This window comes from Neolamprologus brichardi, chromosome 20 (assembly GCF_056152115.1).
Source record: "Neolamprologus brichardi isolate AB-2024 chromosome 20, ASM5615211v1, whole genome shotgun sequence".
In the NCBI taxonomy this organism is placed as follows: domain Eukaryota; kingdom Metazoa; phylum Chordata; class Actinopteri; order Cichliformes; family Cichlidae; genus Neolamprologus; species Neolamprologus brichardi.
In genome coordinates this window covers 13,711,366-13,999,723 of record NC_142123.1, presented here as the reverse complement: position 1 = coordinate 13,999,723, position 288,358 = coordinate 13,711,366, and the positions used below count along the sequence as shown (strand labels likewise).

Sequence of the window (288,358 nt, the reverse complement as noted above, 5' to 3'; positions counted from 1 at the left end):
CATCAGTCAGTGTCTCAGACCTAACGCCTTCAGAATCAGCTGATAAAGAAGTACAAATGGGTGGGTCAAAATTTGTGCTTTTTAATTTTCAAAGATTTTGCCATCTTATATCTAAAAAAGGTGAGCAGGAAATGAAGAAACAAACTGTTAAGAGAACTGTTGTGACCCAGACACTTATAGCATTCTGAAAAACCACAGGACATGTTAATAATGTCTTTTGTTTGTTTTATTTTTAATTTAACAAGCTATATAAACATTTGACTACATTAGAAAATTATTTTTGATCAAGTGGCCCATGGCAATGAGATGAGCTTGGTGTCAAAATGTAGATAACACGGAGCCCTTTCATTTTCTATAACTGACATTAAGCACCTTTTAAGGTGTACCCAAATATCCTTATAGAACATTTCAACAGTCAGCACCCTGAATGCTGTATCTGCCATCTGATAACAAATGCTTGTTTCTGTTATTCAGTATTATAATTATCAATAGACAACAAAAATATATGAGTATTTTTGCTGCTGACGCTATGCTATAACCCATGGTCCTAATGCTCAAAGTGTATAAAAAAAATCTATGGAACAAAAAGAGAATTTTGGATTTGGAAACTTTTTTTGAATGATTTTGTAACCTAATAAGTCAGTGTTCAGCTCTGAAGCAATGCTATTGCTGGCAAGTGTGGGGCCAGTTGACATTTAGGTGACAATGCACAAGACACCTTTCAGTTCCTTAGAACACTATTTATAGTTTCCGAAGAAGTTAAAGCGGGTATGTAAAAATAAAAAATACGTCAATTAGCTAGATGGTTTATCGTCCTATACGTGCATCTCTCATGAGGACTTTGCCTTTTGAGTCTTGAAATCCACATTGTTGGTAATACTTTCAGCAAAGTAAATATGTGAATGCACTGCTGTAAATGGTGCACACATAATCTTTTTTGAACCTTTTTCTCCACACTGTATTTTCCTTATTCCATAGTTTTAAAGAGTTACTCTTGTAACTGTTCCTCATCATAGATATCCAAAAAGCAAGCTCTGATCTTTTTGTGGAAATGGCACACATTTTTATAGGACACGCTGACACATGAAGCGAGGAGGAGGAAAATAGGTCCAGTTTCTTACATGGTTCCACCTTGATAAGGTCACTTCAACCTCATAATGGAACTCACACAAACAGTAAATGAGTAATAATGGTGGTCAGCCAGTGTCTGTGTCACTTGTTCCAGGGCATGATGCTCTGGTAAAGGTTGAGATGAACTGCCTGTTCATACAGCAACACAGTGTTCTTGATGTCACCACTTGGCTCTGGCCCTCCTTTTTCCCTTTTTTTCACTGTCTATCTGACAGCTGATCCAGACTCTCAGTGTGTTGGCAGGGGTTCGGGCACCAGACTGCCGGGGCCTTCCTGGCTGCTATGCTCAATCAAATTTAGCCTATAAGGAGTAATTTGTCTGTCTGTTGCTAGATTGAAAGAAAAAAAATACTTTCCAGAGATCAGATCATAGTTTCCATCCTCACACACTGGAGTGAATCACACATAGAAGGAAGGTGGGTAAATGCATGGCCACCAGCTGCTATTCATACAAATTATGAATTGTGTGAAGAAGAATATTTTGAACTGGTTGTGGGCCATTTGAAGTTATTTAAAGGCAGCTGACGGAGCTGCGCAGAGTAACTAAAGCTGAGTTTCATTTTCCAGAGAGTAACTGCTTAAAGCTTTTATGTAAGTCCAACACTAGCGTCTGCACAGGATAGCGTGAGCAGCATATTAGCACAGCAGCAGCTTCAGTGCTTCAGGGCACTGAGTGTAGGTCACCCACATTTTAGCAGCCTTCAGAGCCACAAACACATTCTCACTGTCGTTGCGTGCATAAGACGCAAATACACTTCATGCTACATTTACGCTGAAACTATATGTTGCTGGAGAAGACAGTTGGGTGGATAAAATGAAGTGTGAATAATTCCTGTGCAAGCTCATATCCCAGTTTGCAGATATTCTATTGGGTGAAAAAGATTCAGTACCTTTTCGGTGTCAGTAATATATAAACATCCTTTAAGTTTCTATGTGTTTTGTTTTCAAGTAAGCAAAAGATGGTTTAACTTTTTTTCTGGCTGTCTGGTGAATTCTTCCATGCAACATCGATCCACTTTTAGCTCAGTTTTTGGTCTCCTCCATCTCCAAAGGCTTCATCTGGCTGTTTGGCTGCTAAACACGCTGCTTTATTTAAGAAATACTTCAGTGAAACGGTTCCATTTACAGAGCATTTTAACCATGCATACCTTTTTTGTTTATCACAAAACCTACAGTTTGATCTTTTAAACAGTTGGCAGCTGGAGTGAACTTTAATTCTAAAGTTTCTGAGTTAAAAAAAAAAAAACAACTCATCCCAGTTTAATGAAAAATGTCACAAAGGAAATGCAGTGAAAAAAGTTTTATTTATTTATTTTTTCTGGCATTAAAGAAATCTGTCCCTTCTGAACTTCTGATCCTCATTCTTCTTAAATACATTTCATGAGTCCTCTGAAGCTAATATGTGGTTCCGGATCCCACAGTACAACAAATCAAGTGGCTGTTTTCCAGAGTTACACAATTTTCAAGACAAAATTCCTAATTTACGATACTGTCTGCTGTCCCTGAGCAGTCAGGGGAAGGTCAAAGAGGGGATTTTACACAAGACGTCTGTAACATTGGAATAGTTTATTTCAGTCTGCTGAAGTCTGGAATGCATTTCAACATATATTAGAGACTGTTTAATCCCAAAAGCTCCTCAGATGTCTCCCTCATATTTTTTGCTTCTCTTCGCACATTAATCATCAAAGAACCCCACAGTTAAAACTACCTCTGTTGACCAGCTACAACAGAAAAATCCTATGTATAAAATACCCGATGAACAGTTCCTTATTTACATATCCTTCCGTGGGGAGTTTCCAGCCACCTGACAAATGGGAGAAATAACTCTCAACATTCTGTTTGATGCTCGTTTTTGGACTCCCCCAACTCCACAAGGAAATGCTCCATGTTCACCTCACAAGCACATACGTGCTATTATTTTGATGCATGCTCATCCAGGAAAGGTGATTCTGTTCATCTGGACGTAGCGTTTTCATTTAAAATGCTACATCCAGATAAACAGAATCAACTTTTGGGGATAAGTGCTGTTAGGTTACTGGAAGTGCACAGGTTTTTCAGAACTGTAAAACAGAATCCTCCTTTCGGCAAAAACAAAGCTAACTATTTATTTTTTAATTGGCACCATAAAGAGCGCAATCAAATTACACATTTATAAAGATTTTCATTACTAGCTCTAAAAAGGTGGGAAAGCAAACACACAAATTGTGTTACTCGTTGAATTTTAATGTTGAAACAATGTTTCATCATTTAATTTTACTTTGTATTTTAAAAAGAAGAAGCACTTATAAGAGTGCTGATATGTGCAGGGCATTTTCAGTGTCTGCATTTCTTTTGGAAGCCACCAGACCAATGAAAAGGAGAGGATGAATGCAAACACAATAATTGTCAGAATTACAATGCAGTGGCCGTTAGCCCCACCCATAACTGACTGTATGAGCAGTAAATAAAACAACAAAGCAATTCTTTTTAAAAGGCGCTTTTCCAAAATATTCATTAGTTTAATCTTAGTTTGCACTGCTGGCTGTTGCAAAAATCATCATCGTTTTGCATCCATAGTAAAGCCGCAGAACAGAGTATTCTCAGAGCACCGGGGGTGTTAATTGTATTTTGTTCATTTGAAGATGTGAACCAAACGGAAAACAGCAGTGCGTGAAAATAATGAAAGCGAACTGGGCTGCACAGCATTTGTTCGTCGACTGATGTTCCCATGGCAATGTTATTTATTGCCTCATTAAGTAAGACTGTTTTCCTCTGCGCTGTGCTTAAACAACCCCTGCTCGGTTTAATCTCTACCAAACAGCCAGCAGTCATTCTTTGCCAACTTGTAGTCACATGAAGACACCTGTGTTGTTGACTTTGTCTCCACATTTTTGTGAATGACTCAGCCCTCATCATAAGAAAGGGAGAGAGGGAGAGGGCTGACAGCTCACCGCCCCACCTCTGCACTCTCTCCGAGAAGTTACGCAGGATCCCATGGGTTGTGGCCATCACCGGCCACGTTACACCTCCACTGCTAACAAGCCTGAACATGGAGGGGAGTACAGAGGGAGCTTTGGCCTGGGAAGGCTACATAAACACACAGGTACCACCATATTGTGCAAGTGTTCTTGCGGCAACCTCTTTTCTCACCCAGTTTCTCCCTTACTGATAAGAAATATTAGGAACCAGAGGGCGTGCATTGTCATGTTGGCATTTTTGTCTAGCACATTGAAATTACAAACTACAAAAGCGTCAATTAACATCTGGGAGCATAATTTGAAGGAAATCATACTGAGGAATGTGAATCAGAGTGTAAGTACAAAACACCAGGATCTACTCTACACGATAACCAGTCAACAGGAAGCATTTCTCCTTCCTAATTGTATGCAAACTGCAAATTACAGCTTTACGTGTGCAAGCCACTGAGGGGGAGAAGAAACGGTTGAGCTTGGTAGAGATGGACAGGTAACTTCTACAGCAGTGTAGAAAACTGATTCAGTTCTGATTAAGAGATCACTAAAAAAAAAAGCCACACCTGTAATTATGTCATGACACACTGACATGCTGATGTATCATCATGCCTGTCTAATTGCCAATACCATGCATTCTTTATTGACACTTAGAGTGGGTGATGAAGTAAAGACAAGCAACACCTGAATAATGAGAGCTGAACACGAGAACAACCTGTAACGGTATTAGTTTTGATTTTGACAATACTGGCCTGGGTTTCACTTCAAAAGAAGCCTGAAGGGATTGGGGGAATCAGACAAGCGCTGAAGTCACGAATGGCCTATCCTGATGACCTAAACCCCTTTATTTGGAAATTGAAATTATAGTGCTCCTTTTAGTCGAAAGTTTTGCAAAAAAACAAGACCTATGATTAACAGGAAGTCACCTCAAATGCTTGCATAACACTTTTACAGCTTGCCTTTCTTTTTTCTTTTTTTCATTGCAAGTTCGGAGGAACACCTCTCTATTATGTTTACACAGGCAAGAATGATGGCAAAAACATGAAACTCCATAAGGAGGTTTGTAGCACAAACCTTCAAGGTTCCAAAGTCTGATAAACCAACGTGATTATACTGAATCCAAACCAACAAGCTGTAAACTCAATAGTAACAACCAACAGAAGCCTAAAAAGTTTATTAACTGAACATATATGCAGATACATCCAGCAAACACAGGCTAATGTTAGCGCTTATGGAACATTTTGTTGCTAGCTACTTGAATGCATTTAATAAGCCGAAGTCTCTCTTGCTTAACCTTTAGCTCAAAATCCTCCTCTTCTGTTAATAGCTGGTTACTAGGGGTGCAACGATACTCATATCGATATTGAACCATACAATACAGTGCTTTCGGTTCGGTACGCATATGTATCGAACAATACAACATTTTTTATTTATTTTATCAACTTTTCTTCTGACGATGCTGTCTGTGTTGAGCGCTCAGTGGATCTGCGTTCGACTACTCCGCCTAGGCTGCACTGTCGAGTGCAGATCCACTGAGCGCAGCGCAAGCTAGCAAGACAGAAGCTAAGCTCATTGCAACATGGCAACTGCCTCAACGCTACCCGAGATTGAACCTCCACCACCCTCAGCCACCCACCCACATTCAGATGTGGCGTTTGGAACTATCTTGGTTTTCATGCGAAGCATGACCGTGATGGTAAGCGCGTGGACAAAAGTAAAACACTATGTCGGCTGTGCCACGCAATACACAATTTGTGGGAACTAGTGCGTTAGCGCAGTTAGCTTGTTAACGTGTTGACGCCATCCAGCCCCACGCACGGGGCGATCCGCGGTAACTTCTTAACAGAGATTTGCTGTTATGGCGTTAATGTCATTTTAACGAGATTAACGCTGACAGCACTAGTGGGAACACAACGAATATGACAGCTCATTTACTCCGACATCATCCTAGTGCAAAGACAAGTGGAAGCAGACAAAAACAACAAGCACGCATGCTGCAAACTTTACCCGAGTCATTTAGACAGCTGTTAGCACATGATTCTCCTTATGGGGATCTGACCTGATATGTTTAATATGCTGCTGAGAATATAGCCCAGAAGAAGCGTATAGTATAGCTTTTATTTTGGAAAGAGCCATTTCTCTGTAAAAAACTCTCTTTTCCAAAGATGAGTGATTTCTCGATCAGATAGATTTATTTCTTTTATTTTGTTGATTCAGCAACATTAAATTTAAAAACTGTACTTTTGAGTTAAAATATATATTTATAATTTTAATAAATGATAAATTAAAAAGGCATGAACATTTTTTGTTTCGAAAAAATATCGAACCGTGACACCAAAGTATCGAACCGAACCGAACCGTGAATTTTGTGTATCGTTGCACCCCTACTGGTTACAATGTTAGGGTTAAACAGAATAGCAAAATTGTTTTAGTCAATCCACACCTCTGCTAAAAGATGATAAAACACACAAACACACACACAATTATGTGACTTATTGTTCATTTGCAGTAGAAACAGCTTTAACACACTGATGAGGAGTTTTGCATTTGCAAAAGGTTAATTTGGGTCTGTGCCAGACAGACCAAGCAACTCAGGATGAGCGGAACTTTTCTTTTCTGTCTGCCAGAGGAAAACAACAGATAACACATTGAAGCTCTGAAGGAAATGGAGACTTGTGAGGCAATAGAGGCCAGTTAGAGCTTCTCACCAAACAAACTCAAGCAGCCTCTCAGCTTTTATTTGCCTTACATTTTCACTGGGTATTTTTCCCAGGCCTGGCTGGGAACTGTGGGAGTCCAGGAACTCTGTGTGGTAGCTCAGTGACTCTGTGTTTGTCTCCAGGATGCCTGTTGGGTTTCCAGGGTAGTGGGAGTAACTTGTCTGAGCCAAGGGTGACCCTGACTTTCTCTCTGGCTAATTCCCTGAGCAGCTGATAGGCTGCGGAAGGGGGAGGCAACGGATCCTTAAATCTGAAAGGTTATGGGAAGGGGAGGTTGAGGAAGCTCGGAAGAATGGTTCCGGACAAAATCACCAAAAAAGGGTTCTGCTCTGCATTCATGATGGTGTGTGAGCTAGAGTACATGTCATGACCTGAACGTGTCATTCTCTCTCTCGTCCCCATAAATGAATAATCAGCCCCACACTGGTCCCTTAATGGAAAATTCAGCATTTTGAAAAGATATACATATTTGTTTTGTTGCTGAGGGTTAGGAGACGTCATTTGTTTACCTTCAGTTTCATTTTGAGTAGTTAGAGAGAGGAACTCTATTCACTGAACCTCATTTTAAACCAGAGTTGGCTGCACCTGACTTATTTGAAAACAGGACTGAGTTTCTGCTGCTTCGAAATAAAATCCCAGAACAAACGATAACATCGCTTGAACTATTTCGCTGCCTAAAGTCAGAGAGTGGTGGAAGTTTTCTATGTTTTTTTTAAGTGTGGAGATATATATATATATATGAGATATTTATATCATACCAAGGTTGTTCTGTATGTTTAATATGTGAAAGAATCCACAAAGTTGTAACCAGTGAATGTTAATCCTGTTATTATTAATATAGCTTACATTTTTATGACATATGACTTATGTATGGGGTGTAGCCACTCTGTCTTGCAGGTGACTGCCAACACACATGGCTGCAGCTGGCAGCCTTCCTGACCTCGACCTCTTGAACCATTTGTGGTGTTGGTGCTTATAAGTGCTATGGTTTAATCCGCAGTTAATTTGACTTAATTAACTTTGCTCTATTAATTTTACTTGGGTGTTTGTGAAGCATGCTTTCTATGGATAAATGCTGTATGGACAAAAGTACTGGGCCACCTACACATTAAACCTACAGGAACTGCTGAGCCATGGAAACCCATGCCATGAAGCTCCTGGCACAGAGTTGTTATGCTGATATTAATACCAGAGAGGGCTTGAGACTTTTACATACTATTTGCCTTAACATTCTGTGACCCCGCTCTGTAATTTTACATGGTCTGCCACTTTGTGGCTGTGGTTGACACTTCTACTCTGTAGTAATACCACTTTTAGACAGACAGTCATGAAATATTAAGGAGGGAAGAAATTTGATTTGACAAAACTGATTTGTTGCTATGATGACATCCTTTTACACTAATATCATTGAATTCAATAAAATCCCCTCCACCTCACCCCCAACTGGTTGAGACAGATAGCAGCCCCTCCATGAGTCTGGTTCTGCTGGAAGTTTGTTTCTTCCAGTTTTTCCTTCCCACTGTCACCAAAGTGCTTGCTAATAAGGGGTCATCTGATTGTTGGGGTTCCCTGTATTATTGTGGGGTTTTTACCTTACAATATTTAACCTCTTAAGCCCCAATGCCTAACTGATATCCTGCCTTTTGCCCCCGTATCTGGGGGCGTTGGGGCTTAAACGGTTAAGTGCCTTTAGTTGACTGTTGTTGTGGTTTGGGGCTATATAAATAAAATTGGATTGAGTTGACCTGAACTCTTTAGAATGACCCATTCTTTCACAAATGTTTGTAAAGGTAGACTGCACAAGACTTAAAACGCCTGATTTCAAAGATTAAGAGATGTAAACTTTTGTTCATATCATAAACCTTATATAGAGCAGAGATACTTGACAATAACAAGAAGTCAAATTCTGGTGGAGCAACACATCTACAAGCACTGAAAACAAAAGAAGAAGCCTAGAAGACAAAAGGCCCTTTCACTTCAGATGTTGCATGCACTACGCTGACCGCTACCTAGTGCGAATGGTCCAAAATTTGTGATGGCTGTTGCGTTTTTTTATCGTCATTTTTTTTGCACCCATTCTACATTTACTAGATGCGCCTGCTCCATGTCATGTCAAAACATGTGTCTCTCATCCATAAAGAAGCGAGCTTTGTAATGATCTCTACTAGTGAAGACTACTTTTCCCCCCGAGGTCCTCAGAGATATTGAAAGGAATGACTTAGTCAAGGGCTCTGGCGGTACCTAAGTTATAAATTTCACTGAACTCCGATATGCGCAGAATGCTTTTGTTCATTGTGTGTTTGAACTTAGCACGGCTGTAGGCTTCGTTTCTATTCGTCAAAGGTACGTCACAGCGTGCAACCGTTATTGTGCTGTGCAAGCAATAGAAAAGAATGGAGTTCAGTACAGCGCTGCGTGGCCCGTGTCCAATGTGAAAGGACCTACAAAGTGTTGAAAAACAGAATAAAACATCACAAACATATTACAAACTTCATACACGTCACTACCTCAAACACTTACCTGTACAATCTCTCTCACACACACACACATGCACACCTTCATACATCAGGTTTTTGCTTAATGCTCAGTGTTTTGCACAACTCACTGTTATTGTTCACTTTTCTATTGCACTGTTGTGTCTGCACTCTCTTGTGTCTGTATGGTTCTGTTCTGTCTGGTGTTGCACTGTCTTTGTTTTCGTTTCTTTTTTGCAATTTTTGCACACTTGCACTTTAGGTAGTCATGCGTTGTTATATGTTATACATAGCACCGTGGTCTTGGAGGAACATTGTCTTGTTTCTCTGTGGACTGTACCACTGCACACGGTTGAAATGACATTAAAGCCGCTTGACTGGGCAAGCCTTTACTTTGCTCTTAAACAAGTATTCAGTGTTTTTAGCCTAAAATGTTAGCATGGTTGTTTGCAAAGTCTGTGAGCTACTTCTGCTACAAAGTCTAGCATTATCTTCTTCAGGATGGCCCAGATGTATAGAGAGAATTAAATATTAAATACTAGGTCCTACTCATAGCATAAATGCTTAATGTTACCACCAAGTGTGGTAAAATATGCATGTGTTCATACTTTTTTGTGGGAGAAAAAGGTTGAAATATATTCGTGTTTTTGGTTTAGAATTTGAGGGGCTGAACATTAACAATCACTGAATATTTTTGTGACATCGATGGTGTGAACAAGTACATGTTGCGAGGTTCTGACATGTATTGTGTGGGTGTACTGGCTGGTTTATGAGATAAACATGACTTATTTTCTCCAATTGCATTTTAATATTTCTGCTTAAACATACTTTTGTAGTTGTTTCATATGTAACAACATGAAAGGAAATATGGGTGAGTGGTATCAGCTCCTGTCAGTCTTCCCCAAACACCCCTCTTAGCTGTCTATCACTCTGTGAGAACCTGTGTGATGTTTACAGGAGATTCTAGGGGAGTGCCACATTCCTCTCCAACTGACTCACAGCATTACACATTGTGCCGGTTGGTGCCACGTCCGTTAAGGAAAGGTCAGCCTGCTTTCCCACTCTGTCAGCAGACAGTTTAGATGTTGGGCAAAGGGTGAGGAGACTTGGAAACACACACAGATCAATAAGGCAAACACATACATGTCAGTGATCTGTGATCAGCTTCACATTGTGTATTCTGTGTCCTGCAGTGCTTGTCAAGTAGAACACATCGTTTTTTAATGGCATTGTGAAAGGGAACAGAATGTATCATCACCCCCAGCTATAATAATTCCCTCTTTGAATAAGCCATCCCTTTGCCAAATAAGACTCCTTTCACAACAACCACCGGTTTGCCAAGACATTGCAAGTAGTAACACAGGCAGGGCGGGTACACAACAAACCAACCGCAGTGTGAGTAAGATGAGAAATGAGATTATCCAGCCTCAAATGTAATTAAAGTTTTCCACCTTTGCACTTTGCCTTCTTCTCATCCAGCTCTTCCTGTCTGTCTTAACAAATATTTGTCATAACCTCCCCGCCCACGTGCATTCCCATCCGCCCCTCCCTCTCACACTGGCTGTCTTCCCGTAAAGATGCTGCCTCACTCACTTCCTCATTCCTGAAAAAACTAATAAAGAACACTGATGTGGCAACGCTCAAACTTCTGCCTGCTCGTGTTGGCTGCAGTGCAGGGCGTCTGATGCTTATTTACAGATAAGCTCCTCGGAAGCCAAGACGACACGCTTCATTTTCTTAAACGTGTCGTTATGGACTGTCAACTGCTGATGACTGATACTTCAAGGATTAATGATTAACAGTGTGAAAGAGGTGCAGGGGCAATAAAAAGGGTTTTACTGTGATACTGCTTAGTGTATCATAATACCTCGAATGATTGGAGGGAAACACAAGGCGGGAATGTAATCGTTCCTTTTTGTGTTGGTCATTTGTTTGTTTCATCTGAAAAGAAAAGATTCCGTTGAGAAACTATAGATGAAAATGACAAAATAATCCTAATTAAGGAACAAAACAAGTCTGCATTCAAAAAGGGGGAAAAAACAAGAAATCAATGCACTGCTTCTATAACTGAACTTTGTGGAAGAATTAAACACGTGCAACATTTATTTGTAGCAACAATACAGACAATAGCAAAACATTGTTCTCAGCATAATGAAACTGGAATGCTCGTATAAATATTCTTTGGTTTTGGTCCTCTGTACACAACAATGCACAGTTTCACTTTCTTCAACATACAGCCATTAAAAACAAAGCTTATCACAAACTGCAGCATTAACTGATCATCAGCAAACGTGAGCACCTGTAGAAAAGCAGACGTTTTGGCGGTTTGCTGTTCTGAAGCTACATCTGAGACTCTACACGCCTCAACTAGCGTGTTAAATGTTGATGTTCGTGACAGTACAATTAGAAAAAGACTGAACAAGTGTGGCTAGTTTGGAAGAGCTGCCAGGGGAGTCTCTTCTCTTCAAAAAGAAAATGGCAGCATGGTGTCGGCAAACTTGCATCTAAGTAATCTGTAAACGTGTCCTCTGAACAGATGAAGCCGAAGTGGACATGTATTGCTACAATACATAGTACCACATTTAACAGAACCAAATACAGCACATCATAAAAAACCCAGAAACCAACTGTCAAGCATGGTGCAGAAGGGGTGATAAGCTATAACACCTGAGCACGTTGCATTGCACTTTAAGTTACTGCTGTTAAAGGTCATTACATAAGCTAATATATCATAGGGTGTATTTAGTTTTCCACACGACTGCAGAGATTTTTGTTTGTTTGTATGTTTAACTGTATGTAGCACTGATACACATAGATATGACAATATGCATTAACGCGCCCATACTATTGGGACAAAAATGCCACAATCATCTGTGCAGTGTGGCCACGCTTAAAGGCTTTTCGTTAACGTGGTATAAGGGATCAATAAGAATGTGCAGTGTCTTCCTGGTGTACAGAACAGATATAACAGCAGTATTGATTTTCTCATCTACCGCTTGGAAAGAAAATAACCAGGCTCATTTCCTGATGTGTGGAATTATTTCTTAAAGCAATAAAGAAGAAAAAAGCTTGCCTCAGCAGCAAAGGTATCATCTACACTGAGTATACCGATGTCTTCATAATCGGAACAACTCCTCCTCTGCACTCCATTGATTCTGTGGAATCTTCAGAGCTAGCACAAATAAAAGGCTATTACCGATAGCTAGTGACCTAGTTGAAGAGCTAAAAGTGTGTCCTGGTATTTAAAAAATAAACCAGTTAAAAGGAAGAGTTTATTTATAAACATGCAATTTAGTATCACAGAATAGACTTACTTTATTGCTGTAATCCTCAAAAATGAGCATTTAAAAATATTTCCCAATTTTCACATGACGTCAGATGCTGCAATTAATAGTTGCCGAAGTCCAAAAACAGCACTGTTGTCCTTTGTCCTCCAGCCTTTAGCCAACACACCAGATAGTTGTTGTGCTATCAGATGCACTAATCAACGCTTATTTACAGACGACATTACATTAATGTTTTAAATTAATACTAGCAGAACTCTTCTGCCCGTACACCGTCAACCAAGTCAACAAAACTAAGAGTTTGTTTAAGATAGCTATGTAGCGCTTCACGTTGCTTTAACAATGAACTATTTTTTGTTTTTCACCTCCTGCACAGATTAAAAATACACGTAGCTGTCTGTACTTTGAAAGCTTTCATCCTTTAGCTGTGCTACATGAGGGATTCTTTACAAGATACCCATAACTAAATTCGAACTCTGGGTAAGACTTTGCTACTTTTAAATAAACCCAGGGCAGAATATGAATTTCCGAAAATTTTTACATTATTTTCATATCTGCATTTTTCATCCATGGATAGAACATCCACAGAGTCTTTGCTTGAGACAGGTGAAAAAAACAATACCTCCATCCTGCAATACCACCAACTGTCCACTACTGGCCGACACAATGGAGTAATGATTTTCCCACAAAGGTAGTGAGTCAGTGGCGTGACTAAAAACTGTGCAACTTAATAGGCTTATTGATATTTCTAGATGTAGCTAGAGTCATTCTTAATGACTATTTTAGCTGCAACCATGTTGTTGGTAAATTGTCAAGTAAAGAAAAAACAGCAAACCAATAAATTACTTACTTGCAAATCTTGTCATCGAAATGTTTTTTTTTTTTAACTCTGCAGTTAGCAGGAAAAATAAAACATAATAAATTTTCATCTAAGATGCTAAGAATGTGGGAAAACTTTGAAAAAGATGTAACTTTGCTGGGGGTTTTGGCCTTTAAAAGGAGGATTTTGAAGATGATGGTAAGTTCATCAGTTGCCAGCTAATATTATTACATTTGGTTGTATGCACAGCACAGACACAGGTATGTGCTAATTAATGCTAGCTAACAAACTAAAACGAATTTTCTCTCAACAAAACCACAAGTGAGGGCTGCTAACACACCTGACTGTGTCAGCATCTACCTATGAGTTCAAGCCAACACACCAGAAAAACATTCATGTTTTGAAGCCAGCCAATAGAGAAAGGTCAGTTTTTATTGTATTTTTCAGCACCTGGTAGTTAGGCCCACAGTACGAAGCCAACCACCTGTATGAGCCTGAAAACCTGAATTTACAAATCCTTCTTACTAATATAGGCCTTTGTTGACCAGAAAAACCAACCTAAAACCAGTACTGGATGTAACATGTTACTGTAATCACATTATATTTTTAGTAATGTAGAAATATGACACATTACTGTGCTAAAATCAGTAATTACAATACAGCTACATTATTATGGTATGCTAACGCAAAGCTAGCCAAGACCCCAGAGTGATTTAAAGAATCACGATAAGTGTAACAAATTACTTTCTCCACTGAGGGATTGAACATGGTTAATTTACTGCATTACTTTGAAGTAAAGTGCAGAGTAATGTGTAATCATTAGTTGTCTGAGTAACGATTCAAACAGTACCCGCAACCTTTGTCCCACACGCCATCAAACTGTTTAACTCCTCTCTGGAGGGGAAACAGGAGGAAAAAGGAGGGGGGGGGACAACTAAGCTGTAGTGCCTCTTCTCTTCACTTCACTGTGCAATACTTTTTGTGCAATACTTTTTGTTAATAGCCAACAGTGCAATAGACTTCAATACTTGAAATGTGCAATTCCCTTGTATTCTTATTCCTATTTATCCCTTTCGTATATTTTATTTATATATGTCTCTGTATTTATATATGTGTATATATATAATATTCTGCTCACGTTCTGTAACTTCTGTCGGTGCTGTGCTTTTGGAAACCGAATTTCCCAGAGGAACCCACCCAAGGGATCAATAAAGTTTTATCTTATTTATCTTTATCTTATTTTAACACAAAAGACAAAAAACCCTTCGATTCTCATTGTATAGCGGTTTATCTCTTGAAACAAAATTTAGAAATCATTTAATCTCAAACACCTTTAATTCCTCTCTGCTTATTTTCCGGCACAGAATAAAATGGTGTAATGAATTTTCCACTCGAATGTTGTGAGTGAGAGCAAGCTTTCCGGCTCCTGCGATGCTGATAGTAACTGCTGAGTAGGGAGAGAAGGTCAGCAGTCGCTGACCATCGGTTACATAAAGCTGTGTCCTTGCTGAACTTTCCGTTGGGCTGTTTGTTAATCAGTCATTATTAGCAGAGGAAACTGACGATTAAGCCGTGTGCGGTTTACAGTAATGTAGAACTCGAAAAAGGTACAAAAACAGGAACTGACCTTGACTCTTCCTGCTGACTGTTTGTGTGTGTCTATGGATGTGCATGTGCCTGTGTGTATGTGTGCGTGTCTTTGTGTGTAAATGGACATTCTTGCTTCCTCTGAGCCACCGCAGGTAGAGAAATCCGTGTGTGTGTGTGTGTGTGTGTGTGTGTGTGTGTGTGTGTGTGTGCTGTAGCTGGACTGTACAGAGGAGTCTTTCCTGTGTGATGAAACTGGTCGATTGCTTGCTTGTTACTGGCATCACTCGTGGCAGCACACACAGTGATGACAGGACACAGTGATCGCCGGAAAGACAATGCAAACGATGCTGACATTAACATTACAAATATGGGTGCATACAGAATGCACTGTACAGAATCGTGATAAGGAGACAGATTTTAAAGGCAAATGCTGACTTTCAACCCCATTTGCCTTTAATTGAATTGAAACTTGAAGTGCTGTTATCGGACCGCAGCAGTGTGTGATCATTTGCACATGAACCTGACAGCACAGTCTGTGACAGGCACATGTTGATTACTCAGGGAAAGTGTCTGTTCCATTGAATCAGACATTTGTGTTATCATTTGCAAGCCTAGCTTACTCTTCAGGGTCACATTAGGGTCAAACGTGAAACACAAATAATGTCTTATTTTGTCCAGTCTGTAATATTCTTCTTCTTTTTAAAAAACATTTTATTGTAAAAGGCTAGTTTTTTTCTTTACTTTCACAGCACATGTGAACTCAATAGCAGGACACTTGGATTGAGTTTGAATGGCTTGTTTTACTTGGGACGTTTTCTAGTAAATGAGAGAAGTGAACCGGAAGTATCTGTGAGGAAACCATAAGAGGAGCTGGTTGAATTCTCTGAATTAAAACTCCTTTATTAAGAGGGACCTCTTCTGTATCAAAGCAAAGGAGATAAGGCTGTCGCACAATTTGAAGCAACGCACTACCATAACACGTTACACAAGCGACGCTGTCGTGGAACGAGAGGTCTGAACAGGTCACCAGTTAGTCACAGGGCTGACACGTAGAGACAGGAAATGATTTCAAATGAAATTTCATTCATCTTGTTGTTATAGTTTTCTGTTAAAAGTTTGTAGGAGTTCCAATAAAAAGGAGCCTGAAGGAAGACTGGAACATCTGTGTGGACAGCAGGATGAGCATCAATTCTTAATACTGCATTATCATATCTCTGTTGTTAGTAGGAAGCTATAGTGTTTTAAAGCAGCGGTCCCCAACCCCCGGGCCAACTGACCGGTACTGGTCTGTGAGTTGTTTGGTACCGGGCCGCGAGAGTTGAGGCTCGAGTGTGAAGTTTATGGCTTTCAGGGTTTTTAGCAGTTTTTAGCGTTATGTTTCATCATTTTTATCATTAACCTGGTTTCCCTGGGTCTTTTCACATGTGTTATGAATAAATCTTCTTTTTTTTTGGTACCGGTACTGGTTTTATTTTGTTGTATTTATATGCAACACCTTAAAGACCGGTCCGTGAAAATATTTTCAGACATAAACCGGTCTGTGGCGCAAAAAAGGTTGGGGACCGCTGACTTAAAGGATTCCAGCTTTACTAAAGAAGGTTGTCTTTCTTTCTACCTCCTGCACAGAGCGACACAGTGAAAACTCAGATATGGCCTTGAATCTTGGGGCACTTTAGTTTGTCAAAAGTTCAACATTTGCTCTCATAATATAAAGATGTATTGGCAAATGAACAAATCAAATAAAAAGACATTCACCGATCGCCCTTACCAACACTCTGTATCTTAAAATGGATGCAAATGGATGTACTAAAATGTATCCTGCGGCAACTGAGATACACTATGCACCCTGTGGTGGCACAAGAGGAAAATTCAGGAGACAGTTAGTTGGAAGTCATTAGACACATCTTGATCCTGTGGAAGCCCGTTTCTGCCTCTTAAAAAAAAAGTATCCATATATTTTTTTGAAATTTAGAGTTATTTTCTTGAAAGTTCGACTTATTAACTCGAAATTTTGAGAAAAGTAACTCTTCACAAATGATAAAATTCTTGTGTTATTAGCCGAATCACATGGCGTTACTATCTGCAAACGTACTCTCGAAGGTGCCAATTTGTTGCAATCCAGTTTTGAGTGCGCATTCCTCTGCGCATTATCCTTCCTGGTAACAAGAAAATGACGTCATTCACGTAGATTACTGGTTGGCAGAGGTAACTCAAAATTTCGAGTTACTTTTCTCAAACTTTAGAGCTAATAAGTCAAAATTTCAAGTTAATAAGTCGAAATATTGAGTTATGTATAGTTTTTCTTTTTTTTTTGTGGCAAAAATGGGCTTCCATATAAACCCACTAGCTGTTGAGGTATTTAAAAATATGAAAGGTCAACCTCACCGTGATACTAAAAAAAAGTGATAGTGTTACGAAAGTTAGCATAACTTGTTGTGAAAGTATTCATTATATCCTGGGCTAACCAGTCAACCAATGACATGGTTGGCATACCACCATACTCACACTTGGAGTCACCACGCTACTGTTGCTAAAGCTGTATTTTTGCACAGGATTTCCTTTTTGCAGTTTACTTTTAGCAGAATGTTTGTTCCACTAACATAACATGGGGTTTTTTTAGCGCCTTTTTTAGCAGCATGCCGGTAATGCTGCTTTTTATAAAGGGTAATACGTTGGTAATATTTATAGATGTGTTCTAGCACTTGGAGAGGAAAACTGACATACCACAATAGGAAATTAGCAGTTGTGGTCAAAGATACAATGGGAGTCAGAGGGCACATGTTCCAGCCTATGAAAGTGGTGCTTTTACTTCCAGTTATTGTTAATGGGACGTACAAAATAACGCTAGGAATGAAGCAGCGGGCGCTATCTGCCGTCGCTGTGTCTCCTCGTAGAGACCCACAGGATAAACACGCAGACACACACCCTAGATTTTATGAGAAACTGTTATTGATTAAGAGTGCACTAACACATCTCAAAATCCTGCTGATGCCTCTGCTTCCCACTCTTCCTCTTTACAAAACCAGAACAGGGTGACTCTGACCCACTTACATCCTGCTGTGACCCACATCGCAATTCTCTTCTTCTGTCCTCTGCCTGTGCAACATAACTGTATACTAACACAGATGTAGGATTAAAAGGAAATACAACAAAGAATTTAAAAGGAAACCTTTTTGTTAGTAATCGGTTTTGTTAAATTGTTTAAAACTGGCTGATGGTGCACACTCTTGCGATTAAATCATAACCCGAAACTAAAAGTCAAACATCAGCAATGGTTTGAACTTTTGTTTTCATATGACGCATCAAAAAACAAAAATGACAACCGCATGCAAACTACCAGAATTCATAGCAGCAACATTGCATTGACATTTAGGGGGAAAACCGCTTCCACAGAGGTGTTTGTCTGGAGCTATTATCGCAGTGGAACGACGAATGCTGCGTGTTTCCTGTGGGAGATTGTGCCGTGGCGATGGCCCTCACTGACAGTGACATGTGTTTCTGTTTCATGACCCTGGCAGCTAACTAGAATGTGGCACTCGCAAGTCAGCACCAACAACTTCTAATCTGGAAGAAGCAGAAAAACAGGAGGTGGATATATAACAGGAAGATTTCTGTGGCACAAGCAATGAGTGATGTGTAAGGGATGAGACCAACTGCTGTGCAACTTTTAGCACTTATTTGCATAAAGATCTAGATTCTGACTGGCTGGCTGGAAGGCATGGATTAATTTTTTGTATATAACAAGTGTAGCTGAACACCTGTGGCACATGTCATCACGCACCAAAGATTCTAAGTTTTCCATTGATGTGAGCATAGAATGAATGCATGGTTAAATGTAGCTTGTAGACTAAAGAGTAGACACAGGTAGAATAGTAGAAAAGTGCTATTTAAATACCAGCCCAGTGTCATTCCTTGCACACAAAAAATACCCTAACTTTGAATCATCAACAGTTTACTTTGTAAAATTAAATATCTAAACTCATACATGTCACTTTGACACATATGCATAAGTCAGTTAATAATAAATTATAATGAGAGTGTTTTCACATTACTGATGTAAATATGTTCAGTTGAATCTCTAAGCATGTCATGCTGCACGCTGAGCTCTGCTGCCTGCAGATTTCCTCAGGTTTGGCTGTTACTGGTGCAAAATGCCTTTGGCTCTTCTGCCACCTTGTGTTTACTCTGTATAATCTCTCTCTGTATAATATAATGCTTTATTTTTAATAAGAGAAAAGAAAAAGAAAGAAAAGAAAAGCATTACGCTGGTGTTACGGTCCTAGCAGGGCCTCCTCCTGAAGTTGCCTGTGTGGGCGTGTCCTACCATCTCACCTTTTTCTTTTGTGCAGCTGTGAATGGTTGCCGCTAGTGAGCTGCTCTTTTTTGACTTACTTTTTTTGACCAACACTTGAGTTTTTTTTGTTTCCTTAAATGGTAATAGCGGCTTGTCCGTCTCTTTTAGTTGAGCTACTTCAATAAAACTCTTTAATTTAACCCTTTTGCCTCCTTGTCTCCTTTTCTGACCCAGACACCTTTTGTTACTTTCCCTCATCGCCTTGACCCTTTTAGGGGAACAACAGCTGGACAATCTAACTCAAAAACACACAGTTAGCTCGAGGTGTGATCTGTTTGCCTCTCAGCTCTGATTTACAGCTGAACAAAAAACTGTAGCAAGAAATAATTATTTACCTATAATTATACAATAATCAAGAAATTACAGTTCAACAAATTTATACATAGTAAAATCATAAATAACATGCATAACATTACCTTTGTAGCTTCAAAATTCCTTGGGTTTGAGCTGTTGTCCATCTTTCCTTTGTCAGTGTCCAGTCACTAGCACTTGGATGAAACTGAGCATAAAGTATATCCTTTTACACCTTTGATTAAAAAAAATGACTGCTATTGTCTTCTGTCACGCCATCAGTAAACACACATGATCCATCAGCATTTGAAGTGTGTTTCCTGTTTTAATAATAGTAAATGTTGATCGGCACAGCTGAATGCTTCTGGACAGGGTGCACTGTATAGAGATACTAGTGACCCATCACTCAAAATGATGTTTCCTGACCACAAGGACAAACTCAACATAATCTTTGCTGCCTGGACATTTTGAAAAGAATCAGTGAGTGAGATTTACTCACATCTGGTGAGACAAATCCACAAGCAATGGACGTAGTCTGATCCAGGCTAGTGTGATATGCACAACACAGACTTATTCCATCAACACAGCTTATGGTAGCATACAAAGAGAGACTCCACGTCTTCAACTCTCTCACTGTTTCTTAGAACTTTGTTTGTTTGTGACCTCTTGTATCTTGTGGGTTTATGCTTTTATCATTGGTAGCCTCGACAGGTTACTGTTATAGACTGCTATGCCATAAGGGTTGCTAGATTGCTACCCATGGCTGATGTTAAACTTAGTCTGATGATATATTTGTCAAATCCTGAAGAAGCTTTTCAAATTGATATATGCTGGTTTGTTTTTTGCCATTATCCACATCCATAAGTTAAAATATTACATCATTTCTGTCAGTATACTTCCACCGCATATATACCACATTTGGAAATATTTTACATATAGTGCTGTTGACAAAAACTTTTTCCCCTCTTCTTGATATGTTATGTTTTGCATAATTATCATATTTGCATATTTATCCTGTTTGCATATTATCATTAAACACAAAAGTAAATACAAAATACAGTTTATAAATTACAATTTAAATTGTAAAAAAAATTATTTCAAAAGCTATGTTTTAACAGTGATTGTGAAGGGGAAAATAAGTTAGGCTGGGCTCCATCATTATAAGGTCACATAGGCCAGCAAATTTTTATGGTATTTATTTTCTGTTGTAAGTTGGTACAGGAGTACACAATTACACACAATTATATTGGCAAAATTCCTTTTTCACCATGACAATGATCACAAACTCTCTGCCAGTTCAGTAAATGCCTATCTGGATAGGAAAACACAATGGACCACCATAAGTCATGACTGTTCGGAGCTCAGGCCTTAACATTATTGACGAAGTGTGGGATCATCTTTACAGAGGATGGGACAAAAGGCAGCCAACATCCAAAGAAGAGCTTTGGATGCAGTCCCTGGAAGACCTTCTTTGAAGACTTCTTAAAGAAATTCCAAGAAAGTTTGTCTAAGTTCAGGCTGCGTTGAAACATAAAGGCAATCATAACAAATATAGACTTTTTTGTATACTTTATTAATCTCCTGTAGGGAAATTACTCTCTGTATTTAACCTATTCACTCAGTGAAGCAGTGGGGAGCAGTGTATAGGACAGTACATTGCTCAGGGGTACCACAGGGTAATCGTTCGGTGGATTTGAACCCCTGACCCTCCAATCATGGGGCGAACAAAGACCAGCAGCTCACTTGCTCTAACAGGGATGTAATACATGTGACCCGGGGACTGCTGGGAACTCCAAGGTTGGATCTGCAAAGTGTGCAAATTGTATTGAGATCATTTATAATGTGAAACTTAAAATTTTCTTTATGAATTAATATATTTGTTTTATTTATAAAGATGTAAAATACAGTTTCAGAAATGCTGCATGTAAAGGCTTTATGCTTTTTAAAACACCACTGTAATCTGTGACGTACATGTAAGTACTATAAACTCACAGAATGACATAAGACATTATTTTATAATTGCATTTGTTTTTGGGGGGGAATAAGTTGATTCATTAAATATGTTTTAAAAGAAGGACAAATTTTATCTTGTTTTTTACTCATTATTTAAAGTAATTTGTTCATCTATGAATAAATACTTTTACTTGTCCAGACTGCTTGAGAGCAAATTGTGATGTATGTGGCCCATGAACTGAATTACCCTAAAACCTTTGTATACTTTTTACTTAGGTCATCTTTATATAATTCACTTTTAGTTAGGGAGAAAGGTCGGAGTGGCAGAATAACATATGTCTGTGAAGGTTCTCAGTCATCCAGGTCATCGTAGTCAAAGGAGCTTGCAAAGAAAAGCGTCTGGACTTCTTTAAGTTGCTTGAAGACGTTTCACCTCTCATCCGAGAAGCTTCTTCAGTTCTAAGGTCAAATGGTGGAGAGTCCCAGATGTAAACCTAGTGGGAGTATGACCCACAGAGGGACAAAAATCCTCTAATCACCTGAGCCAAGGTGTGGAACTGGGTGTGGGTCCCAATCAGCCAGGGTTTCGGGTGAGCTCATTGTGAAACCTGGCCCCACCTTATCATGCGAATTCCTGAGGTCAGATGGCCCAGGATGTGAGTGGGCGTTAAGGCGTCTGGGGAGGAAACTCAAAACTGGATGGCAGACAGTTGGTGTCTCCACCATTTGACCTTAGAACTGAAGAAGCTTCTCTGATGAGAGGTGAAACGTCTTCAAGCAACTTAAAGAAGTCCAGACGCTTTTCTTTCCAAGCTCCTTTGACAGAATAACATATGTTGACTCACCTGAGAGGGGTAGGGGGGAGAGAGAGAGAGAGAGAGAGAGAGACATGAGTTAACGTGCAAAGAGGTGTGGTTTTTGTGGTCTTACCTACCTGCCAATTTATCACATGAAAACATGCATGTGTGGTGAAAATTATTAAATAAAATATAAAATAATTATATAAAGCTGTTTTATAATTTTTTATATACGCAATGCAATGTGCTCATAAACGTGTTGGCGCTCTGTGTTTTTAGGCTCAAAAGTTTCGTCCAGTGCTGTGTCTGGATTTGAAATATTGGGGGTAGACGTAGAGCGCAGAAGGAATTGCTGCATGCTTACGCATCACAACATCACAACTGATAATGACTAGAAGGATATACTCGGGGTCAAGGGAGTTCGAATAGAATGCCCTGAACTAGATATTAGAATCAGTAATATTAAAATGATCAAGTCTAGGCAGGGGATGTTTTTTGTGTCTGTTTTTCTGATTCCAGGAAAAAAGGAGCAGATAAGAGGAACCGAAGTTGGACATGAACAGAGAGGAGTCATAAGGAGACAGCAGGACTGCCACGTTGCTTCTGGAAGAAGACAGCCATAACAATCACTTGTTATTGTCGTAGTATAAAAACTGTACGGGCAGATAAGGCTCATCCTTGGTGTGAGGCGGTTGTATCATACTGGGGTCCAGCATGGTAACTTTTAATTTCAACTACTGAAGCAAAGTAAATCTTTTGAAACGACAGATATTTCTCATGAATTCCTTATGAAAAAATTTGGACACGACAGTGGAGAATGACTTGAAACTGGTCCTGTATCTGAGCTGATACAGGACCATGTATTATTGCAGGGTCTACCTTACAATATACAGCACCTTGAGGCGACTGTTGTAATTTGGCGCTATATAAATAAAATTGAATTGAATAAGCCTCCACATATCTCAGAAATACTGAGAGAAAGTTTCAGCCAGCAGAGACATTTACTTAAGTCTGGTTGTCTAGCACAAGGGTGTGAGACGTCACACCTGGGTGCAACCCATGTCTGAGTCCCAAAGCTATCATTCAGCTCTCCATACAACTGATGAGCATGGGACAGACACTGATGAGGGGTTACAAGTTCATTCTCAGGGGTCCTAAGAACTGAAGATTCTTACTTTTCCTCTTAACATTAGGCATGCACCTCCTTTCTCTCCCCGTTATCAAGGAGTTTAATAGAATAATGATGAAGTGACACTGAACTAAACAACTGTTTTTTGTCACTTTGTCATTCAGACTGTTCTAAAAGCCTTATATGATTTTATAATGTAAGATGATGTTCAGAGTCAGGAATATGATCCAATATTTCATAATAAAACCACAAATTGCTTATAGAAATGCTGCCGCTATGCAGGAGCTTCAAATCAAGAAGCTTGTTGTGAAGCCACGATGCTGCAGTACTGTACCACACTTCTAAATGGATTATTTTTTCTGGAGCCTTCTTCAGAATATATCACACAACATATTATAATACTGTACAGATTATCTTTGTTATAGTACAGCCTGCACATGAGTGACATGGGATCAGAGCAATAAGGGAACACATAGTTACATTCAGCTATTTTAAAGAGGGTTCAAAATACCCATCGCTAGCTTTACCATATAAATATATCACAAATAACAAAAGCCAAAGATATTAAGATATACCCACTACCCCAGCTTTTGTTAAATATATCAGCAGGGTAATATAGCTGTAAACAGTATACAAAAAGAGGACACAGTTGTACAAACCCACAACATGATTCAGTGTGCCAGTCTGCCTGCAAAATGCCAGCAATGATAAGAAGTCCTTTACTGAGGTGCTCTGTTGGGTCTGTTCAGATGCATGTTCAGGAGGGATTTTTCAACATCTTGTTCCCATTATGATCGATTTGGACCAATTTAAAGTTTTTTATACAACCTAAAAACTGTCTATTCCTATGATTAGAACCCAAAACAGTTTCAACATTTTGTTTTTAAAATCTCTCATCTATTTCTTTTACCATAATAAAATTTCCCTGCTCCATACATATTTATTTGAGTAGATTTTTATTTATTACAATGTATTTATTCTAATCTTATACTGGGTCTAAGAGCAACCCCTCAGTTGAACCTTTGTTTCGAACAGACTGTTTTAGCTCTCCTGTCCTTTTGTTTAAGCCAGTTTCTTTGGAAAGGTTCTCCTTGTATACATAAGGTTTCCCACTGGATGAGATAGCTGCTTTTTCTGACATCAAACCAAGCTGAGTAGAGGGAACTGTCTGAAATAGTGTGGCGGTCTGAAGACTGAATTTTTGAATCATACAACTGTACATGAGCTTCAAGCCATATATACATGAGATATAAAACAAGGATAAGCTGAGGTCGCCGTCCACATTAATATAATAAGGCTTTTGAACTACTGTTAATAATTATGGCATAATAAATAAATATATAAGTAAACAATGTTTTCATATTTTACACTTTCAGTTAATGTGAACGTGTCTCTCTTCCTTTTATTTTTATTTATTTAAATAAATAAATAACAAATTATTTATTTTATCAAAATAAATAAGTAAAAATTAATATTTTAATAATTTAATAAATATTTTTATTGATTTAAATAAATTTAAAAAAAAGTCGTTTTATTTTTCTATGAAAGTCCTCGTACCGGAAGTTGTACACTACTTCCGGGTCGCGCTCGTCACACCGCTCCACATCATGGCGGCCCTCTTCGGATCTACCGTGCTCCGCAGAGCGTGGCTGAGACCTTCCAGCCTGTGCTGCAGGACACCGGGGGCTCCTGTCTCTGCTGCCGAGCTCCAGTTTGTGAGTAATGTTGCTCCAGAAGATAATCGGTCGCCGATAATAGAGTCCACGGAGGAATACAAGTACGTTGAGCGGCTCATCCCCTCATCACGGATTCCCACTCCACCTAAACACACCGGTCCTACCCCATCAGGCTGGATCCCTCCTGCGGATTCACCGCCGCCTCTGCCCTACATGATCCGCCGCTCCCGCATGCACAACATCCCGATTTATACCGACGTGACCAATAGCAACAGGAAATTAACGTTGATACGGAAAGTGGAGGGCGACATTTGGGCTCTAGAGAAGGACGTGAGGCAGTACCTGCAGGAGGTGACGGGAAAAGAGCTACCTACACAGGTCAACGAGGTCACCATGACCCTGAAGGTCAAAGGTCACTTCGATAAGGAGTTGAAGGACTGGCTGGTCAGCAAAGGTTTTTGACTGAAAGAGCTTCCGTTGCTGGCATCGACCTGCTGAAGGGACAGAGAGCCGTGGAGGAGGAGGACTGTCAACTGGAGCGCACTTCAAAGCCTGCTTCAGTCCTTATGGAAGCGTGACTGCTGATCTGTACCAAGTTAATGAACTCTTTGACAGTAATGAGATGTGATGTGACCACTGAGTGTAAAATTATGCAGGCCAGTTTAAGTAATTGTGATTAAACATAGAAGCATAGCAACTGTCTGTTTAATGTCATCCATGCTTTCTCCAAAAATGATGTAAAAAATCTCCACTCACAGTTTGTAGATTCTTCAGACTGAGTATGCAAAAACATTAAAATTACCTGCTTTAACAGTGACACTTTTCTGTGGAGGTCAATGTGTAGAAGTGTTACTGGTGGGCGGTTTGTTTGTTTGTTATTTTCAGTTTGGCCGACAAGATGACATCAGATATCTGTGATATGAGTGTGACAAACGCTTTCAGCCTTAAAGGGTCCAAAAGCATTTATTCACTAATGAAATTCACAAATCTCCACATCAACACTGAGTGCAGTACTTTCCCAACATGTCAGTCATGCTCATATTAAAACAGGGTGTATGACTCCAGTGAGCACACACCTCTTTCTGTCCCTCACAGTTAAAGAAAGAGGTGTGTGGTCCTGTAATGATAGCTGTGTTGTCTGTGTCTTAACACAACCACAGCTCAGACCCTCCTCTATGATTTTGATGAGTCTGTCACTCTAAACAACAACATTAATTTAGCTGAGAGAGAAAGTCTAGAATTCACCTGATAACTTTTTCCAGTTGAACAGCTAGTGGAGAAAAAAAGAAAAAAGAGGAAACAAATATTAAACAAACTCTAAATATGAGTGTGAGTATTAAAACTGACGGCTCCAGTAGTGAGGCTGTGTTTGAAGCTGCTTTACCTCCTCGCACTCAGAAGCTTCTGACACTTCCTTCAGCATTTCCAACTCCTGACAGATGCACACACACAAGAGGACAGAACATGTCACTGTGTTTTTGTCCTATGAGACCAGCTCTGTTGAAGCTACACCCAAGTATTACTTTATTGGTTACACCGACCTGATATCAGTCCTGCAAAGCATCCTGACTAACTGAAGGTTCAGCTTTTGTTAAAACAGTTTCTGAGACGTTTGGACAGATAGATTCAGAATCTCTGTGAAACACTTCCAAGATATCTGCTAAGTAGTGCTGCCAAATAGATAAATAGAATTTCATGTACAACAAGCCGGGATAAGCCATTAGTATGACCAACAGCACCAAACCTAGGACCTCGAGAGGTCCAGATCAGTAGGTAAAATGAGATGAATTGAAGCCTAGCAGACAGAGGTTGGCTGTATGGTTGCCTGTGTCTGCACACCTTCCCATCAAAGTGTCACTAAGTGTAAGTTTCAAAACAGCTGAGTTATAAAAACAGAACAATCAAAACACCATTCAGTAGTTAAGTAGAGGGAATATAATTTAGCTATAGAAGCTGGTTTTTGTTTCTGGCTGTAAAATCTGAACCACGTCTTCACTTAGATTGTCAGTGTTTCTATCCGTGTCTGAGACTGGAGTTTGGGAAAAGCTTCATTGCACCCTTATGACTGACAGCAGGTACTAATGATAAGTAAGAATAGAGAAGGGTGTGGGCACGAAGGGGAAACTTGCTGGGATTTCTGAAGCTGGAGGTAACGGGCTAACTGCTTTCAAGGACTTAGGAGTTTATCTTGAAATTAAACATGGGCAGGGGGCTGCTGCTTGCAATCTTATGAAATTAAGTGAAGGCTAGAGACCCACCCATGATGATCTGGATTGAATTTGGTTAGTTTAAAGTCTGAGCAGCGTAGGAATTTGAAGAAAGCAAGCTGGGAGTTCAATTGGAAGTACTAGCTGGACTCAAAGGGCTATTTAAAGAGTTAAACAGTTTACTATTCATTATAGGGAAACATCAAACGGGGGATGTAGTCGCTGTGGAGCAGGTGAACCATTGAACATGTTCTGTTGCGTTGTCAAAATTATCAGGAAGAAAGAAGCCAACTGATTCCAAACCTAGAGGAACACAAGATTAAGCTAGATATAAAGGATTTACTGCAAATGAACTCCAGAAATTGTGGTTATAAATATTTTGTACGTGTAAATCAAATGCATATTTGTGAACTGAGTTTTGTAACCTTGTAAACCAAAATATGTGAAAATTTTATGTTTGTGCATCTACAGATGGTAATTTGTGTGTTTGTAAAAAATATTTACACGAGTTACACATTTTTTAAGGTCTGCTTACAGATACAAAGCAAAAAACTATGTGTAAAACTGCACTCAGGTTCCTTGGCTGTGTGTGACTCTCAACTTAAAAGTACAAATTTTGACTTGATTTTTCTTCCTTTCAGCTGATTGTTAAATTTGTGACTGACATGACATTGACCAATCTAATCAGAGAACAGATGGGTTTGGCTATTGGAGGGGTGCCTTACTGAGCTTCAGGTCCTGGAAGGGTAATACTAGTGATGGGAATTCCAACTCTTTTTAGAGAACCGGCTCTCTGTTGCTTTAATTAATTTATTATCAACAACAATATAAAATTATGCACAAACGGATTTACTAATATAAAAAAAAAACGTGGGTTTTTTATATATGTTTATATATAAATATATATGGTGGCCCCTAGAGGCAAAGCACGTACAAACTCCAAAACACATTTCTAGCGTTAACTGAACTTCCAAAACACATTACACAATTGAAAGTATATGTGTATTGTTTGTGTATTTATACACAGGCACTCATATATATTCAAATAATTTAAAAAAAAAAAAGTTCATTTACCTGTTACTACCACACACCAAATCCGGTCGTTGGTATTTGCTGGCTTGTGTAGCCTCTAGGTAACAAAAGCTCAACACTGCCCCTAGCATCCCTCCAGCACTTCTGTTGTGTTTTGAAATTTGTGTGTGCTTTGTCTCTAGGGGCCACCGTAAATATACTTTTATTTATTCAGTCCACATAAAATGTAATAAATCAATTATATAATACAAAAACCAACTATTTACATTTCAACTTTTAACTATTTACATTTTCAGCTTTTTCCTTGTAAACAAATTTAAAGTGAAACAACACAAAACACTGCAAACCACAACACAATTAAATATAAATTATGATATGAAAACAAAAAGAACATGCATATTCTCTGTCATATGGATCTGCATGAATAAACTTTCTGAATCTTTTATCATCCACAACTGAAAATAGTTGTGGATGATTACTATACCTTTCTAATGTGACGATGTTGTTCCTGGCTCTCTTTCTCTCTCTCTCCCTCCTGCTCTGTTCCTGTGCTACTGCGAGTGTAACTACCACCCCTCCCCCCTCTTCCCAGCGCAAAGCACAAGGCTCACATGCGGAGTGAAGCGGAAAAAAAGTGCGAGAGAGAGGGTGAGAGAAAGAAAAAAAAACAACCCACGGCTCGCGTCGTTCACGTCAAAGTCCCGGCTCTAAGAGCCATTTCGTTCGCGACCGACACATCACTATTCTGCAGTGTTAACATCATCCTGAGAAGTAGTGTCTGGGTTATACTGAGCTGCCAGGTTCTGCACAAAGGACTTTGCTGCTTGCTGTATCTGGTGACTGCACAATCAGTGATTTGGATCTAACAGGCAGGCTCCTGCTGGTGTAGCATCAAACTGTGTGGAATCAGGATTAAGAATAGCAGCAAACCGTTCTCTTAAACACTTCAGCAGCACTTGAGCTAATGGATTCCTAAAAGGACTCGTCAGCAGATGTGCCTCGAGGTTGAGCAGACATGGCACTACTTGTAATTGAGAGCGACTGGCTGTCACTCTGAAGATGGTCTGTATGAGCGTTCAAACAGCTTGACAAGGTTCTCCATCTCGGCACAATCATATGTGAGAAGTGTGTCCATCCCCAGCTGCTCAAGCAGTTGGTTTTGTTCAGCTCTGGTTTCTAGCAGTCATCTCAACATGTCAAAAGTACTGTTCCAACGAGCAGTACAATCCCAGATCTGAGTTTTGCCATGTTTTTTGGGCATTTCTTCATTTGCCACTGATGATTTTCTGACAACATGTACCAGTTTTATTGCTTTAGTTATGACCAGAGATGGTAATCCGATTACTTTTTTCAAGTAACGTGTAAAGTAAGGGATTACTATTGCAAAAAAGGTAATTAGATTACTGTTACTTTCCTGTAAGCACACTGCATTACTGCGTTACTAAAACCGTGGGTTTTTTTTTACCAGAATGTGTCATGACAATGACGTAAGCATGTGCAACGTTTGTGGCAACAGCTTTGTGCAGATCAACAATGGATAATATATCGAGTGCGGGAGAGAGTATGAGCATGCAGCGTTTAAAGTAGGGGTGGGTTTTTATAATCGATTTATCGATTAAAATCGATTCTGGCTTGGATAACGTAAAATCGATTCATTAAAATCCTGAAACGATTTTTTAATATAAATTTATTTTGCCCGAAATGCCAGAATCTCTGGTGAAATCTCTCAAAATTTCAATAACCACCAAACAGCTAAGACAGTAAATGAGAGCAGGTACACGGATTTTGCACATAGACTTAAACACAGCGCGACCCGCGAATCAGAATCAGTTAGAAGTCGCCTTTCTCACGGTCGGGGATGAAAGCCGACAGCTCGCTGATTCTGATCTGTCAGCGGGTCGCGCTTTGTGTTCACACCCTTTATGAGCTGATTCTAAAGCTGTTAGTTTGATCTCTCTCCAAACAATATTAACCGAACCAGCAGCAAAAGAAGATCCAAACTATGCTTCACATAAACATCGTCATGAATTCACTCTGACTTTTCCTGTTTTGCTTCGACCACGACGCACAGCTCTCTCTCTCTCTCTGTACTTCAAGAACAGTTTCCCATCTAAAAATCTGTTTTCTTCATTATTCGCTTGCTTGTTACGCACAAGTCTACCGTAGTTTACAGCGCTGTCAGCCGCTGGTTTTTTTTCCCCTTTTACATTCTTCCGAAAAGAAAACCTCATTTCTGCTGTTCAATACTGAACAAATTTAAACTTTTTAAAATTATTCAAAATGCAAAACGCTTAGCCGTGTCTCTAATAAAACCACTGTAACGTCAGAGGTAATGTTCATATGTTGATTAATGGTTTTCTTTCGTCTTTTTAGATGTACTGCAGAATATTTTTTATAAAATCCCAGGCCAGGAAAATCACCTTCATGTTTTTCTGTGTTTCCAGCTACTTTGACACAAAGGCATGGGAAGAAAACTTCTCTTTACAGCAAAAAAAAATCCTAAACTTCCAAGCAAGCACCGAGTGCGCTACCACGTAATGGAAAATCCACCTCGCGGATTCTTCCACTGACCGCTGCGGCTCACCTGCACCAGGGTAAACCTCCGCCTACCCCACTCCTGCTTTACAGGTGAAAATAGAGCAAAAGGACCGCTAGTCTTTGACTTTATTTATTTTCTGCTGTGATCTAATATGAAAGACTGAGTGTAAACACAAAAAAATATTTTATTTTATGTGCTGGAATGTGCAGAAAATAGGTTTAAATGTTAAACAAATTTCTTCCAGTCAGAGAATGTTGCATATAATTAAATTTTTGCTTGATGCATAAACTTAAAGGAGTAAAACTAATAAAACAAGTTTTAAAAAGAGACTTTTCCATTTGATTACATTTTGTATGATGGATTATGCATAAAAAGCAGAATTCGGCTGAAAGATCTATCACTTTATCACCTATTCAGGTTGTAAATCATGTTTTTAAAAAGTAACTAAGTAAATAACTAACTAAGTAATTAATTACTTTTGAAAATAAGTAATCAGTAAAGTAACGGGATTACCTTTTTGGGGAGGTAATCAGTAATTAGTTATGATTACTTTTTTCAAGTAACCTGACCAACACTGGTTATGACTGATCAGCAGTTGGGTGTTTCATGGCATCTTTTATTGTGAGTTGGAGAGTGTGTGCTAGGCACGGCATTCTGTGGATCCCCATCTTCTTGCAGCTCAAGGTCTCAAACAAGAGAAATGCAATTAAAAAGCCTAGAAACATTATAACATTGTAAACATACAAGAAATAGTGTGAAAATTTTGTTATATTTCTACTTGAGGTATGCATTTGATTGAATAAAAAATATTTATTAAACTATGGACATTAGCTCTAGCTAATTCCAGATTATGCTGCAAGTCTCTTAAGTAAGCGTACCTGTTTCTATACATTTTATTTGTATAGATATATACTGTATAACAATTTGATCCACATAGCCTTAAGTGAAACATTGTCAATGTTTAATATTGGACTAGAAATTATTTTAAACAATTTTAAATAAAAAGAATTATAACATCAAAAAGTTGTCAAAGTCAAGTTATGCATAGTAGGGTAAATAATGTGACCCAGCATACAAATGTTGACCAGGCTTGTATAGGATCACAGCAGAAGCACTGTTTAAAGATTTCATTGGGGATTATGAGTAACATAATCTTGTCAGTCTTTTATGTGAAGAAACCTTAAACAGCATTGCAATTATTTTAGTTTAAAGAAAAAAAGTCGGGGAACTTATAGCATATATGCCATGCAGCTACACTAAATGAGAGAAAGTGTTACTTGCTTGTACCTGGAACCTCTGTCCCAAGTGAGAGCTTGTTTTCCACAGCAGGTGACATTGCTAACCCAGACGAGGGGTATAGTATAGCTCTTATTTTGGAAAGAGCCATTTCTCTATAATAGACTCTCTTTTCCACAGATGAGTGATTTCTCGATCAGATAGATTTTTTTTTTATAATTTTGTTGTTTCAGCAACATTTAATTTAAAAACTGTACTTTTGAGTTAAAAGAAAAATTTATAATTTTAATAAATTACATGAAGGCATGAACATTTTTTGTATCAAAAAAAAATATCGAACCCTGACACTGAAGTATCGAACCAAACCAAACCATGAATTTTGTATATCGTTGCACCCTGGGTATATCAAATTTAATAAAAATAAATCTCAAAATAATCTGGCACACCTGTCAAGGAAATTTTGGACAGGTGTGCATCAACGGCATCACGGAATATTTTAACATCGATACTGGTGTGCGCAAGGCTGCATCCTATCGCCATTCCTCTTTAACATCGCCATTGACCATGTCATTCGCCGAGCAATTGGACCAAACACGATGGGCGTTGCCGGATGTGATCCCATGCAGCAGTTCACAGATTTGGACTTATAGCCTTACTCGCACCAACACTCCGGACTCTTCAGAAAACAACCTCATCTTTGGAAATCGAAGCAGCACTGATAGGACTCAGGATCAGCGGTGAGAAGTCGAAGATTATGCGAGTTGGTTACACTACACCAGTGGTCCCCAAATTACGGCCCGCGGGCCTTCACATTTGACCCGGCCCCCTGAACAATATTAGAGATGCATTATTTTTTTCCCTCGCATTATTATTTTTTCAGTCTGGCCACGCGATCGACACTAATGCAACCATAGAACACTGGGATGTAGTGGGCCTGCCCGACTGAATTTCTGGAAATGTTTCCTCATGTCAATAAAGCTCATTTGATTCGAATTGTGAACCATGCTAAACCTCACTTTGCCCAGAACGTGAACGTGACCCCGAGGATATTTTCGACAAAGTATGTCAGACCATGGAAGAGTTGGATCTGGACTGGGCAAAGCTTGCTAGCATCACGACTGACGGGGCTCCTTGTATGGTGGGCGCATCTTGGGACCTAATAGGACACATGAACCGTGAGATGGAAGAACGGGGTCTCACCGCCCCTCTACAAGTCCACTGCATAACTCACCAGTGGCAGAGTTTTGAGGCGTTTTTACAAGCTGCTACCCGAAATTAACGCATTTCTTCATTCAAAAGGCAAAACGGTCCCAGAGCTGATCGACCCAGAATGGAAGTGGCATCATTTTTAACAGACGTGACGGAAATACTCCTTAACTTGCAGCTACAAGGCCAGGGGAAACTCATTTGCGACATGTATTCCCACATAAAAGCATTTGAGTTTAAACTAGCGCTGCTTTTGGAACAAGTGAAAAAGCACAACTTCACCCATCTCCCTGCTACCCAAAACCTTTCTGCAGAGAACCCAGCAGTCCTGTTCCCAGCTGAAAAGTGTGTGGAAGCACTGGAAATGCTGAAGGCGGAGTTCAGTGTGCGATTCCGTCAACTACATGTTCATGCAAAAGAAATCCATCTTTTCCAAAACCCCTTTGTTGCCGACATCGATGAAGCCCAGCCTTTTTATCAGTTTGAGCTGGCCGAGTTACAGAACTGTGATGTTCTGAAAAACGCATTCAAGCCCAACAGTCTCCTTGACTTCTATGCCGCCCTCCCAAATGACACATACCCTAACATAAAAAAAAAACACGCAATAAAGATGTCCACACTTTTTGGCAGCACGTATATCTGCGAGCAAACCTTTTCACGCATGAAACTCATGAAAACTCAGATGAGATCAAGATTGACAGATGAACATCTGCATCAGTGTTTGAGAGTGGCTGTGACTAGAATGCAGATGCAGGCCCACAGTTTACACTGATGAACATACAGTACATAGGTAAGCTCACTTTTGCGACTTGAATAAGTTATTCTGAGTATGAACAAATATAATCATAATAAAATCTACTGGGATAAAATCCATCTCCACAACCATACTGGTATTGAAATGTTTTGTGCTGTGTAGGTGCTGTATCACTTAGTTCGGTTTCTCATCCTGCTTGCTTTGTGGTTTTCAGAGGGAAGTTGACGAGAGAGAGCAAACAGTGGTGTCTACTAGGCTACCCTAGTGGAACCTACAAAACTGGATTATAAGGAAAGAACACAAGAACTTTGAGAGACTGCTCATATGAGTCATTTAAGAGATTCTGCTCTGATAACTGAAGCTTAAGATTGCGCACGGCACAACAGAAACTTGCTTTCTGTGAAGAACCCAGAGAGGGTTATTTGATTATTTATTGATGTCATAAATGGAGTTATTAAGTATTTTCTAAGTTAATTTTTTCTATTAAGAACCCAGAGAGGGTTATTTGATCTCGGAAAGGGTTATTAATATTTGGTTATGTGTGGCTTTCTGGAAAATTAAATGTTTACATATCAGCAAACCTGCGATCGTCACACCTTTTCTGTTACAAACTGACCCTAGCCCGTCATCAGAGAAGGGAAAAGTTATGTGGCCCTCAATGGAAAAAGTTTGGGGACCCCTGCACTACACCATCAAACACAGCAGTTACTGTGAATCAGCAGCAGCAACTAGAAGAGTTGCACAGGTTTATGTACCTGGATTGCACTTTTAGCAGTGATGGGGACGTGGAGCATGACGTTAAGTGCAGAATTGGAAAAGCATGGGCAGGCTTTCAACGACTACGACCTATATGGATGACCACCGCACTGCCTTTACCAACCAAGTTGCGGCTCCTGAAGACCATCGTTATACCGACGACACTGTACGCAGCGGAGACTTGGAAATCGACTGCAAAGATCAACCGGCATCTTGACGTCTTCCAACAACGTTGTCTTCGATGGCTGCTCAAGATCACATATCGGGAACGTGTTGCCAACAGTGTTGGTCAAGTTACTTGAAAAAAGTAATCAGTAATTAATTACTGATTACTTCCCCAAAAAAGTAATCCCATTACTTTACTGATTACTTATTTTCAAAAGTAATTAATTACTTAGTTACTTAGTTACTTAGTTACTTTTTAAAAACATGATTTACAACCTGAATAGGTGATAAAGTGATAGATCTTTCAGCCCAATTCTACTTTTTCTACATAATCCATCATACAAAATGTAATCAAATGGAAAAGTCTCTTTTTAAAACTTGTTTTGTTAGTTTTAATCTTTTAACTTTATGCATGAAGCAAAAAATTTTTTTGTGTTTACACTCACTCCTTCAGATGCAAGTAAAACACAGCAGAAAATAAATAAAGTCAAAGACTAGCGGTCCTTTTGCTCTATTTTCACCTGTAAAGCAGGAGTAGAGTAGGCGGAGGTTTATCCTGGTGCAGGTGTGCCGCAGCGGTCAGTGGAAGGATACCGCAGTTTCTGTGTGAGTTTCTCATTACGTCGTAGCTACTCGGTGCTTGCTTGGAAGTTTAGGGGGTTTTTTTCGCTGTAAAAAGAAGTTTTCTTCCCACGCACAGCGGACACTAATGTTTTTGTCACTTTTTAGGGAATCAAACTCAAAATAAGGTCAGTACTTCCATGCTTTAAACCAGTGGTTCCCAAATTTTTTTTGCTGGGCCCCCCTTGTTTTACAAGAAAAATGTTTGCGCCCCCCTTCTCGCGCGTGCACGCGCGCACGCACACGCACTAACACATCCTCCAACCACACACACCCATATTTTGCTCCATTATGGTTTATTTCACACCTCAAACATTTAGTAAACAATTAAGCAAATACAAGTAATCTGCAATAAATTACAGGTAGTAATAAAATAAACTACGAACTCTTTTACACTAGGTCCACACCTACACCGGTATTTTTGAAAACGCAGCTGTTTTGTCCACACCTAAATGGTGTTTTGAATCACCGAAAACTCAGATTTTTTAAACTCCTTTTTTGCGTTTACGGCAACGTCAAAGGTATGTGCCTTTTTCACGTCACGCTGTGTGCACGTTATTTTTCACATGAAATGAATTGCAGAATGGCAGATAGAGACGAAATACTGTTAATCTGACTATCTGCAGGTTTTACACGCTTACACACGCAGTTACTGTCGCTCCATTTACAAAGGCAGAGGCATCACAGTGTGATTATTTTACGTGTCGTTTTTTTTCATGTGTAATAATATTCAACATTGCTATCAATACATTTTTCAAAAAATGCCTCTCTGTGCAAAATGGGTTTAAAAACATAAACAACTGTGGGATACTGTTTGCCAGTGATTTAAACAGCCCAGCGATTGCTCCTGACGAAGGGAAAACCAATTCTGCAGGGAGACCTACCTCGGCACTTGTGCAGGTGAAGCCAAAGGGAAGATTTGCTTCACCATATTTTCTAGTCTTTGGCTTAGAATGAAGTTGGTTTGGAAACATATTCAGCGATGCTTCATCTCCTGCTTTGCGTTTCTGTGGGCGCCCAATGCTAGCAGTGTCCAAGTGTTTTGTTCCCCCCCCTTTTCATTCCGCGCCCCCCCTGCAATGGCTCTGCGCCCCCCCTAGGGGGCGGGCCCCACACTTTGGGAAGGTCTGCTTTAAACGCTGCACGCTCATACTCTCTCCCGCACTCGATATATTATCCATTGTTGATCTGCACACAGCTGTTGTCACGAACATCACACTCGCTTACGTCACTGTCATGAGACATTCTCGCAAGAAAATCACGGTTTTAGTAACGCAGTAACGCAGCGTTCCTACGGGAAAGTAATGGTAATCTAATTACCGTTTTTGCAATAGTAATCCCTTACTTTACTCGTTACTTGAAAAAACTAATCGGATTACAGTAACACGTTACAAGTAACGCGTTACTGCCCATCTCTGGTTGCCAATGAGGAAGTATATCGCCGTGCAGGAGTAGAGCCGCTCCATGTCCAAGTCACCAAGCGTCGGTTCAGATTTCCTGGTCACATCCTTCGGCTACCGGACCCGAGACCTGCCCGTGTCGCGGTTCTGTGGAATCCGAAGAATGGAAAGAGACTGTGAGGAAGACCCAAAATAACATGGAGGAGGACTTTCCTTGAAGATTTACGCTCAGCCGAACTGTCATGGGATGAAGCAACAACTGCCGCGATGGACCGAGTTCAATGGCGCTCTCTTGTCGCCCGATGCGCCGATCGGCGCGGGAGGATCTAAGTCTAAGTCTAAGTAAGACACCTGTCAAGCCTACACCTAAGATACAGTATATCATCTCATCCTAATTAATGTTGAGAAAAAGCTTGTACTTATATACTTTTTGTACACATTAGTCTGAGTCCAATAATCAAACAAGCTGATCGGAGGGTACAATGAAGAAGTCTAAATATGGTTCGATTATTATACGTTTCTGTCTGTTTTTGTTTTCTTTCATTTATTATCAGTGAGTTCAAAGTCAAATAACTTTCATTAAAAAGGGCAAAGCCTGGTTCCCTATTTTGCTTTTTATTGTTTAGTGTAGTATCTATCCGATACCAAGTGAATACAGGCCAGTATCGCTGATACCGATACTGTTCAATAAATAAGGTGGATGCGTCATTGAATTGCCAAATCTCAATTAATTTTCATGACCTTAAGTGTTTTTTGTGATGTTTCCTTTTGTATTATTAAATAGTTAAACCCAGGACATAATTAGAACAAAGTTTATAATTATATAGTAAATGCTTATAGAAAATGAATATTATCAATTTTTTTTTTAGAAAAATCTTAAATAAAAAGTGCACGCAAACCAGTAAACAGATTAAAACAAACAAGTGCTGTTGAGAAACTATCATACAAAAATTACAATTAAAAATCTCAACAACAAAAACAACAACTGGTGAAAATATAAATAATATGTAAACTAAAGAACCCCCAAAGCATCTAAGTCACATCACGTGACAGCGCAACATCTAAACACAAGAGGGGGGGTGGGGTAGCAAAATGTGCCTCCTCTGCGCTGACACAGGAGCGACGAGTCTGGCGACCTGGCTGTTTGTCCACAGCATTGCAAACAAGAGCAGAACTTAAAGTAAAGAATCAATCTCACCAGGCTAGTATCGATCCGATACCGACTTGGTATCGATACAATCGATATTTGGGTCGATCCGCCCACCACTAGTTTATTAGTCAAAGAGTCAAGAGAGGGTTACAAAGCAGGTCACAGACAGGTCAGCTGATACTGCATGATTAGATGTCCAATCAGCTGAACTGTCACTGCAGGGTACAGCCCAACCACACCAGGATTTCTTTTGTCAGTATTACACTACTGGGTATTTAAACCCCTCCAACTTCACTACCCTCTACTCCTTGCAGCTTCAGCTAAAAATGATAGGAAGAGATACAAACCTGTTTGAACGACAACCAAAGAATTAAGGGGGGGGGGGCAGACTTTGAGCTGCTATAACATTCCATGTAACACCCAACTTCAGGAGATTTGTTTTTTCAGATGTTTAGAGAAATGCACCGCTCCTGGAAATACTGCAATACCAGATTCATGTGTGGAGTGGACGGAGCAAGCCCCTAATTCCAGTGCTGTCCAAACCCAGGCCTCGAGGGCCGGTGTCCTGCAGGTTTTAGATGTGTCCTTGATCCAACACAGCTGATTTAAATGGCTAAATGACCTCCTCAACATGTCTTGAGGTTCTCCAGAGGCCTGGTAATGAACTAATCATTTGATTCAGGTGTGTAGACCCAGGGTGAGATCTAAAACCTGCAGGACACCGGCCCTCGAGGCCTGGAGTTGGCCAAGCCTGCCCTATTCCATTTCCCTGTCCTTAAAATCAAGTTAATATGTGTTCCCCTGATAGGAACTGTATCTATATATCTGTATAGGGCTCCCTGCACCAGAGAGTGGAATAAGTCCATCTGCTCCGGTAAATCAATATTTTAACGATTCTAGTTAACAAACACGGCGCTTTACTAGCGGTCTCTGGTGGTGCGGAGGGTTAACGTGTAAATGTTTAAGGACGCTGGCCCTCGAGGCTTGGAGTTTGAAATCCATGATGTACATTTATATGAGGGAGAACCTACTAAGCACTTGCAGTATCAGCAGACGAATCTGGACAGTGAAAGAGGCACTGCCTCATCTACACACACGTTTGTGAAGAAGAGAGCTATCTAGCTAAAGAATCAGTAGTATCCATCAAATATTTTATGGTAACACAATGTATACTTACCTCGTGTAGCAAAGAAATCCTAAGGTTTCACTTTAATTGTCTTCAGAGAACATGTTGAAACACACATTCAGAGAGAACTGAAAAAGTTAGAAGTCTTCCTCCATGATATCAGGGTAGGTTTTGCCTTACTGAACAATTATTTGGTGAGGTTTAACACATATGTAGTCAAAATGTGTACAAAAAATGTGTAAATGTGTAAGTCACACTCAACAAGCACCAAGGCCAACCAAGCTCCAAGATCAGTGTCCTTAAAGCACAGGGAAAAAATGTACAGGAAGACGTGTGATATTTATGAAGTGCAGTGTGTGCCACTCCGGAAGCGAGAGCATGAACCATGTATTTGCCTTTGACAGTGTATAGATATTCATTTGCTTGTAGTACTATTCTCTTTCATTGTGTCATAAGTACTTTCGTGAAGGTGTTACATCTAGTACTGTGCAAAAGTCTGAAGCCACATCACCTCTGCCAGGGACGTTGTTAGTGTTTGCATCTGTGCCTGATATTCTGTCTTATTGTCTGTAAATAGGATAACTCAAGACTTTTTTAATGAATTCAGATACAAAAATAAAAAATAAAAAAAACCTTGTGGGGGTGTAGTGTGGGCTCATGTGACCAATCCGTTTGATTTCACCCAACATCCACAGAGGTCTTCAAGGTCAGTGTCATGATCTGTTGGTCAAAAATTGACAAAAAGCCTTATAATTTAGGAAGTATGACTCTTAAAAGTGTGCTGTGTATTGTCATCATGTAGAAAGTAGTGTATAAACATATGTCACATTTGATCTGTGACCTCTCCATTAATAAATTGATCTGAAGGTCGAAGTGCTAGTAATGCCATATAGAGCTATTTAAAACCATGTTTCTTACTGCCAGTTTGACAGCATATAAACATATGGGAACAATTTATTTAATTAAAATGAATTGAGTTTCTTATTTCCTTCTAACTGTCCCATCTTACTCTTGTTTTAGTTTTTTTTAATACATTTCCTGAAAAGTCCACAATTTTCAGATTAGATTAGATTAGATGAAACTTTATTAATCCCTCAGGTGGGTTCCTCCGGGAAATTCACTTTCCAGTAGCACTGACAGAAGTTGCATGTTACAGATACAATCAAGGGGAATCAGAGCAGAATTTAAACATAAATATACCATACACACACACACACACACACATATATATATATATCCCATTGTACGCCACATCCCCATTGAGTTCCTGATGAAGGCTCCCATTGATCTTGTACAATTCTAGGCATTCCAGTATCCAGCTGTGGGGCATTGATCCAGGCAGTGCACAGGTTGGTCAGTCTGGTCTTGCAGTCTCGGCTGACTGTTCTGTCTACCAGTAGCTGGTGTTTTGCACCTCTCAAAAGATTGTTAAAAAATAGTTAAAAGACATCCATGAATGCACAGCTAACTGCTCTTCAACCTTATAAAAATTAACATGCATTTTGATTATGAACCACTTTTACAAAACCAAAAGCTTCAATGTGTTTAGTGATTTATATGTCTAAAAAAACAGGTTCAGTTTGTACCTGAGAGAGCGGCTTGGTGGCGCTGAATTATATTTCCAATAGAAACACAATTTCATATGTTGTAGTAACAACATACTGCCACAAGATGGCACCCTAGACCTACTTTACCATGCTGTTTCAGTAAAAAAGACAAAGTGACAGAGCCTTGAAAGAGTGACAGAGACACTTTTTATGAACTCATCTGTAAGGTGTCACCTTTTCTGTAGAATGAAGAAGTGCTTCCCTTCTTTTAAAGTAAATACAGGCTTACAAAGATCCTCTAAACATGTTTCTGAAATAATCCTAAACACAATCATTAAATCAAAAATGCAAGAAACTATTTATTTAATCACTGCTCTTCACTTAATTACTGAACTTATTAAAACAATAAACAAAAACTTTTTTCTTTTTTTTTTAAAGAGACGTTTCTGCTGTGACTTCACTGTGGTTTGTATGTCCAGGCAGGAGTGTGACATCTCAGAACAGCAGAGGATTGTCGAGCACGGCCACTCCTGCTACGAAGCCCCCGTCTGAGTGTTCTGAGCTCTTGGTCCTCAGCAGATGGCCCACACACTCATTTGTCACCATGTCTTTACCCTGCCTGTAAGAAAAAAAAGAAAAGGCTAAAATTAGAAACAACCACTACATTGGGAATCTGCAAATACTTCTAAAAAAAACCAGCCACAAACAAAATGAGTTTAATATCAATGTAGTAGTGGTCACATACCTTACATATGCTCCAAACACTCCCAGTTCACTGAGACAGTTGCTTATTTTCAGGGGGCTGCCTTGTTTCATCAGGTAGTTCCTTACAGGGGTTGGATGGATTTTATCCATCAGAATATAGGCTGTACGCTCGGTACTCTCCTTCACTTGTTCCAGGACCTGGCAGATCTCTGATCCATAAAAGTTGTTACCTAGAAAAACAATACTACACTTAAGTACAGATAAAATGGACATGGCTAGATAGGAATTATTTCACATTAGCAGATGAACAAACTTTTGTAAAACCCTTTTTAAAATTAGTGAAAAGAAAGTTCAGTTTTACCCAGGGAACCACACCTGGCTACATTCGGCCAGTCTGACAGGCATATGGAGAGATCTTTATTTGGCTGGGTTTTTTCCTACTTATGTTTGCTAATGCTAGCCTGCTTGCTAGTACAAGCAAGTTGCTACATATTTAGAATAAAAAAATATTAAACAAATACTGCCTCAAGTAGTCTTTCTTTCAGATGCTCCCTTTAGGGGTTGCCACAGCGGATCATCTGCCCCTTTGTCATGCTATCCCTCCTCTGTCACACCAACCCTGTGCATGTCCTCCTTCACCACATCCATCAATCTCTTTGGTTCTTCGCTTCCTCCTGCCTGGCAGCTCCATCTTCAGCTCTGCTACCTCCAGCCCAGCCTCCTGTCTTTTTGTCAATGCCATTGTCACCAAACCATACATCATAGCAGGCCTCACTGCCATCTTGTAATCCTTCCCTTTCACTCTTGCTGCTATCCTTCTGCCACAAATCCCCTCTCACACTTGTCTCCACCCACTCCACCCTGCCTGCACCCAACTCTTTACTTCTCTTGTGTGCTGTCTGTTGCTGTGGATAGTTGACCCCAAGTATTACATCTGATCTACCTTCACTATCTCTACTTCTTGTATCTCCACCATTATACCTGCCTCCCTCTGACTCACATACATGTATTCTGTCTCACGTCAGCTGACTTTCCTTCACCTTCTCTCCAGAGAATCTTTTGTGCTCTTTTCAGCACGAAGCCACACTCCTGCTCACTAATCGTCACCTCTTTTTCACCTAGTCTCAGCAACTTTGTCCCACAGCTTGTTGATTTATCCTTGTACAGTAACTATCCTGTAGTTACTACAGCTTTGCACATCTGTCTTGTTCTTGAAAATCAGCAGCAGCACACCTCTCTATTCCTCGGAGATCCTCTCAGTCTCTGTTAAACGGTCTAGTCAGGTTGCCCTCTCGTCTAACTCCCCTCCTCCATCCTCCTCTCTCTTTCATTAGCTCCTCAAAGTTCTCCTTCCAGTTCATGTGTAAAATTACTGCTAAAATAGCTCATATGAACCCTGATACTGAACTATGTATTTATCAAAACAAATGATCTGATATTACAAAGAAAACTAATGATTGCTTTTTACAATATTAGCCCAGAGTGATGTAAGGCAGGGTGGTTAGTCAGCCATAACTTGCTAACTTGTATCTAGTAGCTTTTTCACATCCTGATCAATGTTGTTGTCAAGTGTGTCTCGTATACACTATTATCTCAGTCACAGTACAGCATGCATGAATCACAGTAGATACACAGTAACGCAAAACAGCAGGCAGTCATGTATGTGTCGTCACTGTTTTGACTGAGGCTAGCTCATACATGGAATGCAAGCAAATGCTGCACGTGTGTGCAGATCCATGCACTGCTTAAACTTCCCGAGTTTAACAAATGGTGAGAAACCAACACAAGTTCCATCATTTGCTTCTGGTGTTAACATCAAGTGTGCTTTATTAAAAAGTTCAGTTTACCTCCTCCTTCTCGCTGAGGCTTCAAGACAAACCGCTCTGGTGCTGCCAAGGCCATTGACACTGTTTTGTCCCCCTCTGGACCCTGTAGACAAGCACAACCACAGAGAAATAAATGAGAGGAATAAAATGTGAATGATATTGCTTACACTGAACATCAACACCCAGGTGAGGATTATCTAATGCCAAACTTTCCAAAGAATGAAAAAATCGTGTGCTTTTTCTCACCATGTCTAGAGTGTAGAGGCCGGCGAACGTCACTCGGATCTGCTGCACAGCTTGAGGCTGGTCCGGGAAGAACCTCTCCAGGACTCCAGGTCTGGCGAGCACTTGCTGAACCTTCTTGGTACCAGCCAGGTGAGTGCTGATATCTGGACACTTCACAGCTCGAGAGCGCTCCATGAGGAGACGAGCATCCCAGCTCTGCAATTGAAAACAGACAATGAATTCTCTGTTTGTCTTTTTATCATTAGATGATTTTCCAGCATAAAACAGCCTCTACCATTTCACTAACTCTTGGAATCTTATTTCACTGCTGCTAATAACGTTTTACACACTGTCGCAGGTTTTTTAGCTTTGTTCGTTCAGACTTTCTCGTGGTTGAGATTCCTGACAAAACAGCCAGCACACCGACCAGCAGATCGTGACAATAGTTGGTTTATATTACGCTGAGATTTGACAGACAGAGACAGAAGAATGAAGGAGAACAACACAGACTCACGCTATCAAAGAGAACCTGGACAGTAGATTCAGCAGTTTGGCTTAAATTTGCAAACTGTTTTAACTCGTTATGTCCAATTAAGTGTTGGTTCCAGGGTGCTCGCCAGTTTTCCTTCACTTCCTGTTCCTGCCTGCAGAATTAACACACAGCTGCACGTATCTACACACAATGTTGCAGAGAACATTGTGGCTCAAGAGTTGGCAGTTTGTCTTGTAATCGGAAGGTTGCCGGTTCGAGCCCCGGCATCAACAGTCTCGGTCACCTACTGGTTGCCTACCGCCTACTAGTGGTGGTCAGAGTGCCCGGTGGCGCCAGTGTCCGGCAGCCTCGCCTCTGTCAGTGCGGCTACAATGTAGCTTGCCATTACCAGTGTGTGAATGTGTGTGTGAATGACTGAATGTAGTGTAAAGCGCTATACAAATACAGGCTATTTACCATCTAATCACCCATTCAGGCTGACACAGCGACAGGTCTGTTGTCACTTATATCAGCCAATCAGGGCTAGACTTGGTGTTGCTAGGCAGGGAAAGAAATAAACTGGATGATAATGACGTTCCAGTTTCTCATGAATACGAATCATTTTAAGTAAGTCTGCATGTTGCATGTTTCTAACTAAACTCTAATGTAATCTTCCATTCTGTGTGCAAATCAAAAGTTGGACCTGTTCAGAAGGGTAGTTGTCAGGCATGTAACCATTCCTGAAATACACCACGGCGACCTCTTTGCCGTCCCTGAAGTGAAAGCGACATAAAAGACACATTAAAGACCACTGCTATGCGTAACACATAGTTTTTGTTTGAGAATGATACACTTAAATAATGTGTCAGTGCATTGTGAGCTGACAGAAATCGACTTACACAAAAAGCCTCTTGTCCTGATCAAGGCAGCCTGCTTTAAAGACATCTTCAAACCGCAGTCTTATTACGTGAATGTTTCTGAAACACGGCATGTTGGTGAAAAGCACAACTCTTCAAATGCTTTAAGATAATGTTTTAACTTCCACACAAAGAAAACATGCAGGTATGAGAGCTCTAACCCTTCACATGTAACACCTACCTCTTCCAAAGTTCATACTCAACGAATCGCTGATCAAAGATATTTCTCTGGACGTCTTCCACCAAGAACACGACGACTGCTCTGCAACGACAACAACTGCACCTCAAAATTTCTGGACTTTTGGTTCTCACGGTTTTAATTTTAACTGAAATGATTTGCTTTTTGGTGCCCCATACTACCAAAACTGTCACTGGCCTTTGTTGTCCTGAAGAAATGTTTGTAATATTATGATGCACTGAGCAACCACACCAGCAGAAGCAGTGTTTGAATGTACAGTTCCACTGGCAAGATGTTTTATTCTGGATATACTAATTAATTCATCATGTATGGTGACATAATTAGACCAAGTGAATAAAGCAAAGAGCAATCAACACCATGTCTGGCATGTACTTGATGATTGTACTTCATTCTTACTTCTCTGATCCATAGAGCTCCCAGGCTTTGGCAATAGCCCTGGCCAGACCAGCTGCAGGATTATTATCCAGGATACGCTCGCTCTCCTCCAGCCTGCCGGCCATCTTCAGGATATGTCTGTCAAGCAAGATTGTAAGCACTCTCAGCAAACCTAATCACAGCACATTATGCATCATTATTTCCTGACCATGCCTCGAACAATCCAGTCTCACTCTCCCTCATTCATCTTAAATAAGTATTGTAAATAAAAGATGGACACAGCCACCACCATTCCATCCCCCAGTCATTAGCAAAGTCACGCTGTGACGCCTTAAGATGAGCATTTTTGCTTGCAATAATATCGTATCGTGCGTTAAGTATTGTGATAATATCGTATCGTGAGTTGTATGGTGATTCCCACCTCTATAGGCTAGCAACTTGTCGATCAATCCTGCCTTATATAGTCTATATTAAATTAACTTTATATTGTATTTAATAAGACATGACATTAATGAGCCTATAAACTCATAACAGGGGCATTTTCATGTAGACGTCTATACAACGGAATATCTTTCACAACCACAAGAGGCGCCCCCTCTTGGCCATTGAAAAGAATGCAGATTAAAAGAACTTCTGCAGTGGCTTCATTTTTCAGACACAAAGGCTATGTCTATCTTTTATACAGGGTGGGCCATTTATATGGATACACCGTAATAACATGGGAATGGTTGGTGACTCTTCACACACTGATAGCAACACCGCAGGAGAAATGCCAGCACAGGCATCCAGTATCCGTAGTTTCAGGTGCTGCACATCTCGTATCTTCACACCATAGACAATTGCCTTCAGATGACCCCAAAGATAAAAGTCTAAGCGGGTCAGATCGGGAGACCTTGGGGGCCATTCAACTGGCCCACGACGACCAATCCACTTTCCAGGAAACTGTTCATCTAGGAATGCTCGGACCTGGTACCCATAATGTGGTGGTGCACCATCTTGCTGGAAAAACTCAGGGAACGTGCCAGCTTCAGTGCATAAAGAGGGAAACACATCATCATGTAGCAATTTCAAATATCCAGTGGCCTTGAGGTTTCCATTGATGAAGAATGGACCCACTATCGTTGTACCCCATATACCCCACCAAACCATCACTTTTGTTGTTCCAGCAGTCTTGGAGGGATCCATCCAATGTGGGATCGTGTGAGACCACACCATTAACATCACCCTTCACATAAAAGTTTGCTTCATCACTGAACAAAATCTTCTGCGTGAACTGAGGGTCCTGTTCCAATTTTTGTTTTGCCCATTCTGCAAATTCTGTGCACCGATCTGGGTCATCCTCGTTGAGATGCTGCAGTAGGTGGAGTTTGTAAGGGTGCCATTTGTGAGTAGCTAATATCTGCCGAAGGGATGTTCGACTAATGCCACTCTCCAGTGACATGCGGCAAGTGCTACGCTGTGGGCTCTTGCTGAATGAAGCTAGGACAGCCACTGATGTTTCTTCATCAGTGACAGTTTTCTTGCGTCCACATTTTGGCAAATCCAACACTGAACCAGTTTCACGAAACTTAGCAAGCAGTTTGCTAACTGTAGCACGGGAGATGGGTGGTCTCGTAGGGAGTCTTGCATTGAAATCGGCTGCAATGACCCGGTTACTGCGTTCACCAGGTATTAACGCAATTTCGATCCACTCCTCACATGTTAACCTCTTCGACATGTCAATGGCTGTGAACAAAGTTACTTGTAAATAACTCATGAAAGAATAAAGTTACGTTGAAACCAAGCACACCATTGTTTTTCTTGTGACATTACCAATAAGTTTGATGTGTCACATGGCCCTCTTCCTATTGAAAAAACAAAAGTTGTATCCAGGATGGCCGACTTCTAAATGGCCACCATGGTCACCACCCATCTTGAGCAGTTTGCCCCCTCACATATACTAATGTGCCACAAACAGGACTTTTGTCCAACCATTCCCATGTTATTACGGTGTATCAATTTAAATGGCCCACCCTGTAGATTGTTTATAGCTGTATTAAATCCCAAACCTACTGACAGCAAAGCAAAGAGATTGGTGTCAACTGAAGGGGAAATAAAGGAATGTGGGGTTTTTATTTATCTTTTTTTAAAAATAAGGTAAAGCAGCTGTGTGAAACGGTGGCTATAAAGATGACAGTAAATATATTTGAAGGTCTTGGCCAACATGATCACTCTTACTGCTGAGTTCTAGTGGCTAACCTACAGAATATGGGGGACACATAAATGACCTGCTTACCTGTGTACATCTGGCGTGCGCGATGAAAGGCCTCCGACACCGGCAGCAATGGTGTTGATCTCTATCTGCTTTAGCGATGGCGTGTCATTCTCTCTCTGGTCCAGCATGTAGTCAGACCGATTGAGACCCAACACAATGGACTGTAACAAAGGCAAAGAATCCCAGCTGCAGCATTTGGTCACTTTATAATCCATTAATAGGTTTTTATGGTCCCAGCTACACTGTTGTAAGAACCTAATGGTTTTCTTCATTCTATGAGTTTTTCAGAGTTTCAGAGAATTTTCAGAGTTTTAGAAAATTGTGAAGAACTTTGTCAAGCAATAAAGCAAAACAGCTGATAATTGAAACAAGATTTTAGTTTTAGCCAAAATATAGCTTTTGCCTCTCACCCCTCTCCTCCCTGTCGTTCCCTGTCTTTCTTTCTCATAAGAAATCTCTCAGGATTTAATGGCTAGCATACGAAGCCCAAAAAGAAAAGAGCCTGCATCATCGATCCATTTCCAACTTTTTAAAAAATTCCCTCCAAAAATGGCCCCAAAAGAAGCCAGATAGAAAGGTTTTCATGGTGAAAACACACAGTGGTGCAGGTAACCCAAAACAGCCAACACCACAAAGGAACAGATAGGCTGAAAAATCATTCCTGTAAACGTTAACACAACCTCACACCTGCAGTGATGACCCAAGATGTTCATTCTACAAATATATAGCGTTATTTTTGTGCCACTATTCTGAGCGCATGTAAAAAAAATTTGCAGGTGCAAGTGTTGCATTTTGAGGAGAAATGTATTTTGAGCGAAGAAAAGCTGAATTTGAGTGAACAGAATTCATTGCTGCGTGCAGAAAATGTATTTCAGTGTTTGCTATTATTCACACATGCACAATAGCAGCCCCTCTTGCTCAGTTTTTGCATTTGCGCTTGCTCGCAATGTGTTGCTTGCGCTCTCAACATTTCTGCCCGTGCGCGCTCAACTCTTTCTCTACACCGTTATATTTGTGCCACAAAACCAGCCAATCACAGACTTGGATGCAAAAAAAATCTGATTGGCTGTTTTGGTCTCCAATCAGCTCGAAATGACGAGATGCAATATCCCAGAATCCATTTTGTCCAAAACTCAAACGAGGCAGTTGCGGAGAAACACGGTGTGGCGGAGTTTGAAATATTACTCTTTCTGGGTCACAAAATAAACTTTTAAGATATTTTCATGTCAGAATGTTGCTGTGTAAACTTCAAATATCTGCTCGATTTATCAAGACATCACATATTTGCATAAGTGCTCTAATGTTTTCGGAGATGCCTGTTACCCACCAGCTGACCGCATAGCTAGACTGGCCATTGGGCATACCGGACATTTGCCCCGTGGGCCGATGGTGATTTTTCATGTTTATGTTTGTTTGTTTTTGTAACGGTATAAACAATGAAAGGTGGTGGATTAGCCAATTGGTCATGATCAACTCTGGGCTGGACCAATTACAACACATCCGTATTGAGGGGAAAATACGGAAAATTCGTCCCAAACTTCAGCAACGATGAAAAAAAAAGACACAAAGCTGAAGTTATTCTGTCTTTGCTGCACAGCTGCCTCTTCTCCCCTCATTCTCCCTCCCTCCCTCTGCTGTTGCTACTTCAATCATGAAACTGATCAATGATCAGCTGATCGTCTCTCTTGTTTGTTTATCACCCACTTTACGCCAGAAAGAGGAAACCAGCGGATGCGCTAAACAACAGCAGCTTGATCAGCTGTTTTTTAATATTACTTTCTAGTATCAGCTGATGTTTGCTAGAGCCACAGCTGTAAATGCTGCTCATGATATCAGTTTTGATATGTGGTAAGAGGAAAACATTAAGGTGATACAAATCATACATATATACCAACAAGACAGTGTACGTCACTGTCACAACAGTGTTTGTTTTAGTTCAAAGGCTTTATGGTTTTCCTATAATACCTGGTGGTGTAGTCGGTGATTTTTTTGTCAGTTCAGCCTTATATATTATGTTTGTGTTTGCCCACCCGGTCAGCTGGTGGGTAACAGGCATCTCCGAAAACATTAGAGCACTTATGCAAATATGTGATGTCTTGATGAATCGAGCAGATATTTGAAGTTTACACAGCAACATTCTGACATGAAAATATCTTAAAAGTTTATTTTGTGACCCAGAAAGAGTAATATTTCAAACTCCGCCACACCGTGTTTCTCCGCAACTGCCTCGTTTGAGTTTTGGACAAAATGGATTCTGGGATATTGCATCTCGTCATTTCGAGCTGATTGGAGACCAAAACAGCCAATCAGATTTTTTTTGCATCCAAGTCTGTGATTGGCTGGTTTTGTGGCACAAATATAACGGTGTAGAGAAAGAGTTGAGCGCGCACGGGCAGAAATGTTGAGAGTGCGAGCAACACATTGCGAGCAAGCGCAAATGCAAAAACTGAGCGAGAGGGGCTGCTATTGTGCGTGTGTGTGAATAATAGCAAACACTGAAATACATTTTCTGCACGCAGCAATGAATTCTGTTCACTCAAATTCAGCTTTTCTTCGCTCAAAATACATTTCTCCTCAAAATGCAACACTTGCACCTGCAAATTTTTTTTACATGCGCTCAGAATAGTGGCACAAAAATAACGCTATACAAATACTCTATTTGAAATCCAGTCTTCCTTAATTAGAAACTGTTTGATTTTTTTATACACTCTTTCTTTTCACTACTTTTGAATCCTTATTGAGTGCAAGCAAACAGCTTTGTTGGATTTAGCAACACACCAAGGCCTTAGAGCCCAAACAGCTCAAGTAAAATGATGATGGTAAATGGAATGATAATTGTGCAGCACTTTGCTCTAACTGAAAGGAGCTTTTTACTGCAAACCCTATTCACCCAATCACACAAACGCATCCAAACTGCCTTGTCTAACTTCGCACACACTGGATGCACTGGGGGAAACTCTGGGTTCAGCATTTTGCCTAAGAAAACTGGAATCTGGACAAACTGGGTAATCAATCCGCCAACCTTCCAACTGGCAGACGCTGCCTCCTGAGCTCCCCCCTAACACCAGTGTCATCGCGGCTGTGCTGACGTACCTGTGACCTGCCTTCTTTAAGGATCTGTTGGTGGATTTTGAACAACCTTGCAGTGAAATCATCCACAGCGATGGTGCTGTAAACAGACACTTTGTTAAAATCTTGTCAGCAGGTTTTTCATCACAGTGTATTCATTTTGAATTAAACTAACGGGTCATTTGAAGACAGACTTCAGAGACTGTGACAATAATGAGAATTTTGCCAAGAGTTTTTTTCTTCCAAACCACACACATGAGGTCATAATGCATCCTACCTAGCCAAAGCTTCTTGTAGGAAATCTGCATCCTGACTAATCTTGTCCACCAGGGTGTTGTAGTGTGTCTGCACTGCCAGAGCCTGGGAGAATACAGCTTTGGGTACAGGTGTGGGGAACAGTGTGAATGGAGCAAAGGAGACCACCTGAAAAACAAGATGTAAAATGTGAGGAAAGAGTGCTGACCAGGGGAAACAAAACAAACAAAAAACCCCAAAACTGTTGGACAAACACTGGAGATGGCTTGTGGACTCAAAACACGGGCTTAATAAAGATCTCTCTGAAATCCTCTGCCCTAAGGCAGAACAAATTCCTAACATGACTTCACATTCAACACGGCCTTTTCATCAGCAACGGTTTAACATTCCACTGGTATGTGATCTCTGTTGTTGAGGCTTATTACCTAACATATGAATTCTGTTAAAGATGCTGAAAAAAATGTTTACTTACTTTTTTTTTTAGTTTAAGCTAGGGATGCACCGATACCACTTTTTTGGAAACGAGTACGAGTACTTGCATTTCAGTACTCGCCAATACTGATACCGAGTACTTAATAAAAACATGATTTAAATTTACAGATAACAGCTTTAGTCCTATAATTTAACAAAAAAACAACAACAAGGGACTAGTTTGGAATTAAGAACATTTATTTAAAATGAAAAGCATGTTGTTTGCAACATATTACAGAATAAATAATTATAAAAAACAAAATTTAATTTTAAATTTGTTAGTCTGTTTCTCTGTTTAGAAGTCTCACTAGCACAGTCACAGCTGGGATGACATCAGAGGCTAGTGCGTCGTAGCTGCTCACTTTTTTAGTTAGTTCCTCAAAGGGGGCGAGGATGGCAACAGTCGTCTCCATAAGAGCCCATTGGTGAGCGGTGAGATAGTCAGGGAGTTCATGCTCGGATACGCCCAGCCCTCGCTTTTGCTCAATGAGGGACTGGAGCATGTAATACGTGCTGTTCCAGCGCGTCTGTATGTCCTGCTGCAGTCTCTTTATTGGCTGGTTGAGCTGTCCCTGAATGTCCTCGAGGCGGGAGTAGGCTAAGGTGGAATGTTTAAAATGCCCAACTATTTTCCGTCCCACTGCTATAGCATCAGCTATGCTCCTCTGTGCTAATAAGCATGGGTAAATAAGTGTGGGTAAACTCTTTGTACTCGTTGTCGTGTTAGGATTTTGGTGCTTGATTAAATTGCTTGTGTTAAATGCGCTACCTTTTGAGCCTCCTCTGGACAATTTCGCTGAGGACAATTTGCAGTCCACCTTTGTTTTCGCGGCTGACTTGTCTCGCCTGCCCTTCTCTCAGCTCTGAGCTGCAGCCGGGGCCTGGGGGCGGGCACTCGGGGCGGGCACTCGGCGCCTGTGATTAACCCCTTACATGCCGCTCTAACATAGACAGGTCTCAGACCGTGGTATCGGTCCCCGGTATCGGGGGACTTTTAACGAGTACGAGTACTTTAGAAAATGTAGTATCGAGGCCAATACCCGATACCAGTATCGGTGCATCCCTAGTTTAAGCATTTATTTAAAGTATAACTACTTCACTACTTTGCTCATGGCCATTCAATCACATTCAGCTAAAACTGGACAAACAGATTAAATCAGTTGTTAATGTCAGTCTCATTCAGTTCGGTATGATTGAATTAACCCTTTGTTTTAAAGACCTGCAACTGGTCATACGCTATATTCCCAAAAGTCTCCGTCTGGCGATCCGATGGACGACTCTGGGTTTGTCCATTGCCAGGAGAACTGTGCATTGGTCTTAATATGACAACTATTACACGTTTGCAGCTGGTCTAAAATACTGTAGGTTACCTATTAATGGCTTAAGAGACGCAAGACCAGATTACTGAAATTTTAGCCTCCCTTCACTGGTTACCTGTTTGTTTAAGAATCAGTCAGTCAACATGTTCCCAGTAGTTCCATAATCCAAAAGCAACAATGGAACGTGCTTTGTTACGTGGCTTCACTAAACCTAACACCAGGAAAAGTATAATATTACAAATATACACTACATGTTACAAATATGTAGCGTCTTCCCCTGAATGAATATTTTGAGGAAATGTATTCTCATGGTCTGTAGCTTTACTCTTTCAGGTGCAGTTGTTGGGTGGGGCAAGAACGAATATAATAAGACGATTCAAAATCATACATGAGCAGACTTGCAAATTTTAAACGAGTTTCACAAGTACACGTTCCCTCTTTAAGATTATATAACTATACTAACAATTATCCAACCATGAAAAACCAGTGAAAGTGCTTCTAGCAAACTGAAAGTACCTAAGCACTGAAAGTACTTTATACAACTTGCCTCATTCACCCATTCACACCCATTCATACGGGCACTTTTTTATATACTTTTTATATGTGTTTTCTATCTAACATTCACACACATTCACACAACCTGTGGATAGTATCTTGCCCAGTGACATTTGGCATGCAGACTGGAGCAGCCAGCCACGATCAAAGCTTCCGATTAGTAGATGACCTGCTCTACCTCCTGACCTACAGCCACCCCTCAATGCTACAACCGCTACATGCTACATGTGTGTATAATTTGCACCTCAGATGAGTTGGGGGTCTCCTGGAGCCTCATTAGGACACCCTGTGTAACAGCTGAGTCTTTTGCCCCCTCTGCCAATTTTTTTATCAAAGCCGAGTTCATCCGCATCTCGTCTGGTATCCCCTGCGCCATTCTCATTCACCTGAAGTAGGATAACCAAATAAGATTACTATTACTGCTAACGTTATTACCGCAGTGTTTACTCATCACTTAAATTTCCTAAACTGCTTTAAATGATACACATATACATATACACAATACACAAGCGTAAATACTAAAATAAATTATATTTAAATAACAATAATTACAATGAAACACGTCATACATCGATAGTAACATTAAACAATACATTAAATATTTTCTTTTCTGTAATAATCGTGTTATAGGATAGTTTATAACATCAAAACAACACATGTGGCTAACTTACCTGCTTAAGTTTTAACCAGGTCGTTTAACACCGTCTGTTAGCAGTCACCGGTAGTAGAAGCTAGTTAGCTATCAACCTAGAAGGTTCCTTTGGACTGTGCTCTCATCAAATACTTTCACACTGATGCAGAGAGCGATTAAGACTGCCACCCAACAACACACATTCATCAAGAATCTAATATGGGCAACAAGGCAAAGTAAACGTAGCCGATGTTTTACCTGATGGGTACAATGTTGCTGTTGAGGGGTTGCTGCTGCTCCTGCTGCTGATAGTGCTGGAGGGCAGGGCTGTGCTGGTCTAAGACTGTAGACATTAAAAAGTCCATAGGAGAGATGGTAGCTGATTAAACAAGTGTCATGAGATAATAACAAAATGCAAAGATTGGTGACAGCGCTTGGAACCATAAGGCAACAAAAAACTGTGAGAAATAATTTAGGCTCTGCCTGTGAATCACTCTTTGCTTCTCTTCTTCCTTCCATCCCATCATTTCATATATCACACTCCACTTGCTGTCTATGTGAGAACAAAGCACAACTTGCTATTGCAATAAACTATAATCTAATTATCCACACCTAACAACTCTTGCACTTAATCTATAATAAAATGATGACAGAAAAATGTTATAGCACTGCCTTTAGTAGCCTCACACAGCTCCTACTGTTTCCGCCTCATGTCCTTACCAGGCATGTCTGGACAATGTCATATCATGAGTAATAATTATTTTAAAAAAATCCATCTAAATAAAACACACACATGCACGCACACACAGTGACATTTTAGACCTTCTTCAGAATACTGTATATACTATGGGCATCACTGTGCTGATCCAGAATCCTTACATTATTATTTATTACTAGAGCTACAATAATAAAGCAATGAGGAGGGAGAAGTAATAAATATGAAATAATGTATTTATGATGATTCCATTTGTTTCACTATCCACTCTGTGCAGGGGCAAAGCTTATTACATTTTTAAACTGTAGAGATACAATAATTTTACTGCTGTAAAATCCAAATTTTGTCTTATTTAAAATATAAATCTAATATAATCTGCTTCTTAATGTATGTTCTTTAAAATACAGCGTGTGTTTTTTAATATATTATGATTATAATAATGCATAATTATGTGGACATGCATATTAGATCGTTTTTTTAGTGAAATATAATCCCTCCAGAAAGGCAGGAAAAGCCCGGAAACTTACTTTAAAACTAAATATATTCCCTAAAACGGTGACAGAGCTGCAGACCCATGACAGCCTTACACAGGTAGCCAGCAGCTATGACCAGCACTACTTGTGCATTTAATAAAAGGACAGGTAATGTTTGTCACGCTGTTGCACACACAGCACGCTCGTTTGTTTCAGTTCGTCAGTTGCAACAAGACAGCTTACCAACGTGTACATAATAAGCTAATACTCCTGTTTGCTATAGACTACAGGCTACGCTGTACACCTACTTACTGGTTTTGTCGCATCAGTCTGTGTCTCTCAGTTAATTTGTGTTTCTCCTACAGCTCCGGACTGCAAAAAATGTGCGTGCTCTTTGTGAGCTCGTTCCCGGCTCGTAACCAGGGCGATCATTGGTTAATGGTGATTGTGGTGTAATCTGTTTGAGTATAACCTGTGTTATTGTGAAAGGGGGGGCGGAAACAGGAAGTAGATAATAAAGGTTTGAGTTTGAGTGCTCTACAAGGTGTCGCTTGAATCCTTGCCTAAAACCACGACATGGTGTCAGAAGTTGGATCGCAGTAAGAGCCTTGTCATCGGGGAGTGACAGCAAGCGGCTTTGGGAGCGGTAAAGAGTTTTTCTCCAGACGATAAGATGTCGGACGAAGAAGCGGGAGCTAGCGCAACAGCTACACAGCCTCGCACGTCACCTCCCCACCAGCAAGCTAACGGCGGCTATAATGCTAACGCCAACTTACCCCCGAATGCCACATTCACCATCCAGCCTCCCGAGCTGTTTGATTTCTCAAAGCCACAGCAATGGGAAAAGTGGATAAGGAGGTTTGAAAGATTTCGACTTGCAAGCAACCTGCACCTTAGCTCAGAGACTAACCAGGTAAACACACTCATCTACTGCATGGGGGATGAAGCAGATGATATCCTCCGAGGGCAAGCTTTATCGGACATACAAAGGCAGCAGTACCAAGCAGTAAGAGACACTCTGGATACGTACTTTGTTCCCAGGAAAAACATTATCTATGAGAGAGCCCGCTTTAATCAAAGAACACAGCAAGCTAATGAGACTGTTGACTTGTTTGTCACCGCACTTTATGCTTTAGCTGAAAACTGCAGTTGTGGTGCACTGCACGATGAGTTAATAAGAGATCACCTCGTCGTGGGTCTGAGGGACATCAGCTTAGCGGAGAGACTTCAAATGGACAAAGATTTGACATTGGAGAAAGCGGTTAATCAGGCCCGGCAGTCTGAAGTCATCAAAAAACAACAGACAGACATCAGAGGGGAAAATAAGATGGAAATAGATGCTGTGACAGCGAAGCACAGGGAACAAAAGCATTCAACATTCAAACCCCGAAGAGAACGTAAATGCACAACAAAGGACAAAACACCAAATGGGAGATCATGCTACAGGTGTGGGAAAACCCCTGCGCATGGTAAAGGACAATGCCCAGCAAAAGATGCAACATGTCACTCATGTGGTAAAAGAGGACACTTCAGTAAAGTGTGTAAATCTGTTAAATCTGTGCATGTGATAGAAACAGACAAAAGTGATGATACACCTGTGTTCCTTGGTTCTGTAGACGCAGGTTCAGATCCTTGGTATGCAGACTTTACTATCAGAAACCACAAAGTTAGATTGAAGATAGACACAGGAGCTGACGTCTCTGTTATCCCAGGCCAGATGTTTTACTGCATAAACCAAAATGAGACAGAGTTAAGTAAACCAGATAGACCACTGTTTGGTCCAGGTGGTACTCCACTTGATGTGTTGGGTATGAGCAGAGAAACAATTTGCAAAGGTGAACAGGAAATACAGGAAAATGTGTACATTATCAAAGATTTGCACATAGCACTGTTAAGCAGGCCAGCAAGTGTCAAGCTGAACCTTGTGTGTAGAGCTGACAGTATTGACATGAATGTGTTGAATGAGAACTACCCAAAGCTGTGTCAGGGATTAGGTTTAATGCAACAACCTCATACGATTAAGTTGAAACCCAATGCTGTGCCTTTTTCCCTGGCCACACCAAGACGGGTCCCCATCCCTTTGTTAGGAAAGGTGAAACGCGAACTGGAAAGAATGGAGTCCATGGGAGTAATCAGCAGAGTTGAAGAACCAACAGAATGGTGTGCAGGTATGGTCCCAGTGCCAACAAAAAACGACTCTGTGCGTATTTGTGTTGACCTCACTCACCTCAATGAAGCAGTGTGCAGAGAAAAGTACATCCTGCCTTCGGTTGAACAGACACTTGGATCCCTGGCGGGAGCAAAAGTCTTCAGTAAGTTAGACGCAAACAGAGGCTTCTGGCAGGTTCCATTGTCACCAGAGTCAGCACACTACACAACATTCATTACACCCTTTGGGCGCTTCCACTTTAACAGACTTCCCTTTGGAATAGCGTCAGCCCCAGAACATTTTCAGCGTAGAATGTCAGTGATCCTTAATGGGCTGCCAGGTGTGGTTTGTCACATGGATGACATCCTCATTTGGGGACAGGATCAGCAGGAGCACAACGCCAGGCTGTACACAGTGCTCAATAAACTGCAAGAGGCCGGTGTCACACTAAACCTGGAGAAATGTGACCTGAACAAACAGGAAGTGAAGTTCCTCGGACACGTTTTGTCTGCGGAGGGAGTACAGCCAGACCCAGACAAAATTAGAGCGATCACAGCAATGAAAGAGCCATCAAACGTCAGTGAAGTGCGCAGCTTTCTCGGGATGGTTAACCAATTAGGCAAATTCATCCCAGGACTGGCCGAAAAAGACAAGCCCCTAAGAGACCTGCTCTCGAAGAAAAATCAGTGGGTTTGGAGCTGCGCACAGCAAAAAGCATTCAATCAGCTGAAAGGCGATCTGACGTCAACTCCCATTCTTGCACTCTATGACCCAAACAAAGAGGTAAAACTGTCTGCAGATGCTTCCTCCTATGGATTGGGAGCAGTCCTATTTCAAAAAGAGGGAGAGCAATGGAGACCTGTTGCATATGCGTCTCGTTCTTTAACGGAAACAGAACAGAGGTATGCACAGGTGGAGAAGGAGGCGCTTGGACTAACATGGGGTTGTGAAAGATTCAAAGATTTTCTCATCGGGAGACACTTCTCCTCAGAGACTGACCACAAGCCACTCATCAGCCTGCTAGGACAGCAAGCTCTAACCGAGCTTCCACCTAGAATCCAACGGTTCCGCCTAAGGCTCATGAGGTACAGTTACACCATCTCACACACTCCAGGCAAAGCACTCCTCACAGCAGATGCACTGTCACGTGCACCCGTTAACCAAGACCCTGATTCTAAGGCTACAGCTGAACTACTGGATGACACAAATATATATGTGGATGAAATAGTCAAATGCATGCCTGCTACCTCGACATACATCACACAGTTAAAGAAACAGCTTAAAACCGACAGCATATGCTCAGATGTCATGGCTTTTTGTCAGAGCAGCTGGCCAGAATACAGCCATCTCACAGGCCCAATTAAAGCATATTGGCCACACAGAGACACCTTAACAGTACACAACAATCTGCTACTGAAAGGCACCAGACTAGTGATCCCTACTGCTATGCGCCACTCTGTCCTCATTGCCCTACACGAGGGACATCAGGGAATGTCTAGATGCAGAGAGAGAGCCAGCGAGACAGTATGGTGGCCTGGTCTGAGTGGGCAAATGAACTTGTGAAAAACTGCACCATATGCATCAAAGAGCGTACCAACCCAGTGCAACCTTTAATGCCAAGCCAACTCCCTGAGAGACCATGGCAAAAAGTTGGAGCAGACTTTTTTACGTTTAACAACAGCAACTACGTGCTTCTGGTGGACTACTACTCTAAATTTGTGGAAATAGCCAAACTTACTCCCACAAGATCGGAGGATGTTATAGTGCATCTAAAATCAATCTTTTCCAGACATGGGATTCCAGAGTTTCTCTACAGTGACAATGGACCTCAGTTTTCAAGCCAACAGTTCAAAGACTTTGCAGCAGCCTATGGGTTCAGGCATGTAACAAGCAGTCCAAGATTTGCACAAAGCAATGGTGAGGCTGAGCGTCATGTCCAAACTGTGAAAAGTCTGCTAAAGAAAGCAAAAGACCCATATCTTGCACTTCTAGCTTACAAAGCAACCCCACTGGCTAATGGATATAGCCCTGCGCAACTACTAATGGGACGAAGACTGCGCACGTCAGTTCCCCAGCTTCCTTCTCTGCTCAATCCCAGCCTGCCCAACAAGGCTACAGTGTTGACAAAAGCGAGAGAGAGAGAGTGATGAAGGACAGTGTTGCGTACAACAGGAGACATCGTGTGACAGAACTTCCTCCACTCTCACCGGGACAACCAGTGTGGATTACAGACACTAGGCGTGAAGGGACTGTCATCTCCTCTCACTCCACACACCGCTCATACATTGTAGAGACCCCTTCAGGAGCCATCAGGAGAAATAGGCATCACCTCCAGCCATTGCCAGATGCCACTCCAAAGTTACAAACCCCAATTACACCTGTCAGTCCAACAGAGAACGCCCTGCCTGCTTCAAACCTATCGGCGGCTACAACTCTGACTCCTAAGACAGAAGACCCAGGTCCTGTCAGAACTAGGGCTGGCAGGGTTTTCAAAAAACCACAAAGACTGGACTTGTGAAAATAAACAAAACAAAAAAGAAAAACATGGGTTTAAAAGTAAAGGAAAAAAGGTTGAAGAGAAACAAAAGTTTCTATGAAAGGTTCTAAGAAAAAAAAGTACAGTTTTCATATATGCAGTAAATGTTCTTGTAAGTTTGATGTTTTCAGCGAAAGGAGGATGTGGTGTAATCTGTTTGAGTATAACCTGTTTTATTGTGAAAGGGGGGGCGGAAACAGGAAGTAGATAATAAAGGTCGGAGTTTGAGTGCTCTACAAGGTGTCGCTTGAATCCTTGCCTTGCAAAACCACGACAGTGATCATGTGACTGATGCAAGCCAGATCCTTTTATTTAGCAAAACTGTGATTAACAGTTAAATATTATTGTTGAGGGGCACAGACAGGACTCCGCACGCACACACACATTAAAAAAAATAAAAAAATTTTTTTAAAAAGTTGCCTCAACAAAAGGGCACTTTGGGCACCCATCAGAAAAGGGGCGGGTGCTCAAGCCCCTCTAGGCCCCCCCCCCCCCGCACGTGCCTGAACCTTATATAGAGCAGAGATACTTGACCAGTGTTGGGGAGTAATGGAACACATGTACTGCCGTTACGTATTTAAAATACAAAATATGAGTAACTGTATTCCGTTACAGTTACCGTTTAAAAAGGGGGTATTTAGAATACAGTTACTTTGTTGAAATAAATGGATTACACGGCGGTACTTCCCTGTTTCATATTGTGGCGGGCAGGGGCAATTCTAGGATCAGAGCTTTGGGGGTGCTGAGCACCCAGAGAGCTGCCCAGCCAGGCAAGATAAACTTTACTTGTCACAATGAGACTTCTTCCCTGTCTCTGTCAGTCCCTGCATCCTTAAATGTCTCCAGTTGTCCCGAGATCTCTATAACTGTCTCCTTGGTGCATTTAAACCCCTGTTTCTCCCTGTCCTCATTGTCTGTTGTCTTCATCTCCGTTATCAGTCATCATAATTTTACCATCTCTGTGCAAGTCTGCAAATTTCTTTATTAAATCATAAGATTCTTAAATTCATCAAGTCTCTCTGTGCCTGGGTCCTCATCACAAAACATGACATCACTGTTTTGTACATTTTAACACAATTTAATCCCCACATTTGTGAAAGAAAAGCAAAACACTTTTTTGAAAAGTCTGTAACAAAACCATCAAATCTGATCAAGGTTATTTAAATGCTGCAAAAGAAGAATGGATTGGAATAAAAAAAAAATACATATCCTAACCTTAATTACTGGGGGAGAATAATGAATGATGCTCATAGTGAGTAAAAAGTAAACTGAGTGCATTTTTGGACAGAGATTCACTTTTAATGTGTATGTATAATATAATACAGATACATAAAAAATACTCCCAAAACAATAAATTATTACAAATAAATTTTTACAAAATATTAATAAAAACTATAAAAATGGAGGCAACTTTGCCTGTGGTAGAATGTATACAATGTATGAAAAAATCTTTACTGCAGATACTAATTTTACTCATTTAATAATAATAAATTTGTGTTGTAAGATTTATGACTTTCATGCTTTCATAGTGGTACTTGGGAGAGCTTGACATTTTTATCAGGTGGTACACACTGTAAAAAGTGTGAGAAACACTGATAAGTGTATGTGTGCTTTTAGAAAACATTTAAAGCTGCAGTATTTTGAAACAAGCTAGCTTAAAACATTTTTAGAATATAAACAGAGCATCTGCTTCTCTTTACAGCTCCTCACTCCACCAGGGCTGTTTGGCTCTTTCTGATAGTGTGCAAATGTGATGTATGTAATGCAGCAGACATACAGACAGCTGGACAGTCCAAAAGTTGGCCTACCTATTACTGGCTGAGGTTTTAGTAGAGTTGTGGCTGAACTACATAAAAATATATCATTAATTTTAATCTCCCCAATCAATTATAATGTTATGTTGGAATGTTGTTAAAGAGGGTCAAAAATGTTTCAACCCAGTTTGTTTTGCAGATTCTGTATAGCAGCTTTAATATAGGGAGGACACAACTTCCAGATTGTGTAAGTAAAATCAGGTTTCTTCTCTTTGTCAGTTTAACAGTTTCTGTTGTGCCTGTCACTGTTCCCTGTCTGTTTTCTTACCTGGTTCTTCCTGACCTTGTACTTTCTCCTCACATTCCCCTCTTTCCTCTCTCCCTCTTTGGACTAACAATCATACACAAATAGATTATATTCAATTAGATGAAAAATTACATTAAAATGAACAAAAATACTATTAAGATCACTAACAAAAAGTCCTCTCTCAGTGTACTTTCAACCAAAAGGAAAATAACTAAACCACATGAACAACCAATACAAGATATAAACATTGAAACACTGATCCAACATTATTCTTGATTTACGGACCATTTGATTTTACACTTTTACCTGAATGTGGCTCCTTTTTTTGAAAAAACTTCCTTATATCCATTATGAACCTAGCTGTCTCTCTGTACACACACACACACACACACACACACACACACACACACACACACAACAGGAGTTATAAGGTTAATGGGCATCCAGTCAGTTAGCTAGTTAGTATCCATTTCAAACAGGACAGTGGTAACAACAGTAGGCTATGGACAATTTTAAGTTTTAGATTTTAAATAGGTTATATACATTTCAATGGGAGCAACACGATGGTCAAATGTCGCTGAATTTACTACAGAGCAGGACGGATTATAGGGTAGCAAACATCGTGGGAAAACACGTTCTCAACACTGCAGGTTACCTGGTGTAATGCTTTTCAGCTAAAAAGAAACATGGTCTGACTCCTACCTAACTATATAAAGAGTAACTGAAGGTTAAATGCAGCTAATATGTCCTGTTTTAAGCCAGGCACTTACACCTCCGCTCCGCTGCGTCTCAGCCAACATCGCTCTGGCAGCAAGAGCGCTAGAGCCAGAGCAGGGGAGAGCTGGAACAACCCATTTTGGAAGGGGGGAGGGGTTATGTATACTTTTGTTGTTAAAATCTTACGTCTCAACCAAGTACTGAATGCTTTTTATATTTTTAGTAGTGTGTCACACAAACAGCAAATATTGTCAAAAAAAAAGGAAGAAATCTTTGGGGGTGCTTTGATTCATTTTGGGGGTGCTGAAGCACCCCCAAAAATGGGCTAAAATCGCCCCTGGTCAAAGATATGTGTCTTTTTTCACGTCACGCTGTGCGCACGTTATTGCTTACATGAGAGGAATTGCAGAATGGCAGATAGTCAGATTAACAGTATTTTGTCTCTATCTTCAGGTTTTACATATAAACACGCAGTTACTGTCCTTTCATTTACAAAGTCAGAGGCGTCACGGTGTAATTATTTTACATGTAGTTGTTTTTTTCCTGTGTAATAATATTCAACATTGCTATCAATACATTTTTTTTTTTTTTTAAATGCCTCTCTGTGCAAAATGGGTTTAAAAACATTAACAGCTGTGGGATACTGTTTGTCTGTGATTTGAACCGGGGAACAAATCGTGGCAGGATCGGCCTGATATTATTTGTATCCCACTGTAACTTTACTGTATAAAGAGCAAACATCTCCAAAATGTCAGGAGTAGTTAGTCATTACAACAAGTGTTTGTGAACTAAAAATCAAGAATGTGGAATACTGTTTGTCCATGATTTGAAGAGCCCAGCGCTTGCTCCCGACGGAGGGAAAACCAATTTTGCAGGGGAGACCTACCTCGGCACTTGTGCAGGTGAAGCCAAAGGAAGATATGCTTCACCATATTTTCTTGTCTTTGGCTTAGGATAAAGTTGGTTTGGAAGCATATTCAGCGATGCTTCATCTCCTGCTTTGCGTTTGTGTGGGCGCCCCGTGCCAGCAGTGTCCAAGCGTTGTTTTGTTTTTTCCCTTTTCATGCCGCGCCCCCCCTGCAATGGCTCTGCGCCCCCCCTAGGGAGCGGGCCCCACACTTTGGGAAGGTCTGACATAACCTCTGCCAGGGAGGTTGTTAGTGTTTGCATCTGTGCCTGATATTCTGTCTTATTGTCTGTAAATAGGATAACTCAAAACTTTTTTAATGAATTCAGATACAAAAATAAAAAATAAAAAAAACCTTGTGGGGGCGTAGTGTGGGCTCATGTGACCAATCCGTTTGATTTCACCCAACATCCACAGAGGTCTTCAAGGTGAGTGTCATGATCTGTTGGTCAAAAATTGACAAAAAGCCTTATAATTTAGGAAGTATGACTCTTAAAAGTGTGCTGTTTATTGTCATCATGTAGAAAGTAGTGTATAAACATATGTCACATTTGACCTGTGACCTCTCCATTAATAAATTGATCTGAAGGTCGAAGTGCTAGTAATGCCATATAGAGCTATTTAAAACCATGTTTCTTACTCACATGAAAACCAAAATAGTTCCAAACGCCAGATCTGAATGAGGGTGGGGGAGGTTCAATTTGCCATGTTGCAACTAGCCTAGCTTCTGTCTCGCTAGCTTGCCCTGCCCTCAGTGAATCTGTGTTCGACTACTCCGCCTAGGCTGCACTGTCGAGCGCAGATCCACTGAGCGCTCAACACAAACAGCATCGTCAGAAGGAAAGTTGATAAAATAAATTAAAAATGTTGTATTGTTCGATACATATGCGTACCGAACCGAAAGCACTGTATCGAACGGTTCAATATCGATACGAGTATCGTTGCACCCCTAATATATATATATATATATGCAATGATACACAAAATTCACGGTTAGGTTCGGTTCGATACTTTGGTGTCACAGTTCGATATTTTTTCGATAAAAAAAAATGTTCATGCCTTTTGAATTTGTCATTTATTAAATTGACAAAACTATATATATAAATAAATATATATATAAATAAATAAAATATGGATGAATAGGAATACCTGTGGATTGCACGTTTGAGTGAGTCTATTGCACAGTCGAATATAAGAAGAAATATTGTGAATATTGCACAGTGTAAAAAAACCCACTACAGCTCAGTTGTTCCCGCTCTTCTTTGTCCCCCTGGTCGTCTCACCTGGAGCTCACGTTTCTAGTTCATGTCATCGTGACAAAAGATTGTTAAAAATAGTTAAAAGACATCCATGAATGCACAGCTAACTGCTCTTCAACCTTATAAAGATTAACGTGCATTTTGATTATGAACCACTTTTACAAAACCAAAAGCTTCAATGTGTTTAGTGATTTATATGTCTAAAAAAACAGGTTCAGTTTGTACCTGAGAGAGCGGCTTGGTGGCGCTGAATTATATTTCCAATAGAAACACAATTTCATATGTTGTAGTAACAACATACTGCCACAAGATGGCACCCTAGGCCTACTTTACCATGCTGTTTCAGTAAAAAAGACAAAGTGACAGAGCCTTGAAAGAGTGACAGAGACACTTTTTATGAACTCATCTGTAATGTGTCACCTTTTCTGTAGAATGAAGAAGTGCTTCCCTTCTTTTAAAGTAAATACAGGCTTACAAAGATCCTCTAAACATGTTTCTGAAATAATCCTAAACACAATCATTAAATCAAAAATGCAAGAAACTATTTATTTAGTCACTGTTCTTCACTTAATTACTGAACTTATTAAAAAAATAAACAAATACTTTTTTCTTTTTTTAAAGAGACGTTTCTGCTGTGACTTCACTGTGGTTTGTATGTGCAGGCAGGAGTGTGACATCTCAGAACAGCAGAGGATTGTCGAGCACGGCCACTCCTGCTGCGACGCCCCCGTCTGAGTGTTCTGAGCTCTTGGTCCTCAGCAGATGGCCCACACACTCATTTGTCACCATGTCTTTACCCTGCCTGTAAGAAAACAAAGAAAAGGCTAACATTAGAAACAACCACTACATTGGGAATCTGCAAATACTTCTAAAAAAACAGCCACAAACAAAATGAGTTTAATATCAATGTAGTAGTGGTCACATACCTTACATATGCTCCAAACACTCCCAGTTCACTGAGACAGTTGCTTATTTTCAGGGGGCTGCCTTGTTTCATCAGGTAGTTCCTTACAGGGGTTGGATGGATTTTATCCATCAGAATATAGGCTGTACGCTCGGTACTCTCCTTCACTTGTTCCAGGACCTGGCAGATCTCTGATCCATAAAAGTTGTTACCTAGAAAAACAATACTACACTTAAGTACAGATAAAATGGACATGGCTAGATAGGAATTATTTCACATTAGCAGATAAAACCCCTTTTTAAAATTAGTGAAAAGAAAGTTTAGTTTTACCCAGGGAACCACACCTGGCTACACTCGGCCAGTCTGACAGTCATATGGAGAGATCTTTATTTGGCTGGGTTTTTTCCTACTTATGTTGGCTAATGCTAGCCTGCTTGCTAGTACAAGCAAGTTGCTACATATTTAGAATAAAAAAATATTAAACAAATACTGCCTCAAGTAGTCTTTCTTTCAGATGCTCCCTTTAGGGGTTGCCACAGCGGATCATCTGCCCCTTTGTCATGCTATCCCTAACATTCTCCTCTGTCACACCAACCCTGTGCATGTCCTCCTTCACCACATCCATCAATCTCTTTGGTTCTTCGCTTCCTCCTGCCTGGCAGCTCCATCTTCAGCTCTGCTACCTCCAGCCCAGCCTTCTGTCTTTTTGTCAATGCCATTGTCACCAAACCATACATCATAGCAGGCCTCACTGCCATCTTGTAATCCTTCCCTTTCACTCTTGCTGCTATCCTTCTGTCACAAATCCCCTCTGACACTTGTCTCCACCCACTCCACCCTGCCTGCACCCAACTCTTTACTTCTCTTGTGTGCTGTCTGTTGCTGTGGATAGTTGACCCCAAGTATTACATCTGATCTACCTTCACTATCTCTACTTCTTGTATCTCCACCATTATACCTGCCTCCCTCTGACTCACATACATGTATTCTGTCTCACGTCAGCTGACTTTCCTTCACCTTCTCTCCAGAGAATCTGTTGTGCTCTTTTCAGCACGAAGCCAAACTCCTGCTCACTGATCGTCACCTCTTTTTCACCTAGTCTCAGCAACTTTGTCCCACAGCTTCTTGATTTATCCTTGTACAGTAACTATCCTGTAGTTACTACAGCTTTGCACATCTGTCTTGTTCTTGAAAATCAGCAGCAGCACACCTCTCCATTCCTCGGGGATCCTCTCAGTCTCTGTTAAACGGTCTGGTCAGGTTGCCCTCTCGTCTAACTCCCCTCCTCCATCCTCCTCTCTCTTTCATTTTCTACATTCATCAGCTCCTCAAAGTTCTCCTTCCAGTTCATGTATAAAATTACTGCTAAAATAGCTCATATGAACCCTGATACTGAACTATGTATTTATCAAAACAAATGATCTGATATTACAAAGAAAACTAATGATTGCTTTTTACAGTATTAGCCCAGAGTGATGTAAGGCAGGGTGGTTAGTCAGCCATAACTTGCTAACTTGTATCTAGTAGCTTTTTCACATCCTGATCAATGTTGTTGTCAAGTGTGTCTCGTATACACTATTATCTCAGTCACAGTACAGCATGCATGAATCACAGTAGATACACAGTAACGCAAAACAGCAGGCAGCCATGTATGTGTCGTCACTGTTTTGACGGAGGCTAGCTCATACATGGAATGCAAGCAAATGCTGCACGTGTGTGCAGATCCATGCACTGCTTAAACTTCCCGAGTTTAACAAATGGTGAGAAACCAACACAAGTTCCATCATTTGCTTCTGGTGTTAACATCAAGTGTGCTTTATTAAAAAGTTCAGTTTACCTCCTCCTTCTCGCTGAGGCTTCAAGACAAACCGCTCTGGTGCTGCCAAGGCCATTGACACTGTTTTGTCCCCCTCTGGACCCTGTAGACGAGCACAACCACAGAGAAATAAATGAGAGGAATAAAATGTGAATGATATTGCTTACACTGAACATCAACACCCAGGTGAGGATTATCTAATGCCAAACTTTCCAAACAATGAAAAAATCGTGTGCTTTTTCTCACCATGTCTAGAGTGTAGAGGCCGGCGAACGTCGCTCGGATCTGCTGCACAGCTTGAGGCTGGTCCGGGAAGAACCTCTCCAGGACTCCAGGTCTGGCGAGCACTTGCTGAACCTTCTTGGTACCAGCCAGCTGAGTGCTGATATCTGGACACTTCACAGCTCGAGAGCGCTCCATGAGGAGACGAGCATCCCAGCTCTGCAATTGAAAACAGACAATGAATTCTCTGCTTGTCTTTTTATCATTAGATGATTTTCCAGCATAAAACAGCCTCTACCATTTCACTAACTCTTGGAATCTTATTTCACTGCTGCTAATAACGTTTTACACACTGTCGCAGGTTTTTTAGCTTTGTTCGTTCAGACTTTCTCGTGGTTGAGATTCCTGACAAAACAGCCAGCACACCGACCAGCAGATCGTGACAATAGTTGGTTTATATTACGCTGAGATTTGACAGACAGAGACAGAAGAATGAAGGAGAACAACACAGACTCACGCTATCAAAGAGAACCTGGACAGCAGTTTGGCTTAAATTTGCAAACTGTTTTAACTCGTTATGTCCAATTAAGTGTTGGTTCCAGGGTGCTCGCCAGTTTTCCTTCACTTCCTGTTCCTGCCTGCAGAATTAACACACAGCTGCATGTATCTACACACAATGTTGCAGAGAACATTGTGGCTCAAGAGTTGGCAGTTTGTCTTGTAATCGGAAGGTTGCCGGTTCGAGCCCCGGCACCAACAGTCTCGGTCACCTACTGGTTGCCTACCGCCTACTAGTGGTGGTCAGAGTGCCCGGTGGCACGGCAGCCTCGCCTCTGTCAGTGCGGCTACAATGTAGCTTGCCATTACCAGTGTGTGAATGTGTGTGTGAATGACTGAATGTAGTGTAAAGCGCTATACAAATACAGGCTATTTACCATCTAATCACCCATTCAGGCTGACACAGCGACAGGTCTGTTGTCACTTATATCAGCCAATCAGGGCTAGACTTGGTGTTGCTAGGCAGGGAAAGAAATAAACTGGATGATAATGACGTTCCAGTTTCTCATGAATACGAATCATTTTAAGTAAGTCTGCATGTTGCATGTTTCTAACTAAACTCTAATGTAATCTTCCATTCTGTGTGCAAATCAAAAGTTGGACCTGTTCAGAAGGGTAGTTGTTAGGCATGTAACCATTCCTGAAATACACCACGGCGACCTCTTTGCCGTCCCTGAAGTGAAAGCGACATAAAAGACACATTAAAGACCACTGCTATGCGTAACACATAGTTTTTGTTTGAGAATGATACACTTAAATAATGTGTCAGTGCATTGTGAGCTGACAGAAATCGACTTACACAAAAAGCCTCTTGTCCTGATCAAGGGAGCCTGCTTTAAAGACATCTTCAAACCGCAGTCTTATTACGTGAATGTTTCTGAAACACGGCATGTTGGTGAAAAGCACAACTCTTCAAATGCTTTAAGATAATGTTTTAACTTCCACACAAAGAAAACATGCAGGTATGAGAGCTCTAACCCTTCACATGTAACACCTACCTCTTCCAAAGTTCATACTCAACGAATCGCTGATCAAAGATATTTCTCTGGACGTCTTCCACCAAGAACACGACGACTGCTCTGCAACGACAACAACTGCACCTCAAAATTTCTGGACTTTTGGTTCTCACGGTTTTAATTTTAACTGAAATGATTTGCTTTTTGGTGCCCCATACTACCAAAACTGTCACTGGCCTTTGTTGTCCTGAAGAAATGTTTGTAATATTATGATGCACTGAGCAACCACACCAGCAGAAGCAGTGTTTGAATGTACATTTCCACTGGCAAGATGTTTTATTCTGGATATACTAATTAATTCATCATGTATGGTGACATAATTAGACCAAGTGAATAAAGCAAAAAGCAATCAACACCATGTCTGGCATGTACTTGATGATTGTACTTCATTCTTACTTCTCTGATCCATAGAGCTCCCAGGCTTTGGCAATAGCCCTGGCCAGACCAGCTGCAGGATTATTATCCAGGATACGCTCGCTCTCCTCCAGCCTGCCGGCCATCTTCAGGATATGTCTGTCAAGCAAGATTGTAAGCACTCTCAGCAAACCTAATCACAGCACATTATGCATCATTATTTCCTGACCATGCCTCGAACAATCCAGTCTCACTCTCCCTCATTCAACTTAAATAAAGATTGTAAATAAAAGATGGACACAGCCACCACCATTCCATCCCCCAGTCATTAGCAAAGTTGCGCTGTGACGCCTTAAGATGAGCATTTTCGCTGCCATCATCTTGCCACCTTGAAACTGATAAACTGTGGGAAACTGTACAGCCATAGGCTAGCAACTTGTCAATCAATCCTGCCTTATATAGTCTATATTAAATTAACTTTATATTGTATTTAATAAGACATGACATTAATGAGCCTATAAACTCATAACAGGGGCATTTTCATGTAGACGTCTACACAACGGAATATCTTTCACAACCACAAGAGGCGCCCCCTCTTGGCCATTGAAAAGAATGCAGATTAAAAGAACTTCTGCAGTGGCTTCATTTTTCAGACACAAAGGCTATGTCTATCTTTTATACAGGGTGGGCCATTTATATGGATACACCGTAATAACATGGGAATGGTTGGTGATATTAAAGTCCTGTTTGTGGCACATTAGTATATGTGAGGGGGCAAACTCCTCAAGATGGGTGGTGACCATTGTGGCCATTTAGAAGTCGGCCATCTTGGATACAACTTTTCAATAGGAAGAGGGCCATGTGACACATCAAACTTATTGGTAATGTCACAAGAAAAACAATGGTGTGCTTGGTTTCAACGTAACTTTATTCTTTCATGAGTTATTTACAAGTTTCTGACCACTTATAAAATGTGTTCAATGTGCTGCCCATTGTGTTGGATTGTCAATGCAACCCTCTTCTCTTCACACACTGATAGCAACACTGCAGGAGAAATGGCAGCACAGGCATCCAGTATCTGTAGTTTCAGGTGCTTTTTCAAGATAAAAGTCTAAGGGGGTCAGATCGGGAGACCAATCCACTTTCCAGGAAACTGTTCATCTAGGAATGCTCGGACCTGGCACCCATAATGTGGTGGTGCACCATCTTGCTGGAAAAACTCAGGGAACGTGCCAGCTTCAGTGCATAAAGAGGGAAACACATCATCATGTAGCAATTTCAAATATCCAGTGGCCTTGAGGTTTCCATTGATGAAGAATGGACCCACTATCGTTGTACCCCATATACCCCACCAAACCATCACTTTTGTTGTTCCAACAGTCTTGGAGGGATCCATCCAATGTGGGTTAGTGTCAGACCAATTGCGGTGGTTTTGTTTGTTAACTTCACCATTCACATAAAAGTTTGCTTCATCACTGAACAAAATCTTCTGCGTGAACTGAGGGTCCTGTTCCAATTTTTGTTTTGCCCATTCTGCAAATTCTGTGCGCCGATCTGGGTCATCCTCATTGAGATGCTGCAGTAGGTGGAGTTTGTAAGGGTGCCATTTGTGAGTAGCTAATATCCGCCGAAGGGATGTTCGACTAATGCCACTCTCCAGTGACATGCGGCGAGTGCTACGCTGTGGGCTCTTGCTGAATGAAGCTAGGACAGCCACTGATGTTTCTTCATCAGTGACAGTTTTCTTGCGTCCACATTTTGGCAAATCCAACACTGAACCAGTTTCACAAAACTTAGCAAGCAGTTTGCTAACTGTAGCATGGGAGATGGGTGGTCTCGTAGGGAGTCTTGCATTGAAATCTGCTGAAATGACCCGGTTACTGCGTTCACCAGATATTAACGCAATTTCAATCTGCTCCTCACGTGTTAACCTCTTTGACACGTCAATGGCTGTGAACTAAGAGAAACTTGTAAATAACTCATGAAAGAATAAAGTTACGTTGAAACCAAGCACACCATTGTTTTTCTTGTGACATTACCAATAAGTTTGATGTGTCACATGGCCCTCTTCCTATTGAAAAGTTGTATCCAAGATGGCCGACTTCTAAATGGCCACCATGGGTCACCACCCATCTTGAGGAGTTTGCCCCCTCACATATACTAATGTGCCACAAACAGGACTTTAATATCACCAACCATTCCCATGTTATTACGGTGTATCAATTTAAATGGCCCACCCTGTAGATTGTTTATAGCTGTATTAAATCCCAAACCTACTGACAGCAAAGCAAAGAGATTGGTGTCAACTGAAGGGGAAATAAAGGAATGTGGGGTTTTTATTTATCTTTTTTTAAAAATAAGGTAAAGCAGCTGTGTGAAACGGTGGCTATAAAGATGACAGTAAATATATTTGAAGGTCTTGGCCAACATGATCACTCTTACTGCTGAGTTCTAGTGGCTAACCTACAGAATATGGGGGACACATAAATGACCTGCTTACCTGTGTACATCTGGCGTGCGCGATGAAAGGCCTCCGAAACTGGCAGCAATGGTGTTGATCTCTATCTGCTTTAGCGAAGGCGTGTCATTCTCTCTCTGGTCCAGCATGTAGTCAGACCGATTGAGACCCAACACAATGGACTGTAACAAAGGCAAAGAATCCCAGCTGCAGCATTTGGTCACTTTATAATCCATTAATAGGTTTTTATGGTCCCAGCTACACTGTTGTAAGAACCTAATGGTTTTCTTCATTCTATGCAACAGCAGATCTAAAGATGTCACAGAGTTTTAGAAAATTGTGAAGAACTTTGTCAAGCAATAAAGCAGAACAGCTGATAATTGAAGCAAGATTTTAGTTTTAGCCAAAATATAGCTTTTGCCTCTCACCCCTCTCCTCCCTGTCGTTCCCTGTCTTTCTTTCTCATAAGAAATCTCTCAGGATTTAATGGCTAGCATACGAAGCCCAAAGAGAAAAGAGCCTGCATCATCAATCCATTTCCAACTTTTTAAAAAAATTCCCTCCAAAAATGGCCCCAAAAGAAGCCAGATAGAAAGGTTTTCATGGTGAAAACACACAGTGGTGCAGGTAACCCAAAACAGCCAACACCACAAAGGAACAGATAGGCTGAAAAATCATTCCTGTAAACGTTAACACAACCTCACACCTGCAGTGATGACCCAAGATGTTCATTCTACAAATACTCTATTTGAAATCCAATCTTCCTTAACTAGAAACTGTTTGAGTTTTTTATACACTCTTTCTTTTCACTACTTTTGAATCCTTATTGAGTGCAAGCAAACAGCTTTGTTGGATTTAGCAACACACCAAGGCCTTAGAGCCCAAACAGCTCAAGTAAAATGATGATGGTAAATGGAATGGTAATTATGCAGCACTTTGCTCTAACTGAAAGGAGCTTTTTACTGCAAACCCTATTCACCCAATCACACAAACGCATCCAAACTGCCTTGTCTAACTTAGCACACACTGGATGCACTGGGGGAAACTCTGGGTTCAGCATTTTGCCTAAGAAAACTGGAATCTGGACAAACTGGGTAATCAATCCGCCAACCTTCCAACTGGCAGACTCTGCCTCCTGAGCTCCCCCTAACACCAGTGTCATCGCGGCTGTGCTGACGTACCTGTGACCTGCCTTCTTTAAGGATCTGTTGGTGGATTTTGAACAACCTTGCAGTGAAATCATCCACAGCGATGGTGCTGTAAACAGACACTTTGTTAAAATCTTGTCAGCAGGTTTTTCATCACAGTGTATTCATTTTGAATTAAACTAACAGGTCATTTGAAGACAGACTTCAGAGACTGTGACAATAATGAGTTTTTTTCTTCCAAACCACATACATGAGGTCATAATGCATCCTACCTAGCCAAAGCTTCTTGTAGGAAGTCTGCATCCTGACTAATCTTGTCCACCAGGGTGTTGTAGTGTGTTTGCACTGCCAGAGCCTGGGAGAATACAGCTTTGGGTACAGGTGTGGGGAACAGTGTGAATGGAGCAAAGGAGACCACCTGAAAAACAAGATGTAAAATGTGAGGAAAAAATGTGAGAGGCTAGTGCGTCGTAGCTGCTCACTTTTTTAGTTAGTCCCTCAAAGGGGGCGGGGATGGTAACAGTCGTCTCCATAAGAGCCCATTGGTGAGCAGTGAGATAGTCAGGGAGTTCATGCTCGGACACGCCCAGCACTCGCTTTTGCTCAATGAGGGACTGGAGCATGTAATACCTCGTCTGTACGTCCTGCTGCAGTCTTTTTATTGGCTGGTTGAGCTGTCCCTGAATGTCCTCGAGGCGGGAGTAGGCTAAGGCGGAATGTTTAAAATGCCAAACTATTTTCCGTCCCACTGCTATAGCATCAGCTATGCTCCTCTGTGCTAATAAGCATGGGTAAATAAGTGTGGGTAAACTCTTTGTACTCGTTGTCGTGTTGGGATTTTGGTGCTTGATTAAATTACTTGTGTTAAATGTGCTACCTTTTGAGCCTCCTCTGGACAATTTCGCTGAGCACAATTTGCAGTCCGCCTTTGTTTTCCCGTCTTCGTTCACTTTGAAATAGTTCCACACGGCTGACTTGTCTCGCCTGCCCTTCTCTCAGCTCTGAGCTGCAGCCGGGGCCTGGGGGCGGGCACTCGGCGCCTGTGATTAACCCCTTACATGCCGCTCAAACATAGACAGGTCTCAGACCGTGGTATCAGTATCAGGGGACTTTTAACGAGTACGAGTACTTTAGAAAATGTGGTATCGAGGCCGATAGGCTTAAACTAGGGATGCACCGATACCAATACTGGTATCGGTGCATCCCTAGTTTAAGCATTTATTTAAAGTATAACTACTTCACTACTTTGCTCATGGCCATTCAATCACATTCAGCTAAAACTGGACAAACAGATTAAATCAGTTGTTAAGGTCAGTCTCATTCAGTTCGGTATGACTGAATTAACCCTTTGTTTTAAAGACCTGCAATTGGTCATACGCTATATTCCCAAAAGTCTCCGTCTGGCGATCCGATGGACGACTCTGGGTTTGTCCATTGCCAGGAAAACTGTGCATTGGTCTTGTTACAGATTCAAATATTGGGGATGGATACAAGAGGAAAACCAAAATAATCACACCGGTCCGGCCGGTTTGAGTCAAACGATGATTTAATGAACACACGCGTGGGAGATGGACACCATAGAGCAGACAGCATCAGATCTCAAAATGGTGGAGCCTTGATCAAACTGTTATAGCCTCTAGTGGCCCCCACCTAATCATAAAAGCCTAAACATTCACATTCTTTCTCTCACACAGCGCCTAAGCTACGACCTTGGCTCCCTGTTTATCTGCTCCTGCTGAGATGGGGCAGTATGCTCTGTTCTCTTCCAATCAGACAAATAAGACGATGACTTTCTGCAAACAGTATTTCTTATAACTCAGCCGTATAATGCATCATAAAACAATATCATTCATTCACAATAAATCAGCAGTCTAATGTAATGCAAATCAGTTTAACAAATGTAATAGTTATCACCTTCTTCTAATTCAGGAGAATAATGCAAACTAAAACTACATAGTAATTCACAATCTTTAATTAGGGGTCTAACATGGCATAAAATAATATTATAATCCCACAGTCTTAATATGACATCTATTACACGTTTGCAGCTGGTCTAAAATACTGTAGGTTACCTATTAATGGCTAAAGAGAAGCAAGACCAGATTCCTGAAATTTTAGCCTCCCTTCACTGGTTACCTGTTTGTTTAAGAATCAGTCAGTCAACATGTTCCCAGTAGTTCCATAATCCAAAAGCAACAATGGAACGTGCTTTGTTACGTGGCTTCACTAAACCTAACACCAGGAAAAGTATAATTTTACAAATATACACTACATGTTACAAATATGTAGCGTCTTCCCCTGAATGAATATTTTGAGGAAATGTATTCTCATGGTCTGTAGCTTTACTCTTTCAGGTGCAGTTGTTGGGTGGGGCAAGAACGAATATAATAAGACGATTCAAAATCATACATGAGCAGACTTGCAAATTTTATACGAGTTTCACAAGTATACGTTCCCTCTTTAAGATTATATAACTATACTAACAATTATCCAACAATGAAAAACCAGTGAAAGTGCTTCTAGCAAACTGAAATGTGTTCTATGGATACATGTAAATGGTAAATGGACTGTTTCTTATATGGTGCTTTTCTACTCTACCTAAGCACCGAAAGTACTTTATACAACTTGCCTCATTCACCCATTCACACCCATTCATACGGGCACTTTTTTATATACTTTTTATATGTGTTTTCTATCTAACATTCACACACATTCACACAACCTGTGGATAGTATCTTGCCCAGTGACATTTGGCATGCAGACTGGAGCAGCCAGCCACGATCAATGACCTGCTCTACCTCCTGACCTACACCCACCCCTCAATGCTACAACCGCTACATGCTACATGTGTGTATAATTCGCACCTCAGATGAGTTGGGGGTCTCCTGGAGCCTCATTAGGACACCCTGTGTAACAGCTGAGTCTTTTGCCCCCTCTGCCAATTTTTTTATCAAAGCCGAGTTCATCAGCATCTCGTCTGGTATCCCCTGCGCCATTGTCATTCACCTGAAGTAGGATAACCAAATAAGATTACTATTACTGCTAACGTTATTACCGCAGTGTTTACTCATCACTTAAATTTCCTAAACTGCTTTAAATGATACACATATACATATACACAATACACAAGCGTAAATACTAAAATAAATTATATTTAAATAACAATAATTACAATGAAACACGTCATACATCGATAATAACATTAAACAATACATTAAATATTTTATTTTCTGTAATAATCGTGTTATAGGATAGTTTATAACATCAAAACAACACGTGTGGCTAACTTACCTGCTTAAGTTTTAACCAGGTCGTTTAACACCGTCTGTTAGCAGTCACCGGTAGTAGAAGCTAGTTAGCTATCAACCTAGAAGGTTCCCTTGGACTGTGCTCTCATCAAATACTTTCACACTTATGCAGAGAGCGATTAAGACTGCCACCCTTTACCTTCCACGGTGCATCACAACAGGGCCGTGCAGAGAGGTTTAAAGGGGCGGGTGCTCAAAGTTAAAAAGGGGCAATTGAACCAGGCTGAATAACAACAACAACACACATTCATCAAGAATCTAATATGGGCAACAAGGCAAAGTAAACGTAGCCGATGTTTTACCTGATGGGTACAATGTTGCTGTTGAGGGGTTGCTGCTGCTCCTGCTGCTGATAGTGCTGGAGGGCAGGGCTGTGCTGGTCTGAGACTGTAGACATTAAAAAGTCCATAGGAGAGATGGTAGCTGATTAAACAAGTGTCATGAGATAATAACAAAATGCAAAGATTGGTGACAGCGCTTGGAACCATAAGGCAACAAAAAACTGTGAGAAATAATTTAGGCTCTGCCTGTGAATCACTCTTTGCTTCTCTTCTTCCTTCCATCCCATCATTTCATATATCACTCTCCACTTGCTGTCTATCTGAGAACAAAGCACAACCTGCTATTGCAATAAACTATAATCTAATTATCCACACCTAACAACTCAGCACTTAATCTATAATAAAATGATGACAGAAAAATGTTATAGCACTGCCTTTAGTAGCCTCACACAGCTCCTACTGTTTCCTCCTCATGTCCTTACCAGCCATGTCTGGACAATGTCATATCATGAGTAATAATTGTTTTTTAAAAATCCATCTAAATGAAACACACACATGCACGCACACACAGTGACATTTTAGACCTTCTTCAGAATACTGTATATACTATGGGCATCACTGTGCTGATCCAGAATCCTTACATTACTGTTTATTACTAGAGCTACAATAATAAAGCAATGAGGAGGGGGAAGTAATAAATATGAAATAATGTCATTATGATGATTCCATTTGTTTCACTATCCACTCTGTGCAGGGGCAAAGCTTATTACATTTTTAAACTGTAGAGATACAATAATTTTACTGCTGTAAAATCCAAATTTTGTCTTATTTAAAATATAAATCTAATATAATCTGCTTCTTAATGTATGTTCTTTAAAATACAGCGTGTGTTTTTTAATATATTATAATAATGCATAATTATGTGGACATGCATATTAGATCGTTTTTAGTAAAATATAATCCCCCCAGAAAGGCAGGAAAAGCCCGGAAACTTACTTTAAAACTAAATATGTTCCCTAAAACGGTGACAGAGCTGCAGACCCATGACAGCCTTACACAGGTAGCCAGCAGCTATGACCAGCACTACTTGTGCAGTTAATAAAAGGACAGGTAATGTTTGTTACGCTGTTGCACACACAGCACGCTCATTTGTTTCAGTTCATCAGTTGCAACAAGACAGCTTACCAACGTGTACGTAATAAGCTAATACTCCTGTGTGCTATACACTACAGTGTACGCTGTACACCTACTTACTGGTTTTGTCGCATCAGTCTGTGTCTCTGAGTTAATTTGTGTTTCTCCTACAGCTCCGGACTGCAAAATATGTGCGTGCTTTTTGTGAGCTCGGTCCCGGCTCGTAACCAGGACGATCATTGGTTAATGGTGATCATGTGACTGATGCAAGCCAGATCCTTTTATTTAGCAAAACTGTGATTAATAGTTAAATATTATTGTTGAGGGGCAAAGACAGGACTCCGCACGCACACACACATTAAAAAAAATAAATCATTTTTTTTTTAAAAGTTGCCTCAACAAAAGGGCACTTTGGGCACCCATCAGGAAAGGGGCGGGTGCTCAAGCCCCTCTAGCCCCCCCCTGCACGTGCCTGAACCTTATATAGAGCAGAGATACTTGACCAGTGTTGGGGAGTAATGGAATACATGTACCGCCGTTACGTATTTAAAATACAAAATATGAGTAACTGTATTCCGTTACAGTTACCGTTTAAAAAGGTGGTATTTAGAATACAGTTACTTTGTTGAAATAAATGGATTACACGGCTGCCCAGCCAGGCAAGATAAACTTTACTTGTCACAATGAGACTTCTTCCCTGTCTCTGTCAGTCCCTGCATCCTTAAATGTCTTCAGTTGTCCCGAGATCTCTATAACTGTCTCCTTGGTGCATTTAAACCCCTGTTTCTCCCTGTCCTCATCGTCTGCTGACTTCATCTCCGTTATCACTCATCATAATTTTACCATCTCTGTGCAAGTCTGCAAATTTCTTTATTAAATCATAAGATTCTTAAATTCATCAAGTCTCTCTGTGCCTGGGTCCTCGTCACAAAACATGACATCACTGTTTTGTACATTTTAACACAATTTAATCCCCACATTTGTGAAAGAAAAGCAAAACACTTTTTTGAAAAGTCTGTAACAAAACCATCAAATCTGATCAAGGTTATTTAAATGCTGCAAAAGAAGAATGGATTGGAATAAAAAAAAATACATATCCTAACCTTAATTACTGGGGGAGAATAATGAATGATGCTCATAGTGAGTAAAAAGTAAACTGAGTGCATTTTTGGACAGAGATTCACTTTTAATGTGTATGTATAATATAATACAGATACATAAAAAAATACTCCCAAAACAATAAATTATTACAAATAAATTATTACAAAATATTAATAAAAACTATAAAAATGGAGGCAACTTTGCCTGTGGTAGAATGTATACAATGTATGAAAAAATCTTTACTGCAGATACTAATTTTACTCATTTAATAATAATAATTTTGTGTTGTAAGATTTATGACTTTCATGCTTTCATAGTGGTACTTGGGAGAGCTTGACATTTTTATCAGGTGGTACACACTGTAAAAAGTGTGAGAAACACTGATAAGTGTATGTGTGCTTTTAGAAAACATTTAAAGCTGCAGTATTTTGAAACAAGCTAGCTTAAAACATTTTTAGAATATAAACAGAGCATCTGCTTCTCTTTACAGCTCCTCACTCCACCAGGGCTGTTTGGCTCTTTCTGATAGTGTGCAAATGTGATGTATGTAATGCAGCAGACATACAGACAGCTGGACAGTCCAAAAGCTGGCCTACCTATTACTGGCTGAGGTTTTAGTAGAGTTGTGGCTGAACTACATTAAAATTAATGATATATTTTTAATCTCCCCAATCAATTATAATGTTATGTTGGAATGTTGTTAAAGAGGGTCAAAAATGTTTCAACCCAGTTTGTTTTGCAGATTCTGTATAGCAGCTTTAATATAGGGAGGACACAACTTCCAGATTGTGTAAGTAAAATCAGGTTTCTTCTCTTTGTCAGTTTAACAGTTTCTGTTGTGCCTGTCACAACAGAAACTGAGCTGGAACAACCCATTTTGGAAGGGGGGAGCGGTTATGTATACTTTTGTTGTTAAAATCTTACGTCTCAACCAAGTACTGAATGCTTTTTATATTTTTAGTAGTGTGTCACACAAACAGCAAATATTGTCAAAAAAAAGGAAGAAATCTTTGGGGGCGAGTATGTGTCTTTTTTTCACGTCACGCTGTGCGCACGTTATTGCTTACATGAGAGGAATTGCAGAATGGCAGATAGTCAGATTAACAGTATTTTGTCTCTATCTTCAGGTTTTACACGCTTACATATAAACACGCAGTTACTGTCCTTCCATTTACAAAGTCAGAGGCGTCACGGTGTAATTATTTTACATGTAGTTGTTTTTTTCCTGTGTAATAATATTCAACATTGCTATCAATACATTTTTTTTAAAAAAAATGCCTCTCTGTGCAAAATGGGTTTAAAAACATTAACAGCTGTGGGATACTGTTTGTCCGTGATTTGAACCGGGGAACAAATCGTGGCAGGATCAGCCTGATATTATTTGTATCCCACTGTAACTTTACTGTATAAAGAGCAAACATCTCCAAAATGTCAGGAGTAGTTAGTCATTACAACAAGTGTTTGTGAACTAAAAATCAAGAATGTGGAATACTGTTTGTCCGTGATTTGAAGAGCCCAGCGCTTGCTCCTGACGCAGGGAAAACCAATTTTGCAGGGGAGACCTACCTCGGCACTTGTGCAGGTGAAGCCAAAGGAAGATATGCTTCACCATATTTTCTTGTCTTTGGCTTAGAATAAAGTTGGTTTGGAAGCATATTCAGCGATGCTTCATCTCCTGCTTTGCGTTTGTGTGGGCGCCCCGTGCCAGCAGTGTCCAAGCGTTGTTTTGTTTTTTCCCTTTTCATGCTGCGCTCCCCCTGCAATGGCTCTGCGCCCCCCCTAGGGGGCGGGCCCCACACTTTGGGAACGTCTGACATATCCTCTGCCAGGGAGGTTGTTAGTGTTTGCATCTGTGCCTGATATTCTGTCTTATTGTCTGTAAATAGGATAACTCAAAACTTTTTTTAATGAATTCAGATACAAAAATAAAAAATAAAAAAAACCTTGTGGGGGCGTAGTGTGGGCTCATGTGACCAATCCGTTTGATTTCACCCAACATCCACAGAGGTCTTCAAGGTCAGTGTCATGATCTGTTGGTCAAAAATTGACAAAAAGCCTTATAATTTAGGAAGTATGACTCTTAAAAGTGTGCTGTTTATTGTCATCATGTAGAAAGTAGTGTATATATGTCACATTTGACCTGTGACCTCTCCATTAATAAATTGATCTGAAGGTCGAAGTGCTAGTAATGCCATATAGAGCTATTTAAAACCATGTTTCTTACTGCCAGTTTGACAGCATATAGACATATGGGAACAATTTATTTAATTAAAATGAATTGAGTTTCTTATTTCCTTCTAACTGTCCCATCTTACTCTTGTTTTAGTTTTTTTTAATACATTTCCTGAAAAGTCCACAATTTTCAGATTAGATGAAACTTTATTAATCCCTCAGGTGAGTTCCTCCGGGAAATTCTCTTTCCAGTAGCACTGACAGAAGTTGCATGTTACAGATACAATCAAGGGGAATCAGAGCAGAATTTAAACATAAATATACCCCACACACAGACACACAGACAGGACTCCACACGCACACACACATTAAAAAAAATAAATAATTTTTTTTTAAAAGTTGCCTCAACAAAAGGGCACTTTGGGCACCCATCAGGAAAGGGGCAGGTGCTCAAGCCCCTCTAGCCCCCCCCCCCCCCCCCCCCCCGCACGTGCCTGAACCTTATATAGAGCAGAGATACTTGACCAGTGTTGGGGAGTAATGGAATACATGTACCGCCGTTACGTATTTAAAATACAAAATATGAGTAACTGTATTCCGTTACAGTTACCGTTTAAAAAGGTGGTATTTAGAATACAGTTACTTTGTTGAAATAAATGGATTACACGGCGGTACTTCCCTGTTTTATATTGTGGCGGGCAGGGGCGATTCTAGGATCAGAGCTTTGGGGGTGCTGAGCACCCAGAGAGCTGCCCAGCCAGGCAAGATAAACTTTACTTGTCACAATGAGACTTCTTCCCTGTCTCTGTCAGTCCCTGCATCCTTAAATGTCTCCAGTTGTCCCGAGATCTCTATAACTGTCTCCTTGGTGCATTTAAACCCCTGTTTCTCGCTGTCCTCATTGTCTGTTGTCTTCATCTCCGTTATCACTCATCATAATTTTACCATCTCTGTGCAAGTCTGCAAATTTCTTTATTAAATCATAAGATTCTTAAATTCATCAAGTCTCTCTGTGCCTGGGTCCTCGTCACAAAACATGACATCACTGTTTTGTACATTTTAACACAATTTAATCCCCACATTTGTGAAAGAAAAGCAAAACACTTTTTTGAAAAGTCTGTAACAAAACCATCAAATCAGATCAAGGTTATTTAAATGCTGCAAAAGAAGAATGGATTGGAATAAAAAAAAATACATATCCTAACCTTAATTACTGGGGGAGAATAATGAATGATGCTCATAGTGAGTAAAAAGTAAACTGAGTGCATTTTTGGACAGAGATTCACTTTTAATGTGTATGTATAATATAATACAGATACATAAAAAAATACTCCCAAAACAATAAATTATTACAAATAAATTATTACAAAATATTAATAAAAACTATAAAAATGGAGGCAACTTTGCCTGTGGTAGAATGTATACAATGTATGAAAAAATCTTTACTGCAGATACTAATTTTACTCATTTAATAATAATAATTTTGTGTTGTAAGATTTATGACTTTCATGCTTTCATAGTGGTACTTGGGAGAGCTTGACATTTTTATCAGGTGGTACACACTGTAAAAAGTGTGAGAAACACTGATAAGTGTATGTGTGCTTTTAGAAAACATTTAAAGCTGCAGTATTTTGAAACAAGCTAGCTTAAAACATTTTTAGAATATAAACAGAGCATCTGCTTCTCTTTACAGCTCCTCACTCCACCAGGGCTGTTTGGCTCTTTCTGATAGTGTGCAAATGTGATGTATGTAATGCAGCAGACATACAGACAGCTGGACAGTCCAAAAGCTGGCCTACCTATTACTGGCTGAGGTTTTAGTAGAGTTGTGGCTGAACTACATTAAAATTAATGATATATTTTTAATCTCCCCAATCAATTATAATGTTATGTTGGAATGTTGTTAAAGAGGGTCAAAAATGTTTCAACCCAGTTTGTTTTGCAGATTCTGTATAGCAGCTTTAATATAGGGAGGACACAACTTCCAGATTGTGTAAGTAAAATCAGGTTTCTTCTCTTTGTCAGTTTAACAGTTTCTGTTGTGCCTGTCACAACAGAAACTGAGCTGGAACAACCCATTTTGGAAGGGGGGAGCGGTTATGTATACTTTTGTTGTTAAAATCTTACGTCTCAACCAAGTACTGAATGCTTTTTATATTTTTAGTAGTGTGTCACACAAACAGCAAATATTGTCAAAAAAAAGGAAGAAATCTTTGGGGGCGAGTATGTGTCTTTTTTTCACGTCACGCTGTGCGCACGTTATTGCTTACATGAGAGGAATTGCAGAATGGCAGATAGTCAGATTAACAGTATTTTGTCTCTATCTTCAGGTTTTACACGCTTACATATAAACACGCAGTTACTGTCCTTCCATTTACAAAGTCAGAGGCGTCACGGTGTAATTATTTTACATGTAGTTGTTTTTTTCCTGTGTAATAATATTCAACATTGCTATCAATACATTTTTTTTAAAAAAAATGCCTCTCTGTGCAAAATGGGTTTAAAAACATAAACAGCTGTGGGATACTGTTTGTCCGTGATTTGAACCGGGGAACAAATCGTGGCAGGATCAGCCTGATATTATTTGTATCCCACTGTAACTTTACTGTATAAAGAGCAAACATCTCCAAAATGTCAGGAGTAGTTAGTCATTACAACAAGTGTTTGTGAACTAAAAATCAAGAATGTGGAATACTGTTTGTCCGTGATTTGAAGAGCCCAGCGCTTGCTCCTGACGCAGGGAAAACCAATTTTGCAGGGGAGACCTACCTCGGCACTTGTGCAGGTGAAGCCAAAGGAAGATATGCTTCACCATATTTTCTAGTCTTTGGCTTAGAATAAAGTTGGTTTGGAAGCATATTCAGCGATGCTTCATCTCCTGCTTTGCGTTTGTGTGGGCGCCCCGTGCCAGCAGTGTCCAAGCGTTGTTTTGTTTTTTCCCTTTTCATACTGCGCTCCCCCTGCAATGGCTCTGCGCCCCCCCTAGGGGGCGGGCCCCACACTTTGGGAACGTCTGACATAACCTCTGCCAGGGAGGTTGTTAGTGTTTGCATCTGTGCCTGATATTCTGTCTTATTGTCTGTAAATAGGATAACTCAAAACTTTTTTAATGAATTCAGATACAAAAATAAAAAAAACCTTGTGGGGGTGTAGTGTGGGCTCATGTGACCAATCCGTTTGATTTCACCCAACATCCACAGAGGTCTTCAAGGTCAGTGTCATGATCTGTTGGTCAAAAATTGACAAAAAGCCTTATAATTTAGGAAGTATGACTCTTAAAAGTGTGCTGTTTATTGTCATCATGTAGAAAGTAGTGTATAAACATATGTCACATTTGACCTGTGACCTCTCCATTAATAAATTGATCTGAAGGTCGAAGTGCTAGTAATGCCATATAGAGCTATTTAAAACCATGTTTCTTACTGCCAGTTTGACAGCATATAGACATATGGGAACAATTTATTTAATTAAAATGAATTGAGTTTCTTATTTCCTTCTAACTGTCCCATCTTACTCTTGTTTTAGTTTTTTTTAATACATTTCCTGAAAAGTCCACAATTTTCAGATTAGATGAAACTTTATTAATCCCTCAGGTGAGTTCCTCCGGGAAATTCTCTTTCCAGTAGCACTGACAGAAGTTGCATGTTACAGATACAATCAAGGGGAATCAGAGCAGAATTTAAACATAAATATACCCCACACACACACACAGACACACAGACAGGACTCCACACGCACACACACATTAAAAAAAATAAATAATTTTTTTTTAAAAGTTGCCTCAACAAAAGGGCACTTTGGGCACCCATCAGGAAAGGGGCAGGTGCTCAAGCCCCTCTAGCCCCCCCCGCACGTGCCTGAACCTTATATAGAGCAGAGATACTTGACCAGTGTTGGGGAGTAATGGAATACATGTACCGCCGTTACGTATTTAAAATACAAAATATGAGTAACTGTATTCCGTTACAGTTACCGTTTAAAAAGGTGGTATTTAGAATACAGTTACTTTGTTGAAATAAATGGATTACACGGCGGTACTTCCCTGTTTTATATTGTGGCGGGCAGGGGCGATTCTAGGATCAGAGCTTTGGGGGTGCTGAGCACCCAGAGAGCTGCCCAGCCAGGCAAGATAAACTTTACTTGTCACAATGAGACTTCTTCCCTGTCTCTGTCAGTCCCTGCATCCTTAAATGTCTCCAGTTGTCCCGAGATCTCTATAACTGTCTCCTTGGTGCATTTAAACCCCTGTTTCTCGCTGTCCTCATTGTCTGTTGTCTTCATCTCCGTTATCACTCATCATAATTTTACCATCTCTGTGCAAGTCTGCAAATTTCTTTATTAAATCATAAGATTCTTAAATTCATCAAGTCTCTCTGTGCCTGGGTCCTCGTCACAAAACATGACATCACTGTTTTGTACATTTTAACACAATTTAATCCCCACATTTGTGAAAGAAAAGCAAAACACTTTTTTGAAAAGTCTGTAACAAAACCATCAAATCAGATCAAGGTTATTTAAATGCTGCAAAAGAAGAATGGATTGGAATAAAAAAAAAATACATATCCTAACCTTAATTACTGGGGGAGAATAATGAATGATGCTCATAGTGAGTAAAAAGTAAACTGAGTGCATTTTTGGACAGAGATTCACTTTTAATGTGTATGTATAATATAATACAGATACATAAAAAAATACTCCCAAAACAATAAATTATTACAAATAAATTATTACAAAATATTAATAAAAACTATAAAAATGGAGGCAACTTTGCCTGTGGTAGAATGTATACAATGTATGAAAAAATCTTTACTGCAGATACTAATTTTACTCATTTAATAATAATAATTTTGTGTTGTAAGATTTATGACTTTCATGCTTTCATAGTGGTACTTGGGAGAGCTTGACATTTTTATCAGGTGGTACACACTGTAAAAAGTGTGAGAAACACTGATAAGTGTATGTGTGCTTTTAGAAAACATTTAAAGCTGCAGTATTTTGAAACAAGCTAGCTTAAAACATTTTTAGAATATAAACAGAGCATCTGCTTCTCTTTACAGCTCCTCACTCCACCAGGGCTGTTTGGCTCTTTCTGATAGTGTGCAAATGTGATGTATGTAATGCAGCAGACATACAGACAGCTGGACAGTCCAAAAGCTGGCCTACCTATTACTGGCTGAGGTTTTAGTAGAGTTGTGGCTGAACTACATTAAAATTAATGATATATTTTTAATCTCCCCAATCAATTATAATGTTATGTTGGAATGTTGTTAAAGAGGGTCAAAAATGTTTCAACCCAGTTTGTTTTGCAGATTCTGTATAGCAGCTTTAATATAGGGAGGACACAACTTCCAGATTGTGTAAGTAAAATCAGGTTTCTTCTCTTTGTCAGTTTAACAGTTTCTGTTGTGCCTGTCACAACAGAAACTGAGCTGGAACAACCCATTTTGGAAGGGGGGAGCGGTTATGTATACTTTTGTTGTTAAAATCTTACGTCTCAACCAAGTACTGAATGCTTTTTATATTTTTAGTAGTGTGTCACACAAACAGCAAATATTGTCAAAAAAAAGGAAGAAATCTTTGGGGGCGAGTATGTGTCTTTTTTTCACGTCACGCTGTGCGCACGTTATTGCTTACATGAGAGGAATTGCAGAATGGCAGATAGTCAGATTAACAGTATTTTGTCTCTATCTTCAGGTTTTACACGCTTACATATAAACACGCAGTTACTGTCCTTCCATTTACAAAGTCAGAGGCGTCACGGTGTAATTATTTTACATGTAGTTGTTTTTTTCCTGTGTAATAATATTCAACATTGCTATCAATACATTTTTTTTTTTAAAAAATGCCTCTCTGTGCAAAATGGGTTTAAAAACATAAACAGCTGTGGGATACTGTTTGTCCGTGATTTGAACCGGGGAACAAATCGTGGCAGGATCAGCCTGATATTATTTGTATCCCACTGTAACTTTACTGTATAAAGAGCAAACATCTCCAAAATGTCAGGAGTAGTTAGTCATTACAACAAGTGTTTGTGAACTAAAAATCAAGAATGTGGAATACTGTTTGTCCGTGATTTGAAGAGCCCAGCGCTTGCTCCTGACGCAGGGAAAACCAATTTTGCAGGGGAGACCTACCTCGGCACTTGTGCAGGTGAAGCCAAAGGAAGATATGCTTCACCATATTTTCTTGTCTTTGGCTTAGGATAAAGTTGGTTTGGAAGCATATTCAGCGATGCTTCATCCCCTGCTTTGCGTTTGTGTGGGCGCCCCGTGCCAGCAGTGTCCAAGCGTTGTTTTGTTTTTTCCCTTTTCATGCCGCGCCCCCCCCTGCAATGGCTCTGCGCCCCCCCTAGGGGGCGGGCCCCACACTTTGGGAACGTCTGACATAACCTCTGCCAGGGAGGTTGTTAGTGTTTGCATCTGTGCCTGATATTCTGTCTTATTGTCTGTAAATAGGATAACTCAAAACTTTTTTTAATGAATTCAGATACAAAAATAAAAAATAAAAAAAACCTTGTGGGGGCGTAGTGTGGGCTCATGTGACCAATCCGTTTGATTTCACCCAACATCCACAGAGGTCTTCAAGGTCAGTGTCATGATCTGTTGGTCAAAAATTGACAAAAAGCCTTATAATTTAGGAAGTATGACTCTTAAAAGTGTGCTGTTTATTGTCATCATGTAGAAAGTAGTGTATATATGTCACATTTGACCTGTGACCTCTCCATTAATAAATTGATCTGAAGGTCGAAGTGCTAGTAATGCCATATAGAGCTATTTAAAACCATGTTTCTTACTGCCAGTTTGACAGCATATAGACATATGGGAACAATTTATTTAATTAAAATGAATTGAGTTTCTTATTTCCTTCTAACTGTCCCATCTTACTCTTGTTTTAGTTTTTTTTAATACATTTCCTGAAAAGTCCACAATTTTCAGATTAGATGAAACTTTATTAATCCCTCAGGTGAGTTCCTCCGGGAAATTCTCTTTCCAGTAGCACTGACAGAAGTTGCATGTTACAGATACAATCAAGGGGAATCAGAGCAGAATTTAAACATAAATATACCCCACACACAGACACACAGACAGGACTCCGCACGCACACACACATTAAAAAAAATAAATAATCTTTTTTTAAAAGTTGCCTCAACAAAAGGGCACTTTGGGCACCCATCAGGAAAGGGGCGGGTGCTCAAGCCCCTCTAGCCCCCCCCCCTGCACGTGCCTGAACCTTATATAGAGCAGAGATACTTGACCAGTGTTGGGGAGTAATGGAATACATGTACCGCCGTTACGTATTTAAAATACAAAATATGAGTAACTGTATTCCGTTACAGTTACCGTTTAAAAAGGTGGTATTTAGAATACAGTTACTTTGTTGAAATAAATGGATTACACGGCGGTACTTCCCTGTTTTATATTGTGGCGGGCAGGGGCGATTCTAGGATCAGAGCTTTGGGGGTGCTGAGCACCCAGAGAGCTGCCCAGCCAGGCAAGATAAACTTTACTTGTCACAATGAGACTTCTTCCCTGTCTCTGTCAGTCCCTGCATCCTTAAATGTCTCCAGTTGTCCCGAGATCTCTATAACTGTCTCCTTGGTGCATTTAAACCCCTGTTTCTCGCTGTCCTCATTGTCTGTTGTCTTCATCTCCGTTATCACTCATCATAATTTTACCATCTCTGTGCAAGTCTGCAAATTTCTTTATTAAATCATAAGATTCTTAAATTCATCAAGTCTCTCTGTGCCTGGGTCCTCGTCACAAAACATGACATCACTGTTTTGTACATTTTAACACAATTTAATCCCCACATTTGTGAAAGAAAAGCAAAAACACTTTTTTGAAAAGTCTGTAACAAAACCATCAAATCAGATCAAGGTTATTTAAATGCTGCAAAAGAAGAATGGATTGGAATAAAAAAAAATACATATCCTAACCTTAATTACTGGGGGAGAATAATGAATGATGCTCATAGTGAGTAAAAAGTAAACTGAGTGCATTTTTGGACAGAGATTCACTTTTAATGTGTATGTATAATATAATACAGATACATAAAAAAATACTCCCAAAACAATAAATTATTACAAATAAATTATTACAAAATATTAATAAAAACTATAAAAATGGAGGCAACTTTGCCTGTGGTAGAATGTATACAATGTATGAAAAAATCTTTACTGCAGATACTAATTTTACTCATTTAATAATAATAATTTTGTGTTGTAAGATTTATGACTTTCATGCTTTCATAGTGGTACTTGGGAGAGCTTGACATTTTTATCAGGTGGTACACACTGTAAAAAGTGTGAGAAACACTGATAAGTGTATGTGTGCTTTTAGAAAACATTTAAAGCTGCAGTATTTTGAAACAAGCTAGCTTAAAACATTTTTAGAATATAAACAGAGCATCTGCTTCTCTTTACAGCTCCTCACTCCACCAGGGCTGTTTGGCTCTTTCTGATAGTGTGCAAATGTGATGTATGTAATGCAGCAGACATACAGACAGCTGGACAGTCCAAAAGCTGGCCTACCTATTACTGGCTGAGGTTTTAGTAGAGTTGTGGCTGAACTACATTAAAATTAATGATATATTTTTAATCTCCCCAATCAATTATAATGTTATGTTGGAATGTTGTTAAAGAGGGTCAAAAATGTTTCAACCCAGTTTGTTTTGCAGATTCTGTATAGCAGCTTTAATATAGGGAGGACACAACTTCCAGATTGTGTAAGTAAAATCAGGTTTCTTCTCTTTGTCAGTTTAACAGTTTCTGTTGTGCCTGTCACAACAGAAACTGAGCTGGAACAACCCATTTTGGAAGGGGGGAGCGGTTATGTATACTTTTGTTGTTAAAATCTTACGTCTCAACCAAGTACTGAATGCTTTTTATATTTTTAGTAGTGTGTCACACAAACAGCAAATATTGTCAAAAAAAAGGAAGAAATCTTTGGGGGCGAGTATGTGTCTTTTTTTCACGTCACGCTGTGCGCACGTTATTGCTTACATGAGAGGAATTGCAGAATGGCAGATAGTCAGATTAACAGTATTTTGTCTCTATCTTCAGGTTTTACACGCTTACATATAAACACGCAGTTACTGTCCTTCCATTTACAAAGTCAGAGGCGTCACGGTGTAATTATTTTACATGTAGTTGTTTTTTTCCTGTGTAATAATATTCAACATTGCTATCAATACATTTTTTTTTTTTAAAAATGCCTCTCTGTGCAAAATGGGTTTAAAAACATAAACAGCTGTGGGATACTGTTTGTCTGTGATTTGAACCGGGGAACAAATCGTGGCAGGATCAGCCTGATATTATTTGTATCCCACTGTAACTTTACTGTATAAAGAGCAAACATCTCCAAAATGTCAGGAGTAGTTAGTCATTACAACAAGTGTTTGTGAACTAAAAATCAAGAATGTGGAATACTGTTTGTCCGTGATTTGAAGAGCCCAGCGCTTGCTCCTGACGCAGGGAAAACCAATTTTGCAGGGGAGACCTACCTCGGCACTTGTGCAGGTGAAGCCAAAGGAAGATATGCTTCACCATATTTTCTTGTCTTTGGCTTAGGATAAAGTTGGTTTGGAAGCATATTCAGCGATGCTTCATCCCCTGCTTTGCGTTTGTGTGGGCGCCCCGTGCCAGCAGTGTCCAAGCATTGTTTTGTTTTTTCCCTTTTCATGCTGCGCTCCCCCTGCAATGGCTCTGCGCCCCCCCTAGGGGGCGGGCCACACACTTTGGGAAGGTCTGACATAACCTCTGCCAGGGAGGTTGTTAGTGTTTGCATCTGTGCCTGATATTCTGTCTTATTGTCTGTAAATAGGATAACTCAAAACTTTTTTAATGAATTCAGATACAAAAATAAAAAAAACCTTGTCGGGGTGTAGTGTGGGCTCATGTGACCAATCCGTTTGATTTCACCCAACATCCACAGAGGTCTTCAAGGTTAGTGTCATGATCTGTTGGTCAAAAATTGACAAAAAGCCTTATAATTTAGGAAGTATGACTCTTAAAAGTGTACTGTGTATTGTCATCATGTAGAAAGTAGTGTATAAACATATGTCACATTTGACCTGTGACCTCTCCATTAATAAATTGATCTGAAGGTCGAAGTGCTAGTAATGCCATATAGAGCTATTTAAAACCATGTTTCTTACTGCCAGTTTGACAGCATATAGACATATGGGAACAATTTATTTAATTAAAATGAATTGAGTTTCTTATTTCCTTCTAACTTTCCCATCTTACTCTTGTTTTAGTTTTTTTTTAATACATTTCCTGAAAAGTCCACAATTTTCAGATTAGATTAGATTAGATGAAACTTTATTAATCCCTCAGGTGAGTTCCTCCGGGAAATTCTCTTTCCAGTAGCACTGACAGAAGTTGCATGTTACAGATACAATCAAGGGGAATCAGAGCAGAATTTACATGCATTTTTTTACACACACACACACACACACACACACACACACACACACATATATATATATATAATATGGATAAATAGGAATACCTGTGGATTGCACGTTTGAGTGAGTCTATTGCACAGTCGAATATAAGAAGAAATATTGTGAATATTGCACAGTGTAAAAAAACCCACTACAGCTCAGTTGTTCCCGCTCTCCTTTGTCCCCCTGGTCCAAGTTACAGCAGCTTGTGTTAGTATGTGTACACAAAGATTATAAAAACACAGAATAAAATTGTAAGAAGTCACCAGTTGATGCAGTTTAAGGACACTTGTTCTTCTGTGCAGTCTCACCTGGAGCTCACGTTTCTAGTTCATGCCATTGTGACAAAAGATTGTTAAAAAATAGTTAAAAGACATCCATGAATGCACAGCTAACTGCTCTTCAACCTTATAAAAATTAACGTGCATTTTGATTATGAACCACTTTTACAAAACCAAAAGCTTCAATGTGTTTAGTGATTTATATGTCTAAAAAAACAGGTTCAGTTTGTACCTGAGAGAGCGGCTTGGTGGCGCTGAATTATATTTCCAATAGAAACACAATTTCATATGTTGTAGTAACAACATACTGCCACAAGATGGCACCCTAGACCTACTTTACCATGCTGTTTCAGTAAAAAAGACAAAGTGACAGAGCCTTGAAAGAGTGACAGAGACACTTTTTATGAACTCATCTGTAAGGTGTCACCTTTTCTGTAGAATGAAGAAGTGCTTCCCTTCTTTTAAAGTAAATACAGGCTTACAAAGATCCTCTAAACATGTTTCTGAAATAATCCTAAACACAATCATTAAATCAAAAATGCAAGAAACTATTTATTTAATCACTGCTCTTCACTTAATTACTGAACTTATTAAAAAATAAACAAATACTTTTTTCTTTTTTTTTTAAAGAGACGTTTCTGCTGTGACTTCACTGTGGTTTGTATGTCCAGGCAGGAGTGTGACATCTCAGAACAGCAGAGGATTGTCGAGCACGGCCACTCCTGCTACGAAGCCCCCGTCTGAGTGTTCTGAGCTCTTGGTCCTCAGCAGATGGCCCACACACTCATTTGTCACCATGTCTTTACCCTGCCTGTAAGAAAACAAAGAAAAGGCTAAAATTAGAAACAACCACTACATTGGGAATCTGCAAATACTTCTAAAAAAAACCAGCCACAAACAAAATGAGTTTAATATCATTGTAGTAGTGGTCACATACCTTACATATGCTCCAAACACTCCCAGTTCACTGAGACAGTTGCTTATTTTCAGGGGGCTGCCTTGTTTCATCAGGTAGTTCCTTACAGGGGTTGGATGGATTTTATCCATCAGAATATAGGCTGTACGCTCGGTACTCTCCTTCACTTGTTCCAGGACCTGGCAGATCTCTGATCCATAAAAGTTGTTACCTAGAAAAACAATACTACACTTAAGTACAGATAAAATGGACATGGCTAGATAGGAATTATTTCACATTAGCAGATGAACAAACTTTTGTAAAACCCTTTTTAAAATTAGTGAAAAGAAAGTTTAGTTTTACCCAGGGAACCACACCTGGCTACATTCGGCCAGTCTGACAGGCATATGGAGAGATCTTTATTTGGCTGGGTTTTTTCCTACTTATGTTGGCTAATGCTAGCCTGCTTGCTAGTACAAGCAAGTTGCTACATATTTAGAATAAAAAAATATTAAACAAATACTGCCTCAAGTAGTCTTTCTTTCAGATGCTCCCTTTAGGGGTTGCCACAGCGGATCATCTGCCCCTTTGTCATGTTATCCCTCCTTTGTCACACCAACCCTGTGCATGTCCTCCTTCACCACATCCATCAATCTCTTTGGTTCTTCGCTTCCTCCTGCCTGGCAGCTCCATCTTCAGCTCTGCTACCTCCAGCCCAGCCTCCTGTCTTTTTGTCAATGCCATTGTCACCAAACCATACATCATAGCAGGCCTCACTGCCATCTTGTAATCCTTCCCTTTCACTCTTGCTGCTATCCTTCTGTCACAAATCCCCTCTGACACTTGTCTCCACCCACTCCACCCTGCCTGCACCCAACTCTTTACTTCTCTTGTGTGCTGTCTGTTGCTGTGGATAGTTGACCCCAAGTATTACATCTGATCTACCTTCACTATCTCTACTTCTTGTATCTCCACCATTATACCTGCCTCCCTCTGACTCACATACATGTATTCTGTCTCACGTCAGCTGACTTTCCTTCACCTTCTCTCCAGAGAATCTGTTGTGCTCTTTTCAGCACGAAGCCACACTCCTGCTCACTGATCGTCACCTCTTTTTCACCTAGTCTCAGCAACTTTGTCCCACAGCTTGTTGATTTATCCTTGTACAGTAACTATCCTGTAGTTACTACAGCTTTGCACATCTGTCTTGTTCTTGAAAATCAGCAGCAGCACACCTCTCTATTCCTCGGGGATCCTCTCAGTCTCTGTTAAACGGTCTGGTCAAGTTGCCCTCTCGTCTAACTCCCCTCCTCCATCCTCCTCTCTCTTTCATTTTCTACATTCATCAGCTCCTCAAACTTCTCCTTCCAGTTCATGTGTAAAATTACTGCTAAAATAGCTCATATGAACCCTGATACTGAACTATGTATTTATCAAAACAAATGATCTGATATTACAAAGAAAACTAATGATTGCTTTTTACAATATTAGCCCAGAGTGATGTAAGGCAGGGTGGTTAGTCAGCCATAACTTGCTAACTTGTATCTAGTAGCTTTTTCACATCCTGATCAATGTTGTTGTCAAGTGTGTCTCGTATACACTATTATCTCAGTCACAGTACAGCATGCATGAATCACAGTAGATACACAGTAACGCAAAACAGCAGGCAGTCATGTATGTGTCGTCACTGTTTTGACGGAGGCTAGCTCATACATGGAATGCAAGCAAATGCTGCACGTGTGTGCAGATCCATGCACTGCTTAAACTTCCCGAGTTTAACAAATGGTGAGAAACCAACACAAGTTCCATCATTTGCTTCTGGTGTTAACATCAAGTGTGCTTTATTAAAAAGTTCAGTTTACCTCCTCCTTCTCGCTGAGGCTTCAAGACAAACCGCTCTGGTGCTGCCAAGGCCATTGACACTGTTTTGTCCCCCTCTGGACCCTGTAGACGAGCACAACCACAGAGAAATAAATGAGAGGAATAAAATGTGAATGATATTGCTTACACTGAACATCAACACCCAGGTGAGGATTATCTAATGCCAAACTTTCCAAAGAATGAAAAAATCGTGTGCTTTTTCTCACCATGTCTAGAGTGTAGAGGCCGGCGAACGTCGCTCGGATCTGCTGCACAGCTTGAGGCTGGTCCGGGAAGAACCTCTCCAGGACTCCAGGTCTGGCGAGCACTTGCTGAACCTTCTTGGTACCAGCCAGGTGAGTGCTGATATCTGGACACTTCACAGCTCGAGAGCGCTCCATGAGGAGACGAGCATCCCAGCTCTGCAATTGAAAACAGACAATGAATTCTCTGCTTGTCTTTTTATCATTAGATGATTTTCCAGCATAAAACAGCCTCTACCATTTCACTAACTCTTGGAATCTTATTTCACTGCTGCTAATAATGTTTTACACACTGTCGCAGGTTTTTTAGCTTTGTTCGTTCAGACTTTCTCGTGGTTGAGATTCCTGACAAAACAGCCAGCACACCGACCAGCAGAGCGTGACAATAGTTGGTTTATATTACGCTGAGATTTGACAGACAGAGACAGAAGAATGAAGGAGAACAACACAGAGTCACGCTATCAAAGAGAACCTGGACAATAGATTCAGCAGTTTGGCTTAAATTTGCAAACTGTTTTAACTCGTTATGTCCAATTAAGTGTTGGTTCCAGGGTGCTCGCCAGTTTTCCTTCACTTCCTGTTCCTGCCTGCAGAATTAACACACAGCTGCACGTATCTACACACAATGTTGCAGAGAACATTGTGGCTCAAGAGTTGGCAGTTTGTCTTGTAATCGGAAGGTTGCCGGTTCGAGCCCCGGCACCAACAGTCTCGGTCACCTACTGGTTGCCTACCGCCTACTAGTGGTGGTCAGAGTGCCCGGTGGCGCCAGTGTCCGGCAGCCTCGCCTCTGTCAGTGCGGCTACAATGTAGCTTGCCATTACCAGTGTGTGAATGTGTGTGTGAATGACTGAATGTAGGGTAAAGCGCTATACAAATACAGGCTATTTACCATCTAATCACCCATTCAGGCTGACACAGCGACAGGTCTGTTGTCACTTATATCAGCCAATCAGGGCTAGACTTCGTGTTGCTAGGCAGGGAAAGAAATAAACTGGATGATAATGACGTTCCAGTTTCTCATGAATACGAATCATTTTAAGTAAGTCTGCATGTTGCATGTTTCTAACTAAACTCTAATGTAATCTTCCATTCTGTGTGCAAATCAAAAGTTGGACCTGTTCAGAAGGGTAGTTGTCAGGCATGTAACCATTCCTGAAATACACCACGGCGACCTCTTTGCCGTCCCTGAAGTGAAAGCGACATAAAAGACACATTAAGGACCACTGCTATGCGTAACACATAGTTTTTGTTTGAGAATGATACACTTAAATAATGTGTCAGTGCATTGTGAGCTGACAGAAATCGACTTACACAAAAAGCCTCTTGTCCTGATCAAGGCAGCCTGCTTTAAAGACGTCTTCAAACCGCAGTCTTATTACGTGAATGTTTCTGAAACACGGCATGTTGGTGAAAAGCACAACTCTTCAAATGCTTTAAGATAATGTTTTAACTTCCACACAAAGAAAACATGCAGGTATGAGAGCTCTAACCCTTCACATGTAACACCTACCTCTTCCAAAGTTCATACTCAACGAATCGCTGATCAAAGATATTTCTCTGGACGTCTTCCACCAAGAACACGACGACTGCTCTGCAACGACAACAACTGCACCTCAAAATTTCTGGACTTTTGGTTCTCACGGTTTTAATTTTAACTGAAATGATTTGCTTTTTGGTGCCCCATACTACCAAAACTGTCACTGGCCTTTGTTGTCCTGAAGAAATGTTTGTAATTTTATGATGCACTGAGCAACCACACCAGCAGAAGCAGTGTTTGAATGTACAGTTCCACTGGCAAGATGTTTTATTCTGGATATACTAATTAATTCATCATGTATGGTGACATAATTAGACCAAGTGAATAAAGCAAAAAGCAATCAACACCATGTCTGGCATGTACTTGATGATTGTACTTCATTCTTACTTCTCTGATCCATAGAGCTCCCAGGCTTTGGCAATAGCCTTGGCCAGACCAGCTGCAGGATTATTATCCGGGATACGCTCGCTCTCCTCCAGCCTGCCGGCCATCTTCAGGATATGTCTGTCAAGCAAGATTGTAAGCACTCTCAGCAAACCTAATCACAGCACATTATGCATCATTATTTCCTGACCATGCCTCGAACAATCCAGTCTCACTCTCCCTCATTCAACTTAAATAAAGATTGTAAATAAAAGATGGACAAAGCCACCACCATTCCATCCCCCAGTCATTAGCAAAGTCACGCTGTGACGCCTTAAGATGAGCATTTTTGCTTGCAATAATATCGTATCGTGCGTTAAGTATTGTGATAATATCGTATCGTGAGTTGTATGGTGATTCCCACCTCTATAGGCTAGCAACTTGTCGATCAATCCTGCCTTATATAGTCTATATTAAATTAACTTTATATTGTATTTAATAAGACATGACATTAATGAGCCTATAAACTCATAACAGGGGCATTTTCATGTAGACGTCTATACAACGGAATATCTTTCACAACCACAAGAGGCGCCCCCTCTTGGCCATTGAAAAGAATGCAGATTAAAAGAACTTCTGCAGTGGCTTCATTTTTCAGACACAAAGGCTATGTCTATCTTTTATACAGGGTGGGCCATTTATATGGATACACCGTAATAACATGGGAATGGTTGGTGACTCTTCACACACTGATAGCAACACCGCAGGAGAAATGCCAGCACAGGCATCCAGTATCCGTAGTTTCAGGTGCTGCACATCTCGTATCTTCACACCATAGACAATTGCCTTCAGATGACCCCAAAGATAAAAGTCTAAGCGGGTCAGATCGGGAGACCTTGGGGGCCATTCAACTGGCCCACGACGACCAATCCACTTTCCAGGAAACTGTTCATCTAGGAATGCTCGGACCTGGTACCCATAATGTGGTGGTGCACCATCTTGCTGGAAAAACTCAGGGAACGTGCCAGCTTCAGTGCATAAAGAGGGAAACACATCATCATGTAGCAATTTCAAATATCCAGTGGCCTTGAGGTTTCCATTGATGAAGAATGGACCCACTATCGTTGTACCCATATACCACACCAAACCATCACTTTTGTTGTTCCAGCAGTCTTGGAGGGATCCATCCAATGTGGGATCGTGTGAGACCACACCATTAACATCACCCTTCACATAAAAGTTTGCTTCATCACTGAACAAAATCTTCTGCGTGAACTGAGGGTCCTGTTCCAATTTTTGTTTTGCCCATTCTGCAAATTCTGTGCACCGATCTTGGTCATCCTCGTTGAGATGCTGCAGTAGGTGGAGTTTGTAAGGGTGCCATTTGTGAGTAGCTAATATCTGCCGAAGGGATGTTCGACTAATGCCACTCTCCAGTGACATGCGGCAAGTGCTACGCTGTGGGCTCTTGCTGAATGAAGCTAGGACAGCCACTGATGTTTCTTCATTAGTGACAGTTTTCTTGCGTCCACATTTTGGCAAATCCAACACTGAACCAGTTTCACGAAACTTAGCAAGCAGTTTGCTAGCTGTAGCATGGGAGATGGGTGGTCTCGTAGGGAGTCTTGCATTGAAATCGGCTGCAATGACCCGGTTACTGCGTTCACCAGGTATTAACGCAATTTCGATCCACTCCTCACATGTTAACCTCTTCGACATGTCAATGGCTGTGAACAAAGTTACTTGTAAATAACTCATGAAAGAATAAAGTTACGTTGAAACCAAGCACACCATTGTTTTTCTTGTGACATTACCAATAAGTTTGATGTGTCACATGGCCCTCTTCCTATTGAAAAAACAAAAGTTGTATCCAAGATGGCCGACTTCTAAATGGCCACCATGGTCACCACCCATCTTGAGCAGTTTGCCCCCTCACATATACTCATGTGCCACAAACAGGACTTTTGTCCAACCATTCCCATGTTATTACGGTGTATCAATTTAAATGGCCCACCCTGTAGATTGTTTATAGCTGTATTAAATCCCAAACCTACTGACAGCAAAGCAAAGAGATTGGTGTCAACTGAAGGGGAAATAAAGGAATGTGGGGTTTTTATTTATCTTTTTTTAAAAAAATAAGGTAAAGCAGCTGTGTGAAACGGTGGCTATAAAGATGACAGTAAATATATTTGAAGGTCTTGGCCAACATGATCACTCTTACTGCTGAGTTCTAGTGGCTAACCTACAGAATATGGGGGACACATAAATGACCTGCTTACCTGTGTACATCTGGCGTGTGCGATGAAAGGCCTCCGACACCGGCAGCAATGGTGTTGATCTCTATCTGCTTTAGCGAAGGCGTGTCATTCTCTCTCTGGTCCAGCATGTAGTCAGACCGATTGAGACCCAACACAATGGACTGTAACAAAGGCAAAGAATCCCAGCTGCAGCATTTGGTCACTTTATAATCCATTAATAGGTTTTTATGGTCCCAGCTACACTGTTGTAAGAACCTAATGGTTTTCTTCATTCTATGAGTTTTTCAGAGTTTCAGAGAATTTTCAGAGTTTTAGAAAATTGTGAAGAACTTTGTCAAGCAATAAAGCAAAACAGCTGATAATTGAAACAAGATTTTAGTTTTAGCCAAAATATAGCTTTTGCCTCTCACCCCTCTCCTCCCTGTCGTTCCCTGTCTTTCTTTCTCATAAGAAATCTCTCAGGATTTAATGGCTAGCATACGAAGCCCAAAAAGAAAAGAGCCTGCATCATCAATCCATTTCCAACTTTTTAAAAAATTCCCTCCAAAAATGGCCCCAAAAGAAGCCAGATAGAAAGGTTTTCATGGTGAAAACACACAGTGGTGCAGGTAACCCAAAACAGCCAACACCACAAAGGAACAGATAGGCTGAAAAATCATTCCTGTAAACGTTAACACAACCTCACACCTGCAGTGATGACCCAAGATGTTCATTCTACAAATATATAGCGTTATTTTTGTGCCACTATTCTGAGCGCATGTAAAAAAAATTTGCAGGTGCAAGTGTTGCATTTTGAGGAGAAATGTATTTTGAGCGAAGAAAAGCTGAATTTGAGTGAACAGAATTCATTGCTGCGTGCAGAAAATGTATTTCAGTGTTTGCTATTATTCACACATGCACAATAGCAGCCCCTCTCGCTCAGTTTTTGCATTTGCGCTTGCTCGCAATGTGTTGCTTGCGCTCTCAACATTTCTGCCCGTGCGCGCTCAACTCTTTCTCTACACCGTTATATTTGTGCCACAAAACCAGCCAATCACAGACTTGGATGCAAAAAAAATCTGATTGGCTGTTTTGGTCTCCAATCAGCTCGAAATGACGAGATGCAATATCCCAGAATCCATTTTGTCCAAAACTCAAACGAGGCAGTTGCGGAGAAACACGGTGTGGCGGAGTTTGAAATATTACTCTTTCTGGGTCACAAAATAAACTTTTAAGATATTTTCATGTCAGAATGTTTCTGTGTAAACTTCAAATATCTGCTCGATTTATCAAGACATCACATATTTGCATAAGTGCTCTAATGTTTTCGGAGATGCCTGTTACCCACCAGCTGACCGCATAGCTGGACTGGCCATTGGGCATACCGGACATTTGCCCCGTGGGCCGATGGTGATTTTTCATGTTTATGTTTGTTTGTTTTTGTAACGGTATAAACAATGAAAGGTGGTGGATTAGCCAATTGGTCATGATCAACTCTGGGCTGGAACAATTACAATACATCCGTATTGAAAGGAAAAGGAACGCGATTCGTCCCAAACTTCAGCAACGATGAAAAAAAAAGACACAAAGCTGAAGTTATTCTGTCTTTGCTGCACAGCTGCCTCTTCTCCCCTCATTCTCCCTCCCTCCCTCTCCTGTTGCTACTTCAATCATGAAACTGATCAATGATCAGCTGATCGTCTCTCTTGTTTGTTTATCGCCCACTTTACGCCAGAAAGAGGAAACCAGCGGATGCGCTAAACAACAGCAGCTTGATCAGCTGTTTTTTAATATTACTTTCTAGTATCAGCTGATGTTTGCTAGAGCCACAGCTGTAAATGCTGCTCATGATATCAGTTTTGATATGTGGTGAGAGGAAAACATTAAGGTGATACAAATCATACATATATACCAACAAGACAGTGTACGTCACTGTCACAACAGTGTTTGTTTTAGTTCAAAGGCTTTATGGTTTTCCTATAATACCTGGTGGTGTAGTCGGTGATTTTTTTGTCAGTTCAGCCTTATATATTATGTTTGTGTTTGCCCACCCGGTCAGCTGGTGGGTAACAGGCATCTCCGAAAACATTAGAGCACTTATGCAAATATGTGATGTCTTGATAAATCGAGCAGATATTTGAAGTTTACACAGAAACATTCTGACATGAAAATATCTTAAAAGTTTATTTTGTGACCCAGAAAGAGTAATATTTCAAACTCCGCCACACCGTGTTTCTCCGCAACTGCCTCGTTTGAGTTTTGGACAAAATGGATTCTGGGATATTGCATCTCGTCATTTCGAGCTGATTGGAGACCAAAACAGCCAATCAGATTTTTTTTGCATCCAAGTCTGTGATTGGCTGGTTTTGTGGCACAAATATAACGGTGTAGAGAAAGAGTTGAGCGCGCACGGGCAGAAATGTTGAGAGTGCGAGCAACACATTGCGAGCAAGCGCAAATGCAAAAACTGAGCGAGAGGGGCTGCTATTGTGCGTGTGTGTGAATAATAGCAAACACTGAAATACATTTTCTGCACGCAGCAATGAATTCTGTTCACTCAAATTCAGCTTTTCTTCGCTCAAAATACATTTCTCCTCAAAATGCAACACTTGCACCTGCAAATTTTTTTTACATGCGCTCAGAATAGTGGCACAAAAATAACGCTATACAAATACTCTATTTGAAATCCAATCTTCCTTAATTAGAAACTGTTTGATTTTTTTATACACTCTTTCTTTTCACTACTTTTGAATCCTTATTGAGTGCAAGCAAACAGCTTTGTTGGATTTAGCAACACACCAAGGCCTTAGAGCCCAAACAGCTCAAGTAAAATGATGATGGTAAATGGAATGATAATTGTGCAGCACTTTGCTCTAACTGAAAGGAGCTTTTTACTGCAAACCCTATTCACCCAATCACACAAACGCATCCAAACTGCCTTGTCTAACTTCGCACACACTGGATGCACTGGGGGAAACTCTGGGTTCAGCATCTTGCCTAAGAAAACTGGAATCTGGACAAACTGGGTAATCAATCCGCCAACCTTCCAACTGGCAGACGCTGCCTCCTGAGCTCCCCCCTAACACCAGTGTCATCGCGGCTGTGCTGACGTACCTGTGACCTGCCTTCTTTAAGGATCTGTTGGTGGATTTTGAACAACCTTGCAGTGAAATCATCCACAGCGATGGTGCTGTAAACAGACACTTTGTTAAAATCTTGTCAGCAGGTTTTTCATCACAGTGTATTCATTTTGAATTAAACTAACGGGTCATTTGAAGACAGACTTCAGAGACTGTGACAATAATGAGAATTTTGCCAAGAGTTTTTTTCTTCCAAACCACACACATGAGGTCATAATGCATCCTACCTAGCCAAAGCTTCTTGTAGGAAATCTGCATCCTGACTAATCTTGTCCACCAGGGTGTTGTAGTGTGTCTGCACTGCCAGAGCCTGGGAGAATACAGCTTTGGGTACAGGTGTGGGGAACAGTGTGAATGGAGCAAAGGAGACCACCTGAAAAACAAGATGTAAAATGTGAGGAAAGAGTGCTGACCAGGGGAAACAAAACAAACAAAAAAACCCAAACCTGTTGGACAAACACTGGAGATGGCTTATGGACTCAAAACACGGGCTTAATAAAGATCTCTCTGAAATCCTCTGCCCTAAGGCAGAACAAATTCCTAACATGACTTCACATTCAACACGGCCTTTTCATCAGCAACGGTTTAACATTCCACTGGTATGTGATCTCTGTTGTTGAGGCTTATTACCTAACATATGAATTCTGTTAAAGATGCTGAAAAAAATGTTTACTTACTTTTTTTTTTAGTTTAAGCTAGGGATGCACCGATACCACTTTTTTGGAAACGAGTACGAGTACTTGCATTTCAGTACTCGCCAATACTGATACCGAGTACTTAATAAAAACATGATTTAAATTTACAGATAACAGCTTTAGTCCTATAATTTAACAAAAAAACAACAACAAGGGACTAGTTTGGAATTAAGAACATTTATTTAAAATGAAAAGCATGTTGTATGCAACATATTACAGAATAAATAATTATAAAAAACAAAATTTAATTTTAAATTTGTTAGTCTGTTTCTCTGTTTAGAAGTCTCACTAGCACAGTCACAGCTGGGATGACATCAGAGGCTAGTGCGTCGTAGCTGCTCACTTTTTTAGTTAGTTCCTCAAAGGGGGCGAGGATGGCAACAGTCGTCTCCATAAGAGCCCATTGGTGAGCGGTGAGATAGTCAGGGAGTTCATGCTCGGATACGCCCAGCCCTCGCTTTTGCTCAATGAGGGACTGGAGCACTTAATACGTGCTGTTCCAGCGCGTCTGTATGTCCTGCTGCAGTCTCTTTATTGGCTGGTTGAGCTGTCCCTGAATGTCCTCGAGGCGGGAGTAGGCTAAGGTGGAATGTTTAAAATGCCCAACTATTTTCCGTCCCACTGCTATAGCATCAGCTATGCTCCTCTGTGCTAATAAGCATGGGTAAATAAGCGTGGGTAAACTCTTTGTACTCGTTGTCGTGTTAGGATTTTGGTGCTTGATTAAATTGCTTGTGTTAAATGCGCTACCTTTTGAGCCTCCTCTGGACAATTTCGCTGAGGACAATTTGCAGTCCGCCTTTGTTTTCGCGGCTGACTTGTCTCGCCTGCCCTTCTCTCAGCTCTGAGCTGCAGCCGGGGCCTGGGGGCGGGCACTCGGGGCGGGCACTCGGCGCCTGTGATTAACCCCTTACATGCCGCTCTAACATAGACAGGTCTCAGACCGTGGTATCGGTCCCCGGTATCGGGGGACTTTTAACGAGTACGAGTACTTTAGAAAATGTAGTATCGAGGCCGATACCCGATACCAGTATCGGTGCATCCCTAGTTTAAGCATTTATTTAAAGTATAACTACTTCACTACTTTGCTCATGGCCATTCAATCACATTCAGCTAAAACTGGACAAACAGATTAAATCAGTTGTTAATGTCAGTCTCATTCAGTTCGGTATGACTGAATTAACCCTTTGTTTTAAAGACCTGCAATTGGTCATACGCTATATTCCCAAAAGTCTCCGTCTGGCGATCCGATGGACGACTCTGGGTTTGTCCATTGCCAGGAGAACTGTGCATTGGTCTTAATATGACAACTATTACACGTTTGCAGCTGGTCTAAAATACTGTAGGTTACCTATTAATGGCTTAAGAGACGCAAGACCAGATTACTGAAATTTTAGCCTCCCTTCACTGGTTACCTGTTTGTTTAAGAATCAGTCAGTCAACATGTTCCCAGTAGTTCCATAATCCAAAAGCAACAAGGGAACGTGCTTTGTTACGTGGCTTCACTAAACCTAACACCAGGAAAAGTATAATATTACAAATATACACTACATGTTACAAATATGTAGCGTCTTCCCCTGAATGAATATTTTGAGGAAATGTATTCTCATGGTCTGTAGCTTTACTCTTTCAGGTGCAGTTGTTGGGTGGGGCAAGAACGAATATAATAAGACGATTCAAAATCATACATGAGCAGACTTGCAAATTTTAAACGAGTTTCACAAGTACACGTTCCCTCTTTAAGATTATATAACTATACTAACAATTATCCAACAATGAAAAACCAGTGAAAGTGCTTCTAGCAAACTGAAAGTACCTAAGCACTGAAAGTACTTTATACAACTTGCCTCATTCACCCATTCACACCCATTCATACGGGCACTTTTTTATATACTTTTTATATGTGTTTTCTATCTAACATTCACACACATTCACACAACCTGTGGATAGTATCTTGCCCAGTGACATTTGGCATGCAGACTGGAGCAGCCAGCCACGATCAAAGCTTCCGATTAGTAGATGACCTGCTCTACCTCCTGACCTACAGCCACCCCTCAATGCTACAACCGCTACATGCTACATGTGTGTATAATTCGCACCTCAGATGAGTTGGGGGTCTCCTGGAGCCTCATTAGGACACCCTGTGTAACAGCTGAGTCTTTTGCCCCCTCTGCCAATTTTTTTATCAAAGCCGAGTTCATCAGCATCTCGTCTGGTATCCCCTGCGCCATTGTCATTCACCTGAAGTAGGATAACCAAATAAGATTACTATTACTGCTAACGTTATTACCACAGTGTTTACTCATCACTTAAATTTCCTAAACTGCTTTAAATGATACACATATACATATACACAATACACAAGCATAAATACTAAAATAAATTATATTTAAATAACAATAATTACAATGAAACACGTCATACATCGATAGTAACATTAAACAATACATTAAATATTTTCTTTTCTGTAATAATCGTGTTATAGGATAGTTTATAACATCAAAACAACACATGTGGCTAACTTACCTGCTTAAGTTTTAACCAGGTCGTTTAACACCGTCTGTTAGCAGTCACCGGTAGTAGAAGCTAGTTAGCTATCAACCTAGAAGGTTCCTTTGGACTGTGTTCTCATCAAATACTTTCACACTTATGCAGAGAGCGATTAAGACTGCCACCCAACAACACACATTCATCAAGAATCTAATATGGGCAACAAGGCAAAGTAAACGTAGCCGATGTTTTACCTGATGGGTACAATGTTGCTGTTGAGGGGTTGCTGCTGCTCCTGCTGCTGATAGTGCTGGAGGGCAGGGCTGTGCTGGTCTGAGACTGTAGACATTAAAAAGTCCATAGGAGAGATGGTAGCTGATTAAACAAGTGTCATGAGATAATAACAAAATGCAAAGATTGGTGACAGTGCTTGGAACCATAAAGCAACAAAAAACTGTGAGAAATAATTTAGGCTCTGCCTGTGAATCACTCTTTGCTTCTCTTCTTCCTTCCATCCCATCATTTCATATATCACTCTCCACTTGCTGTCTATGTGAGAACAAAGCACAACCTGCTATTGCAATAAACTATAATCTAATTATCCACACCTAACAACTCTTGCACTTAATCTATAATAAAATGATGACAGAAAAATGTTATAGCACTGCCTTTAGTAGCCTCACACAGCTCCTACTGTTTCCGCCTCATGTCCTTACCAGGCATGTCTGGACAATGTTATATCATGAGTAATAATTATTTTAAAAAAATCCATCTAAATAAAACACACACATGCACGCACACACAGTGACATTTTAGACCTTCTTCAGAATACTGTATATACTATGGGCATCACTGTGCTGATCCAGAATCCTTACATTATTATTTATTACTAGAGCTACAATAATAAAGCAATGAGGAGGGAGAAGTAATAAATATGAAATAATGTATTTATGATGATTCCATTTGTTTCACTATCCACTCTGTGCAGGGGCAAAGCTTATTACATTTTTAAACTGTAGAGATACAATAATTTTACTGCTGTAAAATCCAAATTTTGTCTTATTTAAAATATAAATCTAATATAATCTGCTTCTTAATGTATGTTCTTTAAAATACAGCGTGTGTTTTTTAATATATTATGATTATAATAATGCATAATTATGTGGACATGCATATTAGATCGTTTTTTTAGTGAAATATAATCCCTCCAGAAAGGCAGGAAAAGCCCGGAAACTTACTTTAAAACTAAATATGTTCCCTAAAACGGTGACAGAGCTGCAGACCCATGACAGCCTTACACAGGTAGCCAGCAGCTATGACCAGCACTACATGTGCAGTTAATAAAAGGACAGGTAATGTTTGTCACGCTGTTGCACACACAGCCCGCTCATTTGTTTCAGTTCATCAGTTGCAACAAGACAGCTTACCAACGTGTACATAATAAGCTAATACTCCTGTTTGCTATAGACTACAGTGTACGCTGTACACCTACTTACTGGTTTTGTCGCATCAGTCTGTGTCTCTGAGTTAATTTGTGTTTCTCCTACAGCTCCGGACCGCAAAAAATGTGCGTGCTCTTTGTGAGCTCGTTCCCGGCTCGTAACCAGGGCGATCATTGGTTAATGGTGATTGTGGTGTTCTGTTTGAGTATAACCTGTGTTATTGTGAAAGGGGGGGGCGGAAACAGGAAGTAGATAATAAAGGTTTGAGTTTGAGTGCTCTACAAGGTGTCGCTTGAATCCTTGCCTAAAACCACGACATGGTGTCAGAAGTTGGATCGCAGTAAGAGCCTTGTCATCGGGGAGTGACAGCAAGCGGCTTTGGGAGCGGTAAAGAGTTTTTCTCCAGACGATAAGATGTCGGACGAAGAAGCGGGAGCTAGCGCAACAGCTACACAGCCTCGCACGTCACCTCCCCACCAGCAAGCTAACGGCGGCTATAATGCTAACGCCAACTTACCCCCGAATGCCACATTCACCATCCAGCCTCCCGAGCTGTTTGATTTCTCAAAGCCACAGCAATGGGAAAAGTGGATAAGGAGGTTTGAAAGATTTCGACTTGCAAGCAACCTGCACCTTAGCTCAGAGGCTAACCAGGTAAACACACTCATCTACTGCATGGGGGATGAAGCAGATGATATCCTCCGAGGGCAAGCTTTATCGGACATACAAAGGCAGCAGTACCAAGCAGTAAGAGACACTCTGGATACGTACTTTGTTCCCAGGAAAAACATTATCTATGAGAGAGCCCGCTTTAATCAAAGAACACAGCAAGCTAATGAGACTGTTGACTTGTTTGTCACCGCACTTTATGCTTTAGCTGAAAACTGCAGTTGTGGTGCACTGCACGATGAGTTAATAAGAGATCACCTCGTCGTGGGTCTGAGGGACATCAGCTTAGCGGAGAGACTTCAAATGGACAAAGATTTGACATTGGAGAAAGCGGTTAATCAGGCCCGGCAGTCTGAAGTCATCAAAAAACAACAGACAGACATCAGAGGGGAAAATAAGATGGAAATAGATGCTGTGACAGCGAAGCACAGGGAACAAAAGCATTCAACATTCAAACCCCGAAGAGAACGTAAATGCACAACAAAGGACAAAACACCAAATGGGAGATCATGCTACAGGTGTGGGAAAACCCCTGCGCATGGTAAAGGACAATGCCCAGCAAAAGATGCAACATGTCACTCATGTGGTAAAAGAGGACACTTCAGTAAAGTGTGTAAATCTGTTAAATCTGTGCATGTGATAGAAACAGACAAAAGTGATGATACACCTGTGTTCCTTGGTTCTGTAGACGCAGGTTCAGATCCTTGGTATGCAGACTTTACTATCAGAAACCACAAAGGTAGATTGAAGATAGACACAGGACCTGACGTCTCTGTTATCCCAGGCCAGATGTTTTACTGCATAAACCAAAATGAGACAGAGTTAAGTAAACCAGATAGACCACTGTTTGGTCCAGGTGGTACTCCACTTGATGTGTTGGGTATGAGCAGAGAAACAATTTGCAAAGGTGAACAGGAAATACAGGAAAATGTGTACATTATCAAAGATTTGCACATAGCACTGTTAAGCAGGCCAGCAAGTGTCAAGCTGAACCTTGTGTGTAGAGCTGACAGTATTGACATGAATGTGTTGAATGAGAACTACCCAAAGCTGTGTCAGGGATTAGGTTTAATGCAACAACCTCATACGATTAAGTTGAAACCCAATGCTGTGCCTTTTTCCCTGGCCACACCAAGACGGGTCCCCATCCCTTTGTTAGGAAAGGTGAAACGCGAACTGGAAAGAATGGAGTCCATGGGAGTAATCAGCAGAGTTGAAGAACCAACAGAATGGTGTGCAGGTATGGTCCCAGTGCCAACAAAAAACGACTCTGTGCGTATTTGTGTTGACCTCACTCACCTCAATGAAGCAGTGTGCAGAGAAAAGTACATCCTGCCTTCGGTTGAACAGACACTTGGATCCCTGGCGGGAGCAAAAGTCTTCAGTAAGTTAGACGCAAACAGAGGCTTCTGGCAGGTTCCATTGTCACCAGAGTCAGCACACTACACAACATTCATTACACCCTTTGGGCGCTTCCACTTTAACAGACTTCCCTTTGGAATAGCGTCAGCCCCAGAACATTTTCAGCGTAGAATGTCAGTGATCCTTAATGGGCTGCCAGGTGTGGTTTGTCACATGGATGACATCCTCATTTGGGGACAGGATCAGCAGGAGCACAACGCCAGGCTGTACACAGTGCTCAATAAACTGCAAGAGGCCGGTGTCACACTAAACCTGGAGAAATGTGACCTGAACAAACAGGAAGTGAAGTTCCTCGGACACGTTTTGTCTGCGGAGGGAGTACAGCCAGACCCAGACAAAATTAGAGCGATCACAGCAATGAAAGAGCCATCAAACGTCAGTGAAGTGCGCAGCTTTCTCGGGATGGTTAACCAATTAGGCAAATTCATCCCAGGACTGGCCGAAAAAGACAAGCCCCTAAGAGACCTGCTCTCGAAGAAAAATCAGTGGGTTTGGAGCTGCGCACAGCAAAAAGCATTCAATCAGCTGAAAGGCGATCTGACGTCAACTCCCATTCTTGCACTCTATGACCCAAACAAAGAGGTAAAACTGTCTGCAGATGCTTTCTCCTATGGATTGGGAGCAGTCCTATTTCAAAAAGAGGGAGAGCAATGGAGACCTGTTGCATATGCGTCTCGTTCTTTAACGGAAACAGAACAGAGGTATGCACAGGTGGAGAAGGAGGCGCTTGGACTAACATGGGGTTGTGAAAGATTCAAAGATTTTCTCATCGGGAGACACTTCTCCTCAGAGACTGACCACAAGCCACTCATCAGCCTGCTAGGACAGCAAGCTCTAACCGAGCTTCCACCTAGAATCCAACGGTTCCGCCTAAGGCTCATGAGGTACAGTTACACCATCTCACACACTCCAGGCAAAGCACTCCTCACAGCAGATGCACTGTCACGTGCACCCGTTAACCAAGACCCTGATTCTAAGGCTACAGCTGAACTACTGGATGACACAAATATATATGTGGATGAAATAGTCAAATGCATGCCTGCTACCTCGACATACATCACACAGTTAAAGAAACAGCTTAAAACCGACAGCATATGCTCAGATGTCATGGCTTTTTGTCAGAGCAGCTGGCCAGAATACAGCCATCTCACAGGCCCAATTAAAGCATATTGGCCACACAGAGACACCTTAACAGTACACAACAATCTGCTACTGAAAGGCACCAGACTAGTGATCCCTACTGCTATGCGCCACTCTGTCCTCATTGCCCTACACGAGGGACATCAGGGAATGTCTAGATGCAGAGAGAGAGCCAGCGAGACAGTATGGTGGCCTGGTCTGAGTGGGCAAATGAACTTGTGAAAAACTGCACCATATGCATCAAAGAGCGTACCAACCCAGTGCAACCTTTAATGCCAAGCCAACTCCCTGAGAGACCATGGCAAAAAGTTGGAGCAGACTTTTTTACGTTTAACAACAGCAACTACGTGCTTCTGGTGGACTACTACTCTAAATTTGTGGAAATAGCCAAACTTACTCCCACAAGATCGGAGGATGTTATAGTGCATCTAAAATCAATCTTTTCCAGACATGGGATTCCAGAGTTTCTCTACAGTGACAATGGACCTCAGTTTTCAAGCCAACAGTTCAAAGACTTTGCAGCAGCCTATGGGTTCAGGCATGTAACAAGCAGTCCAAGATTTGCACAAAGCAATGGTGAGGCTGAGCGTCATGTCCAAACTGTGAAAAGTCTGCTAAAGAAAGCAAAAGACCCATATCTTGCACTTCTAGCTTACAAAGCAACCCCACTGGCTAATGGATATAGCCCTGCGCAACTACTAATGGGACGAAGACTGCGCACGTCAGTTCCCCAGCTTCCTTCTCTGCTCAATCCCAGCCTGCCCAACAAGGCTACAGTGTTGACAAAAGCGAGAGAGAGAGAGTGATGAAGGACAGTGTTGCGTACAACAGGAGACATCGTGTGACAGAACTTCCTCCACTCTCACCGGGACAACCAGTGTGGATTACAGACACTAGGCGTGAAGGGACTGTCATCTCCTCTCACTCCACACACCGCTCATACATTGTAGAGACCCCTTCAGGAGCCATCAGGAGAAATAGGCATCACCTCCAGCCATTGCCAGATGCCACTCCAAAGTTACAAACCCCAATTACACCTGTCAGTCCAACAGAGAACGCCCTGCCTGCTTCAAACCTATCGGCGGCTACAACTCTGACTCCTAAGACAGAAGACCCAGGTCCTGTCAGAACTAGGGCTGGCAGGGTTTTCAAAAAACCACAAAGACTGGACTTGTGAAAATAAACAAAACAAAAAAGAAAAACATGGGTTTAAAAGTAAAGGAAAAAAGGTTGAAGAGAAACAAAAGTTTCTATGAAAGGTTCTAAGAAAAAAAAGTACAGTTTTCATATATGCAGTAAATGTTCTTGTAAGTTTGATGTTTTCAGCGAAAGGAGGATGTGGTGTAATCTGTTTGAGTATAACCTGTTTTATTGTGAAAGGGGGGGCGGAAACAGGAAGTAGATAATAAAGGTCGGAGTTTGAGTGCTCTACAAGGTGTCGCTTGAATCCTTGCCTTGCAAAACCACGACAGTGATCATGTGACTGATGCAAGCCAGATCCTTTTATTTAGCAAAACTGTGATTAACAGTTAAATATTATTGTTGAGGGGCACAGACAGGACTCCGCACGCACACACACATTAAAAAAAAATAAAAAAAATTTTTTAAAAAGTTGCCTCAACAAAAGGGCACTTTGGGCACCCATCAGAAAAGGGGCGGGTGCTCAAGCCCCTCTAGGCCCCCCCCCCGCACGTGCCTGAACCTTATATAGAGCAGAGATACTTGACCAGTGTTGGGGAGTAATGGAACACATGTACTGCCGTTACGTATTTAAAATACAAAATATGAGTAACTGTATTCCGTTACAGTTACCGTTTAAAAAGGTGGTATTTAGAATACAGTTACTTTGTTGAAATAAATGGATTACACGGCGGTATTTCCCTGTTTCATATTGTGGCGGGCAGGGGCAATTCTAGGATCAGAGCTTTGGGAGTGCTGAGCACCCAGAGAGCTGCCCAGCCAGGCAAGATAAACTTTACTTGTCACAATGAGACTTCTTCCCTGTCTCTATCAGTCCCTGCATCCTTAAATGTCTCCAGTTGTCCCGAGATCTCTATAACTGTCTCCTTGGTGCATTTAAACCCCTGTTTCTCGCTGTCCTCATTGTCTGTTGTCTTCATCTCCGTTATCACTCATCATAATTTTACCATCTCTGTGCAAGTCTGCAAATTTCTTTATTAAATCATAAGATTCTTAAATTCATCAAGTCTCTCTGTGCCTGGGTCCTCGTCACAAAACATGACATCACTGTTTTGTACATTTTAACACAATTTAATCCCCACATTTGTGAAAGAAAAGCAAAACACTTTTTTGAAAAGTCTGTAACAAAACCATCAAATCAGATCAAGGTTATTTAAATGCTGCAAAAGAAGAATGGATTGGAATAAAAAAAAAAATACATATCCTAACCTTAATTACTGGGGGAGAATAATGAATGATGCTCATAGTGAGTAAAAAGTAAACTGAGTGCATTTTTGGACAGAGATTCACTTTTAATGTGTATGTATAATATAATACAGATACATAAAAAAATACTCCCAAAACAATAAATTATTACAAATAAATTTTTACAAAATATTAATAAAAACTATAAAAATGGAGGCAACTTTGCCTGTGGTAGAATGTATACAATGTATGAAAAAATCTTTACTGCAGATACTAATTTTACTCATTTAATAATAATAATTTTGTGTTGTAAGATTTATGACTTTCATGCTTTCATAGTGGTACTTGGGAGAGCTTGACATTTTTATCAGGTGGTACACACTGTAAAAAGTGTGAGAAACACTGATAAGTGTATGTGTGCTTTTAGAAAACATTTAAAGCTGCAGTATTTTGAAACAAGCTAGCTTAAAACATTTTTAGAATATAAATAGAGCATCTGCTTCTCTTTACAGCTCCTCACTCCACCAGGGCTGTTTGGCTCTTTCTGATAGTGTGCAAATGTGATGTATGTAATGCAGCAGACATACAGACAGCTGGACAGTCCAAAAGTTGGCCTACCTATTACTGGCTGAGGTTTTAGTAGAGTTGTGGCTGAACTACATAAAAATATATCATTAATTTTAATCTCCCCAATCAATTATAATGTTATGTTGGAATGTTGTTAAAGAGGGTCAAAAATGTTTCAACCCAGTTTGTTTTGCAGATTCTGTATAGCAGCTTTAATATAGGGAGGACACAACTTCCAGATTGTGTAAGTAAAATCAGGTTTCTTCTCTTTGTCAGTTTAACAGTTTCTGTTGTGCCTGTCACTGTTCCCTGTCTGTTTTCTTACCTGGTTCTTCCTGACCTTGTACTTTCTCCTCACATTCCCCTCTTTCCTCTCTCCCTCTTTGGACTAACAATCATACACAAATAGATTATATTCAATTAGATGAAAAATTACATTAAAATGAACAAAAATACTATTAAGATCACTAACAAAAAGTCCTCTCTCAGTGTACTTTCAACCAAAAGGAAAATAACTAAACCACATGAACAACCAATACAAGATATAAACATTGAAACACTGATCCAACATTATTCTTGATTTACGGACCATTTGATTTTACACTTTTACCTGAATGTGGCTCCTTTTTTTGAAAAAACTTCCTTATATCCATTATGAACCTAGCTGTCTCTCTGTACACACACACACACACACACACACACACACACACACACACACAACAGGAGTTATAAGGTTAATGGGCATCCAGTCAGTTAGCTAGTTAGTATCCATTTCAAACAGGACAGTGGTAACAACAGTAGGCTACGGACAATTTTAAGTTTTAGATTTTAAATAGGTTATATACATTTCAATGGGAGCAACACGATGGTCAAATGTCGCTGAATTTACTACAGAGCAGGACGGATTATAGGGTAGCAAACATCGTGGGAAAACACGTTCTCAACACTGCAGGTTACCTGGTGTAATGCTTTTCAGCTAAAAAGAAACATGGTCTGACTCCTACCTAACTATATAAAGAGTAACTGAAGGTTAAATGCAGCTAATATGTCCTGTTTTAAGCCAGGCACTTACACCTCCGCTCCACTGCGTCTCAGCCAACATCGCTCTGGCAGCAAGAGCGCTAGAGCCAGAGCAGGGGAGAGCTGGAACAACCCATTTTGGAAGGGGGGAGGGGTTATGTATACTTTTGTTGTTAAAATCTTACGTCTCAACCAAGTACTGAATGCTTTTTATATTTTTAGTAGTGTGTCACACAAACAGCAAATATTGTCAAAAAAAAAGGAAGAAATCTTTGGGGGTGCTTTGATTCATTTTGGGGGTGCTGAAGCACCCCCAAAAATGGGCTAAAATCGCCCCTGGTCAAAGGTATGTGTCTTTTTTCACGTCACGCTGTGCGCACGTTATTGCTTACATGAGAGGAATTGCAGAATGGCAGATAGTCAGATTAACAGTATTTTGTCTCTATCTTCAGGTTTTACATATAAACACGCAGTTACTGTCCTTCCATTTACAAAGTCAGAGGCGTCACGGTGTAATTATTTTACATGTAGTTGTTTTTTTCCTGTGTAATAATATTCAACATTGCTATCAATACATTTTTTTTTTTTTTTTAAATGCCTCTCTGTGCAAAATGGGTTTAAAAACATTAACAGCTGTGGGATACTGTTTGTCTGTGATTTGAACCGGGGAACAAATCGTGGCAGGATCAGCCTGATATTATTTGTATCCCACTGTAACTTTACTGTATAAAGAGCAAACATCTCCAAAATGTCAGGAGTAGTTAGTCATTACAACAAGTGTTTGTGAACTAAAAATCAAGAATGTGGGATCCTGTTTGTCCATGATTTGAAGAGCCCAGCGCTTGCTCCCGACGCAGGGAAAACCAATTTTGCAGGGGAGACCTACCTCGGCACTTGTGCAGGTGAAGCCAAAGGAAGATATGCTTCACCATATTTTCTAGTCTTTGGCTTAGAATAAAGTTGGTTTGGAAGCATATTCAGCGATGCTTCATCTCCTGCTTTGCGTTTGTGTGGGCGCCCCGTGCCAGCAGTGTCCAAGCGTTGTTTTGTTTTTTCCCTTTTCATGCCGCGCCCCCCCTGCAATGGCTCTGCGCCCCCCCTAGGGAGCGGGCCCCACACTTTGGGAAGGTCTGACATAACCTCTGCCAGGGAGGTTGTTAGTGTTTGCATCTGTGCCTGATATTCTGTCTTATTGTCTGTAAATAGGATAACTCAAAACTTTTTTAATGAATTCAGATACAAAAATAAAAAATAAAAAAAACCTTGTGGGGGCGTAGTGTGGGCTCATGTGACCAATCCGTTTGATTTCACCCAACATCCACAGAGGTCTTCAAGGTGAGTGTCATGATCTGTTGGTCAAAAATTGACAAAAAGCCTTATAATTTAGGAAGTATGACTCTTAAAAGTGTGCTGTGTATTGTCATCATGTAGAAAGTAGTGTATAAACATATGTCACATTTGACCTGTGACCTCTCCATTAATAAATTGATCTGAAGGTCGAAGTGCTAGTAATGCCATATAGAGCTATTTAAAACCATGTTTCTTACTGCCAGTTTGACAGCATATAGACATATGGGAACAATTTATTTAATTAAAATGAATTGCTCCTCCGTGAATCGCAACCTTATCGTGGTGGAGGGGTTTGTGTGTCCCAGGGATCCCAGGGCCTATGTTGTCTGGGGGCTTTTGCCCCCTGGTAGGGTCTCCCATGGCAAATTGGTCCTGGGTGAGGGACCAGACAAAGAGCGATTCAGAAGACCCTTATGAAAAGAACATCGAGGGAACAGTTTACCCTGCCCGGGATAGGGTTACCAGGGCCCCGCCCTGGAGCCAGGCCCGGGGAGGGTGCCCGAGGGCGAGCGTCTGGTGGCCGGGCCTTAGTCCATGGGGCCCGGCCGGGCACAGCCCGAAGAGGAGACATGGGCCCATCCTCCCGCAGGCCCACCACCCGCAGGAGGCGCCATAGGGGTCGGGTGCATTGTGTGCCGGGTGGCGGCCAGGAGCAGAGGCCCTGGCGGACTGACCCCCCGCTGCCAAGACTGGCAATAGGGACATGGAATGTCACCTCTCTGGTGGGGAAGGAGCCTGAGTTAGTGCGTGAGGTTGAGAGGTACCGGCTAGATATAGTCGGGCTCACCTCTACGCATGGCTTGGGCTCTGGAACCAGTCTCCTGGAGAGGGGTTGGACTCTGTCTCAGTCTGGAGTTGCCCCTGGTGAGAGGTGGCGGGCTGGGGTGGGTATTCTAATATCCCCCCGGCTTGCTGCCGTTGGGTTTTTTCCCCCTGCGCCTTAGGGTCGGGGAACGGGTCCTGACTGTCATCTGCGCTTATGCGCCGAGTGGCAGTTCGGAGTACCCAGCCTTCTTAGAGTCCCGGGGGGGGAGGGGGGGGGGGTGCTGGAAGGTGCTCCACCTGGAGACTCTGTTGTCCTGCTAGGAGACTTCAATGCTCACGTGGGTAACGACAGCGAGACCTGGAGGGGCGTGATTGGGAGGAACGGCCTCCCTGATCTGAACCCGAGCGGTGCTTTGTTATTGGACTTCTGTGCTAATCACAGTTTGGCCATAACGAACACCTTGTTCGAACATAAGAGTGTCTATAAGTGCACGTGGCACCAGGACGCTCTAGGCCGTAGGTCGATGATCGATTTTGTAATCGTATCACCAGACCTGCGACCATATGTTCTGGACACTCGGGTAAAGAGAGGGGCTGAGCTGTCAACTGATCACCACCTGGTGGTGAGTTGGATCAGGTGGCGGGGGAGGACGCTGGACAGACCTGGTGCACCTAAACGTGTAGTGAGGGTGTGCTGGGAACGACTAGCAGAGGCCCCAGTCCGCGAGATCTTCAACGCACACCTCCGGCAGAGCTTCAACAGCATTCCGAGGGAGGCGGGGGACATTGAGTCCGAATGGACCATGTTCAGCGTCTCCATTGCCAAAGCTGCTGCATTGAGCTGCGGCCGCAAGGTGGTTGGTGCCTGCCGTGGTGGTAATCCCCGAACCAAATGGTGGACACCAGAGGTGAAGGGAGCCACCAGGCTGAAGAAGGAGTCCTATCGGGCTTGGTTAGCCTGTGGGACTCCGGAGGCAGCCGACAGGTATCGACAGGCCAAGCGGAATGCGACTCGGGCAGTGGCTGAAGCAAAAACTCGGGTGTGGGAGGAGTTCGGAGAGGCCATGGAAAAAGACTTTCGGACTGCCTCGAAGAGATCCTGGCAAACCGTCAGGCGTCTCAGGAGGGGAAAGCGGTGCTCTACCTGCACTGTGTATAGTGCTGGAGGAGCGCTGCTGACGTCGACTGAGAAAATTGTCAGGCGGTGGAAGGAATACTTCGAGGACCTCCTTAATCCCACTGACGCGTCTTCCGAGGAGGAAGCAGAGTCTGGGGATGAGGGGAATGACCCGCCAATTTCCGAGGTCACTGAGGCAGTTAAACAACTCCTTGGTGGCAGAGCCCCTGGTGTTGATGAGGTCCGCCCCGAGTTCCTGAAGGCTCTGGACGTTGTAGGGCTGTCCTGGTTGACACACCTCTGCAATGTTGCGTGGAGATCGGGGCAGTACCCGTGGACTGGCAGACCGGGGTGGTGGTCCCCATCTTTAAGAAGGGGGACCGGAGGGTGTGTTCCAACTACAGGGGGATAACACTCCTCAGTCTCCCTGGGAAAGTCTATGCCAGGGTGCTGGAAAGGAGAGTTCGTCCGCTAGTCGAACCTCGGATACAGGAGGAACAATGCGGTTTTCGTCCTGGTCGCGGAACACTGGACCAGCTCTTCATCCTCTCGAGGATACTTGAGGGTGCATGGGAGTTTGCCCAACCAGTCTACATGTGTTTTGTAGACTTAGAGAAGGCTTTCGACCGTGTCCCTCGGGGTGTCCTGTGGGAGGTGTTGCGGGAGTATGGGGTGTCTGGCCCATTGCTACGGGCCATTGGATCCCTATACAACCGTTGCAAGAGCTTGGTTCGCATTGCCGGCAATAAGTCGGACTCGTTCCCGGTGGGTGATGGGCTCCGCCAGGGCTGCCCTTTGTCACCGGTTCTGTTCATAATTTTTATGGACAGGATTTCTAGGCGCAGCCAAGTGGCGGAGGGCTTTCGCTTTGGTGGCCTCAGAATCTCATCTCTGATTTTTGCGGATGATGTGGTTCTGTTGGCTTCATCGGGTGAGGGCCTCCAGCTCGCACTGGAGCGGTTCGCAGCCGAGTGTGAAGCAGCGGGAATGAGGATCAGCACCTCCAAATCTGAGGCCATGGTTCTCAGCCGGAAAAGGGTGGAGTGCCCACTCCGGGTCGGAGATGAGTTCCTGCCCCAAGTGGAGGAGTTCAAGTATCTCGGGGTCTTGTTCGCGAGTGATGGGAGAAGGGAGCAGGAGATTGACAGACGGATTGGGGCTGCAGCTGCAGTAATGCAGACACTGCACCGGTCCGTCGTGGTGAAGAGGGAGCTGAGTGTAAAAGCGAAGCTCTCAATTTACCGGTCGATCTACGTCCCTACCCTCACCTATGGCCACGAGCTGTGGGTAGTGACCGAAAGAACGAGATCGCGGATACAAGCGGCGGAAATGAGCTTCCTCCGAAGGGTGGCTGGCCTCTCCCTTAGAGATAGGGTGAGAAGTTCGGCCATCCGGGAGGGGCTCAGAGTAGAGCCGCTGCTGCTCCACATCGAAAGGAGCCAGCTGAGGTGGTTCGGGCATCTGACAAGGATGCCCCCTGGGCGCCTCCTGGGTGAGGTGTTCCAGGCATGTCCCACCGGGAGGAGGCCCCGGGGCAGACCCAGGACACGCTGGAGAGATTATATCTCTCGGCTGGCTTGGGAACGCCTTGGTGTTCCCCCGGATAAGCTGGAGGAGGTGGCTGGGGAGAGGGAGGTCTGGGCCTCTTTGCTTAGGCTGCTGCCCCCGCGACCCGGCCTCGGATAAAGCGGATGAAGATGGATGGATAAAATGAATTGAGTTTCTTATTTCCTCCTAACTGTCCCATCTTACTCTTGTTTTAGTTTTTTTTAATACATTTCCTGAAAAGTCCACAATTTTCAGATTAGATTAGATTAGATGAAACTTTATTAATCCCTCAGGTGGGTTCCTCCGGGAAATTCTCTTTCCAGTAGCACTGACAGAAGTAGCATGTTACAGATACAATCAAGGGGAATCAGAGCAGAATTTAAACATAAATATACCACACAGACGTATATATAGAGATTGACAGACCACGTGACTTTCGCGCATTGCATGCCGGGAACTCGTGGCAAAACAATCCAAGTACCGCATCAAATGCAAGCATTTGCAGCACCGCAAAACATTCATTCTCCGGTTCCAATAAATTCTTGGGTTTTCTTTGCCCCCCAAAAAAGGAACGTACAAAACGAAGGAGAACAATGTTGGTCCGTACAAAGACAGACATGATGAAAAGTCAAAGAAAAGATACGAGGAAAAAATCAAAGGAGTGAAAGGATTAGACCCTTACGAGCACACAGAGTGGACAAAATACGTCAGCGTGCTGCCCAACTTTCACCACGCTCATATTTATAATCATACGGTTCTTGGAGTGAGTGCATACACTCATGAAGTTTAGTAACTTCAGATCACTGCAACAAGCCCCAGGTACAGTTTACCGACGGATGGGTACAGGACCTTGAAATGCACCGTGTAGAACCATTGTACGTATCATAAGTTTACCTCACAAATCGTCTTCATAAATACACATTCGTTAACCGTTCATTAATAGGACCTTTGAGCTCAACGGTAATTAATTAGTAGTGGAAATAATTTCTGGTTCATTACAGAAATGTAGCAGTGACAATAATATTGTATGCTGTAATCGTACTGGGCAATTAGTGATACAAAAAATCTATTTAAATTTATCCTGTGAATAAAAGTATATGTTTTTGTCAATGTACCATGGTAATAACAGAAGCGAAACGCAATATTGTGTCAGGACAATTCACTATTTATGCACAATAAACAAAGGAGCATAGCGCGACAATTTCTGTTCAGCGCCAGACTTGCTTGTAACCTATATCACCAATTATGTTATGAAAAATGACGTATTAACTACAACAGAAGACTGACCTTTGTGGAAATGCTTGAAGCAGACTAACCTGTGAGCTGGATGTTCTGGGACGTTATATTTGGTCTTTGAATGGCTGCAATCCAGGTCATCCGTCGCCTCTTTGTTACTTCGGAAACATGGCTCGAACAATTTCTCTTCAACGACCTAATCCGATAATAACCGATCTCTTTACCCGTCGGCTTCCCGTGGCTGTCATGCGACCGGCTATTGCAGTTAATAACACAACAGCTTCTTGACATTTTTTGTTTCTTTTTATCGCTGTGTGACTGAAAGCCTGCGTGCGCTAATACCTCTTGCCACGAGTTCCCAGAATTCTTTGCGGTTTTACCCCTGAATGACGTCACATTTTCAATCTCTATAGAAATGGCTCTTTCCAAAATAAAAGCTATACTATACGCTTCTTCTGAGCTATATTCTCAGCAGCATATTAAACATATCAGGTCCCCATAAGGAGAATCATGTGCTAACGGCTGTCTAAATGACTCGGGTAAAGTTTGTAGCATGCCTGCTTGTTGTTTTTCTCTACTTCCACTTGTTTTTGCACTAGGATGATGTCGGCGTAAATGTGCAGTCATATTTGTTGTGTTCCACTAGTGCTGAGATTTCAAATCTCGTTGAAATGACGTTAACGCCACAACACGACAAATCTCCGTTAACGAGCTACCGCGGATCACCCCGTGCGTGGGGCTGGACGGCCAACACGTTAACGAGCTAACTGCGCTAACACACTAGTTCCCACCCATGTAATTGAGCATTGCGTGGCACATCCAACATACTGTTTTACTTTAGTCCATGATGCGCTTACCTTCAGGGTCATACTTCACATGAAAACCAAAATAGTTCCAAACGCCAGATCTGAATGAGGGTGCGGGAGGTTCAATTTGCCATGTTGCAGCGAGAGCTTAGCTTCTGTCTTGCTAGCTTGCCCTGCGCTCAGTGAATCTGTGTTCGACTACTCCGCCTAGGCTGCACTGTCGAGCTCAGATACACTGAGCGCTCAACACAGACAGCATCGTCAGAAGGAAAGTTGATAAAATAAATTAAACATTTTGTATTGTTTGATACATATGCATACCGAACCGAAAGCACTGTATCGAACGGTTCAATATTGATACGAGTATCGTTGCACCCCTAATACATATATATATATATATATATATATATATATATATATATATATATATATATATATATATATATATATTATTAGGGGTGCAATGATACACAAAATTCACGGTTAGGTTCGGTTCAATACTTTGGTGTCACAGTTCGATATTTTTTCGATAAAAAAAAATGTTCATGCCTTTTGAATTTGTCATTTATTAAATTGACAAAACTATATATATAAATAAATATATATATAAATAAATAAAATATGGATAAATAGGAATACCTGTGGATTGCACGTTTGAGTGAGTCTATTGCACAGTCGAATATAAGAAGAAATATTGTGAATATTGCACAGTGTAAAAAAACCCACTACAGCTCAGTTGTTCCCGCTCTTCTTTGTCCCCCTGGTCGTCTCACCTGGAGCTCACGTTTCTAGTTCATGTCATCGTGACAAAAGATTGTTAAAAATAGTTAAAAGACATCCATGAATGCACAGCTAACTGCTCTTCAACCTTATAAAGATTAACGTGCATTTTGATTATGAACCACTTTTACAAAACCAAAAGCTTCAATGTGTTTAGTGATTTATATGTCTAAAAAAACAGGTTCAGTTTGTACCTGAGAGAGCGGCTTGGTGGCGCTGAATTATATTTCCAATAAAAACACAATTTCATATGTTGTAGTAACAACATACTGCCACAAGATGGCACCCTAGGCCTACTTTACCATGCTGTTTCAGTAAAAAAAAAAAAAGTGACAGAGCCTTGAAAGAGTGACAGAGACACTTTTTATGAACTCATCTGTAATGTGTCACCTTTTCTGTAGAATGAAGAAGTGCTTCCCTTCTTTTAAAGTAAATACAGGCTTACAAAGATCCTCTAAACATGTTTCTGAAATAATCCTAAACACAATCATTAAATCAAAAATGCAAGAAACTATTTATTTAGTCACTGTTCTTCACTTAATTACTGAACTTATTAAAAAAATAAACAAATACTTTTTTCTTTTTTTAAAGAGACGTTTCTGCTGTGACTTCACTGTGGTTTGTATGTGCAGGCAGGAGTGTGACATCTCAGAACAGCAGAGGATTGTCGAGCACGGCCACTCCTGCTGCGACGCCCCCGTCTGAGTGTTCTGAGCTCTTGGTCCTCAGCAGATGGCCCACACACTCATTTGTCACCATGTCTTTACCCTGCCTGTAAGAAAACAAAGAAAAGGCTAACATTAGAAACAACCACTACATTGGGAATCTGCAAATACTTCTAAAAAAACAGCCACAAACAAAATGAGTTTAATATCAATGTAGTAGTGGTCACATACCTTACATATGCTCCAAACACTCCCAGTTCACTGAGACAGTTGCTTATTTTCAGGGGGCTGCCTTGTTTCATCAGGTAGTTCCTTACAGGGGTTGGATGGATTTTATCCATCAGAATATAGGCTGTACGCTCGGTACTCTCCTTCACTTGTTCCAGGACCTGGCAGATCTCTGATCCATAAAAGTTGTTACCTAGAAAAACAATACTACACTTAAGTACAGATAAAATGGACATGGCTAGATAGGAATTATTTCACATTAGCAGATAAAACCCCTTTTTAAAATTAGTGAAAAGAAAGTTCAGTTTTACCCAGGGAACCACACCTGGCTACATTCGGCCAGTCTGACAGGCATATGGAGAGATCTTTATTTGGCTGGGTTTTTTCCTACTTATGTTGGCTAATGCTAGCCTGCTTGCTAGTACAAGCAAGTTGCTACATATTTAGAATAAAAAAATATTAAACAAATACTGCCTCAAGTAGTCTTTCTTTCAGATGCTCCCTTTAGGGGTTGCCACAGCGGATCATCTGCCCCTTTGTCATGCTATCCCTAACATTCTCCTCTGTCACACCAACCCTGTGCATGTCCTCCTTCACCACATCCTTCTCTTTGGTTCTTCGCTTCCTCCTGCCTGGCAGCTCCATCTTCAGCTCTGCTACCTCCAGCCCAGCCTTCTGTCTTTTTGTCAATGCCATTGTCACCAAACCATACATCATAGCAGGCCTCACTGCCATCTTGTAATCCTTCCCTTTCACTCTTGCTGCTATCCTTCTGTCACAAATCCCCTCTGACACTTGTCTCCACCCACTCCACCCTGCCTGCACCCAACTCTTTACTTCTCTTGTGTGCTGTCTGTTGCTGTGGATAGTTGACCCCAAGTATTAAATCTGATCTACCTTCACTATCTCTACTTCTTGTATCTCCACCATTATACCTGCCTCCCTCTGACTCACATACATGTATTCTGTCTCACGTCAGCTGACTTTCCTTCACCTTCTCTCCAGAGAATCTGTTGTGCTCTTTTCAGCACGAAGCCAAACTCCTGCTCACTGATCGTCACCTCTTTTTCACCTAGTCTCAGCAACTTTGTCCCATAGCTTCTTGATTTATCCTTGTACAGTAACTATCCTGTAGTTACTACAGCTTTGCACATCTGTCTTGTTCTTGAAAATCAGCAGCAGCACACCTCTCCATTCCTCGGGGATCCTCTCAGTCTCTGTTAAACGGTCTAGTCAGGTTGCCCTCTCGTCTAACTCCCCTCCTCCATCCTCCTCTCTCTTTCATTTTCTACATTCATCAGCTCCTCAAAGTTCTCCTTCCAGTTCATGTATAAAATTACTGCTAAAATAGCTCATATGAACCCTGATACTGAACTATGTATTTATCAAAACAAATGATCTGATATTACAAAGAAAACTAATGATTGCTTTTTACAGTATTAGCCCAGAGTGATGTAAGGCAGGGTGGTTAGTCAGCCATAACTTGCTAACTTGTATCTAGTAGCTTTTTCACATCCTGATCAATGTTGTTGTCAAGTGTGTCTCGTATACACTATTATCTCAGTCACAGTACAGCATGCATGAATCACAGTAGATACACAGTAACGCAAAACAGCAGGCAGCCATGTATGTGTCGTCACTGTTTTGACTGAGGCTAGCTCATACATGGAATGCAAGCAAATGCTGCACGTGTGTGCAGATCCATGCACTGCTTAAACTTCCCGAGTTTAACAAATGGTGAGAAACCAACACAAGTTCCATCATTTGCTTCTGGTGTTAACATCAAGTGTGCTTTATTAAAAAGTTCAGTTTACCTCCTCCTTCTCGCTGAGGCTTCAAGACAAACCGCTCTGGTGCTGCCAAGGCCATTGACACCGTTTTGTCCCCCTCTGGACCCTGTAGACGAGCACAACCACAGAGAAATAAATGAGAGGAATAAAATGTGAATGATATTGCTTACACTGAACATCAACACCCAGGTGAGGATTATCTAATGCCAAACTTTCCAAAGAATGAAAAAATCGTGTGCTTTTTCTCACCATGTCTAGAGTGTAGAGGCCGGCGAACGTCGCTCGGATCTGCTGCACAGCTTGAGGCTGGTCCGGGAAGAACCTCTCCAGGACTCCAGGTCTGGCGAGCACTTGCTGAACCTTCTTGGTACCAGCCAGCTGAGTGCTGATATCTGGACACTTCACAGCTCGAGAGCGCTCCATGAGGAGACGAGCATCCCAGCTCTGCAATTGAAAACAGACAATGAATTCTCTGCTTGTCTTTTTATCATTAGATGATTTTCCAGCATAAAACAGCCTCTACCATTTCACTAACTCTTGGAATCTTATTTCACTGCTGCTAATAACGTTTTACACACTGTCGCAGGTTTTTTAGCTTTGTTCGTTCAGACTTTCTCGTGGTTGAGATTCCTGACAAAACAGCCAGCACACCGACCAGCAGATCGTGACAATAGTTGGTTTATATTACGCTGAGATTTGACAGACAGAGACAGAAGAATGAAGGAGAACAACACAGACTCACGCTATCAAAGAGAACCTGGACAATAGATTCAGCAGTTTGGCTTAAATTTGCAAACTGTTTTAACTCGTTATGTCCAATTAAGTGTTGGTTCCAGGGTGCTCGCCAGTTTTCCTTCACTTCCTGTTCCTGCCTGCAGAATTAACACACAGCTGCACGTATCTACACACAATGTTGCAGAGAACATTGTGGCTCAAGAGTTGGCAGTTTGTCTTGTAATCGGAAGGTTGCCGGTTCGAGCCCCGGCATCAACAGTCTCGGTCACCTACTGGTTGCCTACCGCCTACTAGTGGTGGTCAGAGTGCCCGGTGGCACGGCAGCCTCGCCTCTGTCAGTGCGGCTACAATGTAGCTTGCCATTACCAGTGTGTGAATGTGTGTGTGAATGACTGAATGTAGTGTAAAGCGCTATACAAATACAGGCCATTTACCATCTAATCACCCATTCAGGCTGACACAGCGACAGGTCTGTTGTCACTTATATCAGCCAATCAGGGCTAGACTTGGTGTTGCTAGGCAGGGAAAGAAATAAACTGGATGATAATGACGTTCCAGTTTCTCATGAATACGAATCATTTTAAGTAAGTCTGCATGTTGCATGTTTCTAACTAAACTCTAATGTAATCTTCCATTCTGTGTGCAAATCAAAAGTTGGACCTGTTCAGAAGGGTAGTTGTCAGGCATGTAACCATTCCTGAAATACACCACGGCGACCTCTTTGCCGTCCCTGAAGTGAAAGCGACATAAAAGACACATTAAAGACCACTGCTATGCGTAACACATAGTTTTTGTTTGAGAATGATACACTTAAATAATGTGTCAGTGCATTGTGAGCTGACAGAAATCGACTTACACAAAAAGCCTCTTGTCCTGATCAAGGGAGCCTGCTTTAAAGACATCTTCAAACCGCAGTCTTATTACGTGAATGTTTCTGAAACACGGCATGTTGGTGAAAAGCACAACTCTTCAAATGCTTTAAGATAATGTTTTAACTTCCACACAAAGAAAACATGCAGGTATGAGAGCTCTAACCCTTCACATGTAACACCTACCTCTTCCAAAGTTCATACTCAACGAATCGCTGATCAAAGATATTTCTCTGGACGTCTTCCACCAAGAACACGACGACTGCTCTGCAACGACAACAACTGCACCTCAAAATTTCTGGACTTTTGGTTCTCACGGTTTTAATTTTAACTGAAATGATTTGCTTTTTGGTGCCCCATACTACCAAAACTGTCACTGGCCTTTGTTGTCCTGAAGAAATGTTTGTAATATTATGATGCACTGAGCAACCACACCAGCAGAAGCAGTGTTTGAATGTACATTTCCACTGGCAAGATGTTTTATTCTGGATATACTAATTAATTCATCATGTATGGTGACATAATTAGACCAAGTGAATAAAGCAAAGAGCAATCAACACCATGTCTGGCATGTACTTGATGATTGTACTTCATTCTTACTTCTCTGATCCATAGAGCTCCCAGGCTTTGGCAATAGCCCTGGCCAGACCAGCTGCAGGATTATTATCCAGGATACGCTCGCTCTCCTCCAGCCTGCCGGCCATCTTCAGGATATGTCTGTCAAGCAAGATTGTAAGCACTCTCAGCAAACCTAATCACAGCACATTATGCATCATTATTTCCTGACCATGCCTCGAACAATCCAGTCTCACTCTCCCTCATTCAACTTAAATAAAGATTGTAAATAAAAGATGGACACAGCCACCACCATTCCATCCCCCAGTCATTAGCAAAGTTGCGCTGTGACGCCTTAAGATGAGCATTTTCGCTGCCATCATCTTGCCACCTTGAAACTGATAAACTGTGGGAAACTGTACAGCCATAGGCTAGCAACTTGTCAATCAATCCTGCCTTATATAGTCTATATTAAATTAACTTTATATTGTATTTAATAAGACATGACATTAATGAGCCTATAAACTCATAACAGGGGCATTTTCATGTAGACGTCTACACAACGGAATATCTTTCACAACCACAAGAGGCGCCCCCTCTTGGCCATTGAAAAGAATGCAGATTAAAAGAACTTCTGCAGTGGCTTCATTTTTCAGACACAAAGGCTATGTCTATCTTTTATACAGGGTGGGCCATTTATATGGATACACCGTAATAACATGGGAATGGTTGGTGATATTAAAGTCCTGTTTGTGGCACATTAGTATATGTGAGGGGGCAAACTCCTCAAGATGGGTGGTGACCATTGTGGCCATTTAGAAGTCGGCCATCTTGGATACAACTTTTCAATAGGAAGAGGGCCATGTGACACATCAAACTTATTGGTAATGTCACAAGAAAAACAATGGTGTGCTTGGTTTCAACGTAACTTTATTCTTTCATGAGTTATTTACAAGTTTCTGACCACTTATAAAATGTGTTCAATGTGCTGCCCATTGTGTTGGATTGTCAATGCAACCCTCTTCTCTTCACACACTGATAGCAACACTGCAGGAGAAATGGCAGCACAGGCATCCAGTATCTGTAGTTTCAGGTGCTTTTTCAAGATAAAAGTCTAAGGGGGTCAGATCGGGAGACCAATCCACTTTCCAGGAAACTGTTCATCTAGGAATGCTCGGACCTGGCACCCATAATGTGGTGGTGCACCATCTTGCTGGAAAAACTCAGGGAACGTGCCAGCTTCAGTGCATAAAGAGGGAAACACATCATCATGTAGCAATTTCAAATATCCAGTGGCCTTGAGGTTTCCATTGATGAAGAATGGACCCACTATCGTTGTACCCCATATACCCCACCAAACCATCACTTTTGTTGTTCCAACAGTCTTGGAGGGATCCATCCAATGTGGGTCAGTGTCAGACCAATTGCGGTGGTTTTGTTTGTTAACTTCACCATTCACATAAAAGTTTGCTTCATCACTGAACAAAATCTTCTGCGTGAACTGAGGGTCCTGTTCCAATTTTTGTTTTGCCCATTCTGCAAATTCTGTGCGCCGATCTGGGTCATCCTCATTGAGATGCTGCAGTAGGTGGAGTTTGTAAGGGTGCCATTTGTGAGTAGCTAATATCCGCCGAAGGGATGTTCGACTAATGCCACTCTCCAGTGACATGCGGCGAGTGCTACGCTGTGGGCTCTTGCTGAATGAAGCTAGGACAGCCACTGATGTTTCTTCATCAGTGACAGTTTTCTTGCGTCCACATTTTGGCAAATCCAACACTGAACCAGTTTCACAAAACTTAGCAAGCAGTTTGCTAACTGTAGCATGGGAGATGGGTGGTCTCGTAGGGAGTCTTGCATTGAAATCTGCTGAAATGACCCGGTTACTGCGTTCACCAGATATTAACGCAATTTCAATCTGCTCCTCACGTGTTAACCTCTTTGACACGTCAATGGCTGTGAACTAAGAGAAACTTGTAAATAACTCATGAAAGAATAAAGTTACGTTGAAACCAAGCACACCATTGTTTTTCTTGTGACATTACCAATAAGTTTGATGTGTCACATGGCCCTCTTCCTATTGAAAAGTTGTATCCAAGATGGCCGACTTCTAAATGGCCACCATGGGTCACCACCCATCTTGAGGAGTTTTCCCCCTCACATATACTCATGTGCCACAAACAGGACTTTAATATCACCAACCATTCCCATGTTATTACGGTGTATCAATTTAAATGGCCCACCCTGTAGATTGTTTATAGCTGTATTAAATCCCAAACCTACTGACAGCAAAGCAAAGAGATTGGTGTCAACTGAAGGGGAAATAAAGGAATGTGGGGTTTTTATTTATCTTTTTTTAAAAATAAGGTAAAGCAGCTGTGTGAAACGGTGGCTATAAAGATGACAGTAAATATATTTGAAGGTCTTGGCCAACATGATCACTCTTACTGCTGAGTTCTAGTGGCTAACCTACAGAATATGGGGGACACATAAATGACCTGCTTACCTGTGTACATCTGGCGTGCGCGATGAAAGGCCTCCGAAACTGGCAGCAATGGTGTTGATCTCTATCTGCTTTAGCGAAGGCGTGTCATTCTCTCTCTGGTCCAGCATGTAGTCAGACCGATTGAGACCCAACACAATGGACTGTAACAAAGGCAAAGAATCCCAGCTGCAGCATTTGGTCACTTTATAATCCATTAATAGGTTTTTATGGTCCCAGCTACACTGTTGTAAGAACCTAATGGTTTTCTTCATTCTATGCAACAGCAGATCTAAAGATGTCACAGAGTTTTAGAAAATTGTGAAGAACTTTGTCAAGCAATAAAGCAGAACAGCTGATAATTGAAGCAAGATTTTAGTTTTAGCCAAAATATAGCTTTTGCCTCTCACCCCTCTCCTCCCTGTCGTTCCCTGTCTTTCTTTCTCATAAGAAATCTCTCAGGATTTAATGGCTACCATACGAAGCCCAAAAAGAAAAGAGCCTGCATCATCAATCCATTTCCAACTTTTTAAAAAAATTCCCTCCAAAAATGGCCCCAAAAGAAGCCAGATAGAAAGGTTTTCATGGTGAAAACACACAGTGGTGCAGGTAACCCAAAACAGCCAACACCACAAAGGAACAGATAGGCTGAAAAATCATTCCTGTAAACGTTAACACAACCTCACACCTGCAGTGATGACCCAAGATGTTCATTCTACAAATACTCTATTTGAAATCCAATCTTCCTTAACTAGAAACTGTTTGATTTTTTTTATACACTCTTTCTTTTCACTACTTTTGAATCCTTATTGAGTGCAAGCAAACAGCTTTGTTGGATTTAGCAACACACCAAGGCCTTAGAGCCCAAACAGCTCAAGTAAAATGATGATGGTAAATGGAATGGTAATTATGCAGCACTTTGCTCTAACTGAAAGGAGCTTTTTACTGCAAACCCTATTCACCCAATCACACAAACGCATCCAAACTGCCTTGTCTAACTTAGCACACACTGGATGCACTGGGGGAAACTCTGGGTTCAGCATTTTGCCTAAGAAAACTGGAATCTGGACAAACTGGGTAATCAATCCGCCAACCTTCCAACTGGCAGACTCTGCCTCCTGAGCTCCCCCTAACACCAGTGTCATCGCGGCTGTGCTGACGTACCTGTGACCTGCCTTCTTTAAGGATCTGTTGGTGGATTTTGAACAACCTTGCAGTGAAATCATCCACAGCGATGGTGCTGTAAACAGACACTTTGTTAAAATCTTGTCAGCAGGTTTTTCATCACAGTGTATTCATTTTGAATTAAACTAACAGGTCATTTGAAGACAGACTTCAGAGACTGTGACAATAATGAGTTTTTTTCTTCCAAACCACATACATGAGGTCATAATGCATCCTACCTAGCCAAAGTTTCTTGTAGGAAGTCTGCATCCAGACTAATCTTGTCCACCAGGGTGTTGTAGTGTGTTTGCACTGCCAGAGCCTGGGAGAATACAGCTTTGGGTACAGGTGTGGGGAACAGTGTGAATGGAGCAAAGGAGACCACCTGAAAAACAAGATGTAAAATGTGAGGAAAAAATGTGAGAGGCTAGTGCGTCGTAGCTGCTCACTTTTTTAGTTAGTCCCTCAAAGGGGGCGGGGATGGTAACAGTCGTCTCCATAAGAGCCCATTGGTGAGCAGTGAGATAGTCAGGGAGTTCATGCTCGGACACGCCCAGCACTCGCTTTTGCTCAATGAGGGACTGGAGCATGTAATACCTCGTCTGTACGTCCTGCTGCAGTCTTTTTATTGGCTGGTTGAGCTGTCCCTGAATGTCCTCGAGGCGGGAGTAGGCTAAGGCGGAATGTTTAAAATGCCGAACTATTTTCCGTCCCACTGCTATAGCATCAGCTATGCTCCTCTGTGCTAATAAGCATGGGTAAATAAGCGTGGGTAAACTCTTTGTACTCGTTGTCGTGTTGGGATTTTGGTGCTTGATTAAATTACTTGTGTTAAATGTGCTACCTTTTGAGCCTCCTCTGGACAATTTCGCTGAGCACAATTTGCAGTCCGCCTTTGTTTTCCCGTCTTCGTTCACTTTGAAATAGTTCCACACGGCTGACTTGTCTCGCCTGCCCTTCTCTCAGCTCTGAGCTGCAGCCGGGGCCTGGGGGCGGGCACTCGGCGCCTGTGATTAACCCCTTACATGCCGCTCAAACATAGACAGGTCTCAGACCGTGGTATCAGTATCAGGGGACTTTTAACGAGTACGAGTACTTTAGAAAATGTGGTATCGAGGCCGATAGGCTTAAACTAGGGATGCACCGATACCAATACTGGTATCGGTGCATCCCTAGTTTAAGCATTTATTTAAAGTATAACTACTTCACTACTTTGCTCATGGCCATTCAATCACATTCAGCTAAAACTGGACAAACAGATTAAATCAGTTGTTAATGTCAGTCTCATTCAGTTCGGTATGACTGAATTAACCCTTTGTTTTAAAGACCTGCAATTGGTCATACGCTATATTCCCAAAAGTCTCCGTCTGGCGATCCGATGGACGACTCTGGGTTTGTCCATTGCCAGGAAAACTGTGCATTGGTCTTGTTACAGATTCAAATATTGGGGATGGATACAAGAGGAAAACCAAAATAATCACACCGGTCCGGCCGGTTTGAGTCAAACGATGATTTAATGAACACACGCGTGGGAGATGGACACCATAGAGCAGACAGCATCAGATCTCAAAATGGTGGAGCCTTGATCAAACTGTTATAGCCTCTAGTGGCCCCCACCTAATCATAAAAGCCTAAACATTCACATTCTTTCTCTCACACAGCGCCTAAGCTACGACCTTGGCTCCCTGTTTATCTGCTCCTGCTGAGATGGGGCAGTATGCTCTGTTCTCTTCCAATCAGACAAATAAGACGATGACTTTCTGCAAACAGTATTTCTTATAACTCAGCCGTATAATGCATCATAAAACAATATCATTCATTCACAATAAATCAGCAGTCTAATGTAATGCAAATCAGTTTAACAAATGTAATAGTTATCACCTTCTTCTAATTCAGGAGAATAATGCAAACTAAAACTACATAGTAATTCACAATCTTTAATTAGGGGTCTAACATGGCATAAAATAATATTATAATCCCACAGTCTTAATATGACATCTATTACACGTTTGCAGCTGGTCTAAAATACTGTAGGTTACCTATTAATGGCTAAAGAGAAGCAAGACCAGATTCCTGAAATTTTAGCCTCCCTTCACTGGTTACCTGTTTGTTTAAGAATCAGTCAGTCAACATGTTCCCAGTAGTTCCATAATCCAAAAGCAACAATGGAACGTGCTTTGTTACGTGGCTTCACTAAACCTAACACCAGGAAAAGTGTAATATTACAAATATACACTACATGTTACAAATATGTAGCGTCTTCCCCTGAATGAATATTTTGAGGAAATGTATTCTCATGGTCTGTAGCTTTACTCTTTCAGGTGCAGTTGTTGGGTGGGGCAAGAACGAATATAATAAGACGATTCAAAATCATACATGAGCAGACTTGCAAATTTTATACGAGTTTCACAAGTATACGTTCCCTCTTTAAGATTATATAACTATACTAACAATTATCCAACAATGAAAAACCAGTGAAAGTGCTTCTAGCAAACTGAAAGTACCTAAGCACTGAAAGTACTTTATACAACTTGCCTCATTCACCCATTCACACCCATTCATACGGGCACTTTTTTATATACTTTTTATATGTGTTTTCTATCTAACATTCACACACATTCACACAACCTGTGGATAGTATCTTGCCCAGTGACATTTGGCATGCAGACTGGAGCAGCCAGCCACGATCAAAGCTTCCGATTAGTAGATGACCTGCTCTACCTCCTGACCTACAGCCACCCCTCAATGCTACAACCGCTACATGCTACATGTGTGTATAATTCGCACCTCAGATGAGTTGGGGGTCTCCTGGAGCCTCATTAGGACACCCTGTGTAACAGCTGAGTCTTTTGCCCCCTCTGCCAATTTTTTTATCAAAGCCGAGTTCATCAGCATCTCGTCTGGTATCCCCTGCGCCATTGTCATTCACCTGAAGTAGGATAACCAAATAAGATTACTATTACTGCTAACGTTATTACCGCAGTGTTTACTCATCACTTAAATTTCCTAAACTGCTTTAAATGATACACATATACATATACACAATACACAAGCGTAAATACTAAAATAAATTATATTTAAATAACAATAATTACAATGAAACACGTCATACATCGATAATAACATTAAACAATACATTAAATATTTTCTTTTCTGTAATTATCGTGTTATAGGATAGTTTATAACATCAAAACAACACGTGTGGCTAACTTACCTTCTTAAGTTTTAACCAGGTCGTTTAACACCGTCTGTTAGCAGTCACCGGTAGTAGAAGCTAGTTAGCTATCAACCTAGAAGGTTCCCTTGGACTGTGCTCTCATCAAATACTTTCACACTTATGCAGAGAGCGATTAAGACTGCCACCCTTTACCTTCCACGGTGCATCACAACAGGGCCGTGCAGAGAGGTTTAAAGGGGCGGGTGCTCAAAGTTAAAAAGGGGCAATTGAACCAGGCTGAATAACAACAACAACACACATTCATCAAGAATCTAATATGGGCAACAAGGCAAAGTAAACGTAGCCGATGTTTTACCTGATGGGTACAATGTTGCTGTTGAGGGGTTGCTGCTGCTCCTGCTGCTGATAGTGCTGGAGGGCAGGGCTGTGCTGGTCTGAGACTGTAGACATTAAAAAGTCCATAGGAGAGATGGTAGCTGATTAAACAAGTGTCATGAGATACTAACAAAATGCAAAGATTGGTGACAGTGCTTGGAACCATAAGGCAACAAAAAACTGTGAGAAATAATTTAGGCTCTGCCTGTGAATCACTCTTTGCTTCTCTTCTTCCTTCCATCCCATCATTTCATATATCACTCTCCACTTGCTGTCTATCTGAGAACAAAGCACAACTTGCTGTTGCAATAAACTATAATCTAATTATCCACACCTAACAACTCAGCACTTAATCTATAATAAAATGATGACAGAAAAATGTTATAACACTGCCTTTAGTAGCCTCACACAGCTCCTACTGTTTCCTTCTCATGTCCTTACCAGCCATGTCTGGACAATGTCATATCATGAGTAATAATTATTTTTTAAAAATCCATCTAAATAAAACACACACATGCACGCACACACAGTGACATTTTAGACCTTCTTCAGAATACTGTATATACTATGGGCATCACTGTGCTGATCCAGAATCCTTACATTATTATTTATTACTAGAGCTACAATAATAAAGCAATGAGGAGGGGGAAGTAATAAATATGAAATAATGTCATTATGATGATTCCATTTGTTTCACTATCCACTCTGTGCAGGGGGAAAGCTTATTACATTTTTAAACTGTAGAGATACAATCATTTTACTGCTGTAAAATCCTAATTTTGTCTTATTTAAAATGTAAATCTAATATAATCTGCTTCTTAATGTATGTTCTTTAAAATACAGCGTGTGTTTTTTAATATATTATAATAATGCATAATTATGTGGACATGCATATTAGATCGTTTTTAGTGAAATATAATCCCTCCAGAAAGGCAGGAAAAGCCCGGAAACTTACTTTAAAACTAAATATGTTCCCTAAAACGGTGACAGAGCTGCAGACCCATGACAGCCTTACACAGGTAGCCAGCAGCTATGACCAGCACTACTTGTGCAGTTAATAAAAGGACAGGTAATGTTTGTCACGCTGTTGCAAACACAGCACGCTCATTTGTTTCAGTTCATCAGTTGCAACAAGACAGCTTACCAACGTGTACGTAATAAGCTAATACTCCTGTGTGCTACAGACTACAGGCTACGCTGTACACCTACTTACTGGTTTTGTCGCATCAGTCTGTGTCTCTGAGTTAATTTGTGTTTCTCCTACAGCTCCGGACTGCAAAAAATGTGCGTGCTTTTTGTGAGCTCGGTCCCGGCTCGTAACCAGGACGATCATTGGTTAATGGTGATTATGTGACTGATGCAAGCCAGATCCTTTTATTTAGCAAAACTGTGATTAATAGTTAAATATTATTGTTGAGGGGCACAGACAGGACCACCAGGGCTGTTTGGCTCTTTCTGATAGTGTGCAAATGTGATGTATGTAATGCAGCAGACATACAGACAGCTGGACAGTCCAAAAGCTGGCCTACCTATTACTGGCTGAGGTTTTAGTAGAGTTGTGGCTGAACTACATTAAAATTAATGATATATTTTTAATCTCCCCAATCAATTATAATGTTATGTTGGAATGTTGTTAAAGAGGGTCAAAAATGTTTCAACCCAGTTTGTTTTGCAGATTCTGTATAGCAGCTTTAATATAGGGAGGACACAACTTCCAGATTGTGTAAGTAAAATCAGGTTTCTTCTCTTTGTCAGTTTAACAGTTTCTGTTGTGCCTGTCACAACAGAAACTGAGCTGGAACAACCCATTTTGGAAGGGGGGAGCGGTTATGTATACTTTTGTTGTTAAAATCTTACGTCTCAACCAAGTACTGAATGCTTTTTATATTTTTAGTAGTGTGTCACACAAACAGCAAATATTGTCAAAAAAAAGGAAGAAATCTTTGGGGGCGAGTATGTGTCTTTTTTTCACGTCACGCTGTGCGCACGTTATTGCTTACATGAGAGGAATTGCAGAATGGCAGATAGTCAGATTAACAGTATTTTGTCTCTATCTTCAGGTTTTACACGCTTACATATAAACACGCAGTTACTGTCCTTCCATTTACAAAGTCAGAGGCGTCACGGTGTAATTATTTTACATGTAGTTGTTTTTTTCCTGTGTAATAATATTCAACATTGCTATCAATACATTTTTTTTTTTAAAAATGCCTCTCTGTGCAAAATGGGTTTAAAAACATAAACAGCTGTGGGATACTGTTTGTCCGTGATTTGAACCGGGGAACAAATCGTGGCAGGATCAGCCTGATATTATTTGTATCCCACTGTAACTTTACTGTATAAAGAGCAAACATCTCCAAAATGTCAGGAGTAGTTAGTCATTACAACAAGTGTTTGTGAACTAAAAATCAAGAATGTGGGATCCTGTTTGTCCGTGATTTGAAGAGCCCAGCGCTTGCTCCTGACGCAGGGAAAACCAATTTTGCAGGGGAGACCTACCTCGGCACTTGTGCAGGTGAAGCCAAAGGAAGATATGCTTCACCATATTTTCTTGTCTTTGGCTTAGAATAAAGTTGGTTTGGAAGCATATTCAGCGATGCTTCATCTCCTGCTTTGCGTTTGTGTGGGCGCCCCGTGCCAGCAGTGTCCAAGCGTTGTTTTGTTTTTTCCCTTTTCATGCCGCGCCCCCCCTGCAATGGCTCTGCGCCCCCCCTAGGGAGCGGGCCCCACACTTTGGGAACGTCTGACATAACCTCTGCCAGGGAGGTTGTTAGTGTTTGCATCTGTGCCTGATATTCTGTCTTATTGTCTGTAAATAGGATAACTCAAAACTTTTTTTAATGAATTCAGATACAAAAATAAAAAAAACCTTGTGGGGGCGTAGTGTGGGCTCATGTGACCAATCCGTTTGATTTCACCCAACATCCACAGAGGTCTTCAAGGTGAGTGTCATGATCTGTTGGTCAAAAATTGACAAAAAGCCTTATAATTTAGGAAGTATGACTCTTAAAAGTGTGCTGTTTATTGTCATCATGTAGAAAGTAGTGTATAAACATATGTCACATTTGACCTGTGACCTCTCCATTAATAAATTGATCTGAAGGTCGAAGTGCTAGTAATGCCATATAGAGCTATTTAAAACCATGTTTCTTACTGCCAGTTTGACAGCATATAGACATATGGGAACAATTTATTTAATTAAAATGAATTGAGTTTCTTATTTCCTTCTAACTGTCCCATCTTACTCTTGTTTTAGTTTTTTTTAATACATTTCCTGAAAAGTCCACAATTTTCAGATTAGATGAAACTTTATTAATCCCTCAGGTGAGTTCCTCCGGGAAATTCTCTTTCCAGTAGCACTGACAGAAGTTGCATGTTACAGATACAATCAAGGGGAATCAGAGCAGAATTTAAACATAAATATACCCCACACACACACACACACACACACACACAGACAGGACTCCGCACGCACACACACATTAAAAAAAATAAATAATTTTTTTTTAAAAGTTGCCTCAACAAAAGGGCACTTTGGGCACCCATCAGGAAAGGGGCAGGTGCTCAAGCCCCTCTAGCCCCCCCCCTGCACGTGCCTGAACCTTATATAGAGCAGAGATACTTGACCAGTGTTGGGGAGTAATGGAATACATGTACCGCCGTTACGTATTTAAAATACAAAATATGAGTAACTGTATTCCGTTACAGTTACCGTTTAAAAAGGTGGTATTTAGAATACAGTTACTTTGTTGAAATAAATGGATTACACGGCGGTATTTCCCTGTTTTATATTGTGGCGGGCAGGGGCGATTCTAGGATCAGAGCTTTGGGGGTGCTGAGCACCCAGAGAGCTGCCCAGCCAGGCAAGATAAACTTTACTTGTCACAATGAGACTTCTTCCCTGTCTCTGTCAGTCCCTGCATCCTTAAATGTCTCCAGTTGTCCCGAGATCTCTATAACTGTCTCCTTGGTGCATTTAAACCCCTGTTTCTCGCTGTCCTCATTGTCTGTTGTCTTCATCTCCGTTATCACTCATCATAATTTTACCATCTCTGTGCAAGTCTGCAAATTTCTTTATTAAATCATAAGATTCTTAAATTCATCAAGTCTCTCTGTGCCTGGGTCCTCGTCACAAAACATGACATCACTGTTTTGTACATTTTAACACAATTTAATCCCCACATTTGTGAAAGAAAAGCAAAACACTTTTTTGAAAAGTCTGTAACAAAACCATCAAATCAGATCAAGGTTATTTAAATGCTGCAAAAGAAGAATGGATTGGAATAAAAAAAAAAATACATATCCTAACCTTAATTACTGGGGGAGAATAATGAATGATGCTCATAGTGAGTAAAAAGTAAACTGAGTGCATTTTTGGACAGAGATTCACTTTTAATGTGTATGTATAATATAATACAGATACATAAAAAAATACTCCCAAAACAATAAATTATTACAAATAAATTATTACAAAATATTAATAAAAACTATAAAAATGGAGGCAACTTTGCCTGTGGTAGAATGTATACAATGTATGAAAAAATCTTTACTGCAGATACTAATTTTACTCATTTAATAATAATAATTTTGTGTTGTAAGATTTATGACTTTCATGCTTTCATAGTGGTACTTGGGAGAGCTTGACATTTTTATCAGGTGGTACACACTGTAAAAAGTGTGAGAAACACTGATAAGTGTATGTGTGCTTTTAGAAAACATTTAAAGCTGCAGTATTTTGAAACAAGCTAGCTTAAAACATTTTTAGAATATAAACAGAGCATCTGCTTCTCTTTACAGCTCCTCACTCCACCAGGGCTGTTTGGCTCTTTCTGATAGTGTGCAAATGTGATGTATGTAATGCAGCAGACATACAGACAGCTGGACAGTCCAAAAGCTGGCCTACCTATTACTGGCTGAGGTTTTAGTAGAGTTGTGGCTGAACTACATTAAAATTAATGATATATTTTTAATCTCCCCAATCAATTATAATGTTATGTTGGAATGTTGTTAAAGAGGGTCAAAAATGTTTCAACCCAGTTTGTTTTGCAGATTCTGTATAGCAGCTTTAATATAGGGAGGACACAACTTCCAGATTGTGTAAGTAAAATCAGGTTTCTTCTCTTTGTCAGTTTAACAGTTTCTGTTGTGCCTGTCACAACAGAAACTGAGCTGGAACAACCCATTTTGGAAGGGGGGAGCGGTTATGTATACTTTTGTTGTTAAAATCTTACGTCTCAACCAAGTACTGAATGCTTTTTATATTTTTAGTAGTGTGTCACACAAACAGCAAATATTGTCAAAAAAAAGGAAGAAATCTTTGGGGGCGAGTATGTGTCTTTTTTTCACGTCACGCTGTGCGCACGTTATTGCTTACATGAGAGGAATTGCAGAATGGCAGATAGTCAGATTAACAGTATTTTGTCTCTATCTTCAGGTTTTACACGCTTACATATAAACACGCAGTTACTGTCCTTCCATTTACAAAGTCAGAGGCGTCACGGTGTAATTATTTTACATGTAGTTGTTTTTTTCCTGTGTAATAATATTCAACATTGCTATCAATACATTTTTTTTTTTTAAAAATGCCTCTCTGTGCAAAATGGGTTTAAAAACATAAACAGCTGTGGGATACTGTTTGTCCGTGATTTGAACCGGGGAACAAATCGTGGCAGGATCAGCCTGATATTATTTGTATCCCACTGTAACTTTACTGTATAAAGAGCAAACATCTCCAAAATGTCAGGAGTAGTTAGTCATTACAACAAGTGTTTGTGAACTAAAAATCAAGAATGTGGAATACTGTTTGTCCGTGATTTGAAGAGCCCAGCGCTTGCTCCTGACGCAGGGAAAACCAATTTTGCAGGGGAGACCTACCTCGGCACTTGTGCAGGTGAAGCCAAAGGAAGATATGCTTCACCATATTTTCTTGTCTTTGGCTTAGGATAAAGTTGGTTTGGAAGCATATTCAGCGATGCTTCATCCCCTGCTTTGCGTTTGTGTGGGCGCCCCGTGCCAGCAGTGTCCAAGCGTTGTTTTGTTTTTTCCCTTTTCATGCCGCGCCCCCCCCTGCAATGGCTCTGCGCCCCCCCTAGGGGGCGGGCCCCACACTTTGGGAACGTCTGACATAACCTCTGCCAGGGAGGTTGTTAGTGTTTGCATCTGTGCCTGATATTCTGTCTTATTGTCTGTAAATAGGATAACTCAAAACTTTTTTTAATGAATTCAGATACAAAAATAAAAAATAAAAAAAACCTTGTGGGGGCGTAGTGTGGGCTCATGTGACCAATCCGTTTGATTTCACCCAACATCCACAGAGGTCTTCAAGGTCAGTGTCATGATCTGTTGGTCAAAAATTGACAAAAAGCCTTATAATTTAGGAAGTATGACTCTTAAAAGTGTGCTGTTTATTGTCATCATGTAGAAAGTAGTGTATATATGTCACATTTGACCTGTGACCTCTCCATTAATAAATTGATCTGAAGGTCGAAGTGCTAGTAATGCCATATAGAGCTATTTAAAACCATGTTTCTTACTGCCAGTTTGACAGCATATAGACATATGGGAACAATTTATTTAATTAAAATGAATTGAGTTTCTTATTTCCTTCTAACTGTCCCATCTTACTCTTGTTTTAGTTTTTTTTAATACATTTCCTGAAAAGTCCACAATTTTCAGATTAGATGAAACTTTATTAATCCCTCAGGTGAGTTCCTCCGGGAAATTCTCTTTCCAGTAGCACTGACAGAAGTTGCATGTTACAGATACAATCAAGGGGAATCAGAGCAGAATTTAAACATAAATATACCCCACACACACACACACACAGACACACAGACAGGACTCCGCACGCACACACACATTAAAAAAAATAAATAATCTTTTTTTAAAAGTTGCCTCAACAAAAGGGCACTTTGGGCACCCATCAGGAAAGGGGCGGGTGCTCAAGCCCCTCTAGCCCCCCCCCCCTGCACGTGCCTGAACCTTATATAGAGCAGAGATACTTGACCAGTGTTGGGGAGTAATGGAATACATGTACCGCCGTTACGTATTTAAAATACAAAATATGAGTAACTGTATTCCGTTACAGTTACCGTTTAAAAAGGTGGTATTTAGAATACAGTTACTTTGTTGAAATAAATGGATTACACGGCGGTACTTCCCTGTTTTATATTGTGGCGGGCAGGGGCGATTCTAGGATCAGAGCTTTGGGGGTGCTGAGCACCCAGAGAGCTGCCCAGCCAGGCAAGATAAACTTTACTTGTCACAATGAGACTTCTTCCCTGTCTCTGTCAGTCCCTGCATCCTTAAATGTCTCCAGTTGTCCCGAGATCTCTATAACTGTCTCCTTGGTGCATTTAAACCCCTGTTTCTCGCTGTCCTCATTGTCTGTTGTCTTCATCTCCGTTATCACTCATCATAATTTTACCATCTCTGTGCAAGTCTGCAAATTTCTTTATTAAATCATAAGATTCTTAAATTCATCAAGTCTCTCTGTGCCTGGGTCCTCGTCACAAAACATGACATCACTGTTTTGTACATTTTAACACAATTTAATCCCCACATTTGTGAAAGAAAAGCAAAAACACTTTTTTGAAAAGTCTGTAACAAAACCATCAAATCAGATCAAGGTTATTTAAATGCTGCAAAAGAAGAATGGATTGGAATAAAAAAAAATACATATCCTAACCTTAATTACTGGGGGAGAATAATGAATGATGCTCATAGTGAGTAAAAAGTAAACTGAGTGCATTTTTGGACAGAGATTCACTTTTAATGTGTATGTATAATATAATACAGATACATAAAAAAATACTCCCAAAACAATAAATTATTACAAATAAATTATTACAAAATATTAATAAAAACTATAAAAATGGAGGCAACTTTGCCTGTGGTAGAATGTATACAATGTATGAAAAAATCTTTACTGCAGATACTAATTTTACTCATTTAATAATAATAATTTTGTGTTGTAAGATTTATGACTTTCATGCTTTCATAGTGGTACTTGGGAGAGCTTGACATTTTTATCAGGTGGTACACACTGTAAAAAGTGTGAGAAACACTGATAAGTGTATGTGTGCTTTTAGAAAACATTTAAAGCTGCAGTATTTTGAAACAAGCTAGCTTAAAACATTTTTAGAATATAAACAGAGCATCTGCTTCTCTTTACAGCTCCTCACTCCACCAGGGCTGTTTGGCTCTTTCTGATAGTGTGCAAATGTGATGTATGTAATGCAGCAGACATACAGACAGCTGGACAGTCCAAAAGCTGGCCTACCTATTACTGGCTGAGGTTTTAGTAGAGTTGTGGCTGAACTACATTAAAATTAATGATATATTTTTAATCTCCCCAATCAATTATAATGTTATGTTGGAATGTTGTTAAAGAGGGTCAAAAATGTTTCAACCCAGTTTGTTTTGCAGATTCTGTATAGCAGCTTTAATATAGGGAGGACACAACTTCCAGATTGTGTAAGTAAAATCAGGTTTCTTCTCTTTGTCAGTTTAACAGTTTCTGTTGTGCCTGTCACAACAGAAACTGAGCTGGAACAACCCATTTTGGAAGGGGGGAGCGGTTATGTATACTTTTGTTGTTAAAATCTTACGTCTCAACCAAGTACTGAATGCTTTTTATATTTTTAGTAGTGTGTCACACAAACAGCAAATATTGTCAAAAAAAAGGAAGAAATCTTTGGGGGCGAGTATGTGTCTTTTTTTCACGTCACGCTGTGCGCACGTTATTGCTTACATGAGAGGAATTGCAGAATGGCAGATAGTCAGATTAACAGTATTTTGTCTCTATCTTCAGGTTTTACACGCTTACATATAAACACGCAGTTACTGTCCTTCCATTTACAAAGTCAGAGGCGTCACGGTGTAATTATTTTACATGTAGTTGTTTTTTTCCTGTGTAATAATATTCAACATTGCTATCAATACATTTTTTTTTTTTAAAAATGCCTCTCTGTGCAAAATGGGTTTAAAAACATAAACAGCTGTGGGATACTGTTTGTCTGTGATTTGAACCGGGGAACAAATCGTGGCAGGATCAGCCTGATATTATTTGTATCCCACTGTAACTTTACTGTATAAAGAGCAAACATCTCCAAAATGTCAGGAGTAGTTAGTCATTACAACAAGTGTTTGTGAACTAAAAATCAAGAATGTGGAATACTGTTTGTCCGTGATTTGAAGAGCCCAGCGCTTGCTCCTGACGCAGGGAAAACCAATTTTGCAGGGGAGACCTACCTCGGCACTTGTGCAGGTGAAGCCAAAGGAAGATATGCTTCACCATATTTTCTTGTCTTTGGCTTAGGATAAAGTTGGTTTGGAAGCATATTCAGCGATGCTTCATCCCCTGCTTTGCGTTTGTGTGGGCGCCCCGTGCCAGCAGTGTCCAAGCATTGTTTTGTTTTTTCCCTTTTCATGCTGCGCTCCCCCTGCAATGGCTCTGCGCCCCCCCTAGGGGGCGGGCCACACACTTTGGGAAGGTCTGACATAACCTCTGCCAGGGAGGTTGTTAGTGTTTGCATCTGTGCCTGATATTCTGTCTTATTGTCTGTAAATAGGATAACTCAAAACTTTTTTAATGAATTCAGATACAAAAATAAAAAAAACCTTGTCGGGGTGTAGTGTGGGCTCATGTGACCAATCCGTTTGATTTCACCCAACATCCACAGAGGTCTTCAAGGTTAGTGTCATGATCTGTTGGTCAAAAATTGACAAAAAGCCTTATAATTTAGGAAGTATGACTCTTAAAAGTGTACTGTGTATTGTCATCATGTAGAAAGTAGTGTATAAACATATGTCACATTTGACCTGTGACCTCTCCATTAATAAATTGATCTGAAGGTCGAAGTGCTAGTAATGCCATATAGAGCTATTTAAAACCATGTTTCTTACTGCCAGTTTGACAGCATATAGACATATGGGAACAATTTATTTAATTAAAATGAATTGAGTTTCTTATTTCCTTCTAACTTTCCCATCTTACTCTTGTTTTAGTTTTTTTTTAATACATTTCCTGAAAAGTCCACAATTTTCAGATTAGATTAGATTAGATGAAACTTTATTAATCCCTCAGGTGAGTTCCTCCGGGAAATTCTCTTTCCAGTAGCACTTACAGAAGTTGCATGTTACAGATACAATCAAGGGGAATCAGAGCAGAATTTACATGCATTTTTTTACACACACACACACACACACACACACACACACACACACATATATATATATATAATATGGATAAATAGGAATACCTGTGGATTGCACGTTTGAGTGAGTCTATTGCACAGTCGAATATAAGAAGAAATATTGTGAATATTGCACAGTGTAAAAAAACCCACTACAGCTCAGTTGTTCCCGCTCTCCTTTGTCCCCCTGGTCCAAGTTACAGCAGCTTGTGTTAGTATGTGTACACAAAGATTATAAAAACACAGAATAAAATTGTAAGAAGTCACCAGTTGATGCAGTTTAAGGACACTTGTTCTTCTGTGCAGTCTCACCTGGAGCTCACGTTTCCAGTTCATGCCATTGTGACAAAAGATTGTTAAAAAATAGTTAAAAGACATCCATGAATGCACAGCTAACTGCTCTTCAACCTTATAAAAATTAACGTGCATTTTGATTATGAACCACTTTTACAAAACCAAAAGCTTCAATGTGTTTAGTGATTTATATGTCTAAAAAAACAGGTTCAGTTTGTACCTGAGAGAGCGGCTTGGTGGCGCTGAATTATATTTCCAATAGAAACACAATTTCATATGTTGTAGTAACAACATACTGCCACAAGATGGCACCCTAGACCTACTTTACCATGCTGTTTCAGTAAAAAAGACAAAGTGACAGAGCCTTGAAAGAGTGACAGAGACACTTTTTATGAACTCATCTGTAAGGTGTCACCTTTTCTGTAGAATGAAGAAGTGCTTCCCTTCTTTTAAAGTAAATACAGGCTTACAAAGATCCTCTAAACATGTTTCTGAAATAATCCTAAACACAATCATTAAATCAAAAATGCAAGAAACTATTTATTTAATCACTGCTCTTCACTTAATTACTGAACTTATTAAAAAATAAACAAATACTTTTTTCTTTTTTTTTTAAAGAGACGTTTCTGCTGTGACTTCACTGTGGTTTGTATGTCCAGGCAGGAGTGTGACATCTCAGAACAGCAGAGGATTGTCGAGCACGGCCACTCCTGCTACGAAGCCCCCGTCTGAGTGTTCTGAGCTCTTGGTCCTCAGCAGATGGCCCACACACTCATTTGTCACCATGTCTTTACCCTGCCTGTAAGAAAACAAAGAAAAGGCTAAAATTAGAAACAACCACTACATTGGGAATCTGCAAATACTTCTAAAAAAAACCAGCCACAAACAAAATGAGTTTAATATCATTGTAGTAGTGGTCACATACCTTACATATGCTCCAAACACTCCCAGTTCACTGAGACAGTTGCTTATTTTCAGGGGGCTGCCTTGTTTCATCAGGTAGTTCCTTACAGGGGTTGGATGGATTTTATCCATCAGAATATAGGCTGTACGCTCGGTACTCTCCTTCACTTGTTCCAGGACCTGGCAGATCTCTGATCCATAAAAGTTGTTACCTAGAAAAACAATACTACACTTAAGTACAGATAAAATGGACATGGCTAGATAGGAATTATTTCACATTAGCAGATGAACAAACTTTTGTAAAACCCTTTTTAAAATTAGTGAAAAGAAAGTTTAGTTTTACCCAGGGAACCACACCTGGCTACATTCGGCCAGTCTGACAGGCATATGGAGAGATCTTTATTTGGCTGGGTTTTTTCCTACTTATGTTGGCTAATGCTAGCCTGCTTGCTAGTACAAGCAAGTTGCTACATATTTAGAATAAAAAAATATTAAACAAATACTGCCTCAAGTAGTCTTTCTTTCAGATGCTCCCTTTAGGGGTTGCCACAGCGGATCATCTGCCCCTTTGTCATGTTATCCCTCCTTTGTCACACCAACCCTGTGCATGTCCTCCTTCACCACATCCATCAATCTCTTTGGTTCTTCGCTTCCTCCTGCCTGGCAGCTCCATCTTCAGCTCTGCTACCTCCAGCCCAGCCTCCTGTCTTTTTGTCAATGCCATTGTCACCAAACCATACATCATAGCAGGCCTCACTGCCATCTTGTAATCCTTCCCTTTCACTCTTGCTGCTATCCTTCTGTCACAAATCCCCTCTGACACTTGTCTCCACCCACTCCACCCTGCCTGCACCCAACTCTTTACTTCTCTTGTGTGCTGTCTGTTGCTGTGGATAGTTGACCCCAAGTATTACATCTGATCTACCTTCACTATCTCTACTTCTTGTATCTCCACCATTATACCTGCCTCCCTCTGACTCACATACATGTATTCTGTCTCACGTCAGCTGACTTTCCTTCACCTTCTCTCCAGAGAATCTGTTGTGCTCTTTTCAGCACGAAGCCACACTCCTGCTCACTGATCGTCACCTCTTTTTCACCTAGTCTCAGCAACTTTGTCCCACAGCTTGTTGATTTATCCTTGTACAGTAACTATCCTGTAGTTACTACAGCTTTGCACATCTGTCTTGTTCTTGAAAATCAGCAGCAGCACACCTCTCTATTCCTCGGGGATCCTCTCAGTCTCTGTTAAACGGTCTGGTCAAGTTGCCCTCTCGTCTAACTCCCCTCCTCCATCCTCCTCTCTCTTTCATTTTCTACATTCATCAGCTCCTCAAACTTCTCCTTCCAGTTCATGTGTAAAATTACTGCTAAAATAGCTCATATGAACCCTGATACTGAACTATGTATTTATCAAAACAAATGATCTGATATTACAAAGAAAACTAATGATTGCTTTTTACAATATTAGCCCAGAGTGATGTAAGGCAGGGTGGTTAGTCAGCCATAACTTGCTAACTTGTATCTAGTAGCTTTTTCACATCCTGATCAATGTTGTTGTCAAGTGTGTCTCGTATACACTATTATCTCAGTCACAGTACAGCATGCATGAATCACAGTAGATACACAGTAACGCAAAACAGCAGGCAGTCATGTATGTGTCGTCACTGTTTTGACGGAGGCTAGCTCATACATGGAATGCAAGCAAATGCTGCACGTGTGTGCAGATCCATGCACTGCTTAAACTTCCCGAGTTTAACAAATGGTGAGAAACCAACACAAGTTCCATCATTTGCTTCTGGTGTTAACATCAAGTGTGCTTTATTAAAAAGTTCAGTTTACCTCCTCCTTCTCGCTGAGGCTTCAAGACAAACCGCTCTGGTGCTGCCAAGGCCATTGACACTGTTTTGTCCCCCTCTGGACCCTGTAGACGAGCACAACCACAGAGAAATAAATGAGAGGAATAAAATGTGAATGATATTGCTTACACTGAACATCAACACCCAGGTGAGGATTATCTAATGCCAAACTTTCCAAAGAATGAAAAAATCGTGTGCTTTTTCTCACCATGTCTAGAGTGTAGAGGCCGGCGAACGTCGCTCGGATCTGCTGCACAGCTTGAGGCTGGTCCGGGAAGAACCTCTCCAGGACTCCAGGTCTGGCGAGCACTTGCTGAACCTTCTTGGTACCAGCCAGCTGAGTGCTGATATCTGGACACTTCACAGCTCGAGAGCGCTCCATGAGGAGACGAGCATCCCAGCTCTGCAATTGAAAACAGACAATGAATTCTCTGCTTGTCTTTTTATCATTAGATGATTTTCCAGCATAAAACAGCCTCTACCATTTCACTAACTCTTGGAATCTTATTTCACTGCTGCTAATAACGTTTTACACACTGTCGCAGGTTTTTTAGCTTTGTTCGTTCAGATTTTCTCGTGGTTGAGATTCCTGACAAAACAGCCAGCACACCGACCAGCAGAGCGTGACAATAGTTGGTTTATATTACGCTGAGATTTGACAGACAGAGACAGAAGAATGAAGGAGAACAACACAGACTCACGCTATCAAAGAGAACCTGGACAATAGATTCAGCAGTTTGGCTTAAATTTGCAAACTGTTTTAACTCGTTATGTCCAATTAAGTGTTGGTTCCAGGGTGCTCGCCAGTTTTCCTTCACTTCCTGTTCCTGCCTGCAGAATTAACACACAGCTGCACATATCTACACACAATGTTGCAGAGAACATTGTGGCTCAAGAGTTGGCAGTTTGTCTTGTAATCGGAAGGTTGCCGGTTCGAGCCCCGGCACCAACAGTCTCGGTCACCTACTGGTTGCCTACCGCCTACTAGTGGTGGTCAGAGTGCCCGGTGGCGCCAGTGTCCGGCAGCCTCGCCTCTGTCAGTGCGGCTACAATGTAGCTTGCCATTACCAGTGTGTGAATGTGTGTGTGAATGACTGAATGTAGGGTAAAGCGCTATACAAATACAGGCTATTTACCATCTAATCACCCATTCAGGCTGACACAGCGACAGGTCTGTTGTCACTTATATCAGCCAATCAGGGCTAGACTTCGTGTTGCTAGGCAGGGAAAGAAATAAACTGGATGATAATGACGTTCCAGTTTCTCATGAATACGAATCATTTTAAGTAAGTCTGCATGTTGCATGTTTCTAACTAAACTCTAATGTAATGTGACCTGTTCAGAAGGGTAGTTGTCAGGCATGTAACCATTCCTGAAATACACCACGGCGACCTCTTTGCCGTCCCTGAAGTGAAAGCGACATAAAAGACACATTAAGGACCACTGCTATGCGTAACACATAGTTTTTGTTTGAGAATGATACACTTAAATAATGTGTCAGTGCATTGTGAGCTGACAGAAATCGACTTACACAAAAAGCCTCTTGTCCTGATCAAGGCAGCCTGCTTTAAAGACGTCTTCAAACCGCAGTCTTATTACGTGAATGTTTCTGAAACACGGCATGTTGGTGAAAAGCACAACTCTTCAAATGCTTTAAGATAATGTTTTAACTTCCACACAAAGAAAACATGCAGGTATGAGAGCTCTAACCCTTCACATGTAACACCTACCTCTTCCAAAGTTCATACTCAACGAATCGCTGATCAAAGATATTTCTCTGGACGTCTTCCACCAAGAACACGACGACTGCTCTGCAACGACAACAACTGCACCTCAAAATTTCTGGACTTTTGGTTCTCACGGTTTTAATTTTAACTGAAATGATTTGCTTTTTGGTGCCCCATACTACCAAAACTGTCACTGGCCTTTGTTGTCCTGAAGAAATGTTTGTAATTTTATGATGCACTGAGCAACCACACCAGCAGAAGCAGTGTTTGAATGTACAGTTCCACTGGCAAGATGTTTTATTCTGGATATACTAATTAATTCATCATGTATGGTGACATAATTAGACCAAGTGAATAAAGCAAAAAGCAATCAACACCATGTCTGGCATGTACTTGATGATTGTACTTCATTCTTACTTCTCTGATCCATAGAGCTCCCAGGCTTTGGCAATAGCCTTGGCCAGACCAGCTGCAGGATTATTATCCGGGATACGCTCGCTCTCCTCCAGCCTGCCGGCCATCTTCAGGATATGTCTGTCAAGCAAGATTGTAAGCACTCTCAGCAAACCTAATCACAGCACATTATGCATCATTATTTCCTGACCATGCCTCGAACAATCCAGTCTCACTCTCCCTCATTCAACTTAAATAAAGATTGTAAATAAAAGATGGACAAAGCCACCACCATTCCATCCCCCAGTCATTAGCAAAGTCACGCTGTGACGCCTTAAGATGAGCATTTTTGCTTGCAATAATATCGTATCGTGCGTTAAGTATTGTGATAATATCGTATCGTGAGTTGTATGGTGATTCCCACCTCTATAGGCTAGCAACTTGTCGATCAATCCTGCCTTATATAGTCTATATTAAATTAACTTTATATTGTATTTAATAAGACATGACATTAATGAGCCTATAAACTCATAACAGGGGCATTTTCATGTAGACGTCTATACAACGGAATATCTTTCACAACCACAAGAGGCGCCCCCTCTTGGCCATTGAAAAGAATGCAGATTAAAAGAACTTCTGCAGTGGCTTCATTTTTCAGACACAAAGGCTATGTCTATCTTTTATACAGGGTGGGCCATTTATATGGATACACCGTAATAACATGGGAATGGTTGGTGACTCTTCACACACTGATAGCAACACCGCAGGAGAAATGCCAGCACAGGCATCCAGTATCCGTAGTTTCAGGTGCTGCACATCTCGTATCTTCACACCATAGACAATTGCCTTCAGATGACCCCAAAGATAAAAGTCTAAGCGGGTCAGATCGGGAGACCTTGGGGGCCATTCAACTGGCCCACGACGACCAATCCACTTTCCAGGAAACTGTTCATCTAGGAATGCTCGGACCTGGTACCCATAATGTGGTGGTGCACCATCTTGCTGGAAAAACTCAGGGAACGTGCCAGCTTCAGTGCATAAAGAGGGAAACACATCATCATGTAGCAATTTCAAATATCCAGTGGCCTTGAGGTTTCCATTGATGAAGAATGGACCCACTATCGTTGTACCCATATACCACACCAAACCATCACTTTTGTTGTTCCAGCAGTCTTGGAGGGATCCATCCAATGTGGGATCGTGTGAGACCACACCATTAACATCACCCTTCACATAAAAGTTTGCTTCATCACTGAACAAAATCTTCTGCGTGAACTGAGGGTCCTGTTCCAATTTTTGTTTTGCCCATTCTGCAAATTCTGTGCACCGATCTTGGTCATCCTCGTTGAGATGCTGCAGTAGGTGGAGTTTGTAAGGGTGCCATTTGTGAGTAGCTAATATCTGCCGAAGGGATGTTCGACTAATGCCACTCTCCAGTGACATGCGGCAAGTGCTACGCTGTGGGCTCTTGCTGAATGAAGCTAGGACAGCCACTGATGTTTCTTCATTAGTGACAGTTTTCTTGCGTCCACATTTTGGCAAATCCAACACTGAACCAGTTTCACGAAACTTAGCAAGCAGTTTGCTAGCTGTAGCATGGGAGATGGGTGGTCTCGTAGGGAGTCTTGCATTGAAATCGGCTGCAATGACCCGGTTACTGCGTTCACCAGGTATTAACGCAATTTCGATCCACTCCTCACATGTTAACCTCTTCGACATGTCAATGGCTGTGAACAAAGTTACTTGTAAATAACTCATGAAAGAATAAAGTTACGTTGAAACCAAGCACACCATTGTTTTTCTTGTGACATTACCAATAAGTTTGATGTGTCACATGGCCCTCTTCCTATTGAAAAAACAAAAGTTGTATCCAAGATGGCCGACTTCTAAATGGCCACCATGGTCACCACCCATCTTGAGCAGTTTGCCCCCTCACATATACTCATGTGCCACAAACAGGACTTTTGTCCAACCATTCCCATGTTATTACGGTGTATCAATTTAAATGGCCCACCCTGTAGATTGTTTATAGCTGTATTAAATCCCAAACCTACTGACAGCAAAGCAAAGAGATTGGTGTCAACTGAAGGGGAAATAAAGGAATGTGGGGTTTTTATTTATCTTTTTTTAAAAAAATAAGGTAAAGCAGCTGTGTGAAACGGTGGCTATAAAGATGACAGTAAATATATTTGAAGGTCTTGGCCAACATGATCACTCTTACTGCTGAGTTCTAGTGGCTAACCTACAGAATATGGGGGACACATAAATGACCTGCTTACCTGTGTACATCTGGCGTGTGCGATGAAAGGCCTCCGACACCGGCAGCAATGGTGTTGATCTCTATCTGCTTTAGCGAAGGCGTGTCATTCTCTCTCTGGTCCAGCATGTAGTCAGACCGATTGAGACCCAACACAATGGACTGTAACAAAGGCAAAGAATCCCAGCTGCAGCATTTGGTCACTTTATAATCCATTAATAGGTTTTTATGGTCCCAGCTACACTGTTGTAAGAACCTAATGGTTTTCTTCATTCTATGAGTTTTTCAGAGTTTCAGAGAATTTTCAGAGTTTTAGAAAATTGTGAAGAACTTTGTCAAGCAATAAAGCAAAACAGCTGATAATTGAAACAAGATTTTAGTTTTAGCCAAAATATAGCTTTTGCCTCTCACCCCTCTCCTCCCTGTCGTTCCCTGTCTTTCTTTCTCATAAGAAATCTCTCAGGATTTAATGGCTAGCATACGAAGCCCAAAAAGAAAAGAGCCTGCATCATCAATCCATTTCCAACTTTTTAAAAAATTCCCTCCAAAAATGGCCCCAAAAGAAGCCAGATAGAAAGGTTTTCATGGTGAAAACACACAGTGGTGCAGGTAACCCAAAACAGCCAACACCACAAAGGAACAGATAGGCTGAAAAATCATTCCTGTAAACGTTAACACAACCTCACACCTGCAGTGATGACCCAAGATGTTCATTCTACAAATATATAGCGTTATTTTTGTGCCACTATTCTGAGCGCATGTAAAAAAAATTTGCAGGTGCAAGTGTTGCATTTTGAGGAGAAATGTATTTTGAGCGAAGAAAAGCTGAATTTGAGTGAACAGAATTCATTGCTGCGTGCAGAAAATGTATTTCAGTGTTTGCTATTATTCACACATGCACAATAGCAGCCCCTCTCGCTCAGTTTTTGCATTTGCGCTTGCTCGCAATGTGTTGCTTGCGCTCTCAACATTTCTGCCCGTGCGCGCTCAACTCTTTCTCTACACCGTTATATTTGTGCCACAAAACCAGCCAATCACAGACTTGGATGCAAAAAAAATCTGATTGGCTGTTTTGGTCTCCAATCAGCTCGAAATGACGAGATGCAATATCCCAGAATCCATTTTGTCCAAAACTCAAACGAGGCAGTTGCGGAGAAACACGGTGTGGCGGAGTTTGAAATATTACTCTTTCTGGGTCACAAAATAAACTTTTAAGATATTTTCATGTCAGAATGTTTCTGTGTAAACTTCAAATATCTGCTCGATTTATCAAGACATCACATATTTGCATAAGTGCTCTAATGTTTTCGGAGATGCCTGTTACCCACCAGCTGACCGCATAGCTGGACTGGCCATTGGGCATACCGGACATTTGCCCCGTGGGCCGATGGTGATTTTTCATGTTTATGTTTGTTTGTTTTTGTAACGGTATAAACAATGAAAGGTGGTGGATTAGCCAATTGGTCATGATCAACTCTGGGCTGGAACAATTACAATACATCCGTATTGAAAGGAAAAGGAACGCGATTCGTCCCAAACTTCAGCAACGATGAAAAAAAAAGACACAAAGCTGAAGTTATTCTGTCTTTGCTGCACAGCTGCCTCTTCTCCCCTCATTCTCCCTCCCTCCCTCTCCTGTTGCTACTTCAATCATGAAACTGATCAATGATCAGCTGATCGTCTCTCTTGTTTGTTTATCGCCCACTTTACGCCAGAAAGAGGAAACCAGCGGATGCGCTAAACAACAGCAGCTTGATCAGCTGTTTTTTAATATTACTTTCTAGTATCAGCTGATGTTTGCTAGAGCCACAGCTGTAAATGCTGCTCATGATATCAGTTTTGATATGTGGTGAGAGGAAAACATTAAGGTGATACAAATCATACATATATACCAACAAGACAGTGTACGTCACTGTCACAACAGTGTTTGTTTTAGTTCAAAGGCTTTATGGTTTTCCTATAATACCTGGTGGTGTAGTCGGTGATTTTTTTGTCAGTTCAGCCTTATATATTATGTTTGTGTTTGCCCACCCGGTCAGCTGGTGGGTAACAGGCATCTCCGAAAACATTAGAGCACTTATGCAAATATGTGATGTCTTGATAAATCGAGCAGATATTTGAAGTTTACACAGAAACATTCTGACATGAAAATATCTTAAAAGTTTATTTTGTGACCCAGAAAGAGTAATATTTCAAACTCCGCCACACCGTGTTTCTCCGCAACTGCCTCGTTTGAGTTTTGGACAAAATGGATTCTGGGATATTGCATCTCGTCATTTCGAGCTGATTGGAGACCAAAACAGCCAATCAGATTTTTTTTGCATCCAAGTCTGTGATTGGCTGGTTTTGTGGCACAAATATAACGGTGTAGAGAAAGAGTTGAGCGCGCACGGGCAGAAATGTTGAGAGTGCGAGCAACACATTGCGAGCAAGCGCAAATGCAAAAACTGAGCGAGAGGGGCTGCTATTGTGCGTGTGTGTGAATAATAGCAAACACTGAAATACATTTTCTGCACGCAGCAATGAATTCTGTTCACTCAAATTCAGCTTTTCTTCGCTCAAAATACATTTCTCCTCAAAATGCAACACTTGCACCTGCAAATTGTTTTTACATGCGCTCAGAATAGTGGCACAAAAATAACGCTATACAAATACTCTATTTGAAATCCAATCTTCCTTAATTAGAAACTGTTTGATTTTTTTATACACTCTTTCTTTTCACTACTTTTGAATCCTTATTGAGTGCAAGCAAACAGCTTTGTTGGATTTAGCAACACACCAAGGCCTTAGAGCCCAAACAGCTCAAGTAAAATGATGATGGTAAATGGAATGATAATTGTGCAGCACTTTGCTCTAACTGAAAGGAGCTTTTTACTGCAAACCCTATTCACCCAATCACACAAACGCATCCAAACTGCCTTGTCTAACTTCGCACACACTGGATGCACTGGGGGAAACTCTGGGTTCAGCATCTTGCCTAAGAAAACTGGAATCTGGACAAACTGGGTAATCAATCCGCCAACCTTCCAACTGGCAGACGCTGCCTCCTGAGCTCCCCCCTAACACCAGTGTCATCGCGGCTGTGCTGACATGCCTGTGACCTGCCTTCTTTAAGGATCTGTTGGTGGATTTTGAACAACCTTGCAGTGAAATCATCCACAGCGATGGTGCTGTAAACAGACACTTTGTTAAAATCTTGTCAGCAGGTTTTTCATCACAGTGTATTCATTTTGAATTAAACTAACGGGTCATTTGAAGACAGACTTCAGAGACTGTGACAATAATGAGAATTTTGCCAAGAGTTTTTTTCTTCCAAACCACACACATGAGGTCATAATGCATCCTACCTAGCCAAAGCTTCTTGTAGGAAATCTGCATCCTGACTAATCTTGTCCACCAGGGTGTTGTAGTGTGTCTGCACTGCCAGAGCCTGGGAGAATACAGCTTTGGGTACAGGTGTGGGGAACAGTGTGAATGGAGCAAAGGAGACCACCTGAAAAACAAGATGTAAAATGTGAGGAAAGAGTGCTGACCAGGGGAAACAAAACAAACAAAAAAACCCAAAACTGTTGGACAAACACTGGAGATGGCTTATGGACTCAAAACACGGGCTTAATAAAGATCTCTCTGAAATCCTCTGCCCTAAGGCAGAACAAATTCCTAACATGACTTCACATTCAACACGGCCTTTTCATCAGCAACGGTTTAACATTCCACTGGTATGTGATCTCTGTTGTTGAGGCTTATTACCTAACATATGAATTCTGTTAAAGATGCTGAAAAAAATGTTTACATACTTTTTTTTTTAGTTTAAGCTAGGGATGCACCGATACCACTTTTTTGGAAACGAGTACGAGTACTTGCATTTCAGTACTCGCCAATACTGATACCGAGTACTTAATAAAAACATGATTTAAATTTACAGATAACAGCTTTAGTCCTATAATTTAACAAAAAAACAACAACAAGGGACTAGTTTGGAATTAAGAACATTTATTTAAAATGAAAAGCATGTTGTATGCAACATATTACAGAATAAATAATTATAAAAAACAAAATTTAATTTTAAATTTGTTAGTCTGTTTCTCTGTTTAGAAGTCTCACTAGCACAGTCACAGCTGGGATGACATCAGAGGCTAGTGCGTCGTAGCTGCTCACTTTTTTAGTTAGTTCCTCAAAGGGGGCGAGGATGGCAACAGTCGTCTCCATAAGAGCCCATTGGTGAGCGGTGAGATAGTCAGGGAGTTCATGCTCGGATACGCCCAGCCCTCGCTTTTGCTCAATGAGGGACTGGAGCACTTAATACGTGCTGTTCCAGCGCGTCTGTATGTCCTGCTGCAGTCTCTTTATTGGCTGGTTGAGCTGTCCCTGAATGTCCTCGAGGCGGGAGTAGGCTAAGGTGGAATGTTTAAAATGCCCAACTATTTTCCGTCCCACTGCGATAGCATCAGCTATGCTCCTCTGTGCTAATAAGCATGGGTAAATAAGTGTGGGTAAACTCTTTGTACTCGTTGTCGTGTTAGGATTTTGGTGCTTGATTAAATTGCTTGTGTTAAATGCGCTACCTTTTGAGCCTCCTCTGGACAATTTCGCTGAGGACAATTTGCAGTCCGCCTTTGTTTTCGCGGCTGACTTGTCTCGCCTCCCCTTCTCTCAGCTCTGAGCTGCAGCCGGGGCCTGGGGGCGGGCACTCGGGGCGGGCACTCGGCGCCTGTGATTAACCCCTTACATGCCGCTCTAACATAGACAGGTCTCAGACCGTGGTATCGGTCCCCGGTATCGGGGGACTTTTAACGAGTACGAGTACTTTAGAAAATGTAGTATCGAGGCCGATACCCGATACCAGTATCGGTGCATCCCTAGTTTAAGCATTTATTTAAAGTATAACTACTTCACTACTTTGCTCATGGCCATTCAATCACATTCAGCTAAAACTGGACAAACAGATTAAATCAGTTGTTAATGTCAGTCTCATTCAGTTCGGTATGACTGAATTAACCCTTTGTTTTAAAGACCTGCAACTGGTCATACGCTATATTCCCAAAAGTCTCCGTCTGGCGATCCGATGGACGACTCTGGGTTTGTCCATTGCCAGGAGAACTGTGCATTGGTCTTAATATGACAACTATTACACGTTTGCAGCTGGTCTAAAATACTGTAGGTTACCTATTAATGGCTTAAGAGACGCAAGACCAGATTCCTGAAATTTTAGCCTCCCTTCACTGGTTACCTGTTTGTTTAAGAATCAGTCAGTCAACATGTTCCCAGTAGTTCCATAATCCAAAAGCAACAAGGGAACGTGCTTTGTTACGTGGCTTCACTAAACCTAACACCAGGAAAAGTATAATATTACAAATATACACTACATGTTACAAATATGTAGCGTCTTCCCCTGAATGAATATTTTGAGGAAATGTATTCTCATGGTCTGTAGCTTTACTCTTTCAGGTGCAGTTGTTGGGTGGGGCAAGAACGAATATAATAAGACGATTCAAAATCATACATGAGCAGACTTGCAAATTTTAAACGAGTTTCACAAGTACACGTTCCCTCTTTAAGATTATATAACTATACTAACAATTATCCAACAATGAAAAACCAGTGAAAGTGCTTCTAGCAAACTGAAAGTACCTAAGCACTGAAAGTACTTTATACAACTTGCCTCATTCACCCATTCACACCCATTCATACGGGCACTTTTTTATATACTTTTTATATGTGTTTTCTATCTAACATTCACACACATTCACACAACCTGTGGATAGTATCTTGCCCAGTGACATTTGGCATGCAGACTGGAGCAGCCAGCCACGATCAAAGCTTCCGATTAGTAGATGACCTGCTCTACCTCCTGACCTACAGCCACCCCTCAATGCTACAACCGCTACATGCTACATGTGTGTATAATTCGCACCTCAGATGAGTTGGGGGTCTCCTGGAGCCTCATTAGGACACCCTGTGTAACAGCTGAGTCTTTTGCCCCCTCTGCCAATTTTTTTATCAAAGCCGAGTTCATCAGCATCTCGTCTGGTATCCCCTGCGCCATTGTCATTCACCTGAAGTAGGATAACCAAATAAGATTACTATTACTGCTAACGTTATTACCACAGTGTTTACTCATCACTTAAATTTCCTAAACTGCTTTAAATGATACACATATACATATACACAATACACAAGCGTAAATACTAAAATAAATTATATTTAAATAACAATAATTACAATGAAACACGTCATACATCGATAGTAACATTAAACAATACATTAAATATTTTCTTTTCTGTAATAATCGTGTTATAGGATAGTTTATAACATCAAAACAACACATGTGGCTAACTTAGCTGCTTAAGTTTTAACCAGGTCGTTTAACACCGTCTGTTAGCAGTCACCGGTAGTAGAAGCTAGTTAGCTATCAACCTAGAAGGTTCCTTTGGACTGTGCTCTCATCAAATACTTTCACACTTATGCAGAGAGCGATTAAGACTGCCACCCAACAACACACATTCATCAAGAATCTAATATGGGCAACAAGGCAAAGTAAACGTAGCCGATGTTTTACCTGATGGGTACAATGTTGCTGTTGAGGGGTTGCTGCTGCTCCTGCTGCTGATAGTGCTGGAGGGCAGGGCTGTGCTGGTCTGAGACTGTAGACATTAAAAAGTCCATAGGAGAGATGGTAGCTGATTAAACAAGTGTCATGAGATAATAACAAAATGCAAAGATTGGTGACAGCGCTTGGAACCATAAGGCAACAAAAAACTGTGAGAAATAATTTAGGCTCTGCCTGTGAATCACTCTTTGCTTCTCTTCTTCCTTCCATCCCATCATTTCATATATCACACTCCACTTGCTGTCTATGTGAGAACAAAGCACAACCTGCTATTGCAATAAACTATAATCTAATTATCCACACCTAACAACTCTTGCACTTAATCTATAATAAAATGATGACAGAAAAATGTTATAGCACTGCCTTTAGTAGCCTCACACAGCTCCTACTGTTTCCGCCTCATGTCCTTACCAGGCATGTCTGGACAATGTCATATCATGAGTAATAATTATTTTAAAAAAATCCATCTAAATGAAACACACACATGCACGCACACACAGTGACATTTTAGACCTTCTTCAGAATACTGTATATACTATGGGCATCACTGTGCTGATCCAGAATCCTTACATTATTATTTATTACTAGAGCTACAATAATAAAGCAATGAGGAGGGGGAAGTAATAAATATGAAATAATGTATTTATGATGATTCCATTTGTTTCACTATCCACTCTGTGCAGGGGCAAAGCTTATTACATTTTTAAACTGTAGAGATACAATAATTTTACTGCTGTAAAATCCAAATTTTGTCTTATTTAAAATATAAATCTAATATAATCTGCTTCTTAATGTATGTTCTTTAAAATACAGCGTGTGTTTTTTAATATATTATGATTATAATAATGCATAATTATGTGGACATGCATATTAGATCGTTTTTTTAGTGAAATATAATCCCTCCAGAAAGGCAGGAAAAGCCCGGAAACTTACTTTAAAACTAAATATGTTCCCTAAAACGGTGACAGAGCTGCAGACCCATGACAGCCTTACACAGGTAGCCAGCAGCTATGACCAGCACTACATGTGCAGTTAATAAAAGGACAGGTAATGTTTGTCACGCTGTTGCACACACAGCCCGCTCATTTGTTTCAGTTCATCAGTTGCAACAAGACAGCTTACCAACGTGTACATAATAAGCTAATACTCCTGTTTGCTATAGACTACAGTGTACGCTGTACACCTACTTACTGGTTTTGTCGCATCAGTCTGTGTCTCTGAGTTAATTTGTGTTTCTCCTACAGCTCCGGACTGCAAAAAATGTGCGTGCTCTTTGTGAGCTCGTTCCCGGCTCGTAACCAGGGCGATCATTGGTTAATGGTGATTGTGGTGTTCTGTTTGAGTATAACCTGTGTTATTGTGAAAGGGGGGGGCGGAAACAGGAAGTAGATAATAAAGGTTTGAGTTTGAGTGCTCTACAAGGTGTCGCTTGAATCCTTGCCTAAAACCACGACATGGTGTCAGAAGTTGGATCGCAGTAAGAGCCTTGTCATCGGGGAGTGACAGCAAGCGGCTTTGGGAGCGGTAAAGAGTTTTTCTCCAGACGATAAGATGTCGGACGAAGAAGCGGGAGCTAGCGCAACAGCTACACAGCCTCGCACGTCACCTCCCCACCAGCAAGCTAACGGCGGCTATAATGCTAACGCCAACTTACCCCCGAATGCCACATTCACCATCCAGCCTCCCGAGCTGTTTGATTTCTCAAAGCCACAGCAATGGGAAAAGTGGATAAGGAGGTTTGAAAGATTTCGACTTGCAAGCAACCTGCACCTTAGCTCAGAGGCTAACCAGGTAAACACACTCATCTACTGCATGGGGGATGAAGCAGATGATATCCTCCGAGGGCAAGCTTTATCGGACATACAAAGGCAGCAGTACCAAGCAGTAAGAGACACTCTGGATACGTACTTTGTTCCCAGGAAAAACATTATCTATGAGAGAGCCCGCTTTAATCAAAGAACACAGCAAGCTAATGAGACTGTTGACTTGTTTGTCACCGCACTTTATGCTTTAGCTGAAAACTGCAGTTGTGGTGCACTGCACGATGAGTTAATAAGAGATCACCTCGTCGTGGGTCTGAGGGACATCAGCTTAGCGGAGAGACTTCAAATGGACAAAGATTTGACATTGGAGAAAGCGGTTAATCAGGCCCGGCAGTCTGAAGTCATCAAAAAACAACAGACAGACATCAGAGGGGAAAATAAGATGGAAATAGATGCTGTGACAGCGAAGCACAGGGAACAAAAGCATTCAACATTCAAACCCCGAAGAGAACGTAAATGCACAACAAAGGACAAAACACCAAATGGGAGATCATGCTACAGGTGTGGGAAAACCCCTGCGCATGGTAAAGGACAATGCCCAGCAAAAGATGCAACATGTCACTCATGTGGTAAAAGAGGACACTTCAGTAAAGTGTGTAAATCTGTTAAATCTGTGCATGTGATAGAAACAGACAAAAGTGATGATACACCTGTGTTCCTTGGTTCTGTAGACGCAGGTTCAGATCCTTGGTATGCAGACTTTACTATCAGAAACCACAAAGTTAGATTGAAGATAGACACAGGAGCTGACGTCTCTGTTATCCCAGGCCAGATGTTTTACTGCATAAACCAAAATGAGACAGAGTTAAGTAAACCAGATAGACCACTGTTTGGTCCAGGTGGTACTCCACTTGATGTGTTGGGTATGAGCAGAGAAACAATTTGCAAAGGTGAACAGGAAATACAGGAAAATGTGTACATTATCAAAGATTTGCACATAGCACTGTTAAGCAGGCCAGCAAGTGTCAAGCTGAACCTTGTGTGTAGAGCTGACAGTATTGACATGAATGTGTTGAATGAGAACTACCCAAAGCTGTGTCAGGGATTAGGTTTAATGCAACAACCTCATACGATTAAGTTGAAACCCAATGCTGTGCCTTTTTCCCTGGCCACACCAAGACGGGTCCCCATCCCTTTGTTAGGAAAGGTGAAACGCGAACTGGAAAGAATGGAGTCCATGGGAGTAATCAGCAGAGTTGAAGAACCAACAGAATGGTGTGCAGGTATGGTCCCAGTGCCAACAAAAAACGACTCTGTGCGTATTTGTGTTGACCTCACTCACCTCAATGAAGCAGTGTGCAGAGAAAAGTACATCCTGCCTTCGGTTGAACAGACACTTGGATCCCTGGCGGGAGCAAAAGTCTTCAGTAAGTTAGACGCAAACAGAGGCTTCTGGCAGGTTCCATTGTCACCAGAGTCAGCACACTACACAACATTCATTACACCCTTTGGGCGCTTCCACTTTAACAGACTTCCCTTTGGAATAGCATCAGCCCCAGAACATTTTCAGCGTAGAATGTCAGTGATCCTTAATGGGCTGCCAGGTGTGGTTTGTCACATGGATGACATCCTCATTTGGGGACAGGATCAGCAGGAGCACAACGCCAGGCTGTACACAGTGCTCAATAAACTGCAAGAGGCCGGTGTCACACTAAACCTGGAGAAATGTGACCTGAACAAACAGGAAGTGAAGTTCCTCGGACACGTTTTGTCTGCGGAGGGAGTACAGCCAGACCCAGACAAAATTAGAGCGATCACAGCAATGAAAGAGCCATCAAACGTCAGTGAAGTGCGCAGCTTTCTCGGGATGGTTAACCAATTAGGCAAATTCATCCCAGGACTGGCCGAAAAAGACAAGCCCCTAAGAGACCTGCTCTCGAAGAAAAATCAGTGGGTTTGGAGCTGCGCACAGCAAAAAGCATTCAATCAGCTGAAAGGCGATCTGACGTCAACTCCCATTCTTGCACTCTATGACCCAAACAAAGAGGTAAAACTGTCTGCAGATGCTTCCTCCTATGGATTGGGAGCAGTCCTATTTCAAAAAGAGGGAGAGCAATGGAGACCTGTTGCATATGCGTCTCGTTCTTTAACGGAAACAGAACAGAGGTATGCACAGGTGGAGAAGGAGGCGCTTGGACTAACATGGGGTTGTGAAAGATTCAAAGATTTTCTCATCGGGAGACACTTCTCCTCAGAGACTGACCACAAGCCACTCATCAGCCTGCTAGGACAGCAAGCTCTAACCGAGCTTCCACCTAGAATCCAACGGTTCCGCCTAAGGCTCATGAGGTACAGTTACACCATCTCACACACTCCAGGCAAAGCACTCCTCACAGCAGATGCACTGTCACGTGCACCCGTTAACCAAGGCCCTGATTCTAAGGCTACAGCTGAACTACTGGATGACACAAATATATATGTGGATGAAATAGTCAAATGCATGCCTGCTACCTCGACATACATCACACAGTTAAAGAAACAGCTTAAAACCGACAGCATATGCTCAGATGTCATGGCTTTTTGTCAGAGCAGCTGGCCAGAATACAGCCATCTCACAGGCCCAATTAAAGCATATTGGCCACACAGAGACACCTTAACAGTACACAACAATCTGCTACTGAAAGGCACCAGACTAGTGATCCCTACTGCTATGCGCCACTCTGTCCTCATTGCCCTACACGAGGGACATCAGGGAATGTCTAGATGCAGAGAGAGAGCCAGCGAGACAGTATGGTGGCCTGGTCTGAGTGGGCAAATGAACTTGTGAAAAACTGCACCATATGCATCAAAGAGCGTACCAACCCAGTGCAACCTTTAATGCCAAGCCAACTCCCTGAGAGACCATGGCAAAAAGTTGGAGCAGACTTTTTTACGTTTAACAACAGCAACTACGTGCTTCTGGTGGACTACTACTCTAAATTTGTGGAAATAGCCAAACTTACTCCCACAAGATCGGAGGATGTTATAGTGCATCTAAAATCAATCTTTTCCAGACATGGGATTCCAGAGTTTCTCTACAGTGACAATGGACCTCAGTTTTCAAGCCAACAGTTCAAAGACTTTGCAGCAGCCTATGGGTTCAGGCATGTAACAAGCAGTCCAAGATTTGCACAAAGCAATGGTGAGGCTGAGCGTCATGTCCAAACTGTGAAAAGTCTGCTAAAGAAAGCAAAAGACCCATATCTTGCACTTCTAGCTTACAAAGCAACCCCACTGGCTAATGGATATAGCCCTGCGCAACTACTAATGGGACGAAGACTGCGCACGTCAGTTCCCCAGCTTCCTTCTCTGCTCAATCCCAGCCTGCCCAACAAGGCTACAGTGTTGACAAAAGCGAGAGAGAGAGAGTGATGAAGGACAGTGTTGCGTACAACAGGAGACATCGTGTGACAGAACTTCCTCCACTCTCACCGGGACAACCAGTGTGGATTACAGACACTAGGCGTGAAGGGACTGTCATCTCCTCTCACTCCACACACCGCTCATACATTGTAGAGACCCCTTCAGGAGCCATCAGGAGAAATAGGCATCACCTCCAGCCATTGCCAGATGCCACTCCAAAGTTACAAACCCCAATTACACCTGTCAGTCCAACAGAGAACGCCCTGCCTGCTTCAAACCTATCGGCGGCTACAACTCTGACTCCTAAGACAGAAGACCCAGGTCCTGTCAGAACTAGGGCTGGCAGGGTTTTCAAAAAACCACAAAGACTGGACTTGTGAAAATAAACAAAACAAAAAAGAAAAACATGGGTTTAAAAGTAAAGGAAAAAAGGTTGAAGAGAAACAAAAGTTTCTATGAAAGGTTCTAAGAAAAAAAAGTACAGTTTTCATATATGCAGTAAATGTTCTTGTAAGTTTGATGTTTTCAGCGAAAGGAGGATGTGGTGTAATCTGTTTGAGTATAACCTGTTTTATTGTGAAAGGGGGGGCGGAAACAGGAAGTAGATAATAAAGGTCGGAGTTTGAGTGCTCTACAAGGTGTCGCTTGAATCCTTGCCTTGCAAAACCACGACAGTGATCATGTGACTGATGCAAGCCAGATCCTTTTATTTAGCAAAACTGTGATTAACAGTTAAATATTATTGTTGAGGGGCACAGACAGGACTCCGCACGCACACACACATTAAAAAAAATAAAAAAATTTTTTTAAAAAGTTGCCTCAACAAAAGGGCACTTTGGGCACCCATCAGAAAAGGGGCGGGTGCTCAAGCCCCTCTAGGCCCCCCCCCCCGCACGTGCCTGAACCTTATATAGAGCAGAGATACTTGACCAGTGTTGGGGAGTAATGGAACACATGTACTGCCGTTACGTATTTAAAATACAAAATATGAGTAACTGTATTCCGTTACAGTTACCGTTTAAAAAGGTGGTATTTAGAATACAGTTACTTTGTTGAAATAAATGGATTACACGGCGGTATTTCCCTGTTTCATATTGTGGTGGGCAGGGGCAATTCTAGGATCAGAGCTTTGGGAGTGCTGAGCACCCAGAGAGCTGCCCAGCCAGGCAAGATAAACTTTACTTGTCACAATGAGACTTCTTCCCTGTCTCTGTCAGTCCCTGCATCCTTAAATGTCTCCAGTTGTCCCGAGATCTCTATAACTGTCTCCTTGGTGCATTTAAACCCCTGTTTCTCGCTGTCCTCATTGTCTGTTGTCTTCATCTCCGTTATCACTCATCATAATTTTACCATCTCTGTGCAAGTCTGCAAATTTCTTTATTAAATCATAAGATTCTTAAATTCATCAAGTCTCTCTGTGCCTGGGTCCTCGTCACAAAACATGACATCACTGTTTTGTACATTTTAACACAATTTAATCCCCACATTTGTGAAAGAAAAGCAAAACACTTTTTTGAAAAGTCTGTAACAAAACCATCAAATCAGATCAAGGTTATTTAAATGCTGCAAAAGAAGAATGGATTGGAATACTGGGGGAGAATAATGAATGATGCTCATAGTGAGTAAAAAGTAAACTGAGTGCATTTTTGGACAGAGATTCACTTTTAATGTGTATGTATAATATAATACAGATACATAAAAAAATACTCCCAAAACAATAAATTATTACAAATAAATTTTTACAAAATATTAATAAAAACTATAAAAATGGAGGCAACTTTGCCTGTGGTAGAATGTATACAATGTATGAAAAAATCTTTACTGCAGATACTAATTTTACTCATTTAATAATAATAATTTTGTGTTGTAAGATTTATGACTTTCATGCTTTCATAGTGGTACTTGGGAGAGCTTGACATTTTTATCAGGTGGTACACACTGTAAAAAGTGTGAGAAACACTGATAAGTGTATGTGTGCTTTTAGAAAACATTTAAAGCTGCAGTATTTTGAAACAAGCTAGCTTAAAACATTTTTAGAATATAAACAGAGCATCTGCTTCTCTTTACAGCTCCTCACTCCACCAGGGCTGTTTGGCACTTTCTGATAGTGTGCAAATGTGATGTATGTAATGCAGCAGACATACAGACAGCTGGACAGTCCAAAAGCTGGCCTACCTATTACTGGCTGAGGTTTTAGTAGAGTTGTGGCTGAACTACATAAAAATATATCATTAATTTTAATCTCCCCAATCCATTATAATGTTATGTTGGAATGTTGTTAAAGAGGGTCAAAAATGTTTCAACCCAGTTTGTTTTGCAGATTCTGTATAGCAGCTTTAATATAGGGAGGACACAACTTCCAGATTGTGTAAGTAAAATCAGGTTTCTTCTCTTTGTCAGTTTAACAGTTTCTGTCTGTCACTGTTCCCTGTCTGTTTTCTTACCTGGTTCTTCCTGACCTTGTACTTTCTCCTCACATTCCCCTCTTTCCTCTCTCCCTCTTTGGACTAACAATCATACACAAATAGATTATATTCAATTAGATGAAAAATTACATTAAAATGAACAAAAATACTATTAAGATCACTAACAAAAAGTCCTCTCTCAGTGTACTTTCAACCAAAAGGAAAATAACTAAACCACATGAACAACCAATACAAGATATAAACATTGAAACACTGATCCAACATTATTCTTGATTTACGGACCATTTGATTTTACACTTTTACCTGAATGTGGCTCCTTTTTTTGAAAAAACTTCCTTATATCCATTATGAACCTAGCTGTCTCTCTGTACACACACACACACACACACACACACACACAACAGGAGTTATAAGGTTAATCGGCATCCAGTCAGTTAGCTAGTTAGTATCCATTTCAAACAGGACAGTGGTAACAACAGTAGGCTACGGACAATTTTAAGTTTTAGATTTTAAATAGGTTATATACATTTCAATGGGAGCAACACGATGGTCAAATGTCGCTGAATTTACTACAGAGCAGGACGGATTATAGGGTAGCAAACATCGTGGGAAAACACGTTCTCAACACTGCAGGTTACCTGGTGTAATGCTTTTCAGCTAAAAAGAAACATGGTCTGACTCCTACCTAACTATATAAAGAGTAACTGAAGGTTAAATGCAGCTAATATGTCCTGTTTTAAGCCAGGCACTTACACCTCCGCTCCGCTGCGTCTCAGCCAACATCGCTCTGGCAGCAAGAGCGCTAGAGCCAGAGCAGGGGAGAGCTGGAACAACCCATTTTGGAAGGGGGGAGGGGTTATGTATACTTTTGTTGTTAAAATCTTACGTCTCAACCAAGTACTGAATGCTTTTTATATTTTTAGTAGTGTGTCACACAAACAGCAAATATTGTCAAAAAAAAAAGGAAGAAATCTTTGGGGGTGCTTTGATTCATTTTGGGGGTGCTGAAGCACCCCCCAAAATGGGCTAAAATCGCCCCTGGTCAAAGGTATGTGTCTTTTTTCACGTCACGCTGTGCGCACGTTATTGCTTACATGAGAGGAATTGCAGAATGGCAGATAGTCAGATTAACAGTATTTTGTCTCTATCTTCAGGTTTTACATATAAACACGCAGTTACTGTCCTTCCATTTACAAAGTCAGAGGCGTCACGGTGTAATTATTTTACATGTAGTTGTTTTTTTCCTGTGTAATAATATTCAACATTGCTATCAATACATTTTTTTTTTTTTAAAAATGCCTCTCTGTGCAAAATGGGTTTAAAAACATAAACAGCTGTGGGATACTGTTTGTCCGTGATTTGAACCGGGGAACAAATCGTGGCAGGATCAGCCTGATATTATTTGTATCCCACTGTAACTTTACTGTATAAAGAGCAAACATCTCCAAAATGTCAGGAGTAGTTAGTCATTACAACAAGTGTTTGTGAACTAAAAATCAAGAATGTGGGATCCTGTTTGTCCATGATTTGAAGAGCCCAGCGCTTGCTCCCGACGGAGGGAAAACCAATTTTGCAGGGGAGACCTACCTCGGCACTTGTGCAGGTGAAGCCAAAGGAAGATATGCTTCACCATATTTTCTTGTCTTTGGCTTAGAATAAAGTTGGTTTGGAAGCATATTCAGCGATGCTTCATCTCCTGCTTTGCGTTTGTGTGGGCGCCCCGTGCCAGCAGTGTCCAAGCGTTGTTTTGTTTTTTCCCTTTTCATGCCGCGCCCCCCCTGCAATGGCTCTGCGCCCCCCCTAGGGAGCGGGCCCCACACTTTGGGAAGGTCTGACATAACCTCTGCCAGGGAGGTTGTTAGTGTTTGCATCTGTGCCTGATATTCTGTCTTATTGTCTGTAAATAGGATAACTCAAAACTTTTTTAATGAATTCAGATACAAAAATAAAAAATAAAAAAAACCTTGTGGGGGCGTAGTGTGGGCTCATGTGACCAATCCGTTTGATTTCACCCAACATCCACAGAGGTCTTCAAGGTGAGTGTCATGATCTGTTGGTCAAAAATTGACAAAAAGCCTTATAATTTAGGAAGTATGACTCTTAAAAGTGTGCTGTGTATTGTCATCATGTAGAAAGTAGTGTATAAACATATGTCACATTTGACCTGTGACCTCTCCATTAATAAATTGATCTGAAGGTCGAAGTGCTAGTAATGCCATATAGAGCTATTTAAAACCATGTTTCTTACTCACATGAAAACCAAAATAGTTCCAAACGCCAGATCTGAATGAGGGTGGGGGAGGTTCAATTTGCCATGTTGCAACTACCCTAGCTTCTGTCTCGCTAGCTCCGCCTAGGCTGCACTGTCGAGCGCAGATCCACTGAGCGCTCAACACAAACAGCATCGTCAGAAGGAAAGTTGATAAAATAAATTAAAAATGTTGTATTGTTCGATACATATGCGTACCGAACCGAAAGCACTGTATCGAACGGTTCAATATCGATACGAGTATCGTTGCACCCCTAATATATATATATATATATGCAATGATACACAAAATTCACGGTTAGGTTCGGTTCGATACTTTGGTGTCACAGTTCGATATTTTTTCGATAAAAAAAAATGTTCATGCCTTTTGAATTTGTCATTTATTAAATTGACAAAACTATATATATAAATAAATATATATATAAATAAATAAAATATGGATAAATAGGAATACCTGTGGATTGCACGTTTGAGTGAGTCTATTGCACAGTCGAATATAAGAAGAAATATTGTGAATATTGCACAGTGTAAAAAAACCCACTACAGCTCAGTTGTTCCCGCTCTTCTTTGTCCCCCTGGTCGTCTCACCTGGAGCTCACGTTTCTAGTTCATGTCATCGTGACAAAAGATTGTTAAAAATAGTTAAAAGACATCCATGAATGCACAGCTAACTGCTCTTCAACCTTATAAAGATTAACGTGCATTTTGATTATGAACCACTTTTACAAAACCAAAAGCTTCAATGTGTTTAGTGATTTATATGTCTAAAAAAACAGGTTCAGTTTGTACCTGAGAGAGCGGCTTGGTGGCGCTGAATTATATTTCCAATAGAAACACAATTTCATATGTTGTAGTAACAACATACTGCCACAAGATGGCACCCTAGGCCTACTTTACCATGCTGTTTCAGTAAAAAAAAAAAAAAGTGACAGAGCCTTGAAAGAGTGACAGAGACACTTTTTATGAACTCATCTGTAATGTGTCACCTTTTCTGTAGAATGAAGAAGTGCTTCCCTTCTTTTAAAGTAAATACAGGCTTACAAAGATCCTCAAAACATGTTTCTGAAATAATCCTAAACACAATCATTAAATCAAAAATGCAAGAAACTATTTATTTAATCACTGCTCTTCACTTAATTACTGAACTTATTAAAAAAATAAACAAATACTTTTTTCTTTTTTTAAAGAGACGTTTCTGCTGTGACTTCACTGTGGTTTGTATGTGCAGGCAGGAGTGTGACATCTCAGAACAGCAGAGGATTGTCGAGCACGGCCACTCCTGCTGCGACGCCCCCGTCTGAGTGTTCTGAGCTCTTGGTCCTCAGCAGATGGCCCACACACTCATTTGTCACCATGTCTTTACCCTGCCTGTAAGAAAACAAAGAAAAGGCTAACATTAGAAACAACCACTACATTGGGAATCTGAAAATACTTCTAAAAAAACAGCCACAAACAAAATGAGTTTAATATCAATGTAGTAGTGGTCACATACCTTACATATGCTCCAAACACTCCCAGTTCACTGAGACAGTTGCTTATTTTCAGGGGGCTGCCTTGTTTCATCAGGTAGTTCCTTACAGGGGTTGGATGGATTTTATCCATCAGAATATAGGCTGTACGCTCGGTACTCTCCTTCACTTGTTCCAGGACCTGGCAGATCTCTGATCCATAAAAGTTGTTACCTAGAAAAACAATACTACACTTAAGTACAGATAAAATGGACATGGCTAGATAGGAATTATTTCACATTAGCAGATAAAACCCCTTTTTAAAATTAGTGAAAAGAAAGTTCAGTTTTACCCAGGGAACCACACCTGGCTACACTCGGCCAGTCTCACAGGCATATGGAGAGATCTTTATTTGGCTGGGTTTTTTCCTACTTATGTTGGCTAATGCTAGCCTGCTTGCTAGTACAAGCAAGTTGCTACATATTTAGAATAAAAAAATATTAAACAAATACTGCCTCAAGTAGTCTTTCTTTCAGATGCTCCCTTTAGGGGTTGCCACAGCGGATCATCTGCCCCTTTGTCATGCTATCCCTAACATTCTCCTCTGTCACACCAACCCTGTGCATGTCCTCCTTCACCACATCCATCAATCTCTTTGGTTCTTCGCTTCCTCCTGCCTGGCAGCTCCATCTTCAGCTCTGCTACCTCCAGCCCAGCCTCCTGTCTTTTTGTCAATGCCATTGTCACCAAACCATACATCATAGCAGGCCTCACTGCCATCTTGTAATCCTTCCCTTTCACTCTTGCTGCTATCCTTCTGTCACAAATCCCCTCTGACACTTGTCTCCACCCACTCCACCCTGCCTGCACCCAACTCTTTACTTCTCTTGTGTGCTGTCTGTTGCTGTGGATAGTTGACCCCAAGTATTACATCTGATCTACCTTCACTATCTCTACTTCTTGTATCTCCACCATTATACCTGCCTCCCTCTGACTCACATACATGTATTCTGTCTCACGTCAGCTGACTTTCCTTCACCTTCTCTCCAGAGAATCTGTTGTGCTCTTTTCAGCACGAAGCCACACTCCTGCTCACTGATCGTCACCTCTTTTTCACCTAGTCTCAGCAACTTTGTCCCATAGCTTCTTGATTTATCCTTCTGTAGTTACTACAGCTTTGCACATCTGTCTTGTTCTTGAAAATCAGCAGCAGCACACCTCTCTATTCCTCGGGGATCCTCTCAGTCTCTGTTAAACGGTCTGGTCAAGTTGCCCTCTCGTCTAACTCCCCTCCTCCATCCTCCTCTCTCTTTCATTTTCTACATTCATCAGCTCCTCAAACTTCTCCTTCCAGTTCATGTGTAAAATTACTGCTAAAATAGCTCATATGAACCCTGATACTGAACTATGTATTTATCAAAACAAATGATCTGATATTACAAAGAAAACTAATGATTGCTTTTTACAGTATTAGCCCAGAGTGATGTAAGGCAGGGTGGTTAGTCAGCCATAACTTGCTAACTTGTATCTAGTAGCTTTTTCACATCCTGATCAATGTTGTTGTCAAGTGTGTCTCGTATACACTATTATCTCAGTCACAGTACAGCATGCATGAATCACAGTAGATACACAGTAACGTATACAGCAGGCAGTCATGTATGTGTCGTCACTGTTTTGACTGAGGCTAGCTCATACATGGAATGCAAGCAAATGCTGCACGTGTGTGCAGATCCATGCACTGCTTAAACTTCCCGAGTTTAACAAATGGTGAGAAACCAACACAAGTTCCATCATTTGCTTCTGGTGTTAACATCAAGTGTGCTTTATTAAAAAGTTCAGTTTACCTCCTCCTTCTCGCTGAGGCTTCAAGACAAACCGCTCTGGTGCTGCCAAGGCCATTGACACCGTTTTGTCCCCCTCTGGACCCTGTAGACGAGCACAACCACAGAGAAATAAATGAGAGGAATAAAATGTGAATGATATTGCTTACACTGAACATCAACACCCAGGTGAGGATTATCTAATGCCAAACTTTCCAAAGAATGAAAAAATCGTGTGCTTTTTCTCACCATGTCTAGAGTGTAGAGGCCGGCGAACGTCGCTCGGATCTGCTGCACAGCTTGAGGCTGGTCCGGGAAGAACCTCTCCAGGACTCCAGGTCTGGCGAGCACTTGCTGAACCTTCTTGGTACCAGCCAGCTGAGTGCTGATATCTGGACACTTCACAGCTCGAGAGCGCTCCATGAGGAGACGAGCATCCCAGCTCTGCAATTGAAAACAGACAATGAATTCTCTGCTTGTCTTTTTATCATTAGATGATTTTCCAGCATAAAACAGCCTCTACCATTTCACTAACTCTTGGAATCTTATTTCACTGCTGCTAATAACGTTTTACACACTGTCGCAGGTTTTTTAGCTTTGTTCGTTCAGATTTTCTCGTGGTTGAGATTCCTGACAAAACAGCCAGCACACCGACCAACAGAGCGTGACAATAGCTGGTTTATATTACGCTGAAATTTGACAGACAGAGACAGAAGAATGAAGGAGAACAACACAGACTCACGCTATCAAAGAGAACCTGGACAATAGATTCAGCAGTTTGGCTTAAATTTGCAAACTGTTTTAACTCGTTGTGTCCAATTAAGTGTTGGTTCCAGGGTGCTCGCCAGTTTTCCTTCACTTCCTGTTCCTGCCTGCAGAATTAACACACAGCTGCATGTATCTACACACAATGTTGCAGAGAACATTGTGGCTCAAGAGTTGGCAGTTTGTCTTGTAATCGGAAGGTTGCCGGTTCGAGCCCCGGCATCAACAGTCTCGGTCACCTACTGGTTGCCTACCGCCTACTAGTGGTGGTCAGAGTGCCCGGTGGCACGGCAGCCTCGCCTCTGTCAGTGCGGCTACAATGTAGCTTGCCATTACCAGTGTGTGAATGTGTGTGTGAATGACTGAATGTAGGGTAAAGCGCTATACAAATACAGGCCATTTACCATCTAATCACCCATTCAGGCTGACACAGCGACAGGTCTGTTGTCACTTATATCAGCCAATCAGGGCTAGACTTGGTGTTGCTAGGCAGGGAAAGAAATAAACTGGATGATAATGACGTTCCAGTTTCTCATGAATACGAATCATTTTAAGTAAGTCTGCATGTTGCATGTTTCTAACTAAACTCTAATGTAATCTTCCATTCTGTGTGCAAATCAAAAGTTGGACCTGTTCAGAAGGGTAGTTGTCAGGCATGTAACCATTCCTGAAATACACCACGGCGACCTCTTTGCCGTCCCTGAAGTGAAAGCGACATAAAAGACACATTAAGGACCACTGCTATGCGTAACACATAGTTTTTGTTAGAGATTGATACACTTAAATGATGTGTCAGTGCATTGTGAGCTGACAGAAATCGACTTACACAAAAAGCCTCTTGTCCTGATCAAGGCAGCCTGCTTTAAAGACATCTTCAAACCGCAGTCTTATTACGTGAATGTTTCTGAAACACGGCATGTTGGTGAAAAGCACAACTCTTCAAATGCTTTAAGATAATGTTTTAACTTCCACACAAAGAAAACATGCAGGTATGAGAGCTCTAACCCTTCACATGTAACACCTACCTCTTCCAAAGTTCATACTCAACGAATCGCTGATCAAAGATATTTCTCTGGACGTCTTCCACCAAGAACACGACGACTGCTCTGCAACGACAACAACTGCACCTCAAAATTTCTGGACTTTTGGTTCTCATGGTTTTGATTTTAACTGAAATGATTTGCTTTTTGGTGCCCCATACTACCAAAACTGTCACTGGCTTTTGTTGTCCTGAAGAAATGTTTGTAATTTTATGATGCACTGAGCAACCACACCAGCAGAAGCAGTGTTTGAATGTACAGTTCCACTGGCAAGATGTTTTATTCTGGATATACTAATTAATTCATCATGTATAGTGACATAATTAGACCAAGTGAATAAAGCAAAGAGCAATCAACACCATGTCTGGCATGTACTTGATGATTGTACTTCATTCTTACTTCTCTGATCCATAGAGCTCCCAGGCTTTGGCAATAGCCCTGGCCAGACCAGCTGCAGGATTATTATCCGGGATACGCTCGCTCTCCTCCAGCCTGCCGGCCATCTTCAGGATATGTCTGTCAAGCAAGATTGTAAGCACTCTCAGCAAACCTAATCACAGCACATTATGCATCATTATTTCCTGACCATGCCTCGAACAATCCAGTCTCACTCTCCCTCATTCATCTTAAATAAGTATTGTAAATAAAAGATGGACACAGCCACCACCATTCCATCCCCCAGTCATTAGCAAAGTCACGCTGTGACGCCTTAAGATGAGTATTTTTGCTGCCATCATCTTGCCACCTTGAAACTGATAAACTGTGGGAAACTGTACAGCCATAGGCTAGCAACTTGTCAATCAATCCTGCCTTATATAGTCTATATTAAATTAACTTTATATTGTATTTAATAAGACATGACATTAATGAGCCTATAAACTCATAACAGGGGCATTTTCATGTAGACGTCTATACAACGGAATATCTTTCACAACCACAAGAGGCGCCCCCTCTTGGCCATTGAAAAGAATGCAGATTAAAAGAACTTCTGCAGTAGGGCTGGGTTTTTATAATCGATTTATCGATAAAATCGATTCTGGCTTGGATAACGTAAAATCGATTCATTAAAATCCTGAATCGATTTTTTAATATAAATTTATTTTGCCCGAAATGCCAGAATCTCTGGTGAAATCTCACAAAATTTCAACAACCACCAAACAGCTAAGACAGTAAATGAGAGCAGGAACAGGGATTCTGCACAAAGACTTAAACACACAGCGCAACCCGCGGATCAGAATCAGTGAGATGTCGCCTTTCTCACCTGACGGCACGGACACGGTCGGGGCTGAAAGCCGACAGCTCGCTGATTCTGATCTGTCGGCGGGTCCGCGCTTTGTGTTCACGCCCTTTATGCGCTGATTCTAAAGCTGTTAGTTTTATCTCCCTCCAAACAATATTGACCGAACCAGCAGCAAAAGAAGATCCAAACTATGCTTCACATAAACATCGTCATGTATTCACTCTGACTTTTACTGTTTTGCTTCAACCACGATGCACAGCTCTCTCTCTCGCTCTCCCCCTCTCTCTCTCTGTACTGTTTTCTGCATTATTCGCTTGCTTGTTAAGCACAAGTCTACCGTTGTTTACAGCGCTGTCGGCCGATGGGGGTTTTTTTTTTCGTTTTATATACTTCCGAAAAGAAAACCTAATTTCTGCCGCTCAATACTGAACAAATTTAAACTTTTTAGAATTATGCAAAATGCAAAACGCTTAGCCGTGTCTCTAATAAAACCGCTGTAACTTCAGAGGTAATGTTCATGTGTTGATTAATGGTTTTCTTTCGTTTTTGATGTACTGCAGAATATTTTTATAAAATCCCAGGCCAGGAAAATCACCTTCATGTTTTTCTGTGCTTTATCCTCAGCTACTTTGACACAAAGGCCTCTGCTGTGATGCTCACACCTTTGATAAAGTCTTGCGTGTGTCAGCTTCCTTTTTATAGATACAAAAATATGTAAATGTACTGATCTGAATTATAATATTTCTGACTGTCAAAATTTCCCAGATTCAAATCGAAGTGAATCGAATCGAATCGAATCGAATTAAATCGAATCGTGGATCGAATCGATTCGGGACCTTGTGAATCGGAATTGAATCGATTCTAGAAATCAGTGACGATACCCAGCCCTATTCTGCAGTGGCTTCATTTTTCAGACACAAAGGCTATGTCTATCTTTTATACAGGGTGGGCCATTTATATGGATACACCGTAATAACATGGGAATGGTTGGTGATATTAAAGTCCTGTTTGTGGCACATTAGTATATGTGAGGGGGCAAACTCCTCAAGATGTGTGGTGACCATTGTGGCCATTTAGAAGTCGGCCATCTTGGATACAACTTTTCAATAGGAAGAGGGCCATGTGACACATCAAACTTATTGGTAATGTCACAAGAAAAACAATGGTGTGCTTGGTTTCAACGTAACTTTATTCTTTCATGAGTTATTTACAAGTTTCTGACCACTTATAAAATGTGTTCAATGTGCTGCCCATTGTGTTGGATTGTCAATGCAACCCTCTTCTCTTCACACACTGATAGCAACACTGCAGGAGAAATGGCAGCACAGGCATCCAGTATCTGTAGTTTCAGGTGCTTTTTCAAGATAAAAGTCTAAGGGGGTCAGATCGGGAGACCAATCCACTTTCCAGGAAACTGTTCATCTAGGAATGCTCGGACCTGGCACCCATAATGTGGTGGTGCACCATCTTGCTGGAAAAACTCAGGGAACGTGCCAGCTTCAGTGCATAAAGAGGGAAACACATCATCATGTAGCAATTTCAAATATCCAGTGGCCTTGAGGTTTCCATTGATGAAGAATGGACCCACTATCGTTGTACCCCATATACCCCACCAAACCATCACTTTTGTTGTTCCAACAGTCTTGGAGGGATCCATCCAATGTGGGTCAGTGTCAGACCAATTGCGGTGGTTTTATTTGTTAACTTCACCATTCACATAAAAATTTGCTTCATCACTGAACAAAATCTTCTGCGTGAACTGAGGGTCCTGTTCCAATTTTTGTTTTGCCCATTCTGCAAATTCTGTGCTCCGATCTGGGTCATCCTCATTGAGATGCTGCAGTAGCTGGAGTTTGTAAGGGTGCCATTTGTGAGTAGCTAATATCCGCCGAAGGGATGTTCGACTAATGCCACTCTCCAGTGACATGCGGCGAGTGCTACGCTGTGGGCTCTTGCTGAATGAAGCTAGGACAGCCACTGATGTTTCTTCATCAGTGACAGTTTTCTTGCGTCCACATTTTGGCAAATCCAACACTGAACCAGTTTCACAAAACTTAGCAAGCAGTTTGCTAACTGTAGCACGGGAGATGGGTGGTCTCGTAGGGTGTCTTGCATTGAAATCTGCTGAAATGACCCGGTTACTGCGTTCACCAGATATTAACGCAATTTCAATCCGCTCCTCACGTGTTAACCTCTTCGACACGTCAATGGCTGTGAACTAAGAGAAACTTGTAAATAACTCATGAAAGAATAAAGTTACGTTGAAACCAAGCACACCATTGTTTTTCTTGTGACATTACCAATAAGTTTGATGTGTCACATGGCCCTCTTCCTATTGAAAAGTTGTATCCAAGATGGCCGACTTCTAAATGGCCACCATGGTCACCACCCATCTTGAGGAGTTTGCCCCCTCACATATACTAATGTGCCACAAACAGGACTTTAATATCACCAACCATTCCCATGTTATTACGGTGTATCAATTTAAATGGCCCACCCTGTAGATTGTTTATAGCTGTATTAAATCCCAAACCTACTGACAGCAAAGCAAAGAGATTGGTGTCAACTGAAGGGGAAATAAAGGAATGTTGGGTTTTTATTTATCTTTTTTTAAAAATAAGGTAAAGCAGCTGTGTGAAACGGTGGCTATAAAGATGACAGTAAATATATTTGAAGGTCTTGGCCAACATGATCACTCTTACTGCTGAGTTCTAGTGGCTAACCTACAGAATATGGGGGACACATAAATGACCTGCTTACCTGTGTACATCTGGCGTGCGCGATGAAAGGCCTCCGAAACTGGCAGCAATGGTGTTGATCTCTATCTGCTTTAGCGAAGGCGTGTCATTCTCTCTCTGGTCCAGCATGTAGTCAGACCGATTGAGACCCAACACAATGGACTGTAACAAAGGCAAAGAATCCCAGCTGCAGCATTTGGTCACTTTATAATCCATTAATAGGTTTTTATGGTCCCAGCTACACTGTTGTAAGAACCTAATGGTTTTCTTCATTCTATGCAACAGCAGATCTAAAGATGTCACAGAGTTTTAGAAAATTGTGAAGAACTTTGTCAAGCAATAAAGCAGAACACCTGATAATTGAAGCAAGATTTTAGTTTTAGCCAAAATATAGCTTTTGCCTCTCACCCCTCTCCTCCCTGTCGTTCCCTGTCTTTCTTTCTCATAAGAAATCTCTCAGGATTTAATGGCTAGCATACGAAGCCCAAAAAGAAAAGAGCCTGCATCATCGATCCATTTCCAACTTTTTAAAAAAATTCCCTCCAAAAATGGCCCCAAAAGAAGCCAGATAGAAAGGTTTTCATGGTGAAAACACACAGTGGTGCAGGTAACCCAAAACAGCCAACACCACAAAGGAACAGATAGGCTGAAAAATCATTCCTGTAAACGTTAACACAACCTCACACCTGCAGTGATGACCCAAGATGTTCATTCTACAAATACTCTATTTGAAATCCAATCTTCCTTAACTAGAAACTGTTTGAGTTTTTCATACACTCTTTCTTTTCACTACTTTTGAATCCTTATTGAGTGCAAGCAAACAGCTTTGTTGGATTTAGCAACACACCAAGGCCTTAGAGCCCAAACAGCTCAAGTAAAATGATGATGGTAAATGGAATGATAATTGTGCAGCACTTTGCTCTAACTGAAAGGAGCTTTTTACTGCAAACCCTATTCACCCAATCACACAAACGCATCCAAACTGCCTTGTCTAACTTCGCACACACTCGATGCACTGGGGGAAACTCTGGGTTCAGCATCTTGCCTAAGAAAACTGGAATCTGGACAAACTGGGTAATCAATCCGCCAACCTTCCAACTGGCAGACGCTGCCTCCTGAGCTCCCCCCTAACACCAGTGTCATCGCGGCTGTGCTGACATACCTGTGACCTGCCTTCTTTAAGGATCTGTTGGTGGATTTTGAACAACCTTGCAGTGAAATCATCCACAGCGATGGTGCTGTAAACAGACACTTTGTTAAAATCTTGTCAGCAGGTTTTTCATCACAGTGTATTCATTTTGAATTAAACTAATGGGTCATTTGAAGACAGACTTCAGAGACTGTGACAATAATGAGTTTTTTTCTTCCAAACCACATACATGAGGTCATAATGCATCCTACCTAGCCAAAGCTTCTTGTAGGAAGTCTGCATCCTGACTAATCTTGTCCACCAGGGTGTTGTAGTGTGTTTGCACTGCCAGAGCCTGGGAGAATACAGCTTTGGGTACAGGTGTGGGGAACAGTGTGAATGGAGCAAAGGAGACCACCTGAAAAACAAGATGTAAAATGTGAGGAAAGAGTGCTGACCAGGGGAAACAAAACAAAACAAAGCAAAAAAAAACCCCCAAAAAAACCTGTTGGACAAACACTGGAGATGGCTTGTGGACTCAAAACACGGGCTTAATAAAGATCTCTCTGAAATCCTCTGCCCTAAGGCAGAACAAATTCCTAACATGACTTCACATTCAACACGGCCTTTTCATCAGCAACGGTTTAACATTCCACTGGTATGTGATCTCTGTTGTTGAGGCTTATTACCTAACATATGAATTCTGTTAAAGATGCTAAAAAAAAGGTTTACTTACTTTTTTTTTTTGTTTAAGCATTTATTTAAAGTATAACTACTTCACTACTTTGCTCATGGTCATTCAATCACATTCAGCTAAAACTGGACAAACAGATTAAATCAGTTGTTAAGGTCAGTCTCATTCAGTTCAGTATGATTGACTTAACCCTTTGTTTTAAAGACCTGTAACTGGTCATATGCTATATTCCCTAAAGCAGGGCTCGCAAAATTACTAGCCCGACGTCCCGGGGCTAGTAATTTTGCCAGTCGGGCTACCAAAATCTATCTCTGCCCTGCCCGTCGGGCTATCATAGGAAGGAAAATATATGTCAATGCTTTTGCATTCTTTTGGAAATGTAGCTGAGTAATTATGTCATTGGCATCAGTGAGCCACTGTCAATATGTGACATATTGAAATTGTGTTTGAATTTGCGCTTGTTTTTTGCTTTCACTTTGCAATCGCGCGAACTGTGTATAGAGAGCGACAGCACTGATTGGTGAGTGACGATAATTTGCGCACCAATTCCTCTGACATCGTTTTATCAATTGTTAGCTTACTATGCAAACATGACAAGTGAAATCTCCCGCAGCAAGCTTAAACATGTGAGAGGTTGATCGCGCAGAGAATCGCTGAGCGTTATGTGAGTGCGTGTGTAAAAGCAGCAGGATATATATTTTAGTTCTGCTGAGCCAAATAAGACAGGTCAGCGTGAAGAAGTGACAGCCAAAGAAAAGCTTACCACAAAATGGAAAAGTTATGACAAATCAGAATATAAGGCAAAAATAAAGTGCAGCTTTATGGTTTCATGGACAAAAGAATTTCTGTGGCTGCAATATGACAAGCTAAATAACCAGGGGTGCACATAAGTGGTCCACAGGTGCGCATTCGCTGTCAAAATAAAAAACGCGCACAAGATAAGAAGTTGCAACGCGTGTTTGCGTACATAGGATTTTCTGGAGGAGGACAGACATTTGGTTAGAACTCTTAAAGATGTCAAAGAAGCAAGCTCCTTTAAGCAATTACTTTGGTGTTCCTCCACCTCCAAAGTGAACTACCACTGGCACAATTTAGCAGTCTTTGCAAACTTCAAAAAGCAAATGTCCTAGATCTTGGTTCCACTTGCCTCTTACCCATGACTTCAGTGGAAATTTCAAATTCAGGATCTGACACAGACTGATTCATGTTCTACACAGTTCTTACAAGTTCATAGAAATTTCTGTTCAATTAGAACCAAGTATTTGACTTGATGATTGTAATTTTTATACAATGTTGTAATTTGTGTTTCAACAATTTTTTGATTAATGTTTTGTTTCCGTTACAATATTATACTTTATTGTATAATATTGTAAAGGAAACAAAACAGGAAACAAAACATCAATCAAAAAATTGCTCTCTTTTTTATTCGGGCTACTTAAATTTATTTTGGGCTACCAAAAACTGAAGAGTCTCTGCCCGAAGGGCTACCAGGGATTTTGAAATTTTGCGAGCCCTGCTAAAGTCTCCGTCTGGCAATCCGATGGACGACTCTGGGTTTGTCCATTGCCAGGAGAATTGTGCATTGGTCTTAATATGACATCTATTACACGCTTGCAGCTGGTCTAAAATACTGTAGGTTACCTATTAATGGCTAAAGAGAAGCAAGACCAGATTACTGAAATTTTAGCCTCCCTTCACTGGTTACCTGTTTGTTTAAGAATCAGTCAGTCAACATGTTCCCAGTAGTTCCATAATCCAAAAGCAACAAGTATATGTGTTTTCTATCTAACATTCACACACATTCACACAACCTGTGGATAGTATCTTGCCCAGTGACATTTGGCATGCAGACTGGAGCAGCCAGCCATGATCAATGACCTCCTCTACCTCCTGACCTACAGCCACCCCTCAATGCTACAACCGCTACATGCTACATGTGTGTATAATTTGCACCTCAGATGAGTTGGGGGTATCCTGGAGCCTCATTAGGACACCCTGTGTAACGGCTGAGTCTTTTGCCCCCTCTGCCAATTTTTTTATCAAAGCCGAGTTCATCAGCATCTCTTCTGGTATCCCCTGCGCCATTCTCATTCACCTGAAGTAGGATAACCAAATAAGATTACTATTACTACTAATTCAATTCAATCTTTATTGGCAGACTTCATGTCCATAAAAACAAGACAGAAACACACACACAACCCCCCCCCCCCCCCCCCCCCCAAACACAAGGTATAAACCATTAAATATATATATATATGTATATAAATAAGTATATAAAGCATTTGTAAAAATATAAAACCATAATATACATAAAACACAATGACTTAAAATAAATCAATAAATACACAAACACTTTAACCAGTGCTTTCTCAGACTGGATGAGTAACGAGAACCACTCACTGTCGGATCTGTAAGTGCTAAAATTATACTGTTACTCGAACCATCCAGTCGTTCTCTAATATTGAACATTAACTTTCTTAAAAGTGCTTTAAAAGTCCAAACACCCACAGCTACAAACATCTGGCTGGCACTACCACTTCTAGGTATCCTGCAAAGGATTCTCATCGCATCATTATATGCAACATGCAGCTTCAGCATGCTACATTGTTTGTAGGATGACCACAAGGGGGCAGTATATAGCGGTGTGCAATACGCTTTAAACAAAGCCACTTTAACTGGAAGTGAACAAAAGCTGAATTTGCGTGCAATAGTATTTGCCTGCAAATAGAGCTTACATCGTTGTCTGTATATGTCATCATCATCATTCATTTACTCAGTAATAAAGTGACCGAGGTATTTCACCTTTTTATGAACTTCAAGAGTTTTTTGTGCCAGTTTAAACAAAGGGAAATTTAGCTGTTTATCCTGCTTGGTTCTACATACTAATGCCGGGCTCACACTGTGCGATTTTTGGCCCATTTTGAGCCGATTTTAGAGTCGTGCTACCGTTTTGGCGATCGGCCCAATTTTGGCCTTCATCGTGCGTCGTGCATCGTGTAGTATACGTGGGGTAACGAGAAGCGATTAACACCTCACGACCAGCTCCCGATCATCAATCGCTTGGTCGCGACCGTCCTGAGGGTGTCACCGCAGTTTCTCACACTGCGCACGCGCAAACACAAATGTCAGCGAAAAAGACGGAGCTGCACGGCAGTGCAGCGTGTGATCTGGACACAAGCGATGGAGGCACTTGTAGAACTTTGGAAAGCTCATCCGAGCCTTTTCGATGTGGCCTCACAAAATTATCACGACCACAACAACCGTGAAAATAGTTGGATAGACATTGCTGCTCAATCACAGCTGCCTGATCAGTGTTTTTCATTAGCAATTTAGCAAAGTTGATGGCGGTGGTGTGCGTGTCTGTATGAGTGAAAGACAGAGAGGGAGAGTGAGCGACAGATTTTCTGCTATAACCTTCATTTTACGGACGCACAGTGTGAGCACTCAGGTCGCATCCGAGTATCGGGCCGTATAGTGTGAGACCCTGCATCGTGACCTACGAACTTCTAACCCCTGCGAGTCAATCGTACAGTTTGAGCAGGAGCTGAATCGCGCGACTGACAAAATCGCACAGCGTGAGCCCGGCATAACGGTACACTGCGGTAATACTAACGTTATTACCGTTACTCATCACTTAAATTTCCTAAACTGCTTTACATGATACACATATACATATACACAAGCGTAAATACTAAAATAAATTATATTTAAATAACAATAATTACAATTAGGGTTGCCAACCGTCCCTTAAAAAACGGAATCGCCCCGTATTTAGAAACAAAAGTACACGTCCCGTATTGAGCTGAAAAGGGACGCACTTAATACAACAGATGCCCACAACAAAAAGCATGGCCAACAGGGAAACAAACGCCGACACTGCGTGCAAGTCTCAGACGACAGTACACCTGAAGCTGTGCAAACACTGTGCGATTTTCAAACTGCACGATTGGTTCGCATGGGTTTTAAGTTCGTAGGTCACGATGCAGGGTCTCACACTATACCGCCCGATGCTCGGATGCGACCTGAGTGCTCACATTGTGCGTCCATAAAATGAAGGTTATAACAGAAAATCTGTCGCTCGCTCTCCCTCTCTGTCTTTCACTCACACAGACACACACCACCATCAACTTTGCTAAATTGCTAATGAAAAACATGATCAGGCAGCTGTGATTGAGCAGCAATGTAAATCCAACTATTTTCACGGTTGTTGTGGTCGTGATAATTTGGTGATGCCACATCGAAAAGGCTCGGATGAGCTTTCCAAAGTTCTACAAGTTGTGCCTCCATCGCTTGTGTCCAGATCACACGCTGCACAGCCGTGCAGCTCCGTCTTTTTCACCGTTTACGTGTTTGCGCGTGAGCAGTGTGAGCGGCTGCGGTGACACCCTCACGAGCGATTGATGATCGGGAGCTGGTCATGAGGTGTTAATCGCTTCTCGTTACCCCACGTATACTACACGATGCACGATGAAGGCCAAAATCGGGCCGATCACCAAATTGGTCGCACGACTCAAAAATCGGCTCAAAATGGGCCAAAAATCGCACAGTGTAAGCCCAGCATTAGACCAGCAATGTTTGTTCCTCTCAGAGAAAGAAAAAAAGGCTGCAAAAGTACAGGGAAGAATGGGAAAAGGAAAACACCTGGCTGGAAAAGTACACGATAACACCTATAAAGCGCACTATAAAGCTACTGAAGCCAATTGCACTAAATGCACTAAATGTGCACTGTTACAAGAATATTTTTCTTTCTATTGTTTTCTATTAATTTATATAATTTTAAGTTAAGCAGGACAGAGTTCTTTTAAAGAAAGATTTACTTTTATTCTCAAAAGTTAAGCATGACAGGCTTCTGTTTAAGAAAGAGACCTGTTTTATTGTGTTAATGTTGTCATTTGGAGCTAAAAATAAATGGCTAAATGATTTTTGTTTCCCATGTGTTGATATCACAAAGAATACGCATCTACTTAAATCAAATTAAGTCAAATGATTAAAAAATAATAATAATTTCACACACAAAAAAGAGCTAAAAAATTCACGACACTGGGAAGGGTGAAGACAACTGGGTCGCCCGGTGTTCCAGATCTACTGGCGTTTAGATCAACTGGCGTTGGTCGAACAGATGTGTGGCAGTCTTGCGTTTCAGGAGCTGCTACCGACAAACCAGCAAAAAAACGCCAAATGTGTCACCTGTGACACTTGTGAGGTTATCTCAAACACACTCCGTCAGTCTTGATGCTGTTGAACAATAAAATGTTTAAAAATGTGGCGAGTTTACCTGGTGATATCCTCATGCGCGACGCGATCGCGAAAACAGCAAACAATTAACACCACGCCGATGTTGTTCACAGGACAGCAAGAGTAAACGATCGGGAGACTCTTGTCGTCGTTATCGTTCCCCTCGCACCTTTTATTTCTCCGAATTCAGCGTTTTTGCTGCACAACTAAAGCGAGCAGTTTACTCTGTGCACTAACATGGAGTCGAGTCAACCAGCGCCACCTCTGGCCAAGTGCTACAGCCTACAGCCAGATCAACTTGTGACACACATCTGCACCACGTTTGAATTCGTTTCATGCACAACACATTTGTACCTTTCAATTGTCTCTGTTTGTGCGTCATGCAAATAAACCTTTGACAAGAATGAAATGATATCATATATTCCTTATTGGCCTACATTTATACAAAATTCCAAATTATATACACAAAGTCATAGAAATCACCACCCCTGTTCATCATGATTTTAATATTCTCTTTTACCATGACAATGAAATATGCCTTGGACAAATATGACACATTAATATTTCATTAGTGTTGTCACATCACATCCTGTAAGCAGAGTCTGTCTGTGTCTTTTCTCTGGAAATGAATATTTCCAGCCAATATAGGCAATCCATCAACATGGCTGGAGAGTTGGTAGTTATATACAGTCTGTATAAGTGTGGTTAATCTAATGAACATTTGCAAGGAGATGGCAGTTACTGTGAATTTACAGCAGTTACACAGTGATTAGTAATAAACAGCCAGTGAGAGTGAGCGGATTTAAGAAAGTCAGTGACTCAGGTGTGTCGCTTGGTTTGTCATCTGTTTGTCAGACTGGAGGAGACGTAGAAATCTTTTGTTTTAAATCTAAGTTAGGAAGATTCCTGTTTTAAAACAAGCACTTTTTGTGAGAAATGCAAGAAGTACATCTGCAGAAAGCCCACAGTTACATTCTGTCCATCATGTGGACAAAACTGAAAATGTTGAACATTGAAAAACTGAGAACGTTGGGCAAGTTCAAAAGAAATGTGTTTGTAAGAACAAAAAACCAAATTGTTCCTACAATAGTTATGGAAAGTCAAACTGTTGTATGTCTGTGTTCTACATGTTTATCTCATGGGAAATAAAGTTGCTATTGTTTTATTGCAGTTTTTTGACAATCCTGAGTGGATTTACACAGTACGGGTCAAAATGACCCGCAACAAAATCAATGTCATTTTTTTGTTTTTCAACATAATACAAGGGTTAATTTCCAAAACTTGCATATGATCTTCAATTTGAAGCAGATCCACTATCACATAGCAGCTGGAGCAGTCTCCAATGGAGGTCAGTCCACTGCTGCCACCTGTGGCCAAATACCACAACCTACTACTAGATTAACTTGTGACACATCTGCACCTGCTGCTATGATCACATTGAGTAGAGGCTGAGTGGCTGCACTTACTCCTGGTACATCCAAATCTACCCACAAACATGTTGAAAGATGCAATCCCAGCAATGTGGATTGTCAACACTAAAAACAATCAGTAAGCAAAGACAACAGGGATCAATTTTCTCTGTTTATTTAACACCCACAACATTAGTAGTCGCCTTCTGCACAGGGGAAGTCCACACACACTGTGTGGTACCACTTTCTGCAGAAGGTGCAATCTGAAAGATTGAATGAGATTGTTGGGGTCATTGTCTGACTGTTTATTACTAATCACCTGCTGTACATTCACAGTAACTGCCATCTCCTTACAAATGTTTATTAAATTAACCATACTTATACAGACTGTATATAACAACCAACTCTAAAATGTTTGTTCGCAGAGAAAAGACACAGACAGACTACGCTAACGACATGTGATGTTACAACACTAGTGAAATATTAGTGTCATTTCATTCTTGTCAAAGGTTTATTTGCATGACGCACAAACAGAGACAATTGAAAGGTACAAATGTGTTGTGCATGAAACGAATTCAAACGTGGTGCAGATGTGTGTCACAAGTTGATCTGGCTGTAGGCTGTGGCACTTGGCCAGAGGTGGCGCTGGTTGACTCGACTCCATGTTAGTGCACAAAGTAAACTGCTCGCTTTAGTTGTGAAGCAAAAACGCTGAATTCGGAGAAATAAAAGGTGCGAGGGGAACGATAACGACGACAAGAGTCTCCCGATCGTTTACTCTTGCTGTCCTGTGAACAACATCGGCGTGGTGTTAATTGTTTGCTGTTTTCGCGATCGCGTCGCGCATGAGGATATCACCAGGTAAACTCGCCACATTTTTAAACATTTTATTGTTCAACAGCATCAAGACTGACGGAGTGTGTTTGAGATAACCTCACAAGTGTCACAGGTGACACATTTGGCGTTTTTTTGCTGGTTTGTCGGTAGCAGCTCCTGAAACGCAAGACTGCCACACATCTGTTCGACCAACGCCAGTTGATCTAAACGCCAGTAGATCTGGAACACCGGCCCTGGCCACGAGGTGTCCCTTATTTATTTCTCAGGGAGTTGGCAACCCTAATTACAATGAAACACGTCATACATCGATAGTAACATTAAACAATACATTAAATATTTTCTTTTCTGTAATAATCGTGTTATAGGATAGTTTATAATATCAAAACAACACATGTGGCTAACTTACCTGCTTAAGTTTAACCAGGTCGTTTAACACCGTCTGTTAGCGGTCACCGGTAGTAGAAGCTAGTTAGCTATCAACCTAGAAGGTTCCCTTGGACTGTGTTCTCATCAAATACTTTCACACTTATGCAGAGAGCGATTAAGACTGCCACCCTTTACCTTCCACGGTGCATCACAAGACCTAACCGGAGCATGTACTCACTTCAATCCCTCACGCATAAACGAGATGAATCGGCTGAACGGCTACTACCAACCAAAGCTGATTGGTCGACCGGGGGAGTCGTATTAGATAACCGGAACCACATGCTTCGCTTAGCCAATCAACGACCGGGACGTCATCGGAAAAGCCAGAAGTTTTGAAAAGGCACTGCTGACTGAAGAATGAGACAGCATTTCATGTAGAACAGAGGTAAATGCGTGTGACTTATTAAACAAGCGGGTTTACTTCATCTTTGATTAGAAGTAATATTGTTTGACCGAAATTAAAAAGCAAAACCAAACGCGGCACTAACCTTTATTTCGTGTTGCTATTATGTCAAAATACTAAGAAAATTATTTATAAAGTGCACGATAACAGTGTTTGAATGTTAGTTAAGACACCAAGGCTCCTTAAATAAACAAATAGAAACACACAGTTATTAAGAGAACTTAATGCTGGGGAAATATACTCATGTTTATAACGTCCATGCTTACCAGCCTTTACCGCGCACTTTAGCTTGCTAAACGATGGGGAAGTGCGCAACGGAGAGTGCCGGTGTTGCAGGTTAACTGTTTTTTATGTTAACTGGTTGGATTTGTTTACATATTCCATTCTCCATGTTTCAGATGTTGGATCCGCAGATTCGTCTTTTTCACCGCGTGGTCGTATGTCATATAGTTTGACAAGATTAAAGACCTCGACAAAAAAGGTTTCCATCTCCAGCTCGTGCAAATGCATACACGTGTCAATACACGGTTTTTTTTTTGTCTGAAATGTACATTTCACCTTATTTTTATTGCCACTTGTTTGGATGTAATGTTCTATCACTGTCAGAAGGTGGCAGTCATGGTTCAATCATAAAAACCTTGATTTAGAGCATGTTTTAATGCTGTTCATTGTTGGTTTTCACTAAAAAATATTCTGACTCACTGAGTCTTAATTGGCTCTTCTCTGTAGTGATTCTCCAGTCGGTGGTGCCCTTAAGGCCCATATGGTTTGCTAATATACAACACTAACCCTGGCTGCTGAGGATTTAGCATAATTTTTCCAGTTAGAGCCTAAAGTATAAAAGACTGAAACTGAAAATCTTTAGTCCATTTTTAAATGACAGCCTCTTTCAATTTTAATGAACTATAAAGAATTTTAAAAAGCTAACCAAAGAATACTTTAATCTGAGATCTGGGGAAATACAGATTAATTGTTTTATTTTTTATGCTTACATTGTTTTACTTTGCACACAGAAACAAAATTATTTCATAAAAATGAAAATCACCAAGGTCTAAATTAATTCCCTCCCCAATGCTAATAGTCAGTTGTGATTCCTTTTTGCTGGAACAGCCTGCAACCATTTGTTGTAGTTTTCAGCAGTTCTCACACACATTTCTGATCAATCCCAGCTCATTTGTCTTTCTTCTTCTGAGTCTCATATACTCCTCCATATCCTCAGAAAATAGACTTGCCGTTTCTGTGCTGACTTGGTGATGATACTGAATGAAAGGCAACTGTGTCAAAATTCATAATCATATTCCAAATTTTGAGGAAAAGTTCACTATGGAACAAGGATTATCTCACTCGACAGTTTACTCCACCCCAGTAGAGGGAGCTAAAGCTTTCCCAATGCAAGTCACTCAGATCTGTTGTGTTTTTTCTCTGCATACAAGCCCACAGGCCTTCCAGCTAATCAGTAGGTTTCATTAAGGTCTGTTGGCTCAGCATATGAGGGAGAACAAATGACCAAAAAGAGCAGCTATAATAGGATGATGTCACTTTGGTAGCACATGGCAAAAGAGGGCATCCAGCCAGTGTGTTCAGGAAGCACTGAACTGTGACTGTATAATTTAGCACTGTGTTTGTGTGTATGCTTGTAGATGGCGAGTGGACAGCTGTCAAGGGCGGAGGCATTGGCATGCTCGGGCTGCAGGCATGCGTGCCATGTGATGCTCTACGCTGACACGAAAGCTCAGCTGTTTGGAAGAATTCCCATCAAACATATCATACTGGTGAGGTGTGTGTGTGTGTGTGTGTCATTTGAGCTACTCTAACACACACACACCTTTACATGTCTGCCTCTTTGAGTGAACAGGCATATTTCTGTGTGTCACTTCCACAGATGCAGATGCGCTTTGACGGTCTGCTGGGTTTCCCTGGCGGGTGAGTCTTTCCTGGTGCTGCTTTTGCTCCTTGCAAACATAGGTACATTTTAGCTTTTGGTTTGTAAAGCCTTCTTGTTCTTCACAGAAGAAAGAAAAAAGAAACCCTTTACAGCTCAGAACAAACATTCAAACACTGATGCTACAATCCTCGTCCTGCAAGGATTGGCGATGATAAAATGTGCCTGATGGCTTCTTGTTTGAAGCGACTTATCTTGCCTTAAACCCCTATTTGTAAAGATTGAGATTGTCACATACTGCTTAATTAGTATTCTGCTAAATGAATCACTTGTGCCTTTGTGATTTACTGTAGTCGCTGCCAGGATCTCTGGCATTTCATTTGCCAGCACAGTGAAATTATATAACAAGGAGGCAAAGAGACAGGGCTGAAAAATGATAGAGACATATGCAAAACAAGGGAAAACTACATCAGCAAATAGCAACAGTGGAAAGCTCTATTGATACAACTACATATGAATTGTGTAGCCTCTGTTTTTAATATATTGCTGCAGGTGGTGTATGAAGAAATCTTTCAAAAACGTGTACTGCCTGGCAACATTAAACATCCAAAACTCTAGTTAGTTGTGTAAATTCGGTCTGCTACTCAAGTTAGCTGTTAGACTTGTGCATGCACATCCATCCATTTTTTGTCAGAGTCACAGGGGCAGCAGTCTAAGCACAAGTCCCCTCTCTTTCTCCCCGGCCAGTTCCTCCTTCTCATCTGGGAGGGACTCCAAGGCATTCCCAAGCCAGCCAGGACACATGATCTGTGTCCTGGGACTGCCCTGGCATCTTCTGTCAGTAGGACATGCCCAAACCACCTTAACTGGTTCCTTTTGATGTGTAGGAGTAGAGGCTATACTCTGAGTGCGTCCTAAATGTCCAAGTTCCTCAAACTCTTTGGCCAAGGGACCAACCTTTGAAGGAAGCTTATTTCTGCTGCCTCCACCCAGAACTTGTGGTCATAAGTGAGAGCAGAAGCGTAGATCAACCGGTAAACTCACACTTTTCCTTTCACACTCAGCTCTTTCTTTATCACAGAATACCTGTACAGCATCTGTATGACTGCAGACGCCACAGAAATCCATCTGCCAGTCTGCTGCTTCACTCATCCTTGCTTGTAAACTAGATCCTGATAGACTTAGGGCAACAACTCATCCCTGAGTGTTCCGCCCTTTTGCAGTTCAGGACCATGGTCTCAGACTCGAAGGTGTTAATTCCGATTTGCAATTTAGAACAAACATTCATGTTGCCCTTTTGGAGGCAGTCTGTTCACTTTGTATCAGTGGCCATCGTCAGCTCAAATGACAAATTTACATTTTATTTGTGACAAAATGTTTTTGTTTTGGGTTTTTTTGCTTTTGAATGCTAAACTAATATCTTCAAATCATCAGTCTGTTGGCACTGTGACTGATTCTACATGCCCGGATAAATTGAGTGAGAGTTTGTGAGTTTCTTTGGCTTTCTTATGCCTTAGACCAGTCAAACAAATAGTTTTTGGCTGATTTTGAGTTTGAGGTTATACCAGAATTACATTAGAGCAGGTTGCGCCACAGATGGATGTTCTATTGAAATGTGGTTATACGGCTGCATTTCTCTAAAAAAAAAATGTTTTTTAATTTCTGAGCTCTTTGAAGTCTGTGTATTGACACAGTGTGTCACTACATTTCATGGTTATTTTTAGCCATATATTTGTTGTAGACAGCATCTGGGTCACTGCCCTCTGCAGCAGTGCCAAGTTGGAAGCAAAATCATCTCAAACTGAAAAAAAAAGAAGTTTGAGTTTATTTGAACCACAGCTCATTCTGCACTAGACTCGTCTCGCATCATCAAAGGGGCCCTCTACTGCTTATTTCCATTTTAGTTTTTTTAACTGATTTGATCTACTATAGTAGCTTTGCATGATTCACAATTCAAAATAGTCATTCATCTTATACTGAGCCTCTATTCAATTCAATTCAATTCAATTTTATTTATATAGCGCCAAATCACAACAAAAGTCGCCTCAAGGCGCTTCATAGATACAGAGAAAAACCCAACAATCATATGACCCCCTATGAGCAAGCACTTTGGCGACAGTGGGAAAGAAAAACTCCCTTTTAACAGGAAGAAACCTCCCCCTCCAGGCTCAGGGAGGGGCGGCCATCTGCTGCGATCGGTTGGGGTGAGAGAAGGAAGACAGGATAAAAGACATGCTGTGGAAGAGAGACAGAGGTTAATAACAGATATGATTCAATGTAGCCACAGTTTTAGCTACTGTCCCTTTAAGTTCACCCTCCCTTTCAGACAACTTTCTTCTGATTGGCTGCCCCTCACGAAGAGATGTTGTTAACGGTATGTGGGTGGGGCTGTTCCCGCTCTCTGACCCAAACACTGAAGCCTGAACTGTTGGCTCATGAGGATTGCCTTAACTCACACTTTCCTCATTATTTAAATCTTTAGCCCTGTCAATATGGACATGCATAATAGCACCATTTTAACCTATTATGGCGCCAGTGTCTGGCAGCCTCGCCTCTGTCAGTGCGCCCCAGGGTGGCTGTGGCTACAATGTAGCTTGGCATCACCAGTGTGTGAATGTGTGTGTGAATGGGTGGATGACTGGTTGTGTAAAGCGCTTTGGGGTCCTTAGGGACTAGTAAAAGCGCTATACAAATACAGACCATTTACCATTTATTAATTGTGGGGCCACAATTAAGCTGTGCATGAGTTATCACTCATGTTCTGTGGAAAAAAACAAAAGAATCCAAGCACCACAGCAGAAAATACTCAGTAAGCGTAACAAAGATTGATAATGATACCAATAATGATAATAAACGTGTTTTTTTTAAAAAAAAAAAAAAAAGAGGATTCCCAACTGTGCCCAGTCACAGTTCTGTCCACACAGCTTTGTTAGAGAGTGACCTGCTGAGACACGATACATGTAAAAGCAGCGGTCACTTCAGTTAATTGCACGACAACAAGAGGCCTTTTCTGTCCCTTCCAGTGACATTTACGAGGGTTAAGAACCTCTCTAAAGAGCTGCTCTTAGTTGTTGGTGTTCTCCTAATGATAATGGAAATGTGCGTCTGGATGTTGACCAATGCTTTGACACTCTGGCAACAGTACAAAACACACCTAAACTCCTTCAGAGATTTTTATAGAAGCCTATAAATTGCTCTGTCACATTTTCTTTTCTTTTTTTTATATTTCAAACTTGATATGTTCGAATCACACAGAGCTGTTGATAAGCGAGTGTTCCGTATAGAACAGTTGTTGGCTAATATCCAAAGCGATTTGCTTTTAGGCATTTAACATCCCGCTAGCTGTTACCTTTTGCTTTCCTTTTGCTGTACTTGTGCTCTTCTGGATACAAACGTCACTCTGATCACTTTGGCAAATGTTTTTATCTTTGCGCACTGTCAAACACAGTGAAACTGTATCTTTAGCCTCCATGCATTTCGTCCATTGTGTCCGGTATATTGTTATTGTAACAGTTCAGGTTGAGCTTTTGTTACTATATTTTTTTGCCCATTTTCTAGGATGAGACTCGAAATCTAGTGACTTGAAGGAGAAGTGATCAGCACCATAACCTGGGCAAACTAACTTAGGGCTTTAAATTGAATTAGCCTTTCAATTAGTGTGATTTATTGTCAGGAGAGCAGTGCCTCTGACATCGTTTATCTACTTTCACATCTGTTGCTGACCTTTGATTCTCACACTTCAGGCTCGTTAACCCTTCGGAGGAGACCCTTGAGTCGGGGCTTAGCAGGGAATTGTCAGAAGAGCTGGGCCTGGCTTTGCCAATCTCTGTTGAAGATCATGTGGATTCTTGCTATGCACCTCCTTCCTCCCCCTCCTCCTCTTCACGTCTTATCACTCACTTTTATGTGAAGAAGATGGATGAAGAGCAGATTAGGGAGGTGGAGAGGGCAGCTGCATCCACTGCAGCAGATCACGGTTTGGAGGTAATGTGTCCTTCCAGAGTGACTGATTGCAGCGATTTACCTGATGTCATGCTCTGATCCTCACCACCTTCTTTCTCTGCCTGACTCCAGGTCCTGGGAATGGTCAGAGTCCCTCTCTACACCATGAAAGGAGGAGGAGGGCTCGCATCCTTCCTGTCGCACTCTTTCATCGGCAACGCTCGCTCCCAGCTGGTCCACTCGATGCTGAGACTCAACCTGGTCGCCCCCGGGGAGTTGCACACAGCCCTGACGCACTCTCTAAAGACTCATGCACACACAAAACAGGACCTGCAAGCAGCCCTGGCACTGACCCAGGGATTGAGGAAACAGTTTTTAAAAAATGCAACTGCATTGCTACATCCTCTCAAAATGTAAATACAGATCCATCAGGACTGTTATAGACAAAAGGTGATTTCAAATCCACTGTAACTTATATTCTGGCAACTCCCCGGCATACATTAGTATGGAAAGCCAAAGGTGGGAGGCCAGCAGCAAGAACAGAGCAGGCATTAAGGACAACGGATATGACACTAATTGAGTCAGACATGGCATTAAAATAAGAGAGGCAGGAGTGGAGGTGGGTTGCAAAGCGGCTTGTAGATGCACAGTAACCGTGGGCAGACTGAACCGGCTTAAATAGCGTGCCCTATTTGAGATTTGTCAATTAACTGTGTAGAAGGGCCTCAGCTGAGCTTGATTTCCGTGGTCCGCCTGAACTAACCCTATGCTCGGTTTTGACCCTCTGCAGCACAATCTCACACATAAACCTCCACACTCACACTCATGCTGTCACGCTGACTCTGAGCTGGTGACTCATAATTGCATACTGTGCACCAAACAGTTTGGGGCAAAACATTATCAGCTCCCTTACAATTAATGGAAATAAAGCTGTTCACACTGCCCATCACTTCTGAGTCTTTACTGTCATTTCTCTTCATTTCAGTCGTCAGCACTGTGTTGATTTCAAACAGCCAAAATTGAAATGCTAATTACAAGGCGCGAGAGCATTTTTTAATTTTTTTTTTTTTTACATTTACAGTCACATCTTTATGTGCTGGTGAAGATTACTTTTCTGTTATTCTAGCAGCAATTTTGACACTTATCTCACAGGCATCTATCAAAAGTGCTACACAGCACTCAGAGAAGCAACATAAGATGAGGGGTTGCCTTATATGGCATTGCATAGGCACCCTGTGGTTTCCTTTATCTGCTGGTATCAATAATGAGGCAGGATGTGTATGATCTACAGCCTTTTCAGTCAGAAGGGATTCTTTGTCTGTGTGCTCCTGACATTTCCTTTTCTTTCTTTCTTTTTTGCTGTTGTTGGTAGGTTTCATTTGAAGTTGTAGCACATCAGCAGTGGTGGTGCTGGTGGTGGAGGATTAATTACGTCCGTGACATACTATACAGCCTGCAGGCGAAGATTTGATTCTGTTTAAGTGCACCCTTGGTGCACATAACGCGCTTGCTCCAGATGTTAGTAACCTCATTCCCCAACATTATTGCTGCCAGTGAGGAAGAGCAGAGACAGCATGTTGCTCAGCGTTCATGATACCTACTGTACTGAAAGTATAAGATCCATTCTCTGGTTTTATTTTATTTTTATTTATTTTTAAATCAGTCAACTTCTGCAGGTGCAGGAGCATCATTTATCCATGTCATATTATTACTACACTGCATTCATCCTCCTGCATTCATCAGATAAAAGCTGGAACGCGTGGAAGAAATGTGCAGAGTATCCCGCTCGTTCACTCATCTAACATAATGGATTTCATGGGGACTTATTGCATTCTTACAGGGGTGTCCATTAATCATGGCTACATGCAGATTGACTCATCATCGAGCAGGTGTTAATGCTATTAGTGATGAAGGTAGAATTAATTTGTGCAGCGCAGTACGGTGCGATCTGCTGTCGGTGCGCGTCTCTCGATCCGAGCGTGTTTTTCTGAGCTGTCAGGAGGAAGGAGGGGGGGATACGCACCACATCCGACACGATAGACAGGAAGCAAAAGAGACTGGTAGTACCAATCGCTCATGTCTGTGGTTGCCTTTTATGTGATCCTGTGGCTCTTTTTGTGTATCAACGGTTGCATCTTGCATGACAGTAAGGTGTGTGTGTGGGGTGGGGTGGGGGGGGATAAAAGGATGCTGTCGTGTGCTGCAAGGGAAAATAATACAAGGTCATTAGGAAACATTTAGAAAAAGATCGGTGGGGGTTGGAGGGTAGTGCAGTGTAGGTGAGGGGGATGGATGGATGCAGGGGGAGAGAGAGCAGGAGCGAGGGATGCTGAGGGAGAAAGACGGTATATTCATAGCAGCAGCGGTATTTATAGCCGCCCAGAGGAGAGGAGAGAGCGCGGGGGCGTGGCTTATAGCGCTGCTTCGCATGGCGGAGAGGGAGAGTGGGGAGGAGAGAGGCAGCTCTGGTGCGAGTGAGTGAGCGAGAGGAGAGGCTATTTGGCAGGAGAGGGAAGGAAGAAAGAAAGGCGGGAGAGAGGGAGGGCTGTTTTTTGAGTGAGCGAGTTTGTGTGTGTGTGTCCCTGAGAAATAGAGAGAGAGGGTGGAGAGTACTGAGCTGAGAGAAATCTGTCAGATTCAAACACACTGTCTGTGTGTGTGTATGTGTGTGTGTGTGTGTCTGTGGTAGAAAGAGAGCGAAGGATGTAAAGAGAGGTGGAGAGCTGAGGAACACACAGAAAGAGACCGAAGAGGACCACAAAGTGAGGTATGTACGGCTGTCATGCTGCTCATAAATCCAGAAACAACCTGTGTGTGAGCATGTGCATGCGTGACTGAAGTGAATATGCCTGTGTGTTTATATATAGTTTGGTGTCTTAAATGGACACTGTGTCCTCTTGGGGGGTTTGTAAGTGGACAAATGGAGCTACTGGCTGTTAGAGGAGTATCAATTATGTAATACAGTGTGCACCATTTTCACTGTTGATGCTCTGTATATGAGTGTGAGTGTGTGTGAGAGAGAGTGTGTGTGTTTGCGTGCTTGTGTAATTATGCTGAGATGTTTATGTGGCCATTGTGTGGAGCCCTGCCACTGTGCCTTGACCATATGGGGTGATTTACAGCCACTGTTAAAAACAAAAAAACACCAGTGCTGATGGAGCTGTGGAACCTTAAATCCCACCTGCTGGGCTTCTCACCTATAAGGAGTTCACAGCTATTTTCATGTTATGTTATTAAGGCACGCAGATAAACAAGCTTCTCAGAGGCATCTGCAAAGTAGCGCTCCCTTTGTGCTGTTGGTTCACAGTGCAACAACAAAGATTGTGATGGTAATGTAAGACAGCAGCTCGAGTACAGACACAGCAAGCGCAAAAGCTTATGTAGGAAGCCGATTGGTGTGTTTTGTTTTCTTATTTGATGAGTTTACCTTTAGTTAAACTCAGGAGGAGCAGCAGATTCGAGAGCGACATTGTTGCACTGGGATCACGATAAAACTTGAAATTCTCACGTTGATTGAAATCGTAGCCCTTCCGGCTCACAGGTTGGCCTGATCTAAGATGCAAATCCCTGACCTCAGATGGCAACACGAGCGTCCTTGCTTTCACTGCATCAAAACAACTGCACAGACAGTGGTGTGCTTCAAGCGTGTTTGCTGTGCTTGCACATGCATAACGTGGTGCTAATTTTGACCGACTCCACTTCCCTCATGTGTTGATTTGCCAATGAGCTGTGCCGGACACTTAAGTGACATTACAGGAAATCAGGCGTGACACTTTTTCCACAGAATTTGAAACCACATGTGGTCACAGTCTTTAGGTCACAGCCGTTTTAAACCAAAGGATGCAGAACAATTTAACAGTAATTTTACTTTCTATCTATTGATGCAGTCATATGCTGTAACCAATTCAATATAGGTGAATGTATGTCAGGTAGGGTGGACCTGCTTTATAACTATTTTATGACCATAACTTCAAATTTGTAATAGCAGGTCTGGCTGAAAGATGATGGAGTCAAAAGTAGTTTTGTTTCCGTAAATGTAGAACAATGGAAATGGAAAGTGGCCTCAAATATGCTTACTATTAATATATATGCATATCTTAAAAAAAACTGTAGTTAGATTTAGTAGCAGTTGGAGATATTTGTGTAAATGTCCCTGATTTCATATTACAGTGAGATTTTCTCTTTCAGTACTGTAGACCCGAGAAGCAAAAATATTAGTAGAACTCAACCTAAAGTGCTGATTAATTATCTCACTTGGAGAAGGTTTCAGCGCTGTGCTCAAGCAGTTTCAGCTGTGCCTGAGGAGCGGATGTGGCCTGACAGCCTTCCACCCCCTCACACTGCCCAACTGTTTCATTTCACCTTTTTTTTCTGTTTATGATATCTGACGGGATCTACAGGTATGCATTCCACAAACATTGCCTGTAAATGATCTTCTGCATTAAAGTCAGCCGTGGCAGGACATGAGTGGAAATCTTTCTGTGCCCCCTGGCTTTGGTTTTGTAGCCCTGTCTGTTTCACAGTTACTCTCAGTGCTTTTGCAATTAGGTATCATGCCAGAATCTAAAAGGCGCCTGCCATGTGTATAATATGGCTACTGTGCTACTGCCAGAAAAAAATGTATGTCCTTTTGCAAATGTAAATCTTTTTGCTCTGTGCGGTACTTAGTGGACTGCTGGCCGCACTTTTTTTTATGGGATGAATTCCATGTGGTTCTCCTCTACCACCTTGAAACTAGCTGACCCTGTGCTGTGTGTTTTTGGCAGTGACGCGAGCCAGGATTAAGCTGCTGCTAAAAAATTTTGGTGAGATTTTCAGGTAACAGAGTAATTCTCTACAGATGGTGTGAGAGGAAAAAAACCTGTGGTAGCATACTATTATGCAGTTTCCTGTTTGCTGTGGAAGTTTCTGCACAAGCAGCACTTCACAGGGTACACAGGAGTGTATAGAAACTCTGGCAAGAAGCAAACAAACCTGGATTTTGGCTACTTTGCATGGCGAATATAGCGTCCTAAATCTCATGGCAGATTCTAAATAAGTTATGGGCCTGGAGTCGGTATGAGTTTGTGCTACCTTTTGTTGTGATGCAGTCACGTTGGCTGTATACTGTGGTTTCAGAATTACCGTCATGCAGCCAGTTGGCTGACAAATAAGGTAACTTCCAGCAGTTGAAAGTCGGTTGATACACACTACCTTTCTAGTTATCTTGATGACTCAAATCATTTTACACTGCAAGTCACACTCAGTCATTCACTAATACTGTTCTTTTGTAGAGTCTAAGCAAAAAAACTGTATATCAAAGATGGATGTAGCCACAATATCATCACTTGGGTTTTAGACTCCGTAGCTTGAAACCTCAACGTTAGCATTTTACCTTCTGCTGTGCTTTGCGGGGGGATTTTGTAGATCCATATAACCATATCTGGAAGGGAGTTCTAAGTGCTAAGTTATTAGTTAATGCTAGCAAGCTTAGCAAGGTGCTTCAGGTTGTAAACCTGCTAATTAATGCTACGTAGGATTTCACTCACTAAAACTGACTCATTAACTTTTTGGGCAAGAAACTCCGCACCACACAGCAGGCCATATTATTGATCAGATAATTTTCTTAAAAAATCTGCCAAGTGGCACCAACAACACAAACATGGTTGAGGCTGGTTGAGTTCAGGAATCAGCAGAGGTCAAGCAACCTGCCAGCAAAAGTAGACGCATTTAAAATTTTACAGCTCACTAGTATGGGTAGCATTGTTCACCATACCTTGGTTAACGATGAAGGCAAAACTTTTGTTTTGTTTTGTTTTTTTAATCTAGGCTTATGCTGGACATTTTAACAATGGAGCAAATGGGACGTGACTTGGTTTTGGAGCCAGCATCAAGTGGACAATAAAGGAAGTGTAGTTTTCAGTTCATCTACTTTGGTTAAATGTAAAACCTGTTGAAGTTGCTGTTGTCTTTTAGCATGTGTCAACATCTAGCTGTGATTTGTAGTCAGAGAGGTGAAAATTTAAAAAAAAGGCTACAAAAACTCACTTTAAAGAGTTACTACAGAAAGTCAGTGTTGCATTTTCACAAAACTGGGATACTCAAACCAGACGACTTTTAGAAACAGCGGTCAAAATTGAAGCAGCCAACTTCTAAGATATCTACACATTCAGCTGGTTATATGAGAAAGCTCTTCATGAACCATAACGTGACTGGACAGCGGGTTTTATTCAGTGTCTTTCTGCCCACTACAGAAGTTTTATTTATTTATTTATTTTTAAATTTCACACCCACGATGTGTGGCATGCACTTTCTCTTTAGATAACTCTGATTACATCATCAGGGTTTCCTCTAAACCATTAAACATTTATGATCATGTCCTGAGAAGTATCTCAGGACATACCTTATCATGATGAGCAAACAGAATTGGCCAAAGGTGTGATCCCTCATTTAGGTTACCTCCCTTTGTGTGGAACAATATATGCTTAAAAATACATGATGCAGCTATATTTTTCCATCCACAGGTCCAGATTGTTGATGATTTATGCAAATTCTGCTTCATCAGTATGCTTTATTTACATTGCACATTGCACAATAATATGACGTGCCAGACACAGTATGGGTTTATACTTTTCTTCTTTTTTTTTGTAAGAAAAAAAAATGTAAACATTTTTGTTAGCTGGTGTTTATCCTACTCACTCCTCCTGCAGTATAAGCTGCAACCAGCTCCATCCTGTCCCAGGTCCTGATTGCATCTAAAGGAGGCTCTCCAATCAGCACGTCAATTGATCAGTGTCACACCTGACTCTGTCTGACTTGGGCTTTCACATCAGTCAATGCACAGCTGGAGCATACATTAGCATATGATCGTGTTTGGCATGATCATGCATTCATGATTTTCAGCATTCATCTGTGGTGACGACGCTGCTTCAGCACCTGTGTCTGCAGTGCTGTTGAGCGGAAGCCTAATAGTTCCCAAAAGTCAGCTTTTCAGGAAGTTAGATCATCTGGCCGAGGGTCCCGCTGGCTGACACCCATATGTTTCCTTACTTGTTTTTATGATTTTTTTTGTTTGTTTTTACAGTTTGGCTATGTCTTGAGTTCAGGGGGTTTTGGGATGGTTTTCCTCCGAGGCAGCTGTGAGAAGTCTTACAATTTGCAATTAGACAGCACAACATAAAGTTCTGCACAGTAACATGGTCAACATAGCAAATCGTTGCTGGCTAACAGTAGTGTCAGGAAATCCCCGTGCAGTATCAGCATAACATCTAACACAATATCATCCTTGTATTGATTCTGCTTAGTGTCCCTTTTTCTTTTTTCCTTTAACTGACATTAGCAGGAAACCCCCTCGATGGCAGTAAAGCTCTAAGACACCCTACCACATTTATCCTGCCCTGTCGTCAGTCTGCTTTATATTCACCACGTGCACCGCGTGACCTCTTTCATTCAGTGACCTTGACTTTAAGTATGAAACACTGCTCCCCTCTAACCTCTGTCTCTCTGTCCCGGCCGCCACCCACCCCCACTGTTTTCCCTCGTCTTTTGCTGAATCCCTCACATCCCCTCCTCTCTCCTCCTCAGATCATTTACAGTGGCTTTGTTCTGTGCAGATTAAGGTCGCACGCTGATGAAGGCTTCCTGTGCCTCCAGAGGTCTCGGGACCCTCGGAGTCTCATTTGCAGATTTTCTCTTCGCGTTCGCTCGCTCTGCTTCCAGATTTACTCTCCACTTGAAACCATGACTGACTATGTCTGGATCACATTCAGTGAACTGTTTTTGGAGGAAATGAAAGCACAGGTCTGACAACAGTCGTTAAGATGGCATTAAAGAGATGCCAGGCCAGTTTTCTTCTTTGTTTTTTATCTCCTTGAGTGTGCCGTACTGCCGTACAATCTACCTGCATCAACAGTATTAACTTTGCAGTATAAATGAAACTGCATTAAACCACCTGGTGTCTTTTAACTTCAGTTACTTTTATGAACTGAACACAATTGATTGCTTGTGGCGGATTGAGGAACAATTTCCACTGAAGGATTTTTTTTTTGTATTCTTCACAGGGTTCTGAAACCTGTTGAGAAACTGACACAGGATGTGGGGGGTGAAGCTGCCTCTGTATATATGGGTGTGTGTGTGCTTCCTTGCATGTGTGTTGAAGTTAAAAGTGAGAGATGAGTAAGAAACTGATTTTCATTGACAGCCTCGAAGGACTTGAAAGTCGTCCTCAAAGTACAGAAAATCAAGCGCACTTTGCATTCTCTAAATATGTTATTTCCTCCCGGTCTCTTTCCTGTTGGCTTCTCTTCTCTGTATGTTTAGTTATGCATAGGCACAATATATTTACATTATGAACTTGTGAACATGACACGTCACAGCACTATGATTTGACAACAAACAAAACAAAAGATAACCAGACCTTATATTACACAGTGAATGGTAAAAAATGTTTAAATATTAAGAGCACTAGACCAGAAGATGATTTAAGTAAAAAAAAAAAACCTCACCCAGTTACCAAGCTTAAAAGGTTATTCTGTGTTGGAGAAACCAGCTTGTAGCCATTTTAAAAACCCAACCCAGTGTGATATTACGAGGTTTAACCAATGAATAACCTGCCAACTAACTGAATACACTGAGGTAGGGAATAGACACCACCTGTTTGCACAGTAGAAATCATTAGCAAACATAGACTGTATATATGTGATGGATGTAGCCACTGTTGTTTCATGAAGTCCTTTTATGAAACCCCAAAGTCAGGGCGCTGTCTTAGTATTTTGGAAGAAGTAGTAACTATATTTAGGCTGGGGATGTGCACGTCGGGACATTTGTATGTTGCTGCTCTTGTTCGTCTGCGTCAGAAATGCTAGTAGGTTAAACATAGTTTGTTAGTGCATAATTGCAGTTGTTTCAGAGATGCCACTAGCCAGGATGATAGCCCCTTATTTCTTTTCTTTTTCTGCTATTCTTTTCTAGATTAGCTGGGATCATCGTCCTGTTGCATCGCCCAGTTTCAGTCGAGCTTTAGCTATGTCGAACTTAAAGTCAAAGTTTTCCGTGTCCGAGAAGTGGCTAACCTTTTCATCCGGCTAAATCACCACGGTAACTTATGCTGAACACATAATGTTGTCTGGAACAGGCTATTCTCAGAGTTTCCACTTAAAATAGACTGGAAGCGCTCCGTTTTCACTCATAAGCAATGTCTGAGATGAGGTGTTTGCGCTGTTAAGCTGTGTTTGGTTGTTGCTGTGCTTTCATTTCTGGAGTCATCTCCAGTTTGGTCTGGTCTGTCCAGAAGACGTTATTACAGAAGTCTTGTGGTTTCTTCATATTGTTTGTTCAGATACAACTTTGTAAACCTAGGCTGTGTTTCCATGCACTCTCATTTAACATGCTGTCTGATGTCTGTAGTGTCTGAGATGTGGCTCTTGGGTTTTTTGCAGTTTGTGTGAGCTCTGCACAGTCTGACCTTGGGTTGGATTTATTGGACTACCCACTCCTGGGAAGATTGTGACATTGTGTGAACACACACCTGGATGCTCCGGACCAGAAAACTGCCAGAACGTCTGGTTTTATAGAGGTGCTCAAGCAGGCTACTGATCAATTAAGTACATTTGATTATCACCACCTGGCTGCTATGAATTGACTCACTTCTGGAGTCGGCCTCTACTGGCCATTTTTAGGAACTGCAGTTTTTTGTCTCTTACATGTTAGCATCCCTTTTCATCTCGAAGGTTGGCTCTTGTTTCACTAATGCCTGTAGATGGGTATAACAAGTATACAATACTATAATGGGTATAACTTGAACTAATGTTCTCTATAGTGCTTCATAAAGAAAGTTGTCTCGAATTAAAGTTGAGGAGCAGAATTAGGGGATCTCACAACAGATTTTTATGTCTTTTACCTGATGGTTGATGTTCTTCTTAGCCTGAGTCGCACATACTTGGACTTTGCTGTGTTAGTGGGGTCACCTCTTAACACAAACCAACCCTCAAACCGAGAATGACAAGTCATTAATAGATCAGCAAACCACAGGTGATTGAAAAAAAAAACATAGACCAGTGTGTGGTTGTTCTCTAACCAGCATTTATATATATGCGCTTCTGGAAAAGAAAAAAAAATCACTGAATCACTGGAGGTATTTCCTTGCCTATTACCTTCACGGACATCCCCAACAACCAACCTCGAGGCTACGACTGTCCCTCATTATTGGTGTTACTCATCACCTCATCTCCCTCCCACCCCAGTCCTTAATCCTTCACATCCCCATCACTCTGCCCTCTTACTGTCCATTCTCTGCACCACCCTTGTCTCTCCACCCCTCCTATTATATCTCCATCTCTGGTGTCACTGTCCCTTTCTGTCTTGTCACCCTGCCCCCATGTGTCCACTTCCTCTCATTCGTTCACTCTCTCATTGCGACCGCCATAAATCTGTTCCTGCTGCCTTTTTCCTCATCCATATCCAATCTCATTGTACTTCTATCTTTTTTTTCTCCCCTGCCCGCTGCTCAGACCAGCTCACCTATGGATCACCGTTCACATCGGAAACCCAGGGGATTCCATGGACGCATCGACCTGACTCACATCCCCGCCAAGAGCAGCCAATCGACACTGATGCCGATGCACTGCACTCAGCTGTAGAGCAGTGAGGCCAAGGGGTCAAGGGTGAAAGGTCACAGGCTACTGATCAAGAGTAGAAGCTGAGGTTACAAGGTTTCAGAAAGGGGGAAGGACTGCGAGGCTCCGAGAAGCTATCGGGAAGGAGCGTCTCAGTGACAGACGAGGGCCAGGGGATCGAAGATGATGACTTCACACGGAAAGCTGAGGCGGGAGAAGGGGAGCCTGGCTGAGTATGAATCGCAGATGAAAGGTGAATATGCATGCGCTTGTCTCCGTGTATACGCTTGCGTTTGTACATGTGCGTTTGCCTGCACACATGACTGCACACAAGACAGCACACGGGCAGTCATGCATGAATGTGTGCACTGCGCAGTCATCCACACACACCCACACAAATATACATAACACACACAGTATCTGAACATATGTGTGCGTACTCAAACCTAAGCTCCATGCAGAGTAAAGGGAGGAGAGCAGAAAAGGTTGCCTAGAAAGAAGCAAATCATTTTTGTGTGAGTGAAAACAAAACAACAAAAAAAATGACCAGTGCTGGCGTAAAGAGGTTTTCTCATGACACCAGCATGTTTGTGTGTGCGCATGTGTGCGTCGTGATTTGGAGGCTTCATGCCGTGGCTGCCTGGCTCTGTGTACTGTACTACAAGGGTGTATTTATAGCTAGTATTAGTGATGCTGTCTCCTCACATCCAGTCAGCCCCGGGCTGTGTACTCACACAAAGACAGAGGAAAAAGAGTAAAGAGGGGAAAGAAGGAGCGGGCGGAGTAGAGGGATGAGCAATGAGAGGGTGGGGGTAGAGGGGCAGGGGGTGAGTCGGACGAGGTGAAAGAGCAAAGCGAAGGTAGTTTTTCTGAGAGAATGATGTTTGTATTAGCCTTTTTAGAGCAAATAGCAGCACTGGGTCGCTGTGCTATTGCTTTAGTTGTGTTTGCATACAAGCTAGTGTGTAATACATATAGTTATGATTATAACAATTAGTATATCACTGTCACATTACAGGGGTAGTCAAACAGCTGTATCAGTCACACCATTGGCTGCATTTTATAAACCTGATCATAAGACATGAATTATTATTGATCCTCTATCCGTGTTAGAGGGAAAGAATTCCAGTGAAATGATTCATATACTAATGGTGAATGTGCGTGCATTATTTCCAAATGTGCAGAGACACAGTGTGTCTCCAGCTTGTACTTCAGGAGCCGTTGTGATAGGGGTTTTTACTTTTCCTGTCCTCTGTTATTGGTGTCTGGGGATGCCCGTCTTTGAGTGGTGGTGGTAGACGTACTCTCATTCTTTGCAATTAAAAGTCAAAAAAAATATTTAAAAATGTATAAAATGCCCTTAAACATGAAAAGTTGAAGCTGATTGGCCCTTGTGAGAACACCTTTTAAGACTGTAAACACTGTTTTAATCTGGTTTAAATCTGATGCTCATGTTTGAACTTCGGATGCTCATATTGTCTGCATCTTCATGCCTCCGTGCAGTGAGTTGCTGCTTTGTGACTGGCTGATTGGATATTTAGGTAAGCGAGAGGTTGCACCTGATAAAGTGTCTGAGTGCGTGTAGCAATAATAAGTCAATATAAGTCACAAACTCCTTATTCAGTATTTTTTTCTATTTATAATGTCAGTGAAGACAGATGCCCCTAATAGGATTGTGCAATTATCCACATTTTAATTTTTGTTAATAATCCAAACGTTATTAAAATAACATAAGCACAGGAAAATAAATAAGGATTATGATTTTTATAACTGTGATTCAAAAGCTACTATAGAGTATTGTATAGGTTGTTTTCAGTGTTTTTTTTCTTTAATTTTGTTTATTTAAAGCATTAGAAAGCAACACAGTTTATCCTCCCTGTGTGTGTTTAAAGTTCGTTTCCAAACCTTATTTAGTGATTCAGTTGGACATCAGGTACATACTGTATTTTATGCACTGGCTGAGCAGGTAATTACATTTGCTGTGATTGTTAGAGGTTGTGAGCATGTGTTTACTTCGGTGTCTAATCTATTTTTTGTCTCCCCTGTCTCCATCTCCCTCGCATCTCAGACCTGCGGGCCCAGCTGACAGACCAGATAAAGATTTTAGACTCTCAGGTGGAGGTGAAACAGCAGCAGCTCTCAGACCTGTCTGAGTTTCTCCGCCGTCGGGGTGACATCGAGTCTGAATATGCACGAGCCCTTGACAAACTCACAGAGAGGTTTACTCATAAAACAAAAAAGTAAGGCTGCATCGGTTGTGTTTATACATTTGGGTCTTTTCTGTTCCTCTCATGGGTCTGACGTGCGTGATCGTGCCATAATCTCGGTGCACATCTCTGTTACTGTACAGGAAGGAGCAGTGGGGTCAGTCTGTGTGTCAGGTCTGGTCTGTTCTGCTGACTCAGACCCGTCTGGAGAGCCGGGAACATGCAGCACTGGGTGACACCTGCTGCAACACGCTCACACAAAGGCTGGCACATGGTACAGAGGACACACATCGCCTGCACAAACGGGTGAGAGGATGTTATAGTGTAAGGTCACATGTATGAAAAGCAGCAAAAGGTAGAGGGAGAGAGGTGGCCAGCACGCGAGTCCTTCTACTCCAAAACAAGCCAATCATTTATTTTTTTCAAATGTAAAGATGATTTTACTTCTTTTACTTTACACTAAAATGACTCCTTTAAAACTGAGCAGGCTCCCAGACATGAACTTGCAAGTTTGACAAATACCAAATACAGTGACAGCTTTCATTTAGATCCTAATTTGTCTTGGTAACGCTGGGCCTCATTCACTTAAAAAAACATTACACAGACTCATCTTGTTCAAATTACTGGATGTCAGACATGTTCTCCGTACCTTCTTGTGGTTGAAATATGAGCAGAATCTTAATTAAGCCACTACAGACATGTCAGAGGAGCTAAGAGGTTTTGTCTGGCCCGACATCAAGCAGAGGAACTCTTTTAGTTTTTCTAATATCACTTTCAGCACTGTATTAAATGAATTACTGCTACTGATCAAAGTAATACTATAGAAACAATATAATATATATATATATATATATATATATATATATATATATATATATATATATATATATATATATATATATATTTGTAAAATCCTCTGTTCTGAAAGAACAGCTTTAACAAGTTTTAGCAATCAGTGCTGGCGTTTGTGTTCTCTTGTTTTTAGAAAGTGAAGAGATAATTTTATCAAGACAGAATAACTAAATCATATTTAATAAACCTCCAGGTTTTAATGCTGTCAACCTCTGAAGATCCTAAATTCCCACAGACTCAAATTTAAAGGTTCCATGTTTTTCACCCTTTTCACTCCTAATGGTACCCTAATTCTAGCGTTTAGCTGCTAGTACTATTTCTAGTACTCTTACCTGTACTAGGAGACTTAGTGTAACAGGCCTTTAAAGTGTAAAGGGCATATTGCATTGGTGGGCAACAGGAAGCCATTTTTATATATTTTGTCTTTATTTCAGAGCAAAGAAGTTGGAATCCAGATGCAAGATGAGCTGCTGAAGGTTACCACTGAACTGCAGACGGTGAGCACATTATACTGCCGTCCTGCGTGTAACAAGACAAAATACTACAGTCACTGAGACTAGCATGTTGACATGGGTTTGTGCTATTGATGAAGGCTCTGAAGACGTATAACCAGTACCACACCGACTGCCTGATAGCTGAGGGGAAACTGAAGGAAGCCGAGCGGTTGGAGGAGAGACACACCGGCAAGTCAGCTGAACTGGGCCCCGGACAGCTGGGAGGGCAGAGGCGAAGCTCTGTTAAGAAGATGGAAAGACTGATGGAGAAGGTGAGCCTGTATTTCTGTGAGAGATAAAGAACAACAGCAGTCTTAATATGTTTCTCATAAAGCAAACCACTTCCTGTATTCAAGTGCCAGATACTTGAGTACTGTACATCCGGATATTTATCAATAGATGTGGTTTCAAGTTTTATTCGTGCTAATTCTCTCTCTTACTTTTTATGTTTGTGTATGCACACGCAGAGGCATGGCAGAGTGCAGGAGACCCAGCTGAAGTGTACCAAGGCTCGTAATGACTACCTGCTGAATCTAGCAGGAGCAAATGCTGCCATGAACAAGTACTACCTGCAGGATGTCAGCACCCTCATCGACGTAAGAAACATGCACTTTGTGTCGAGTGATTGTATGTTCATGCATTTATGACACACCTCAGCCTTGTTGCTGTTTTTCTGCAGAATAATAAATGAAAGTTGTCACAGGGAGAAGAAAAACAACAGTTTGAATCCACATTCATCCACATTTTCTCACGCTTTTCTTACACCCTTTGTTTCTTCTCCCTCTCTCCTCCCAGTGCTGTGACCTTGGTTTCCATCTGTCTGTGGAGAGAGTGATGAAATGCTACCTGGCCAGCAGGTGGCGCATCCAAAAGACTGAGGAGACGGGGCTTAAGCAGTTGGAGACTGCGGTGACATCGCTGGACCAGAGTGGAGACAGAGATGCATTGCTGCAGCAACATGACGCCGCCTTCTGCCTTCCGTTCAGATTCAACTACCACCCACATGAAGGAGACCAGGTGAAGCTACCGTACCTCTGGTAGAGCTGTATGACCCAGCTCAAAGTGTTCAATAAAATGTGTGAAAGTCTAAGTATAAATGCAAGAACAGCCACATCCATTTAAGATAAGGTAAGGTTCATTTATTATAGGTGACCTGTGTGTTAATAACAGACCTATACACAGGGTTCTACCATTTCCTTTATTTCATTCGCCTCTCTCTCTTTCTACTCTCTCTGAGCAGTCCCATGAAATAAAGGCTAAAATGCTCCCCTAACATCTTAAAAACAATCTGTTGGTTGCAGCCAATATTTCTTTTCTGGCTGTGACTAAATGAAACATTTACAAGTTTTCATTTCCTAGTGCCGTGTGATTTCACTGGTCAAAATATACCTGAAAGTTTGCTGAGATCAGCACCACTTTTCTTTTACTATACCTTATTTGACATTAGTTTTATATCTCTTGTGCATTTCAGGTGTGCGAGGTCAGTGCGGAGAGCCAGGTGAGGTACGAGTTGGAGACCAGGTTCCAGCAACTTCAGTCTCGACTTGCTGCCGTTACCTTGGAAACAGAGGAGGTCAGCTAATTGTTTTCTGCCTGTTTCCTTAATGGTCTGTCTGCCCTAGTCTGTCTGACACTGCGTTAGCCAGGGTGGAGCTTTGCAACATGAGCCTTAAACCTTGAACTCGGAGCAGCTAAACCGACAAATCGCCTTTTTTTGCCTTTCTCAGATCAGTAAAACGCTTAAAGCCACACTCGCAGCCCTTCTGGACACTATGTGCGACAGTGACTGTAACCCCTCCCCCGATGTGCCCAGCAACCTATCACACGAGCCGCCCGGTGGAGGCACCCTTCCGAAACTTACCCTTGCCAAGCGTCGAGCCAATCAACAGGAGACAGAGACCTACTACTTCACAGTGAGTTAATGAATTGACATGATTAACATGAGTTTCCTGATAGCAGTTTAAATGAGCAGTGGCTTTTTTCCAAACACAGATAAAAATGATCAACTGTTTTTGATTTATTCACTATTTCTTTCTTTTTTTCGTCTTAGAAAGTGAAAGAGTTCCTTACCAGCAGCTCTCTGGCCTCCAAACTTCAAGCCAAACATGATATCCTACAAGATGCCATACAGAAAGGTACAAGGAGGATGGATTTAATGCAGTTTGTTCCAGTGTTGCCTTTGATTATGTCTGCAAAATATCCACATACGTTAACCAAAATCCAACATGGCCGCAAACTGCCTCTTGGCTTAATGAGCATCTTGCAGGTTTTGTCACCCATATGAAAAAACTTGTCAAAAATAAAACAGAAAGAAAGCATGACTGTACATGCTCCACAGTAACATTTAGAGCAGCTACAACAGGCCAAGTATAATAAGACTGTATCAGTGGTAGTCTCAGATTCTGATAGTGGTACTGAAGCAATACTGTGCATTGCACTGAACTCTGTCATACACACACATATGCATATGTTACGAGAGATGTAATCACGCTCTCCAAAGTTATAGACTGTATACAAAAGATGGACATAGCCATGATGTCACCTGGTCATTTAGAGTTCTGTCAACCAATATGTTTTTATTTGTTTGTTTTATTTTGTTCTCAAGCCAAAAGTGACCATATTTAGATCAAAGGCTGGAGTTTTGTCAGCTAATGCTAGCAAGAATTGCTGGTTTATTGCATTCATACTGCAGGTGCAACATGCAGACAGGGATTCCTTCTCTTGACTGAGAAGTGACAGACCAATAAGGTACAAATATTTCAGTGAGCAAAACTTGAGGGGAAAAATAAGTAGTCTTGGCGAGGATGGACCACACATGCTTCAAAATGCACCAGTAGCACAGACACAGTCAAGGTTTAGTTCAGTGATTGAAATCAACAGAGGGGAAGTCTAACAGGCAGCTATCGGCTATCCGGTCGTTAAGTGATGACGTGACGAATCCTATTTCCGGGCCTAAAGTAGTCTGCGTTTAATATGGCTTTTGTGTTGTTAACATGTTTAATGTTTTGTATTTTCTTCTATTTAATCTCAAAAAGCTCCTAAAACAGTCAGTGATTACTGTTGACCTCCCTCGGCTTTTATTACCGCTAATCATTTATTTAAGCTCAGTTTTTAAAACCTTAGGATGTAACTACAGCCCAGCCCATGCAGCAGTATATGAATGACTAACCTCGTATTGTGGATGGATTATCTCAGTTGTTCTCCTGGCTGAAGTTTGGTCCTTTTACAGCATCCTGCCATGCGATTACATTTGTTCCTGACCACCGAGAACACTCACGTTAACTTTCATCGAGTGGAAAAAAAGTTAGCTTGTTTATATTATGCTAACATAGCTGTGTTGCTAGTGGTCACGTAGCACATCATTATATACCAGCTAGCTAAACTTCAGTAACCCTACAAACGTCACTGCTGTTTAGTTTTCTGTCTTCATTTATGTGGGAAGTGATAACAGAGCTGTACGTTTTAATTTGTTTTCAAAACCCCGAAGTCAGGACATGCTATATTGTATTTAGATAGAAGCTAGCGAGCTAACTTCCTGCTAACTTCTAACGCCGTTAAATGTCATAAATTCCGTTTTCATGGATGCCTGGATGCTAAACTCAGTTGATACACCTGGTAGAGCAGAACTCTGATCATTTTATTAAAGATGAAAGACTCTCAGTAATGCCATAGTGATCGTTTGATATATGGACCTGCAGCGGAGTTTAGGCCCAGACACGGTTAATGACGTCAGTCTGAACGACCGGATAGCTGTTAACTGTCGGTCAAAGGCAACACCTTGGAGTTTTGTTTTTATCTTTCCTGTCTGAATTTGGACATTTTAATATAGTAATCACTGGTAGTCCTTTTTGGAGCCACACTCAAGTTTATTAGACTTTCCACAGTTCCATATGCACTTGACTGAAAAATCAGTAGCACTCCCCGTTAACATTGCTGTGCGTTCTTCGCTAACTCTGACTCACTCTTTCACATATTTTCTGTTTCTGTCTTCCAGCTGAGGCCGTTGACAGCGACCCTTCCAGGTAAACAGACTTTATATGCAGCTGAGAATAAATCAGTGTGACTGAAATGGAGAGAGTACAGAGGACATGGAGAGAGGACAGTGATGGGCTAAATTTAAACCAAAATTGCTTTTTCCATGATGTATACAAATCTATTTCTAGAGGGGCGGACACCTGACTTTGCAGTTATCAACAATACTACATCTTGACTGTCACTATGGGATCATGCATTTTATCTATTATATTTCCCAGAATGCAATGTGCTCGGTCAGTGCGCGTTCGGAAGTCCAGACCTGTTTCCCAATTCTGCCACACACTCTTCAATACAGACATACTGTCCTACATAGAGGTAACACTCACATTCATTCACACAGAAAACCAAATCCGCTTTTCATTTGTTTTTACTTGTCTTGTATTGTTTGCTGCGCTGCTGTTCAAACCTTCCAAATGAAAACCTGGCACATTGATGCAGAAGAATTGGGGATTGTTGAGGGTTCTTGCAGCACATGCGCACAATGACAGCCCCCCACCCCCCTTGCCCCCTCCAGTGTAGTTACTGCTGCCTTCGTGTGTATGGTCATGCTTATGGCTTACTGCTGGCTTTCTCTCCTTTCAATCCATTCCCCCTTTTATCTCTCTCTCTCTTGTGAAAGGATTAAAATGCACTGGCCTCTTTGCTGCCTCCTCTCGACTCCTCTATTCAGTGTGTGTGTACATGAGCGTATGTGTGCGTGCGCGTATGCTTATGTGTGCCTCTTCCCACTGCCTCTAAATCTTTATTCCCCTTATTGTCCCCTCTCCCTTCTCTTCTAATCTGCTTTTTCTGTGTCCCCGCTCTGCTGTGTTTGGCTTGGTGCAGAAGAAGAAGGCGAATGTCTCGGACACAGGTACTCAGCACCGTCTGTGTGACTGCTTATGCAGTGCATGCAGACTTGGGACTGTTTACCACAAAAAAGCAGTCACCATGTCTAAGTCGTGTCCAGTGCAGCTTTTTTCAGGGAAGTTTTAGCAGCAGGTGTAAAGCTCTCTTTATGAAATTTGTATGCAGTATTCCCCCTTCAGTCTGGGTCTCTCATGTTCATTAGCCAACTTGTAAATCACTTTGCTCAACCTTTTACGATAGAATGTGCTATAGAAATAAAATTGACATTGGCAGCCTGGCCTCAGCAACACGTGTTGCATTTAAATGTTTAATCTACTGAGGCCCTGAAAAACTGGTGAAATACTCTTAATCTTACCATTTGCATGTTTACATACAGTACAACAGCTGAAAGTCATAGAAGTTGCTGGGTTTTTATTTATTTACGTTACACCTATAGTTGTACTATATAATACAGATTTTTTTTTCTGTGTACATCTCATCTCTTCATTCTCTTCATCATGCCTTCCACACACATTTGAGTAGAGTTTTTCACCGACTAAAATGCCCAGTAGACAAAAAAGAGCAGACAAGAAAAACTGGTGCAGCTGCAAATGCACAGTCACGTTAAGCTCCAATTTAACAACCAAAGAGTCAAAAATATTTCCCATTTTCTCTCATTTGATGATGATGATAGCTCAGTCATTTCAATGCACACAAAAGTTCAGGCATGAACTTCTGTGCACAATCATGAGACTGGCAGGTTGAGTTTATTATGAACCTCATAATAATGATATTCATTCTATGCATCAGTGAGGAAATTGCCTAAAAATCACCTTGACTGGTGAGCTATCAAATTGACAACCATTATCAGTGTCACCGCCCTAATTTATTGTAGCACTTTTATCGTTGAAAATATCAGCTGTAGGTTAGCCTAGCATAGCGCATAAACTGGATGCAGAGAAGAAGAGTTAGCTTGTTTTGTTGAAAAAGTTGTTTTTTCTAAAATATTTTTATATATTTCTTTTTTTGTGTGCCTTAAACTAACATAGGACACTGTCAGTCTGCATGCTAGCTCTTGTTTCCACTGTGCTAGGCTACTAGCTTTAGCCAAAGTCACAAGTAAGTCTTGTGACTGGTAATGCCCCTGTGCAGTTATATGGGCAGTTATTTTTGATGCCCCTATTTGAATGAATGATAAAAGAGCCATAACCTTTTAATTATCGCTTGGTCTTAAAAACATCATGTGTAGAATCGACAGTCGAATCTGTTTAGAAAATCCTTTAAAGGTTAGCTAAACTTTTCCTGTGCATGTGCAAAGTTTCACTAAGGCTGCATATCCCATCTGAATCTTGCAGTAATACAAAAAGGATCATCATTACATTACAGAAGTGTCCCATAGATTTCTATTCAGGACTCTTTAAGTCCTGAATAGACTTGCTGTCGACTTGCTTTTATAAAGTCTTTGTTTTAGCTTCACATAATGGACACGGTGGCATGTCAGTCCTAGACTCACCACAAAACCAATAAACACGCTCCCCCAAATGCATTTTGTTCATATTTTCACCTGATGCCAGTACGAACAGTTTCACTACTCATCCACAAGATTTAGTTTTTATTGTTATGTAACTCAGTGACTTCAGTTGAATTTACAGGGATAATAGTTTTTAGTTACTTGTAGCCAAGCGCCCTTAAAAGAACCTCAATTGATGAAACTTGTACTTTTCAGTCATCTTTAGTTTCTTGCATTGCATCTTTCTGCCTTGCATATTTCCCTTCCCTGTTATTGGTCTTCCTTTCTTTCATCCTTTTTTTCCTCCCCCTCTCTTTGCATCTCCCTCTGCACTCTGTTTCTGTCTTCAGCACCGCATTCTTGTCTCATCTCTCTTCTTCTAACCGTCTTTTTTCTGCAGAGCTCTGGACAGCAGATTCCTGTGGTGGTTGAAAGCTGCATTCGCTTCATAAACCTTCATGGTGAGTCAGTTTTTGTCATATCAGTAAGTCATGCTTTTAGAGCTTTGGACAGTGAAAATGAGTAGGTGGAAGGACCTGTTTTGTATTTTTTTGTGCACTTCTGCATATCAGGCATCTATGAACGCGTCATATGGTGTGAATATGTGTTTGTGTGTATCGCAGGCCTCCACCATGAAGGAATTTTCAGAGTTCCAGGCTCACAGAGGGAGGTGAACCTCCTCAGAGATGCATTTGAAAGAGGTAAGTGCTTTCCTCGTTTTTTCTTTCGTTTTTTTTTTTGTTTGTTTGTTTTTTGTACATGTGCTGAGATAGCAGAACTTTTTCCTCAGATGGAGAAAACTAAATCAAAGAAGAGAAGTTGTTTATTTACATTGCAATAAATATGTCAGTTAAAGTTTACACAATTAAAACTGCAGAACACTATAGTTGTTCCATTAGCACAAACTAGTGGTTTACATAAACTGCGTTTGCAATGAAGCCAGAGCCAGTGAATGTAAGTCTAGCATAACTGAGGGTTGACCTCAATCGAAGTAAATTTTACTCGAATGACTGAGCTGGATCATTCATGGCCATTTATTTACACAGGAATACTACATTTGTCTTTATCAAGCTTGCAATGTTTCCCAGCCATCTATCTTCTTCCACTTATCCAATTCAGGGTCATTGTTGGGGTGGCTCGTGGATTCAAACCCAGGAAACTTCCTGTCATGGTCCTGGGATTTTTGAGCTTGGAATTTTGAACATTTTTAGTTTTGTACAATCAGTTGGGTTTTTTATTACTCACAAAATGAGTTTGATGTCTTTAGATTCTCTTTAGTTCCAGTTTCCATTTGTACTAGAGATTTATTGTTCCTCAACGTTTGATTTCCTTTTATTCACCAATCTCTGTGGTTTCATAGTTTCAGGTGTTTATTGTTTAGATTTTTGTATTCTTTTCTTTGTTCCCATTAGGTAGTTGTTTTCCTTTTCTCATAACCTTAAGTAGTTTCTGCTGTGTAATTAAAAACATCTACCAGCTAGCTAAACTTACCTAGTTTGCCAGTGAGTCCTGTATTTGGGTCGTGTTTCTTTCAGAACCATGACACTTTTTTGTTGTTGCTGTGAGGCAGTGATGCTAACTACCACACCAACATACCATCCTAAAATGGTTTAATGTGATTAATTATAGTTTTTCAACCATCCATCCATCTACCAATCACCATAGGGCTAGATGCATGCTACATTCTGGGCCGTGTCAGTAATCAGTTTTCAGTTATTTTTTTGGCATCAATGTTCCACCAAATCATTATGCCATATGTGGCTGTTTTAGACAGGATGCACTGCCTGAAACCTTATCCACACACACACACACACACACACACACACACACACACACACACACACACAAAACATTGTCCAAATACCCCAGCAAGTTTGTCTGCGGCCCGCTTGCCCATCTGCTCTGGATGCTCAGATGTCAAATTGCATGTGCCTCAGGATATCTCTGAACCCTACTTTAGGTCTGACATGCTTTTTGTTTTTTTGATGAAAAAGATAATGTAAAAATTATTAACTTCCCGCTAACCATTGGCCACAATGAGTTTTAAGAAACACCCCACAACAGCACACATAAAATAGGTCTGGGAGAAATGACAAATATAATACGTCTATAAACAAATATCTGCATATGACCACACAGATATCTGTAGGTAGAGGACATGCCTTTTGGTTCTAAAAGCTTTCTGGTTTCTGGTCCGCTTCTAGTTCGGTTGGTACTGACAGCCAGTGGCTTTGTCTGCGAGCTTGTAAAAAGGTCATGTGAAGTGCAGAAGACTAAACGGTTTTCCCAAATCAACCTCAAACTACCGGCTGTTATCTGACAGTTTTAGCTTCTTAATAGGTCTTTGTATTCATAAACAAGAACTAGTACACAACGTTTTGGCTCACATGTTCTTTAGTTACAGCCCTGAAAAGCAGACCATGTTCCAAGAGGCTGACACCAACGTTACAGTGTCCTCCTCATGATTCTGCAAGGGCTTGGATCTGCTTGGAGAGCACCAAACATAGCACTTTCTTCACTTTTCTTTTCTTCTGTGTTGCAGTTTTTAATAACAAAGCAGTTCATCATTTTCTCCTCATGTGGATGTCGCTTTTTTGAGAGAGAGAGAGAGAGAGCGAGAGAGAGAGAGAGAGAGATTTTTAATGTGTGTGAGTGAAACAAATCCTTTCAGTTTACTCAAGTGGAACTAAACGAGTATAATAGGATCACCCACTTGTCCATGTTGTCAGCAGCTCTTCATGATTGAGTCAGCAAGCGAGTATTAACCTGTAACCTGGTCTAAGTTAGATTGCAAATACATCTAACCTTTACAGTTTTGCAAATTCTAACTGGCATTAATCCTTTTTGCCAGTGACTTTCATCATCTATTCGCTAACTTTGTCTTTTCAGCGCTGAGCTGGTAGCATGCAGTTTACACTGTGAGATCTGAGACAACAACATAGAGCTAAAAGGCTTCATAGACTGAAGGAAAAAGCTCATGCCTGTGTCCTCTGCTACTCCGATTCAGTCATCTCACGTGTGTTTAACCTCTGTGTAGGAGAGGATCCTCTGTCAGATAGTGAGTGTGACCTGGACTCTGTGGCCGGTGTGCTGAAGCTGTACTTCAGAGGCCTCGAGCCTCCTCTCTTCCCCTACGACAGCTACACTCAGCTGCTGGAGTGTGTCCGTAAGACCCCTTATGTAACTTCTCTATGTGTGTGTGTGTGTCTGTTTTCAGATTGTGTACTGGTTTCACTTGGGCTTTTTGATGTCTGCTTTCAGTTACTCGAGTATTTCTGGAACATTGTAGTTCCTAGATGCTTTCTCAACCTTGGTTAAGCTGACTCAGCCCGTCACGTACTGTGCAGTGAACCGTTTTTTGCCTGTGATCCTGTTTATCTTGATATAACTTCACTGATGCTCAAACACAAAGCAGCAAAAACAATGCAGCGTTGATGCAAGAAGATGCAACTTATACAGTTGGTTCTTGCAGCGCATAGTTTACTGTGTGTTTATCCCTTCCACTATCTCCCTGTTATTTCTGTAGGTGTCTTCCCAATTCTGTTTTTTTTTTTTTTTCCAGGACAGATGGTCTGAGTCACAATTTGCACAGCTAACCAGTGCTGCAAACCTGCCTGGGGGTTGTTTACTCCCCTTAAATTTGTAGATTTTCCATTAGTGGCATAGCATAATCAATCCATCCTCCTCGCCTCTTTCTTTAAGGAAGGGTTTTGGGTGAATTTTGGTCAATGCAGGCTTGGAAAAACTTAAATGCAACAACTAAAAGTTTTAGTTCAACAGGTCATTTTGTTTTCTTCCTGTCATCAGAAATTGAGGAGGAGGTGGAGAAAGACGTCCAGATTAAAACGATTGTCTCGACCTTCCCGAGGCCTCTCCTCATCGTGATGCGTTACCTTTTTGCTTTCCTCAACCAGTAAGTTGCACCAAAACCCAGTGTGGGATATTTTCACATATCAGATATGTGCCATGCTCATAAAACTGCACACTCATGCCAGAAATAGAAAGTCACCATGTGCGTGTTTGTGTTTCTCTTTTTTTCTCAGTGTGTCTCAGTACAGCGACGAGAACATGATGCAGCCCTACAACCTGGCTGTTTGCTTCGGTCCAAGCCTGCTGAGGGGGATGGATTCTGATGACGCTGTTGCTAGGCAGCCACAGGTTAACGACCTTGTCAAGACCATGATCCTTCAGCATGACAGCATCTTCCCCAGCCAATCGGAGCTGCCGGGCCCTGTTTACGAGAAGCACATGACTCTGGAGCAGGAGTACTGGTGAGAGGAGTACTCATTGATAAAAATGTTGTTTTTGCTGCAAAAAGACAACAACTCTAAGTTCATAACAGACAGCAATTTCAGTGAACACAACGCAAAGTAAGAAAACAACTTTTTCAGTTTGACATCAAAAGCAGCGAGTTACGACCTGCTAGTCATGAAAATAATGTTGTCTAGTCCCTTTGTTAACCCTTTGTTTAAGCCAACGTTCATTGGATTGGCTGCCCCTCACAAACCGATGGTTTGAAATGCAGGTGGGTGGGGCTCTTTGTTTACATCAAACTACAGAGGACTGATTTCAAAGACACCCTGAAAATCAAAGTGTAAAAATTCTGCAGCTGGCTAGTTCATTTTGCAGAAATTTACTTGTAGCAACTCAAAATGGTACTCAGTTTGTATGCCCCGACCTGCTCGTATACATGCATCACTACAAATGAGATGGTGGATAGTGTCCTGGGGATGTCTTCCCACATCTGGACCATCACTGAGCTCCTGGATAGGCTGAGGTGCAACCTGGAAGCATCAAATGGACTGAAACTTAATTTCCCCGAGGTGTTCCATTAGGTCAGGTGGGGTCCTCAGGCCACCACATGAAGTCTGTTTCACATTGCTGGTCAGAGACATTCACACCAGTGTCCTGCTGGAGGTCATTTTGTAGCTCGGGCAGTTCTCAGTCTGCTCCCTCCCTGCTGATGAGTTAAGGATGTTCTACATCCCTGTCCAGCTCTCCTAGAGTAACTGCCTCTCCCGGAGTCTCCTCCATGCTCTTAAGACTGCGAGGAGACACAGCAAACCTTCTGCCAATGGCACGTATTGATGTGCCATCTTGAGGAGTTGGACTACCTGTGGAACCTCTGTAGGGTCCAGGTATTGCCTCATGCTGCCAGTAGTGACACTAACCTAATGCAAAACTAGTGAGAAAAACTAAAAATACGAGGAGGGGAAAAAATGCCAGAGGCCTCCAGCTGTAAAAGCATTTCTTTTTTAGGGGTTGTCCCATTGTTGCCCCTCTAGTGCATTAACACCAAAGCAGCTGAAACTGATTAATACCCCCTCTGCTACAAAACTGAGAGGATCAATATCCCAGAAATTCGGCTGATGTTTGATCCTGTACTCGGATTAAAAAGTGTACCTTTGGGCTTTTTTGAGCAGTAAATTAAGTAAATACATAAAAGTGCCTATCACGCTCAGTCTGAAAAGATATTTGTTGAAGTATTTACTGTCGTCAGTAAATAATTGGGCAGCAGCCTTTTTGCTCCAGAGATTTGTTGTTCATGTCAAACTTTTAAGACTCAGGCTGAGATGGTTCCAAGTACATAAAGCATCTTCGCCCCTCAGCCCCCTTTTCATGGTTCATCCTCTTGAAACAGAATTTCATGCCACACCAAAGGCACTTCTGTGTAGCTCACAATGCTTTGTGTAAAAACATAACGCTTAATGCTATTAAGCCGACTGCTCGCTAAAATGGAACACTAGCCTCCAGGCTAACCCCCTACAACCCAAAGTCACTCTGTTTCCTTCATGATCTTTTTATTAAAAATCATTCTGTGTGACATTAGACCAAGCCTGAGGTTTTAGGGTCATTTGGGAAATCTCACAGCAGTATGAAGTCTTGCATAAAGAGAGGCTGTGGTGTGACAGTTAGCGGAAGAGAAGAGGAACCGAGCATGACTTTGGTTTTTCTGCTTTTCTGCAGTGAACCAATCACAGAAGAGGGAGATGGGGAGACCGAGCATCTGCCCAGTGAGGATGGTCAGTACACATAAGCACCAACCCTGCCACATTATTGTACTGTTACACTACAAAGGTACATTATAACCTTGCTTTGTGTGTCTGCTGGTGTGTACAGAATGGGAGGCGGTGGCTATGTTTGACTACGTGGCTAGATCCCCGGCGGAGCTTTCCTTCAAGCAGGGAGAGCCTCTCATCCTTCACAGCAAGGCCTCTTCTGATTGGTGGCGAGGAGAGGTGGGAGGGGTTAAGGGCCTCATCCCTCACAAGTACATCAGTGTGCTGGAAGGGTGAGTGACATTTCTATGTCACATAAGCACTGCCAAAATGAAATTTCATGACACCCTTAAGGCATCATTATCATTTCATACAGAATTTACTGTTTTTGCCTGCTATTCAGGTCAGTTTATTCAGTGGCACAATTCAAAGTGAAATTAAGGCAAATCGGTTTCCCTGAGTGAGCGCCACGGCAGCCTGCAGTATGACTGGATAGATTTTCTTTAATAACTCATACATTTGGATACTGTTAAGGTTTAAAGTTAGGAGTGTGGCTGCTTTGAACGACAAGTGCCGACACGGGCACCATGGGTAATTCGATTCACTGAACTGGACCTCTCCATTACAAATGGCCCCACTAATATTCTTTACGAGTTAAAGTGACAGGAAGTGACAAAATGAAAGAAAAACAGCATCTGTGTGTGTGTGTATGCTGATTGGATGCCATTAAATCAGATAAACTGGTAGAATTTAAAACCCAGAAGTGGAGAGAGAAAGTATTTCAGCATCAATTCATATTCTCTGCTTGTGTGTAGGTGTCTGAACTGCATATCTAATTCATAGTGCCTTATACCAATCCACAGTTATCTCTAATACAGATATGAAGAGATAACAGTGCTATGATATCCAACATTTCTCAAAGTTAAAAACTGTGGCCTCAAACATTCCCAGGAGGGTGATTAAATATCAGTGCAGACTAAGCACCATCAGGACATCACAAGTTTCTCAAAGGTCATTTTCTTTTTTGAGGAGCTGTTGCTTTATTTTGAAGTTATTTTGTTCTTGTCACACATAAGTTCACCTCTGCTGCTGGTCCCTCCTACAAAACGTTTGTTGCTCAGTCTTCATCCCATATTTAAAACTGTACTGCTTGTACTTTCTCTTGTGAAATATATATCTCTCTTCTTCTCCTCCCTTAGGTCAGATCGAGGGAAAAGAGAAGAAGGAGGGGGAGGTGGAGGAGGCAGCACTGGAAACCTGACAGCAGAAGATCCACAGACAGAGAACACAACCCGGTACACAGAAGCATACACAAACGAACAAACACACTCAAATGCACACTGCGGTTTATTAAAAACATGTAATAGCCATAAACATCTAAGTACACAAACTCATACGTCTACACAGCTCCACATTTTTGTACAAAGAAGCATATAAGCTCGTGTGCGTAAATAGACTTCAGATGTTTCTGTGTGTGTCTTCACAGGATGCGGGTGAACAGCGATAGCGCTTCGTTGCCAGGACGGCAGAGAGGAAGTGAGGGGAGCCCTAGTCGAAAGCCACCAACCTCCCCCGCCACACGACACCTGCCAGTGTAAGACTCGCACTTATCTTGACGCACTGCAGGCCTCATGCATGTTCAGCATTACTCAGATTGATATAAATTAGGTTTGCAGCCAGTTGAGACTGTGAATAAACTCTGTTCAGGAAAAAACTGCATGAAGGGAAGTAATGTACACGTGAGAGCCGGGAAGTTTTTGCATTACATTTTTTGTACAGCACCACATCACCCTCTGTTTGGACTGCTTACTGAGAGTTACAGTGGGAGAAAATAAAACTGCCGTTATCTATATACGTGTGCATCTATCTATACAAACAATGTGCAACATTACCATTTACATAGTAGTACAGAGTCTTTATTTGCATACATCTGGTCATTCGCAAACTGAAGGCATATTACATCCACTGTAATATCTCATTTTCCATTTACAGTCAGGTACATTCAGTCATTTCTTTAGGTTATGTATTACAAAAAACTGTATCATAAGTCTACACAGAACTTGCAACAAACTGATGCATTCTCATTAACTTTCCCAAAGTTTTACAGCTTCCTCCAGAGTAAAGGTGCACGCTTCTCACCTGGCATTGACAGCTGAGTTAAACAGCAATCTGACAGCCTACACAATAATTCGCTTCAATTCAATTGTTTATTATATAGCACCCAATCATAACTCAAGGCTCTTAGTACTGTAAGAACCCTACAATAACATCTATGTAAAAGTGTAAACTATTTAAGGGTGGGTGATTTTTCCCGAAGTGGTTGTGGCAATCACCAGCCAATCAGGATTGGTGGAATGAGACTGTTGCTTTTGAGAAATACGCAGGGAGGAGCATCCCATGGTGAGACATTGAAACGAATGCTAGGATTGAGAACTCACTTTTAACAGGAAGAAACCTCCAGCAGAACCAGGCTCAGGGAGGGGCAGTCATCTTCCTTGACCAGTTGGGGGTGGGGGAGTTGGGGGAGGAATAAAAGACAAGCTGTGGGTGATTAATAATAACAAATAATAATAATTAAATGCAGACTGGTGTATAAACACATAAAGAGTAAAAAAAAGGTGAATGGAGATGAAACACTCGGTCCATCATGGGAAGCCCCCAGCAGTCTAGACCTATTGCAACATAACTAAGGGAGGGTTCAGGGTCACCTGAACCAGCCCTAACTATAAGCCTTGTCAAAAAGGAAATTAAGCCTAACCTTAAAAGTAGAGCGGCTGTCTGTTTTGTTTTTTTTAATGTTTCAGAACTCTTAATAACAGTGCACTATTCTGGGTTAAACTGCTAGTCACTACTCTTGTATTTTTCAGTTTTACTTCATGGTGCCGGTGTCCTTGTGTCTTTGTATCAGTAGCCCGACACACTGATGCAGAAATTTGTCCATTTGGCTCATCTCCACAGTATTTCTGAGAAAAGCTGCAGCTGCTTACAGGTTTAGGTGGGAGCAGGACTTTCTGCTGCTGAGGATGAGGAATTAGACTTTGTGGATTTATGAATCAGATTGTGGAAAAGCAGAGCTACAGCATAGAAAGTAACATAGCAGGTCAGAACACTGCTTTCCACAATTGCACAATTCAGCTGTAGAATAAATGAGGCCAAGCCCAAAACGTTAGTCTTTATAGCGTGAGAAGATGGAGAGAAAGTTTTCCAACACATTAAAGTAAGGTTCAGATCAGAGGTGGCATCTGCTCGTGTCTTTCAGCATCTCTGTTAAGCTGTTTATGTTTTTTTCTTTCAGGTCTCAGGAGCGAAGGCACACGTTGGACACTCTGAGGCAGGGAAACTTCAGACCCCCTGACAGACCTCCATTCATTCAGGCAGAAAGAACACCAATTGATAAGGTTAGTGGTGTGCCATATTCAACCCTTTGTTAACAACCAAAACAAAAGCATTACATTAAGAAACATTCTAAAATGTGGGTATGACTTTTTATAAAAAAACATCCAGAAGTTCAAATGTATGCACAATATGAAGCAGTAACTTTGCTGGTGGTGTTTTTTTACGATGTTTCATCTGACGAGTGTTAGCTTGCTAGTTTTGCTCGTTGACGTTAGATTTATATTAGAGACTTTTGCATTGTGGCTCACAGCTGCAGGTCTATTTTTGCTTTAAAATGTTAGTTTTAGAGTTGCATCTCTGTCCTGGCTTGCTTTACTGGGTGTTTATTATGAACTCACATAGTCTAAAAGTAGATGTTGGTGCAAAATATGAAGGTTGGTATTACTACATAAAGACTATTAAAAGCAGCCGTGGTGGGCTTTGGGGTTTTTTTTTGCTCTTCTTTCTGGTTAACACCACTAATGCAACTGTGAGAAAGGCGGTTATATATATTCAGAACTGATGATTAGAGAGGGGAAGTACTTTTTATTTTACAGAGAAGGGCTCTAGATAGAAAAATCTGAAAATCCCCTGGAGCCCACTGAAACTCTGAGGTCTTCATCACGGCTGTTTTTATAAGTTCATTCCATTTATTACTTCAGATTGCTTTAAAAAAAAATCATTTAAACAATCAGTTGCCATATTTGTTCCAAGTGACGCATTTTTGTCAACCTGCACAGTAACTTAACTAACCACTTACCACCACTGCAAACTGTGCATGATCAATCACTGCTCTAAGGCATTACTATCATCACATAATTATTTCCCAGCATACAGTAATGTTTAATCAAAGCATGTTTTCACATAATAAGTGTGTGGTTGTGTAGCATTACTTCTTGAGAGCAATTTCCTCATACTCTTTCCATCCTTGTTAAATTGGACAAGCAACGCATGTGATAAAACACTCCGATAATCTGAATAAAGAATGACAGCCACAGACCGGTTTAATGTCAGACAATATTTTTACAGACCGGCCTTTAAGGTGTCGTGGATAAATACAACAAAATAAAATGATACGATCAAGACAAAAACTGTGGTATTTTGTAAATATAATAATAAATGCAAATTCACTGTGTAATTGTGTAACTTTATTAGCAGCGTCCTGAAATGCGCCAACAACAATGAGAATAACATCCTCCTCTCTGCCCCTTAAAGCTCTCTGGTCGCTATGGTAACGCATAAATATTTATTTCAAAATAAGACACACAACTTCAACACGGGAAACTGAGTTAACGATAAAAGCCCTGAAAACCTTAAATTTTACACCCGAGCCACAACTCTGGCGCCCTGGTACCAAACGACTCACAGACCAGTACCGGTCCGTGGCCCGGGGGTTGGGGACCGCTACTTTATATGATATTTGGATCACATCACTTCTTGATTCTGAGTAAGTAACTATGATGTTAGATGTGAGAGTGAATTCAGTCTACAGTGAGAACACCACCAACAACTTATGTTGTTCAGTCAGTGGACTTTCTGTTAAAGTCTAGATTATATTGACTTTGTATACAAAACTCCACCTTCAGAGTCGCTCAGTTATGAGATTCTAAGTTAGAGCCTTCACAAAAAAGTGATGAAAAAAAGGACCTTCCAGTCTTTAACAGTGTCAGGATGCAGCAGTAGAATAATGCAGTATGTAACAGAAAAACTTTGATGTTCACCTCCCCTCCTCCTCCTCCTCTTGCTCTCTCAGGAGATGATCAACCGTCAGATGAACTCTGTGTTCAAGGAGCTCCTGTCTCGCCAGCCTCCCTTGCAGGGGTCTGGCATCACTGCACCTGTGGCCACTGCAGCCCCTGCGCCCTCCTCTTCCTCCTCCTCCTCTTCATTGTCCACCTCCTCCTCTGTTCCTCAGGCTGCCCCTGTGGCCAAAAAAGCAGGATTCGGTCTCAGGGGACGGGCCCTTTTCAGACCGGTGGACTGAGACTGAGGAGGGGACAACCAGGAAATTATTGATTCATTGTCTGACAATGATAATTATCCCGCTGATGCCAATTGTGCATTTGGGAAAGATCTTGATTTTTTTTTCTTGTTTTTTCCTATTTTTTTTGGACACGTGTATAATAAGTGAGTCTCTGCCATCTCATAGTGCCACTATTCTCTGTGCCGTGTATGTCCAGTGTGTCTGGTTTTGGTCTCTTTTTTTGCTTTGTTGTTGTTTTTTTTATGGCCTGGTCTGCTTTTGTTCTCCATGCTTTTGGGATTTTTGGAGAATCAGGGATGTGACTTCACCAGACTGACTATTTAAACGCAGTTGCCATGATACTAACTGTACATCAACAACAGATGACTAAAACTGCCCCCTAGTGGCAGGTCTGAGATCAGTTCACCCAAAAACCTTTTTCCTTATTTAAAAGAGAAAAGAAAACTGATCTGGGGCCTGTGTCTAGGAGTGCCTTCACATCTTTTACTCTATATGTTTAATTCACTTGAAAAGATCTGATAATTTTCAATTCTGCATATTATAATAAAAATGTGACCCAGGCAGATGTGTATGGAACCCAAAGTGTTCAGTATTAGCAGCAAAACATTGTGGCATGATAAAAAGAAAGTGCTCCCTGTTTCAATTCTAAAGGTTTGACGCATCACATAATAAAAATAATCTTTAGCAGATCTTGAAATTAAGTAAATATAACCTCAGATGAAATACAAAATACAACACATTTTATTGAGGTATTAAAGTGTGTGAAGAACTAAGTACTCCTTTACTGCTTTCATATGAAGTAACAGAAATAGTGTCCAGGTGCTGCTATTCAAATCCACCTGATTAACTGAATCAACAAGCAAGTGTGACCATGTATCATCTGCAATGATCTTGGGAGGCATCTGTTGCTGTCCATCAGTGTAGAAAGGTTTTTTTTTACACTTTCTAAACGGTTTAAGTCCATCATTCTATAGTGGAAAGGAATATTTACAAGTGATAAATATTTAGGAATGTTGCCAATTTTCTCAGGAGTGAATGTCCCGGGAAATTTATCCCGAAGTGATATGAGCTACAACTGAGTGAACAGGCCTCATTTAGAAAGTTTAAGTTATTAGCAGTATACCTAGAAAAACGCTGATCCAATATGGTTTGTATGGAACAGGAAATGGCAGATTTTAAACATGATTGATTATATGACAGTAGCTAACTATTTCACCAGTTAATGAAAGTTTACTGTCTAACCCATTTGTTTTTTCCAGCTGACTCTTTTTGGAGAACAACATGCTAGGCACATCATATTTGTTGCTTTATATAAAACATGTTTATTGGAGTTACAGCAGTAGCTAATTTAGAATTGGTTTGGTTTGGTTAGCAGCTAACCCTGCTAGCTCAACAGCTAGCAAGGTTAGCTGTTAGCTGCTTTAGGACGGTAGCATACTGCTAAAAAAAAAGCTAGTGAAAAACACCTCTGTCATTAAATAGTGTGTTATTGGAGAAAAAAAAAATAAAACAAAAAGATTTTTTTAAAATATTTTGTGAATATTTTTTTGAAAAATTCCTTTCAAGCTAAAAAAAATGATCAAGCAACTTTTTATAATGATTATCTCCTAAATCATCTCACAAATTACAACTTAACATTTACATTTATTATTTTGTTGATTGTTTATTTCATATTAATTTATTGAAAACTGAACACTTTGAGACTCCGTGTGTGTTAGCTAGATACGCTGTTAGCACTGAGGTTGGTATACTTGGTCTTTGCATAACAGCATGTTGTGTTGAAAAAACACAGAGAAGAAAAACACATTCCCCTTCATATGTGACGTGGCCTGATATGTTGGCCAAATCTCAGGGCTTATGCAGAGTTAAGGACAGGCTAACTCAGGTTTGGCTTAGAAGGAATAAGAAAGGGTTTTCTCTCAGGTCTTAGGTCGACTTACTCTTCAGCTGGAAACTGTGCCCTTGTCTCGAGAGGCAAAACGGCCCCTATATCAGAGAAGTGTCCGACTCTTTCTCTGATTTAAACTGTGAACACCATGGCGCCATTTTGGTGCCACGATTGAAACCTTTGTCTCATTCATCCACACTTTGGGCCCCCCTTGCTGTGTTTATGGCACCATCATAGGCACTATAAAACATGGACGTAGCTACCGTGATGTCACCTGTTGATGTCTGAGGTCCCGTTTTGAAGCCACAAGATGAACATTTCTGTTGCCACCATCTTGGTTGCAAGACACTGGATCCAATGAGGACAAGCAGCAGTGAAACTGCTTGCTCAATGGTCGATATCTTGTGACTGACAAGTCATTAGACAGTGCATGAGCAGAAAATGCCACTGCTAATCTTCCTTTTTGAGACATGATATAACCAAGATTTTACTTTTTATTATTATTGTATATGACCCAAAACAAGTGACTAAAGTAAAGTTTTACCCAAAGACCCCTACAGTCTTTTTCAACAACAGCTATTGCCATCTGGTGGCCTTCAGAGAGAATGCAGGTTTTTAGGCACTTCTGCATTGGCTTTATTTTCCTTTACCAGGAAGCATGTGTTTTTCCCCACAGGTCCCATTCAAACGTGTTTCAGGATTCCTGCAGCGAGGTGAACAGCTCCTTTGACTCTAAAAGCATTTTAAAATCTTACATACATCATCTCACATTTTTTGTGTTTCAGTATTGGAAAAATGAAAGAAGAGTTGTTTTGTTTTCACCTTCTTTTATTGATTATGCATCTATGGTTAAAACACCCTGTTGTTCTGGATCACTGTTCGATGATGTCACTAAGTTTACTGCGTCCAACTGTATATGTGGTTAAAAAAATGAATAAAGATGACAAAGTGATGAATGGTTAACAGATTGTTGTTGTATTTAAGGGGATTGTTGTTCATTTGACTGGTGTGACTGCCACACGTGGTTCAGCTGAACTCGGGCATGATGGGGGTACAAGTGGTTGCGCTGTGCTTCTGAACATGGCTCTCCAGTAGTCACTCAAAGATTTTGCCTCTGGAAAAATAAGCAACCCCAACTTCCTGCGTGTGACAGTCTCTCTTGCAGTCTGACTCATCACTGTGGTGAATCAGTGTTGTATTAATGTTAATTGAAACATGTTTACGACACAATTGGTCTCTGTGGGTGCATGTGTCATTGTTTCTGTTTTAGGAAACCACACCAATTCTGTAATGCGATCATTTGGACCCATCTGCTCCTTCTCCTAAAATAACCCCTTGACACAGCCACCCAACACACACGCACACACACACACACACCACACATAGAGAGCTACTGCACTCCTGACACACTAAGTCGGTGTCAGACACTGTAGGTGTCTGTTGTGTCTCTGCATGTCCTGTAAATTCCACTTCAGCTTCGAGGGACATTGTGATGAAGCCGCTAAACTGATCTCATTGACATTTCAGATTAGCACTAAGCAGAGCACCCCTGCCCCATCTTTCTCTCCCTCTGAGGGTGTCTGTCAGTAAGAAAGGATTAAGATACCATTTTGTTTTTTTAAAAAAAAGGTAAGTAAGACATGATTTATTCATATCTTTGCTGTCTCTGTGGTGAATCGTAAATCTTGAATTGAAAGTTTCATAGGAAGCACCGATATATTTTTTCACCTTTTTGATAGAAATGTTCTAAATGCACGCGTGTTAGATCCGACCACTGGCTGCACTATATCTAATGCGACCACTGGCCGCACTGCAGAGCTTTCCATTTAAAAATGCCGTCTTAAAATTACCAGCTGCTATTTACAGATTTTGGACTGACTTCTTTTTCGGGAGGCTGAAGAACAGGTGGAAGTGCCAGAGCTCAGCTCACTTTTACACTGGCCTGCAATCAGCTGGAGGAGTGAGTCTCTGTCTGTGGGTTGAATCTAGTTGGCTTCAACAATTCTGCGTGATTCGAATGCAAACATTTACATTTGCTTTTAGCGAAGATGATGATGGTGAGCGACGACTGCCTGGTGGAGTGTAAGATTGACGACAGCGATGAAGACGACGGAGGGGAGGAACAGATAAACACTCCCCCTCCTCCCCCAGAGTTTGCATCCAAATCCTCAACCCCTGCACCCAAAGCTCCAACTCCACCTGGAGCTCTGACTACACCCAGGGCCCCGACTCCCCCCATAGCTCCAGCTCCACCTGCTGCTCCTCCTACACCAGCAGCCACTCGTCCTGTCAGCAGGGATCCTCGTGGTATCAACCAGCACCTAAAGGTCCTGATGTTTGTTCTCTTTATTATGAGTCTGCTTTGTCACAACATCTGCCCTTGAGTCCTAAAATCCAGATGTCACACACAGTCCTACCAGAAAATTGTTTTTTTAACCTTCTACTTGGATCTGACCAGTCAGAACTGTTATCTATATCTAAGACAAAATATCTGAGATAAAAAAGTATTTTTGGGGAATTTGTACACTCTTTATAAGACTATCTTGGTTTTTAAAATGCTGCACACTTGTGAGACTGCACAATCATTTTCACCCTCATTTTCCCATCCGACAGACAGATGTCCCCGTTTATTTTATTTTTTTCCCGAGTTTCTTTTTGCCTTTTTTGGGAGGGGGCTCTTTCTCTTTGGAAAGAGTTAAATGGGACAATCTATAGATGACACAAATAAAACCCCAAAGAACACAACAAAACAGCAGTGAAATAACCCTTAATGATTGAAAGAGTTAATGCAACAGAAAATCTCAGATAAGCCACACATGGCACATTTCATTTTCCCAAACTTTGTGACATTTTGATAATAAAACGAATTTAAATCATTTAATATTGTTTTATTTTGAAGTTAACTACATTATTTTTAATCATTTTTAATATAACATTAAGCTGACCAGAAATGCTGTGAATGGTATTCCCAGAGTGATCGCTCAGATACAGATATTCCAGATAATTTCCTGCTGCAAACATAGTTTCCAACATGAGTTGTCTGAGTGAAAAAACATAAAATATAATAAATTATTTCTGTTATAATGGAATATCTAGGAATAGGAATGAAATAGCTTTCAGTACAGATACACAAACCAAAACCTGCCTGCATGACAACCATGCACATTGTGCATGGTTGTCATGTTAAAGATCTAACTGATCAAGATAGCAGTTAAAACTATCCTGATAAAAATAGAATTAACTTTGCCTAGTTTATTGTGTTCAGCCTCAGCTTTCTCTCCTGTTACCTTTTACAGGTGGAGGTCAGTGATGTGTTGGCAGAACCCAGCAAACCTCACAGCATAGACCAAGTGTGGATTTACAGCGTCACTGGCTTTGAGAATGCTCGTATCTGGACGTACCAGTGCCTCTCCTTGCTTTTTGCTGTGCCCTGCGCTCTCGTTTGTGGCATTTTCCTGGCCATTCTTGCCTGCCTTCATGTCTGGTATGGTAGAGAGTTATTAAATATTTCTCCTCTGGACACACATTGCTTTATCTGCAAATAACCACAAACACACATCCACAGTATTATTAGGATTATTGGCATGTTTTTTTTTCCTAGCAGGAAAGAGTGTAGTTAGCCTCTAATGAAAAATCAGACACAGCCTCTACTTTAAAACATGTTCAATATAACATTTGAGTGCATGGACTATATATCAGAGATGGACAAAGTTGTCACCTAACCCCTTACATATTCGTCTCTGCCCAGTTCATACCAGCATCCTGTTTTACTGTGTGTATACAGTTAGGATTAGGACTAAGGGGCAGTGGCAGTTCTTTATGGCACAATTCACATGTGCAGAAATAGGTATGCAGACAATCACATTATAACAATGTCACATGAATAAAACTCTCTTCTAGACACTGAGGAAGGTTCACTAAAATGAAACCTCAGTGGACTAAGGTCATAAGTACGGAAGAGCCCACTTTTTTTTTCCAGTGGCCCTAATCCTCTTCCATACACAAGCAAAAGAAACCTTATTTACAGTCTTGGCTATCCTGTTAGCAGTATTGCAGATGTCTCACTTATAAATGTAAAAGAATTTTTGGGTCAAATAAGATTTTGTTGTTGTTGTACTGCAAGTGTAGTCGCACCACAGCCAGCAGATATTCAGCAGTACTAATTTTCAGCTTTGTTACATGCGTGCAGAAATTTCTCCAACTTGTGTGAATCTTTTAATTATGTCCTATAGATGATGAGATATGTAGAATCTTTGTAAATGTGCAGCTGTTGCAGCTTTGGACAAGTCTTGTGTTTTTGTTACTGGTGTTTGAACAATTGTTTCACAATTTATAGATGAAATTTTTTTTGCAAGCTGGTGAACTTCTGCCCCTCTTTACTTCTGAGAAACTCAGCCTCTCTTTCTGTAGCTGTTTGCCACATGAGTGTTCAGACACATTACACAGGTGTTTCTGCTGCCTAAGCCATCTTCACTAACTTACTCTAATCTTTGTCTGTGCCTAGGTTTCTGGTTCCCTGCATACAGCTGAGCAACACTTTCCTTCCATGCCTGCGGTCCTTGTGTATGTGTGCTGTCAACGTTGTCATCTCTCCATTCTGTGCATCTGTTGCTCTCTGCTGCAGCCAAATCGCAATTTCACTGTCGAACAAGGACTGGATTCAAATGAAAGACAAAGACACAGTATGAATGCAAGATATGCACTCAGTAGGTGACTGAGTGAATGCTTAAATTGGGGGCCTATTTCTCTTTTCTTTCTTTTTCTTCATGTTTTTTTTTTAAATTTATGGTTTATTAACCTGCTCTGTTAATCCTACTCAAAATGTTTTCTGCATGTAAACCAATTTCTGCTATTACTTCCACCATCAGGCTATAAAGAAATGTACTGCTACTGCTAATACTACTATTATTATTGTTGTTGTTGTTGTTAATCATTTGATTTCTGGTTTATTTGTATGAAAGCTGAAACAAACTACAAATAAAAATGTCAAGACTTCCACGGGTATTTATTTATTTTGGGTTTTTATTTATTTTCCAAAATGAAATAGTTATGAGTGTAAATCAAACAACATTCAAGAAATATTAAGGCCACTAATATTTTGTTTTTAGTTAGTCTTTTTTTAAAGTAGAAAGTTTACACATACTATAAAATATAAATGTTCAAATAATTATCTCGTCTTAAAAATTAATTTATGAAGCAAAAATATAAGTCCTATTCATTTGTTTCAAACTTGGCTTTGGGGCTTTTTTTCAGCTTTTCCTAAAAAACTATGGATGATTTTCACAAATTAATCAGAACATTTAGATTGATTGCTTAATCAGTAGTTGAAGCATGCGAACTTAGTGTTAATTGTTTCGAGAGAGAAAAAAATCAGACATTACGCTTTCATACTGTTCTCAATTTTATATATGAATGAATGGAAACGATGCATTTTAATGTTTTATATTTTCACAATTATTCCGAGCTTCCCTGAAGCCCTTGAAAGCATCGTTTAATACGTAAATACCCGGCATGCACTTCGCCGTCGCCATTTTTCTTGTTGTGATTTGCGAGGTACGCTGTCTTTACAGTTCTGGAAAAGTCTCTGAGAGATTTTATTATTAATCTTGTATTTGAACAAATATCTTTTTAAGCTCATTTTGAAAACATGGCGCAGTACAAAGGCGCTGCCAGTGAGGCTGGCAGGGCCATGCAGCTCATGAAGAAGCGTGAAAAAGAAAGAGAGCAGCTGGAGCAACTAAAGCAGAAGATTGCAGAGGTTTGGAACTTCTCCCCCTTGATTATAACAAGTTCAATAATAGTTCAGTGTCAATGAGAGCTACTTTAGCCTTTTATAAGTGGTCAAAACGACAGAACGCAGTCGCGTAAGGCCGGCAGCAAAGCGAGTGAAGGACAGTGGCGGAGCCAGGAAATTGTCAGTGGGGTGGCCAGGATGGATCTGTGACGATTTTAGGGGGCATACATCTCTCATAAAAAATGTATTGCTATTTAAGCTCCTTAAACTACACGACGGTACAATATTTGAATCTAAGTAGTGGTGGCAAAGATCAAATGATATCTCTAACATTTTTTCTTATTTGTGCAGATAAAGTAACAAAGAAGCACAATACAAATGTAGCACCACTTATAGACAGTTGTACTGTCTATTACTACTGTGCTGAGTTTAGCTTATGGTGATCAGCAGTATTATGAGCTAATTTGCTGTGTCATCAAGATACACAGATACATAATAAAAAATTTTTTATGTAGTTCGATCCAGGTATTTATACACACAAAACAAACTACTTTACCGTTATAATAGCATAAAACATGGGAAAAAATAATTAAAATGAAAGATTTGTCCAAATTTCTGTTTCAATTCTAAGATTTTTGAGACAAAGGCTGTAAGGGCTCTCTGATCTGTTCTAATATTGTGACCACACCAGGATAACAACATGCCTGACCTGCTCTTCACTGAGCCTTCACTGTGTGTGTGTGTGTGTGTGTGTGTGTGTGTGTGTGTGTGTGTGTGTGTGTGTGTGTGTTTTCTCATAGGACAACATGGTCAAGTCCAACATTGACAAGAAGTTCTCGGCTCACTATGATGCTGTAGAGGCAGAGCTGAAGTCCAGCACAGTTGGTGAGTGTGTTGTGTTATATTTAGATTAGGATGATTTGTTTCTGGCATTCTTGCTTACTTTTTAATTTACCTGTTGTGGTTTTTGTTTGTTTCTTTGTTCTCTTAAATCTCTTGATCAGGTCTGGTGACACTGAATGATATGAAAGCCAAGCAGGAGGCGCTGGTAAAAGAGCGAGAGAAACAGCTGGCCAAGAAGGAGCAGTCCAAGGAACTCCAGCTGTGAGTTTTTCTTACTGATGCTCTGGGGCCTCTGTTACGATCCAGGATTCAGTCTTATCTGGTTAAATTCAAGGTTAACCCTGGGCGAGGAAAACAGCTGGATTTCCAGTAATTTAACAACAACTACATTTCCAGAAATTAGCGTCACCGTTCCCAGAAGATCAGCCAGACTTCTGGGCGTGGACATTTGGAGGAGGGTCTAAAGATTTTGTTTTTGCCCAACGAGCACACATGGACATAGATTCTTAAACACCACTTTATTACTTGATTCCTATTGTCTGCGAATGGTTTTACAGCAGTTTTATTCTATGAGCAACAATTAATTAATTATTAATCAATTAATATATGATCCTAACATCCTAACGCCTGTTTGTATTTGCTTACCTCATATCAAACTTGCATGTAGACTAAGCCTGCGTTTGAATTTTCTTTTAATATGAATTCTTTATTCTCTTAAACGGCACTGATGCTGCAGAAATAATTGATTGCTATCCATCAGATTCTCTCATGTCCTATTGATAGAGTTGTGATATTGATAAGTCTGTTGACTCACACAGTCAGTTTTGTTTTCTTTCTTCTGAATATAGCAGCTGTTTTCCAGTCTTATTGACCGGAGTAGTTAAAGTGCACATTTTTAATACTGTAACACTCCACAGTGGTTTTCCTCACACTCACATCGCCGTGTGAATTTCAGTTTCTATTATGTGTTTTACCTCGTCATATTTTCCTGCAGTATAATTTGGTCTTCTTTTATGAAATCAGTCGCTCTGCTGCGAGGATACTTATCCATATTTGCGATTAGTTAGATGCAACCAGGGTCAGCCCTGTCGTGCGAATGTGAAGGGGAAACGCTGAAATTAATGAGAGGATTACCCAAGTTAGGATAAGTGTATCCAGATAATGTAGCATCTGGTCTGTGGCTGATCTAACTCTCATTGGTGGTGTGGTGTGTAAATAGAAGAATAGAATAGAATAATCCTTTAATTGTCCCACAAGGGGAAATGTGGTTGTAACAGCAGCCAGAAAGACACATATACAAACAAACAGTACACAGGACACAGAACAGAAACATACACAATTTTTCTTAGATATTTACATTAAGGACAATGGTTACTATAAACAGAGTACTGTACAGTTATTAAATTAAATAAAATTAACTACAGATAAGAGGCAAACCAGGTTGTAGTGCGAATTGGTTGATTGAATTATTGCAGTTACAGCGCAGATGTAAACATCTGTGATTGTTGGGAGCAGTTTTGATTGTACAGTCTGACAGCTGCAGGGAGGAAGGACCTGCGGAAATGTCCTTCGTCATACAACATACAACACTGTAAAAAATGACAGATGCCACCACAGAGTCATAGAAGGTCTTTAAAAGCGCTCCCTGTACTCCAAATGACCTCAGCCGCCTCAGCAGGTAGAGTCTGCTCTGACCCTTCCTGTAAAGAGCATCAGTGTTGTGGCTCCAGTCCAGTTTATCATTCAGATGAACACCCAGGTACCTATAAGAGTCCACTATCTCAATGTCCACTCCCTGGATGTTCACCGGTGTCAGTGTGGTGGGTCTGCATCTCCAGAAGTTTACCACCAACTCCTTGGTTTTCCCGGCGTTGATCAGCAGGTGGTTCTGCTGACACCAGTCTACAAAGTCCAGAGTCCACTGTCTGTACTCTGTCGTCCTCACCTGTGATGAGGCCGACTATGGCAGAGTCGTCAGAGAACTTCTGTAGGTGGCAGTGTGGGGAGTTGATGGAGAAGTCTGCAGTGTAGAGGGTGAAGAGGAACGGTGCCAGCACAGTTCCCTGTGGGGCCCCTGTACTGCAGACCAACGTATCAGAGACACAGCCCTGTGTCCTCACATACTGTGGGCGTTCTGTGAGGTACTCCAGTATCCACTGGGACATGTGGTGGTCCACTCCCGATAGCTCTAGGTTGTCTCTCAGAAGTCGTGGCTGGATGGTGTTGAAAGCACTGGAAAAATCAAAGAACATGATCCTCACAGTGCTTCCAGGCTTCTCCAGGTGAGTCAGAGCTCGGTGCAGGAGGTAGATGATGGCGTCCTCCACCCCGATGCCAGGCTGGTAAGAAAACTGCAGCGGATCCAATGAAGACCTCACCAGGGGGCGCAGATGGTTTAGAACCAACCTCTCGAGGGTCTTCATCAGATGTGATGTCAGGGCTACCGGCCTGTAGCTGCTGAGGTCCTTGGGATGGGAGGTCTTTGGTACCGGTACCACACAGGAAGTCTTCCACAGCTGTGGTACTTTCCCCAGTGACAGGCTCAGGTTGAACAGATACCCTAGGATGCCACACAGTTCATCTGCGCAGCATCTCAGGAGCTTGGAGCTGATGCCATCTGGACCTGCAGCCTTCCGCACCTTGATCTTGTGAAGCTCGTTCCTCACTTGAAGTGCTGAGATAGAAAGAGTGGATTTTGGGGGAGGGGGGTGTATGTTGGACTCCCCAGAAGCCGGGGGTGGGTGTAATGACTGGGAGCTGAGAGGTGTGAAGTCCTGTGATGAAAGACAGGCAGGCCCTGAGGATGAGGGAGATTGCAGCAGGGGGGACAATGCTGGGGGAGGGGTGGGTGTTTGTTCAAACCTATTAAAATATTTATTTAGGTCATTCACCCACCCCAAGTCTCCTGCAGCCTGGGGAGTTGGGTTTTGTCCTGAGATTGTCTTCAGGCTGTTCCAAACCCCTCTGATGTTGTCCTGTTGCAGCTGCTCTTCCATCTTCCTCCTGTAGTTTTCCTTGCCTTGCCTTATCTTCCATTTCAGCTTCTTCTGGACAACTCTCAGCTCCTGTTTGTCTCCAGATCTAAAGACTCTCTTCTTCTCCTTGAGGAGAGCCTTAATTTCAGGATTTATCCATGGCTTGTTGTTAGAAAAACAACGTACCTTTTTGATGGGTACGGTGTTGTCCACACAGAAGTTCATGTAATCCGTAATGCAGTATGTGATGCTGTTGAGGTCATCCTCCAGAGGGCTGCAGAGGTTGTCCCACACAGTAGAACGGAAACAGTCCCTCAGGGCCTCTTCCGTCTCTGCCGACCATTTGCTTAATGTGCGTTTCACAACTGTTTCTCTGTGTACTAGAGGTTTATACACAGGCTGGAGATGAACCAGGTTGTGATCTGAGACCCCCAGGGGAGGGAGAGGTGATGAGTTGTATGCCTTCTTGGTGTTGGCATACAATAAGTCCAATGTTTTATTGTCTCTGGTGTGGCAGGTAACATACTGGGTGAAGGTGGGGAGAGTGGAGGACATGTGATGTGATTAAAGCCCCCAGAGATCAGGAAAAGGGCCTGAGGGTGCTGTGTTTGGAGTCTGCTTGTTACAGTGTGCAGGACCTCACAGGCTGCTGTAGTGTTAGCAGAGGGCGGGACATACACAGCTATCATAATGACGTGTGTAAACTCTCGCGGTAGATAGTACAGTCTCATGCTAACTGCTAGCAGCTCAATGTCCTTACAGCATAGCGTCTATTTGATAGATAAATGCCCAGAGTTACACCATCTATCGTTCATGAACACAGCCAGACCCCCTCCTCTCTTCTTACCACTCTCCGCTGTTCTGTCGGCCCGGATCAGATGAAAACCATCTATGTTTACGTGTGAGTCCGGAGTAAGCGCAGTTATCCACGACTCTGTGAAGCACATCAGGCTGCACTCCCTGTAGCTCCTCTGATGTCGGGTAAGAGCCGCTAGTTCGTCTACTTTCTTGGGGAGAGATCTCACATTCCCCATAATAATAGATGGAATCGCTGGCTGGTACCTCCTAACTTTACTGCGATGCCCGATCCCGGCCCGAGTACCATGTCTCTTCCTCCTCACCTCGTGGGGGATGTTGGCTTGCTCGGCAGTAGGCAGGGCAGCGGAGGCTCCGAGGTCTAACAGCTGATCCCTGCTGTAAACAATGGGAGGTCGGACCTCCACGCACTCTCCGGACACAAACGCCGTAAATAATGTAATAAAGAACACGATTGTCCATAGAATTCTGAGCATTGTGGGGGACAACAGTCCAAAAACAAAAACAAGAAACACAAGAACAACAAAGAGACAACTATTAAAGAGAAAAAAGGACTCGGTCAGGTCGGAGCTGCTGATACTGGCTGCCAGCTCGGAGCGGCGCCGGAAGTAATGACAGTAAATGTCAGAGAACCAGCTGTGGGGTGTCCTTTTGTGTACTGCTTAATGATGTGGTCTAAAAGGAAGCATTCCAGCAGCAGTGGTTCAAACTCTGCTCCCTCCAGAAGAGGTCGCCAAATGATCACATTTAAAAAAAAAAAAAAAATTATTTATTTATTTCCTTTCTTACTTTTAACCTTCTACTTGTGAGGTACCCACACATTTTTCAGGCTAATAATATTCATGCATTCTGGGAAATAATTGCTAAACATAAATACCAAACATTTAAATACCAGATTACAAAATTTGCTATCTTTGAGCTTTGGACTAAAAGTTGTGGAAGATGTCATCTGCATCACAGAAAATTGTGATGTACTTTTTTTGTTTTGTTTTATTGTTTACTGGCTTATCAAACTATTAAAATGGCCTAATTTACATTGATGGATAGTGAATGTAGTTCCTGAGTTCAGTTCTTCTGAAATGTATCTGATGTCTGTGTGTACATCCCATGGAAATTATTAGCTTTTTGGTAAGCAACACGTTACCCTTCTACTTCAGGAGCTTCCTCGCTTCAGTTATGTGCACCGTAATAATTTCATTTCAGCTGAATTGAAATCAATGTTTTCTTTTTTTAAACCTTGGCTGTTAGTCTCCGTGCAGATGAAACGGAAAGAATGCAGACTGTGCACCGACCTGCAGATCCTGTTTTTGAAATGTTGGGCTTCTTGGAAACAAACTCTTCTAAATTCTTGCTTTTAAAATTCTCACCAGATGCCTCACGTGTGTATTCTTACTAAGTTGGCAGTAATTCGGCATTTGTGAAGGAATGCTGCCTGATCATTAAATACAGGCAAGTTCGTTTTGGTCAACAGAAAGAACAAATTCAGTGCGTGTGTGTGAACAGTTTAAGGAAACTCTAAGCAGTCCCTCTAAGGACCCAAATAAAATGCAGATGAATAACACTCCTTGGTGCTGTCCAACCTGAATTGCGTTGCCAAACATATGAAACCTACAAGCAGCTTATCACAACGTGTAAACAGTAAATTTTCTTTTCTGGGCTCTAGCTCTGCTCAGCCAAGCTCAGCAGCAAATAACTGTATGACTGTATGTATTTGCTTTCACTGACACCCTCTTGTGTCTCGATGGGTCAATATTTATATTTTCTCTTCTCTTTCCAGCAAGCTCGAGAAGCAGAAAGAGAAAAAGAGAAAGGAGGAGCAGAAGAGGAAAATAGCCAGCTTGTCATTTAATCCCGAGGACGAGGAAGAGGAGGAGGAGGATGAAGAGGAAGAGCAAGACTGTGAGCATTCGTTCTGTTTGGGATGTTAAGGCCTCAGTCATCTGAAGCAGTTTTCTTTCTTCATCTGTGACTTTGTTTAAAATCTCTTCTAAATCTGTTAGATTAGGTCAGAGCTTTACTGCTGAAATGAACATGTTCAGACCGAGCCCTGCAGGGAGACTAAACTGAATTCCAGAAACGGCAGAGATCTCGTTATACTTGTTAAATGTTCATTTGAACTTGTTGATTTGTCGCTTCTCTTTGTGTGAACTATACAATTAGTTATACATCACTCCTTACAAGTCGTTTAGATCATCAGATTAGAGGGATTGATAATACTCAGTACTGCTGGCCAGACCCCACGTGTAAGCATAAGATTTATGTTAAGAGCAGCAGTGGTGCAGGAGCAGCCAAAGTCTTTTCTGTGTGTTCATACAGATTAAAGGTAACAAAACACCCCACTCAGAGATTTCGTCACCACCGTGAGGCAACAAGTGCAGACTGATGGTGGTGATCACAGTTATTTTCTTATTGCCAAATAAAATTCCAGAAAGATCAAAAGTTAATGTGCGAAAATCTTGAGCCACCCCTCAAAGATGGCCTCAGTTTACGGCTCCACAATGGGGTTTCAGTCATGATGGCCTTGTCTATCTTCATATATACAGTGACTTGGTTTGGTCTTTCTCATTAGAGATTGTAGGAGTCTTAATTAGACTTAGTGACTAACACAGTCTTGGATTTTAAAGTCTGCTTAATAAATGTGATTTTTTTTTTCTTGTACTGCTAAAACATAAATAATCTAGATGTCACATGATTTCTTATTGATCTTTGGTTTTGTCTTGTAGATCCAGTCAAGAAGAAAAAACTGGGGAAAAATCCAGATGTGGACACAAGTTTCCTGCCTGATCGAGACAGAGAGGTGAGGTGGCTGTAAATCACATTAACTTCATGAGCGTGTGATAACATAATATGGTTGCACTTCTGGCTATTCTTAGCTCCGCATGTATGTTCAGCTGTGCTCTATTTTACCTGGCAAGCTGCCAGACACTGCAAATCTTAAGAAACGCGAAGGCTAAGAAGTGATGAAGTAGCTCCACTTCACTGTCAGTTGTCCATGTCAGCAAAATAACAAACAGATTTCTGAATAATTGTAGCTCAAAAGTTAAGAGTCAATGTCACTGTTGATCAGTCGGTGGTGTTGTCAATCTTCTGTAATCTGATCTTCTTTAAATGTCAAACTTGTTTGTAAGTATTTTTGCTCCACTGATGGGCTTTGTGTACTCAGGAGGAGGAGAACCGGCTCAGAGAGGAGCTCAGACAGGAGTGGGAGCTCAAACAGGAGAAAATTAAGAGTGAGTATCAGGATTACAAAGTAAGTAATATGATCACTTTAATGCTGAATACAAGGAGGCAGGCAGGAGCTACACAATGATCCATTTTGGATGTTTTCCGTGAGGACAGTTGACACTTTCCTCAAAGTGAAGTGCCGACCAAAGTGTTTTCCCCTGAGCCCAGCATGTTTTTTAGTTCTTTGCAATGGGAGTGTCACTGTGCTAGTGGCAGTGTGACAAGGTGCTGTGCACATCGCTGTTTGCTCTGACCCAGCCGCCTAACCGTCATGTCACAACCTTTAAATAACAATGGGAACTGTTTTCCTCCTGAAATCCCCAGAGCCGTTGAATGAATGGCTCTGAAGGTCTCTATATTTGCACGCAGACTAGTACAATGAAAACGGTCAAAGTTCAACTGCCATGATCGCTGTGAGGCAGAACTCAACTCTTTTTTTTTGTACAACTTCACTGAACTCGTCCCACACCAGCAACCGCCACAGCCAAACTTTTCTCGGGCAGTTGGTACTCGATAAGACTCCTCCTTGAGCTTGAAAGCCCCCTTCACCTCTGGTGTCTACCATCTGGTTCAGGGATTACCACCACTACAAGTATTAGCCACAGCTCCATGCAGCCGCTTCAGCAGTGGAGGTTAGGAACACGGTCCATTCAGACTCACTGACCCTCAGAATGCTGTTGAAGTTCTGTCGGAGGAGCCACATCCTCCACCTTATTGTGGTGGAGCAGTTTGTGTATACTTGGATTTCCTAGAAACAATGTGGTTAGGTGCTTTTGCCTCAGGTAGTGTCTCCCAAGTCATATTAGTCCTGGGTGAGGGCCAGACAAAGAGTGATTCATAGCCAGGAACAATACTTATTTGCCAAGCTTTAGGAGAAGATAGCTCTTTATTGTCATTGGACAGTCATACCTAGTACAATAGTACAACGAAGTTGGAAAGCGTCCCACGTTGGCACTACACACAACACAGTAACTTAAAGTGGATTCTTTTAAAAGTGCAAGAAAGATATGACCAAAAAAAGGAATGACTTAATAAATAAATAAATAAAAGAATGAGTGAATGTTTATTGCACATTATTATTATTATTATTGTTGTTATGTTATTGCCCCCCAAAACAAAAACAAAACAAACAAAAACACCAGGGAGGTAGCCAATGAGGTCAGCTGTTAGCATTGAGCTAACAAAGCTATTGCCCTATTGTAAAGGTTTCCTTGAGTCTGTTTGTCCGAGACATCAGCAGCCTGAATCTCCTGCCAGACGGCAGCAGGTTAAACACCCGGTGTCCTGGATGTGTGCAGTCCTGTAGGATGCTGTACAGGTCCTTCAGGGAGGGAAGAGGATGTCCAATGATTTTTGGGGCCATATTAATGACCCTCTGTAGTGCTTTTTTGTGTGCCATGGTGCAGCTGGAGAACCACACACAGATGCAGCATGTCAGTGGAGCAACGGTAGAAGACAATCAGCAGCTCCCTCTTCACGTCCATTTTTCTGAGAATTCTCAGAAAATGGAGACACTGTTGGGCCTTCTTTACAACCACCAAGGTCTTTGAGCTTCACTGGATGTCTGTGTCTGCGTCTAGCCCGTGCGGTCCGGTCACGGAGACTAGACTCGCCCTCTTGTGGCCTCATAACCTGTAGAAGGTATTGCAGGGGCTGGGTGCAGTGTGCATCAGGCTGCAGGGCCCCGGTGATCTGAAAACGGACATCCTAATTAAAAAGTTGCTATTGCATTATTATGAAATCAGTGTGGCAGTACAGCAATGCGCAACCCTATGTCTCTCTAAATCTGTAATAACTGTGTACATCTGTGTCATCAGATGAAGAGATTGAGATTACGTTCAGTTACTGGGACGGCTCTGGACATCGGAAAACTGTCAAGGTAAAGATTGAACCAACTGGCACTGAGGTTTTTAAGGAGGAAAAAAAATGTTATCCGCACCGTGTGTTTCAACACTTTACACATCGGTTTCTCTCCTCATGCTTTTGTTTTCTCTCCGTTTGTGTATTTCTGCTTCAGATGAAGAAAGGTAACACCATTCAGAACTTCCTGCAGAAAGCCCTGGAAGTCCTCAGAAAGGACTTCAGCGAGCTCCGGTGAGTTTAGACATGAAAATAGGATCATTTTTGTTTTTCACTCAGACTGTTTGAGAATGCAGGTACTTACAAAAGTAGCTGCAGTTATGCCATACGAAAAGAAGGTACCATGGTGGGAGTGTTCATCACTACAGGCCATTATATAACTGAATGCGGCATCATCTGAAATTGACTCCGATGAGTAAAAGTAGAGTGAAGAAAAACAAACTAAGATGTTGTCTGTGTAAGGAAAAAAAGATTTTAGGGGAGTTTGAAAAGAAAAGAATATTTTCCATCAGCCCAAATAGAAGCTCTTCTGTAGTTTAGCCAAACAGTTGCAAAAAAGCTTTGACAGTGGTGTAAGTGCTGTCTGTAAGAGACCTCCTGCAGTGAACATCTGGCCAATTTCTGACTTGCCAGAACTGACTTGGCGCACATCATGTGTTCTTCTCAGTTTCTCCATCTTTTAACACTAGAGCGATAAACTGAAGCATTGCTGTCAGCCCCAGTGTTTTATTTCAGTTCCCATGGAGGCATTAAAAAAAAGGCACCTTGGAGTTAATGGATGTGACAAAATGATAAATGGGATTTTTTTCTACAGATCTGCTGGAGTAGAGCAGCTGATGTACATTAAAGAAGATCTGATAATCCCACATGTAAGTGCTGTGACACACCCAGTTAACTGCTGCCAAACTTTTGCTTAACTTTGTTTTTTCCCTTTTTTCCTCCCTCTCTTGTTTAAACACCTGTGCGCCATTCAAATTCACTTTGATAGTTAAGTGTGGTCGCACTAGTAGATTGTAATCGGAAAGAGAATTTTGTTTTTGATGTAAAGTTGTTTGTCTCCTTTTCTCCTTCAGCATCACAGTTTTTATGACTTCATTGTGACCAAAGCCAGAGGCAAATCAGGTAATCAGGCATCAACAGCTTCCACACTGTTGACATACAATATCCCAATTTCCTGCTACAGACGATAGAAAAGCTCTAATATAAAACATTTTTGTTGTGCTATAGAGTGTATATAAAAGATGAACCAAGCCACAGTGACATGTGACACAAAGGCCCAAAAATAAATAGTCCTTCATTAAACCAGAATGTTTTGTTAGAAATCAACTATGGTTTAGTGTTTATTAATCCTTGTTTTTAAACTAATAGCATTTTGTGTCATTCCTTTTTTACACAATATTTCATATTCAATTTAAAGTTAAATAGCACAGCTCGTCCAATTGCGATAAGTGGACGGGGGATTTGATTCTGGACATGTTTGTATGTTGTTGCTTTAGACTGCGGGTGTCTAAAGAGGAAAGCATGAGACCAGGAATATTGTCCGTATTTAGCTACCCTTAATCTGTTATAACTAGTGATGTGTCGGTCGCGAATGAAACGACTCTTAGAGCCGGATCTTTGAATGAACAATGCAAGCCGTTTTTTTCTCTCTCACCCTCTCTCGCACTTTTTTTCCGCTTCACTCCACACGTGAGCCTTGTGCTTTGCGCTGGGAGAGGGGGGGGAGGGGTGGTAGTTACACTCGCAGTAGCACAGGAACAGAGCAGGAGGGAAAGAGAGAGAAAGAGAGCCAGGGACAACAACGTCACATTAGAAAGGTATAGTAATCATCCACAACTATTTTCAGTTGCGGATGATAAAGGATTCAGAAGGTTTATTCATGCAGTGAATCCTATGTATGCAATTCCAAGCAGGAAAACACTCTCCCAAAAAATCATCCCAGGCCTATATGACAGAGAATGTGCATCTTTTTTTTCTTTTGCATATTTTAATATATATTTAATTGTGTTTTGGTTTGCAGTGTTTCGTGCTGTTTCACTTTAAATGTGTTTAAAAGGAAAAAGCTGAAAATTTAAATAGTTAAAAGTTGAAATGTAAAAAGTTGTTTTTTGTATTTTATAGTTTATTTATTACATTTTATGTGGAGTAATTAAATAAATGTATATTTACGGTGGCCCCTAGAGACAAAGCACGTACAAACTCCAAAACAAATGCAAATTCTGAAGCACAACAGAAGTGCTCCAGGATGCTAAGCTCAGTGTTGAGCTTTTGTTAACTAGTGGCTACACAAGCCAGGAAGTACCATCGACCAGATTTGGTGTGTGGTAACAGGTAAATGAACAGTTTTTAAAAATAATTTAAACATTCTTTTTGTGCATAATTTTATATTGTTGTTGATAATAAATTAATTAAAGCAACAAAACAACCTGAAGAGCCGGTTCGGCGCCGAGAGAACCGTTTCTCTAAAAAGAGCCGGAAATCTCATCACTAGTTATAACATTCAGGCTTCATTCTAACAGTCTCATTAATCACTGCACTTTGATAGTCTAAGGAGCTTGGAAACAAAAGCAGAGAGTCCCTCCACCAGCCCTATAGGGGTTAAATCTGGGCCCATGGGGGATGTTATAGTCTCTGTAATATCACGAGACAATTATGTGTCGGAAATTCTTTCTTTCTTAAATGCCTCATGCTTCTTAGTTTTCTGCTTTTTCACCCAGTTGATATTTCTTCTCCACAGGCCCTCTGTTCAGCTTTGATGTCCACGATGATATCCGATTGGTCAATGATGCCACTGTGGAGAAAGATGAGGTGAGGGGGAAAAACAGTTTATGGGAAACGGTTTCCTTTTTTTAGCTGATTAGAACTATTCCTAAAATACTCAAAAAAAGAAATGTCATAAGTCTGTTTCTACAGTTGCTTTGATTAAAAATACTCATAAGAAAGATGAAATATTTGTGTATCTGATACAGGAAAGGGAGTTTATAAGATTATAGAGGAATGAACAGAAAGACTGTGATATTGAAGTCAGACACAAGCCGAGATCAGAGAGAGAGAGCAAACAGAAGAAACAAGGCCTCTGACAGTGCGCTACATGTAGGTAGACTGAAAAAATTAAGCAAGCATCAATTCTGGACCAAAATGGAGATAAAATGTAAAACTGACACAGAAATAGGCACAGACACACACTGTTAATTGGACTGATACATCAGTGTCGGAGTCTAAAAGTATCACAAGTCACTGAATTCTGATTGTAAAATGTGAAAACACCATTAATTTAATAGTTTACTGTCCTGTGCAAAGTCTAACTTGAAATGAGTCAGTCTCTTCATCATGTATTAGTAGGATTTTCTTTCTCTTCACTGAATTTAGAAGGATAAAAATCCTTTAAAATGTCCTAAATTGTCCTCTTTGACAGGAAGAATGTTGAGTAGTTTGCAGTTGTGTTTTCAGAGTTTGAAAACAGATTTTGCTTACCCAGAAATCATCTTTACACTGACACGAATGTAGAAGAAACCAATACCACACCCTAGAGCCACGTTTGGACTTGTTGACTTGCCAAGCATATGGGGCTGAGACACATGGGTCCGATCCACTATGTACCCACAAACTGAGCAGTGGGGGTCTGATGTCATATGGATTGTGTATTTTTGAAGGCTTTGGAGGTCTGGCTGTCCTGACTGGTTTTAGAGACAGAAATGTCTGAATATCTCTGTAAAATGTATTCTCCATCCATGCTGTATTGTGAAAACAAACAAAAATATTAAGCGCGGCTTTGCTCTTTTACCTCAAGTCTCATGCAGGGAAAGTGGTGCTGAGGAGCTGGTATGAGAAGAACAAGCATATCTTCCCTGCTAGTCGCTGGGAGCCATACGATCCTGAGAAGAAATGGGACAAATACACGGTAAGAGTCATTTCTGCCAAGCAAAAATTAATCAGCTGGTTATTTCCCCAGTTTCATTTTAAATTGGAGTCTCGTTGGCTCTGTGTGGCCTCACCACCAACGCTGCAAGCAAAGCTTTGAAGCTGACCCAGCTTTTCTCAGGTTCATCATTAACTGCAGGTGGAGCACCAGAATGCGAGGCAGAGGGGAGAGATGACTGGACCTCATTATTCTAATATATCTTCCATGTGTGCAGTTCAGTTTCAGTTTAGCTGTATTTATATAGTGCTGTTTCACAGTGACAGTCATCTCAAGGCGCTTCTATATGGGACATAAAAGCCCCACAATATTAGAGAGAAAAACCCCAAATATTGGATTACCTGTGAAAAGCAGGATGGGAAGAACTCCCTTTAAACAGGAAGTGACCCTGAACCAGGGTCAGACAGGGCCAGCCATCTGCTGAATGAGGTGAGGAGAAAGGAAAGACCAAAATGAAGAGCACAGTGAGACAAGAGTTAATGACATTCAGTGCTGGCAAAAGCACATGAGGAGTGAAAAGAAGAAGGTACATGTATACTGCTCAGTGCATCATGGGAAATCTATGAGTGTACCTGGCAGTCTGATCCTGTGGCATCCCTATAAGAGCATAATAAAGGGGAACATCCAAGGTCAGAGCAAGCTGCTCTACATGAAAGCTGTGGTACTGTAGCTGTGGCCTGAGTTATGAGCAGGGTTTTAAAGTTGCTCTTGGATTCAATGATGAGTCAGTGAAGAGAAACAGCATGGGAGAAATATAATGATATTTCTGTTCCCTGCGTCAGGCTCATTGCTGCGTGCTGACAGGATGATTTGTGGCTCGAGTTTTCTTTGTAATTGTTCAGAGGGATGCTGGAAGGAAGTCCAGAGCTTTGTACTGTCACATTGTAACTGAGAAGATGCTTTTCATTGCAATTGCAATTGTTAAGCACATATATTACAAATGTGGTGAAACTTTAATGAGCACCTCTGGGACTCTGCTCTGCAAGCTGCATGGTACAGCTTCTTCCCTCATCAGTGCTTTCTTACACGAGCCGGCTTCAGAGCAGTGAGGTCTAACCGCTGGTTTCAGGCTGACTTTTCATGGTTCTGGAAACTCTAGTAGTCCAAGAATAAAAGGCTGCGAGGCTGGAAATGAACATAATCAGAACTGCTTTAACCTCCTAGGACCTGGCATCCACATATGTGAACATCACATTTTGGGTTATTTAGACCAAAATACTAAATCTTGCTCTGCAAGGGCCTGATATCCACTTACGAGGACATTATACTGCCACTGTTTTATCTAAATTCTAAACAAATATCCTCATATGTGGCTCTCATTTTTCTTAGAAACAGAAATCAGGTAATTCTTTGTTTTTACATTCATCAGGTCCCAATCATCCCAAACAGGCACGTGCAGAGGGGGGGGCTAGAGGGGCTTGAGCACCCGCCCCTTTCCTGATGGGTGCCCAAAGTGCCCTTTTGTTGAGGCAACTTTTTAAAAAAAATTATTTATTTATTTTTTAATGTGTGTGTGTGTGTGTGTGCGGAGTCCTGTCTGTGCCCCTCAGCAATAATATTTAACTATTAATCACAGTTTTGCTAAATCAAAGGATCTGGCTTGCATCAGTCACATGATCACATTTAACCAATGATCGCTCTTGACGGCAGAACGCGCTGGTTACGAGCCGGGAACGAGCTCACAAAGAGCACGCGCATTTTTTGCGGTCTGGAGCTGTAGGAGAAACACAAATTAACTCAGAGACACAGACTTACTATATTTCTTCCATACAGACTGATGCGACAAAACCAGTAAGTAGGTGTACAGCGTACACTGTAGTGTATAGCACACAGGAGTATTAGCTTATTACGTACACGTTGGTAAGTTGTCTTGTTGCAACTGACAAACGGAAACAAACGAGCGTGCTGTGTGTGCAACAGCGCGACAAACATTACCTGTCCTTTTATTAAATGCACAAGTAGTGCTGGTCATAGCTGCTGGCTACCTGGGTAAGGCTGTCATGGGTCTGTAGCTCTGTCCACCGTTTTAGGGAACATATTTAGTTTTAAAGTAAGTTTCCGGGCTTTTCCTGCCTTTCTGGAGGGATTATATTTCACTAAAAACGATCTAATATGCATGTCCACATAATTATGCATTATTATAATATATTAAAAAACACACGCTGTATTTTAAAGAACATACATTAAGAAGCAGATTATATTAGATTTACATTTTAAATAAGACAAAATTTGGATTTTACAGCAGTAAAATTATTGTATCTCTACAGTTTAAAAATGTAATAAGCTTTGCCCCTGCACAGAGTGGATAGTGAAACAAATGGAATCATCATAAATACATTATTTCATATTTATTACTTCCCCCTCCTCATTGCTTTATTATTGTAGCTCTAGTAATAAATAATAATGTAAGGATTCTGGATCAGCACAGTGATGCCCATAGTATATACAGTATTCTGAAGAAGGTCTAAAATGTCACTGTGTGTGCGTGCATGTGTTTATTTTATGTATATGGATTTTTTAAAATTATTACTCATGATATAACATTGTCCAGACATGGCTGGTAAGGACATGAGGAGGAAACAGTAGGCGCTGTGTGAGGCTACTAAAGGCAGTGCTATAACATTTTTCTGTCATCATTTTATTATAGATTAAGTGCAAGAGTTGTTAGGTGTGGATAATTAGATTATAGTTTATTGCAATAGAAAGTTGTGCCTTGTTCTCAGATAGACAGCAAGTGGAGAGTGATATATGAAATGATGGGATGGAAGGAAGAAGAGAAGCAAAGAGTGATTCACAGGCAGAGCCGAGTTTATTTCTCACAGTTTTTTGTTGCCTTATGGTTCCAAGCGCTGTCACCAATCTTTGCATTTTGTTATTATCTCATGATACTTGTTTAATCAGCTACCATCTCTCCTATGGACTTTTTAATGTCTACAGTCTCAGATCAACACAGCCCTGCCCTTCCCATATTAGATTCTTGATGAATGTGTGTTGTTGTTATTCAGCCAGGTTCAATGTGCCCCTTTTTAACTTTGAGCATCCGCCCCTTTAAACCTCTTTGCACGGCCCTGATCCCAAATATCAAAGAGAAATTAAAAATGCTTGCCATGAAAGAGTTTGGGTCTTAGGGGGTTAAAAATGAGCAAAATTCTGTAATACTTTAAATAAGCAGCTGTTTCAGCTTATTTAGATATTACTTTATCATTGATTATTAGTGAGTAAATAGTTTATTGACACTCCAATGACTGGATGACTGTTTGCAGTGGGAATAGGGGAAAAGCTCAAGTGTTTGTTGAGCATCTAGTGGCCTTTTGCGGTATTGCACAAGGAGATTTTTTTATTCTTATTTGTTTTTCATTGTTTTCAGCCTCAGGACCTGGAAAAAAAATATGGCAGTTTGATGAGGAGCATGCATGATACACTCTATCTAATCAGCGTGTTTGTATTTGATTCTTTTGGCGTTACATAATATTTTTTTGTTTTCCAGATCCGATGAGACGCCGATGCTCCATCGCTATGTCCGGTCCTCAACGCAAATAATTGCTACTTTCCATCTTTACTTGTTCTATTATTTGTTTTAATGTCAGTATTTCTTTTCAACATTTGATTGGTTTTATTTTGAAAAACAACATTTTTTGTGTACATAGTTGATTACTCCTAAACCTTTGTTGGAACATCTGCTGAATAAAATGAACCTGGCTAACACCTCAAAGGTCTTTGGTGAAATTTGTGCGATGACTTGTTTTTCCTCACCTGATACTTAGGTTTAATAGAGCAACTTGCCATGAGATGTTTTTTTTCTGCACTCTAATAACTTATTGTGGCAGCAGAGCTGTTCCAACATGTACAGGGAGTTTATAGGCCACACCTCCCCCGTGTAGCCTGAAGATACCACTCCCCTCCACGTCTTTCTTCCTTCTCCAAGGTTGCTGTCACTTAATGCTCGAGCACAACTTGGAGGTGCTTCAGCTGCCAGAGTGTCGGTGAGAGTTTGAGATCCAGTGCTTGCCATGACGATGACGTCCTGGCCCTAGAAGCATGTGGGGGCTTTTGTACCTGTTTTTGACGCTTTGTCAGCCACTCTGCTGTCAGGCTGAGGCCACAGCTGCTTCTGTCAACCCTCAGAGCTGCAGTCTGGACTGTATCCAGCAGGTAAGCTGGAGGTTTTATCTCCTTCATGGTCAACTGTTAACTCACCTTAATTCAGCAACTTTGTATAATTCATACAATATGCAGCATCATGTTTTATTTTTTGTTTTGTGACAGATGTTCTCTCAGCCTTTGTTTGAAAAGTAAGAAAAAACCCCGACTAAAAATAATTCACATAACACATTTTTTTTAAAGAGAATTATTCAGTTTGTCCTGGTTTTAAGAAAAGTTTAGGTCTTCGTTAAGTGGTCGCAAGATAAATCTAAAGAATAGCAAATAAACAACCTGCAGATAGATTGAGTTCCTGCTGCGTAACTGATGAGTTACACAGAAAACGACATCCTTAATTCTTCAAATATAAGATCCAAATTTAGTAGGGAAAAAAAAATTCATTTTAAACCATTAAACTGCTTCATGGTTTAAAATCCCCAGGTGTCACATTTTATTTCCCGCCCTTTCAGTGGGTATGTTGTTCTCTGTAGTGGAAAGTATGACATGTGTACAAGATTTCCTATATTTGTTATCATCTAAAAAACAAATCTTATGTTCCTTTAATGTGTGTGTGTGTGTGTGTAACCCTGTAATCTTGAACATAAATCAAGTTAGAAATTTGGGGGGGAGGGGAGGGAGGGGGGCTTGAGTGGATTTTCTCATGCTATCGTCTCACACTACAAGCTCCAACAGTTTCAATCTGTCCACACTCAGTGGATGTCGGAATGTTTTCACTGCGATAGTTTAGGTTGGCTGGAGTTACATACTGGCAGTAAACAGATTATAGCGTGATGACTGTGTGGTGTGTATTCACATAATGAACCTGTGATTGTTATTATCAGAGAAGGAAATCTGCAGCAGTTACTTTTAGTTTTAGGTGTCACAAGAAGAAGAGGGGAGGGTGGAGTTGTAATGATTTCCCAGCACAAAGATAAATTCATCACCCGCGTATGGAGAGATTTTAAATGTGAAAAAGTTTCAAAAGCAAAGGAGGAGAGCATTTGGAGACTTTTCACACAGATTTATGATGTAACTCATTAAAATGGATCCAGTCGTGAGCGATTATCCAAAATGTTGATTTTATTTGAGCCAGATGTCTGATTTGCTGTCAGTAATGCAGTGTTTTTACTTGAAAAGATATTACCCCTGGGTTACCATACCACAGTGAGATGGTTAAACCAAAGGGCCATGCTCACGTATTCCTTTAAATTTTATTTTGATTAATGAAAAGTGGGGCACTCAGTCATCTTGTAGAAATTAGACTTTGATCTTTCTCCAAAACTCTTAATTTGTGTGGGCTTTTTATATGGATTAAGAGTTCCTCCATGTTTGCTCAGCTGGTTTGCTCCAGAAAACGAGGGTTTAGGCTACGCAGACTTTCTACCTAACCTTCCGCACACACGGTTTCTCTTTTATAATCCTAATAGTCATGATCTCTAAAACCTGTAGAGCAAGTCAGCAGTGTAAGAAAGTGATCAAACAATTTCTTAATGACAGAAACACCAACAACCAGTGCTATGTCTGTCTAGGGGCACACCAGACTTTCATTTTCACAGAAGGTGGAGGTAAACAGCTGTTTTATTACAGAGAAACTATAACAAATTCAGTGACCCAGTCACACTTTCACTGCTCCAACAAGTCAAATATGTCCTTCTATAATTTAGCGTGCTTTGAGTGTGAAGCAGCATTAACTATAATTACACAAACACCCCGTAAAAGCAATGCTTTGGTAAATGCACTGTCCTGCTTTTCATTGATAATGTTCACTCAACAGCAGAGCACAGTGAGTCAACCCTGATCAGTGCCTTCAATACAGTATGTTGAGAAGCATCCACTATTTAAACACAAGAACAAGCCGCAGCACATACTGTACAGATGGGAATCAGATTTTACATGGAGAACCTTATAAAAACAAGAACCATATTGTTTGTAATATATCAACAAGGTTCTCCAAACTCACCATGAAGGGTTGTCAGTGCTGATCCACTGTTTAAGCTGTGATAGGTAAGTATGTGCAGATGTTTGGAAATCAAAGCACCTCTGATGATTGTTACTTGAACTGAACTGAACTGAACTGAAGTGGTGCACTACCTTTTTTATGGCAGGCAAACTGAACATGCAATACAATTCTTTTCAATTCAATTGTACTTTTACAGCACCAAATCACACCACACTTACCTCACGGTGCTTTATATTGTAAGGTAAAGACCCCAAAATAATAAAGGGAAAACACTGAAAACCCCAACAATCAGATGACTCCCTATGAGCAAGCACTTTGGAGACAGTGGGGAGGAAAAACTTCCTTTTAACAGGAAGTGTGGCCATTAGCCACGACCGGTTGGGGGTGAGGGGAGATAGACAGGATAAAGACACACTGGAAGAGTGCACAGTTGAACGTTTTCAGACTGTCTCTCATGGAAGGCTTTCATAGTGTTGGACAGATACATTTCAGATACGTAAGTTACTGAAACCTAAGCTCTATGAAGAGTAAAGCAAAACTGCTGCGTCGAGGCTCTCTTGTGATTCTGGAGCTTTTTGCCAAAGGATATCAGTTCAGCGTTGGGAAGCAGGAATTGCGACACAGTTCTGTGACATCCATTTTATTGTTGCTGCTATTAAGTCACATTTTCCCCTCCCCTACTCCACCTCACTTTTGGCAGCTGAATAGGGATTGTACACAGTCCTGCTTTTCATTAAAGTTAAAGGGAAGGTCAAATTGAACCTTGTGTGCACAAAACTACGAAAGAGATATAGATGAGTGTGTACAGTTTGATCTCTTTATTTTCTCCTATGCAGGGCGGTCCAGCATGTGAATACTGCAGAATAACCAGGAGTGATGTCAGAAAGGCTCTGGGCTTTAAATCCATTGAAAGGTTTGGAAGTAAGTCAGGTTCAAACATCATACTGCAAATATCTGAGCTCTATGTGAGTTTGAGGTTTGAATGAACTTGGTTCACACCTATTTCCACAGTGCTAAGAATGTGGTTCACCTTGTAATTATTATCTCTGCGCAGCATCTGCTTCAACCATCATTTTTTTCTCTCTTTCCTGGTAAACTTCCGACCCTTCCACCTTCCGTGCTCAATCTTTTTCTAATTGTACTGTGATTAATTTCAACATTTAACATGCTAACTTTTGCAGAATTGGCAGAGATGTCCACTCCTTTCAACATTGTCTTCAGTGTTTTCCATTTGTAAACAATATTTCTCTCTGTAGAATGACAGACTTCAAATTTTGGGGCAAATTACCTCATAACGCTTCTCAGATCAATGGTTGTTTCACTAGGATCATCACAGTTTCAACACCAGTTCCTTCTTGGCACTGCACTAGCACATAGCTGAATACTTCAGACCAGCAGGTTAGAGGTCAAGCCTTCTGAATGCAATAACTTAAGAATAAGGCAATCCAGTATTTTGACATTCATACTAGAGATGGCACGATACCACTTTTTTATGTCCGATACCGATATCATAAATTTGGATATCTGCCGATACCGATATGAATCCGATATAGTGTGTTTTTTAATCAATAAAACGTTTTTTTTAATATCTTGCTGCATTTTGTATAAGTTCATACTCAAGTTTAAATAAATAAAAACACTAAAGCTATTCTGTTATACCTGTATGTAAAAAATACACTGCGCCCAAAATATTTCATAGTTCAGCAATACTGATCAAACTAATAACCTTAAACCTACTCCATCCTCCCTATTCTGGTATTTTAAAGAGTACTTAGCAGAAATATTAAGCAACCTAACTAATAGGGTTGCAAACTCCCAGCAAAAAAAAAAATAGGGAACCACCCTCTTCCTCATGATGCTTAATCGATGTAATCAAATTTAATTTCATGCAGGGGGAAAATGTATGGAGGACCACAAGAGCCACGCGCATCGAAATAAAAAATCCTGTGCTTAATTAATGAATTGTAGAATAAAATCTGCATTTGTAAATTCATTTTTGAATTCCAATTTAATAAACTGATTTTTAAAATGCTTTTTAAGTCTTCATTTCAAAAAACATTTTCGAATTGCACTTTAATAAACTTCATTTCAAAAACCTTTTTCGAATTGCACTTTAATAAACTTCATTTCAAAAATCTTTTTCGAATTGCACTTTAATAAACTGCATTTCAAAAACCTTTTTCGAATTGCACTTTAATAAACTTCATTTCAAAAACCTTTTTCGAATTGCACTTTAATAAACTTCATTTCAAAAATCTTTTTCGAATTGCACTTTAATAAACTTCATTTCAAAAACCTTTTTCGAATTGCACTTTAATAAACTTCATTTCAAAAATCTTTTTCGAATTGACCCTGTGCACGAGAAAATGCTAACTTCCTGGTTTGAGACCGGATGTGGGGTTGTACATTTCCGGTAGCTTTACTTTGCGGTCAATCGCTACTGCAAAGATATACTCCAAAATTGATGTCCTAAACTCGAAAACGGAAAGATCGCGTTAAGTTACAAAGAGCAGGAGGTGGGAACACTCACCACTGTTGTGTCATAAAAATCTAATGATCAATTTTGACGTTTAAAGAGTTTAAATCGATCAGTTGTTTACATCACTCAACACAAGCAGACCTGCATCACTGCAGCAGAAGACACATCGTCCACATTCAGAAGCACATCTCTGTATAGTGACTGGTCTTATGATTTAAACAGGCAAATGTTCAGCATTCAAACTACAGGTGAAGAATAGTCAAACCAGATGTTTCCCCGTTATGTCGAGATCAGCTAGTCAAGTACACACCCGCACAGCACGTTAACAAACCATGAAAAAAGCCACACAAAAAATGAACGATTGCTGGTAAGGGTTTCTATACATTAGTATTTACGAAGGGTATGTTGTGACTTACCTTCAAAATTACAGCGGTCCCTCGCTATAACGCGGTTCACCTTTCACCTCGCTGTTTCGCAGATTTTTTTAGTTTTTTGCTGCATGCTTTTTTTTATGTCCTGCGTCCTGATCGCTGCAGACGATCTCCTCCGTGATGTCTCTCCTGTACAGTACAGAATCGCTGCATCGATGCTAGCAGTGTGACTCTGAAGTGCAGTGCTGTATGTCCACGATGTCCACTAAACGTTTTGCACCGTCAAAAAATAAAATTGGCTACTTGATTTCACCTATCACTGGTTATTTTTAGAACATAACACCCGCGATAAACGAGGGACAGCTGAGAAATATAACATTTGAATCCATTTTCTCTTTTGCTATGAGGCGTGGGGAAAAAATATCGACAAGTCGATGAACATCATTTACAGATATATTGGGTAAATGCCCAAGACATCTATAGAAGTGTAAATCGCCGCTTGATTTATTAATTTGCTTAACTTGTTTTGGACCGTAAACAGGGCGCGAATAGGAAACCGGAAACAAAGCTCCCCACAGGAGTTTCCGCACCGGAAGTAGCATATGCTAACGTGCACATAGTCAATTGCACTTTAATAAACTGCATTTCAAAAACCTTTTTCGAATTGCACTTTAATAAACTTCATTTCAAAAATCTTTTTCGAATTGCACTTTAATAAACTGCATTTCAAAAACCTTTTTCGAATTGCACTTTAATAAAGTTCATTTCAAAAACCTTTTTTGAATTGCACTTTAATAAACTGCATTTCAAAATCCATTTCCCTTTCCTGTTCGCTCAGGGATTAACATGTGGATTAGCATTTGGATTAGCAGTTGGATTAACAACTTCATTTTAAAAATCCTGCTGCTATTCAAATGAGCCACACCGTGGGATGTAAGGAGCTCTCTGATTGGTTGGTCAGACACAGGCTGTCTGCCAGCCTGGATGTTTCTAGCTCATAGCTTCGCCCTGCTAAGAAGCCTGTGTGCTTGTACAAAGGCCGTTCGACCTCGGGATTTACACTCGGCTCGACACGGATATGTGAAGAATGAAGGGACCCTGCAGCGAAACGGAGAGCCCAACCTCTGGCTGAGTGCCTGTTTACAAAGTCTGACCACCTGTGAAGGTAACGTGCTAACGTGGCTAACGCTAGCATCACCACACATAGCCCCGTTATTTTAAGGTCATCTTAGCTTATGAAAGTTTTACGTCGCAGCAGTACAAGCTAGCTACGTGTTTTGTAAGCTGCTGTGCTCTTCACAAATAAAGCTGGAAGCAGCTCAAACTATTAGAACCAGCACTGAGGCCTGTTACATTTATACAGTGTTAGAGCAACGGCTGCAGCCTACAGCCTTTAAACTAGCGATTAAAATGCTGACAGTAAACTCGTCAGTCCAGATGTTACCACATTACTTTGTGATACTTGTGAGTTAAAACAACTGAGACAGGCTGATTAAAATAACAGCTTTCAGTTCTCTCATTCAGCATATAAAGACTGGAGTTCACACTACTGATTTCAGCTCATTTAATATGTGAGTGCACAGATTCATTCTCAACTGGACATAAACGATGATCAAAGGTTGTATATATGATGAAGTCATCAAACCCCAGCCTCTAACACAGTGCGCTGAATCTTAGCTTTGAATGTCCAGTATATTCTAATCAGTGCAATCTAAGCATTCACTGAACCTACAGTATCTACACCTGTGTGGTAAATGTGTGGTAAAGATACAGATAATGAAATGTAATTATTAATACAATATACATCATGAGAAACGAAAGCTGAAATTGATTCAGTTTAGTACTTTTCTCTGTATGCTCTGTGATCATAAAGGCCTTAAATTCTGTGATATATACTGTAAATGATTTTCACAGAGGTCTTAAAGTACTTAAATCACTGCTGATAGTCTGGTTGTTTATATTTTCACATTTTTGTGTCTGTAGGGCTGTTTGATGACAATTTGGACTCCTCTGGGAGATGAGGACACACCCACACCTGTTCCATACTGCAGCCATTGATGGTGTTACGGCTCTGAGTCAGCTTTGGGCCATCAGACGCACACACTGGAAAACCAGCACCTGGACTTCATGCAGGAGAGACGGCCTCAGTGATGATGGACTCTGCATCGTCTATTTTACCTCCTAATCTCTTTCTCTTTAACACACAATTAAAATCTTAGTGAGGAAGTCTCTAACTTGTACACATTTGTACTTTTACTTGTTTTATTAGTTATTTTTAAGAAGAGTAAAGTTATTCACAAAGTTTTTATTCTTCTGTATTTATTCTTTTGTATCATGTACCACAGTCATACTGAACTATACAGACCTGGTGAATTGGAGAAAAAAAAATCATATATGAATGAATCATTCAGCTTCAGCAGTATTTCTAATCATCTTATGAATTCCAGTCTAATGTCATTTACTGTTTGAGTTCAGTCTTGGTCTTAAACTCCAGAGAATACCACCTGGTTCAATTTTTTCATCTGATTATTGGGAAAACAGTTTTCTTCTGAGAGATGCTGCTAGAGCTGAAATAGAGCCCAAAGAAACAACAAAGTTTAGTCCCTCTGGATTTTCCATGGAAAATTGTTTTATCACTCACTCAGGTGACTTCTCCAGTGTCACGGATAAGTGATGAAAATATCTCCCACTGGAAACCATTGTGTCCAGTTAAAGTCAATCGACTTTTTCAAGGAGAGTTGTTAGATGCTGTGCTCATGAGGACAATGGGTTTTAAACTTGCAGCACAACACAAAGCTGAAATACTGGATCAACGATCAAAACACATTGAGCAGAATTAAGTCAAAATGTAATATCCTGATATGACACATCACACATGATCCAGCATTGTTCTAAGATTGCAAACTTTCTTATTGGAAGTTTCCACAGCTGCCAGAAAGGGACAGATTTCTGGCTGGTCTTAATGAGTGGTCATTGCTCTCTTGTTTTCTCTGGAATTGCTGCACGAAGGATGTAACACCCATGATAAGCACTGAGGTGTATGTCCTTGTCAGAAATGAGCAATGCTCAGCTTCCAGGTAAGGAGAAGTGGAACCAGAAGATATTCAAATGCATCTCTCCACAGCTGCTGAGGAATTCTACAAAAAACAAAGTTTGTTAAAAACATTTGCAGGTGAATCAACACTGATTTATCAATGACATCCATTTACTCAAAAATTACTGACAAGTGGACAACTAGAATATATAGTTTATAATTTCAACATTGTACTGTAAAAAATGGAACTTTATATGACAAATGTGTGGTGCTTGTGGAATTTTTAACAAGGACCCTACAAAACTTTACAGTACTCATGCTGCCACACTTCTGATGGCTAGGTGTGCAGTTCCTGCTTTAAATGCATTCACTTTTAAGATTAAGAAATCTAAGTGATAAGAGGCCAGAAATGTTTGAACTTGCTTATGAACCTAAATCACTGAGGCCGTCTCTCCTGCATGAAGTCCAGGTGCTGGTTTTCCAGTGTGTGCGTCTGATGGCCCAAAGCTGACTCAGAGCCGTAACACCATCATTGGCTGCAGTACGTTTATGTCCAGTTGAGAATGAATCTGTGCACTCACATATTAAATGAGCTGAAATCAGTAGTGTGAACTCCAGTCTTTATATGCTGAATGAGAGAACTGAAAGCTGTTATTTTAATCAGCCTGTCTCAGTTGTTTTAACTCACAAGTATCACAAAGTAATGTGGTAACATCTGGACTGACGAGTTTACTGTCAGCATTTTAATCGCTAGTTTAAAGGCTGTAGGCTGCAGCCGTTGCTCTAACACTGTATAAATGTAACAGGCCTCAGTGCTGGTTCTAATAGTTTGAGCTGCTTCCAGCTTTATTTGTGAAGAGCACAGCAGCTTACAAAACACGTAGCTAGCTTGTACTGCTGCGACGTAAAACTTTCATAAGCTAAGATGACCTTAAAATAACGGGGCTATGTGCGGTGATGCTAGCGTTAGCCACGTTAGCACGTTACCTTCACAGGTGGTCAGACTTTGTAAACAGGCACTCAGCCAGAGGTTGGGCTCTCCGTTTCGCTGCAGGGTCCCTTCATTCTTCACATATCCTTGTCGAACCGAGTGTAAATCCCGAGGCTGAACGGCCTTTGTACAAGCACACAGGCTTCTTAGCAGGGCGAAGCTATGAGCTAGAAACATCCAGGCTGGCAGACAGCCTGTGTCTGACCAACCAATCAGAGAGCTCCTTACATCCCACGGTGTGGCTCATTTGAATAGCAGCAGGATTTTTAAAATGAAGTTGTTAATCCAACTGCTAATCCAAATGCTAATCCACATGTTAATCCCTGAGCGAACAGGAAAGGGAAATGGATTTTGAAATGCAGTTTATTAAAGTGCAATTCAAAAAAGGTTTTTGAAATGAACTTTATTAAAGTGCAATTCGAAAAAGGTTTTTGAAATGAAGTTTATTAAAGTGCAATTCGAAAAAGGTTTTTGAAATGCAGTTTTCCCTGTTCATGCCCTATCGGCCCCCCTGGCTAAACTTTGCTAGATCCGCCCCTGCACAGTTACCAGCCGTCAGCTATGAAGAAAAGGATCCTGGTGTAGAAAGTAATATTAAATCAATTCTAACAACAGCTTATCAAGGTTAAACGTGCTGCTGTTGTTCAGCCGCTGGTTTCCTCTTTCTGTTGAGAAGTGGGCCAAAAACTAAGAAGAGAGACGGACTCACGACAGAAAAGCCGATCAGCTGATCATTAAGCAGTTTCACGATTGAAGTAGCAGCAGGAGAGAGAGAGAGAGAGCTCCATAAGCTTTACAAACATTCAGAGATGAATTTACACACTTGCTTTACTTCTCTCTGGGAAAACTTCCTCGGAGATGAAATGCTGGTTTGCTAGCTAGGCTACAAATACACACAGCCGCTCTATCACGTGATGCACACTGCTGCAACGTGCTACTGTTATGAGACGAGTTACGCTGTGTAGCGAGTTTTGTGACGTGCTTTTTTGATATTTAATGGATCGGATTACATTTTTTTATTTCTCGCCGATATCCGATCCAGTAATTTGGGTCAGTATCGGACCGATACCGATACGTAATATCGGATCGGTCCATCTCTAATTCATACCATAGGTGCATCTACTTGGAGGCTGAGGCGCTACAGCTGACCGCTGCCAATATGTTTTTTTTTTTTTTTAATAACGTAATGACTGGCAGCTGTTGGTCCAACTAGCTCCATGTCAACACAAAACTTTGCTCAGCTGTCAGCAAAGCTCCATGTAATTTGGTTATTCATGGTCCCCAGAGAATTAATCGGTCTTTTAGCTTTTAAAAGTGCTTTTGAGTAATAGTTTCTTTCTGGACGTTTTTCAAAGTTTTTCTTTTGGCTGCTTTTACACTCATTTTCACTCAAGTCCCAAGGAATGCTTTTTTGTTTGCTTAGCCACTTCACACTGACCTATGAATCATTTAAACATAAAAAAGACCCCTAAATCAATGGATGAGTGACTGTTGTGGCTACATGCTACTGAGAATTTTGCAAAGAATCAGTGTTAAAATATATCTTTTTTTTTCTTGTTTTTTTTTTACAACCGGCTTGGCACAAAAACAACAATTTGTTCTCTTTTATTTAGCTGAATCCACAAAAGAGGTTAAAAAAAATACAAAAATAAAGACAACATAGTTGTATAGCACTCATCTCATAAACAGGCATCGTGTAGAATTTGCGCATGTACACGTCAAATAATGTCTAGAAGTATTAAAACTGCAGTACATTTATCAGGATTACTACAGCTAGTGCTTGTCTAATTGATGCTAACACCATGACTAATATTAAATCTGCTTTAGACAGTCATGTTCCCCACTGCCCGGTCGTTCCAAAGATAAAAATTATCTGGGTTTGGGTAATAAATTTTTTTCCTTCCATGGATTGTGTAATACAGCTCAATTTTGTTCCAGTAGTTCAAACAAGAATGAATATATGCTGATCAAGGTACAGACTTTTGAGGATTATCAAATCCGGCTCATCAAATTACTGGGATTAACTGGGATTCAGGGGGGTTCCAAAATTCACATGAAATGAAAGATAACTGATTAACTACACTAGCAAAAACTCACCTTTTAGGCTGTTTTTGTCAGGGATTTTTCAGTTTTCTTCATTCCAAATTTAGTGGCTAGTCGAACAATATTTTGTTGTGGTTCCAAATTTTGGTGACCGTTAAGTTATGTAGGAGTGATGTATGTTGAATGTGACATGTAAAACGAATGCAAATGGTGAACATAACACCATAACACCAAGTCTTGTTCAGATTATCCCCACTGTGATGAAGGAGAGAGGGTACATGCATGTAGTTGACAAAGCAGGTTTTAAAACATGAACATTGCTCTTTGTACAGCAGCAACATGCTGATGGCAGAAATCATTAAGAGCATGTCTACAGATTTAAGTTTGCAATGGTTTAACTGTTATGTACTGTAATCAGCTTTAACATTCGTAATTGATTACTCATTGTAAAATTAATATCTTAATATCCACAGCTCACAGTTTGTGTATTTCTTTTCTTTACCACTTTAATTAATTAAAAACTGAAGATCTTAATGTTTATATTGTATCTATAAAATACAGTGCATCATAAAATGACTGAAGTGCATACCAATATTTTGTTGCATAAATACCTAACACAGAGTAGGCAATAATCCAGTTTGCCATCTCTTAACTCTGTTTATCACATCTAGTTTTCTTGTTTGATTGCTTTTTGAGTTTTGATTTTTCCTTTGTGATCAGACTGAATTCAACCCTCTGCTGGGATCCGGGTAATCTTGATATTTTCCTATTAAAATGTGTTTAATCCAGATTTTAAAAAGTAATAATTTTGGATTTCCTGATCTTATCCGATTTTGCAATCCTGTTTCTCCATTGAACCAGATTTGGATTGGGTCAGTCCAGCTAGATTACATTTGAAAAACTGAGGATTGGTCAGAGAATTGTGTTATCTGTCTTTTCCTTTCATTACCGCTGTCAGCTTTATGACCATTGTTTACAATAACATTCCCATCAGCCCAAACTGTAACTATTTGTGGTGCAAATATTACCATCTTAGCATTCCAACCATATTAATTTAAATGTGTTAGCATGTTGGGATTAGCAAGTGCAGCCTCTCAGAGCTATTATTGAAGTATTTTCCTCATTATTCCTCTTCAGGTTGTATTCCATGGCCATGTTTTGAGCTGCTGGGAAATGAAGACCCTAAAATCTGTCAACACTACGTCCAAGCACCAAATGATGTGAAGGTTGAGTTTTTAAATGACTCAAACTCCCAATCTGACACCATCATTGTCTCCTGGAAACCCAGTTACTATGGTAAAATTTCTTTGCTTATTGAGAATATATACCTATCATTTATCATGTCGTATCCTAAGTTTCTAAGTGAAAAGAGTATTTTTTCACTTGGTGGTGGGATATCTATGATTTGTTTTTCTTTATTATTATGAGAGGTTAAAAAAGACATCTGACTTCAATTAGCCTGTTTAAAAACAAAAGAAAGAACAAACTCTCAGACGTAAACACTTGTACACACAGTGTGCAAGTTTGATGAAGGGTTGTTGCTAATTCTGTGACGCAGACTTTGTTTCTTTTGTGTTTGCTGCAGGGATCGCCTTCCTTCGTGGCTTTCAGGTGTCCCTCCAGGCTCTGGGAGGGACTAGCGTTGCCTGTCAGCTCTTTCTCTTCCACCGCAACTTATCCCTCCCAACTTCACATGCTCAACGGGTAGGAATGGCTCCGTTGGCTTTGGCCTTTGGCTGTGTTCTTTTTTCTCGTATTGTGTTAGACCACACAAAGAAAACGCGAAGCTTTTGAGGTTTTAAGTTACAGCTAGTTTTGATTACAAATAAAGAACACAATAGCTGCCTTCTTGTGGATATATTTCCATTTACAAATGTTTTGAGTTACAAGTGGTTTCTAAATTTTTCTCAGTTACATTCCCTTGAACCAGAGCTTAAACAGCATCTTTCAGTTTTGGGGTGAAAACTGCAAAACACTGAATACAGAATAAAACAAAATAATGTTCTGGATGAGATTACGATCAAACATAAAACTGACAACATGTCCTTGGAGGAAACAGTTTAACATTTTATACTAAAGATCATCTAAATGCTGTAAATATGAGGCAGGACATAGAAGACTATTGTTTATAGATGAAGCCTTTTTTTAACAAGCTCGTCCCCAGTGGACGTATTAAATTATTTACATATATTCAAACCACATGGACACAACAATGAACACCTCCATTCAATTTTTTTAACTGGTAAGTCTCAAAGAATGAAAAAGCAGCAACACTACTGACAGTAACAACAACATGTAACTAGCTTCTTTTTACTTGTTCTTCTTGACGAAGAATCACTCTTTCACACTAAAGTAAAAAACGCAATGCAATGATTTGCAATCTCATAAACTTGCAAGAGTTATTCACAAGGAAAAACATAAAAAATCTGAACTGAGTAAACAGCTGGAGGAACATTAGGTTAACTGGCAACAGGTCAGTAATATTATTGGGTATAAAAAGAGGTTCTTAGAGAGGTAAAGTGTCTCAGAAGTAAAGATGAGCAGAAGTTCACTGATTTGGAAAAAGGCAGCATCTACAAATTCCTCTTTCAGAATAGTTTCAATTTTAAATTGAGAAGATTAAATAAATCTGAAAAAATCTCAGTACGTAAGGGACAAGGCTGAATTTTCCAGACCCTCATGGACCCTCTCGGGTGACGTTGCATTAAAAACAGACACGATTCTGTCATTGAAATCCCTGCGTGAGCTCAGGAACACAGGAACCATCGTCTGTGATCACAGTTCACTGCCCCAAACCATATATGAAGTGTATAATGTGTCCATGCTATTCTGCAGGTGTACAAGTCAGACCCGTTTCCCGGCCTCTCCCTTGGATCCCAGTATGCTGTTACTGTCATGGCTCTGCCAGTGCCTGAGGAGTGGGAGAGGTTCTACCGCAGTGAGATCTTCTCTACACGATGTAATCTGCCTTTTAGTTTTGGTCCAACTTCAGTGAATTGCATTATCATAAATTTACATATTTTGCCACCAATCAGCTCTGCTATTCTGTCAACACTGCATTAAATCAATATTTAGAGTAACTTGTGCTTCATGTTCTTGCAGCATGTGCAGAGAAGAATGGCTTTGAGCAGTGTAAAAATGGTGAGGAAACTTATTTTCCTGTGAAGTCCAGTCTGTGACAGTCTTTCTCCAAAGATCTGCTTTATTCATGACATTATGTTATGGTCTGGTTACAGACTGGTACCCTAAACATATTGAGGTTCAGCAGGAAGGCAGTGCCATCACTGTGACCTTTAACTTGGCTCCCCCAAATCTGGGAATAAGAAGCTACTTCTCACTGTGTTACACAAATGGCAGGAAAAAATACACCGACATAATACCGGTAAGTAATTTCCTGTGCTGCACCTTTGTTTCATTCAGTGCCTTTTATTTCTTTTTAGATATTTCTGATCATTTAGGTTCTCTTTATAAATGTAACAAGCATTAATTTCATCATCTTAGGATCTGACTACAAATAAAACTCACCATAGCTATCAGCTGAGCGACCTTCAAGAAGGAACCAATTACACCTGTGAGGTAAAAGAATTATAACTAACACTGTTTATAGTATATGTGGACATAAGTATAACTGTTTTCCACCAAAAGACTTGGTTGATGAATAAACTTGAATACTTGAATGGACTTTGTGTTTATTGACTTTTTTCCCAAATCTTTTTACCACATGTGTGGATTTCATCAGAAAATAGTTTGCTCATCAGTTATATTGCGTGAGGTGATGACATGTCTTTTCACATTCTTTTACTGTCTTTTAACTAACCGTTTAAATTTTTTGGACAGCAGCTTTCCTGTTTTTGTGCACTTTCATTGTTCTCTTTCCCAGAAACAGCTAACAACACCCCCCCCCCCCCTCCCCCACCACCACCACACACACACACACACACACACACATAATCAAAGTTAGCAAATAAGTGGTTGTGAAATGCATATACGAAGATCACACATATCGTTGTGACCACCTGCCTAATATTGTGTTAGTTTCCTTTTGCTGCCAAAACATCCCTGACCCATCAAAGCATGGACTTTATTACACTCCTAAATGTGTGCTTTGGTATCTGGCTTGTTTAACCAGCACATGCATGGCTTGATTGGATTAGGGTATTTAGAGGCCAGTTCAACACCTCAAACTTGTTGTTGTGTTCCTTAAACCATTCCTGAAGCATTTTTGCTTTGTGGCAGGGTGCATTATCCTGCTGAAAGAGCCCCACAGCTATTAGGGAACACCGTTTCTATGAAAGCATATACATGTTCTGCAATAATTCTTAGGTACACTACCAGTCAAAAGTTTGGACACACCTTCTCATTTAATGGTTTTTATTTATTTTAATGACTATTTACATTGTAGATTCTCACTGAAGGCATCAAAACTATCAATGAACACATATGGAATCATTTTGTAAACAAAAAAGTGTCAATTTTAAATCCATGTAGACATTGAGGGTTCTTGGGAGGGGCCGTGCTAACACCTGCTGCTCTCTGGCAGCAGCACCATGCTCTCCCTTGTTTTAAATACACTTTAGAGCAACACGCAGCAACACTACACTTGAGCGAGAGGAGGAGGGTATGGGGTCTTAACACACCCCCGTTCTCTGCTAGCCATCGGGGCAGGGGGGCTGGGAAGAGATGCTGGCTGTCCGATTGGCCTCCCTGCTGCTGCGGAGCCTGGGGCGGTCTGCTTGCCTCCACCCCGGAGGGAAGGGTAACATCTCTTGGGTCTGGGTGCCGTTTCCCCCTCTGGGGGCGAGGATACCTGGACCCGGGGTATAGAGTATGTTTGGGGAGTGTGATTGTGTGTACATGTCCATTTACGTTTATTCCTACGTTGGGTGAGTGCTGAGTGTTTGTATATGTGTGCATGAGGGTGGGAATGCATGTCTGTGTCTGTGTGTGCCTGTTTGTCTGTGTCTATATGTCAGGTCGGGTTTTAGACTCCACCTCTCTGGGAACTCCCAGGCCCTCCAAGTGTGGAGGCCTATCTCCCCTCACCACACTCCCTGCCGGTGACTGATGCCCTCAGGGGTCGGTGCATTGTTGGTTCTCGGTGTCTGGGGCTGGGCGCTCAGGTCATGTGCCAGCTCACTCCCGGTGGCTACTTGGCGGGGCCTGGCGCCTGCTGCTCGGTCAGGCCTCTTCCGGGGCGCGGAGGGCCCTCGGGCCTCCGGCCTCTGTGCCTGCGGCTCGGTTCACTCTGGCACAGCTGGCTGCCGGCGGAGCCGGCGGGCACGCCGGTGCAGCCCCCTCTAGTTTCTGCCTGGTGGCTACTGGGTGACCCCTCGTCTGGGGATCCTCAGCCCTTCCCATGAAGGTGGCACGGATGCCCCTCCGGTGGTCCTCCTTGGGCTCTTGCACTCTGGGGCCTCTGGATGTCTGGGGCCTGGATCTCCCCCATGCCTGCTTCATGCCCTGAGGGACAGGGCTATGGCTCTCTACATCCTCTTGCAGACCATTACATGGGGAAACCATTTGAATACAAGCGCGCCGATCCACACAGGTGTGCACACAGGTGTGCACACAGGTGTTCGCTGTTCGTAGACTTGAATCACACCTTTCTTTTTTTTTTTTTTTTTTTTTTTTTTTCTCTTGCCTGTCCCATTTGGTTCTTTAGCCGTCAGAATTGTTGTCTGAAGACCAACAAGGATACCCAATGGATTTATTTTGCCAAATGGATCATCATGGCATTGCCGTATTGGTCCATTTGATCAACCTTTGTTTTTATTATTTATTTTATTTTATTTTCAGTTGTTACAGACGGGACAGACATGAGTGAAGGATAGGAAAGGGAGAAAGAAAGAGGAAGGAAAAGAAAAACAGAAGGGGAGAGGGACAGTGAGAAAGGGGGGGAAAAAAATATCTCCGGGATCACCTGTTGAGAGAAAAAGAATAGAAAACAAGCAAAAAAACAAAACAAAACAAAGCAACATACTATACACAACACCATCGCATTAATCTAGCTAAGTGTAAACAGCAGCAAATACCAAATATTGAATGTTGTTGTGCAGCACGCAGGACAGACAGCGCACAATGTGCTTTGAAGTAGCAGCCAAGAAAGGTGTGATTCAAGTCTACGAACAGCGAACACCTGTGTGCACACCTGTGTGGATCGGCGCGCTTGTATTCAAATGGTTTCCCCATGTAATGGTCTGCAAGAGGATGTAGAGAGCCATAGCCCCGTCCCCCAGGGCATGAAGCAGGCATGGGGGAGATCCAGGCCCCAGACATCCAGAGGCCCCAGAGTGCAAGAGCCCAAGGAGGACCACCGGAGGGGCATCCGTGCCACCTTCATGGGAAGGGCTGAGGATCCCCAGTTTAGTTAGATTACTCGTTACTGAAAAAAATAACGCCGTTATTCCCATCACTGATTGTAACGCTTGATGGTTTTTGCGACTGCACTCGGGGACACATTCAAAGTTTTTGCAATTTTCTGGACTGACTGACCTTCATTTCTTAAAGTAATGACAGCCTGTTCTTTCTCTTTACTTAGCCGATTAGTTCTTGCCATAACATAAATTCTAACAGTTGTCAGATAGGGCTGTCCGCAGGCAAGAAATTCCACAAATGAACCCTCACAGCTGTGAGGTGAAAACCATTTCAGGAGACTACATCATGAAGCTTGAGAGAAGGATTTAGAGCCCTGTCAATGCAGCACAGAGTAGCTACTCTGGAATCAGAAGTGTGAGACATATTTAGAGTTATTTATCAATTTTTTCTTTGCTACATAATTCCATATATCTTTCTTCATATATTTGATGTCTTCAGTATGTATCTACAGTAGAGAAAATAGTAAAAAAAATAAAATAAAGAAAAACCATTAAATGAGAAGGTGTGTCCAAACATTTGACTGCTAGTGTAGCTGCTACATGTCAAAGTAACATTGACATGGATAGCAGGACCCTAGGTTTTTGAAGCAGAACATTGGCCAAACCATCACACTGCCTCACTTGCCCATTGTTGGCACGTTCCATGGTGGATGTGGTTGGCATAGTAACCCTCACTTGTTTTTGGCGATGCATCCCCATACACAAGAAACTGTGATGCACTGTGTATTCTGACACCTTTCTATCAGAATCAGAGGTAACATTTTTGGCAATTTTAGCTACAGTAGCTCATCTGTTGGATCAGACTACACTGCCCAGCCTTCAGTCCCCACAGATCCAGTCTCTGGTTCCCCACTGTTCCTTTCTTGGAACACTTTTGATAGATACTTACCATAACAGGCCCAGAAGAGCCCACAAGAGCTACAGGTTTGGAGATGCTCTAACCCAGTCATCTAGCCATCACAATTTAGTCCTTGCTCAAATCCTTGGGCTTGCCTAATCTTCCTGCTCCTAACACATTAACTTAGAGGGCAAAATGTTCACTTGCTCTTCACTTGCTCAGTCAGAAATGTACTTTCATGCTTCACCTTTTTGACTTTTTTCCACAGATTGCAGCTAATGAAGTGGATGCAGTTAGGAAAATGTTCAATGTTCATGTCGTGCACACTCAGAAAGGTAAGGAAGGCTGTTTTGTTGCTGCATATTCACACAATTACTATATCACAGTGTGTACAAAGCTTTCTGTACTTTTAGTTGTAAAGTTATATCTCCTGAACCATATTCAGGTTTCTTGCATGCAACTATCACTGGATATGAAAAATGTGTATTCCCCAATGGCAAGCAGTTACTGGCTTTCACTAGGTGAAGGTGCTGCAGCAAACAACCCTCCTAATTGTTTTAGTCGCAAGATTTCCACCCTTGTATAGATGACGCTGACTTCTGTGCAAAATAGGAAACACATTAATGCTACTTTGTTAGTTATACTTGTTATACTTATTTCACTGTCCGTTTGTTACTGATACACACTTGTGGCCAATGCGATCAGTCTTTTTATTTTAACTATTCTAATACTTTGAAAAGCAGTGAGCTAATCCTCACTGAACACTAAACTGTCTCAAGAAATAATTCAAACTTTGCTGTTATCAGAAGATGCCTCTCCACGCTCTGTCACTCCCTCCTTGGCTTTGGTTCTTCCTCTGAGTCTGGTTGCGGTAGCCGTACTTGGAGGCTGTCTGGCTATTGTCATTAGGAGGAGGACCAAGCTGCAGATGAAGAAATTTGACTTACAACTAGGTGCAAAAACAACCCAGACATGTCATGTAAAATCAGTATTTGAACCACTGCCAGTTATTACGTTTATACATTTTCATTTAGTATCTCTAATCCATCTGCTCCTTTCCCCAGCAGCACATGAAAATGTTTTGTTTTTTTAATCATCAGATATCATCAACAAACACGAGGAAGTTGGGAATCAGGAAGAATTGGTATCACTGCGCAAAAACAGGCTGACCCCTCCTCGTCTTCTGATTTGCTACAGCAGCCATGAGGGCCCCACTCATGTCAAAGCTGTCATGCAGTTAGGTGTCTTCATACAGCAGCACATGGCCACTCAGGTACAGTTTTGCAGCACATTTTGTAAGGGCAGTTTTGGCAATATTTTGCCAAAGTGTTCGTTAGTATGAGATGCATTTAATAAGAGAAAGAGATGGGATTCGGTTTATATTAACAAAGTCTTCCCACGTATTTTTCTTCAAAGGTGTGTCTGGATCTTTGGGACTCTCTGAGCGTGGCTGAGGAAGGCAGCATGCCCTGGCACTGCCGGCAGATCCGGGAAAGTGACTTTGTCTTGGTGATGTGCTCTAGGGGCTTTAACCAAAGACCCAAGCCAGAGGATGATGATGGTGATGAAGATCAGGCCTACAGCTCTGATGCAATCATCCAGCTTATTGGTGCGGAGGTGGGCCGAGCCAAAGCCCGGGGCCAGGACCTGTCCAAATTCATGGCAGCCATTTTCGAGTACTCAGAGGAAACAGACATTCCCACTGAACTGAGGCTCATTTCTCACTATGTACTGACAAGTGACTTACCACTGCTCTTCTCCCACCTCCATGGAGTGGCCCTGCACAGGCCTGGGGCTTACCTTAAGATAGACCACATCTCAGAGAAAGGCTTTGCCAAGGTGCCAGCTGGAGCTGCTCTGCAGTGGGCTATCTATGAGGCTGGAATGGCATTGGAGGGAAAAGGACAGCACTCTCTGGAAGAAGGGGACTAGATAGTGAAGAAGGGACTTACACACCCTCAGTTAATGATAGTTCTCAGCTCGATATGTGATAGCTGAATGAAACTGTGAGTTTACACCTCAAACGTGAGGAGTGGATCTACACCTGTGCCTCAGCACACACTATGACCTCTGCAATGCCTTAATATGCAACTTAATATGCACCCAGTATTATGTGTCCTGGCCAAAAAGATATTTTCTCAAATAAATATTTTCAATCAATTTTCTTGCAGTATTGTGTAATAGGTTCCATGAGTACATCAGCTATTAATCTTATTATCAAGCTTACTCTGTAAGACTGTGTATTTTGAAGTTGCATTTTAAATATTGTAAACAAGCAACTTTACAGCCATGCTTCACATGTTTGTGTACATCTCTGCGTACAAATGGAAATCAAAGCTTCATGTCATTTAAACATATGAATAAATGTCTTGTCTTCTATATTACATTATATTTGTGTAAAATAATAAAATCTATTTACATCGAAAATTTTAATCAAATAAAAAAGTTTCAAATAATGCCATTTTATTGAGACTTGCTTTTTGTTTGTTTTTTAATATTTTGCTGGTGCTGTAAGTCCTCAGCTTGTCTTTGATCAGAAATAGTCTTGGTTAAATATTGGCTCATACACACTGTTTTAAAAAAAGGGGGAAATTTTATATCATCGATCACTGTTCCATTTTTCTGAATATAACAATTACAAGACAGACCATAATTGAAGATTATCTGTTTATTACCAAATGTCAGCAGCGTAACTAACAGCTCACTTGTTGGAATGGGTCAACAAAAGGCTGGAAAGGTCAGTGACACTAAAATGAAACAGCTGGAGAAACAATTTGCAACTAATATGGTTAAATGGCAACAGTTTACAATATGAATTTACAGAAGAAGCCAGATGTGAACATAATCCAGATCACTGTTGTCTAATTTTGGCCAGAGTTCATTTGAAATAGACTGAGACGAGGTGGAAAACTGTTCTGTGGTCAGACGAATTTAAATTTGAAATTCTTTTTGAAAACATGGACGCTGCTTTGTCTGGATTAAAGAGGAGACTGAACATCCCGCTTGTTCAAAAGTTTGCATCTCTGATGGTATGGGGGTGCATTGGTGAAGATGGAATTGGCACCTTACACATCTGGAAAGGCACCATTCGCCTCTGTCAGTGCGCCCCAGGGCGGCTGTGGCTACACTGTAGCTTGCCATCACCAGTGTGTGAATGTGTGTTCAAGTTCAAATTTTATTCGCCACATGCAGTGGCAGGTTGCCCTGCAGTGGAATGAACCCGCAACCGACTTTACACACAGTACACAGACATCACATGGGGATACAAGTCAGAGAATGGTTGCATTACAGAAAAAAACACTGAAATATACACTACAATGGGAAAGTACAAGAGGGAAAAAAGAGACCTCTACTCATGCTGGGCTATAGAGGACAGCATGAGAACAGGAAACAAAAAAACTCCTCTGCACAGAAAGCACATAAATGTCCACAGTACAACATTATGGAGCACGTGACCAGCAACAGGGTTGGGTAAGGGATGAGGAGTAATCCCAGGCAACACAGCAGCCATCCTGCCACTGCACCGACTCTCCAGCGCGGGCCCAGACCCGCCTCGTGTTCCCAGGAGGCAACAAGCATCGATGGCATTGGAAGGGGAGGGGGGATGTATGAGTGCTTATCAGTGTAAGTGTATGTGTGTGTGTGTGTGTGTGTCCATAGTTCAGCTGAGACAGTGTCATTCGCCCTATCAGGCTAAGTAATCAGTCTACCAGCCAACCCAGGTGGCCTTGACTAGAGTGGGAAGAACAGTCAAAACACAGTCGTTATCAGGGAGTTTTTGTTCGGCTCCAGCCTTGAGCCTTGAGTGTGTGAATGGGTTGATGATTGTGTGTAGTGGAAAGCGCTTTGGAGAAATGTGTGCAAAGAAATGTGCAAAAGACTGAGTATTGTGCAAAAAGTCACTTGGTGTATGAAGGTGTGTGTGTGTGTGTGTGTGTGTGTGTGTGTGTCACGCAGTGGAAATTTGTGTTTTTGTTTTATCAATCTGTGTATTGGTACATTGTGTTGATTTTATTTGCATGATTTTATTGTGATATTTATATTGCATGTTTGTTTATTGATATTTATATTGCATAGTTTTATCCTCATATTTATATTATGTGTGTTAGTGTTGTTGTACCATATTCCTTTAATCCACTGTGGACTAAGCAGACAATTGTAGGCACCTGTGAGGTGGGGGCGTTCCCCAAGGTGGCTTTTCAGCCGCCAGGCTGACCTGTTAAAGGGGATAGTGAGCGCAGAGACAAGAGAAGCGATGCATGAAAGGTGAGCAGGAGAAAAAGGAACGCGTGTAAGCCCGCATCGGTGTTGAAGGAACTGCTGCCTGACTGTGGGGTGCCACGAGTCGTTCGGCGATCCAGTCCCAACAGCAGGAACAACAACAGTGGGTGGCGCAGGCCGCAATTCACAACAGGGCAGGGGTGCCCCTCTGCCTGCATCTGATGGTGCTACGAGGGAGGCCGTGTGCAGGTGTGGAGTGGGGCGAGACTGTGCGGCGACGCGCTGTCAGGAGGAGACAGGTCTGCGACAGGAGCCGCCTCCTTCTTCTGGCCGGCGTGGTTTCCATCCCGGAAGAGAAATTCCTCTCCTGTTTCAGATAAAGAACATTCGCCCGCGTGTGGCTGTACTGTGGGATTATGGGACTGTGGGAGGGGAATTTTAGCATAAAATTCCTTAATCCCACTGACGCGTCTTCCAAGGAGGAAGCAGAGTCTGGGGATGAGGGGAATGACCCGCCAATTTCTGGGGGCGAGGTCACTGAGGCAGTTAAACAACTCCTTGGTGGCAGAGCCCCTGGTGTTGATGAGGTCCGCCCCGAGTTCCTGAAGGCTCTGGACGTTGTAGGGCTGTCCTGGCTGACACGCCTCTGCAATGTTGCGTGGAGATCAGGGGCAGTACCCGTGGATTGGCAGACCGGGGTGGTGGTCCCCATCTTTAAGAAGGGGGACCGGAGGGTGTGTTCCAACTACAGGGGGATCACACTCCTCAGCCTCCCCGGGAAAGTCTATGCCAGGGTGCTGGAAAGGAGAGTTCGTCCGCTAGTCGAACCTCTGATGCAGGAGGAACAATGCGGTTTTCGTCCTGGTCACGGAACACTGGACCAGCTCTTCATCCTCTCGAGGATACTTGAGGGTGCATGGGAGTTTGCCCAACCAGTCTACATGTGTTTTGTGGACTTGGAGAAGGCATTCGACCGTGTCCCTCGGGGTGTCCTGTGGGAGGTGTTGCGGGAGTATGGGGTGTCTGGCCCATTGCTATGGGCCATTCGATCCCTATACAACCGTTGCAAGAGCTTGGTTCGCATTGCCGGCAATAAGTCGGACTCGTTCCCGGTGGGTGATGGGCTCCGCCAGGGCTGCCCTTTGTCACCGGTTCTGTTCATAATTTTTATGGACAGGATTTCTAGGCGCAGCCAAGTGGCGGAGGGCTTTCGCTTTGGTGGCCTCAGGATCTCATCTCTGATCTTTGCGGATGATGTGGTTCTGTTGGCTTCATCGGGTGAGGGCCTCCAGCTCGCACTGGAGCGGTTCGCAGCCGAGTGTGAAGCAGCGGGAATGAGGATCAGCACCTCCAAATCTGAGGCCATGGTTCTCAGCCGGAAAAGGGTGGAGTGCCTACTCCGGGTCGGGGATGAGGTCCTGCCCCAAGTGGAGGAGTTCAAGTATCTCGGGGTCTTGTTCGCGAGTGATGGGAGAAGGGAGCCGGAGATCGACGGATTGGGGCTGCAGCTGCAGTAATGCAGACGCTGCACCGGTCCGTCGTGGTGAAGAGGGAGCTGAGTGTAAAAGCGAAGCTCTCAATTTACCGGTCGATCTACGTCCCTACCCTCACCTATGGCCACGAGCTGTGGGTAGTGACCGAAAGGACGAGATCGCGGATACAAGCGGATGAGCTTCCTCCGAAGGGTGGCTGGCCTCTCCCTTAGAGATAGGGTGAGAAGTTCGGCCATCCGGGAGGGGCTCAGAGTAGAGCCGCTGCTGCTCCACATCGAAAGGAGCCAGCTGAGGTGGTTTGGGCATCTGGTAAGGATGCCTCCTGGGCGCCTCCTGGGTGAGGTGTTCCAGGCATGTCCCACCGGGAGGAAGCCCCGGGGCAGACCCAGGACACGCTGGAGAGATTATATCTCACGGCTGGCCTGGGAACGCCTTGGTGTTCCCCCGGATGAGCTGGAGGAGGTGGCTGGGGAGAGGGAGGTCTGGGCCTCTTTGCTTAGGCTGCTGCCCCCGCGACCCGGCCCCGGATAAAGCGGATGAAGATGGATGGATGGGAGACATTCGTTTAGGTTTGTTTTAATAGTGTACAGTTATTTCTGCCGGCAGGGTTTTTAGCGCATTGAGAACACTCTTTTTATTGTATATGGGGGATTTTAACTTGTATTTGTGATTCTGGCTGTGTTTTTTATGGAAATAAATGGTGTGTGTTCAAAGCCAGCTTAGTTTCTGTGCCCTGAGCGCTGACCCGCTCACTCCCCTTCCTCTTGTATGTGAACGGACTTGGAGGTGAAGGTATGTGTGTGTGTGTGTGTGTGTGTGTGTGTGTGTGTGTGTGTGTGTGTGTGTGTGTGTGTGTGTGAGTTATTGTTTGGTAGTGACATGTATGAACAGGATGGATGAACATACCCAGGTCCCAGTTGACCCAACACGTTGGTCTGTTATAGCCTGCACGTTATAAATGTCTGTCAGCGCTGATTATTCAAACAGTGTTTAAAACGTGACTCATTCATTGTCCAAAAACATTTCCTCTACATTTGCAAAGTTACTGATTTTAAAAATATATATTTTCGAATTTTTAGCTGGATGTCAAACTTATGATGGACTCTTGAGCATATTTACATAGCAAAATTCACAATAGTATAACCATGCCCAAATAAGATGCCCAAATGCGCACCAATGCAGTTCAATGCAAGCCTTTGAACTGTGTGTTGATAAGTGCATGAAGTTTACCTCTACCTCTATAGCTGAAACGTACAGAGACCTGCAAGGGGCATGGGAGAAAAGAAAATTATGATGAACTTTTGCAAGATCTCGCAAAACAAACTCAGGATCTCGCAAAACTTGAATTCCAACAATGGCGGCAGCAACTTAGTTGTAATATTACTCTTTCTGGGTCACAAAATAAACTTTTAAGATATTTTGAGGCATAAATGTAGTTGTGTAAACGTCAGATATCTGCTCGGTTTACAAGACATCACATATTTGCAAAAGTGCTCCGACGTTTTCGGAGACCTGACACCCACCATCTCGAAGCTAACGGGAGGTCGAGACCTACTACAGCCGGGAGGAACACCGCTTTCCCGGCACATCGTGCCTCGACCTCCCGGTCGGCTTCGAGCTGGCGGCCTCCGATGAATGTGGCTAAAACTTTTTCGAGATCCCGAGTTTGTTTTGCGAGATCTCGCAAAACTTTTGCAAGATCCCGAGTTTGTTATCTCGCAAAAGTCCGTCTTAATTTTTTTTTCTCTCCCATGTCCCTTGTGGGGCTCCGTAGAAACGAGTCTGTATCCATAGGGGAGACCGGGGATAGTTGTTACATTTTTGACATTTCTGTCTGTAAATTGGAGCTCTTTTAAGGTAGTGGATTCAAAATGTAATGCAAAGTATTTACATGTCTCTGCTATTAAATAATGCAGCTATTTTCTCTGCAGCACAATTACTCATTACATGGTATGGTCTCAAACACAAAGAGTGAAATGTTACAATTAACCCCATAGTCTGGGTTAGTTGTAACATATCCTGGGGTGAAATGTAACACAATGAAATAAGGCTACTGACAAAACATTAACATGTAATCTTTTTTATTCAACACATGAATGCACTTAGAGCCATTTATGTAGCTGTGTGTGTGGCAGAATGCAGAAATCTAGCTTTTGAACATATTCCAACCCCCCAAAAAAGACAAATTATGGAATTTTCTGCAACTGAATATTTCATTAATTTTGGTTTGTCTTCCTTGAGTTTGGCCTCATTGGCTCAGAGGGCATTATAACCTACAACTCTTGCACCAATTTTGAACATAACAATGAAGCTGAAAAAATGTAGTTGTGCACCAGCATCGCAATTCCATTACTTTTTATCATGGCTTACCTTGGTGTGGTTTGCAAAGTGCTTCAGAAAGATGAGGAAATCTGTTTCTTGCACCCATCCTGATTTATTTCCACTACCAGTACTTCCTACTGGTCCATCTCTGACACAGTGGTCTGCATAATGTATGTGTGGGAACACAAACAGTGGAGGAATTGTGTTGCCAATGGCATTAACCACATATACCAAAGCGACCAGTGAACCTCTCTCTGCTGATGTCATTGCCCCAACTTGTTTAATATAAGTTAAAGTAATAGTTTGGTAAGTTGTAACATCTGCATTATTGTTACAACTAACCCAGACTGTTGCTGTTACAACTGACCCAGACTCCTATAGCCATGAACTAGCTAACATTACAGCCAACGGCTAAAACATTAGCACTAAAGACCTACACAGAATATATCCCCATAGACATACAAATAACATAATTTAAGTTTGATGAGTTTAACTGCAAAGCAGATAATGCTATTAGAAATTGAAATAAAGTAGAAAAACTTACTTTTTGGCATACAAATTACTTTTTTTCGTGTTATATTGTCTGTGTTTGACAAAATGTGCTGATTTTTCACATGTGAGAACTGAGTTGGGCATGTACAGGATGAGTTACATCATTTGAAACTTACCCCTGATTGGAGAAATTGGAAGTGTTACAACTGACCTACGTTACAACTATCCCCGGTCTCCCCTACTTTGCTGATTTGTTTTAATGTGGTACTTTTTTTTCCCACGAACTGCAGATGATGAAATCCTCTTTATTGGAGAAAGTGTCCTTAAGCTATTGTTGCTCATACTTACCGAGTTCCCTAGCTACTTCTTTACTATGGCAGTAAACTTTTTGAACAGGAAAGGTATGGTAGATTTAAAGACGTCTTAATTGAAGCAAAGGAAAAAAATTGGAATGAATTTTATGACTGTTCATATTAAATCCAACAGAGTGAAAATCCTTCCATCTGTGTGTTTTCACAGAAGGAAGGTCATGGCAGGAGCTTTTTAAAAAAAATGCATTTCCAATCAGCTTTTTTACAAGAAGTGTATTTCATACATTGGCATAAATGCATTCTTTTCGATACTTTATTAATATGAAACTAAAGATTTTGAGTTCATACACATTGTGAAATAAAAATCGAAATAGTTGTGTCACAATGATTTCTATAAAAACATGTTGTTTATGGGAATAATGTGAATAATCTTTGGTCCCTATTAATGGTTACTGAAGAGGAAGCTTGAACCATGGGGCTCTCCACCATCTGACCCTAGAATTGAAGAAGCTTCTCGGATGAGAGGCGCAACATCTTCTAGCAAAGAAGTCCAGACGCTTTTCTTTCCAAGCTCCTTAGACTACGATGAACTGGATGACTGAGAACCTTCACAGACATTTAAATCCGGTGAGCAAACTGATCAAACAAATGTTTGCTACACACAGTTTACTTCCAACTGTGCTGATTTTTAACAATAAAAAAATAATTATGTCTTCGTTTTTTTGAACGAAGACTGAGAAAAATGAGAGGACTTTTCCTGTGTTTATAAAAAATGCAATTTCTGTAAATCAGCCTTAAAACTATTGCACTCTGCGCTCTCATTTGACTAAACGACATTTTTTTTATATTTTGTTTGAGTGGTACTAACGTGTAGTAGAAAGTTTTATTCTGGCTCCCTCTCTTTTTTTTTTTTTTTTTTTTCTTCTTCCAATTTTATGTGACAGAGTGAGCCGAGGATATATCCACCGAGGTTACTGCCATCAACTGCCTAACTGATAGTAAACTGTGGTATGGAGACAACTGTTTATAATATTTCTTGTGATACTCACAAGGTCTCTTATAAAGTCCTTTTTTTTATTTAGACCTGGTTTAATTCTGGTATAGAACTAGTTGAATATTTGTATATAATCCCTGCAGCTGTCAGGCTCTATAGCAGGGGTCACCAGCCTTTCTTAAAACTCAGACCTAGATAAAAAATGTGAACAGTTCCTCTTTAGTTATATGATAATAACAATTCTATCTTGATATGCTATGTCTTATCACAGGTTAATTTTTCAAAAAAGGCCTGGGTTGTGTAGCAGCCGACAACTCCTCCAGAGAGGCTGTCCTGGTGAGGGAGAAGTTCATGGCCCACTTCTCGACGGAGGGACCAGTGTCTTGGCAGCCAAAAGAAAAGCCCATTTGAAGTCCCAGTAACTTCCCCACAACGGCTTTGAGCCATCCACAAACCTCTAAAGAGTGTTCCTGCCTTTTTTTCTCTTTATTCTCTTACATAATTGGTCTTCAATATGTTCCTATATATCTGTCTAATTTGTCATTAGTATAATATGAAATAAATTCTACATATGTCAAGTTGTGTGCCAATATTTGCTGTGTAATAGAACTGAGACATTAGTCATTACAAAATTTATTTGAAATAATATTAAAATTCTCAAACAGAATAACATTAAAAATATATAAAATATAGCTATTTACAGAGAGACGGGAATAAAAAGGACGCAGCTTGGAGTGGAAGAGCCTCAGGGAGAAGGAGAAAAATAAGAACATTGTTTCTGCCCTGGAGAGCCTGCTGCCTCATCAGAAAACTACTGACTGCTAGGGTCCAGTGTTTCCAAATTTAACACAGCTGTGTTATTTTCAAAAACTAATTTATAAATTTGAATTTTACAAATTCTCTTGTCTGAGGCGGCATGCTCTCCAGAGCAGGAACAAGGCTGAGGAGGAAATGTTCTGTTGGAGACTGGCGGGGCCTCTTCAAGGACTCCAGGATGGCCAGCTCCGCCGATGGACCGTCCTGGGACCCGTCCCTCGTCCGCCACGGAGCTGTCCTCCTCTGTGGGCCTGTAAAACACAGCACAAAACACAAAGTAATGAGTAGGCTGCTACTAGATTTTCATTTTCAACATTGAAAAAAAAAACCCAGGATATAATCAGATTGGTTGTAGATATTTAGTAAAGGGAATCTAAGCGAGTAAAAAGCTATCAGTGCTTGCTGTACATACCCAGTAGCGGTATACGGGCGACACGGGCGGTTGCCCGGGGCGGCATCACGGACATCGGCAAAAAAAAAAAAAAAAAAAAAAAAATTGCTCGTACTCATGTTGCCCCGACATCAGCCAGCGCATACTGGGAATGGCATAGGCACCGATCGGTTTTCTATCGCCCATTTACTGGGAGTAAAGACGCCCTCAGTTTGCGAGGCGCGCCTGCTGCTTGCGGCACAGGGAGGAGAGGGCGGGGCGGCGGGGGATTCTCTGGCTGGCTGGAGCAGCATCTAATAACCAACTCGCAAAATAAAACAAAATAAAAACAAAACAACAAACACGAAAACACCAGACATCATGATACAGACTTGTAATTTGAAATTCGATATTCTATACACGAAAAGTGAGCGCGAGAGCCCTCGGTGCGCCTGCGTGCTGCTGAAGTCAAAGTAAACTTTATTGTCATCTCCGCTACATACAGTCCAGTATATAGAGAGACGAGACGACGAGGCTCCAGTTACAGCAGTGAAAGTAAACAAACAATAAATATAAGAAGAGTAAGAAAAATAAATATACACTTTAGGACTCGGGGTAAAGGGATCAATAACAATTTAAAATTTATAATTTACAGTTTGATTATTTAATGTCTCACACACAGCCCGTCGAAAGGGGAGGGGGGCTGGCAGCTTCCAAATAGAGGACATTTCGTTCATAATGTTGTAAATCCAAGCCCATTATGTATTCATGATTTGAATCCTGGGTTGTGTGAAATCTCAGAAATAAACCCTAGACAAAGTGAATCTGTGAACTAATGTGTAGGTGTGTTAGGTTATGTTGTGGTGATCCTCGAGTTGGGGGATTTGTGTTCATACTGGAGTGCAAAATTAAAACCAAGATAGACAAGAAAAGTTCAAAGCCATCAGGTCCTCAGTTTAGAAAAAAGAGAAAAGAGGAAGAGAAACGAGAAAAAGATGCAGGTAAGCAGATGTGTCATTGGATAATGACACTCCCTTGAGCCCTAAGAAGAAAAAGTGATGAATTTATGATAAAACATTGCCCAAATTTTACCAATTAAGACAATATGAAATTGTCGGTCTGTTTTAAGCGAACACTGGAACTTGACGTTGTCTTAGTATATCAGTGTTGCGCCCAGCTAAAGCAAAGTTAAAGTCTGGCCTTTATTTAGAGTAAACCTGAGTAAAAGCATACATTAATCTGGTACAACACGGCTAACGTTAGCTGTACTGTAGCTAAACTGCATCAATATCACAGCTCTATGTGTCCTACTCGTTAGCCTACTGTTCAGCCAGCTGGCCACAGCGGTCCCCGCGTTACCATAGCGACGAGAGAGCATTAAGGGGCAGAGAGGGGGACGTTACTCTCAATGTTGTTGGCACAGAATACCCGTTTTTGTCTTGTTCCTATCATTTTATTTTGTTGTATTTATTTATTTATTTTCTGTTGTATGTGATTGAAACTTTACTGATAATTTGTCCAAGCAAAAAAAAAAAAAAATCCCCATTCAAAAATGATGTGCTGGAATGTCCTTTGAAGATTTTCCTTAAACAAGGTAGAAAGGCAACAGCTTGTAGTCAGTATTTTAGCAGCAATTGTATTGGCAGAAGTTGTTTTTGCAGCTTTCAAAGCTTCACCACAGAAGTATTTTGAAACATTTGGATTGTTTTCAGAGTCACTGTTTACAGACCAACATGTCTCAGAGAAAACACCAGAAAACACCAAAAGTTCACACTAACTCTCCTCTCTTGACACAAATGGAAAAAATTATTCAGGAGTTCCAACAAAAGCGTAATCAAGCGCTGGAAGAAAATGAAGGTTTGCCCGAAAAGTATTTTGAAACATCTAGATTGTTTTCAGAGTCACTGTTTACAGACCACAACATGTCTCAGAGAAAACACCAGAAAAGACCAATAGTTCACACTGACTCTCCTGCCTGTAGACAAATGGACAAAAATAATCAGGAGCTCCAACAAAGGCTTAATCAAGCGCTTCTTTTTGAGAAGGAAGAATTGAACATAAAGCTCAGAGACGTGGAACACAAACTCAAAGGCATGGTGGAAAAATACAGAGTGCTCCAAAAAAGGCATGATGACACACTGGTAAGAAATGAACAGTTACTTCACGAGAATAAGCAACTACAAAAAAGACAGAAAGAAATGGATCGCAATCTTCAGAACATCGAGGACGAAAAAACTAACAATAAGCGGTGCCAGCCTGACATAAAGATTATTAATGAGGGCTGGGGAATTTTATTTGGTCAAACTCGGGAAAAGATTATGAACCTGGACAAAAACAAGAAAAAGAAAGCTGAATTGCAAGAAACAGCCGAGCAGCTTCAAGACAGTGACACTCTTAATGCGGAGTTACATTATGAAGTCCAACAAATGTTCACAGTGAATCAGGAGCTCAAACAAAAACTTAATGAAACACTGGACAGAAATGAACAGTTACTTCACGAGAACGAGCAACTACAAGAAAGACAGAAAGAAATGGATTGTAAGCTTCAGAACATTGAGGACCAGCAAACTAACATCAGAACGCAAGCCCGAGAGCAGATTCTGTTCCTGAGGAACAAAATCAAGCAAAAAAGCTGAATTGCAAGAAATGTCCAAGCAGCTTCAAGACAGGGAAGCCATTAATAAGGAGTTAAAGAGTGACCTCCAACAAATGAATATAAAGAATCAGGAGCTCCAAGCAAATTTCGATGAAGCGCTGGAAAGAAATTCTTTATGAGAAGGAAGAATTGGACATAAAGCACAGAGGCACGCAGGACAAACTCAAACACGTGGAGGGAAAATACAAAGTGCTGGAAAAAAGGTTTGATGACACAGTGCACAAAATGAAAGAGTTACTTCAAGAGAAAGCGCAACAGCAAGAAATACAGAAAGAAGAAAAACTTATTTCCCAGGACTTCATGAGGAAGCATCTAAAACTGCAAGAATTTTATTTTGAAATGAAGGACAAAACAACTGGACTGGAAGTAGCGAAGGAAAAACTGGAAAAACAATGCTCAGAGATGCAGAGTAGGATTGCTGAAATGCTGAGAAAAAACACAGAAGAGCTTGAAGAACTTTCTAACAACTTAAAGTGCAAAAACACTGAAATGCAGGCGCAAAAGGCAGCATCTAAAGATGCAAAATACAGAAACACTCAATGAATTGAGAACCCTCATCCTAGAGAAAAAAGCACTCATGGAACAGCAACTGAAAAACAAAAAACGCTTCCGCTTGTTCTGGAGGAGGGACACTGCTGCTTCTTCACCTGATGTAGCCTCATCTTTCTCAACCTCTGTTCCATCTTAATTTTTTAGCTCTCTTCTCCCTTTCTCTCCTAACACCTCTCCATTCTCCCTCCCCTCTCTCTCTCTCTTTTCACCCTCACCCCCCAACCAGTCCCAGCAGTTGACTGCCCCTCCTGAGCCTGGTTCTGCTGGAGGTTTCTGCTTAAAGGCAGTTTTTCCTCCCCACTGTCGTCAAGTGCTTGCTCAGAGGGGATTGTTGGGGTTTTCTCTCCTCTGTCTCTTTCCTTTTTTCTATCCCTTCTTTTCACCTCTTTTTCTCCTTTCTACCTTTTCCTTACCCCCTTTTTTATCATTTCCTTCATCATCTCTCTACCCTGTGTTAAAGTGAACACAGGGTAGAGAGATGATGGAGGAACAATAAAGACAATTAGCCAAATACTACATGTGTCAGATCAATGTCTTCATTCAAGAATAATCCATCTTAAGTCTAAAAACAAGAAATGGGTAGTAGCCACATGTGTGTTTGTGTGTGTGCAGAATATGCATACATTAATTGTATCCAAATCCCAGAAGGAATGAAATAAAACTAGAAGACATATAAAACAAGCAAAACAAAACAATTTTTTTTTCTCCGTTCCCAGGTTGGGTTTGGTTTTAAACCTGACCCCTACCAGCAACAAGCTTTTATTTTGGCATTTCCCTTGACCCTTTCAATAAATTTGCATGTTAGCTAAATATTTAGTTTCCTGTAACATTTAGATTTAACATTTAGATTTAAAAAAATAATATTTAGATTTAACATTTAGATTTAAAAATAAATATTTAGATTTAACATTTAGATTTAAAAATAAATATTTAGATTTAACATTTAGATTTAAAAAATAATATTTAGATTTAACATTTAGATTTAAAAAAATAATATTTAGATTTAACATTTAGATTTAAAAAATAATATTTAGATTTAACATTTAGATTTAAAAAAATAATATTTAGATTTAACATTTAGATTTAAAAAATAATATTTAGATTTAACATTTAGATTTTAAAAAATAATATTTAGATTTAACATTTAGATTTAAAAAAAATATTTAGATTTAAAAAAATATTTAGATTTAACATTTAGATTTAAAAAATAATATTTAGATTTAACATTTAGATTTAAAAAATAATATTTAGATTTAACATTTAGATTTAACATTTAGATTTAATATTTAACATTTAAAATTGTGTTTTAAATATAAAAAGTTGCAAATATTTTAGTAAATGTTGTAAAAAATAACTCAAAACACATGTTTTTGTCCATGTGTCCATGTGTTTAGGTCATTTAGCTCAAGACCTAAACACATTTAGGTCTTGAGCTAAATGTGGAAAAAATGATGCTGAATGTGGAAAAATATTACTCAGATCGTCCCGCTAGAGCACTAAGATCATCTACTCAGTTACTCCTGGTGCAGCCAAGATCTCGGCTGAAGTCCAGAGGTGACCGGGCGTTTGCCTTGGGTGCACCAGATTTATGGAATAACCTTCCTATTGCTATCCTCACGCCTGATTCTATCCAATCATTTAAATTGGATAGAAGCAGAGGGAGCCTGACCACGCGTCGCACATTTGACGAGTTAGGAGTGAGAATGTGGTTGACCAGTAGATTTTAACCCAGGACCTTATTGCTGTGAGGCTAACCACTGCAACACTATGCCACTCTCAGCGTATAAAATTCATCATCATTATACATCATTAAAGAAAATTAAATAAACAACCAGTCACTGAACGACTGGCGACCTGTAGCCCTGACCCCCATCGTAAGCAAATGCTTCGAGAAGCTGATCAGGGACTTCGTTTGCTCTGCACTACCCGACTCACTGGACCCTCTACAATTTGCATACCGCCACAACAGGTCCACTGATGATGCCATAGCCCTGACACTCCATGCTGCCCTCTCACACCTGGAGAAGAGAGACACGTATGTGAGAATGTTGTTTTTAGACTACAGCTCAGCATTCAATACCATCGTTCCCTCGAAGCTGGATCCTTAACTTCCTGTCTGACAGACTCCAAGTGGTCAGACTAGGCAGCATCACCTCATCCCCCATCACACTGAACACTGGTGCTCCACAGGGGTGTGTACTGAGCCCTCTCCTGTACTCACTCTACACCTACGACTGCACGGCCACTAGCAACTCCAACATCATTGTGAAGTTTGCGGATGACACTACAGTGGTGGGTCTTATCACCAAAGGTGATGAGACGGCTTACAGGGAGGAGGTCAGCGCCCTGACCCACTGGTGTCAAGACAACCATCTCACCCTCAACGTTGCAAAGACAAAGGAGTTGATAGTGGACTTCCGGAGGTGCAGAGAAGTACACACCCCCATCACCATCAACGGCGCTGCTGTGGAGAGAGTGAGCAGCTTCTGCTTCCTTGGTGTAAATATGGCTGAGGATCTTACGTGGTCAGTACACATAAACAAAAACAGTGAAGAAGGCACAACAGCGCCTCTTCTTTCTCAGGAGACTGAAAAGATTTGGCATGAGCCCCCGCATCCTCAGGACCTTCTATCGCTGTGCCATTGAGAGCATCCTCACTGGATGCGTCACCACCTGGTACGGCAACAGCACCGCTTACAACCGCAAAGCTCTCCAGAGAGTAGTGCGGTGTTCTGAACAGATAATTGGAGGTGAGCTTCCCTCCCTCCAGGACATCTACAGGAAGCGGTGCCTGAGGAAAGTGGGGAGGATCATCAAGGGCTCCAGTCACCCAAGCATAAACTGTTCAGACTACTTCCATCAGGAAGGAGGTTCTGCAGCATCCGGTCCCGTACCAGCAGACTGAGAGACAGCTTTTTCCACCAGGCCATCAGACTGCTGAACACTTCATAGACACCTCACCTCCACTACTGGAACTTCAACATTATGCACTCCATACTGTATATAAATGCCACTTGTTTTGCACAATATCCAACTACAAACCTCTGTATATTTTATTTTATTGTTTACTCTATTTAATTTGTAAAATATGTACACACACACACATATATACACACACATAGATATACATATTTAGTATACACATTCAGTAATATGCATACACTCTTATATTGTACATATATTTAATCATATAATTCTCAGATTTAGCCATTCTTATATGTTGCTTGTCTTATGTTATTGTATTTTTTGCACACCTCTGTTGCTTGTGAAGCTTGCACACAAGAATTTCACTCACATGTACTGTACCAGTGTACCTGCACATGTGATGTGACAATAAAAGTGATTTGATTTGATTTGTTTCTGTATGTATCTGCATCTATGATTAAACAAAGTTTTTCCTCCACGTGGTTAAGAAGAGTATTCTAGGATTCTCAAAATGCCTCCATAACACCAGTAGTTAAATGGACAAATTATTTTATGGGAAGTTGAACTTCCTTTTACTGTTAGTATATCAACAAATAACTAACAAAGAAAACTTGAAAAAGGGTCTATTTTAAATATTCACATTACGCCCTCTGCTACACTGGAAATTATTTTCTTTGTTGGGGTTTATGAAAGAAGTCTGTCCATGTTTGAGTGTATTCTTTTTGGCAGAAGAACAAGAATAAAAGAATCATCTATATTTAGCATTTCAATCTCTTTCACGACTTTCTGGTAGAGAGCCAGAGCCATCAATTATGGCCAGGGGTCCAGGTCCTGACCTTAGCTGTCTTAGACGACAGCTCAGTGGCAAAAACGGCAATGAGGCTTGAGCCCGGTGGCCAGCAACCGTGTTGCTGACATGAAGATCGTCAATGTTGCCCCAGAAGACGCCTTCGATCGTGCCAAATGGAGATGGATTTTTCGCAAAGCTGACCCTGCCACACGGGACAAATGCTAGAAAGAAGAAGGTCCAGGCCCTGAAGCAACAAGCAGCCCTGTTTGAAAAAGCAATCCCATTTACATTTACCAATAAAACAAAGGTGTATGTGTGTCTGTGTTGAAGATGTTAAGATGCTAACTTTTTCATTGGAAGTAACCAGGATGGACACACATGTCACACAAAATGGAGAAGGATGCTTGGGATAGACTGAGATAAAGGCAGAAGACGCACTGTGGCGACCCCTAAAGGGAGCAGCAGAAAGATAGCGACTCTTCTCAATGGTTAGTACATTTCCATCTTGATCCTTAATCACTCTACTCTCTTGCAAGTCCAGGCTCTGCTTGTCTTTCTGTAAAAGTCACCTCTCTTTTTTTGCTGTAATCCTAGCCTCTCAGGACCCCTGTCCACTTTCTTCATCTCTCTGACTATCCTACTTCAGCCGTACATCTGCAGTCATCTAGTAATTCTACCCCATCTCACCTCCTCTCTGAACTCTCTGCAACATCCTTCTTTCTTCAATGTTCACCATTTAATCTTTGACTCTGCCTTAACTTGTTTTCTCTTCTTAATGACTAAATTCATCCTACATACTACCACCTGATGCTGCCTCGTCACATTCTCCCCAGAGGAAAAATGTGACTTGGCATTTTTGCCTGGCTTCCTTCTCAGGAGAGAAGGAAGCCAGGCAGCACATTCTCAGCTCACCTTCACCCAGAATAGTTCACCTGTATGCACCTTCCTCCACTCTTATATGTATTTTTGTCCTTCTACACTTTACCTACGCAACACCTTCTCATCACCTCTGTTCCCTTCAGGTACATATCCTCTGAAGTCTTCTCCAACCACCAGTCTCTCATCCCCCGAGAACACGCCATCCAATTCCAAATGTAGGATATATAAATGGTCAGTTATGATTATAATTACTACTAATATAATTGCAATATACGGTATTTCCTATTTTTACCGAAACGTGTTTCAAAGAAGGGGTCGCTCAGGTGCTGCAGATTTTAAGAGCCATATTATCTGATCTAAAGGAGTCCATCCCCAGGTTGTATATTACTCACATTTTAGGCCTTTGCTTCAGGGATCAAGTGTGAGTCACTGAGCTTAGGTTTCCAGATACTTTTCCAATTCTTTTGTTCATCTGGACACACAGTAGGTGCTTACCAGTTGTGACAGCCCCTGTTTTTACACATACTGTTTTTATGGTGTCCCAACTGAGATGTTTATTCCCCATGAGGAAGCAGAAGCTGATGTTTTCTTATTTATGTTATTTTTGTGTGTGGCAATCTCAATTGGCTAATTAGTAAGTTAGTTAGTTTTTTTTGGTCACTCGCTTCTTCTGCATTTGCAAATGCAAGAGTGACTCTTATGTAGAGCTGCACCACAGCAGTTTTACAGAGCTTTTTTGAATGGTTCTACCAGAAAAACTTAATGATCAGGGCCCAATTATTTTGATCAAATTTGAGATCACAGTCATTTATCACAATTATGCATTGAGTTAAATGCTCCCCGAGTTTGTCCTCGAATTCTAGAATACCCTGGTTTTGTCAAAGCATTTTAAGAATGCATCATGATCTGCTTCCATCGACAAGGTCTTCACCTTCTGCTCTGCCAGACATTTAAACTGTGTTTTGAAGGTCCGCTTTTGAAGAGTATTTGAGAAACTTCATTCTGCTTGGTGCAGGGAACAGCTGTGATGCGAGGCAGATGTCAGGCGATGAATTAGAAATTCCCTGATCTGGTTTTGCTTTGTGATCTGCTGGTGGAGCA

The 288,358-nt window shown here is 41.2% G+C and overlaps 12 protein-coding genes and 1 long non-coding RNA gene across 21 annotated transcripts; 7 read left to right on the top strand and 6 right to left on the bottom strand.

The window, feature by feature from the left end:
* Nucleotides 1-25,032: 25,032 nt before the first annotated feature.
* On the top strand, nucleotides 25,033-25,984 carry mrpl49 (mitochondrial ribosomal protein L49). Its single transcript, XM_087833766.1, has one exon. It carries the CDS (start codon nucleotides 25,033-25,035, stop codon nucleotides 25,627-25,629), a length of 597 nt encoding a protein of 198 aa, XP_087689892.1. The 3' UTR covers nucleotides 25,630-25,984.
* A 15,111-nt stretch (nucleotides 25,985-41,095) lies between these two features.
* Nucleotides 41,096-53,930, bottom strand: LOC148096933 (glutathione synthetase-like). Its single transcript, XM_087833671.1, has 12 exons — nucleotides 53,793-53,930; nucleotides 51,226-51,371; nucleotides 50,973-51,048; nucleotides 47,901-48,040; nucleotides 45,647-45,763; nucleotides 45,233-45,313; nucleotides 45,034-45,111; nucleotides 44,838-44,907; nucleotides 43,684-43,878; nucleotides 43,459-43,540; nucleotides 41,652-41,841; nucleotides 41,096-41,525 (listed from the first exon to the last, which is right to left on the bottom strand). The coding sequence occupies exons 1-12, from the start codon at nucleotides 53,928-53,930 to the stop codon at nucleotides 41,402-41,404; spliced, it is 1,437 nt and encodes a 478-aa protein (XP_087689797.1). The 3' UTR covers nucleotides 41,096-41,401.
* An 11,457-nt stretch (nucleotides 53,931-65,387) lies between these two features.
* On the bottom strand, nucleotides 65,388-77,357 carry LOC148096932 (glutathione synthetase-like). Its single transcript, XM_087833567.1, has 13 exons — nucleotides 77,083-77,357; nucleotides 76,337-76,478; nucleotides 73,745-73,890; nucleotides 73,506-73,581; nucleotides 72,367-72,506; nucleotides 69,909-70,025; nucleotides 69,495-69,575; nucleotides 69,296-69,373; nucleotides 69,100-69,169; nucleotides 67,963-68,157; nucleotides 67,738-67,819; nucleotides 65,923-66,112; nucleotides 65,388-65,798 (listed from the first exon to the last, which is right to left on the bottom strand). The coding sequence occupies exons 2-13, from the start codon at nucleotides 76,472-76,474 to the stop codon at nucleotides 65,675-65,677; spliced, it is 1,437 nt and encodes a 478-aa protein (XP_087689693.1). The 5' UTR covers nucleotides 76,475-76,478; nucleotides 77,083-77,357; the 3' UTR covers nucleotides 65,388-65,674.
* A 15,266-nt stretch (nucleotides 77,358-92,623) lies between these two features.
* Nucleotides 92,624-121,318, bottom strand: LOC148096931 (glutathione synthetase-like). 4 transcript variants are annotated; one of them, XM_087833337.1, is made up of 14 exons: nucleotides 121,197-121,318; nucleotides 105,933-106,017; nucleotides 105,288-105,429; nucleotides 102,721-102,866; nucleotides 102,468-102,543; nucleotides 99,396-99,535; nucleotides 97,141-97,257; nucleotides 96,727-96,807; nucleotides 96,528-96,605; nucleotides 96,332-96,401; nucleotides 95,178-95,372; nucleotides 94,953-95,034; nucleotides 93,133-93,322; nucleotides 92,624-93,006 (listed from the first exon to the last, which is right to left on the bottom strand). In XM_087833337.1, the coding sequence occupies exons 3-14, from the start codon at nucleotides 105,423-105,425 to the stop codon at nucleotides 92,883-92,885; spliced, it is 1,437 nt and encodes a 478-aa protein (XP_087689463.1). In that variant the 5' UTR covers nucleotides 105,426-105,429; nucleotides 105,933-106,017; nucleotides 121,197-121,318; the 3' UTR covers nucleotides 92,624-92,882. The 4 variants fall into 4 exon arrangements, with proteins under 4 accessions (XP_087689463.1, XP_087689462.1, XP_087689461.1 ...); XM_087833336.1 differs by lacking the exon at nucleotides 121,197-121,318 and adding an exon at nucleotides 115,586-116,473; XM_087833335.1 differs by lacking the exon at nucleotides 121,197-121,318 and adding an exon at nucleotides 108,457-108,538.
* A 968-nt stretch (nucleotides 121,319-122,286) lies between these two features.
* Nucleotides 122,287-134,020, bottom strand: LOC148096930 (glutathione synthetase-like). Its single transcript, XM_087833568.1, has 13 exons — nucleotides 133,944-134,020; nucleotides 133,198-133,339; nucleotides 130,650-130,795; nucleotides 130,411-130,486; nucleotides 129,271-129,410; nucleotides 126,813-126,929; nucleotides 126,399-126,479; nucleotides 126,200-126,277; nucleotides 126,004-126,073; nucleotides 124,858-125,052; nucleotides 124,633-124,714; nucleotides 122,822-123,011; nucleotides 122,287-122,697 (listed from the first exon to the last, which is right to left on the bottom strand). Exons 2-13 carry the CDS (start codon nucleotides 133,333-133,335, stop codon nucleotides 122,574-122,576), a joined length of 1,437 nt encoding a protein of 478 aa, XP_087689694.1. The 5' UTR covers nucleotides 133,336-133,339; nucleotides 133,944-134,020; the 3' UTR covers nucleotides 122,287-122,573.
* A 10,849-nt stretch (nucleotides 134,021-144,869) lies between these two features.
* LOC148096929 (glutathione synthetase-like) lies at nucleotides 144,870-162,308 on the bottom strand. The gene is made up of 14 exons (XM_087833334.1): nucleotides 160,676-162,308; nucleotides 158,152-158,236; nucleotides 157,507-157,648; nucleotides 154,940-155,085; nucleotides 154,687-154,762; nucleotides 151,615-151,754; nucleotides 149,360-149,476; nucleotides 148,946-149,026; nucleotides 148,747-148,824; nucleotides 148,551-148,620; nucleotides 147,424-147,618; nucleotides 147,199-147,280; nucleotides 145,379-145,568; nucleotides 144,870-145,252 (listed from the first exon to the last, which is right to left on the bottom strand). The coding sequence occupies exons 3-14, from the start codon at nucleotides 157,642-157,644 to the stop codon at nucleotides 145,129-145,131; spliced, it is 1,437 nt and encodes a 478-aa protein (XP_087689460.1). The 5' UTR covers nucleotides 157,645-157,648; nucleotides 158,152-158,236; nucleotides 160,676-162,308; the 3' UTR covers nucleotides 144,870-145,128.
* Nucleotides 162,309-169,019: 6,711 nt separating this feature from the next.
* LOC148096928 (glutathione synthetase-like) lies at nucleotides 169,020-187,107 on the bottom strand. Its single transcript, XM_087833696.1, has 13 exons — nucleotides 186,824-187,107; nucleotides 180,890-181,031; nucleotides 178,515-178,660; nucleotides 178,276-178,351; nucleotides 177,136-177,275; nucleotides 173,535-173,651; nucleotides 173,121-173,201; nucleotides 172,922-172,999; nucleotides 172,726-172,795; nucleotides 171,580-171,774; nucleotides 171,355-171,436; nucleotides 169,555-169,744; nucleotides 169,020-169,430 (listed from the first exon to the last, which is right to left on the bottom strand). Exons 2-13 carry the CDS (start codon nucleotides 181,025-181,027, stop codon nucleotides 169,307-169,309), a joined length of 1,437 nt encoding a protein of 478 aa, XP_087689822.1. The 5' UTR covers nucleotides 181,028-181,031; nucleotides 186,824-187,107; the 3' UTR covers nucleotides 169,020-169,306.
* On the top strand, nucleotides 186,983-194,019 carry zgc:103759 (U8 snoRNA-decapping enzyme). 2 transcript variants are annotated; one of them, XM_035905700.2, is made up of 6 exons: nucleotides 186,983-187,228; nucleotides 187,645-187,727; nucleotides 188,887-189,018; nucleotides 189,129-189,169; nucleotides 192,872-193,112; nucleotides 193,203-194,019. In XM_035905700.2, exons 2-6 carry the CDS (start codon nucleotides 187,686-187,688, stop codon nucleotides 193,485-193,487), a joined length of 741 nt encoding a protein of 246 aa, XP_035761593.1. In that variant the 5' UTR covers nucleotides 186,983-187,228; nucleotides 187,645-187,685; the 3' UTR covers nucleotides 193,488-194,019. The 2 variants fall into 2 exon arrangements, with proteins under 2 accessions (XP_035761593.1, XP_006785318.1); XM_006785255.3 differs by lacking the exon at nucleotides 187,645-187,727 and having other exon boundaries at nucleotides 186,988-187,228.
* A 1,551-nt stretch (nucleotides 194,020-195,570) lies between these two features.
* On the top strand, nucleotides 195,571-227,786 carry arhgap4b (Rho GTPase activating protein 4b). 2 transcript variants are annotated; one of them, XM_006785257.3, is made up of 24 exons: nucleotides 195,571-195,837; nucleotides 203,558-203,915; nucleotides 205,731-205,902; nucleotides 206,013-206,175; nucleotides 207,156-207,218; nucleotides 207,314-207,487; nucleotides 207,683-207,811; nucleotides 208,011-208,232; nucleotides 208,687-208,788; nucleotides 208,943-209,128; nucleotides 209,266-209,350; nucleotides 211,210-211,237; nucleotides 212,076-212,103; nucleotides 213,989-214,049; nucleotides 214,212-214,289; nucleotides 216,626-216,754; nucleotides 217,396-217,501; nucleotides 217,632-217,859; nucleotides 219,556-219,611; nucleotides 219,709-219,880; nucleotides 220,787-220,882; nucleotides 221,074-221,181; nucleotides 222,883-222,985; nucleotides 224,716-227,786. In XM_006785257.3, exons 2-24 carry the CDS (start codon nucleotides 203,846-203,848, stop codon nucleotides 224,944-224,946), a joined length of 2,790 nt encoding a protein of 929 aa, XP_006785320.2. In that variant the 5' UTR covers nucleotides 195,571-195,837; nucleotides 203,558-203,845; the 3' UTR covers nucleotides 224,947-227,786. The 2 variants fall into 2 exon arrangements, with proteins under 2 accessions (XP_006785320.2, XP_006785319.2); XM_006785256.3 differs by lacking the exon at nucleotides 212,076-212,103 and adding an exon at nucleotides 211,469-211,565.
* A 433-nt stretch (nucleotides 227,787-228,219) lies between these two features.
* On the top strand, nucleotides 228,220-231,817 carry cav4b (caveolin 4b). 3 transcript variants are annotated; one of them, XM_006785258.2, is made up of 6 exons: nucleotides 228,236-228,263; nucleotides 228,362-228,463; nucleotides 228,701-228,794; nucleotides 228,878-229,161; nucleotides 230,131-230,318; nucleotides 231,339-231,817. In XM_006785258.2, exons 4-6 carry the CDS (start codon nucleotides 228,883-228,885, stop codon nucleotides 231,520-231,522), a joined length of 651 nt encoding a protein of 216 aa, XP_006785321.1. In that variant the 5' UTR covers nucleotides 228,236-228,263; nucleotides 228,362-228,463; nucleotides 228,701-228,794; nucleotides 228,878-228,882; the 3' UTR covers nucleotides 231,523-231,817. The 3 variants fall into 3 exon arrangements, with proteins under 3 accessions (XP_035761561.1, XP_035761560.1, XP_006785321.1); XM_035905668.2 differs by having other exon boundaries at nucleotides 228,220-228,463; nucleotides 228,728-228,794; XM_035905667.2 differs by having other exon boundaries at nucleotides 228,220-228,463.
* Nucleotides 231,818-232,364: 547 nt separating this feature from the next.
* Nucleotides 232,365-249,918, top strand: fam50a (family with sequence similarity 50 member A). The gene is made up of 13 exons (XM_006785259.2): nucleotides 232,365-232,592; nucleotides 233,369-233,453; nucleotides 233,573-233,672; nucleotides 238,980-239,101; nucleotides 239,926-239,999; nucleotides 240,366-240,432; nucleotides 242,245-242,306; nucleotides 242,445-242,521; nucleotides 243,102-243,156; nucleotides 243,361-243,409; nucleotides 245,025-245,095; nucleotides 246,078-246,188; nucleotides 249,694-249,918. Exons 1-13 carry the CDS (start codon nucleotides 232,482-232,484, stop codon nucleotides 249,700-249,702), a joined length of 993 nt encoding a protein of 330 aa, XP_006785322.1. The 5' UTR covers nucleotides 232,365-232,481; the 3' UTR covers nucleotides 249,703-249,918.
* A 95-nt stretch (nucleotides 249,919-250,013) lies between these two features.
* Nucleotides 250,014-270,817, top strand: si:ch211-207e14.4 (interleukin-17 receptor D). Of its 2 annotated transcripts, none has more exons than XM_035905671.2 (12): nucleotides 250,014-250,358; nucleotides 253,143-253,227; nucleotides 262,362-262,520; nucleotides 262,810-262,928; nucleotides 264,060-264,183; nucleotides 264,327-264,365; nucleotides 264,461-264,606; nucleotides 264,726-264,800; nucleotides 268,705-268,771; nucleotides 269,246-269,389; nucleotides 269,537-269,709; nucleotides 269,853-270,817. In XM_035905671.2, the coding sequence occupies exons 1-12, from the start codon at nucleotides 250,245-250,247 to the stop codon at nucleotides 270,366-270,368; spliced, it is 1,761 nt and encodes a 586-aa protein (XP_035761564.1). In that variant the 5' UTR covers nucleotides 250,014-250,244; the 3' UTR covers nucleotides 270,369-270,817. The 2 variants fall into 2 exon arrangements, with proteins under 2 accessions (XP_035761564.1, XP_006785786.1); XM_006785723.3 differs by having other exon boundaries at nucleotides 269,243-269,389.
* Nucleotides 256,074-257,460, top strand: LOC148096927 (uncharacterized). The gene is made up of 2 exons (XR_015717023.1): nucleotides 256,074-256,321; nucleotides 257,140-257,460. It is a non-coding gene; the product is annotated as an uncharacterized LOC148096927 (long non-coding RNA).
* Nucleotides 270,818-288,358: the final 17,541 nt, after the last annotated feature.

Coding starts and splice junctions, on each gene's coding strand:
- fam50a (XM_006785259.2), top strand. CDS start 232,482: ATGGCGCAGTACAAAGGCGCTGCCAGTGAGGCTGGCAGGGCCATGCAG. Junction 243,410..245,024: donor CAAAGCCAGAGGCAAATCAG/GTAATCAGGCAT, acceptor TCTTCTCCACAG/GCCCTCTGTTCAGCTTTGAT. Junction 245,096..246,077: donor CCACTGTGGAGAAAGATGAG/GTGAGGGGGAAA, acceptor TTTTACCTCAAG/TCTCATGCAGGGAAAGTGGT.
- mrpl49 (XM_087833766.1), top strand. CDS start 25,033: ATGAAAGTCCTCGTACCGGAAGTTGTACACTACTTCCGGGTCGCGCTC.
- si:ch211-207e14.4 (XM_006785723.3), top strand. CDS start 250,245: ATGTGGGGGCTTTTGTACCTGTTTTTGACGCTTTGTCAGCCACTCTGC. Junction 262,929..264,059: donor CAACTTCACATGCTCAACGG/GTAGGAATGGCT, acceptor GCTATTCTGCAG/GTGTACAAGTCAGACCCGTT. Junction 269,710..269,852: donor AGCAGCACATGGCCACTCAG/GTACAGTTTTGC, acceptor TTTTCTTCAAAG/GTGTGTCTGGATCTTTGGGA.
- LOC148096930 (XM_087833568.1), bottom strand. CDS start 133,335: ATGACAATGGCGCAGGGGATACCAGACGAGATGCTGATGAACTCGGCT. Junction 130,796..133,197: donor AGACCCCCAACTCATCTGAG/GTGCGAATTATA, acceptor CTTGTTTTTCAG/GTGGTCTCCTTTGCTCCATT. Junction 130,487..130,649: donor CTACAAGAAACTTTGGCTAG/GTAGGATGCATT, acceptor GTCTGTTTACAG/CACCATCGCTGTGGATGATT.
- zgc:103759 (XM_035905700.2), top strand. CDS start 187,686: ATGTCATATAGTTTGACAAGATTAAAGACCTCGACAAAAAAG. Junction 187,728..188,886: donor TAAAGACCTCGACAAAAAAG/GTTTCCATCTCC, acceptor GTATGCTTGTAG/ATGGCGAGTGGACAGCTGTC. Junction 189,170..192,871: donor CTGCTGGGTTTCCCTGGCGG/GTGAGTCTTTCC, acceptor CTCACACTTCAG/GCTCGTTAACCCTTCGGAGG.
- LOC148096933 (XM_087833671.1), bottom strand. CDS start 53,930: ATGAGAATGGCGCAGGGGATACCAGACGAGATGCGGATGAACTCGGCT. Junction 45,764..47,900: donor CGCACGCCAGATGTACACAG/GTAAGCAGGTCA, acceptor CTTGCTTGACAG/ACATATCCTGAAGATGGCCG. Junction 44,908..45,033: donor CAGGACAAGAGGCTTTTTGT/GTAAGTCGATTT, acceptor CTTTCACTTCAG/GGACGGCAAAGAGGTCGCCG.
- LOC148096932 (XM_087833567.1), bottom strand. CDS start 76,474: ATGACAATGGCGCAGGGGATACCAGACGAGATGCTGATGAACTCGGCT. Junction 69,374..69,494: donor GAGTATGAACTTTGGAAGAG/GTAGGTGTTACA, acceptor GCCGTGTTTCAG/AAACATTCACGTAATAAGAC. Junction 69,170..69,295: donor CAGGACAAGAGGCTTTTTGT/GTAAGTCGATTT, acceptor CTTTCACTTCAG/GGACGGCAAAGAGGTCGCCG.
- arhgap4b (XM_006785256.3), top strand. CDS start 203,846: ATGATGACTTCACACGGAAAGCTGAGGCGGGAGAAGGGGAGCCTGGCT. Junction 214,050..214,211: donor TCGCTTCATAAACCTTCATG/GTGAGTCAGTTT, acceptor TGTGTATCGCAG/GCCTCCACCATGAAGGAATT. Junction 219,881..220,786: donor TACATCAGTGTGCTGGAAGG/GTGAGTGACATT, acceptor CTCCTCCCTTAG/GTCAGATCGAGGGAAAAGAG.
- cav4b (XM_035905668.2), top strand. CDS start 228,883: ATGATGATGGTGAGCGACGACTGCCTGGTGGAGTGTAAGATTGACGAC. Junction 229,162..230,130: donor GTATCAACCAGCACCTAAAG/GTCCTGATGTTT, acceptor TACCTTTTACAG/GTGGAGGTCAGTGATGTGTT. Junction 230,319..231,338: donor CTTGCCTGCCTTCATGTCTG/GTATGGTAGAGA, acceptor GTCTGTGCCTAG/GTTTCTGGTTCCCTGCATAC.
- LOC148096931 (XM_087833337.1), bottom strand. CDS start 105,425: ATGACAATGGCGCAGGGGATACCAGACGAGATGCTGATGAACTCGGCT. Junction 99,536..102,467: donor TTAAAGAAGGCAGGTCACAG/GTACGTCAGCAC, acceptor CCTTTGTTACAG/TCCATTGTGTTGGGTCTCAA. Junction 96,606..96,726: donor GAGTATGAACTTTGGAAGAG/GTAGGTGTTACA, acceptor GCCGTGTTTCAG/AAACATTCACGTAATAAGAC.
- LOC148096928 (XM_087833696.1), bottom strand. CDS start 181,027: ATGAGAATGGCGCAGGGGATACCAGAAGAGATGCTGATGAACTCGGCT. Junction 178,661..180,889: donor ATACCCCCAACTCATCTGAG/GTGCAAATTATA, acceptor CTTGTTTTTCAG/GTGGTCTCCTTTGCTCCATT. Junction 171,775..172,725: donor ACAACTACCCTTCTGAACAG/GTCCAACTTTTG, acceptor TTTCAATTGCAG/AGCTGGGATGCTCGTCTCCT.
- LOC148096929 (XM_087833334.1), bottom strand. CDS start 157,644: ATGACAATGGCGCAGGGGATACCAGACGAGATGCTGATGAACTCGGCT. Junction 149,477..151,614: donor CACACGCCAGATGTACACAG/GTAAGCAGGTCA, acceptor CTTGCTTGACAG/ACATATCCTGAAGATGGCCG. Junction 147,281..147,423: donor GCCTCTACACTCTAGACATG/GTGAGAAAAAGC, acceptor GCTCGTCTACAG/GGTCCAGAGGGGGACAAAAC.